The sequence below is a fragment of the Falco rusticolus genome, chromosome Z (genome assembly GCF_015220075.1).
Source record: "Falco rusticolus isolate bFalRus1 chromosome Z, bFalRus1.pri, whole genome shotgun sequence".
Taxonomy (NCBI): Eukaryota; Metazoa; Chordata; class Aves; order Falconiformes; family Falconidae; genus Falco; species Falco rusticolus.
The window spans coordinates 29,391,426-29,594,872 of record NC_051210.1 but is presented as its reverse complement, the minus strand read 5'-3'; the positions used below and the strand labels follow the sequence as shown (position 1 = coordinate 29,594,872).

The 203,447-nt window shown below is 42.0% G+C and overlaps 2 protein-coding genes and 3 long non-coding RNA genes across 13 annotated transcripts; 3 read left to right on the top strand and 2 right to left on the bottom strand.

Annotated features, from left to right (window-relative positions):
* Nucleotides 1-11,648: 11,648 nt before the first annotated feature.
* RNF38 (ring finger protein 38) lies at nt 11,649-123,725 on the bottom strand. Of its 4 annotated transcripts, none has more exons than XM_037372936.1 (12): nt 123,266-123,535; nt 66,305-66,375; nt 41,355-41,548; nt 36,201-36,414; nt 33,637-33,804; nt 29,762-29,932; nt 27,784-27,945; nt 24,632-24,738; nt 22,963-23,047; nt 21,361-21,482; nt 20,372-20,471; nt 11,649-15,149 (listed from the first exon to the last, which is right to left on the bottom strand). In XM_037372936.1, exons 1-12 carry the CDS (start codon nt 123,432-123,434, stop codon nt 15,087-15,089), a joined length of 1,626 nt encoding a protein of 541 aa, XP_037228833.1. In that variant the 5' UTR covers nt 123,435-123,535; the 3' UTR covers nt 11,649-15,086. The 4 variants fall into 4 exon arrangements, with proteins under 4 accessions (XP_037228833.1, XP_037228835.1, XP_037228836.1 ...); XM_037372938.1 differs by lacking the exon at nt 123,266-123,535 and adding an exon at nt 122,428-122,443; XM_037372939.1 differs by lacking the exons at nt 66,305-66,375; nt 123,266-123,535 and adding an exon at nt 60,808-61,185.
* LOC119141116 lies at nt 52,453-56,239 on the bottom strand. Its single transcript, XR_005101845.1, has 2 exons — nt 56,171-56,239; nt 52,453-54,271 (listed from the first exon to the last, which is right to left on the bottom strand). It is a non-coding gene; the product is annotated as an uncharacterized LOC119141116 (long non-coding RNA).
* LOC119141115 lies at nt 119,228-148,832 on the top strand. 3 transcript variants are annotated; one of them, XR_005101843.1, is made up of 2 exons: nt 119,228-119,265; nt 144,621-148,832. It is a non-coding gene; the product is annotated as an uncharacterized LOC119141115 (long non-coding RNA). The 3 variants fall into 3 exon arrangements; XR_005101842.1 differs by having other exon boundaries at nt 119,230-119,265; nt 141,569-148,832; XR_005101844.1 differs by lacking the exon at nt 119,228-119,265 and adding an exon at nt 137,758-137,779.
* On the top strand, nt 123,800-137,751 carry LOC119141113 (translation initiation factor IF-2-like). Of its 4 annotated transcripts, none has more exons than XM_037372944.1 (3): nt 123,800-124,716; nt 132,094-132,234; nt 137,711-137,751. In XM_037372944.1, the coding sequence occupies exons 1-3, from the start codon at nt 123,895-123,897 to the stop codon at nt 137,711-137,713; spliced, it is 966 nt and encodes a 321-aa protein (XP_037228841.1). In that variant the 5' UTR covers nt 123,800-123,894; the 3' UTR covers nt 137,714-137,751. The 4 variants fall into 4 exon arrangements, 3 of the variants coding, with proteins under 3 accessions (XP_037228841.1, XP_037228840.1, XP_037228839.1); XM_037372943.1 differs by lacking the exon at nt 137,711-137,751 and adding an exon at nt 133,459-134,884; XM_037372942.1 differs by lacking the exon at nt 137,711-137,751 and having other exon boundaries at nt 132,094-134,884.
* A 24,831-nt stretch (nt 148,833-173,663) lies between the features above and the next one.
* LOC119141880 lies at nt 173,664-187,492 on the top strand. The gene is made up of 3 exons (XR_005102070.1): nt 173,664-174,050; nt 174,512-174,713; nt 186,950-187,492. It is a non-coding gene; the product is annotated as an uncharacterized LOC119141880 (long non-coding RNA).
* The last annotated feature ends 15,955 nt before the right edge of the window (nt 187,493-203,447 follow it).

Sequence of the window (203,447 nt, the reverse complement as noted above, 5' to 3'; positions counted from 1 at the left end):
GGATCAAAGGGCTGCAGTGAATGAGGCTGCATCCAGCACATGGCCAGTCACCAGCACTGTTCCTCACGGCTCAGTTCTAGGGCCAGTTCTGTTCAATGTTTTTAACTACAATCCGGATGCAGGTGTTGAATGGAATGCACCATTAGCAAGTTTGCTGATGATACTGAACTGGAAGGTGCTGTTGACTCTGTTGAGGGGCAAGAGGCCTTGCAGAGGGATCTAGACAGATTGGAGCATCGGACAACCATCAATGTCATGAAATTTAACAAGAACAAATGCTGGGTTCTGCACAGGTGACAGAGTCATGTTGGATACAAGTATAAACTGGGAGAGGAGTGGCTGGAGAGCAGCCCTGCAGAAAGGGATCTGGGCGCTGGCCGACAGCAGGCTCAATACAAGTCAGCAGTGTGCCCTGGCAGCCAAGAGGGCAAACAGCATATCCTGAGCTGCATCGGACACAGCACAACCAGCTGGTCAAAAGAAGTGCTTATCCCACAAATTCAGTGTTGGTGCAGCTTCACCTTGACTACTGTGTGCAGTTCTGGGCCCTAAAATTTAAGGCGGCTGCTAAGGCACTTGAATGCACCCAGAGGAGGGCAACAAAGCTGGAAGGGCTGGAAGGCATGTCCTGTGAGGAGCCGCTATCGGCTCTGGGTTGGTCTCGTTTGGAGAGAAGGAGGCTGAGGGTAACCCCATTGCTCCCTACAGCTGCCTGAGGGGGGGAAGTGGAGAGGGAGGTGCTGATCCCGTCACCCTGGGGTCCAGTGACAGGATGCATGGGAATGGCTCAAAGGTGCAGCCGGGGAAGTTTAGACTGAACATTAGGAAGCATTTCTTTACCAAGAGGGTGGTCAAACTCTGCAACAGGCTTCCTAGAGGGGTGTTTGATGCCCTGTGCCTGTCAGTGTTTAGAGACACTTTGATAATGCCCTTAGTAACAGGCTTTAACTTTTGGTCAGTCAGGAGGTGGTCAGGCAGTTGGACTAGATGATTGTTGTAGGTCCCTTCCAACTGGAATCACTCTGTTCTCTTCTGAAGTAAGACATACACTTTTGCCTGAGTATTTTACTGTAGATGGAACTGCAATTGACTGTTGTGCTTGTATTGGCTCCGTTGGACATGGGGGAAGTTTCTAGCAGCTTCTCACAGAAGCCACCCCTGTAGCCCCCTCCACTACAAAACCTTGCCAGGCAGACCCACTACAGCAACAACTAAAAATATCAGTGTGTTACGAACATTATCCTCACACTAAATCCAAAACACTACATTGTACCGGTTACTGACAAGAAAAGTTAACCTTATCCCAGCCAAATACAGGACAACAGAGCAGGTCTAGCTCACCAAAGCAATCTCTTGTGGACTCTTTCCCCTCCGATGTCAGCAACATAAGAAGCAACAGCTACATTTTTTTGACAGGGAGGACACAGGCTGGACTTCGAGGCAAATGTGAAGAGACAAATTAGGTACTACTCACAGTGTTCAAGACGAAAACACGTTCTCCCATGGCTGCTATCTTATGCACTGAGTTGTGCCACAGTCCACACAGCCTTGCAATGGCTTAGGGGATACTTCTTTCACAGGGAGGAGAGGGATTCTCTAGTGCGTGGTGTTCTAAGTCCCACACAGGATCTAGGCTGCATATCCAGCATGGAGATGCGCAGAACGTGCAAGACTTGTCTTGGCGTTTGATTGGGGGAAGACAACTAGGAGGGAGGCAGCAAGTTTCAATGTAAGCACATAGTCTGGATATGCAGCTGGGAGGGGGATTGCCGCTTAGTGCTAGGAAATGTAGAATTTCTGTTTGGCTTTATTATCTGTGCATTTCACATGCCCACTCTCCCTGTCTTGTACTGCTTTAGTTTTGTTCTTGTCTTTCTTTTCTTGTACTACTGGGCTTCAGCCATAGGTTTTTTTCTGTGACTTACTCTGTTTGCTACAGACAATGCTGTAACTATCAATAAGGGGAAGATCATTACTTTTTTCTGCATTTTCTTTTCCCATCTACCTCCATTTATGACAACATTCTGAACATTTCTGAAGCTCAGGGACACTGTGATCTAAGACACTGGATGCTGAGATTCCCCTTGGCATTAGTTCCTGCAAAATCCATCAGAAGAAAAATTACGGACTCACCTTGGGGACACTAGCTGCAAAATCCCACTTCTGCAAAATCCCAGGCAATCCTCTGGAAGGCAGTGCCCCAGGGGTGTTTGGTATATGTGGATTTGCAAGGAATACACTTCTTAACCAGCATCAACAAATATCACCTGTGCTTCAGATTTCTGATACCCTAAGAAAGTAGATCATCAGTTATTTTCTTAATGGCTTAGGACATATTATACCTTTCACTTCAGGCATGGAGTTCTTTGGTTAAGCTGAAGGCCTGTGCTTCTGGCTCTTTCCCCTGCCCCCATCCCTTGTGGTAAATTCAAGTCACAGAACAATTCTCTACTTGTTTTGCTCTTCTTCTATTAATAAATTGATGAAACTTAACTTGTTGAGGACAATGACAAACAAAAATGAGGGTATGCAGAATTGGATGACCTACAAATACATTACTGTAATATATTCTCTGATTTTCTCAGCATATGGTATTGATACTGGTCAGTAACTGTCAAACCATACAGACGTTGTATGAATTCCTGTCCTTTTGTGTACAGTTAATGACCGTGCATTGCAGAAACTCACTAAATATTATGTCAACACCATTCATTCGTTGAACCAGACACCCCATTAGTAACACAGACAGATGGTCTGGTGAAGAATTATTTTAGTGTGTGAGTGAGCAATCATCTAAGACTGAAGCTGACATCTTTATTTCTTGATGCTGTATCCTTTGTAGTTCTCAACTGCATTTACTCCTTTTGTTGCTAACTGATCATTCTCCATGTTGAAGTCTTAAAACCAAAGAGCAATAATTTCCTTTCATTCTCTGCAATCTCCTTTCCCTGCTATGTTTCCTTAAAACTGCTGATGCTGCATCAAGCTGCAATGGTGTACAGAGTAAGATGAAGGGCAGTTTGCAGTAAATACATATTTTTAATTTGGCCTTGCTCTTTGAAAGGAAAAGGACATAGCGAAATGTCATAAGGCCAGGCAAATTGGTTCACATCATGAAATCATACAGGCCCGGAGTGCTCCTGGCTCTCCATGTTGGACTAGACTTAGGTAGAAAGGAAGTGTATGTTGCAAAGGAGTAGTAATTACCCTCTGTACACGCCTTATGGTCAACAGCAGGTCAGTAAATGGCAGAGTAAGAGCAAGTTGTAAAAGAACTAATACTTCAGATATTGCAAACCCACATGTTCTAGCAGCAACACTATGCATAATTTCCTCTTTCAATTAACATGATTATTATATGAATTTTTAAAGAAATACTTTCTAATTACTATACAAAACTATCACAGCCAACTGTTAAGGGTCTTTTTTTTTTTTCAGATGGCAGGTCATACAAACATTATTCTATGTATCTCATTTTGTTACTAATCTGTTGCATGAAAAATTATTTCCATTCTTTGAGTATAGTTCCTTCTTGTTTCACTCACTGGCCTCAGCTCTTGAATTGAGCAGTTTGTCTTCAGTTATTGAACAAGACTATGTGATGGCCCAGGCTCCTAGCACTCAAATAAGCTCTGCACTGCTTCTTAACTTCTCTCCCCATAGTCTCCCTTTAACACCCTCTCCAAAAAACAGACAAACATCCTCCAAACCCTAGCAAACATGGTGTGGTGAACATTTTTCTCCTGGCCACACAAATTCAGTCCTGTCAAACAGATTTAATTAGTTCCTGTACCTGAAAGGAGCTCAACTTTTTACTTAATGCTGCATATTCTTATTCTGACATGCTTAGAAAAGTGTGTCAGAGCACCCCAGTTCAAGTATTTTTATTTTTACCTTGCTTCCTACCCATAATACCACATGATTCAAAAGCACTTGGATAACTGTTTTCTTGACTGGATGCCTTTCACACAGCAGTGACCGCTGCCTAACCTGCAGCAAGCTCGCTCCCACTAGAAATGCTGGGTTGCACAGAGGCTGCTCCATGTGCCTCGTGGAGCTGAAGCTCTAGGGAGTGCTGCAGTTCTGTGGGGAGTCACTGTTTTCCATGCTGCAGTGTCAAACTGACTATTTCTGATAAAATCCAATAGATATTAGCACATGGTACTGTCTGTTTCAGACCAGTAAGAGCCTAATCCATCCATCTCACAACTTTTTGACTTGTTCTTGTTAGCTGACTTTCTCTGGGATATAGGGCTTTTGCAGTGGGATCCTCCTGTAGGCTATCTTGGCTATCTTACTGCCACCTTAAGTATAGGGCACTCATGTATTGCTTCCCTCACTCTTCCCAGAACTTTTCATTCACATGAAAGGTGCTCCTACTAGAATATACTTTTCACCTTTCTGCACATCTCTGGATGCCCGACTCTCTGCATGCCTCAGCCACCTCACTTCTCAGTGTACATTCCCCTGGAGACACAAAGGAGCTCTAATGTTCTTGCACAGTGACTGCAGCATTTCTTCTGACACTTAACATGTGGCCTATCAGCACCAACTGAGCTCATGACAACAACCAGGACCCCAATTTGACTGGGTTGAGGCATCCCTCAGCACAGTTCTACATGACAAATGTCCTGGGAGATAACCCATGAAGATCTTTCTATCCCAGTGTTTCTCTCCATAGATTTGACACAGGTGCTTTAAGCCAAAGAAAGGAGGATACACTGAAAACTGTGCTTCCCCAAACCCCACCAGCTTCTTGCACACAACAGCAGCGGGCAGCAAATGAAAAGCAACACTAATACAGAAAATCAGCCTGTTTTCAGTTTGGAGCTATTCTAGCAAAACTATTAAAACAGTAACATTATCATATATAAAATAATTTACCAAATCATACAGACAAACCAGTTTGACATCTCAGGTAATACTGCTGACCCAATTCTGCTTGCCCAAGGCTACACCAGCAGACATTACTATGACTCAAGGATGGATTGACATCAATGAGTGGTGCTATCTGAGGTTTATTACTCCTTTTCTGCTACAGCATCACTACTTGTGAATGGTCATTTGTAGTAAGTATAAAGGCAAGATAACTATGCAAAACAGGCAAACAGTGGTTTGAGACATCTAGTTGGTAGTTACACCTCCTGGCTGAAGCACGGTTATAGTTACCTATGTTACTGTTGTATGTGTAAAATAAAAAAGTACAAATGCAGCTGAATATACTGGTGGGGAAATTATTAGGATGTGTGTGAGCAAACTATTAACATGTTACATATGAAGCATGAGAAGTAATAAGGAAATAAGGGTGAGGTGAGGGATAAATGGCTGCAAGAAATGCAGGAGGTGTTGGAAACATTATTGAAAAAATCCTCTACTTGTTCCTGCCATCTCTTACCAGACCTCCCAGGAGCAGCCTTACTGGGCTTTGTGAATGGAGTAACCACAAATCTTTCCTGTAATCCTTGCTGCTGTTAGAAGGTTTACCATGTCTAGCAAACATGGTACCTTATACCACCACAGTAGCTGACAGTCACATTGCTACAGCAAAATGAGCTACGATGAGGCTATCTTTAGCTGGTAGTAAACCTGAAATAAAGCGTGCTAACTAGAAGCTTGGAGAAAGTTTTATATGTTAGTAAGTCAACACAACATGCAACCAGGTAGCTTAACACTGCTTATCTGACACACAACACACCAGCAGCCTCTGCTGTCCCAATCAGGCATCCACACAGCTGTTAACTTAGGCTCTTCTAGTGGTGCTAGGATGGTGCTTTATGTCTCCAAGTTGTCCATCAGCTGTTGGTTTCAAAATGCAAATCTGCTACATTTGGTTCTAGGTACCAGAAGCCTGGTGCTACATGGGCTCTTTCAGAAAGGGAAGCTGCACTGTGAGGCGTAATAGACTATGAGTGGCACAGTGCAATCCCCTGCAAAAGCTAGCACAAAATACTGTGTTAGGCAGAACATATATTTTGGAATTGATGACCCACATTCTGTTTGCATGTTTGAAAAAGCACAGAGCTTTGTGGATGCAGTAGTTGACAAGGCAAGATCCTTATGCTGTCAATAAAGCAATCTAAAATTACCAAGGTTAGCAAAGACTAGAAGTGGGCAAAAGCTATAGAAATGCCATGGCCCCTGAAAAGCCAAGGCTACCTTTAGCATATGTAAGAATAAATAAGGAATAAGGAACTCCATCTGTTCTTAAGCATACCTTCATTCCTAAATCAGTTGACAAGCACTGTGGTCATGAAAAAACATGGATCTGATGCAAGGAGATACCACAGCTGAAGGTCACATGGTTGTGTGCACCATGGTGTGAACTGTGGGGGAAGGAGGGTTACAGCCCGAGATGGAGAAGCTAGAGTTGTGGCCAGTAGTTGAGAGTAAGACAGGAGAAAAGGACCACAAAAAAACCACATGGGTTGCAAAATCTGGAAGCAGTGATATGATTTGCTAAAAACTAGTAATGGAAATTGTTGACTAACTACTGATAATGCCATTGGACTCACAAACAGTGGTAAAGCAGAATCAGCAGACAGCTACTTTATAGGCTGAGGAAGATGCTGTGACACAAAGTGAGTGGGAGGACAGAGCAGATCAAGAAAGGAAGATGTGAGGGCAATTCTGCTCTTCAGGCTAGGACTGGTCATGGCCAAACCACAGATGCTGTTGGAACCTGCTTTGCAAAATATTTGGGTGGAGCAAATGTGTCTTTAAAGTATCCAAGCTCAGAGATAGATACCCTTCTCTTTTCTAGTGCAGATGTTGCTTTGGCAATGATGATCTCTTTCAACTCATATGATTACTCTATGGAGCTGAAATAACTCTCCTTGCTGGCCTTGCAAATGGTTTTCTGGGAGCCTCAGCCAGTCCACAGATTTCAGGTTACCAGGAATGGGAGTATCTTCAATATTGGCTGATTCTCCTATCCAAGAACTATACTTCCGTGACACAGTATGTGCTAAGTGTAAATAATGCCCTACAGAGAAGATGCACAAAAAGGCATTGCTGGGCTTTTTATTCAAGCAGTTTACTGCTGTAATTCATGGATCCATTTAATAGTTTGGGTTGTGGAAAGGGCCCTTTAAAAGATCATCTAGTTCAATCCCACTGCTGTGGACAGGGCCACTGGATCAGATTGCACAAAGATTCCAACATGACCTTGAACACTTCCAGTGATGGGACATCCACAACTTCTCTGGACAACTTGTTTCAGTGTCTCACCACCCTCACCATGAAAAAAAAAAATATCCCATATATCTCATCTAAATCACTTTCAGTTGAAAATCACTGCCCCTTCTCTTGTCACAACAGGCCTTGGTAAAACGTCCCTGTCTGTCTGTTTCTTAAGCCCCTTTTAAGTATTGAAAGGCCACAAAAAGGTCTCCCCAGAGCCTTCTCTTCTCTAGGCTTAACCACCCCAACACTCTCAGTCTTTATTCATAGAAGAGGTCTTCCAGCTCTCTGATCATCTTTGCGGCCCTCCTCTGGACCTACCCCAACTGGTCCATGTCCTTCTTGTACTGGGGAACACAGAGCCGGGCACAACACTCCAGGTGGGGTCTCATGAGACCAAAACAGAGGGGGAGAATTACCCCCCTCAACCTGCTGGCCATGCTGCTTTTTTTGGCTGACTTTCTGGGCTGCAAGCGCACATTGCCAGCTCACATCTAATTTTTCATCCACCAGTATCCTTCTCTGCAGGGCTGCTTTCAAACCATCCATCCCCCCAGCCCACACCAGTGTTTGGGATTAGCCTCACCCTGATGCAGGACCTTGCCCTTGGCCTTGCTGAACTTCATGAGGTTCACATGGGCCCACTCAGGCCTGTCAGGTTCCCTCTGGGTGGCATCCCTTCCTGCAAGCCTATCAATCCACTGCACCGCTCAGCCCGGTGTCATCCACAAACTTGCTCAGGGCGCACTCAATCCCGTTGCCTATGTCAGTGATGAAGATACCAAATAGTACTTGTTCCAGCATGGATCCTTGAGGGACACCACTCATTACTGGTTTCCACTTGGATACTGAGCCATCGACTGTAACTCTTTGGACATGACCATTCAGCTAGTTCCTTATCCATCAAATAGTACATCCGTCACATCCTTATCTCCCCAGTTTAGCAGCAAGAATGTTGGTCCAGCGTGGGACAGCGTCAAAGACTTTACAGAAGTTCAGAGAGATGGTATCTGTAGGTCTTCCCTTGTCCACTGATGCAGTCACCCCATTGTAGGCGGCCACTAGGTGAGTCACACATAGACTTGCCCTTGGTGAAGCCATGTTGGCTCTCTAATCACCTCCCTCTTATCCATGTCTGACAGAAATTCCAGGAGGATCTGTTCTACCACCTTACTGGGTACTGAGGTGAGGCTGACGGAACTGTGTGCAGGAAGAACAGAGAATATATTCCACTCCGTGGGACCAGAAGGGCAATCTTTTCTCCACTCCTCTCTACACCTTCCTTCTACAATCCAATCATCAGTTGTCTCTGCCCTGTGATGGCTCCTCGGCATAAGTCAATGCTGGCAGATACTAGAAAGCTGCTCTTAACTACAGAAGCAAGGCGTAAGCTTGTTTGCTTAGGAAAGTTTATAGCATTCTTGAAACTTCCTTCCTAATCTCAAAGTTAAAACAAAAACGTAAAAAGCCAGCAAGTGGGCCGATGCTAGAAGCCTCAAGCCTCCAGTGAAATCAACAGTTGAGATCTACTGAGGTTACTCAACAATCACTGCCCACAGTTTGATACAGAAAGTTCTTGATAAAACTTTGCAGGGTACCGAAGTGTCCAGCTTTGATAACAAGTGAGAAGGCTGCTAGATGGCCCCTATTTTTGCTGGCCTTGCTACAAGAGGATTGAACAAATAGATCTTACAACCCAAGTTAAAAATCCTGCTTTGACAATGGTGTAAGAGCAACAAGACTGCAAAAGAATACATAGATGACACAGAATATGTCGTATTTTTCAGTCAGACATGTACTTGCTCATCTATTACCCTCAGAGCTCATTAACTGCATGAATGAGGTAAGATACAGTAACCTCCTATCAATGCTTTCCTGCTTATTCTATCTGCAAAGACAATAAGACTGAACTCATGCTGTTACTTCGCTGCTGGCCAGAATTAACGACAACTGCTGGCTTACAAGTTACATGCTACTCATGGATTTATAGAATAACTGGAGTTTAGCTTGCTGTTTGTTTCAAGATTAAGGGATTTAAATGTTGAAAGTGGCTGTGTTGGGGACAGCAAAAAAGCAGTATACTTAACGGGAAACAAAGGGCGAAATCTACAGATTTGGCAGTGAGAAGACTGTCTGGCAAAGTAAACTTGCAGTTTCTTGGCTGTTCACCTACCAGGTTGACAAGAATGTTTTCTGACGCTTACCCCCCCACAAAGAAGCTTCCAGTCAAACATCATCCTTTCTCTTGCATGGAAAGGTACAGCAGGAATCTACCTAGGGATCAGCTGTCTTTCTGCCAAACACTCTCTGTTGCATAAACACTGTGATGTACAACAAAAGATGTCCCTGTTATGGTATACGCTGTACGGCCTGTACACATAATGCAGAGTTTAGATGAACTCTGTTGCAAGAGGTTAGTTTTCTGTTGGCAGTGCTGCCTAATTCAGCAGGGCTCACATGAATTACGGTTTTATTTGGCTGCTGGCTGGGTATGACCTTGTACTCGGAATCTTACACAGGTTGGTGCTGCACCTCAGAAGTTGCAGTACGTACACATTTGCTGGTGCTGGCAAGGAATAGCAGCCCCAGGGAAACGGACAACACCCTGGTGCTGAAACAGCAGCTAAACTTACACCAGCTTTGTTTAGGTTCCTTTTGTCACCAGTGGCTCAATTTTAGGTCCAGTGCTCTTTTAATGTTTTCATACATGAGCTGGAGGCAGGAGTTGCATTTACATTAAGTAAATTCACTGATGATACTGAAGTAGGAGGAGCTGCAGACTCCCTTGAGCGGAGAGAGGCTTTACAGAGACATCTGGATAAACTAGAAAGCTGGCCAATCACCAACCATATGGAATTTAGCAAAAGCCAGATCCTCCACCTGGGAAGGGGTAATCCTGGCTATATGAACAAGCTGGGGGCTAGGAAGCTGGAGAGCAACCCCATGGAAAGACATTGCGGGTGTTGTTTGTGTTGATGGCAAGTTGGATATGAGCCAACCATGTGCCCTGGCAGCCAAAAGGCCCAACTGTGTCCTGGGGTGCATCAAGCACAGCACAGCTGGCCGGCTGACAGAGGTGACTGTACCACTCTGCATTGAACTGCTGTGGCCTCATCTTAAGTACTGTGTGCAGTTTTGGGCACCTCAAGGTAAGAAGGACATCAAACAACTAGTGTTCAGAGGAGTGCAAACAAGATGTCAAAAGTTCTCGAAGGCAAGACTTGGGAGGAAGCGGCTGAGGTCACTTGGTTTGTTCAGCTTGGAGAAGAGAAGGCTGAGTGGTGACCCCATTGCAGTCTACAACTTCCTAAAGTTGGGTAGTGGAGGGGGAGGTGCTGATCTTCTCTCTCTGGTGACCATTGACAGGACACGAGGAAATGGAACGAAGCTGGGAAGTTCAGACTGGACATTAGGAAAAGGTTCTTCACTGAGAGGGTGGTTGATCACTCAAACAGGCTCCCCAGGAAGGTGGTCTTAGTACCAAGCTTGTCAGAGTTCAATAAGAATTGCCCAGATGCTCTTAGTCATATGGTTTACTTTCAGGTAGTCCTGTGAGGAGTTGGACTAGATGATCCTTACGGGTTCCCTTCCAAATCGAGATATTTTATGATCTTTACCAAAAAGCCCTGCTCTGCTCTCAGGCCTGGCTGGTACAGGATCTAAGCCAGCCCCCCGGCACCTTAGCTCTGCAAGTACTACTGACAGCACTGTCCGTTTTCAACAGTGTAATAAATAATTAGCATCTGCTGTATAAAAGAGAGCAAACCAGTTGTTATCCAAGATTATAAATCCACAAGACATGTATATGAATCTTTGCATAAGGATTCTCAAAGCACCAGTGATCTTCAAATACGTTTGTGTACCAAGAACACCTGCTATTGATGAAGTTATTAAGTACTCTGCATAAACAAAAATCTTTTAAATAATTACATCTGTCAATTTAGTTTACATCATCCTACTAAAAACAAAAACAAGTATTTTTTTGTTTTGTTTTTGTTTCACCACCAGCTTCTTGTGTGACCCTGGCTAACCAAACTGCTTATAATTCAGTTTCATCCTTAACTCAGGATGCGTTTTAAACCACTGTTAGGGCACTGCAAAGCATTAACGCATCTTCAGCTGACATACAGTGCAAATAATATGTCTAAGAAACACCTCCATCCCTGCAAATCTTCTTTTGACTAAGTGACATCTTTAGAAAACTGATCTTTCAGGCAAGGCTTTAAGAATTACAGTTATTTTACACTTTCAAAAATATGACACATTTAATATAATTTTCTTATGATCTCTCAAAGTAGTTTAAAAGAAGTCTGTCACGCACTACAGTTAAGGTGGCAAAACCTCCCCCTACAACACAAGCATGTGTTGCCGATATCTGGAGTTTCATGATCACCCACAGAAATATGCAGAGTAAAGAAAAAAAAAACCAATGCACCTCTTTCTAAGAGAAAGAACAGGACAAAATTGTGTACGTGTACATCATACATTTATTACTGAACAACTCTCTCAACTCCAAAATTGGGCACAGGGATTAAAAATAAAAATTCATTGCACTACCTAGTAAAGCATTACTAGTAACTCTCATAAAAAATGTACAAATTTTGTTAAAAATTTATCAAGCCTTCAAATGATTTGGTTACAGGTATTTATAATACATTTAAAACTACATGTTAAATGATAAAATAGCGTGTGATTTAAAGAAAACACTTGACAAAATATGATTCCAACAAAACCCCTAAGCTGTCATAATCATTAGCAAATCTGAAACACAAGTAGCAAAATGAGGTAACAATGTACCAAAGAAAAAAAACACAGCTTTTACAAAGGCCCAAAGATAACTCAGTCTAAAATGTGTTTTCTACTATTAAAATAAAAGAGGTTGGTAAATCTCATCCCAGGTATTACATGATATATTAACAGCTGTGAAATCACATTCAAGAGCTTGTACAAAATGGCATACAACAAAAGGCTTTAATGTTTTTTTTTTTTTAAAGAAAGCCACAAAATGAGACATTGGAATTACCTGTAGGCCTTGATATCCACTAAAATGTCAAATTAAATTGACAGTTTATGTAAAAAAAACAGCAGTGCCAATATGATAAAGCAAACATATTACAGGTTTGGATTTTTTGGGGGTGGGGAAGACAGAGCCAGATAATGGCAGAAAGGCAATGAACATAAAAAAGTCTTGCTGAATTCAGGTGCTGCCAGGCACCATGGCAGGCTGTGGAATTACACACAAATGTGCATAACACATGGCAGTTCACAGCTGAACATGAATCCCCCTCCCTTGACAGCCACAACAAAAAGGACTCGGTTGTAGCTTGTCTGAGCTGATTCAGAACATGTGCATGTGTGCTGTTTATACACACTAACCACAGGAAGCAAGTCCACATACATCTGCAAGAGTCCCATGCAAACAAAAGAACCATTCCAGAAGAGATGAGCCATAAGAGTGCAACAATTAATTTCAGGATTTTACCAACTTAGATCCTCCATCTCCAGCTGCATTGCAGAGTTTTCGTGGGGGGGAAAAAGGGACATTACACGTCAAGACTTCTCCAATTTCAGAAAGAGGACTACTTTCCCTTGGTTCAGAAGAATGTGCCTTGTTCATTTGTATTTAGGTTAGATAGAGTACCCTCTTTCATGCCTCAAACTGAATACTGAGCACAGAAATGTTAGTTATGTTTAAATCTGTACATAAGGAACTTTTTCTTTTGCAGTATATAAAAGAGTCTAGGTTTTCTAAGACAAATGTAAGCATATGCTTTTTAAACAACATGGTTTTATTTGTTAAAAAAATAAATCTTATTACATGTAATTTAACCTGCTAGGTGTTATTGTGAAAAGCCTATTCTTTAACTCCACTGAAAAGAGAGGAGAAATTCTAATATTTTGAAGTTGATATAAGAGCGTTTTTATTTATTTAGTGTTCTTAAGTATGGATACGTATGGAAAGACTCACTGGCTTTGAGAACTACTTGCATAACTAAGCAGAGGGAAGAGCAGGTGAAACAGGGCAAAATTGTGCTTTTATTTTATCTGCACCAAGAGCTGCGACTGGTCTGTAGATCTTCAAAGGGAAATGCGCATGGAGAACATCTAACACTGTTTGAAATTGTAACTGATACTAAAGCATAGCAGCATACAAAAGCATCAGAAATGATAGAGAACAAACTTAAAGCTGAGGCTGGCAGCAAGTTGCAGCAATATTGCTAACTGCGCCAATTGTGCTGCTGCAACTGAAGTAATGACACTGAATTTAGGAAAATAATTTTGTTGCAAAAAGTGCATCCTTTTAATAACTACAGTATATGAGGACCTAAATATTTTACGAGAACATACTGAAGATGTTAACAGTCTGAATATTATAAATAAAGCTGATTTTTTTTTCAATAGCACAAATAAAAGATTATTCAGAACACTTGAATAGAGGTTATCCCCTTCTATTTCAAAGCACTGTTCTGGGAGGTGTTCCAATTTTCTCCTATAATAGAGTGCTCTGGAAATTTGATTGCAAAAACCAAGGGAGTTCCTTCTTCGTACTACACTCATCATGAAATAATGAAGTAGGCAAGAAGCAGCATCAGGGCAAAAGAATTCTGCAGTTAATGACCAAAACCCACCTTCTCTTGTGATACAACTAAAAAAAAGCAGTTGTTGTTCTCTGAGAAAGTGCTAAAAAATTTATTTTATTCATGAAGTTGCAGGAATAAAATTATAACCTTTTTCAAGTGATTTTAGTTGTATACAAACTCCCTTGTAAATTACAAAGAATGTATGTGATTAAAGCCAATGTTTGTAAGCTAAAAGATTATGTCCTTAGCAAGCAGAATGGCCAAAAATGAAGAGCTGTTGCACAAGACTCTCAGTGTTCTCTCTGCTTCCTTTCATGGAAAAAGCACATAACTGGCAAACCCAGCCAGAAAAATTTAAAAGGAAAACAGAAAAACTTCTGTATTCATATTAGCAATTTAAAATGTTAATATTGCTAAATGTTTTGTGCGATATTGCAACTTTACATTGATAAAATAAAAATCAGCCACTTAAAAACCCAAACTTTGTAACATATGCTAAAACCCCCACCATTACTCATGTATGAACAATCAACGTACTCCTTAGTGGTACACATTTAAAGCCTCCAATGAAGGAGAAGCATAACAGCTGTTTGAATAGTAGGCGGAAAGGTCTTTATACCTCTAAGTATATTGGGGAGGAAATACTAAATGTCTGTAATTGCTGCACCCACCGCATTCAGTGTGCAACTGCAAACACAAGGAAAGGAACCAGTGTACAGTACTAGTACTGTTTAAATAACACACAAGATTATACATTGCAGCATAATTATTACTACACACATACGTTCTCAGTACATGCTGGTATATAGGTTCTCAAACACACATGCACACTCAGTCACAAGCACACTTCACGCATCCTCTCACAAGCAAACACACATTCATACCATTCGTTCCCACTCACAGTATCTGAAGGCTCTATATAAGGTAGATTGCTATATTGTTTGGAGCTACCACTGGTTTCTTTTTTTTTCCTTTTTCTTTTATATAAAAGCACATGCTAAAAGATCACGTCCACAGTAATCTCGCAGCAACACTCGGAATGATCACACAAAAACCAGGGAATGTTAGTGCACACACAAAATTAAGCTAAAAAAAAAATAAAATAATCATTCTTTGGAGTTCCAATCACGCTGTTAGTATAACAATCCCATAACTGTGAAGACTAGTTATAAGCTTTATAATTGATTAAGTCACACAGTGCAAAGTAAGGTCCATTGACCCTTTTGTGTAAAGGGTAGGCTGGAAGTCACATGGGTAAGTTCGATAGATAGTTCATAGATACATGTGACCAGAAACACCCAAACCAGGTTTGTGCTCTTAGATTGGTCATTCTGAATCACGATGCACTTCCGAAGCATCAGCTCTACAAATTGGGCAGGTACGATTTGCCTGTAAAACCAGAAACAAAAGCAGGTTTACTGTACTGACAAATACATCGTTAAGGTAATGTTACGATGACACTGACATCTGTGAGTACTGAAAAGCAATTCAAGAATACTCAAAACAAGAGCAGACTGTGTGCTTACACCTTTTTTTTTTTTGTTTGTTTTGTTACGTAGCATGGTGTAGTAAGTTTGTCCATTCAAAGTTATGTTTACAAAAAATAATAATTGAGCCTTTTATCTTTAAAGCAAAATGGCAAACTAGGCTTTATCTAGGTGATGGTGATTTTATTAATGCAGATTCATAATTATATTGCAATCAGATGGATGCAATTAAGAAGCTGCACTGTGTGCTACAGAGAACTCCCCCAAAACCAGACTAGCAACCTTGGGCTGTAAATAAATGTCCTATATGAGGATGTTGTATTGTCACAAGCTCTAGTGAACATGGATCACGTCCCTTCATACTCTGTTTATTCTGTTATTCTCACAGAAACCCATCACAAAGACTTAGTGAAAGCTAAGCAGAAAGCTGAAAGCAGAACAGTGAAAAAGGGAAGTGGTTTTAGTAAAGAGAAACAGAAGGGGAAAAAAAAGACAACCTGACGAACAGGTATTCAAGCAACAGACACAAGCAGACCTAAATTTAGCCCTGCAGTAAAGCACTCACTCAAAGTATGTCCTATGACCCTTACTTTTATAGCTTCCTTAAAAAGGTAAGATAGGTGAGGAGTAACATTCCTTAAGCTACTGGGAAAGCATTTCTGCCTTCTTATTCCCCTTTTCAAATAAAGGCTAATTTCATTTTGGCAATTGATGAGAAAAAGCCCCGAACAAACATGTAACATCTATGATAAAACATTCCTTTGCAAATGTTTTGCATTTGTGAGTGAAGAGAACTTGTCCCTGCCCAAATTCTGTATTTCATGTTTCAAAATTGCAGGACCAACCACTTCCAACTCCAAATTTTCCTAAGGTACCCAAATTTTTCAACGAAAATACAAGTCAGAGCATCAAGAAATGTGGCTCTGCAGGCCAGAGTTCAGAAATCATTGCCACAGATTTCAAATCCAAACGATGCCAATGAATGTAACATGTTACTACTGAAAAACACTATTTAGTAATGCAAGTTAAAATGACGGTATATTTTTTCTGTTCACTACTACTATCATACTGTTTTATAGTTTATACTGTAGTTATTATTGCTTTATAGTTTTTGTAAAGCATGGACTGGAGTATCAACAAGAAAAATTATTTCTTGCTCTCTCACTAGCAGTTTTGAAATTACTTGAGGACAGTGTCATTACTTGGTCACTACACTGCATTTGCATTATTCTAGATATAGTTCAGCTAATATGAATTTTAAAATAAAAAGGCATGTTCTTTAAAGTTCAATGGATTAATGAATCAAAAGATATTCACTCAGATAAATAACGAGGCATCTACCATTTGTAGCATGAAACAGATGATTCAGTGGGAGTAATTTCCTGATAGGAATTGCAGAAATAAATCCACTATGCCAGGATAAACTCAGTATTCATGCACACTGCCGCAGTGCTTTTTAGGTAACTTTTCAAGATCCTACATGTACATCTGTTTCAAATTTAGTTGTATTCTTGTGCCTTTCATAAAATTAATTCCCCCTTCTTGGCATTTAATGTGATTCTTCAGTGTGAAAAAAGGACTAAGGTGGACATAATACTGACCTTCTAACCAGCCAATCTTTCAGGCAAACTTAACGTCTGTACTGTAAGGACAGCAATCTACCCAATTAACTGATTATTCTTTTTTTAATATTGGATAGACATTTATATCTGAACTGAACTGCATTTAGAACAACGGTCCTGAAGGGCTTCTAGAATCCTCTAAAAAACATTGCGCTACTACGGTGTTAGTCCATCAGAACCAAGTTAAACTATAGTTAGTCTTTTCTCATGCATAATACAGCATTTCCTGTCAGAACGTTAAATATAAAGGCAAGTTGTCCTTGTTACTGGTTCTAAACCCTAAGGGTGAAGACCGCTGGGTCTTCAAGCTGTCTTTTGGAATGACAGGTAACTCTTACTTTACAAAAGAGCAGGATTCTCATGGATTCATATTTGACTAAGGGATTGAGGATATTAAGAAGTAATCAAATACTGTGAAATGAGTTAACAATACTACAAAAAGCAGAAAGATAACCTCTCTTTTTTTAAATTTTGCTTTGTCCACTGTATTATATCTCTCAACAAGTCTTTAACCATGCTTAACCATGGAATTATACATTAAAGTGAGGAACCTAATGCACTGTAAAATAACATTTCCTCTCAGTTGCTCACACTACCTGAAAAGGTGGTACTATCCATAGCGTTATACCAGCTGGGCAGCTCAAACCTCTCATGCATAGAAAAGCCACAAAACTTTCTTATATACCTTTCTTTTGCTCCATCGTCACCAACAAGCAGTGAAATAAGGATTTTTATTTCTTTTTGAATAATCAGATTAGATCACTAACCTTCCACTAACACATGGTGAAACTTAAAAGAACCAACCTGACTCCCTAATTCTGTAACTAGTTCTAGAAATTCTAGAGAGCAAATACTTTCCTCAAAGAGGCAACATTAAATCAGTAAAACATGGGGAAAACCTGGTATTTTTTTTGGGTTTTTTTTTTTTACCTTGTGGAAAAAAGTTACAAGTACTGAAAGCTACAATTTTTACCTCCCCTTGCAGAATTTATCAACATGTTGTTGGCTGGATGGTGTAAATTACGTGGATGTGGACATGTCTACACTATCAACATATAAAACAAGTTGTCAAATACATAAAGAAGCAAAAAAATTATAGCTTAAAAATATATTCCGGTTATCCTCACATCTAGATGTTTGCTGCTTAACTCTGAGTTTAGACAGAGGCTGTAACTAAAATAGGCTGGTCTTACAGGTAATTTGCTATAGTTTGCAAAGAAAAATAATCTTTATTTCCATACACCCATTTTCATACCAGTGTAACTAAACCCACATGGTGTAAATATATTGCCTTAGCAATCCTATACCATGATGCTTTAACCTTGTCTAACATTTTGCATCCAGCTCTGGAATACATGATGTCAATACAAGCAGTTCTAGGTGGCTATAACTGCACCCCCCTTAGGTTTACACTGTGTACCTTTCACCTCATTCCCCCACCCAGCTGACACTCTTGTGCTCACAGAGTTTATCTGTGGTAAGACAACCTTTAGGAAATAACACACTTGGAGAGGTTAGAAAATACACAGCTTCTAAGCTGGGACAGAAACACCAGAAAAAAGCAGTTTCAACACTACTACAGTATATGTACAACTATGAAAATAAAGACTCAACTAAACATGTTTTTTTTCCCTTTGCTGTCCTGAATGTGATTGCCATTCATTACCAGTTGACTAAATCTAACTGTTAAACTGCATACCAAGTCCCAAAACAGCTTAACTCAACATACTTGTCTGACTCTTGAAACAAATATTAGGTAAGAAAGAATGTGAGAACAGGACAAGCATGCATGATACTTCCCCTGGTATATTCCTCTAACTTCAGGCAATCCGTAGATCAGGGACTTTATTAATCAGAATGGGTTTTTTTGCATTAATGGCCTGGAAGGAGCTGTCGTTTGTAAAATCTATATAATCAGTTTAACCTACATAGACCTATAGCATCCACCATCTCACAGGCCAATGTCACATGTGTCTTAGATCTTTTTTGATAAAATGGAGTGAATACCATCCCTGGGTACCCTGTCCACACCACAAATGACTTACCAAGTTTCATGCAACAAAAAGATTTGACAAATCCAGAGTGTACATTCCTCGAGAGGAGTAGGGGGACACACTGGAGAATACCACTTGAATATATATAATCTACAGCATACATCTAGCATAAATATATTGATAATACTATGGGGTGTGTGGCGGTGTGTGTGGGGTGGGGTGTGGGTGTGGGGTGTGTGTGTAAGTGGCTTTTTAATGTGATAACAACAAAACTAGATGTTTACATTCCCCTTGCTGTTTCTCAGTGTGTATATGGATTTAGGTACTGAAGGACACCAGTTCTACTGAAAGTTATGAGCACTGTTGTGGAAACGTTTACACTGGCCTTAGATTCTGTGGAAGCCTTAGACTACCGTGGGTACTGTAGCCCAAGAGCAATTTCATATCTCAGTTTTTATTCTCATTATTCTTGATACCTTGTTATCAAAAATAATGATACCAATTTAAACTTGATTTTTTGATTCTCTGCCCTGAATATTTCAGTGTATGCCCAAGATCTTAATTTTCTTGCTTTTATGAAGCCATAAAGGCAAGGGGTTTCGATTTATTTCTTGGAAACAACAGACACCATCTGTAATTCTCTAGGGACTATACCCTGTATTAACACAGGATAACTGCAGCTTCCAGTGTTCCACACAACAGTCTACATAGAGATTAAATGAAAGCTGAACAAAGCTGAGACAGGATGGGGATCAATACCTTGTTGGCAGTAGACCTGGCTAATGCAGCTTGTAGAGATACCTATGTATCATCATCTACTTATTTCTATTTCCTGCTCTTCATACCTTCTCTACTGCTATTTTCTCTGTCCTCTTACTGGGCTGCCCTGATTCTAGATCCTTTCTTTTCTGCTCAAATTCTCTTGGAAGGGTATATCATAATTTTGTGAAACTAATATTTTCTGTTTCTATATACTAAAATATCTCTCTCTCTCTGCATAGGCATGTATGTATACACATAACGTATTTTATTTGCCATGGAACCTAACGTTAATAGCAAGGTAGGGAGGAAGGTATTAGTACTCATTCTTGCTATGCAGAATATGTAAAACAGTTAAAACCACCATCACCACAGAAACTCTTAATTCATACTTCCTATATTATTATGTTACTTTTCTGTTTCCAAGTCTCCTTCAATTTCACATATTAATTGAATGCACAGTCATTGTTTTGTGCAAATGGAAAACACAGTAATATCTGTCAATGAAAAGAGTTCTCTCTGTATTAATTTTTCCTTCTGCCAAAGACTACAAAGAAACATCTTTCATCAGCTATTAGAAAAATACTGTAAGTAGGCAGTACTTCCACTCCATTGGCATTTCTAGCCTAAATATTAGAAACATGAAACAAGATAAAATGAAGTGGAACAGCAAAATACCCCCACCCCCTCCCACCAAACTACATAAAGAATTCCCTATGAGACAGGATTATTTTTAATTTAATTTTTACCTTCAGCCATTTATCAACACACTTGGCATGGAACTCATGGTTACAAGGTAAGACTCTAAGTAGCTGCCTGGTCTCAAAATCACACATGCACACCACACACCTAAAAAAAGACAACAAAATTCAAATGTATCTGCTATGTAAGAACAACAAATACACATTCCATACAAAACCTTACAGATACAACTGTAACATGGTAGCTCTTTTACTCCTTGGGTAGCTACAGTTATTTTTATCTGTGGTTGAAGGTGTGTACTGTGACAAACTGAGAAGACCTTTTGTGTCAGGTTTTTTTTTTTTTGGTGTACTTTCAAATCGCAAATCAGCAAGGGCTTCTGTTCACAGGAGTTCACAGACCCAACCAACAGAAGACATTTAATCAAAATCAAAAATGGTGGAGGTAAGAAACTATGAATTTCACTCCCTACTAGTAAGTCACTCACTGAAGGTCACTGAAACTGGAATATCAGAGAAAAATCCTTACACTGAAGTTCAAACATTAGACAGCATTTGGTACTTAAGTCACTTTAAGCACCTTCCTATCTATACCGCCCCTTCCACTTGGTTGTGCAGAACTTTCAAACACAGGAAGTTAAGGGGTTTTTAAAATAATGTGCACTCTTAAACCACTGACCAAGCTCTACTAGGAGCACCTGAAACTTCAACACTTGCTAAATTTTAACACAAGCTAAATTACAAGTTCACAATGCCACTTCAACGCCTAGTATGCTGAACAAATCCTAGAACACCCTTCTTCCATTTTGGCTTTTTAAACGCTGAGAAACTAAACTGAAAGAAAGCTAAATGACGTGACACTAAACAGGTTTTAAAGTAAGGATAAATAGTATTTGATCTGGAAAGAAACCCAAGGAAAAAAAAAAGAAAATTAAATTGTTTAAAGCCCTTCTGGCCTAGCTAAGGCTGCAAGTTAAAAGAAATGAAAATACAGTCACCTAAATTATGGGCCTTTGAAAAGAGACCAATGTACTTACAATGTCTGTTCTGACTGGTGGTTGTTTGGATTGAACCTGTAGGATGGAAGCTGTTCAATGTCCGCCTTTGTCAGTCCTCGTGGTTTGGCTTCTCCCAGACGTTCTGCCAAATTCAGCAGTGCCTGCAAAACATGGAAACTGGACATTTAGAAATTCACTGCTCAAAGAGGCCCTGGTTCCGTTAGAGGTGGGGCTTCCATTACACCTCACCACCCCAGCTGGAAGCACAAAACACCCTTCAATTAAGAAATGTTTAGAACCTTAGTTAAACCCCTTTCAACACAAGCCCCATGGAAAGTCTTTCAGAGTTCAGCCATCCTTCTAATTATGCAAAATGTTCTCTTTGTGATTTCAAAACCTCCAGGACCCAACTTCCAATCAGTCCTGTGGCTGCATGCACAGCTTGGTAAGTATTTTGTTTCTGAAGAATCCTTTCACCCTGCTATGAAATTAATAGTGCTGGTAACCACAAAAAATCGTCAACAGATTTGCTTTCTAACAATATGTGAGTCTGGTCTTGTGAGAGAAACCAAGAATTTAATGGGACAGGTTCCGATTCCCACTCCACGTCTTGGGCTAGCTGACTTGAAATACGGAGATTTTATCCTCAGTCTGGAAAACAAATACATACCATCAAACTGTAAGCACTTTTTTTTTTGCTAATTTTTATGTTAATTTTCTGTAAGCCAAGCATTGCAACTAAAAGCCTCTCATGTAAATAACTTACACTGTCACATATGTAACTAATTTACACTGTCACATATGTAACTTACACTCCTTCACAAGGGAGTATCACTATAAATGTCATAGAGAATCAAGGCATAGCTGCAAATGGTACCGATTACAAGAGATTTCTAGTATTGTCAAAGCTAGGGTTCAAATTCTCAGAAATAAGACGATGCTTCTTCTGAACTAGCACAGAAATCATTACAGAAGTTCTCACTGTTAAACTGAAAATGTGCAACTATACAGAGCTCTTAAGCAGAGCACAGGCAGAAGTGCAAAAGTAAACGTTGATGATGACTGTCTGAAGAGAAATCAAATGGAATCCATTAGTCTCAGAACCAGTAAAGACACAACAGCTAGAACTGCCCCGTAATTATCAAGGATATTTAAGAGGGTTCTACATCTATAGATGTGAATTACTGTACCCTCCAGAGGGCCAAGAAGAAAAGGCAGTAAGGCAGTTTTATAAACAATACATTTAGACTAATTATTCCTACGAAATTAACACTATCCTGCAAAGTTATGCACATATAACCAGTAACTTACTCTGTTCTTTTGAAAGCGCTTAATTTGTTTGATATTTAAAATCAATTAAATTCAAAAGGAGAAGAGTTAACATGTAGAATATAAAAGCAGAACAATCTAGTGATTACTAGCCTAGGATTCTAGGAAAAAGCAACAGACAATAAAGCTAAGCACTTCTAATATCCAGCGTTGCAAAAAAAATCTACAAGAATTGTTTCTGGATTCTGTCTTCACAGTCATTACATTTATTTGAGAGCCAAAAGCAGGATTAAAAGCAAAATATAATAAAATTTTATCTTTTGCTTGAGCTAACATCTGTTCTTTAAAGGTAGTTGTAGTTCACACACCAACCTCATAGTTTTCTACCTCTCCATCTTCCACATCCAACTCAAAGCTGAAAGCTGGTCCAACTGCAGGTGGCACTGGGAGCATTGATCTACCACGAGAGCAAACAATGATAAGGTTCAGCATCTTGCTGAAGGAAAGCACAGAAACATCTGGCAGAGGTAAAGTTACCTTACTGACCCCTCTCAAATCAACAAGTTGTCAGAACTGGTAAAAATGTTAAGTCTGGAGTCAAGAATAGACATTTGAAGTGAAAGAGTCAAAGGAAAAAGCTACTTTTGCCACTTTTTTATATTGGCAGTGCTGCCTTTTGCACGCATGTCTCAAATGATACTTCCAACCAGGCTCAGCACTATTACAAAAACGAATCTCTTGATTACCATAGATTATGGAGAGCTAAAATTGACAATGAATTGACATTCTGGTTTTAAATATGTTTTACTTCTTTAAGGGGATAAAATATCAACAAAGAAAAGGAACCCTAAGTTCTTTTAGCTCTCAAATACAAAAGTCTTGAAACTTTTGCTAAGCCTAAAACACATAATGAAGATAAAACAGGATATGCCACTGGACCAACTTCCATACTGAAGGCAAGCACAAACTCACTTTCTCACATACTGTGATGCTGGTTAAAGCAGAATCTCCTCAGACAGAGAGAGAAGAGAGATGTTTTTCTGTTTCTATATTCAACAAGTGTTTTTAACCCCCCCCACAAGATAGTACTATGAGTCCAAACTTTATGCACATTGAAATCACAAATTGAGAGTACTAATATGTACTAAAATTCTACTGAGGTCATCAGGAATTACTGTGCCACATTGTGTCCTCAATGGACAGGCAAGAAGCTATGACATTATTCTGACTGTAAGATGCAAAGTTGAACAACTTCAATGGATCAGATATCTGGTGCCACTTCCATGCCACGTCTGAAATTGCACAGAGAGAAACTACAGAACTGGTGTCAGTGTCTCCTTGTCAATGTCACATTCGCCCCCAGAAAATAATTTCTGTTTTCCAATCATTTTGTATGTATTTCCAAAACAGATCATAGAAGAGTAATAAATCTCATGTCATATACCCAAACACCCCTACAGAGAGTCTACCATAGCACACTACAGATAATTCCTGAACATTACTTGTCCCACACCTTTTCCAGAAACAGCTAATCAGAGGCAGAACAGAAATTCAACAGCTGTAACAGATTAGCAGTTCAGCCAATAAAGAGTAACACATCATGAGTAACACATCACAGAGAGCTCCCACCTTTGTGCTTCATAATTAAGAACAAAACCAAATGAATTTATTCCGTAAGTGAAGACTCCTAGGACTTTATCCTACAGTGTAACCATGCCTCTGTAAGAGTATCAAAGAACCAAGTTTTAAAATTTGTTGAAGATTTTACAAAGAGTTCAGAAACAAGAGGCTACTGTGCCTCAAAACACCTACAAAACTACATTGGACAAAATTGTTCACTTACATTTTTCCTTGCTCAGGGGTGTCTGTTATTCAAAATAGGCTGAAAAATTTACACAGAAATGGAAGTTTTCCTCCTCTCTGGGAGAGCTGAACTATGTCTGTTCTGTGGTAGAGTCCAACCATTAAAAGTGCCAAGACTCTTGTTGAAAGTCATGTGACTTCAATAGCCTAGATGGAAGCAAATGTACTTTGAACTTACAGCACATAAGGTAATAGGCTGGGATGGTAAGGGTGTGGTGGTATTGGCTGCTGTGATCGGTATCTGCTGCGCCCTGTGAGTCTTCGAGGCATAAAAGGTGGGTAAGGCTGCAAGAAAGAAGAAAATAAGCTTCAACTGGAACTTGTGGAACTGGAACTTGTGTCCAGTTCTGGGGTCCTCAGCACCAAGACAGACATGGACATACTGGAGAGAGTCCAACGAAGGGCCACTAAGATGGGACTGGAAGCATCTCACGTATGAGGAAAGGCTGAGCAAGCTGGGACTGTTCAGTCTGGAGAAGAGAAGGCTCAGGGGGGATGTTATCAGTGTATATAAATACCCGAAGGGAGGGTGCAAAGAAGACGGAGCCAGGCTCTTTTCAGTGGTGCCCAGTGACAAGACCAGAGGCAATGGGCACAAACTGAAACACAGGAGGCTCCGTCTGAACATCAGGAAACACTTCTTTACTCTGTAAGGGTGACTGAGCACTGACACAGGTTGCCCAGAGAAGTGGCAGAGTCTCCATCCTTGGAGATCTCAAAAGCTGACTGGACATGGTCCTGGGCAACCGGCTTTAGGTGGCCCTGCTTGAGCAGGGGGGTTGGACCAGATGACCTCCCTTCCAACCTCATCCAGTCTGTGATTCAACATTTTTTTTCTTAAGAATAAAATAAAATTAAATCTGAATATTGAAATCCACTTTCAATAAAACATTAAAAAAAAAATCCAGCCTCTGCTCAAATCCAAAAGGACTTCAGCCTCAATTTGAAACAACTCCCACCAATAACACACAATCATACCATTCCACGTGAAAATGTGGTAACACACAACAGAAATCCTCGCAAGCTCTTGTGTGCTTAGTCTACATGCAGGCTGGTTTGGGAAACAGGACTTGAACTGTTGACTCTCTTGTGAATACAAAAGCCCAGGCTTTAAGCCAGGAGCTATTATGCAGGTTTGTGCACAAGTGGCTGAGTAAAGAAGCCTTTAAAAAAAAAAAAAAAAAAAGTCTTGTAGACTTTTTTAAAAAAAATTTAGAAAAAAACCAAACCCTGTAAGCAGTGATGTATATTTACATTTATGTTAAAGAAGGATTGAAGCCTTTCAAGTGTACACAAAGAGTTTAATCAATACAATTTCACAGCTGGACAGTGCCTAGAGAGACAGTCAAGCCTAAAGCTTCAATGTATTCTTTCCATGGGTAAATCAGGGCTTTTTTGTCACACTTTTTTAATTTGTATGCTAAGCTCTTCACTGGTATATTTAAGTTTTCATTATAATTGCTCAAAATTTCCTTGCATTACCTACTAAAATGGGGATATATATGTAAAAAAATTATCACCTAAATGCAAACTATGTTTTTCCAGAAATATTCAAATATTATTTTTAATTAAGTTTTAAAACTGAAATTCACATATTACTATTGAATTCATATTTGAAGGCCTTGAGAATTGTTTTTGAAACAAAGAACACTCCATGTCTTTACTAACATGTTTTTCTTCTTCTATGTTTGGACTTAAAAAAAAAACCCGCAAAAGCCCAACACCACCAATGACTAACCTAAAACTCCCTAACTTTGTAATGGAAACATTATTAATAGATAGCCATGGCCTTACATAAAATCTACATATGAATATAAAAACAAATATAAAAAGATCCAGGATCTTTTTCTTGAAAGTAAGATCTCAAACTAGACGTAGCAAATATTAATTTTACTGCCTTGTGAATTCTGCAGACCAAAAATATAATTAGAAACTGTTGCGTTCACTGAATAAAAGAGAATCAGCCATTCCATCATAATTCTAATATAAATAAAATTTTATAAGGATTTAGGATTGCTTTATAGAAGACCATATGATTAATTGTAATACATCTCTATTCTACTTCTCAGCAATACACAACCCAGAACTGAAGCATCAGATAAAAAATGCTGTATCATCTGCAAAAAATGGCATTTTATTCTTTAAAGACCGAACTTGGAAATCAAGAAAGCCTCACTCCAACCAAAATTTCTGTGATTAGACTGTAATTAATCTAACAAGCATACTGAACAAAATACGAGCGGTTTATGGAAATTTAAGTGTCTTTGTCTCCAGAGTGACTTAGACTGACTGAAAACTTCACTAAAAATCTGTACACCTTTAGCTTAACAAAGCGCTGATTATTTTTTGTTTTAATCGTAGAGACTTATTTAAACCTTTATAAAAACCGCAGCAAGCATTTAACTAGGCTGTGTGATTTCAAGGAGATTAATTAAAAAGTTATCCATACACTCTGTAGCCACAGGGCCTAAAATTATATTCTCATGTAAAATCTGAAGTAACAATATGCCTCTAAAACCTTCTGTCAACTTGATGCACAGGTCAAACATTAAAAAAATGCAGAGCCTATACTTGACTTCTAGTTATTTCTTTAAGCATTACATAGGCAGGAGAGGTGGTTTTTATTAAAAAAAGAAAACAACAAACAACCCACACAAAACAACAACAAAACCATCTCAGGAGTAATATAATTGCAGACTGAAGTGCACCATGGAGATCCTAGAAGTAGCACAGACACTGGACACACCACCGAAGCACAAAATTCAGCACAGACTTTATCCTGCACCAGGTTCTTTCATGCTGCTACAGTTGAACTGCCTGTAGATCCCCAGAAAGCTGGCTTAAAGCAATCTTGGCTGTCTTTGTAACATGGTGCAGTCTAAATTACGGAAGCTTTCTATACAACTGCTTGCCTGCAAATGGCAAACACTCTGAAGAAGAACTATTTCTGAAACATTCTAGCTTTCCTGACTCATGGAAACTCAACATACAATGAAAATCAGCTAAAAGTGAGAGCAGCTTTTAAAAACTGTACTAATTAGTTTCTGCAGTAGAAGCCCTGGGCTGTGTGGCAACGTGGAATGCTTTCTAAGTACCTGTTATGACACTGCAGGTAATGTTACCTGAATTCATTTGCTGGTATCATTAAGCTACCCTTAACTTGATGAAAACAAGCTTAAAGAAAATACCACAGTATGAAGCTATAGCAAATAACGGAAAACAACTGTAAAAAGTGCCACTTTTAAATAAAATGTACTACAGAATAAAGATCAAGAATGTTAATGCATGTTAAAGCATGAATGAGAATATAGCACAGAAAACAATACTTACTACACCAAATGACACCTCCTGGTGTAAAGTATCGTGGGTTAAGAATTGGAGAGGAGCTGAGGGAGGCAATGTTGGTGGATGGGCTGAGGGAGGGTATGTAAAACTTCCTACAGGAAGATGTTCTCCAAGCAGTTCTACTTCATTTTCTATCCTTTGAAGTGGCTACGATTAAAAAAAAGAAAAAAAAAAAAAAAGGAAAAAAGAAAGAAAGGGGAAAAAAAAGAGAGAAAGAGAGGCTTTGCTGCAATAATAGAGATGTAATTTCTTCCCAATAAATAACTGCAATCCCAGTTGTATATTCTGAGCTGCTGTGGTCAATTTTATAGGGTAAAAAAGAAATTTAAAATATTACAGGTATAATTGTATTCAGTTTCACATAGTAACTCTGTGAACAATTCCTGTGTCATTAACACTACCAAAAAGCAAAGACAACACTACACATGATATAAATTCACCTTTTCCAGCTAGCCATGCTTATAGACCAGGAATTTATGCGATCTAGCAAATATAGGAGTGGCTGTAATTTCCTGTGTCTTGCATTTTTCAGGACAAATATTTGCTTCCTTCTTGCCAGGCTGCTCTCACTGTATAACTATGCGAGAGAAAAAAATAAACAACCATAGACAAGAACTGAAATTGTGCCACAAAATCTGAAAAGTGGAGAGGAAACATGGCAACTCCAGTGGATTACACTGCAAATGATACTCAGTAATCAAGCAGATGCTTCCTAGGAGGGTCACGCAAGCAGTCCTACCAAGAATACACAGTCCAGAGGCTTCAGAAGCATGAGATTCCAGTTGTGTATTGTAATCTAGTCAACTGCAGCACCTCAGTCAGGCCCAAAAGTGCTCAAAAAATAACCAGTAATTGTCACTGTTTCATTAATACACCCTTCTGCTCCTGACACTGAATTCTACCATTTCACGTAAATTCAGCTAAGGAAGGCACCTTGTGGAATGAAAGGAGTATTGTTTCCCTGTTATGCAGAGCAAACTTTAAACACAAGGTATTCTTAAACCACCAAGATACAAGATTTTTGCCAGAGCTGAAAGCTGACAGGCAAGCCTAGTCAACAACCTAGGTAAGCAACCCAAGCACGTATGTTTTCTAAAAGGGAAGTCTTATAAAGATTATGCCTGAAAACTGTATTTTCCCAGCTGTTCTTCCATCACCGTAACAAACTGACTACAACCCTATCGACAGCTGAGACACTGCATGGGGAAGTCTCAGTATTTGTTAGGCAAAAATGAAGCCGTTCCCTGTTTCTGCATTAGTGAAATTGCAAACAAATGGACATGAGTGTGCAGATAACCCTACAGTAAGAGCTGTAGACCAGAACTGAAATACTGATTTCCCCTCGAATCCAAAACAGGGTCACGTTTTCCCATGCTTGCATAGTCCCTATCACTAAGCCAAGTCTGCTTAAGCAGAAGGCATCAGTAACTTTCGCTGGGGGGGTGGGCTGAAGAAAGGGAGACTGTAGGCTCCTGAATATATCTGGATGACCTAAGGTCATTATGTACTGGGAAATGCATGGGTCATTTAAAAATTAACTGAGAAATAACAGAAAGGAACATGTAAGGGAAGTAACGCTCTGTGCTTCCTTCTCTCTCTGCTAAGCCTTCCTCTGAGATCACTACTGCACTGCACAACCCCCTCTGGATTCTCTTCCGCTTCCTGTGAAAGAAATACCTTAAGGAATAGTTGGTGAAGCAAATATACATCTTTCTGACAGAAGTAAAGGCCTATGGAGAAACCGCACAGACAACAGCTGATGAAATCTGAAGAGAAACATGGTGAACTTAAAAATTACTTTTTCATCTTCATGCTAAGTGGTTACAGACTTCCTAAAGAAATTTAAGTGCAAAAACCTATTACTTTAAACAACATCCTTCTGTTTCCTCAATCAGGCATCAGCGCTATTTGCCCATCCAGCCCCACCAATTCTATGGAGAGGGGGGTAAGAAGCATTACTTACCGACCGCGACTGCTGTGCTTGGAAAGGAACAAACTGTCCTGGAGGAGGCAAGTGAGGAGGGTGGTGTGGAGAGATATGAGGCGGATGCAAAAGGAATGGGTCACTAGAAATGAGAGGTGGAAATGCTGCATATGGTACAGGTAGATGTTGGACTGAGCACGCCTGAAGCATCTGAAATAAAATGAAAACAAGATTATTTTTGTCTCTAGCACGAACATTCCCTATAAAACATTCTACACTTATTGTGGAAAGATACCATTAAAACAAAGCAGTTCTCTTGCCTCCTTGGAAAACCCTCCAAAACACACATAAATAGTAACTCACTCAAAGACAAGAAACAAGTGATTACTATAACAGGCTCTAAAAATACCAGTGTGACATCTGCTAGGTTCAAAGTAGCTCTCAGTTCTCATGAGGTCAGTGGGACTTTGGGTTTTCAGTATTCCAGATTAGACAGATTCTGAAGTGATGAGCAGATACATTTATCCTAGTTAATTTTGGTTTTCCCACATATTACATTCAAAACAAGATGTCAAAGCAATGGTCTTACAACCATTTTAAGCTGTAGATGGAGCTGAGGGACTCCAAGCTGTCAGACTGTGCCTTCAGACCTCTGCTGCCTCATATGCTAAGAATCATTCACAAGCTCTGCTCAGTTCTGCACTTTGAGGGGAGCCCCATGTTCTGATGAAAGCTCCCTAAGTGACAGCTGCTGTGGGAAGTAGCTCCTTTTCTCTCCTCTTTGAAATGCCTCACACAAAAGCAACATGGGGCACTGAAGTTTAAACACTGAAGTGATGAAGGCACTGCAGGGGAGGCAGGAATGTGCTCTGTGGAAGTGTTCAGTCTTACTTCCAACTCTAGATGTGAAACAGGAAGAAAACCTGCATTCTCTTTTTCTTGATCTTTAATCCAGCATCAGAATTTCAAGCATTTCTGTTACAATTCTGAAATTAAAAGACCAATTAATAAGATACTTGTTATCAAATCACATTTTACAAAGAAAGAGGACCCAGTTCTGATCTTTCACTTTTTCTTCTTTTTAGTCGTGTCACACAACATACATTGTGCATACGGACTATAATGGCATAAAATGGTAGAGACATCTAGTTTAAGAGCAGATTACAGTAGTGGAGGTAGAACTATCACCTCAATTTGGGATAGCTGACTGTGAGCATGACCGAAACTGTGAGCATGACCAAACATAAATCTTTACATACACTGAAACAGTAGCAGATTAATTTGATGTGACTATTTTTTCTTAAACGCTATTCACACTCAGCTACATTATTTTTCTAAAAAAGAAATACAACAAACAAGTATTTCTATTATTAAAATACATTTTTAATTTTATTTTGCTAAATTGAAAACTGTTCTCTGAAATAGCTGAAGATAAATTTGCAGGTAGAACTTCACATAGCGTTCTTTAAAAGAGGAGGCATTTTGGGGAACGTATTAAAATAGGTTTTGATCCCAAGATTCTGTATGATACCATAAGATTCTGTAAGATTACCATAGCTCCAGTGTACGTTTGGAATGATCTGCGCTATGCCCATGGCAGTTTTAAAGTTAGAGCAAATGAGGCTACATTATCTTTAAAGTGGAAAGAAATTAAAACTGCCTGTTTATTCTTTCAGGCTTTTTGGAAACTTTTGTTGTCTGAACATGTTCTTCCAAGAAATTCTGAAACTGATGAAGGTACTTAATAAGTGACATTTGCTTATTTTATAGTTACAGACGTAGCAGGAGAGACAAATATTACCAAAGTAACAGAAGAATACTGGGAAGCTCACAGATGAAGCTGGTGAGCAAAGCAAACACGCTGGAGGGTAGGGCTACCTTTCAGATGTACTTTGATAGGGTGCAGAAACTGGCTGACAGGAACCATGTGAAGTTCAGCAAAGGCAGATGTGAAGTCTGGCACTAGGAGAGAGTAACACCATGGAGCAGGACATTTTGAAACTGACAGATTGCTGAGCAGATTTGCAGAAAAAAACAGTTGGGTTCTGGTGGACATGTCAAACAGGAGTACAAAAGCCACAGTGTACTGCTGCAGTCAAAAAGCCATACTGCATGCTGGGCTGCATTACTGAGAATGTAGCTAGTGGTCCGTTGATGCGATTCTGTCCCTCTGCTTGGAACTTGGGAGCCTGTATCAAGTCCTGTGTCCAGTTTTGTCTTCCCCAATGCCAAAGAAAGACACTGACATACTCGAAATGAGTCCAGTGGAAGACAACAAGATGACCAGGAGCTAGAAGCACACTACATAAAAGAGGATGCAGAACTGGATTTGCTCTGCCTTAAAAAGAAAAAACTAAGCGAAGACTTCACCACTATCTTCAGCTGCATTATTAGAGTAGATAGGCAGAACCTGACTCTTCCTCAAGGGGCAAAGTGAACGGACAAGGACCAACAGGACCAAGTTGCAGCAAAGAAAATTCAACCAGATAGAAGAAATTTTTCACAATGGCAGTTAAACACCAGAGTTAAAATCCTTATATCTGTCTGGATTTCCCTAAGTCCCAATATAGTTTTAGCTTTTTTTCTGTTGCTGTTTTTTACAACATGTTCCTTTCTTGCATTGCTGAATTTACTATGCAAGTGTTCTTCCAGTCTCTGTGCTTTGCTCCACTAACACTACCACTAAATAGAAGAAAAAAGTTGTGTCTCATCCTGCCTCAGGCATACACACTGACTCATCTAGCAGTTTTCACCAGTCTGAAAGGTAAAGGGAAATACTGCCCACAAATACTCCAGACTGGCCAGCAGTATGCTGCAGACCTTGTTGTCTCTCATGGGCATAAATGGTACCTGGACAAGACGAATGCAAATTACCCTCACTCTTCAATGAGCAGCTTAAAGAAACACGTGGCCACATCTAGGATTTTATTTCAGTGTCACAGGTTTGCTCATACATACCCTCAGGTCACAGAATGTGCAACAGAAAAAGTTACACACTGCAGACAAATGCAGTGCTGGGAAAGACCAGTGTTTATACCAACATTATAAACAGTTACTGGACATCACATATAATATTTATGTATGATATTACAGATCTATACTAGAAAAAGGTGGGGGGAAAAAAGCTGTGACTCTTCCAGCATGTCCTGCAACCTTGATCTGTACAGCTGAAACTTCTTGGGGTACAATTCTTCAGCTCTGGTGCCTGTTAACACGTAATGATGAAATTTCCACAGAATGGTAGCATCTGAATGTTATGACCTGGAAAGTGGTATCTCCAAGCTGATACACAAAGATTTCTGAGAAAACAGTTTATTTTTTTTTTCAAATTTAAAGCTGGCAAATTAGCCAGTCAAGGCACTTCATTTTACTCTCAGAAAGGCACAGACAGACATCATTATTAAAGAATATTTTGATACATTTTATGACATTTTGAGACAGAAGTACCCTTCTCAGCTTTCGGTGATCTTTCTTCTGAGAATTAGTAAGAACCTGAAAATTAACTTTGGAATATCAGACCTTTTTGTATATAACCAATCCCTGAACAAGGTCTCTGCTAAGTAAGTGTTTTTTTCTGGGTGAGCTGCCTAATAAAAAGCCTTAGAAACCTTCCTCTTACACTATTTGAAAGTATGCAGAACAGCTGCTGGTAAGAAGTCAGTTCATGAACTCGCGTTTAGCTTGAATCGAAAACCATCAGGACTCTATACCATGAACAGTCACACTCTATAAAGACAGTAAGTAAAGTACCATATGCTTACCAGCTCTAAAGCCTACACTGCTATGCCACTGCAATTTACCATGGGGCGGGGGGAAAAAAGGCTATTTCCACATGAAGTCACACAGACACTGAAGCTCCAAGGTGCCACTCCTATGTCTAATATTGAAGCTGCTGTAACTAGAGACACACTTACTGGGGGAGGCACACTGCAAACTGGAAGGTGCTGCCCACTGAAAACCACTGAGCACCCTGGGACCTGCTGCGTGCTGCAGGCTGGGATGTGCTGGCCTGTGCAAAGTGGTATCCCATGTGGAGCCACCGTTGTCACTGTGTATGAGACAGGAACTGTGCCCTGATGGATCTGCAGTGAAAGAAAAGTAACGTTTAATGACCTACTGTAAACTCTCAGTGTTGTACAGCACAATGAGTAAGACAGAGAGCTTATACCTACATAATAGAAAAAAATACATTCAACATGAAGGTGTAGGAGGCACATGCCTGTAACTCCTGTTAATTAAAATATTTTTTTCAATGGAGTATTACTTATTGATCAGCACCTTCTGTGTACAGCCAAGAGGGATCTCTCAGCTTTAAATGTTAGAACTTCCAAAGGCACCTTAGAGTTACCCAGAAACATCTCAGACTATTAAGCCTGCCCGCCACCCGCGCCCCCCGCCCCCCAGCCCAGGCTAGTTCTTAAAAAATAAGAAGGCAGTAACTCCCACAAAAAAAGCTAATCTACAAGTAGTTAAAGAATCTCCCCTGAAGAGACTGGTTCAATAACAACTCAAAAACTTGCATCTCTAACAAACATGAGAATTGTGTAGATCTTTCTTCCAAAGAGACCAATCTCTTGATTCGCTCTCAGACCACCACTCAAACTAAGTCTCCCAACCTAGATACAACAGAACAGCTAACCGCAAATGGCCAAAAGAAAAGTAAACATGAATATGAAGCAGCATATCTTCCTAAATACACACACTGATACCTAGGTATCAACGTACGTGTTAGGAAACACATTGACATAACTCAATATTCTAGCTAATGATATTCCCTAGAATTTAATCATCAAACTAAGATCCAAAGGTATTCTGGACCTAAAAACCACTTGAGTTTTGTTGTGGTTTTTTTGGTTTTGTTTTTTAAATAATAACCGAGAAATCTTTGACGCTCTGATAAAACCGAAAAGGCTTAAGTGTGAGGGAGCACAGATTAATAAAAAGTAATTACTCTGAAGAAGCTTCCTCTTCCTTCATGATCTGCTAAAATGAAACCTGCTTGCTTCAAATGGAACAAGTAAGGGCAGCTCATTAGGAAAGGCGAGGATGAGTAAAGACAGCTAACCTGCTGAACTGGTAGCATACAGTCAGACACAGAGGCCAAAACAGAACACAGATCAGTGAACAGAACTTAAGAAATCTCACCTGTGTATCACTAATGACTGAAACCAGGAAAGACAATGAATTTGACCAGTTCTGGCTCAGCTACAAAAGTTGGGCATACAGTGCAATGCTGGGTGTGATTCTGAAATGTTTGCTGCTCAGAGTAATAATAAAAAATGACCTTTCAAAATGGTTATGTCCCTGAAGTATAAAACATGATCATGACCTCAGTTAATGTGGACACACGAACATCTGATCACAGATGGTGCTTGGAAATCAGAGGCAGTGGGATGAACAACTGTTTATCCAGGCTCACCACAACGTAATCTTTCAACAAAAAGCAAAAGCACAATTTGAATTTTTGAGATACTGCAGCAGTAAAATTGTTCATCAAAATGCAAGGCTGTGAGATGGCTGGAATGGCATTAGCTTCTGTCCTTGCTTGCACTTGCTCCCAAATGCAAATACTTCCCTACCGAGAACTGCTCTGCATGCATAATACAACACACCAGTGGTATCAGCTGCATTGAACACAAACCAGTTTTTAAGCAGGGATGTTAAGAGATGCATTCTATGCATATGCAGTCTGGTAAGTGGACATCCAGATAACCTGTTCTATTTCCCAGTTAATCACTACATAGCAACTAATATACTTCTGCTGCAGCCTGTTTGTTTAACAAACAGTAACAACAACAAAAGTTACCTCAATAGGACAACTTCTTTCACAGGTCCTCAGCTGCAGAATTCTATACCAACTCCTGACACAGAAAAGAATTACCTACTTTCTGGACCACCCACATACCACATTTTTTCCATGTCATTTAAGGAGGAGTTGATTATGCTTGGGTGGCTGTACTATCCAGACAGTACTATCATGAGTTCTGCTATCATGCAGGCAACCTATTACAGGCATTGTCAATTATGCTTCTAAAAAATGTATTTTAACCGTTTAACTCCTAAGCTAAGGAGAAGTATTTCACATGAAATCAAATACAGTCTTAATTATCATATCACATCTTTATCATATTACATTAACTTCAGAAGCAAAAAAACTGCATTTCAGAGGTTTGAACTAAAGGCCTACAGAACTATGTCAACACAGACATCAACAAATTGTTAAATGTCTACCTTCTTTATTAAAAGTATGGACTTCCTTTTTGTTTTTTTTCACTGCCTAATGCAGTGCTCCATACACCAATAATATAAAACAGAAAAAACGCTTTGTAAGAAGGCAAACAGAATTTAGTGTTAAGTGATTTTCATTGCCAACTAATCTGGGGAGGAGAGGGATCTTTAACATTTGGGGAAAAAAACCCAAAACCCAAACCAGACATCTTCAACACCCTTCTGTTTCTACTTTAGAATTTACTCTTACCTGATCATGAATGTCAACCATCACTGCATTCTGCTGTGGTGGGTGAGCAGCTGGGTGCAACATACGAGGAGATACATTTGGTGGGCGGAAGGCTCGGGGCTCTTCTATTGCTTGCTGCTGTCCATAGGAGAGATGGTGATAGTTTTCATCCTGGTTAATGGAATTATGTCTAGACAAACGATCTCTCCTTGTTCTCTGACGTCGAACAGGAGGACTGGAAACGCATTAAAAAATTAGAGATTATACAAATGACACAAATCCTTCTTAATAACTAAAACCACAAGAGAATCAAGTATCAAGAAATATTTTACACTGGCAAATTTTACAAGAACAGGTTTATTAGATTGGAAAACTTGTTACTGACAGAACGGCTAAAAGCCTTCAAATGACACCTTTTTCAGCACAGAAGAACTTAACAGAGCATAGCTTAATGCTGTAAAAAAACTGGGCAAAGAACTCTTATGTAAATACTAATCTGTTAAAAAAATAGCACTTGGATTGCTAAAACAAGCGCTCAGAAGTCAAAATAGCAAACTTCAAGAGATTTCTGTGCACTTGTAAGTAAAGAAAAAAGCATTAAGTAAAAATCCTTCATTACACGATCACAGATTTCCCCAGGGTCCTTGCTCCAATCTGGCCACAGAATGGTTGCTGCTCACTAAGTGAAGGCAGACAAAGCAGTAGACTCCTCTGAAGAAACAAATGAATTTTTCAGTGCTCTCAGGTTCACTACACAACTGAGTGTTTCATCAAATTATCTCCAGCAGATCCCAGGAAATTGTGATTGTGGTCATCTTCCTTTTTCAGAATGGAGAACTGTTGTGTAGAGTGATTTAGACCAGAGCATCCACTTCTGAGCAACTGATCTACAGGCGCAGGATCTGATCATGTACTCTTACATGTGTGGATGTTCTGAGCAGATCTGCTACTGTCTCGAGCTGAGACTTCTGTAAATCAGAGACCAGCAGCTCACATTCAGCACTCAGAAAACTATGCCCACACAAATAATAAACTCACAGTTATAAGTTTTGATTAAGCCACCTCTCCTTTATTTAGAAAGGGAAACAATTGAAAGCACAAAAACCATCCCCCAGTACTTTCAATACATGCCTTCCAATCTCCAAAACACGTAAATTACAGATCCCACAGGCAACAGTAAAGCTACATGGCGAAATCCCACTTATGGAACAGGCTGACAGAACCAAACTGCAGAGAAGAGACAAGAAGGGTCTGTGACCGTTAGAACACATCCTCTCCGACAGTGCATGGAAGAGAACATTCTTTGCTCTCACTATTCCCATTGCTATTACCAAGTAAAAATCAAATAAACCTGAAACCTGTTGGCAAATCCCAGATATTCCTCAAGTTACATCCAGCTTTTGTGCTGTGTGAAGCAGACATACTCGGGGCAAGGGAGAACATACTGCCAGCTCTTCAGATACTACTGTGAGTATATGATATAATGTCATAAGCCACCATTTTTCTACCCTAGTTCACAGGGATGTTATGCTATTATTGCCCTTCTTAGGCAATAATGAAAAAAAGAACTGAAACAAATGCTAATTCACAACAGGTGAGACAGAAGGCATAACACCAGACTAACACAGCATTCTTAAACAACCCACAACCAACCAACCAAAAAAAATGCATAGCCTTCTTTATCGTTACAAGCTACCACATTAGAACGTACAAGCTGTATTTTCTTCTAAGCACTGAGAATCTTAAATTACTAATGTATTTGTCTTAATATCGGTCTCCTTTCCCAGAGCTTTTGTTGCACTCCTCATGTCTGTATTACTAGTATGATACACTTGTTAAATTCACATTAGTAATCATAATCTAACCACAGACCTATTAATGCAAAAGATGTTCTGATTTTTGGAGTACTAAGGTTGCTGTAAAGTTGCTGTTTCCTGCTATGAAACAGAAATGCTCTGAAAACTTCAACACAAAATGTTTATGGGAGAATTTCTGTTTGGAAAAGTTGCAGGAATAGAGCAAGATTACATAAGACAGCGCCAATACTTTGGAAAGCGAAGAACAGGTATTCTCTAGCTGCAACCAGCACTTATACAAGGTAGCTTCTCATACAACTACTCTTACCCCTGTCTTTGTTAAAAGGTCTGGATCTACTTTCCTATGAACTCAGAATTATGAGAATGCACAGCCAGAAAAAGCTGGCAAAACTTCTGGAGTGTGTTTTTTTTAATGAATGGAGTTCTTTGGAAAAACCAAAACTGGATCTTTTTCCTAAGTAGAGTTATATAGAAATTACACTTTTCAATTCAGCAACATTCAGAGCATCCACGTACATAGCTCAACAAGCTTCCCAAATTATTGGAAATTACTTCAGAAGAATTGTCAAGACATGGGTCTATCAGTAATGAACTTTTGCTTGAAGTCTTTACACTCCTCTGGTTCTAAATGCACAATATAAGCATGGTAAATGTCCAGTTAAAACAAAGAAACAGGATGAAAGAAAACTGCAGCAATTCCTGCCCTCAGGTAATAATAGCCATCAAAAGGTATCCGTAATTGCAGAAGTAGTATTTGCAGATCTTAGTATTTTCTGACATGGGGGATTTCTTTGCAGTAGTACGTTCTGAAGTCCCATTAGTTCAGATTTACATTCAGGACAACAAGGAAAAAAAGCACAGATGAAAGGTGAGGCACAGCAATGGTACAAGTCTGCCATTTCACAATGACCAGTAAAGATAAATTGGAATGGCCTTCTCTGTTTCATATAGGCATGCAATATGCTTTTACACAGTTTATCCGTACTATAAGTAGCTGGATAAAAATAACATCTTTCTGCAAATTCATAATACCAGAAGGCTACCTTTCTAAACACAGTTATTTATTTGCTTAGAAGAAATACGAAAAAGCCCACAATGAATTAGGGCACTGCTGTGCTAGGCCCAGGACAAAATCGCTGATAGAGAGAGGTAAGGTCTAAATAGTAAATCAGATAACAGAAAAAATCTAGACAATAAAAAACCAGCACAGCCCGTGCTGACCAACAGGAGTGAACTGGTAGGACAAAAGAGTTAATGCCAATGATATTGGGTAAGAGCATGATGTCTGCACTAGACACACTTCAGAGGTTTTGTTTACACATGCCCTAGTCTGTTCCCTTGAGCTGAATGACCATTTGCAACTGGAATGCACCTTTCATCTTATCATCACCTGAAAACCCCATTAACTCTGAGACCAGTCTCTGAAGGGAAGAGAGAAAACGGCGCAGGCAAAACCAGAAACTGGCTTCAAAAGCACATGTGTAACTGCATCTGAAGCATTAAGAACAGATGCAGTCACAATGATCTTAAGGAAACAAACATTGATCCATGACAGTGTTTATTAGTTCTGATACAGCTCCAGAGCATTCAAAAGACACAAAGACTGCTGCAAAGTAAGAGACATGTTGTTTTCCCTAATGATTCTGTTCTAGGAGAGGAAACTGTGTGTGGTACTATTCTGGAATTGCCCTAGAGCCAGCTCAAACACAACAGGGCACCCAAGCTAAAATAATGCCAACTCAAGTTCAGGGAAACAAAGTACTGACACATTCAAATGTCTCTTGATTAGAGCAAAAGCATTTGTTACTACCGAAGAGCAGGTGAGGTGGCCCTAGAAAGAGTAATGCTTTGTGTTCACAACTGCTGCATCCCACCCAACAACTCCTGTCAGACTGAAGATGGCTCTGCACTTGTGTGTCTCTCCATTTGCAGCACAGTTTACTTGCAAGCCACAGGCCACTACCTCAGTAATACCCAACTGCATCTGAATGTCAGACACCTGACCCAGGCACATTCACCTCCCACACATCCCATTCTTCTCCTTCATCCCACAGCATATCCAAACTGTCTAGATTCAGCTATCTGGCACTTAGCTTGTCAAGCACTCTACTTACACTGCAGGAGATGTTAATGAAAATTGGAAAGAAATCTGTGTAGCTTGGCTGGACAACAAAAAATAATGGCCAAATGCAGCATATTCTAGGCATCCCCGTTCAGATCATTTTAAGGCAAAAAACCACTCTGTAGACCAAATGCCTCTGTTGAGCACCCCTGTATGAAATTGTACAGAAAGCTTAACCTTCTGTCTTCACAATAATAACACTGCAAGTCCACAATTCAACATCTTTCCTAAGTTTGACAAGCTGTTTTGAGAGCTGTGCATTTTGAATGCCACTGACTGAAAGCTTTCAGATTCATGGACTTGAAGAAAAGATACAAACCCAGCATGTTTTAAAAACTCTTGCCTCAAAACTACCCCTGACTGATCATGGTTGACAAATTTGATTTGTGAAATCAGAGGAAAAACAGTTGTGTATTTCTTAAGTCTAATTTTCTATATTCATGAAAAATCACAGACATTTCAATTTAGTACAACAAATGAAGCCACAATATTTCTCAATGCAGTAGACGATCCAGCATTTTTGAGGCAGAATGCGAGGCAATGAAAGCTTGTCTTTTGGATAATTAGTTTAACTACAACAGTAAAGAACTCTGTGGTTTTGTGCTTTTCTATACTATCATCCATCCAGGCACAAATTCAACCTGGCCATCCCAATCTCTATTCTTCCACGACCATTGGAACTTCTTCCAAAATCTCTGCTTTTAAAAGTTAATGAGCCACAAGCTAAAATTAACATGAAAATGTAACTCCTGTTACATGTGATTTGCTACCTCAGCAACCATTTGACACTATGCCAGCCTCTTCACTCTCCCCAGCCAGTATCCCTCATCTTTATTTAGATGTTTTTATGTAAGAAAATAATAGTGACTGCAGTGAAAATTATGGTATTGCATCAGTAACTCTCAGTATCTTTAAAAGTACACTGATGAGAAAGATTTTTTCCTTGCATTTTTCTAAATGCTTATTGCTCCAGCGCAGACTGAAAGAGAATGAGGTTCATAATAAAAAATGTTAATGAACACTTCTTTCCCCACATGATTCACACAAATTATGGAATGATGCACCAACCTGAATTACTTCAAGTAACTTTTCAGTAACAACTGTAACAACTTACAGCTCAAAGGAAATGTCAACATGTTCATCATGCATGATCTAGTCAGCTCTGCCTGAAATACATCTCCCTCGAGCTGAAATTAGGAAGAAGAAATTGTTTCCCAATCTACACAGCTTGCTTACCTCCTCCTGTTTCGTGCAGGTGTGTTGCATCTTTCCCCTGAGAAGTGGTGTTGGTTGGGCCGAGCCAGAGGAGGCTGCCTATTTGATGTCATCTCCCATGGTCGCATTGGTGGCGATGGGGCTGGTGATGCTGCTGTATAGTCAAAGACTGAATGGGAAAGGCGCTGTCGCTTGGGACTAGGACTGTCTTCACTCTACGCCAGTGCAAAACAAAACAAAACAAAACAAAACAAAAAACAACCGACAAACAAAACAGAACAAAAACAAAACCCACCTCCAAATGAGTGAATTACAATCCATACTTCAGCATTGCTTTGCAGCTAGCATTAGGAGTGACTTATTGAAGACCGCACTAAAACATCATGAAATTGAACAATCTGCAAGTAGTTGTCTACTTACTATCTTTACAACACAGATTTGTAATGTCTTCCTAAACCCTAAAATAATTACTGCTAAATTATATTTTAACAGCATTAGAAGATAAAGAGTCAAACATCCATGCAACACCAAGAAACAAAAGTAACATGGAGAAAGTAAGGCGTAGCCTATTTTATACCCCTACCACCCTAGCATTTACAGGCTACAGAGGCAGGAAAAGATGTCTAAGCAGTCTTGCTTAGACAACAATGAACACTGTACTTGTCAGTAAGATGTCATACAGAGGCTGCGCTCTGCACTGCGCCCGTGTCCTATCAGGTCTGTACTTACATAGCTAATCAGATATTTGCTCTGTACTGTAGCCTGTTTTAATTCTGCCAGCTCAGAACAAAGGTGCTTCGTTTTTCTACTTAATTTGTACAGTGACAGCCATTGAAAAGCCACATAACCTGAAAAAAAACCTAATCACCAATCTTTGGTTAAGTCTGTGCATTTCACTAAAATTCTTCAGGGCCTACACTAGTGCCTGAAGTTTTCCGTGCTAGTGATATGAAGGCAATTCACCTCCGAGTAATGTTTTCCTGGTTGGTTCTGAACACAAGTACCTCTCCTCTTCATTGGTGTCCATGCTATTGAACCACTACACAGAGCTGTCATTCTTCTCAAAAGTTCCCACAGATGTCTCTGAACCCAGCAGCAGCAAATGCAATAAACATCCCTCCTCTTCACCCCACTGTTCTGTCAAATTTGTAACATGTCAGGCTGTTAACCAGCGTCACAACGGAAAATACAGAAAAATACAACTTCTACTCCAGAGCTCACCAACTGAACATAGAAAACCCTAAAAGTAACACATGAACTACCACACTGCATCCATCCTTAAGTCCAACAACCACATAGATTTCTCTGGCTGAACACTCCTGGTGCAAGCCAAATTGTAATGTTTTGCTGCTTGTCCACTCGCCCCACCACTTCCATTTCAGTCCACCACGGCATGATTTCAATTAACCAAAATGACCCCAAATTTGCGATTAATTGCAAATGGCTCATGCAAAGAAAACTGAACTTGTCTGCAATGGCTTTGTATGCCTGAACTACCCCTCTCAGAGCATGGTAATCCACAGACGCATTAGAGGTCTTACTTCAGATTTACCTGTAGACTAGACTATGGACCATTTCTCGTTCTTTGCTTTATAGGGGCCTACCATTCTCTGAACACTATCAGTTGCTTCTCGGAAGGTTACCATTGACACATAGCTTGCCCTCCTATGTTCTTTCCAGTGTAAGCATGCCCTTTTTTAACACCTAAAAGTTTTTTCCAGGGATTAAAGAGAAAAAAGGTTTTTTTTCCTCTGACTTTTGGCCATTTTTACTAAATTTCAGTACTTCTCAGCCCCATCTTTCAAATACTTTCAACACAACCTGCGGTTTTCCCCTACTACAGCTTATCTCAAGCAGTCACTAGTAATGATTACAGTCATGAACAAAAAAGGCACTGGGTGGAGTCATTGAGGCCCCGATGGTCTCGTAAGCGTTACTGTCTTCTTCCATCTCACCCCCAAAAAGAGGCAGAGGCAGAAATTTAACTTATGTGTGGTATTACGAGGTAGAGTTTACTGGCCAGTTCAGTTCAGAGCTGTATTTAACTAACCTGTTGCTCTTGGAAATGCACTGTGCAGTGTGGTTGCGATTTTTTGTCATCAGGTGTCTTTGCACCACAGCATGTCCTGGGTAATGTGTTTTTTTCCCCATTCACCTAATCTGTCGTTACTCTCAACAATGAAGAAATATGAAAGATGTCATCTCTCCACCAGTCTGCCCCTCGCAAAACTTTATGAACCCATCAACTAGCTCCAATGGAACTCACCAATGTCTAAAAAAAAATATTTCTATTCTGACAAAAGGTTAGTATCTGGTGAAGGGGGAAGAGAAGTGGTTATTCCCACTAAGGAAAAGTTACACAACACTCAACTGTTACACACTGTAATAAATGCTTGCTCACTGATTAATGAAAAAAATGTACATGCAACTATAAACTAATCCAGGATGGGTATTAAGAGACAGAGCATTGGACTTTGCTGTAGTTTGTGTATCAGAGAAGCAGCAGTAGAAATTAAACTGCAAAGAACACTGGAGTCATGTTTCCAAACATGTTTTATTTCTGCTGCAAGAAAGACAGCAGTGTATTTCCACAGAATTATTGTACATTAATCCTCCTGTTAAAGTCCTCTGCATAAAAGTTAGCTCACAGACTAAGAGGATTTTCTGTGTTTGTCTAGGATTTCCAAGTAACTTTTAAGCTACCAAAAACCAAAACACGCTGATTGCTTTTTACCTCTTCTTAGAAATCAATGGTAAAATCAACAGATAAAGTAAATGCACAAACATCCCACAACTGCACTTCAGTAAACATGTAATATTCTGTTCTTCCCAAAATCTTACATAAAGTATCACTCAGAAGCAGTGCACACAGAACATTTTCGTGGACTATTACCTCAGTAATATGCTGTAAACAATGCAATAAACTGTAACAATTACCACCTACCCAGGTATTTTCATAGCCACATCCACTACTAGTAACCAATTACCTCAAACTTCCGCTTTCATTAACTCAGGCCTTGAAGCATGTCACAGGCTGCACAGGTACATGTCGAGTGATGTAATGGACTTTTTTTATCAATTACCTATATTAGCCCTGAGAAAAGTAAGTGTACAATGCTTCCCACAGATTTTTCTACATTAAAAAGTTGTGAATAACAACTGTGGAAATTTTTTGAGGAAGCAACCTTTGTAACAAAGCCATTTATTTGGAAGACACAAAGGAAAAGAAGTATAAAACCAACCTGAGACAGACATGCACCACCTTATACAAAAAGATCTTTGAAAAAAAAATCAGTGCTAGCCTACTGGTATTATGCCTTGGCAGTATGCCATGGTTTAACCCAGGGGCCCTCTAACTAGGGCCCGCGGGCTGGATACAGCCCCCCAGGGTCCTCAATCCGGCCCCCGGTATTTACAGACCCCCCTGCCCGCCCCCCCCGCCGGGGGTTGGGGGGAAACCAAGCAGCCGCAGATGGCTGCCTGCCACTGCATCCGCCCCAGCCCCTGGTTAAAGTGTGAGGACCCCTGGTTTAACCCCAGCGGCATGTACGGACCACACAGCCTCTCGCTCACTGCACCCCCCTCCAAGGACTGCGGAGGAGAGTGGGCAAAAAGGTAAAACTTGAGGGTTGAGATAAAATAAAATCATAATGTAACAATTGTAATGAGAAGGAGGGAGAAGGGGGAGAGGAACAGAATCCAAAGGGAAAGGAATAAAACCCAAGTGATGCACAATACCACTGCTCACCACCTGCTGACTGATGCTCAGCCAGTCCCTGAGCAGCCATCAGTCACCCCCAACTAACTCCTCCCGTTTATATACTCATCATGACGTCCCATGGTATGGAGTATCTCTTTGGCTAGTTCAGGTCAGCTGTCCTGTGTCCCCTCCAATTTCCCGTGCCCCCCCAGCCCTTGCACTGGCAGGGCCTGAGAAATTGAAAAGTCCTTGACTGAGTATAAACACCACCCAGCAATAACTAAAACCATCAGTGCTGTCAGCATTGCTCTCACACCAAATCCACACAGCACTGCACCAGCTGCTAAGAAGCAAATTAACTCTGTCCCAGCTGAAACCAGGAGACAGTACTGAACAAGAACTGTAACCTTCCAAACAAGTGGAGTAGAAAGAGAAAGCAGAAAACTACATCAAAACATTCTCTACTTTTCCATTTTTATGTTAATGATAAAATGTAACTAATAATTATTATTATGAACAAGGAAATAAGTGTTTAACCTCTCTACTTCTGTGTGTGACTGGGGTACTTACTAGAAGAGTGTTCTTACCTACCTACAATTGCATTTCATCCACCTTTAATGTGTGAAAAAGTTAGGACTAATCTGATAGCAAATCAGATAGCAATGAAGAAAGGACAACACAGGCCACAAACGATGAAACATCAATTACACCATCTTTCTCTATGTGCTGCCAGGCACCAAAGACAAAGTAGATTACTTTAGCAAGATATATTGATCTTAGTTCTGTTTTCCCCAGTGCTTGCTGGTAGCCTACCAACCATTTACAAAAGCCAGCTACCTAGAACTGCAAGCAAATTTTGGTTAAAACATTTTCACAGAAACACTGCCTAGAATGCAATTTCCAGAGCTAAACCATCAGCCTGATTAATACCAAAATTATCAGTCCCCTCAAATGCATTGTTTCCCCTGTCCACTCCAAAAATAGTGTTTTCTTCCACGTATGTATTAACTGTGTGAGAAATATGGTTTGACCTTTATCTATCTTTAGCTTAACTAAGGAAGTACTCTGAAGAAAGGTACTTGTAGTTAAAAATGAGTAACAAGGCTAGTTAATTACACTACTTGCTGTTCCAGTGCATTGACAAGTCATCACTATGCTAACACATCTCATGATTTTTCACCATGGTGACAGAGCTCTTGATCCCCTGTGTACTGAAGACTGTGAATATAAACATCAGACGCCAAAGCAATGAAAAGAAGGAGACCTCCTTTTTGAACAGCAAGGAAAATAAACTTAAGGGATGTTACGTGAGGAGCAGGCACTTCCTCTGGAACCAGGAATTCCTCCTGCCCAGTCCAGTGTGCTCAGGGACTGGGGTGGTGGTGTCTCTACCCCAGGCTGAGGATCACAGCTGCTCCTTTCCTGTTTGCAGGTTCAACCAGTAGTAAAACTGAGCATATATCCCAGAGACATAGCACACAGAGGCACTGACATGGCTGGTCACATGCGCTGCCACAGAGAAGGTGCTGCCTTCAACAGCATCCACATACAGGACCACATATAAACACAAGCACCAGCAGCCAAGTCCCCTCTTCGTGGGCTGGCAAAGACAGAAGGTCACTAGTGCCGCACATACACGGCACTCTCCAGGTTCACAAGCATATGCACATTTGTAGATATCCCAAGTATCATCATGGCCCCTTCGCCCACCTGGCAACCCTGCCCTGGTCCCAGGCTCCCTTACCTGCCCCATGAGTCCCTGACTCACCAAGCTGGTCCATCTTGATGCTCACTGTAGACACACAGCACTCACACACTTGTCCCACAGGCATCCCATACTCACAGATCCCCCCAAAACACCAGCACAGGCCTTCATCTGCCTGACATCCTAGTCTGGTCCCAAGGTCCCCTGCTTGCAAACTGGTCCAGCTTGAAGATGGCCAGCTAATACAAAACCACACATACCTGTGCACAGATTTGGAAGATACAGACACTCCCCACCAGCAGTCAGCACCAGGCACACAGGCTGTGACCCACAGTCCTGCTGCTCCTGCCACCGAGACCCTCAGTCACACTGGTCCCCCCAGTAGCTGGCATTGGGGACACACACCGTTCCTGCCCCAGGGGCCAGCATCCTAGATACTCACCTAACCCAGCAGCTGGTACTTAGACCCCACCTGCTCCAGTAACTGATATAGACCAGGGATGCCCATATCTGAATCCAGTAGTTGGCACCCAGTCCGCTCACACCAGTTCCACCAGTAGCTGGCACTATGGATATAAAGTCTGTAGGAAATCTACAAGATAACCTAGAGAGCTTCAGCCCCGCCAGCTCCTGACACTGAGACCCTCTGCTCACTTCCCCTGCTGGAACTTCAGCAAGACTCCAGTTACTGGCCTAGTTCCCTCTCAAGTTGGTCTCACTTAGTCCCTGTAGTACTCACACAGATGGAACAGAAAGAGAGATGACACAGAGATATAGTTAAGAAAAGATCTAACAATATAGGACAGACTGCAGTGATCAGTCACAGGGCTCAGACAAGTGTAAAGACTGGCTAGAGTTTACATGACTCGCCCCTTTTCTGTCTGGCCCCATTTTGTTTCTCCCCAACTCCCTTCCCCTTCACATTGCCTCCTCAGCTGGCATAGTCCCACTGACTCCCTCCAGCTTCCTGGATCCTCAGGTTTGCATCCTGATCAATCACAAAGTCCTTGTCTGCGCATAGTTTTCCGGTGATTGGCCAGGTTTGTTTCTTGTCTTTGTCTCTATTAATAACCTGGCAGGTTTGTGTCTCTCTGTATTTTGTTTATGCCTTCCCCCTTTCCTTTATAATCCCATTTGACAAGGTCTTTGATCAAAGAATCTCACTGAAATAAACATTCCCACATTTGACATAACACCATCAATCAGTGACTGAACTGGTTTGGTCCTCGTTACTGCCTCCCTTAGTTTTCGTTGGTCAGGTTTGTGTCTCAGAATGCTCCTATTTATTCATCCTTTTCTTATTATCCCCTTTTGGCACTGAAAACATCCTTGACCAGACACACTTAGGCTTACAAGACATGATGTTCTCCCATGGACCCTCACAAAAATCACACAACTCTTCCACTAATGATACACAGAAAATGTTAAGGATTACTGTCAGATTCTACAGTCAAGGAAGAGTGAGATGAAGACTACCTCTGAAAACTGTAAAAACTAAGGAAAATATGGAAAAAAAACTCCGAAGCCACTCACCCTTTGCCCTAAGCTGTAAAATTTAAGCAAAATTAAAAGGATGGGTGTAGGGTGCAAGACTCACAGTAAACCAGGATAGTTCATTCTCCCCCATCTGTATATACTTTTGCAGAGGCCCCAGTGATAGTGGCCCACTGTGGATCTCAGAATTTGGACCACAGCACCTGCACAGCATCAGTGAACCCACTGAGCAAAACAGGGCACAGCACATGTTAATCGGCACCAGTTTTAGTATCCACCCCTGCGATGCTTTCCTTGAGCTTAACTCCTGGAGCAGGGCTCCACTGCGTTGGGTCCCCATCTGATCAGCAGTGGTGTCCCAGGGTTCCCACTGTGGTATTGCTAGGCTTTTCCTTAAAGCCAAAGCTTTCACCTGCCAACCGTTGTTCCTCACCCCTCAGGGACCCACACCTACTTTTTGCATAACAGTAGGGAAAGAAGGAACAGGAGGAAAAAAAGCGTGATCTTATGAACTTGTAAGCCAACACATAACAAGTTCTTGGGGTTTATACATAAAGCGTGATGTTTCCTTTGAACATACTCTTAAAATTGTAGCTCTAAATAAATCTAGAAAGGAGCTACTAAAAAGAAGCAAGTATGTGCAATAAATTAAGAGCCTTGTGCCACAAGTGGCAAGAAAGTTTCAGATTTTATGGAAAGATGGACCATTTCCAAGCCTAATTGCTGTGCTTTTTACAAGACATAATGAACAAAGATTAGCCAGTTGGGCACAGGGCAGACACGACAAAGGATTTGTCTGTGTACAAAGATCTGCCAGCAGAATCATACTGTGATGACACAGATTTTACTGGCAAAAGGTCTTTAAAATACCTTCAGCTGACAGAATAAACACCAGCAATAAGAACCTTTTGCCAGTGTAACTGGGTTTGGCCAAAGAATTTTGCTGGCTTAGTCGCATTGGTTAATGTAGTGGTCTTTCTCATCCTGCCATGTGCCAGTTCAGATCGAGCAGAGAACAATGCCTGCTCAAACTCCACAGTGTTAAGTGGGATTCAGAACCTCTGCTTCTACACACCACTATTCAAATCACCATTTTACCTGTTCTCATGAGTAAGAGAACATCTGGAACAGACATGAAGACTTCTCTGGTAAGAACTGGAAAATTTTATGGCTGTTGATAATGAGCACAATCTGGTACAACACTGTGGTAAAGTGCAGGTAAACTGGATAAAGAGAAAATAAAAATTCTAATATTGCTGTCCACACCCTGCATCCTCCAGGCACCAAACACAAACTCTTGCATGTAAACATTCAAGACCACTGCTTTGAACAATGCATCAGATATTTTCTTCAAGTCCTGTTCAGATTTTACTGAAAAACATCACTACCATTAATATTCAGAGCCATTTCTTTCTAGTCAAGCTTTTGTTTCAGAGCTGTGACCAAGAGACAACTTGGAAGCGTGGCTGGCTGGACATACACAGGACAACTTCCCGATGGAGAAACACTAAGGTAACCTGTATTCGGTCTAATGAAAGATTTGTGAAGAAATACAGTCCTTCCCAAATCCAAAAGCTGGCTCAAACAAATCAGGTGGATGAAAGGAAGGCCATAATAAGCCAATTCTTGGAGTAGGTCTACAAGTCCCAAGACACAGCACCTGGAGTACTATGTCCAGTTCTGGGCTCCCCAGCACATGGGCATACTGGAGAGAGTCCAACAAAGGGCCACAAAGATGATTAAGCAACTTAAAGCATCTCTGCTGTGAGGAAAGGCCAAGAGACTTTCAGCTTGGGGAATCTCATCAATGCATACAAATATCTGAAGGGAGGGTGCAAAGAGGACAGAGCCAGGCTCTTTTCAGTGGTGACCAGTGAAAGGACAAGAGGCAGTGGGCACAAAATAAAACACAGGAGGCTCCATGTGAACATGAAGAAACACTTCTTTACTCTGTAGGGGTGACTAAGCACTGGCACAGGTTGCCCAGAGAAGTGGCAGAGTCTCCATCCTTGGAGATCTCAAAAGCTGCCTGGACATGGTCCTGGCACCTGCCTCCCAGTGGCCCTGCTTGAGCAGGGGGGTTGGACCAGATACTTCCAGAGGTCCCTTCCAAACTCAGTCATTCTGTGAGTCTGCAAAAGCGTAAAGGAAATGAGTAACTGATTTTCACTCTGTGCTGAACATTAGGCTTTCAGAAGCATCCTCCTCTGAAAGCAGTTAAGTGCAACTCAAAATAGTACTTTGGGGTACAACACCAAGAGCTACTACCCCTTGAGACACGAAGTATCACTGTCGCTTCCCCTCTGAACACCAGATACACCTCAGTATTTAAAAATGGGATACCAATTCCCTCGGGACTTAGAAGACATGGTCAAGAATTAATAAAATCAGTATGTAACTAGTACTTGGGATGAAAATTCCACAAATAAGAGATGAAGAAACACTAACCATGACACTAACTGTTGCTATGGCTATAGCAAAATGCACAAAAGAAAAGCAGTTCAGAAGAAAAGCCTTCTGTGGGAGTAAGGAGAAAATACTCTGTATTTCAATTCCCAGCGACAGAAGAGCCCTTAGAGCAAGGCACATCATTCTGAAAGGAAGCCTACAATGCTTCCTCCCACTTGTTTTTGAAATATCACCACACTAAGAAAAACCCCTAGTAACTCCATCTTGAAACGGAAACCAACCATTAACAACAATGTCTGGTTGCCAGTAAAAATTTGATGTAGCAGGTTTACATATATTGGGATTCTTAATAATTTATGTGAATTAAAGAGCCCTTCTGATAGTAAACAGCAAAAATTTGCATAGTATTTAGTAAAAGGAACACAATAGAGAGGATACAAGTCTAATTTTTTTTGTGTTTCAAAGCTTGATGGCATGTATCAATTAAACTGTTTCTGTATCTAACAAGCTATCAAGAAAACTCATTAATAAACTTTCTGGGCTATTCATAATTCAGTCATGGTTAATAGGATAAATTGATTATTTACTGATGGTGAGCACAGCAGTCAATGTTGCTCTTCAGCAACCAGAACTGATGATGACTCCTTCACGTGAAGTATTTCTGCAAAAGACCCAAGGCCCGCAACAGCAGACTGCATACCAACAACATAGAACATATTCTACCAAATATATCTTCTCATTTTACTTATGATCAAAACATATCTGAATATTTAATTTGTTGTTTATTCAGCATCAGGCTGACAGACATTTCCACAGTTTCTCTGTATCAGTTCCTTTCTTTGAAAGGACATCTTCATTTAACCAGGTGATTAGGGTATACAAAAAACATTAAAAGACAGCTAAGCCTAAACTGCTGAAGTTATACACAGTAAATATTTTACACAGTCTTAAGAATTTGATTCTTAAATATCAGTTTCTCATACTAAATGCTGGAATATTTCTTTGCTGCATGTGAACGCAAAATGCTCAAGAACATTAAAAAAATGCAAAAATCTTGGCATCCTATCTGACACACTGCAGCACTCAATAGCAAGAAAAGAAGCAAACTGTGTTTAGTTGGATACACATTTCTGTTTTCAAGTTCTACCGCTCATACAAAAAGGACAGTGCAACCCATATATCACATCTGAAGTACCTCCTTCTCCAATACTAAAGCAGGTTTAAGAATCAAAGAAACACACAGCCATCTTAAAAGTTCTTCAAATTGGATTTTATTAGTATTTGCTATTGCTTGCAGTACTTGCTGCATGCAAACAAGAATCCTTTGAAATATGATAAGATTTTGCAATCATTTTTCAGAGAAATGAATCAAAGCAATGTCAGTGCTGCTGAACTCACCACAAAGATATTGACTACTTTCTATATCATAACAAGGTATTTTTTTCCAAACAGGGATTATTACCTCTGATAACCCAAAACACCAGATAAACCTCAGTAAGGGAAAAAACTCAGCTACACCTCCCTATTAAAAAACAAAGTTGTTGGAAGAAGATTAGTTTTAGTTTAAAATCACAACTTATGGTCTCAGTTTGGAACTCAACTTTATCAGTCGTGTGGGTGGTAATAAATAGGAAATAATTTATGCTTTTTCTGCAGATGTTTCCTGCAGTTAACGTGAACTATGGCAGTAAGCAAAACCTGTTACATATAGTATCTCACTAAGTATTTGTAACCTTTCTTTCTTAAAATGGAAAAGCTCAAAAATTATGCAAGAAATAGTACTAGTACCCAATTTGATTTTTTAATTTTTGTTCAGTTTATCATTTCATATGAGTTCATCTCCAAATTGCCTACCAAGATCTGAGTAAAGTATCCATGTTTTGACATCAACACCACCTAACACAACACAGAAAATGCTGTTTCAGGAGATGGTGCTCACAGCAACTTCTTAGCACACAGAGTCCTAAACTCCTGTATTTGTATGTAAATAAAACAGGAGATTTTTTTAAAAATTAAAATCACGAATTTGTGGCTACAGAAAGAGGGCTAATTTCCTTATGTACAAAACCTGAAACACATTTAACTTTGCATGTGTACCATTAAAATATGTTCATTACTGCAAAGAAATCACTTTAAATGCCACAAAACATACCAAAATTGATACTTACAACAATGCCAGGGAAAAAGGGAAGTAGTGAAATCAAGAAAAGGTGTTCAGATATAGCCACATTTTAAAAAGATCAAGCTTTCAATTTTAAAAATAATTCTGCTCTTTAGCTGATGTGACAGGAGTCTGAAGAGAATTCTGGCTCAAGGTTGTCTTAATACCAAAGTCTTCTCTACAAATAGTTTGAATGTATAGTACATATTCACTGTTGACTTTTCATTTAGGCATGCGAAACTAACATAAAGGTACATCAACAGAAAAAGGGTAATTAAGAGAATTATAAGACAAATCACATTCCTCTTACAGAATTTTTTCCTCACATTAAACTATATATATGTGTGTGTGTGCGTACAAGCATGCACACATATGAAACACAATATATGTAAATGGACAAGATCACATTTGAGCACTGAAGACTGAAACTTCTTATTCAGGTAAATAAATGTTACACTGACCAGATTTCTTGACAAAGTGTTAAAGGATATCCAAATGCTGAACTGAGGCGTACTACCACCTAAGCACCTGAACTAGTATTTACAGAGGCATGAATCAACTTTTGAAAGAACAATACATTTTAACCAGCAATTAACATATTCAGCCCCCAAAGAGATTACCTTTACAGTGCTATAAATGTTACTTACACTGTTGTAACCGATGTCCTTACCTCAACAGGGACAAACACAAGTCAGCACTACAAACGTGTTCCTAGGAAAAGGACTGCTGGCATAATACCTCAACAGCTATTGTGGTAGGGCATAGTCACATTTGGCTGCTGTCACTGTCTTTACTTGTCACCACAAGACTGGAGCCGTATTGCAAAAGATGTCTCTGCTCAGCACACTGTACTGTTAAAAATCTCTGTGTATGATGCAGTACTATGTGTTCTCAGAAACTGGGGAAAGTCAGGATCTAATTTATTCAGCAACACCACAGTTTACAATCTTCCAGTCTCTCCATATTGGTAGAAATCTGAAGCCTCAACAAATATTCTTAATCTAGAAACTATGCCATGAATCCACAAAACAACCTACCTACCTACCTGATATGACCAAACTATCATGTCAATACAGATTTTCTTCAAAATACTGCAATATACACGCACTGGTATTAGGGGTGTGGCGGGAGCTGTCATAAAAATTAAGAGAGAGTTGTATTTAAACACAGGCCTGCAAATTCAAAGAGGGCCAAGATATTTAATTCTAAGAATAAGGCACTCCCAAGTTCTACCTTTTTCAGTCTCCTCCTTCTCTGGGGAGATCCCACAGAACAAGTGAGACAACGCGTCCCAAATGGCACACAGTACAACTGCAACCATTGTAGTATGTAACCCCGACAGCAATCTCCAACACCACAGTGTCAGGGCTCCTCTCTGTATTTCAGTTCTCTGCTTCTCAAATTTCTGACACTTAATTTGTTCTTTCTTTCTTCCAGGTCATTTCCAACATAAAAGGAAACTTTCACAGCTGAAACAAATACAAAGGCTTTACTTTGTCATTCATATAGTTTAGGACAAGTAAATGCTCTGTATCACCTACAAAGAGCTGAACACATGGTATGCTCAATGAGCATAAAGTTAAGGTTGGCATCTTACTAACCAATTTCTTGTTAAAATGGATTTATTTACACTGAAGAACACTATGTGCTTATACACTGAAGAACCATCCTTAACAACAGTGCATATCTAGGATCCTGTTTTAAGTGGTTGTTTACTTGGACTCCAGTACAGCCTTTGACACCATTTCCCACAGCACTGTCCTGGAGAAACTGGCTGTTCATGGCTTGGATGGGCATATTCTTTGCTGGGTAAAAAAGTGGCCGGATGGCTAGTCCCAAAGAGTTTTGGGGAGTGGAGTTAAATCCAGTTGGTGGCCAGTCACCAGCCAGTTGGTGCTGCTCCCCAAGGCTCAGTGTTGGGGCCAGTTCTGTTTAATATCTTCATCAATGATCTGGACAAGGGGACCGAGTTGCACCCTCAGTTGGTTTGCAGACGCTGTGTGGATAACTGGCTAGCTGAAAAAGTTCACATAGACATAGTCCAGCTGGCTGGACAACAATGCACATTGCTCTCAGCTTATGTGAAGTAAAGCAAAAATGCACTGTCTTTGGCTGTTCTTGTTACACAGTAACAGGAAGATCCCGGTGGGAAAAGAATGTTACAGGTGGGAACAGATAACTACAGAAGAGAAACTAGGGGCGGGCTTGATATTTAGGCAACTAACCAATAATGACCTTAACTTTCGTAATATGTATGAACTAATTATAACAAGGCATAAAAGGTGACTGTAAGGTACAATAAACGAAGTCTGCTGATCACTCAATATGAGTGACTGTGTCTTCCCTCCGTCGCGACAGGGCTGGGTAAGTGTTGATCTGCTGGAGGGTAGAAAGGCTCTGCAGAAGGATCTGGGCAGGCTGGGCTGATGGGCCGAGGTTCAGCAATGAGAGCCAGGTCCTGCACTTCAGTCAAAACAACCCCACACAGTGCTACAGGCTCAGAGAAGAGCGGCTGGAAAGCTGCCCGGCAGAAAAAGACCTGGGTGTGCTGATTCTTGCTGAACCTGAGCCAGCAGTGTGCCCAGGTGGCCAAGAAGGCCAACAGCATCCTGGCTTGGATCTGAACAACTGTAGCCAGCAGGACAAGGGAAGTGATCGTCCCCCTGTACTGGGCGCTGGTGAGGCTGCACCTCGAATCCTGTGTTCAGTTTTGGGCCTCTCACTGTAAGAAAGATATTGAGATGCTGGAGAGTGTCCAGAGAAGAGCAATGAAGCTCATGAAAGGTCTAGAAAACAAGTCTAACCAGGAACAGAGGGTAATTGGGGTTGTTCAGTCTGGAGAAAAGGAGATTTAGGGGACGGACACCTTATCGCTCTCTACAGCTACCTGACAGAGGTTGTAGTGAGGTGGGTGTCAGTCTCTTTTCCCAAGTAGCAAGTGATAGCACAAGAAGAAATGGCCTCAAGTTGTGCCAGGGGAGGCTTAGATTGGGTATCAGAAAAATTTTCTTCATTGAAAGGGTGTTGAAGCATTGGAACAGCTACCCAGGGAAATGGTTGAATTACCGTCCCTGGAGATATTTAAAATACGTGTAGACATGGTCATCAGGGACATTTAGTGGTGGACTTCGCAGTATTAGGTTCATGGTTGGACTCCATGATCTTAGGGGTCTTTTCCAACCCAAATGATTCTATGATTCCTTTTAAAGTTCACTGTATTTAGACTATGCACTACACACTATAGAGTACTTGTTTTAAACCTACATGGGCCATTTCATTTTTACTAACAGCTTGTATAATTTAATAATTGTTTTTAAAAACTTAAGGAAAAAAATTGTTCTTCTCCATTAGTTGGGATTTGAACACACCTTTTGCCCCCAGCAGGTTGTAGAACTTCATTTTTGCATGCATCAGACTCACCACAGGCCCTGTGAACATATAAACTGCTGCAACAGCGGCTGGTTCCTCTGCCCCTACAAAATACACATATTGGGAGGCTGTCATCTAACAGAGGTCATCTAGACATATGTATAATCCTTATAATGGGATGTAATGGATAAAGAACTCAGTCCCCTTAATGTAAGTGACGAATTATGGGAGACAGCAAAATCAAAGAATTTATATTTTCTGCTAAGTTAACCTAAAAGAAGAAAATGAGAAAACATTTCAGGTCTTCAGCTTCAAGAAACAGCTTAGACTTGTGTAGATCTTTTCATTTACTTTAGAAAGCAGGATTTATTTTTTTCAGGCAATCAGAGTAAATTTTGTCAAAACAAAACAAAACAAGCCACATGATACATATCAGATGATACATGAAGGGAAAAAAGCCTCATTCCCCTGAATGCACTCAAGTAAGCATGGTTTGCTGACTGACTTCTCAAACCTCATCCCACATTTTTACAAAGGACAAAAAACCCCATGAGAATTTAAAGCATGCATGAAATTCAGTGATATGTGTACTTTTTTAATACAGTCTTAAGCTCTGCCCTACCCTGAACAAAGTCACCATCACCCCTACGAAACTCCTAAGGCACATTTCAACTACTGATATAGGTAAACATTCACATATTCAAAGCAGAGCCAGAGAATATAAACACTATACTAGGTCTCTGTATTAGAATTTGAGAAAAAGTGCTCTGACACAAGCAAACTGAGAATTAAAAGGATGAAAGCTTCACATGTGATCTCTAACCTATGCTCAGTAGATATTCAAATACAAAATGCCTATGGGTCTTGCCAGGCTTTCTGTGTTCACATCTGTACATTTTTCGCAAATCTACACTCATCCCCTTGGAACTCCGCTATTCATCTTCACAAGTTCCTTCCACAATGTCATTTAAAATGAATCCTCTCTTTTATCGTTCCTACTCTTATGTTTCCAATCTCTTCATTTCCCCTCTTGTTTCACATTCAGTTCCAATGTCTTCCCAACAGATTTACACACAGAGGACACCAAACAAAAATGCCCTCTCTCAGTACTTAACAACAAAAAGTTTTAAATTTCTTTGCAAAAAACTTACTTTGATTTCTAAGAATCAGATTTCAAAAACGCAGCTCACCAAAAATATTCAGCACATTAGTTTCTTTAAAGAACAATCCCATCACAGATAACCTGATGAAAAAAAATCTAAATAAGGGAGCAAAGTTCTTAATTTTTGTCTAGAGAGAAGGCAATTTCCAAAAGCTTTCATGAAGACTGCCAGACAGAGCATCTGCTCAGCAGCACCATAAGCTTTGCCATGAACGCTCTCATCCCTGCTCACAGAATGATTTACTCTAACTGCAATGTGAAAGAAAAAGAGCTGGCAAAGACAAACCATAATGGTAAGATAAGAAGTTCTGAAAAGAGTGCAGGGTTGAATTCACACAATTGCTGCATTTGCCTAGGACAGACGTGTACACAGATTTCAGAGACACGAACAAAACTGCAAGACTTAGAAGATAAAAGGGCTACTTAAAACAGAAAGCAAGCAAAATACAGCATATGAAGTGGTGCTCACATGAAGCACCACACTTTTTTATATTATCTGAGATCATAAGTGGGCAATACAGAAAGCAATGTTACTGCTAGTGAACCAGGAAGTAAAAAGTTCTAGGACAACAAATCTGAGATGTGCTGAGAACCAGGAACTGTGGACATTAAAAAAGTCTCTCTTCTTCTGAGAGGGCAAGAGCAAAGGCACCAATCTTTTTACAGTTGGAATGCCTACAGAAGACAGTAGCTGAGGAAGATTTATACTGCTTAACTTTTTTTCTACCAGGTGAGGAACAGTTCCACTGCAATCAACAAAGTGGCTGGACAGCAAAATCCTTAAGGTGCAAAAGGGCTTCCTTTCTTTCTTTTCCCTTCCCACTGTTTTTAAAGTGCTGCTGCTGTTAGCATTTTACTGTCGTTAAAGACAAAGCCCAAGCTTTCTATGTTCTGACAAACAGAAATCAGTAGGTGGCACCAAAAAGCAAAGGAAGTTTCCTTCATCTTTCAAGAGTTCAGAAAAAGAGGAACCTACCTAATCCCTAGTGAAGCTGATGTGTAAAAAACACTAAAAACATCCTGATAAATCAGAAACCTATAAAGCTTTGCCCACAACAGTCTTTAAATATGCTGTATTAGATTACTGAACCTGACAGAGATGCTTACATAAAGAAGGAAAGCACAAGCTGCATTACTGCATGAACTGGTGAAGTCAAACACGTATCTTTCCAGAAGTTTCAAGGATCAGTCTCCACAGTCAAAACAACTCTCTGTCTAAAAATAAGAAAAGTGAAATTTCACATCCTACCTGTACCCCTATTCCTACCTTTTGAATCCCTCTAGAGTTAGGGGGTGGCCATGGTGGAGCTACATGCAAAGATTAAGTGAGAAAATCTTCAGAAGCCAAAGACTTCTAATTCTCATTAGATTCATTTGCAATTTAGCCCACATAGTTTCCGTGGACAAACACATATGAAAGCTTTGAAATGCAACAATACTACAATTCAAGCTTCAGTTCAATAGTAGCTCTGAAGATGTAACTTGACTTCCTAACTGCACCATTTTTATACTCTAATAAGAGCTTGCGTAGAAACCATTTGATTATTAAAAGACTTTATTAGTAAAGTTGAAAAAGTAACCTGACTTCATCAACAGTATCAATTTAAATCATATAAGTTATCTCCTGTTATGTCAACAACACACATTGGAAAAATGCATTTAGATAAGCTGATGCATGACCTTCACAAATCACAACAGCAACACCACTGATGTCTACTTCTGAGCCAAAGCTGTATGTTTCAGAAAAACAAAAGACAATTAAATACTGAGATTCCTGTATCACTGCAGGTGCACAGCAAAGGCTGATCAATTTTCAACTTCAATTTAGTATTTACTATACTTCTATTTAAAAAAAAAAAATAATCAAAGAGAACCATATGCATATCAAATAAAATATAACCCACTCTATACATCAGCAAGATGGCAAAATCAGTTTTGCATCAAAGAATCTTGAGACCCCTAATTTATAAGCCCCTTTTATTTATACACCACTTTTCTTCTTGCAATTACCACTCTTAACATGTACCACCTCCTGGTAACAATTTCCTGGAAAATTTCACGTTGTTATTCTATGTATGTATAAAGATATTTTGTAGAGATTTGGTGATTAAGCAAGATCAACAACATTATCAGCTTTCACTATCCACTAATCTGCTGTGGCACCTATTTGCTCTCCAGTGTCATATTCAATCTTCTAAGACTGCACCCTCCTTTCCCTTTCCACACACGTCAAATATCCAAATGGAGGTGGGTTTTTTTCCCCCTCTTTCTCAGAACAGTGAGTTTCTAGTACCACAGCTGCAGTATCCCCTTGAAGGCAAAAAAGGTTTGTATTTCATTCTTGCAGCACTGCAAAGCAGCTAAAGCATCTGTTGGGCCAGCAAATAGCCAGATCCTTGGGGATGTAGATAAAGACCATAAATTTGGCAACTGGAATCAAAGTAGTTGCTTCAGTGAATGGCATTTAAGAACAAGCATGTTAGCAGCAACACCTGCTCAAGCGGTAAGCAACACTTGAATAAAGCACACTAATAGTAGTCTTGTTCATCTTACCATTCCAGTTGCCTCACTATACATCTGAAAACTTATCAAAACATACGCATTTGCTCCAAATACTACCCTCAAAAATTGGTTTCAAAATGCAAATGCTATACACTCACGAACATCCTCACGACTTACAGTTCAACAACTGCGCAAGTAATAACTATTTGCTATAAACAATTACAACTTAAGACGGACAGCTCTAAAAAACATCTCAATGTACAAACGGTTTTAAAATAGACTTCTTGAGGAAACATGAAGCACCCTTCTAGTTTATGTTTGAAAAAAAAATCCCCTTCATGTTACAGTTATAAAAATTAACTCATATATACTGTAAAGCACTAACAGTATGCCCTACAACGTCTGCTCGCCAACATCAGTGCTTCCCCGAACGCTTCTTTCTCAACTAATGGAGAGGATTAAAGATGCCCTGAAACTTCACTTTACTGGAAGGCCGGGCGGACGAACAGCTGTTCGGTGTTCCAGAAACACTTGCTCTCTCCTTGCACGCAGCACATCGAACCCGCTTGTCTCCTGGAGGGCAGCACACAGCAACTCGGCCCTGGAAAGCCAGCTCATCTGGGGGTTCCAGTCCTAACTTCTGCCAAAGCGGACAAAGCACCTCTAACAGGACCAGACGCCGCGCCCCCCCGCTGACCCGGCCGAGCTCTCGCCCACCGCGCGGGCCGCCCCACGTGCGAGCACGACCGGCCTCCACGGGCCGCCCGGGGCCGCTCTGGCTCCGCAGCAGCGGGCTCACGGCCGGGCCGCGCGGCCCGCTCCGCCCTCCACCTCTACGAACGGCGACCCCGCGGAGCCGGGTCCGGCGAGAAGTCGCCCCGCCGCCGAGAAACGGCACGCCGCCCCCCGCCACCGGGCTGCACGCCGGCAACTCGGGGCCACCGGGCGCCGAGGCCCCACCCCCGCCCCTACCTGCCGTCCGCACGTCGGTCCCTGCGGCCGCGAGGCACGGCGGGGCCGCGCCCCCGCCTCCTCCGCGCCCCTCGCAGTCACCGTCGGGGCTCCCGCGCCGCCTCCAGTTGCGTCGGTCGGGGACCCCGCTGCCGCCCCTCGGGCCAGGCCTACAGCGCCTGCCCGCGCGGTCGCTCCGGGAGCGGCGGCCCGGCGGCCTCCGCCCGATCACAGGGCGCGCGCCCCTCGCCCCTCCTGAGTCCGCGCCACCGTCGCTCGCTCCCGCGGCCCGCGCCCGCCGCCGCCCGCCATGTTCCGCTCCTCCGGGGCCTCGCGGCCCCGCGCGCTCCCCGCCGTCTCCGGGGGCCGGTGACGTCACTCTCCAGCCGGGCCGGGCCGGCCCCGCCCTCGGAAGCTCGCCCCGCCCCACGAGCGACGACGCGGGGCGTCCTTTGTTTGCACGGGGGGGGGGAGGGGGCGGCGGAGGCTGGCCTCGTACGTCACCGCCGCGGCCGGACGAGCAGGCGGGGCCGGCAGCCCTCCCTCGCGCGGCACGCCCCGAGGCCTCCCGCGCATGCGCACCGGAACGAAGGCCCGCCCCGCCCTCTTTTAGTTTCGGTTTGCGGGCCGCCCCTCCCCCCCTCCCGCGCGGCGGCAGCAGCACAGCGCAGCCCCCGCTTGGGGCCGGCAGCCGCCCCGCTGCTCCGTTCCCCGCAGCTCGCACCGGAATGGGCCGCCGCCGGCAGGCCTGCGGGCACCTGCGCGGCGAGCTGCAAGCGCCGGGCGGGAAGCGGCGCCAGCAGGAGGGGGCAGGAGCCAGCGCCGCGGGACGGCCGCGCCCCGGGGGCGCCGCGCTGCTGCCGCCCGTGGGGTCTCCCTGGGACGGGGGCGCCGCGCAGTCTGTGCTCGGCCGCGTCACAAAAGCCATGAGCCTCTCGCCGACGGGCGCCTGCTGCCTGCTCCAGCTCATACTTTGCGTCTCGGGGCTTCCCTATGCCTTGCTGACAGGCAGGAGGGTTGAGGCGGGCTGGGAAAACCGGGAAAAGGCCCAGGAGCCACGTCCCGTGCTGATGAGTCAGAGAAACACGATCGGGCGCTTGCTACCGCGGAGGCTCGCTCCCGGGGCCGAGCCGCTCAGCAAGCGAACGAACCGGGCGCGGAGAGAACCGACTCACCCGGGCTTGTTCCCGTAACCGAGACCCTCACCCTGGCTGTGCCCACCTCTCAAACCTTCCTCCCCCGAATCTGATCCTGGAAAACAGAATAAGCCATCTGCTGTAGATACAAACAATTATATGTTCCAAAGGACGCAATTTCACTGGGCATAAAAGCAGTTTAAAATCAGTAAATTGCATCGTTACAGCTGCCAGGGGTGCAGTGAGAAGGGCTGAAGAATTAACTGAGGCTGTGCGGGGGGGCAGAGGCCAGCCGCCCCAAGAGGCAGGATTGGTGCTGTCCGAACCGGGCAGGAAGAACTTTTTCCAGTTTTGAAACTGAAATTCCTTCTATTATTCCCATTTTTCTATGTATTGCCTGCCACACATCCCCCACAAGGGATGCATATAGACTATATGTGATGGACCTTAAAATAACGGAATTCGTGAATCATTATGAGTTCAGATACAGATGAGTGTTGTCAGGCTTATCCTACCCGACTGCACCATCCAAAGCAGGGAGGAAGTAATTTCTTTTTTTCCCCTAGTGTTAGAACTTGTAAACCCCTCTTGTGAAAAAACATCTTTACAAAGAGTAACTGGATTACAGACTGAGAACTGGGCACCCATCAAGACAGGCAAATGACAGTTAAGTTCAGGAACAAGAAATTACCAAAGTAAAGGAAGGTGTGTTAACTATAATTGGGAAATGTAAAGGTTAGAAATAGCGAATCAAATACTGTAGTTATGTATTCAGGTAGTAAGAACCAAGGAAAAAGAAATTCTTTACATACATAAGAACACAAATCTAATAGGAGTAATATAATACTATGAAAATAAATGACAGTAAGTTTAAAAGGATTAAAGCCAGGTAAATTGTAATAGGAAATGATAATAATTTCCTGCCCCTTGGGGGTAGTGAAAAAATTCCACTGGACTGCTCCCATGGTGGTGTCCCCCCTCATTACTACTGGGTGGTCAATTTGGTTTTTAACTACATGAGAACTAAGGAATACATAACTTCATTAAGATCTGTGAAAAGCAATGTCCCAAGAGTAGTTAAGAGTTGCATCACTGAAGTTTCATTTCCATTTCAGCAAACCACCCATAGAACAAAAAATATTTTTAAATAAACTGAGTATGATTAAAAGGCTCTGAAGGATAGTATACTTCCATCTATCCCTCTGTTTAACGCTAGTAGGAAACCACTGCTTGGGCATTAAGAAAAAGTAGTATTTCCAAGGAGTAATAGTTCCTTGTTATAAATAACTTTCCTTAAATGCTGTGCTCCATAAAGAAATTTATTCAGTTCTGTTTTTTATTATTTTAAGAACAAGAATTTCAGCTTTTAAGTATTTCACTGATTTAAAAATCATAGGTATTAAACATATACAGCATGTTATACTTCAAAGCAAAATAAAAGAAACTACAAACATCAAGAAAGGGTCCCCTGACTCGTGCACTGAGGCTTAAAAGCTCCCATGTCCAAAGGAACAATTACTTTAAAATATATCTCAATTATCATCACTTTGCAGAAACAAGTAAGATGGGAAACGCACTCTTACCTTACGCTAAACTACATCTTTTTATAAGACAACACGCAAAGTACTAGTTTTGGTGCTATGAAATTAAACAGGTTCTTAGTACTATAGAAAATGCTCTCAACAATGTCATATCCTTCTTAATGCAATGAGTCCACACACGAAAAATTTTAAGACTTTGGTTTCCTGCTGCTGTCACTGCACACAAATTCACGATTCTCATGTGCAAAGTCAACAAAATCAAGTAATTGGAGTGGAAGCCTGGGAATAGTTTTCATTAAGATTGCAACACTCCTTTAGCATGTGTGGTGTGGAACTTTTCTCATGCTGCTGTCTAGGAAATGAAGGCTTGTGGAGAGAGCCTACTGTAAAATACATGCAGTTTGCCCATCAAGTACCATCCTCTACCATTTCTTCTGTAACGCAAAACTTGGTTACACACGGTCAGGCAGAGACCAGTAAATTATTTCACTGAAACAATGTATATTAACTAATCAAAGAGAAGTCAAACTATTCTGAAGGCATGCTTCTCAAAGTTTCTAGAATCAATACAAAAATGTCCAACAATAAATCAAAATTTTTAGATTTTAGATCAATTAAATCCTGCATTTCATCTTTAAATTATATTCCTACCAAAATGAACAGGTCCTGTCACTCTGTAATGGCTCAGAACTGGAAATTAATAACCAGTTCAAAAACTAACCAAAAATATAGGCGTATGTAAAATAAAAGCAAGAGTGGTATAGAATTGCAATTGTACCCTCATATAGTAACCAGCTGCTCTTAGGAAGCACTACTGCCAATTTAAAAAAAAAAGAACAAAAGAAAGTATATTTATATACACAAGCTCATAAAAATTAGAAAAAACAGACATCCAGTTGGCTTATACTTCCCAATGACACTAACTGAGCCTTAGTGCTCTATCTTCTATTTCAAAATGAGCACAGAGTTCAGTGGTATGTCTGAGAAAAGTACAGACGTCTGTTCTGAAGATTGTTTACTGTTTTTCCCATTTTAATCAAAGGATCAGCTAGCATTTGCTATAAAATGCAAGGCAAACAGCTTCATGTATTCTCACAAAGAAAGCAAAGCTCCTACCAAATAAAACTGATATTTGAGGGAATATGTATCTTTGAAATATACCCAAACCACATTCTTTCTCCTTTTTACACTAGTTCCACTTTTGTCAGTGTTTACAGTGGGGAACTCTCATTTGGTGCAGAATCAATACCAATGAGAAAGATTGTTTTCTCCCACCATCCCTCAATATTCAAAAAAGTAAAGTTGTGGCCCAGTTCCTCTGTTAATATGGAAGCAGGTGTTGCTGGTGGGCCAAACAACTTAAAAGGCTATGCAGTGTTCTGAAATTTAAATCAGGTAATCTGTGACACCCCTTCCCACTCCCTCCTCCCAAACCTGTGAAGCACCTAACAGAATTTCCAACAAGACTTAAACCAGTTTTAATTACTCTGACATGAAATAAAACTAAGGGAAGACAATCAATCTAACACAGAGGTGATCTTGCCTGTAATGAGAAAAGTATGAACAATAAAAGGGAACGTCAGTGTTGAGTTGGTGCACTTAGGATGGCTCTGAAAGTAGACTTCCCGCACCTGCTCCTCACCCAAGAATCTTCTAGTAACACAGTGCACAGGGACCAAAAACCAAAGCAGTGAATACTATTGGAAATGGTTAGCCAGTTAATCAACTGGAAACTTAAAAATAATTTTGCCATGTTCTGGATAGCATGTTTGACCATTATCTGTAGGTTTAACCAGGCCCCAAATCTAGGATGATACTTAAAAATAAAATTAAATTTTAAAAAAGAACAGGGGAAAAGAAGAGCAATAGGGGAAAAAAGAAAAAAAGGCAGTAGAGCCGTACAAGAATCTTGCACTGATGACAAATCTTGCTCTAGGATAAGCTGGAACAACTAGGAAATTAATTTATTCTGGAATTACAGCATACAAGGATTTGTGCACTTATCAAGGCACTGCCATACAGGTCACACTCCATTTCCCAAGAAAGGTAATTTACAATTTGACTAATACATGCCCTTTTCCAGGCACCTCAAGCCAAAAAGTTGGTTTACTAGTAAGTGTCATACTTGCAAACAATGTAACACATGATAACTAATGTTAACCCATTTGTATTATTTATGGACAGTAAAGCTTAAGGTAAAACCATCAACAGTACCAGTGGTTCAATGTCAAAACTTCTCCCTTCTGTATGCCACCTACACTACTGATCCAAGTCTCACTGAACATTTAACATCCGGCACTCCACTGACTCAAAGCAAGCTAATCTGAGAATATGTCAAAAAAATGTTATGAAAATGCCTGCACACTACTAGACGGACTGGTATTTTAAGGCTGCAGCACTGAACAAAAGCTTCCGATCTGTGAAACATGAAGTTCCCAACTCCAAAACAGGAAAATACAGCTACTGCAAAGAAGCTTTGAATACTTAGCTAGGCTCTAACCTCTGAAGTCAGAAGCAACAAGACATTACCTAAATATTAGCAGTAACATTGCTGTTCTTTATTAACCAAGGGTGTCAATATGGCAAATTACAAATGTTTACAATAGCAAATGAATATAAGCAAAAAGGAAAACACAGTACTTAAGACAAATTTCTCCTAACTGACTAAAAGATTGTCTTGAATAAAATAAATTTCTTAGTATGCTAGAGACAGCTCAAAGAGTAACGCTGAAAATTGACAGCTATACCTGCAAAACAATCTATCTTTGTATAGTAAAGGCAATACATAAAAATACCTAATGTATATGCATCTTGTGAAGGAAACATTTATGTAAGCCTCACCTTGTCACTGTCATCATTACAAATGTGATCTTGATGGATTGAGTGGCATTGAAAGGGTGTACCAATGCTACCTACAAAAGAAGGGGGGGGGGGGGGGGAAGAGAAAAAAAAAAATCATTAAAATGATAACCCAAATAGTGTGAACGCTAAAAAGAAAAACAAATGTACCAAATGTTCTTTTCTCCCCACATAGAAGAGACATTTATTTGCCAAACTGCTACGTCTCACAAGTAATGCTTTTAATTTTGGTAACAGAATACACATCCGAGAGACATTTTGCACAGTGTACCAACAATGTTTTCACATATGTTTTTTTCTCAATGTTTAACCAGAATAAAATAAGAACTAATTCATCAATCCAAAACAAACATACGCAGTGCAGTACATACACAACACGTGTAAATAAGGAGAAGCTACACACTTCATATTTAGCCAATATAGTCCTATCCCATATACCTTACTACAGAAAATTTTCAGGGCCCTGGGAAACCACAAAGCAGCTGTCTCTTTCCAGTGATATGTTAAGAACAAAAGTCAGTGGAAAAATCCAAGGTCAAAGCAGAGAAGTTTTAATTTTATCAATTTTGTTTGTAGCGGAATTTCTGCCTGCTTAAGGCCTTGCCACAGGTTTCTTTACGCCTAGAAAAAAAGGGACAGCACACCTCTGCAAAGGCTTACCCCACTCCTGAGACTTCTGTCCAAGGATGGAGACAAACTGAAGTTTGATTGCATTCACAGAGATTCTCAAACAGATTAACAGAACTCTTACTCACACTGTGAAGTTCTATTTCATGTGCTGCTTCCTTGCTTAGAAAGTACAGGAGTGGCATAACCACTGTTGTTGAATTTATGCTTCCCTAAGGTGACTTCTTCCTTGTCCAGTTGCAAATACTGAGCAAAACAATTTTTAAACAGCAAGAAGAAAAAGGTCTGATTTCTAAAGCTACACCATTTTATGATTTTCCTTACAGAATATCCATCTAGAACTTTTCTTCACAAGTTTCTTATGGTCATTCTGTTAAGACTTCTGAAATACTAGTAGTCCTTTTCTGTAACATTTACACCAAATTCCACACAAAACGTTTGTTATAAAGTTTTGCAGTCCATGTGTTGTTTTCAACCTGGACACAACTAGTCAAAGATGGTAATTATTTAATTAACAGGCAGGCAGCCATAGCCTGTTTAAGTTATAGCCTGTTTAAAATTTTGCTGGAGATCATGATGCAGCAAAACTCTGGCTTCTGAGAATTCACCTGCACGTCTGTACTACTCTGCACTCCAGAGAAGCCAGTTACCTTAAAATCACCAAAAAAGTTCAAGAAATAATGCACTGCATAAACTGAATCCTGGAAAAGACAAATTAACAACAGTCAGTCCAAGGGCCTTTTGTGACTGTAACACAACCAGCAAGGCACATAAAAACATGAAACTAATCTGGTTATTTTCATAGTTCTTAGGCAAACATGAAGATTCATTTAGTTCTTTTCACTGAGGGAAAGAAAAAAAAAAATTAAAAATCACTTAACCTCAAGCTGATGATTTTGGACAAAACACTACTTCCATCTGCAGATTTATCAGTATATCAATCAAGACTTTTATCATCAAATCACATATGGAATGCCAATTAGGTTCTTGGTGAAACTTTTATCAATGCAGATGTAAAGACTGATTAAGAGAGCTTAAAGACAGGAGTTCCTGAGTCCCTAGTGAGTTAGCTGCCTAGCTGGCCTCTTCAGACAGAACTGACAACTGACAATTTGGGAAGAGAAAAAAAAAAAAGCAAGCTGATTTTTCAGACAGTTATTCTTCTGAAAAAAACGTATTTTCCGCCAAACAGAGCTTCGTAAAACTAGCTTCTTTCTGACTTATCACTCACAGAAGAGAAGTTATTTTGTCATAGGAGTAATTAACTCTGCCTGAACTGGCTTGAACAGCAGTAGAGCCTACTCATGCTGTGTATTTTTGTAGGAAGGGAGAGCAGAGAAGAAATCACTATACATTTTAAGTTGCAAGGTGCAAAGGGAAAAAAGAACCAGTTTTAAACTGTTCAAAATATGCAAAGCTCCCTTCCCATGTGATTTAGACAAATCACAGAACACAAGTGTTTTCACCAGGAACAGTCCATATGCTTTCCTGAAATTTGGAATCTATTCAAGCTCAAAGGCAAAGGTTTGACAGATTTCTGTTCGTTACCCCAGAGGCAGAACTAACCTAAAATACAACCTCTTAGACTAATCCAAGATAAAAAAGATAGCAAATAATGAAAACAGTTTAGTTATGCCACATTACACAAGTACATACAAATTTGTTTTGCTCATCTATGAATGCACAGTGGATAATGAAAGAAATTTCTAGAAGTGGTTCAGAGGCTACATCTAACCTCAACATCACCTAAAACTTGCTCTCCACCAAATTCAACTCATCAATGTGGACCCTGCCTTACAGACTACATGACAGGCTTTACAGATAGGCTTTTCAGGGACAGCAATCACATACACAATTACAATGATAAACTGGCTTTGTTCTAGCCACGATGGATACCAGCAGCAGCAACACAGCTGCAATAGTACAGCTTTCAGTTAGTAAATACAATGTAGGACACCTGGCAGCCCATTAGGTGTCAGGTTGCCATAGCTTCAATTGTAACAATATCCGCATTACCAAGAAAAAAAAAGCCAGCTTGGGGTTTATCTACATGTTGCAATCATACTCAACTCTTCCATAAACACAGCCACAAACAGCCAAATGCACTTAGCAGAGAATATGGCAATGCTTTCTTTTTAATATATAGGGTTTTTTTTCAACAGGGTCTTTCATGGTCTTCTTATGTGTTTCATTTCTGGTCAGCTACTTAATAGTACCCGACAGTACAATAGGAAGATACAAGACATGATCGCTGAAGAGTCAAAAGTGAAGATTTTAAAGATTTTGCTGCTTTGCACCAGTTAGCTGTCTGATCTCACCAACAGCCTCACCAAAAGCAGCCTTGGAAAAGGGCTTCTTTCAAAACCAGCATTGATAATGCAATCCCTTGAATGTGGGCAGCACAGGTAACAGATCTAGGGGCACTGACAGAGGGGATTATGAGCTAAAGACTCTGCTCCACAATAATGCAATCTATGATGAGTTATGCAAACGGTTTTTGACTGTGGTTTAACAGGGAAACCATGCTGGAGGACTGGAAGGAACTATAAGCCAATTTACATTGCCCTGACTGCAGGGAGTAAATAGAAACTGTTAAGCTACCTTCATATCCCCAAATCTACACGGAATTTCAGACCAACTCAAGAATAATTGTACCTGGGGGCTAGCAGATCCTAAAGCTATTACAAACAAGGCTTTAATTCTGACTGAAGCATCTTCTCTGCTACAAAGCTCACAGAGTGGTGAAAAATGCCAGTAAGGCTCCTGTGTAAGCGACAGAATGTGGCACATGGGCCACTGCCCACAGCACCTTCCCAAACACATTTCCTTGCTGTAGTGTTCAGGAGATGCAACTGTGAGGTCTAATACCAATCATCTTCTCAAGCAAAATCCCAGCCAGAACTCTCTCTCTCCCACAATCCATAGGAGTCTCCCTGCTATGTAACACAAGAGTCAGGTTGTTTATTTATACTCTCATCTTCTAATACCCAGGCGACAAAACTGTAGCCTCAGTTTAGGCTGAAACACCTTCAAGAGACAACAGGCATCCATGAAACATCAGATCAGCCACCCCTTCAGCATTACCAGTATCAGGACAGAGTATAGAGTAATTCCCTTCAAGTGATGTACACAAAACATGCATCTGTATATATGTGTGTGTACATGTATCTATATCTCAAAGACTATATCTGAAAGACTTCAGGAGAAATCTGAGTCTGCCTTTTACCTTTTTAAATGCAGTTACACTCTTTTTCACTCCCTTCAAATCAAACTGAGATACTCTGCTTAATATTATGTCTTGAACTCAGGGAAAAACATCAGTTCTTTTGTACTAAGAAAGAATGCTATGCTCCCCAGATACCACAGGAAAAAGGGATTGTTTCCTTTCTAAAACCACACATTAAACTGAACAGCAGAAAGAATCTTCAGAATTTCATGATCTCTGCCTAACTTGTGCATCGTAATAAAATAATAATCAACATCAAGTTTGAATGGCTTGCTTCATGCCTGCCAATATTAAACAGTCCAAACTCACACAACGCTAGTCCAAGAGGAAAAAATCTGGGAGTTCAGTCCTTTTAGTTCAGTCGTCTCAGAGCTACTGCAAGTATCTCACTGCTTAAATGAGCAATACTGATTAGTACACTCATTGCCTCCCCTCCCTAGCACCAGTCTGATAAGGAAAACATTTGTGTATGACACCTGTACCATCAAACGTACTTTATCCAGAGCGATGCTGTTGAGCCCTCACTAATTTGCATGAACTAGAAGAGTTCTGGGGTAAGCATTAGGTCAAAACTAGAGTTTGCTGAGTAGCAAATGCATGGAAACAAAGCCTGAATTGGAGCGAGTTTCGACTCCTAATTAACCGCTCCCTTTAAAATGCCTGTGAGTTGAGTGGAGTATAAAATTCTAGTGAGATACAGCCATGGATGGCCAACCTACTTGAAAACATGCAAGATAATCAAGAGGTTAAATTATCTCTGACCTAAGAGCCTCAACTTTCAGAAAAAGTAATGCAAACTACTCCTGCAGATGCCTATCATCGGCTGGTCAACAATACTCCTCTGTTTGCTATTTATTTTTTAATTATGCTATTTAGATTTTGGATGTTCCTTCTAATTCAAGAGCCTCCAAATGGCAGTGAAGAAGTTACTTAAAAGTAAACAATAGTTTACTATTACAATGAAAAAGTCGGAGGGGAGTTCAAGAAATGATACAGCTGCTTAGGCTGGTCAGGGAAGAGATGGCTCTAGGTTAACTGTCTTATAGAACATACTTTTTTTTCCTACGCATGCAAATCAGACCATGAAGAAGCAACACATTGCATCGTGCCTGGGGGTTGCAGCTCTGCTAGCTGCATAGAATGCATATTAGGATTGCCATTCTTCCCTCATCTCCTCCACTGTCCTTTTTATGGACTCCAACAAACTGAAATTCCATAGGTTTCCCAGAGGTTTGCATTCACATTAACTTCTGTTATGGAAAGAATTTATTACACACTGGGAAAAGCTAATATTTTTCAGTTGTGTGGTACAGCACACTGTTGCTAACTTTTAAGCAAGTCCTGAGCATAGAATATATATATCTATGAGGCTGTGATAAAACTCTGGATGACATCCTAGCCAGAAAGCAGCCCAAAGTCACTAGAGAAGAAAAAAATTAAAATACTTCCTGAACTACTTCCTCCACTTCCCAAGAAAGCCATGCTCTTGTTCAACTGCAGACAGTGTAGGTCTGGTGGTGTTTTCTGACTTCTGGTCTTCCCTTCCAACTCCCTGACACCAGTCAGCCTCACTGGTACACCTGCCATCCCCTCTCCCCTGCTACAATGCCCAGCTGAGGGATTCTGTCCTAATTTCCACATACCTAGTGAAAACTTGTATTTTCCAAACATCAGAAAGCATGATAAAGAGTCTGCAAGAAAAGCTCCCTCAGCTTCTCCTTTTCCTGCAGCTTTCAGGGAAACACACTACGTGCTTAATAATCATCAGGAAAAGGGATGAAAACAGCACAACTGTAATGAAACCTGGGCCCATGCTTATTTCAGGAAAGTTAAGTGTACCTTGTAGTAACATTTCTGACTGAACGACATCTTGCAGGTTATTTTAGGAGAAAGGGAGAGGAACCCCAGAGCTTAAAAAAGAAGCAAAACGAACACTGCAAAAGTCCTGAATACTGGGGCAGGCCACTAGGCTTCATAAACAGCTCATCGATAAACCAGCAGTGAAGAAAGAGCTTTTTACCTGGTTTCTGCTGTGCCTCTAGAAATCTGCATAAATGTTCAAACAAAAAACATCCAATTTAAATGTATTAATTTGGATTTGTAATTTATAATTACAATTTAAATGCGTTTATACATACAAACTGGACTTGTTACGCCAGCAGCAGTCTGAATATAACCCCACATACACACTCTTTTCCTGTGCTTGCAAACAAGATTATAATAATGCCCTCATGTCACAGAGGAAACCACTGTGGCCTAGCTGTTGCCTTCCTCCTTCTGCACTGACTTTAGTGGCTTCATCTTTTCTAGGGAAGAGTGGAAACAACTGCAGTTCAGACGGACTGGTAACGCACAGGCTCAACCACACGGTTTTATCCCCTTTGTAGCAGTCTCATGCAAAGAGAGGCCACTGCTGTGGTAGCCATCCAGTGTCACCCTGCAAGGTCCAATTTCTTACAAGATTTGTGTATTTTTAAGTTGAGCACGTATCTGTGTGGAAATTTGAGTGTCTCAGACACTACGGTGTCTGAGGGATCCAACCCATCAGCACCTTGCTTCTCCACATACTCTGGATTTGCAGCTAAAGTCAGCTATTAAGTAAATGAGAAGTTCTTTCCTCAGCTAACAACGCAGTATTAATGGATAAGCATAGGCTTTCAGTGAGCATATATAGTTTCATTGCCAAATTATTAAAATGATTTCCATACAAGATTTATAGCCATAAACTATACTGACCAGGCATGCCGAGAGCAAATGATCAGATTCAGCCAAGCTTCAAATAAAAAGAACATACCTCCCAACATTTAAAGAATTCTTGAAATCAAAGGTGTTACAGAATTCATGTTTACTTCTACAAATTCTGTCTGTATGCACTGTAAAAATCCCTAGAAAAATGGAACTACTATACATAAACAGCCTTTTGGAACATTCTTCAAATATTCAACTTTGTAATTTAAAAAAATACTGAAACACATCAGAAGTTAAGTCCTTACTGTTAGCTTTTTGCAACTCAAACATTACTCAGATTCTATTTTGGATTTCATGCAAGTGTAAAACTAGTATTTTAAAAGTTTGTCTTTCATAGCTTTACAGTACACATACAAAAGCAAGGAACATTTTCCGTAAGCTTATTGACAGCTGTGTGCTTTGCTCTGGGGATCAGGTTTTCCCTGCTTATTCAAGGAACAGCTCAGCAAGAAGTCATCCAGGGAAAAATTTTACAGCAGCAATAAACCTTCAGGAAATTAGGTTACTGCAGAAATACTATTACACCCATAAACACAGTACCAATATTTTACTGGTACTCTTAGTACTCAAAATGTCAGGAGATGAAGTGTAACTGATGAGGTTACACAGAATAGCAAAGCATCTACAAAACCTGTTAGCAGGTTATTGAGTTTGGTTTGTAATAGTAAGACACAATCAGACAAAATCAAACTACATAAAGCAGTAAGGTAAAAATATTACTTGTGTCAAATAAGCTGTTTCATCACAGAGACTAAAGTAGGACTGAGGACAATCTCTATGATCTAAGACTAAGAAGTGATCTTCCTGAAGTGGTACCATATAAGGAAGTCCTAATCTGTTATGATAAGGCTATTCTAAAAAAATGCTGCCACAATTATGCATGTGGTAACAAGTATATACTATTCCCCACCCCCCAAGGCTTTTTAAGATTTCAATTGAGGCCTACTGTAAAATAGAAATTTAAAAGCCATTTCTCTAATTTGGATACAATATGACATTGTTTATAACAACATTCCCACTTCCTTTGCTACTCCAGAGTAAAACTTCTATCACAAGTATTTAATATACATTGTTTACAAACAGAAGCTGTTCAAAAATAGATTTGATTACAGGATGAAGTTAGACCATTCCTTCTCTGTTATTTTTGTATCCTCCTCTCTCTGAGGAATGAACTCCATAAAAATCACACCTTTCTGGCTATCTCACGCAAGTGCTAAACATGGAAGATTACCAGTAAATCGAGACTAGACCATTTAAGAATTTGCAGCTGCAAGCCCTGCATCAGATGACTGCACAAGTGCCCACGAGGGAAATCCACTGTGGTGCACGTTCCATAGGGCACAAGCAAATTTTGAAGAATTATAAAATGGTTTGGGGTTGAAGAGACCTTTAAAAGATCACCTCGTCTACCCTCCCATGGGCAGGGACACCTTTCATTAGATCAGGTTGCTCAAAGCACAGCCCAGCTTGACCTTGAACATTTCCACTGATGGGACATCTACAACTTCTCCACAACATCCACAGCAGGGCAACCTGTTCAAGTGTTTTTCCACCCCCACAGTAAAGAGCTTTCTTCCAGTTATCTTCCTTATATTCCTAAATCTACCTTCTTTCAGGTTAAAACCGTTGCCCCTTCTCCTGTCACTACAAGCCTTGGTACAAAATGCGTCCCCATCTTTCTTACAAGCCCCCTTTAAGTACTGAAATGCTGCAGTAAGGTCTCCCCAGAGCCTTCTCTTCTCTAGGCTTAACCACCCCAACACTCTCAGTCTTTATTCATAGAAGAGGTCTTCCAGCTCTCTGATCATCTTTGCGGCCCTCCTCTGGACCTACCCCAACTGGTCCATGTCCTTCTTGTACTGGGGAACACAGAGCTGGGCACAACACTCCAGGTGGGGTCTCATGAGACCAAAACAGAGGGGGAGAATTACCCCCCTCAACCTGCTGGCCATGCTGCTTTTTTTGGCTGACTTTCTGGGCTGCAAGCGCACATTGCCAGCTCACATCTAATTTTTCATCCACCAGTATCCTTCTCTGCAGGGCTGCTTTCAAACCATCCATCCCCCCAGCCCACACCAGTGTTTGGGATTAGCCTCACCCTGATGCAGGACCTTGCCCTTGGCCTTGCTGAACTTCATGAGGTTCACATGGGCCCACTCAGGCCTGTCAGGTTCCCTCTGGGTGGCATCCCTTCCTGCAAGCCTATCAATCCACTGCACCGCTCAGCCCGGTGTCATCCACAAACTTGCTCAGGGCGCACTCAATCCCGTTGCCTATGTCAGTGATGAAGATACCAAATAGTACTTGTTCCAGCATGGATCCTTGAGGGACACCACTCATTACTGGTTTCCACTTGGATACTGAGCCATCGACTGTAACTCTTTGGACATGACCATTCAGCTAGTTCCTTATCCATCAAATAGTACATCCGTCACATCCTTATCTCCCCAGTTTAGCAGCAAGAATGTTGGTCCAGCGTGGGACAGCGTCAAAGACTTTACAGAAGTTCAGAGAGATGGTATCTGTAGGTCTTCCCTTGTCCACTGGTGCAGTCACCCCATTGTAGGCGGCCACTAGGTGAGTCACACATAGACTTGCCCTTGGTGAAGCCATGTTGGCTCTCTAATCACCTCCCTCTTATCCATATAATTTGACACAGCTTACCATGGAGGTGAAGCTGACTGGTCAGTAATTCCTAGGGTCCTCCTTTTTACCGTTTTTGAAAGGATATTTTCAAAAGAAAGTCAGGAGATAAAAGTGCCTGTGGGATTACTGATAAAAGATACATAAATCTGAACCATCTCAACTGCTCCCTGGACATGCAGAAATACCACCTAACACATATGCCAACCTTTGTGTGGGGAAGTGAACAATTGTCCAAAAACCTGTTTATTCCCACAACCAGCTCATGTTTCTTCAGGGGTGATCTACCTACCATTGTGCAGATAATTCCCATGCTGCTGGAGACAAGGTCTACAGATTCACAAGAGGTTATTCCCATTGGACTGGGCAGACAGGTACTTGAACCAAATGAATGATACAGGAATCAGTTCCTCCTGTCTGAGTAGTCATTGTCCTTAGATCTTCTCTCACAACAAAATAATTCTGAGGTTATTTTCTGAAGAACTGACATCAACTTAAATTGCAGCTTGAAACACACTACCTCTGTAGCTAGAGCACAAAAACATACTTCCTTTTAGCTGCTGTGTTACAGGACTCTGTACAAGAAACTGACTTTTGCTGAAAGTAAATCAATCCTAGAGAGAACAAACAAACAAACAAACCCCAAAAGCCTGGCAAGCCACCAAGGATTTTAAAAACCCCAATCTTTTAATCCTGTCATGGAATTCAGTTTTTATCATCAGGTGTTGGAAGCTGACACAAGAGATGCAGACAAATATGCACGACAACTACATTAAAAACCAGGTCTGAGCAGATCAGAACACAGGGATACCCTTACCACTGCTCTATTCCCATCCTTATAGGACTTTATATTAATGGTTTTGAAGAATCAGATGTCTGAAGTTCTTGAGCTTCCTGAACTTAAGTTACTTTTCAAACGCTACCTGAAATTTCAAGCCATTTTTCTTTATTTGTAAGTAGGCTAGTAAACCAATTTTCTCGAAATTCATCTTCTCTTGAGAATCTCATTAAGACTCTTGAAAACCCAGACTGCTTATGCAAACTGTCTAGCAGCTGCTTTTTGGATGCACTGAATAAAGTGCCTTCTTTGGCTTACATTTATTGTTACCATTACAACATAAACTTGTCATTATTACAATAAAAAAGCAAGCACAGAAGCAAAACATTAAATATTAAACTCTAAACCCTAGCTTGTCATGTCCCTCTATGTCTTTACAGTGTCACCCACCAAACTCAGTGTTAATTTGCACGAAGATTTATTATTTTTTCCCCCCCTTCAAATAAAAGCTTTAATGCTCCCACACAGCCTAGCCTGGAGAGAAGAAAGCTTCAGTGGCAAAAACGTTGCTTAGTGCTGTCTGATTCATGCAGCCTTTAACACAGATAGGAAACAGCAATCCAGAGCATGCATTTATGATCAACTTCTTTCAGTTCCTTACTTTTATCAAGAAAAAATGTCATGAAGTACTGCAACCAAAATTTTAAATACATCTCAATTTTATTATTTTTTTTTATTTTCACTGCATGTTCGTTTTAGCCATAAGGCAAAAGGTAGCCATGAGGCACTGCCTACTTAGGAACTGACCTTGCAAGTATCTGTTTGAAACAGGTTCTATTCTGAAAGCATAGTTAAAGGTGTATGATCAAGTCATCTCCAGGAAATTACTTCAAGGGAAAGGCCAAGCTGTCTCTAAAGACGGCTCATCTGCTAAAATGGGAAAATCTGAACACAATTAAAACTGGTCTCAGAGAGAAGCTAGAGTTAAAAGTAGTATTTTTTTACTGTGTATGGGCTTTCCACAACCCTCATTTCCATGCAGGTGATTGAGTGCTTACTGTTGCAACTTAAATTAATAATCAGTAGGAGTGACTTGTCCAGACAAAATGAAAAAGTTAATTTATATTTGACAGGCCATGAAATAACTTTCTCTTCGTGTCTGTCTTGGTCTTGCTCCATTTAGTAAGCATTTGTCCCAGTCTTGTTGCAAAGCACGAACCATGTTAATCTTTAGCATTTTATTTATGTCTTTCTCTTATACGTGCACAGTAAGGCCATTAGCAGCCAGAGACACCCCATCAACTTTTCCAAATATTTTTGTTCCTTGAACAAATCAGGTTGTGATAATACCCTGGATATTTGGAAGGAAAAGAAGATGAGGTTGACAGCACACCTCTTTTATCCCAGTGCTGCACGTACATGGACATAAGAGACAGCAGTATTAGTTTTCCTCCCTTTCTGGATATATTATGTCTCAATCCGTTCTGATTTTCATAGAGAGAAACTTTCTAAGGAACTTGCTTGATCACAAGCAACAGTATCCTTGTAATCACTGAAGCAAAGATTCTGAGAAAGGGGGAAAATTTGATATCCACACAGCTGTATGTTTCTCCGGAAAACCAAGTTCTGCTTTTTTTGGAGTACCATTCAGTAAGCAAATTACATTCAGCTTTACAGCACAATTCTGTGCTAATTTGTTGTGTCTCTCATGGGGAAATGCAGCAATTCCTTCTGACTTTTTTTCTTCTCTGGCTTTTAAAACCAAGATGCACTACCACATACTTTGTCTCACCCTGTTTTGGTATTCCTTCCCTAGCAGCTCCCTCTAACTAGATTTGCCTAGGCACCTCCACAGCTCCTAGCCCCTGTCACCACCCAGACCCCACTTGCTCTTGTCCACACTATGCTCATTTGGAAAACCTTTTTCTTCTACACTGTCTATTCTTAGGAGGAAAGACATCAATGGGTACATGAAGTCCCTAATTTTAGCTCTGGCGCAAATACAGGACACAGCTATCAGAGTTGTAACCAACAGTTAAAAATACAAGTAAATCAGCCAGCAACCACATATACAGAAAGCACCATGTTGCTTACAATTTCCAGCATTTCTGAATTCTGATTTCTTTTTTTAAGATTTTGATCTTTAAAAGCTCTTCTTTATCCATAGGGATGGTTAATTCAGAACACCAACACAAGAGTCTAGGCCTCTACCAGGTTTCAAATTCCAAGAGTACATTACCTAACAAGAAAATTTCTCATGAAAAAATATTCTGAGAAACTTACCTAATCAGCCAAAATGTACTTCTGTCTGTCCTACACCTTGGAGAGAGCAGAACATTTCTTACAAAGTCTTCCCAAGTGTTGCACTGGAAAAATTTCATCTGATGTGTCAGGATTTGGGGAAAAAAAGCTATGAAAAACTGAATGATACCTTCAGTTTTTCAGGGAACTACTGTACTCTTACCAGCTCTGCTATCAGGGAACTAGACACATACATCATATACACAAAGAACTCCCATTTCAAGTAACACCACTCTTATTTCTAAGGCCTTCAACTTCTAATTAAATTTCAAATAAAAAAAAAAATCAAATTACATTGTTTTCCCATCATACCTCAGTGCATCTGCTTGAAAAGGCAGCTAGTCAACACTTCATGCACATACCACCATACGTGGTGTCCTGCTGCTCCAGAGTGTCCATCTTATCATACCATTTCTTCGTTTTTTAGAACAGAGAATTCACCTTCCATTCTCCAACAACACTAACAGACAGAAAAAACCCTCTGAGAACATGCTATAAACCCAACCATATGCCTTACGTTGGAGATGAAAAGCTTCCAGGATTAAACAGGCTTCTTTTTCAGTGTCAGCAAGAATCACCACACTGCCCTATTGAATAGCATAGGGCAACTTTTCAGCATGGTTATGTCAGTCACTATTTTTGCACGCTGTTGCCATTCCTCTTTAAAAAATGAAGGTTTTTTTTTGGCCTATCTTTCATGCTTCCATAGGCAAGTTTATCAGACTGTTAACAGAGGCACTCTTTTGATACATATCCAACACTCAGATTAGAAACCTGTCAGCCATGGAATGGGTTGATTTTGAGAACCGGAACAAAATGGAGAAACTAAACAAAAGTTTGATTTTTACATATATTTTGCCTTTGTTAGACATTAGTAACTCTAGCAAGGGCACTCTGGAAGCTTGCTACCTAAGAACAAATACTCAAGCTTAGATGGATGGCTGGTCTAAACCCCAACCTTGTCCCAGTGCTGGTCAACAACCTGAGCAAGCACAGAAGAAAGCACTTAATTTCTCCTCCTTTCAGCACAGCCTATCAGCTCACAACCACCAGCAGTTCTGGGATCCCTGATCTGCAGGTTGCATGTGGATGGCATTGATTACTGAACAGTGATGATCCGTCCCTCATGAATTTGTCCAACCATTCTGGGTCCCCCACTTTTCATAACAAATCTGAACTTCATTCAAATCCTTCTGATAATCCTTGCATCCCCAAAACTCACCTAAGGTTCTTAACAAAGGTTCTTAAGGTTCTCAGCAGAAAAACATACTTTTTTGGAAAAAGTATGTTAAAAAAAAATAGCTCTAACGTACTTTTCCCATTCTCAAACACACTATCGATTTAAGCAGCTAAAGACATGCAGAACTCAAAATCCTGACTTGTGATAAAGGAATGCTGTTACAAAGAAGTCAGAGTTTTCCTTTACTTTGTAGTTATTTGGAATTAACTAGCTTAGGTGATTCTGACATCACGGCAGTTAATACCCATCAGAAAGCTAATTTACCTTTCTGCCAAGTATCTACTCAAGCAACACAAGCTGGATTGCACCTGTCCATGTATGTTAAAAATTGGGAATCAAATGGGCTAAGATTACCAAGATCAAAATCAGTAGGGTGGATAATACCAAGGCTAAAGGTAAGGTCTCTTTTGCTTCCGTAAAACATGCAGCATACAGGCAGGTTCTCATTAACTCACAGCATGCAGAAAGATTCTTCCATCTGGAGGTCTCCCGAGACTCAAATAACCACACGAACCCACTTTTTGGACTGGACATTCAAGCTGCCGGTTATTTGGAAGATTACTCAGGAGTTATCAAGAGAGTCTCTCCATTACAAACCCTTTCACAAAAAAGGAAGAAAAATACAGAACAATGAAGTTCCATTGTAATACATTACATCCCCAAAAATCAACATGGACCAAAATATAAAGATAGTATGCACAACCGTGATTCCAAACCTTGCTCCAAGGAAGAATCTTTGAACATCACCAACTGGCAGATTAAAACACACGTTTAAATTAAGACACTGAATTTAAACGTAATCAAAGCTATTTTAGGATGTACTTAAAATTGAAGCCTAAGTTGTCTAGAATGAAAAAAAGAAAAGAAACAGTAATTGAATATTTCAAAGGGGTATACATTGGTCCTGAAGTTTTAGGATCAGTCAAGCCTCTGGAAGAAGTTCTTGGCTAGCAGAGGAAGTCAGAGTTGTTTAGTGTTCTTTCAAAAGCTGAAGTCTACTTTTTCTCTTCCAGTTGAAAAGTTGAAAATGTATCTCAGTTTAATAGCTTACTCACTCAAAATTAGTAAGTTTATTACAAATTGTAGGAGAAAACAGTCTAGTTTTTATAGAATGGATAAACTAGTTAAAGCACAATTGAACACTAAATGACTAGTTCTCAAATACTACATACCAAGAAAAAACTGTTAAGTTTGCAACTCCTCCAAATATCTTTGTTTTCATTTTCCTGATTTTCCTAAGCTTTTTTATTCTCAGCACATTGTAATGTAAACATGTCTGCCTTTTAAGACTGTTTAAACAAGCCTGTTGTCTAAATTTAATTTCATTATGTTCCCATTCAACACGAGCCCAGCATAAATTAAGAAATAAAAATTAATTTTATAAAGGAATAAGAAACAACTACCCATGCAATTTTCCAAAAGACTATAACATGCAACACAGGAAGCCAATTAAATACTAGCTACATGAGTTGCTTAAATGTGCCTGTAAGCTACCCACTTTCCTCACAAAAATTAGCAGATAAGTGCAAAAGCTATGTTCAATTGGAAATATCATTGTTATTAACTTGGAAGATTTAAGTTTTCTTCAGATGAATGCTCCAAAGTTAAACTGAAAAACATAATTCCAACAGGTATCCTACCTGCCAGTCTGAATTAACTGAAACCAATCCAACCTAGTCTATACATGAAGACATTTTTTGTGCGGTTTTAATTTTATAACAAATGGGTTTGTTTGAGGCTTCCCTACTCATCTGCTGTAAAGGTCGGCAGGAACCACACACAAGTTCATATTTGTTGTAAGATGTACACACGGAACCTTCTAATTTTGTTCCCCTATTTTTTACATTTCTATCTCTTACCCGTGCTAACGTGTTTTCTTCATTATTTTTATTATATTTATATATATTATATATATGTGTAATAATTATATATTTTGATATGCTGTTCTCTGTTCTGTAAGATGCACTGGTAACTTAGCAATGGTATCGGGCGTCTTCACTTCACACAGCCCAGTAACTCCCCCCAGTCACACCGCGGAGGAGGCCGTTTGTGGCGGCGCCAGCGCTGCTCCCGCTGCCTTTGCGGTGCGGCCCGGAGGCACGCCCGCCCGCACGGCGGCTGCCGGCTGCCCTCAGCCCACCAGGGGGCGCCCCGCCGCGGGGGCACGGCGGCCCCCGCGCCCCTTCCACACGGCCGGTGCACGCCCCGCAGCCACGCCGCGCCCCCCGCCTCGGCCCCACCGAGCCCACCCTAAGCTCGCTCGCGGTCCTTCGGAATTCGAAAGCTGCATGATACAGGGCACGCTGGCATAAACATTTGCTAAGTAAAAACCACCACAAAGTAAGGGACTTCTATATATACATCTAAAATACACTTTTTAATCTACATATGTATTTATATACTTTTATATTTTGCTTTACAAAGCACTTATTTATAAGGTATGAAGCTGCAAAATGTAACTGGATTGTTTCTCTGAAATGTAAAGCAAATTGCTGATTTGCTCCCGGGATGGGGTGGGTGCTAGAAGCACAACCAGGTAACAAAAGACATTTGAATGGGCCAATTACGAGACCATCATGTAACTACTCTTATGTGGCTAGAGGCTGATGATTTAAAATGTTAAAATTTTAAATGATTAAATAGGTCAAATGTTTAATCTGTAGATGCCTGGTACTTGAATAGTCTTCCAGTTATCAGGCTCCTCTCAGATCACTCATGCCTACCCACCAGCGCATATATCCCAGTCCAGGCACCAGACACTTCCTGAGCCCTACTCTGCTGCCTCACACCTCCCTCCTACAGCCATCAGCACGAGCACCTCGGATGCATACAAAACCACCAATGATCTGTGATCAAGAATTTGCACGGGAAGTCCTGGTCCTTGCTGCTATCTTCCTGCATCAGCCTCCAACAGACCTGCTTGATGACTCCTCATGCTACAGCACAAATAGCCTTCTCCAGGCACCCATGGTCCTCCCAGACATGGTTTAATTCCATGCTCAGCAGCTGCAAACTGAACAAAAGGGACATCTCCTAAAAGGCTGGCTTAATATTACCAAACTCAGTTGTAAAAGAGATCCGTCAAAGTTGCTCCAGACAAGACAAAGTTGCCGCAGCCCAGCTCCCTGCTTTGGGCAAAAGAGCATTCCCCACCCCCCCCCCCCCCACCCCCTGCCTTTACCAGCCCACTCTACAGATATACAGAGAGGTATTATGAGAAGAGTAACAAACTATTAATTTATTTTTAAGCATCAAAAGTATGGTCAATATAAGGAACATTTTTGTCTCTGTCCTAAAGATTACATCCACTTTGATTAAGTCTGTAATCTAAAGGAACTAACTAACCTAGTTTTTCCAGCGCAGAACTGTCCCCTGATGTAATTAAAACAGTTTTGTCACTTCATTTTTCCTAGAAAAAAATAAAGGGACAGAAAACCAAGCAGCTGCAAATCCTTCATTCACAAAACATGTGTAGCACAGAATGTGCCGATGAACATTTACCACTGTTGCTCCACTACAAGGAAGCTAAAATGCACGGTAAAACTAGGAGTATTATGGTTTATATTAGACCAGTTTATCAGGTGTTAGGCAGAAGGCAAAGTGCCTTCTCAGCTACCAAACATGTAAACTAAAATCCTAAATGGACTAGCGAGCTCATGTTCTTTTCTTTCTTAAATGTGTGTGTGTAACTATACCTCCCTGTTTGATAGTTTGTAAAACTTGGGGAGCCCTTTGAACACAACCCACAGTTTGACACAATTTATAACTTTATTACTTATCAGCTTTAAAAGGACAAGGCAACATGTATAAGCATGAACATATTTTAAAAAATTAAATATATACAATACTTTGTTTCAAAAGCAAACCCAGGTTAAAGATAAATTTTACTTATAAGACTGATGCAATTTTTACTAGCAGAATATGCTTTTGCCAGTATAAACCGCCTTAGTGCTTGGGACTTGGCTTCCTAATCATACCAGTGAACTCATGCTAGCTCAACTCTGTCATGAACACCCCTATAAAACAAAGTCTTGTTGGATAGTCCTACTCTAGTTATTTCTCCACAACCTTCAGTCTAAATCCCACTTAGATTACATAAGGTTCAACTGCACTTTTCCAAAACTATACGAGCTAGCAAGCAAACCCAGAAGTAGATGCAGAGCTATGTACAAATGTATAGTAAATATCTGCTGAATAGACTTCTCTGAAAAACAGCCTCTTGCAAAATTCACAGATTGAGACTTCCTTTTGATAACCTGCCTGAATCACTGGGATCATTGTATGATGTCTGCAGCAAGAGCTGAACAGAATGAAGAATAATCAGAAGCGTGCACATGCTCACGTGGCAGGGGACCCAGCCCAGGAAGGCTAAGCTACGCCTTTAGTCTCACTGAATCAGCTGAGAGTATGCACGGCAGAAGTGAAGTTGCTGAAGTCACAGCTCTTTTTTTCCTAGCTATGACAAACTGTGTGCACATGCACACTGTGTTTCTGTGTTTGTGTGTTTGCAGGGAAACATTAAAATGTGTTCAAACAGGTATAAAATAAAACCCAAAAATATTCTCTTGACATAACTTTTACTACTAATTAACAGTAAATACTCAAGCAAAATTTTACCACTGTGTACATATAATGGAAACAAATTAGATCACGTTACTGAATTAATAACCCAGCAATTATTACACAAACAAAACATCGCTGTAGGAACCACAAATGCCAGCCAAATCCACAAAACATCTAATACTCAGGCTCTTTCAAATCAAAATTAAATAATGTTTTTAAATTAAAAAAAAAGAAACAAAGAAACCAAACAGTAGCATTTTCTTGGGCTCTGGCCAGGAATGCCAAGTTCTATTGCCTGCAGTATGTTTTCACCACAAAGTAATAAATTCTGCCATGGATGAGGTTATAGTGGCAGTAGCAGCTTTTAACTACAGTACTAGTAATAGGAACAGCTTTTAACAGGTTTCATGAAACTATTAATTCTATTTTAAGATTTCAGTTTAGTAACCAAACACTTTTCCTCTCCTCTCCTTTTCTTGAACAGTCTTTAAAAACTCCAAACATTAAACCAAACAAAAAATCCTTAAACCCCCAAACCAATACAGCAAGATTTTGGCAAGGAAGGTATCAGTGGATGCAAAGGGCAGAAGGCAGTCAGCAGGAACAGATGCAGGATGTTATGCTTTCCACTTACATCTTTGTACAGTAACATCAGTGAAGACAATATATCCATTTTTCCAGTTAAATTACTTTTTAATTCATATCAATTGGAAAGGGAGATTTCGTCCTACAGTTAAGTGGAGAACTGGGAGACAGCAGCAGAAAGTAAAGGACTCACAGTGACAGGAACAAGAGGCACTTTGGAGGCAACATTACAGGCTGAAGGGGCACCTGTCTGAAGTGTATATGCACAAACATATGCAGCCTGAGAACAGACAGGAGGAACAAGAGCTCTGCCTCCAGTCACAACACAGCGTGACTGGAGTAAGTGAGACATGGCAGGAATGACTGAGTTGTGATGGACTGGCAGATGCTCTTCACAAAATGCAGGCAAGGAAGATGAAGGTGCAGGGGTGTCTTTATGCAAATGAAGTTCGGCTACATGGAGCTCTTTCCGGGGACAACAGTTGGATGACAGCTTGCGTGTCCACATCAGGGAAGAGGCCAGTAAGTGTGACATCATGGCAGAAATGGCTTTATTACAGATCTCACAAGTAGGTAAAGCATCCTAAACAGCTTGAGGATTGCTCTTGATCACAGCCCTGGTTCTTATGAATTATTTTAATCTCCTTGGTATCTACTGGAAAGGCAGAGCAGGTGGGGACACACCCTGGCAAGGAGATTTCTAGAAAAAGTATCTCCTTGATATAGGTACTGGATAGGCTAACCTGGGATGGTGCACAGCTAAGCACATCTGCTGTTCACTAGCATGGAAGTATTGAGTACCGATACAAAAATCACGGGCAGCCTCAGTGGTAGTGACCACAACATAGGGGAGTTCAAGATCCTGGGGGCAGAGAGGCAGGTGAGTAGTGGAGTACAGACGATGGACTTTAGGAAAGCAGATTAGTTGAGTGGTAGGTGCGATGCCATTGAAAGGGTAGGGCAATGCAATGTTACCTGCAGTGAAGGGTAAAGGATCACAAGAAAGCTGGCAGGTCTTTAAGGACATTCACCAAGCAGAGGAACAGTCTGTCCCAATACTCAGGAAATCAAGCAGATATATCAGGTGACAAGCTCAGCGCCAAGGAAGGAAGGAACTCATGATGGAACTCCACTGCAAAAAGGCAGCATACAGGAGGTGAAAGCAATGTTAGGCTGCAATGGAGGAATTTAAAAACATCTCCTGGCCATGCAGGAATAGTTTCAGGAAAGGCAAAGCTCAGCTGCCAGTAGGACCTGCAAGCAGCATAAGGACCAGAGGAGCTTCTACTGCTACATTAACAGTAAAAGACTAAACAAGGAGAAAGTGGGACAGTTACTGAATGGAGAGGTGATTCGGTGACAACAGAAACAGGTAGGGCAGAGGTACTCAGCATCATCTTTGCCTTTGTTTTTCACCAGCAAGGTCTTCCAGTATTTGTTCTTACAGGCAAGGTTCAAGGAGGGAAAGGATGGCCATCAGTTGATGATGACTTAGTCAGAAATTGCTTAACAGAACTCGATCCCTACAAGTCCACGGGATCAGACCTACTGCATCCAAGGGTATTGACAGAGATGGGCAATGCCATGGCAAGGCTGCACTCACATCTGAGGTATCATGGAGATAGGGAAGGTCCCTGATGACAAGGAAAAAGCAAATATTGCACCAATCTTTAAAAAAAGAAAGAAAAAAAAAAGGCCAAAAGGACAATCTGGGGAACAGCGGGATGGTGAGCCTCACTTTGATCCTCAGTGAAATCACAGAGCAATTGAGTTCTCTGAGCATGTTTCTGAACATACACATGGAAGTGTGACTGAACAGTCAATATTTGCTCCTGCAGTCCTCACGCTATTGCTAATCACCAAGCAGAAATTTTATATGGGACCTTATGCATATATGTACCTGTTGCTGAATGAAATTAAGGAACTAACACTTGGAGGGATGACAGGAAGATGAATGGGAGTCAAAAGCACACACCTCTAATTGGAAACCTCCATTTAAGAGCTGGCTATGGAAGTACAAATCCAGATCCTAAAGCTTACATCCACTTTCAACACTTTTTTTAGGCAAACCTATGAAACACTACAAAATAAATGAGACAAATAATCCAGGAACGACTGGTTTTGGAGATACAATTTTCATCACAAGCTTTAAAGTAAGAACAACAGAAAAACCTCCACTGGAAGCTCAGACAAATCTCAAGTGTTTAGAAAACAAAATGCTCTTTTAATTGTCAAAAATATTATCTGACAGCTCACTGTAATTTGTACAAGAAATGTTATGCAGCTCTTGGCTGCCCTCTCACTGTTGTTGCAAACCAACCCATTTGCCACTGAAATCTACCAAATACAAATATCCAAACTGCAACACATCTTCTGAACAGAAAGAAAACAGTAGAGTATCTGCCAATATTCCTGAAAATTACTGTTGATACTCCCTCTGGCCGCTATAGGTAACTCTGAAGAACTCAGCTGGAACTGAGAGACATCCAGCACCAGCATTCTCCCTAGTCTCAAAGCATAACATGACAGTACTCCTTGTGTTCTGACACAGAACACCATTCTGAGAGAAGGGGCTTGCATTCTCCAGATGTCACCTTCTCCCTCATTACAATATTACTGTCCATAAATATTCACTAAAAGCTTCTGAGGAATCCACACTTTCATACAGGTCCTATCTCGTTCCATCTCTACATTGCCCTACTTTTGTGTATCATACTGGCTTAAAATCACTCACTGAAAACTTAAGCTTGATCAGTGAGAATCTGTGGTGCAACATCCCTTCTAAAGTCTCCATCCTCCATGCACTCCTAGGTCTGTTACATCCAAGTGCATCCCTAGAAGCAAAGCAAAGTTTGCTGTTACTACGTATGGTATGAGCAGACTTTGTTATAGTAACCCAGGACAGTTTGTCTCTCCTATTAAAGCATGTGGAGTCCAGTAACATGGGACAGTTTGCTTCATCCCATCCCATTTGAGTATGCAGAGTTTCAAGCAGATTTTATCTGATTGTCACGGTAATCCAGGATAGTTCACTCTCCCATCTGCACCTACTTCTGCACTGGTGCAAATGACGGAGGCCAGCTACACATTTCAGAATTCAGCAACAGCACCTGCACTACATCAGTGAGTTCACTAATGAGCAAAACAGGACACAGCACATGTATGATATGTTAATTGACACAAGTTATCCACCCCTGCAGTGCTTTCCTTGAGCTTAACTTCTGAGCAGGGTTCCACTGCCTTGTGTCCCCATCGATTAACACTGGTGTAATGCTAGGCTTTCATTAAAGCCAAAGCTTTCACTTGCCAAGTGTTGTGCCTGAACCCTCAGGGTTCTGCACCTGCTTTTCATGCATCAGACCCTATGATAAACAAAATTATACAAAATTCCTATCTTAATAAGGCTGATTAATTTTCTTAGGTTTTGTACTTTATCCTCTTCGACCAAGTGCAAATCATTATAAAGGGAAGAAGGGAGGTCAGATGGGAGAGTTTTCCCCCATATTATCATATGAAAAACCTAGAAGCATAGTAGATCCAAGCATGCATGTATTAAAGCACAGAAACTGGATGTCAAAACACAGAACTAAACCTCTGGGGTACTCCAGCAGGAGCAGGCTAGCTACTAGGAACCATTCTTACTATCCTGCCTTACTCAGAAAAGCTGAATGAAAACCAGGTAACATTCAAACTTAAAAATTACACCACTCCCATACACCGCAAATGCTAAACCAAATAGAAAAGGAGTGAAAGAATTACATAGTGGTAGAAATACAAAGGTCTTCCCCAGCAATGTACAGAATTTCTCTTAAGCCATAACTACTACAATGTACAGATCATGTCTTCAGTAAGTAACTGTATGTTCAGTAAATCACATTTAAAAAAAATAATAAAGAAACTGCTAATTTGCTACATGCAGGACATGCTGTCCCTCAAGCAATATGATTTCTGATTCCAATGTTTGGTAGACAACCATAAAAACACAAACTGAGAGCTGCAGGACATTTTACTGGGCTTCATAAAGAAGAGGAAGCTAGAAATTATTCCAACTTTTAGCTAATAAAAGCTAGCTTAAAAGGAAGCTAAAGTCCATTTCTAAAGGAAATTAATTATTTGGGAAGGCAGAGAATCACTTACAAAAAATAGCTAACATGGTGACTGAAACCACTGTTTCCCATTCAGTGTATAGAAAAATTCAAGAATAAAACTTCAGACAGTCCTTGGCTGTTCAGTTTTTAGATAAGGTAATGGGTTTAGCCAGGAACTTCACAATCTGAATGCCACCAGCAGACTTGTTTTTCAGGTTTTTCACTTTTCCAAAGTTTTGTTGAGCCAAAGACAATCCATACATCTTCACTGTACAGCTTATCAGTATTTTTTCCAGCAGGGAACAGCAAGACTGAAAGCTACATAGATGCATAAGACGCAGCCCAGCTTCCAAGTGAACAGGGAAGCATGAGGACGTAGCTATAAAACAAGGACAGAAACAGAACTGAATACAGTCCACACACAAAGCAAGGGCAGCCAAAAAGCTCGTATAAACCCACTGAAAAAGCTACACCTGCACCTTGAAGCAGGTTTCTCTCTCCCACAACTAGTCTAAAAAAGCATCTAGAATGTGATAAGAGCCTGAAGGAACACCTGGTTTTATGCAACAATAAGTCCATTACCAGGTCTTACTTCCAAGTTCTCTATAGAGGGTGTAGATCTGGAAATTTCTTCCTGTATTAATACATGGAACAGGTAACGCAAAGTAAGTGAATACAGCATCTCTAGTACATCACACCCCAATTCCTTCTGAAACAAGAACAAAACAGTTACATATCAGTCTCTCATGCTACCTTGGAGCTAACCTAAATCAAACTGGTTCCTCTCTTTTGCCATCCCAAGTGTGTTACATAAGCATATCCATAGCCTTCATTTAGAATTCTATGCCACATCTTTTATTTAGTCTTCTTGAGGGGAAAAAATATCCTCTTGCAATTGCTGCTGAAGGGGCTAAGAGTTAACAGCGCTCACAATGCTCCATGTGACGTGCACAAGCAGCAGCCTCTATGTTGGTAGGCACATTAGACTATCCTCTTGATACATCAATCAAATGATGCTGCAGCAAGCACCCAGGCAGCAAGCGCACTGTAGTTTCTTCTAATCCCTGTTTAAAACCCAGAAAATGCCAGTAGATCAGATCTATACCCTAAAATCAGGGTCCCTTTTATTCAAGCTAAGCACAAAGGTAGCCACTTCATTAACTCAGAAGATATAGAACAGCAAGAACGTTTGACTTGTGTCTTTTCAACAGCTAAATGCATTTCAGCTATTAAGACTCCCTGATCATATCTTAAGACAAAACACTCATATCCATTTTAAGAAATGACACCCACTTTTCTACCAAACTAGAGAAGAACGAGTGAAAAACATTACTAGGTTTTACAAAGGCACCTACACCAGCTGCTAAGGAGGGTTTGTGACTGTACAATTAAGCAGGAAAACACCATTCTTCTTACTCTATTGACACATGAAAGAAACACACAGAGAATTCATCATAAAAGAACTGCCAAAGTAGATGGAGGCAGCGAAAAGCAAGACCATTGTCACATACTGAAAGTAAACAAATTAGGAAAAATACTCCAGACTCTCCTGGGTGTTTTCTAAACTTGTTAATTTTATATGTTACGCGTAACAGTTCATAGCTACAGATCATAGCAATAGTGCAAAGAAATACAACTTACATAGAAGTCACATCTGCATTCTGCCTACATACAACAACAAAGCATATGCACACTTAAACAGGAAAGAGTCAAATATCAGATTTAACAGTACTGCAATGCAAAAGGATTTTGGGGGGAAAAGCTATCCTTTCTCAGGCTCTTTTCATGAAGAAGTCCCGTAGGTGTGCACGGGTTTTCTCTTTGGTTGGAATTTTTTGTTCGTGCCCTCATGGTTTGTTTTTTTTTTTGGCTTGGTCCCCCTCTCCCTATCTCACAGACACACAGACACACCTCCCGTAACAATGAACCCCAAGTGACAACTTTTGGACTACTAGACTCTTGAGCAGTTCTACTGCTACAACCTATCAAAATTGGCATCCTACTTATTAATTCTACCTTACAGGCAAGGGTTATAATCACCTTAAAATAGTTTATGATTATGAATGTAACTATTTCAAAATATTTAATTTAGAACGTACAGGATAGTCCACTTTTTTTTTTTCCTGTGCAAAACTGACAGCATTAATGTTGATGATCACATGCTTCTCCTGTTGGGAAGGAAAGGGAAGCTAAGAAAAATCTCCCTTATCAATAGTCCAGTAACATAAAGACTTCCTGATCTTGCAAATTCATTTGTCCACATCACTCCACAAGGATCAATAAAGAACACTCTGCAGGAAATAGTCTGTTCACATACTAAGGGAGAATGAGTAACTAATTCCCCTTTCTGCCTTCACATAATTTCATGGTAGTCAAATACACACAACATGTTAGAATTACAGGCTGTGGAAAAACATGGGGTTAATCACTGAGAACCCAACACGAAGAATCAAAACGGGTCCAATCTGGTTTGTGAAAGTTATGTTCTATTTGAAAATACGTAATTCAGCATTGTTCCACAAGAGTTGTCCTGTCACGGAGGGGCTCTGTCTCTGTAACAAAATTCATAGCAGTAGCTATCCTGGAACCAGTTTCAGGACCTGGTGATATTCAAAATCCAGCTGGACACTGTCCTGGGCAACCGCTCTAGATGACCCAGCTTGAGCAGGGAGGCTGCACTAGATCTCAAAACGTACCTTCCAATTTCAACCAGTTTGTAATCTGTACATGCTGACAGCGATTACTCTGTCTACAGGCTAATTAAAAAAGTCTTACAGGCTAATTAAAGAAGCCACCTACTCCAGAACAAGCTACATTATCCCAAGCAAACATCATGTGGCATTTTAAAGCTTGCCATATCCTTTTACGGGCAACCCCACATGAGAAGTCATTATTAAAAAACTGTATTTTTAACATAGCGTGGAAAGCTATTATTATAAATAGTTTAAACTATTCATTTTATCACCTGATTCAACTCATGATTGCTTGCTCTCCTTCTCCTGCTGTCTTCTAGATAACTCCTTTACAGATACAGGCAGACTGCTACTACACACCCCTGCTCTGTAGTTACCTTTTCTCCACGCCAAGTAAGCCTCACCCCCTCAGCCTCTCCTCAGAAGGCAAGCAAGCACTCCAGCTTCTGTTGTGCTTCTTGGCCCTCTGCTGAGCTCAGTCTTGTTTTTCAGCGTTTTTTACCGGGGGGTCAAAAGCAGATGCGGTATTGCAGATGCAATCTTATAAGTGCCAAGAAAAGAGGAATCACTTTGCTTGATCTGCTTGTTATGTTCCTGTTACCATGACCAGGATGCTGTTAGCCTTCATCACTTCCAGAGTACACTTCTTGTTCTTGTGTAGCCTACTGTCATGATCTCCAAGAACTTTTAAGCAAGACAACTCCCCAGCCAGTCAGCCTCAGCCTCTACTGTTTCAGTGAAATAGTATGTCCTGCTGCATTTCTCTTTATTGAATCTTACAACACACCTGTTGGTCAACTCCTCTAGCCTGCCTGGACTGCTCTCAGTGGCAGCCTTCACCTCAAGTGTATAAGCTTACAAACCCAGACTGGAGTCATTCAGAGACATGATGAGGTCCACTATGAACAGCCTGGACAAGGGAATGTAAAGACATTAATCAGATCCCAGGATAGACCCCTCCCAGGATTATCTGGAGGCCAGTAGTGAGTATTACCCACTAACCAACACTTTCTGAGCTCAAACACCTAGCCAGTTTTTCACTCATCTTGTAGTTTTTCACCCATCCAGACTGTACCATCCCAACTGGGATGCAAGGATGCCATGGAAGACCACAGCAACAGCCTTACTAAGAATCAAGGCAGATGACAGCCTCTACTCTCCCATCATCCGTAGATCTAGCCATTTCATCACAGAACACAATCAAGTTGGTGAAGCTTGATTTATCCCTTTCCTCCTTGATGTACCCAGAAATGGTTTCCAAAAGGACTTATTTCACTCAGACTGATGTGGTCTACTTCTTTCAAAAATGAGGAATGCAGTGCTGTTCTGTTTCTTTTCACAGCTCATTAAAGGAGAGCTTCTCTCACAGGGAGAGAAGATATTAGTTGTCCATCCAAGGTGAGAAGGACACTGTAGATGTTTACGAGACTTGCATGGACACAGAAACAAACTAGTCATGCATAAACATCTTTTTTAAAAAAAGAAAAAAAAATTGCTAAGGACACTCCCCAACACTACATTATAAATCAGTGTCTCACACAATTTCACAAAATCTGTATTTGCTGGTATTGCAAGGTTTGTATCTTTTCTTGTTGTACCAACCAGAGCTGTAACATGATCTCGCTGTGCTTTAGTTTCCCACCTGCACTTGGAGGACTGAATGCCAGCTCCTGGGCAGCTGACATTGTGAGAGCAGGAATTTACTTTCAGCTTTAACTCTGGGCAGCAGGGGTCAGTGTTTTAGTCTTCTCCTGCACGGTACAAGTCGAGAGTATACACCTTAAGTTACAGAAGTTGCTTTACTAGCACTCTGACAGTATTTAAAACCTTCTAATAAAAAAGTACCAGAGCTTATCACCAAGTCTACAAGCTGCCCAGCAGCCCCTTGGGGAGGTTTCTCAGTTAACTGCTTTGTCAGGAGTGAGAAAAACTTCAGGGAACACCTATGAGAGAGCTCAAACAAGCCTCCCAGCACTGCTCCCATGGTCAGCTGGAGCTCCCGTTTAGCCAAAAGGCAATATTGCTGAACTGTTGGTACAGAATTTTGGTACTGTGTTGTTAGAGTGACAGCTCAAAGAAAACACCAGTACCACAGAATTATGAACCATTTTAGTATGCTTGACTTCAAAATCATAGCACAGATTCTATTGTAAGATGTGAGCAGTTTGATATAAACCATCAAAGCTGTTGCAAAACATGAACATTTGGTTTCTAAAAAGATTAAAATTCTGTAATTACTTCTAAAAAAAATTCCACCCTCAACAACTTTCCCAACATTTGATTACATAAACCAAACAATACCAAGAAGTTAGAAGTATATTACAAAGAAGCTAAAGTGCAACAACCACAACTCTCCCTCACCAGCCTTCAGGGATGAGGCGTGAAGATTACAAGAGTTGCATTTGTCAAGGAGGCAGGCACAAGAGTCAAAGGCATAAATCAGGTAATGACCCAAACCTGACAGACAGCACAGAGACTTGCAGCAAGAATGATCAGGACATGAAGAGTCATTAAAACTTGAAACAAAAAAACAAAAAAAAAATCAGTATGTTCCAGCTTAGAGAAGAGGTAACTAAAGGACACTACACCTAAGCCTAGAAACATTTGTGTGATGAGAATAAGTAGAAAACAATTACTCACTACTTCTCTCAGGACAATTTTCAGCATTGTGAAGTTGTACAATTAAGTCATCATTTTCCTGTACAATCACTTGCTCAGCAGTGGAACTTTTTGCCATAGGATGCCACAGGCAGCTGTGGATCAAAAGTGATTAGAGACCATCATCTGTTACGAGTTCCCACAGGCTGGAAGCGTAGACCAAGAAAAGGTCCTTCACTGCTCCTTTTGCCCCTAAGCTTCTCCTGAAGCATCCACTACTTGTTACTCATCTAAATTAAAATATAAGGAAGAGGGATCTGGCCAAAGGATTCATGATCTTTTGCTCCGACACAGAGTTAACAGATAAAATCTCACTCTTTTACTACCACAGCCGGCACATGCCAGAAGAAAATCAACACCTTCCCCAATTCTGCTTTAAACTCTACTCAAAGTCAATCCCAAAGTCAAACTATTTATCTTCCTACGATGGTCTGGCAACTTCAGCACTGTTGGGAAAAGATATGGCACTACTGCATCGAGGCTGATCTGCTTCTGCTTGCAATACCCACCAGAGTCAACAGTGTACTTGTTACCTGAACATTCATGAAAGCAGGACTGTTATTGAGGAAGAAGGAACAAGAACTCAACGGATGTCCTAGGCCAGCTGGACCATCGTCTGCAATCCACTGAACGTAGTGTTACTATTAAAAATTACTATTATAGCAGAGGAGATGGAGTTACGTACAGATGTGACATAAATAAGACAGCCTTCAGCCCATTCACCAAAATGCAGAATCTGCTGGTCTTGCTTCCTAACAGGTGAAACAAGGACATAAACCAAAGCAAGAAGTGAGGCTATATACACTGTGTTTTACTAAGTAAAGCCTGCAGAAAGTCCCCTGCCAAACTTACCAGATGCTATAAGGGGATTTCTTTTTTCATTATCTTCCACAGCTACCAGAAGAGACCATAAAATACCTTTAAAAAGGCATGGGGGGGAACTAGACCAGAGGTTATAAATATGCATTCCTGGCCTAGAGACAGCTTTGCAACGGAACAGCATATTAAGTCTCCTTGTGCACAAACCTTCAACTTTCCTAGAGTGGGAACTGCAGTCTGGCCACTTCTCCAATGATTGGCTCACCTGGTTTACTCAAAGTACTAACTCTACAGAGTGCCAACCCCACAACTGAATGTTCTATTTTTATTTCTGTTTGCCAGCATGAGGACTGAGAAATGAGATCAGTTGCATCAGGTTTTCTCTGTTCCTGCTTGTTCGTTACAGCAGAAGTACCCAGATGCTTAGCCATTACACCAGCTTTAAGCAGAAGGCTGAAGTATTTAGACTGTCTCATTTTGGAAGCACAAACACAGAATTATGGATTTTATTTCTTTTTGTTTGTTGTTTAAAGACAATTCTAAAGATGTTTCTGTGCATAGCAAAGCTCGGTGGTCTGTCTGGATTGCAGTGAACAAAGCCAAATGTGAGGTATGTTTCGTCCACCGTAGTTCTGCTTTGTAGCTGTGAGGAACTATTTGCAACTGGACAGCCTACATTCCTCTACACTCCTCCACATAGGCACTCATAGGCATGTGGGAAATTCTTTATTTTCTGAAGATTTTTCCACACCCGCTCATTTAAAAGCTGAACAGCTGCCAAGCAACAAACCTGTCTCCCACTTACTCCTCCATGGGATGGGATGGGGGGAAGGAAGCACATGCATGTAAGTGCAAGTGTAAGTGTGTGTACAGGAGACTAACCCATCAACCTCTGTATCTTCCAGCAAGGTTCTTGCAGACTTTCTGGTTTGCCTGTTCCCAAGGGTATGCAATGTTACGTGCATGACTTTTTGAAAAATAACTGAAAGCTTCTAATGTTTGGAGGTTTTTTCATCTTCACACATACAGTCCCAGTTCAAAAGGTCTCCCAGGGAGGGAGGGACAGAAATTTTATAAAACTGAAAGGAAATTAAAGGATCCTTTCCAACCTGATACTAACTTTCTCAATAAAGACAATGAATCTTTCAGAACAGAACCTCCTTATTTGACAAAAACAAAGCGGGGGGAAGGCATGATGTTCATCTGGACACTAAGAAAAATCAAATATGAGCACTCACGTCCAACAGAATTCAGCAATACACTTTAAACAATTGCCTAAAGTATTAGCTCACTGGTTTCACCTTTAACAGAAAGAAAAAGAAGCGTCTCAGCTGAGACTAAGCAGAAATTTTTGAAAATACTGTAAATGTTTTGAAATTACAGCTGAAACATTTAAAAAGGCTCTGAAGCGGAATCACATTACCAATGAGAAATGAACTTCAGGAAATGGTTGAATTACTATAGCTTGCACAACATTAATTTCAACCCCTCTGTGTATTATGACACTGTGAAAACAGCCAGTTTCCCCCGCACTCCTAACTCAGTTGCAAAGGACAACATAAAGAAGGAGCATTCCCTATTTTATTTTTGCTACACGTTTCAAAGCACAAGTTGATGTTGAACTCAGTGCAAGCTCCTTGCTTCCCAACTTTCAGAGTACCGTTTCCATTGATCTCAGTTGCAGTTAGCAATTGAACATCCAGAAGCAGCTGGGATCTGCAATGATCAGCTAACAGAAGAGCAAAAGAGTAAAACCTTCACAAGTATCTGCTAGGCAACTAATTGTGTTCCTAAATCCAACTTTGGAAAGAGAATCTTACCTAATGGCTACAGGAAGATCTTGTCCTGCCAAAATCTGTGCTTCTTTCTGAACATAACCCTCTGCAAGACCCAGATGGTTTGAATAAAAGAGCTCCTTCAACCCAGACAATAATAAAAAAAAAAAAATAATGCTGCTTCAGTAGCTCTTACACAGTCAAACTTACAAAGCTATATGGCTTGCACGCCCTGTGGCCAGCAGTCAAGCAAGCAGCAGAGTCTGAATGGGCACATGTAAGCATAGTCACAACCTCATAAAACTTTCACTTGGAAGGTAAAAATTCTCATACTAACCCTCCCACCCACTACCAGTCTCAACAGGTGAGATGCTACAGATTCTTAATGAAACAGTTGTTACAACATATGTAACAAGGAAGGAAAGGCAGTACAGGATGTTTTTCTTAAGATGTCCACACAATGTGCCTGTGGAGTCTGAAAGTTCTCAAAACAGCCAGGAGGAGACCCTCTACCTTCAGTCTCCGTAAGTGTCAAATATTAGCATAGAGACCAGGGGAAAAAGATTATCTACCACAGAAGAATTAAAATACAAGCAGTCACCTGCTTTGCATGAAAGACCAGAAATTAAGCTTTCAGCTCCATTTTTTCATTGGTATCAGAACATTCAAGTCATGCTACAAAAGTAAGCTAAAAATTGTTCTGGTAAGTTACATAAACCCCTCTGGACTAAAACTGTACATGCAATAAAATGGGCAAGGCACAGGAAAAAACCTGAAATATTAGAGTAAAATTTGACATAAATCTAAGAAATAAAGAGTAACTTCTGTGAATCATAAAAGATTTGTCTTGGTGCAGCAGCTACAAACTATATGCAGAGGATCCAGTATATAACATTGTAGCCATGAGCTCTGCCCGTCAAGAACCCAGATATTCTGCATCTTGGTATCTTAAAGCACTTCAAAGGTTATGTACCATTATGTGTTACAGTCTCTGCTAGTGACAACTGTTTTATGACTTCAATGGAAAAGTCACAAGAACAACTCCCTGAGGCATTCTGTTCAAGAAACACCGACTACCCAGTTATAGCTGATGTAGTTTTCTTTCAATGGTGAATAAATTAAAAAATAAATAATTAAAAGTTAAATAAATTCTTAAGCGACATTCACAGAGGACAGAAAAAGTGGCATGTAAGACAGACCTACTAGTATGCACAATTCAGAGAAACACACACGCCCCCCCCCCCCCCCCCCAATAGTTTAAGGAAAAGCATAATTAACAAAGCATTTGGCTCTTTAAGTGGTAATTATGAAATCTAAAATAAAACTACACTAGGTACTTCCAGTTCATTTTCTGCAAATATGTAACAGGAGTTTAACTACACCCCTGAAATTCATTAATGATGTTTAATTGAGAAAGAAGAAACATATTTTGAAAATAAAAATTTCAAATGGACCCTTTTACCCCTCCCTTTTACCATTTTTTTCAACTTGTCTTTGAACTTCCTTGTTTCTGTTCTTGCAGTCTCCTTCTGAATTCTCCACCAAAAAGCTGTTCCTAAATTCCTTCAAGAGTTTTTACAGCACTGGTAGCCACTACAAAGAAGAAATGCTTGTGTCACGACAGCACCTTCTGCAAAGCTGCGTCTTATTACGTGGCGACTTCTGGCCCCACTGTCCAGACTCAAGGAACACATTTCAACACACGATACTTAAAACCAATTTGGTTTAGACTTTATTCCCTGAAGAACTTTGCAGTCTCGCTAAAATCAGAGTCTGTGTTCTCACAGAAGGGAAAGAATGCAAAACAACCTGCTGTTCCTTGAGGGCTCACAAAGTGTTTCATACTTAGGTTCTTGAGTTTATGACTCAAGACAAGCACACCTAGTTCACAGAAAGCAAAGAGCACAATCCACCAAAACCATCACACAGCCCAACTATTGTAGCATTGCCTTCCTGGAGTTTTATGTTTTCAGTGAAGTAGTCCAAGAGTTGTCATTAAAGTTGGACATTTTAAAGGCAGCAAAATCCATAAAACAGTGCACCAATCAACTAAGCCAGAAAAGAAGGGTCAAGGCACTTTCCGATACTGAGCCCTAGTTCCACTCTTGCAATACAGACTGCCAGCTGTATTGGTGGTACCATGTCACTTTCCACCCCTAAGCGGTCAGCCTAATCATCATTGTCAAGCAGGTTATGAAACCCTAACAGTGATACTCAGAAGGCAGGCTGTGGCTGACTAACGGACAAGCAAACAATCTTTTCTGCCTCATCCCTCTCCTGTGCAAGGACAGATTAATCATCCAGCACTTCCCCAAAGTCCCTGGGAAAGCACGGGGAAGCACTGCCACTCTAAGCAGACTACCTCTGCACTTACTGCCCCCAGGTTTCCCTGCGCTGTCACATTTCTGCTTGCACTCCTCACAAGATAACCTTGCAGGCAAGTTTTTAATAGTGAGCACCTTGTAACAGTGTTACACTCTTAACAAGAACAGATATTAACAAATTATAAAAATTTCTGGGCTAATCATACATCACAGTATTTAATCTGCAGTTTCCTAACTTACACAGTATGTTTGAACAGTTAAGACTTTACAGGTACAAGAAGCTGCTGATGTTGCTCGCAGGAGAAAAACAGCAGTGGGAAAAAAAAAAGTCAGGTAACTGCCTTAACGCTGAGGAACTGAACTGTGTTCCTTAAGCAGTCTTTTCTTACCCAGAACCAAGAAACGGAAAAGCTAGCCTATGTTTGTATGGCTACAGCAAAAACTAAACCACAGCACATAAGTTACTTGAGCACTCTTGGAAGCTAAGCCTTTAAGCAAGCAGTGGTTCAGCACCACAGATACTGCTTTAACTGTTCAATTTTCTTTCTCTTTTAACTCCAAATGTACCAGAATTCTTTGACTGGATCTGCTATACCACCATATACAAGTAGCAAAATGTCCATTTCTCCCAGCACATTTTTTAATTACTATTATTTTCTTTCACTCATTGTCCTTTCTGCCTGGGCATTAGCAAGGCATATTGCCAGATAATACAAGATCGATAGCATGAAGTTAAACATCCAGTCAGTAACCTAGGCCAACAGGCATGCTAATGATAGCCTACATCTCACTGAAGACTTCTTTTTAATAGGAAGTGTTAACGCTATCCAGACACAGTATTTCCCCATCAGAAGACTCAAATACTCATTCACTGCTTAAATTGGACAACAAGCATGTGTCAGATACCAGAAAGCTCAGAAGTCCAGTGAAAGCTTATTTGGGAAACGGGAAGGATGTGGCTGCCACGTTGATTAAGTACAGCAGCCCCCCGGGGTGAATCCTTTTGCCTTTTCTCTTCCCACCAGCTCAACTGCAGATGCAAGACATGAATTCTGTCTCCAGCATTTCCACTACTGCAAAAGCCTATAAAGGTTCAGCTCATTCTTCTTTCATGACACTGGCTCAATAAGAAGTCAATATATTCACAAGAACAGTGTCAGAACTTAGTTTACTTTGCCTCTGAAATACAAAGTTCTCAGAGCAAGGAGACTGCCCGCAGTGTGACATTCAGTTACATTTAGGAGACTTTTCCTCAATAGCATTGTTTAAACCTTATTCAAGAAATTTACACAGCTCTCAGGATAATTACCACATGCAAAGGATTCTTTAGTTCTCTGTTTTAAAGACAAACAAAGTAGACGTGAGACATAAGTTGTGGTATTGCTAATTTCAAGGAAGCAGCAAGTTGATTTAGCTAGTGGACAGAACCCAAACTTCCCAAGCAGGTGCAAAACACAAGTGGAAATTGGAATATAGCTGACAGCTGGAAGCACTCCTCGCAGCAAACAACTAGATTTGTGCAGGCATTTTACAATCTTCCAACCTCCATTCACCTTCAGTGAAATTACAGCTTTGTACACTCTGGCTGAACAGCAATATTATCTACTAGGATCTCTCTAAGATATGGAAAAGAGGCAATCCCGGCAGTGGAATGTGGAGTGCATACATTCCCAGAAAGCAGGGGAAGGAGGGATCAGTAGGTTCGTAAGTCATCTTGAAGAAGCAGTGAGGGGTTACTATAAAAGCTTCCTAATTATTCATTGCAATTAAAATCAGGCTGTTGTCCAGAAATCCAGTTACTTACCATTTTAAAGAGGAAAAAAGGTTTAAGTCATTTCATAAGCAAAAGCTGGGAGAGGGCCAAAAAATACCTTCAGTGAGATAAAGTGGAGCAAGAATACAGAATCATGACCAAAGTCAGAGGGAGCTACCCCTGCTGCAGACCTCTATCCTCCTTGCCAGGCCATTGCCGCACGTTTCCAGAACATCAAGACACGCTCTGTTCAGAAGCGGTCAGAGTAGCACACTGCCAGTAAAGCACATGCAAGAGATGTGACCCAGACATTTCCACATGGACATGCAAATATGCTGAATGAAATGTGGGCAGAACCGTGCAACTATGGAGGGCTTATTCTTCATCTGTCTAGCATGGCTCTGCAACACTGGACAAGGCCTTGTTAGTTTCAAAGCAATCCTCATTTTCTACTCTATTATATTATTATATATGCTACTCTACTCTATTAAGATGAGTAGCAACACCTAGGGTCAAACTGAATATAAATAAAACAGAATTATGACAGGATTTAACAACAGCAAGTGAGGGGCAAATGAAGCAACAGATGTAATTCAGCGCCAGTAATTACAAAAGAACCCACACAAGGAGAACAATAATCTCAGCTACACGTGTGGATCAAAAGCTTCCCTTTGCTTCCTCCCCTTAAATGGAAATGGTCTCTTTGCAAAGCTTCTGATAGAACTAACAGATGAATACTCACAACTAGCATAAAAGGACTACAGAAGAAGACTGAAAATGCTGTACACTCAGGGTTTCCTATTACCTCGAAAACTGCATCCTTAAGAGCCCGTAACTAGAGTCACAGAACAGTGATAAAGTGGGGGGTGGGGGGCAGGGGAGGTGTGAGGAAGACAACATATAGACTGGACTCTTCAGCTTAGAAATTAGATGACTGAGTGAACACCACCAGTGCCATACAGCAGGTAGACAGGGAACAGTTACTCACTGTGCCTCAGAAAAGAAGTCCAGTCTGCTGAACACCATGTGCCTGATACAACTTCCAGCTCAGGGAGTCCCTCGGGTAAAACCATGAGAAGAATAACTTAGTTTGTGCCTCACTCAAAATTCATTCTGAAGCATCTACTGAGGGTCACAAGTAGCAACCAGGTACAACCCAGACTGACCTAGGACTAACCTATATCTTACAATACAGGAACAATTAGTTCCAAAAATCACTGCTCACCTTCCCCAAACACCTCTAGAATTTTAACTCCAGCTGTAGATAGGTTCCAAGTTTTGGAAAGCACTTTGGTACTTTTGTGTGGCCTCAGTAAAGCAGCAAGACAAAGCAGGACATCACCAGTGGGACCAAGAGCACTCCCTCTCAGCGTAGGAAATCCATTAAAAGACACTGTGTGGTTTACTGGGCACAAGCAGTTTTCCACAGCCCTAGCAGTCTTATCACAGACTGGTAAGCGCCCGAACAGGGCAAAAGCAACCTCCTAGCACCAGGTTAGATAGAACCTGTATGACACTTTCTCCCTGCTCGGAAAGCAGTCTGCTTGATTATCAGATTTTCTTTTTGCACTATCCGTTCACTGCACTTCGCAAGATGCAGCTTCTCCAAGCACAACAGTGTAAGGAAAAAGATTTTGCCCCATCAAGCAATGTTATTTCCTGGTTCAGAAGCCAGATACTAAGCCTATGATTTTCCTGGAACATGACTAAGGGTGAGATTGTTGATTTCTAGCAGGATACAAGGGGACTGAGGAAAGTCTGAACTTTCTTTAGATTGCTTAACACTTAGCACATGACAGACCCTTCTGTACTCAGGTACCTAAAAACTGAAACTAGAGGAAAGGCAGCAGGTAAGGTTAGCACTAAGAGAACTTAAGAGAAAAGAAAGCAGTAAACAAAATGTTATGTAAATCCTCTGGAAGTGATGTCTTTGTTTCTCTTCCTCCTCAGAACACCCAGAAGTGATGGATGTAAGACAAGTTGGAACGTAGGGAAATGTTAGGGATTAGGATCTGAGTACCAAGGAACTAAACAAGGGTATGTGCAGCCAAGACTAAAGATTAGGAAAAAAGGAAATGGAGAGAACACCTCCCAGACACAAGCTCAACCTGGGGACGGTCTTATATTAAAAGATTCCTACTTCTACCAGTGGTGGGATGTTATGAGGTCAAAGTATCCTTTTATCAAGAGCCCAACACAGAGAATCGAAAATTGCTCTCAGTACAGGCAGCCTCTCAGAAGCCATCAGAAAAACTGGAAGACCCTGCTTAATGCTCCTAATATGCCCTGATCTCCTTTCAAGAGCTACTTTGAGAGAGAAAAGCACAATCCAGATTTTATAACTCAAGTAATATCAGCAGTTTGCTTCAATCTAATGTTAGTTCTCCGAGAGTCAAATGACTAAGCTATCCTCTGGATTTCTAGACACACATCCTCACTTGGCCAACTGCCAATGTTTTCTACATTATTTTCATAACAGAAGTGGTATCTTATGATGGAAACACTCCCAGTTTTTACAGGAAATTGTTTCTCTCCAATACTGGCAATGATACTACAAAGCTTATGAAAATGAACTTTAAGTTAAAAATAACCGTGATGCTAAAATGTTGTTAACATTTTTAACATGATGAGTTCAGCTGGAAACAAAACGTGTAGTCATGTTTAGTTCTGCACAACAGGGTTAATACACTTGTGCGAAACAATAACATGCTTTTGGGTGGTAAGAGCAATTCAGGTCTTCTGCTTTGTACTTGATAAGAAAGAAAAGCTATCTAATATTCATCATATGACTTGAACACAGTTTACATCGTATTTGCTGGTGCATATCAAACACAAGACAAAAAGCACCAAACATGAACTAGTACTGTAAGCACAGGAAGAAAGCACCAGGGCTATGTGTGCAAACCATACAGCAGAGCCTGGCAAAAATTAGATTCAGCAGCTGAAGGTGGCATCTACCAGCCCGCAAGCTTATGCTTTGCAGTATTATTGAGAGTTAGGCAAGAAGAATTGCCACCCTCAACATGAGAGGCCTCTAGCTTCAGTCTCCAAAATAGGATCACTCAGAACTGCAGGTAGGGTGGAAACCAAGCTATTCTTTTTGATTCATGAACAAACTGTATCACATAAATGAAGGCAAAGTTGAAAGAAATATGTGCACATTGAGGTGACTGCATCTGTGAAATTTTTCACTCACTTTGCATTACTGTAGAGCTGCATGCAATACAAAATGAAACTTTCTTTCCAAAATGCCAAGTTATTATCTTTTCCACCCCCTCAAGTTACCAAGTATATGTTTCTTCATCATTGATGCTATCACTATCTTTATCTTCACATGGGGAATTTAACAGCCAAAACCATAAATAAGTCAATGTAATCTCTATTTATTTACTTTTACAAGACACTTGTTTACTCTGTGGGTCTGTCTGAAATTTTATCTGTATATCCTAATAACTCCCTAAAGGCTACCAGAATAGATTACTGGTTACACAAATAATCCTTCAGATTACTGAAAAATTAAAATATCTCTATATTCAAGACTGTAGTAGCTACTGACCCTCCATGTTACTCAGTGCTCCTAGAAATCTACCCAACAGTTACAACGGATGAAGAGAGGTGGAAACAAACATCACTTAAAGTTACTACACACAGATTGAAAAGAAATGATTGCAACCTCTTGGCTTTCATTTCTTGATCCCATGTTAAGGAAGCACTGCAACTGGGGGAAACACTTCCAGCCCTCTCACATAGTGCAGTTACCATCTGTAGGAACACTCAGTGAACAAGGGATTTACCTCATTTAACACCTAATGCTAGCGTTAAATTGCAGCAGTTTGTTCATCCAGCTTAGAAGCTTGTGGTTAAAACCCAGGTGATAATGGGCAGTTTTTTCTGCTATTCCAGCTGCAGTTTAAGTGTGCATGAAGTTAGGACCTTAGAAACAGTTAGATTTTAGGACATTCCTTATACTACTTCTAGACAGGTTAATAAAGGGGTGGATGCCTGATTCAGAGCTTTATGACACACACAAACCAAATGTTTTCTGAACTCTGAAAAGACCAAAGCTGTCCTTATCTGCCTTTATGCACCCAATGCCAAACGCTCAAAACAAACCCAACCACAAATCAAACCAGCTCTTGCAGCATGTCCCATTTTCAACTTTTCCCCCCGTTTTGCCACAAAGGTCCCACAGCCTCACAATACAAAGAAAGAGACTGCCCAATACTGAAACACTCTTTAGCTATGGATGCAGATGGTGTTCTTTACTCTGAAGACACTGTGTCATCACAGTAAAAGTTCCCAGGAGAGACCACCTACCTAAGAGTTCATTAAAGGGTCCCACACCCACTCACTCCAGTGAAAAACTGATCCCTTCAAAAATATGTAATCAGATTTTCTTCAAAGAATACTGATGTCTTGGTTAAGCCACAACGCTTCAGAAAAGCTCAAAATGGGCCAGTTTTCACCACAGTACAAAATACTGCGCAGCAACCATACCTACAGCAACACCAACTGTTCCTTTTGAATACAAGAATTCTTAATCATTTTTTCTTGGTATGTGAACCAAATGCTACTCAGAAAGGAGCACTTCCTTATAAACAGAAGGACAGAAGCCACTTCCCTTTCCTCCTTACTCATAAACCCCACGCACTCTTCCAGACACAGGGTTTCACTGGGGAGCAAACTTTATTACTCTCTATTCCTGCCAACAAACTTGCTGACCTCTGTCCCTACATGAAAGCACATAACAAAGCTCCTGCTGTCCTTGTGATGGATGTGACTGCTTTCTGCAGTTTACTCTGAACATCACAGCCATTGACATTTGACCACAAGACGGTCTAATCTAAGGTATTAGACAGATGTAATGCACTTACAAGATTCTTGCAAAAATACACACAAACGTCTAGGTACTGCATTTACAAAAAAAAAAAAACCAAAAAAACCCACAGACAAGGTGCAGCACTTTTATCAAATGACAGAGCTGCAGGTAACTCATAAGCAGATTTTACTGTAGATCAGTCTGAACACTACTGTATATGTTCCATTTATATGCCTGGGTTACTTCTGTATCTTTCTTAGTCTTGCAGTTGCTTTCTCTCTGCTGCTGAAAGAAAAAACTACCACCACAAAAACCCCACCACTTTTGAGTCCCTTGTGAATGAAGTTAAAAATCATCCAAAACCTAAAAGACACAATACTTCAATCTCTCTCTACATTAAAAGGTTTTGGTTTAGCATTTCATTTTTAATTTGTAATTTTATTTTCTTTAGAATTCCAGACTTTTCTCCCACGGTAAACTTACGAGTATATACAGTATCCTAAGATCTCTGACTCTAGAAAACATCAGTAGGATTCATAGCCACTATCTAGATCCTTCTGTATATACATATTTCTTTATTCAAAATAATGGCTGCTGTGCAGCTAGTTTTCAATTTTAGATGCAAGCTATAGGTGGGATAACCCAAAAAACCTGCCTTTGGAGTCAACTGCATTACCCTTTTCAGTCGTAGAATTCTTCTAGGCAGCAAACTGCATAAATCATAAGTAATCACACACAAGACAATACAAGGTGCTGAGTTCATTCTGATCCTCTACATTAGCTTTTTCACCCAGCTCTTCACACACTTCATCTTGCCTCAGAACACCCTATGGCAAGTAGTTATGTTTCCTTCTTCAAGCACCTGTCTTGGAGCTGTGACAAAATTGCAAGCTCAATTCCTCATGCAGTCAAAGGAGAGATAAGCACGTATCAACAGGCAATGTTTGTCTGCATTGATTATCTATGTGAATAATTCCAGATCTTTTTATTCCATGCCATCTTGTATCAGATTTACATGGCAAGGTTTTGGTGGCTGAGGGCTACAGGGGTGGCTTCTGTGACAAGATGCCAGAAGCTTCCTCTATGTCCGACAGAGCCAGTGCCAGCCGGCTCCAAGATGGACCCACTGTTGGCCAAGGCCAAGCCCATCAGCAATGGTGACAGCGCCTCTGTGATAATATGTTTAAGAAGGGGTAAAATCTGCAGTAACAGCAGGAGAGAGGCATGAGAGAAGCAACTTTGCAGACGTCAAGGTCAGCGAGGGAGGAGAGGAGATGCTCCAGGTGCCAAAGCAGAGATTCCCCTGCAGACTATAGGAAACCACGGCAAGGCAGGCTGTGCCCCTGCAGCCCATGGAGGTTAATGGCGGAGCAGATACCCACCTGCAGCCTGTGGAGGACCCCACAGCAGGGCAGATGGATGTGCCCAGAGGAGGCTGCGATTGAATGGAAAGCCTGGGCTGGAGCAGGCTCCTGGCGGGGCCTGTGGACAGTGCCCACACTGATGCAGGTCTTCTGGCAGGACCTGCGGCCCCACAGGAGACCCATCCTGGAGCAGTCCATTCTGTAAGGACTGCACCCCATGGAAGAGTCCCATGCTGGAACAGTTCATGCAGAACGGCAGCATATGGGAGGGACTCGTATTGGAGAAGTTCATGGAGGACTGTTTCCCATGTGTGGGGCCTCACCCTGGACCAGGGGAAGAGTGCAAGGAAGAAGGAGCAGCAGAGACAATATGTAATGCGCTGACCACAACCCCCACACCCCACCCAGCTGCACCACTCAGGCTGAGGAGGTAGAGAAGTCCAGAGTGAAGATGAGCCCAAGAAGAAAGGAGGTGTGAGGGGACAGTGGTTTAACATCTGGTTTTACTTTTCATTATCGTACTCTGACTTCTGACTGGCAATGAATTAATTTCCACAAGCCAAGCCTGCTTTGCCTGTGGCCATACCGACGGAGTGATCCCTGTACTTATCTCAACCCATGAGCCTTTTCTCTCCCCTGTCCAGTTGAGGAGGGTGAGTGATAGAGTGGCTTGGTGGGCACCTGGCATCCAACCCAAGTTAACTCACCACAACATAACCTTCTTTCTCCACAGGATTTTGTTTCATTTTCAGCAGTTTCTAATTTTTTATGTTCTGCAAAAACAAACTGCACTCTGGAATTTTCTTCATGTCTCCTAATTCACTAACAGGCTACAGAAGTAATCAACTCTCCTCTCTTTCTCATGGCTTCCTTGTATTCCCTTCCCTGTAGCCAGTTCTCAGCTCCTGGTATTTTCTTTCCTTTGAACTTAGTAAGGTATCTCATTTCTTGGTGTCTTGCCTGCCTAGTTATCACCCACTGTCACTCTGTTCCGTCAGCGCTTTCCACAATACCATCACACTCTCACCTTTCTCAAGTAAGCAAGACCCAGCTCTCCCAAACACTCCTATTACCATGGCTCCTTGTGCTCCAACTGGCACTCATGGGAACAACTGAAAGCAAAAGCAGTAACACAGATGCATGGCAGCCAGTACCTGTGACATACCCATATAGCTCAGCAGTCTTCAGTTGTTCATCTAGCAGCTTAACACCAAAAATACCCATTTGAGTTCAAACTCTATTAGATACATGAAAACTTTGAGCAAGAGGGCAAGCTACTTCAATTATGCCCAGTCTAGATGGTCATAACTCCTTTTGATGGGGCTGCTATTACCAGTTTCTTTATACAGTTGAACACATTTCTACTTTTGCTTTTAATTAAGGCAAACACCTACACAATTCAGAATAAAGGGTTCTCAGATTTATGCACAACGTATACACAGATTTAAAAGCATACATATAGTCTAGTTGACTTCAACTGAAATAAGCCTAAAAGTCAAGATGTACTTCAATTGGATATACAAATGATATACAAAAAATACACAGTACTCATGAAGTACTGTGTGCAGAACTGGAAGAGAAATACCAAAGTAGCCAGGTCAGCCAGCCCCAATAGCACGTCATTAGTTAGCAGAGTTATATGTTGCAGACAAGTTTCACAAAAGAACTCCATGAAGTTTACAATGCATTCAACACACATAAATCTAGGATGCTGTACTGCCAGTTTCCTCCTCAGCAGTACTTATTTTTATACCTTACATAATGCTCTGAGGCAATTAGAAGCCAAGGAATGTGACCAACTGTATATTTTAAGAGATACAGAGGTGACTGTTCTAGATATTGAGGCATGTAAGTTTTGTGTGTCTGCCTGTGAGCATTCCAACAGCAAACAAACAACTCAAAATACGCAAGGCAAAAGAGAGTCAGAACCCAAGACACTAGGTTTATCTCCAGTTTTGCATGTTTTAAACTCTCAGCAATTTTTGAGACCATCAGTATGCTAGTAACAGTAATAATAACAAGTGGGAAAACAGAGAATATTAAACAGAAATGTAAATATATACTTAAGGGAGACTCTGAATGAACAATGACCTCATGAATTGTTAGATATCCATCTTTGTTTCAGCACACTACCCTTTTCTTAATTAAGGCTGCCCCAACTCCAACAGGCTCTGGCTCATCTCCGAAAGTGAAAGAAAGCCTTCTAGTAACCTCTCTATAGTAATGATGATCAGCCACAGAACTTCTGAAAATCTATAGGAATAATGTCTCTTGCCTTCTCCTTTCCAAATACAGACCTCACAGTATAAGAGCACATATGCCTCCCTGAACATAAGCAGAAACAGTTAAATCAACAAACATAGACCAACAGATCACAGATTAACTCTGTTCTCGTAATACTTGATTTGCAAAGCTGAAGCATGAGTGTTCATGGCTGAAGATGAGAATTATGCCTTAATTTCTGCATACAGCAGAGCAAATCTCCCTTGAAAACCTGACTGCATCTGCTCTGTTTCACAGTGTTTTCTGGAAAGTAACATCTGTGTTGCCTGGGTAAGTAAACTTAGAATTCAAGTTCTCACTACCCAAGTTTTTGCAACACAAATATGCCATATCCAGAGCAAAACACTAGGATGCCACATTTCTTTTTTAGCTATACACCAACCAAGATCCACTTCCCCTTCTTTTTGTGAGTCATAAATTCATAACAATAGCAGTTTGCTTCACATGCAAAAGCCTTCCTTGCTAACACCATAAACACAAAGTTTTGCCAGCATTCATACAAAATCCGTACAGGGAATCCAAGCAGCTGCAGCAGGATGGCACTTTGTTTACCAAAGCTCAGAATCACTTTCACATCCCACAAGCATGTCACCCTCAACCTGCTAACTGTATTTTTCATTGAGACCTCTGGACAGCCCCTGGCAACAAATATCCACATGTCCCAGTTACCCCTCTCCTAAGGTAACGTGATAGCTCTCCCATCTTAATGCCACTGCCTCGATGATAACATCAACAGCTCCAGTGGCCACAAGAATGCTGAACACAGTAATGTGCAAGAGGTGCAATTCAGCCCACTGAAGTATTTTTATTACACTCTGTTCCTTCAGCGACAGCTTTGAAAAGGACAAGCTTGATTGGGTTGGGAGGTAGCAAAAGCAAGGAAAAAGCCTGGAAAGCCATGAGATCAATCCAGGAAGCTCCAGCATGACTTGTCAAATGAACTGAGGAACACACAAAATTTTTGAACACAAGGAGCAACAAAACCAACACAGCAAAAGTTAGGCAAAGCAAGATAAAGACACAAACCACAAGTGTTTTGTCAGAAATCACCTCTTAATTTCATCACATGGGCTGCTGGGATAAGGAGGCTGAAGCACTTCAAAAAGGCACCACATAGGCTCCCAATATGGCTGGAAATTTCTTTTCAATACTAGACATAACTGTTAGGAACTTTGACTTTCAAGCATCTGTGACCTGGTGGTCTACATAACAGAACAGGCAAGTGTATTGGTAAGCAGCAGTCTTCCAGGTACACTAGGTCTATAACCCAAGAACAATGGGAGTTATGAGGCCAAAATGTTCTTTTTGATGACCTACCCTGTTTCTCAGAACAGGATAAACTCTCCAGAAATAAGCAATTCAAAGTCACTTTCATGCCTGAGAAGCCCTTCTTTACCACTTTAGCTATACTGATCAATACAGCACAGCACAACTTTCTAGCACAGACAAACCCTAAGCAATACCTGCAAAGATGCTGGATAGTAAATATCAAAGCATGTCAGCACACAGACTTCAATAACAGTCATCCCGACTGTACTAGACAGTATTTTAAGTATTTTCACCTATTGCTGTCATAGATCATAAAATCTGATTATTCTAGGCCCTCCCTCTACAGAGATGTAATAAATCTTAGCTAGCATTTCTTCTCCAAACTTTGTAAATTCAAGATCTTTAGAAGATCAACATTAAGAATAGTTCAGCATGCAATCATTTTGGTATCTCTTGACTAGACAATCTGCCTTAAATTGAAAATCTCTAGAGACATAAAAGGCCTCCAAAACTAAACTTGGTACTTTGAAAACAAAGTGCTCCTATGGGCTTCTACAATGACAGAATGATTTCCTACATCTTGGCTTCTTATGCGGACTTCTTTGATACTCCTCTTTTTGTCACTATTAAACTTGAAGAAAAAAAAACCCAAAAGAGTAGAACAGCACAATAGGGAGAAACACAAAGGTAAGGAAGACCTAAGCTACTAGAAATGTTCGTCTTTTTGGGACATCAGTCCTAACCAGAAGATGCATCATCTAAAAAACAAATGATAGGAGGAAAAAAAACCAACCCCAAACAACTGACTTGACACAGAAACATAATGTTGAAGAATAATAAATTAAATAAAAGTCACAAGTCTTTTCTTTAAAATTCTTTAAAGCCACTTTTGCCCCAACCTGACTGGAGACTCAGGAAATCCAGAAAATTCTGGTATCCTCTTTTGGCCTCACTACCCAACTTGCCACACAGCCTCCATGCAGCCAGTTAACAAGAGATACAGATGACACTTCAGTTAATGCACATTAAACAAGTCCATAACAATTATGTGCAACTCATTAATTTTAAAATTCTCTTTTATGACACAGATGTTTTAAGAGTGATCCTCAAAAGAAAAATTAGTAGTTATACGAGCAGCAGAATTAATGAAAACTGGTTTTCATGGATTTTTGTTCTGTATTTTTGTTTTCCCCTCCCTGCAATAACTCCGTTCCCCTTCAGATCCTCACAGTTCACGCTCCCTGCAATTCCTTTGATTTCCCTGGTCCTTGATATCCTACATTCTTTCCTGTGTCTCTGTAACAGACACCATACACTGCAGCTGCCTCAAAGCCCAGCAGCTACCTATATCCATGGGTCAGTAAGCCAAAGAGAACAGCATCAGCTCTCTGTGTTTCCTTTAGGATGCAGACTAATTTATCTGCTACTTAATCACTGATTTCTTACAATTCTTTTTAAGAAAGGCAAAAGCCTCCCTCAGGTCAGAAGCTATTTACACAGAAACAGGACTAAAATAACAAGCATGACAGCTTTACATAGAATGCCACCTCCACATTTACATGGCAAGGCAACCTGAGGAGGTCATATACCACAGTTTTTCACTCTGCCTACTTTCTGTTGTGCTCATATTTTATGTTGCTGACTGAATTCTTGTTCGTATCATTTTTTCTTAAAAGATCTTAAAAGATTTATGCTTTAGTAGATTCATCACATCATAAATACTGGTTAGGTAATGTCCTGGTTTCAGCTAGGGTAGAGTTTACTTTCTTCTCAGTAGCTGGTGTACTGCTGTGTCTGTACAAAAATTACAAATTTGTAAATCTCACAGCGTCCCCAGTCCTCTGCTCCAGTGCTTGACCACCTCAGGGTGAAAAAAAAAATAATCTTCCTAATATCTGACCAGAAATTCATGCGTTCCAGCCTGAGTCCTGTTCCCTGCCTCTTGCCCTACCAGCACACAAAAGTCTGTATCTCTTTTCTCCATCCTCCCATGAGAGAAGGGGTAAAGAGCATTGAGATCTCCTGTGAGCCACCTTTTCACTAGGCTGTGCAATGGTAATTTCATCCAGCTCTTCTCACAGGTCATATGCTCCAGCCCCCACATCACTCTGGTGTCCTCAAGCAAGCTCACTCCAAGTCAGTACCTGCCTCCTCAGCAGAGCTGCTACCCACCCATTCAGCCCCCAGCCTGACCTTTTGCACAGTTATTCTGCCTCAGTGCAAGACTTCGCATTTGCCTTTGTTGAATACCATGAGATCCTCAATTCTCCAGCTTGTCAAGATCCCTCTGAACAGCATGTCTCCCTGCCAGCATACTGACTGGTCCCCACAGTACAGTGTGATCTCCAAACTAGCTGGAGGACCACTACTCCATCAGAGAGATATGTTGCTCAGTAATAGCAGTCCCCCAGCTAGTTCACAGATTACGCTGTACTGTGGGGACCAGTATTTTTTTCAAGTTTGTAAGATGACACCATCCCTGTCACTGTTGTCTTACAATTTTTACCATATTTACCACTTCATAGCTCTTCCCTAATCCCCCAAGTTCACTATGACCTTTTAAAAAAAAAGCAGCCAAAATGCAACAAGTCCTTTATTTTTCCTAAGTGCTCAGTACGACTACATTTTCCCACCCTTAGACTACTTTAAAATTAGGAAGAAAAATATAAATCCTTTTAAATTTTATTAATCCAAAAATACTGCAGATTAGTGGTTTAAACGAAGATTCATATACACATTTCTATAGCTTAGCATCACAGACGACCAAACAAAATATTACATAGTCAAAACGAAGATTCATATACACATTTCTATAGCTTAGCATCACAGACGACCAAACAAAATATTACATAGTCAGCAAGCAAGAGACCCTATGGGCACAAGAGGCTGCCAATGTTTTAAAAATGAAATTAAGTTTTAACAAAGAAAAGAATTGTTTTTCTGGGTGTGTCTCACTCACTTTTTCAGTCCAACTCAACAGACACCTATGAAGAACAATATCAAATATACCTGGACTCCCACTTTCTTGAAATAATGCCACTGCAGCATGTACAATGGTTTGCTGCTTTACTTCCTTACAAGCTCGGTCACAGATTTCTGAAGTTTGAATGCACTTCTCACACCAGTGGCTTTCACTCCCAAGCCTCCAAAAATAGTAAGGAATTTCTGAACTTGCTCAGAAACCTCACCTGTATCCAATCTCCAGAGCCATCTGCAAAAGCAATTTTCAGATCATATCATAAACACTTTATGTAATCTTGCTCAAAAACACATACAAACCACAGATTCCTGGAGTTTCTGAGCAAAAAGGCTCAATAACCTACTACCAAATCTGCACAAAAATTCTTTCCAAAAGCTACTGTTCACTCCTGTTTGACTTGGTGCCACACCAGCCTACAAACAGGAAAGAAAGCAATGCCATGCAGAAGATCTATACAGAAAGCCTGCACACACTAAAAATAGGCAAATAAACACATTTGTAAGGGGAATTAAGAAAAAAAGTAAATCACTTTAAAATGTTGACTGGGGGGCACACGGCAGGAACGGACACTACAGTTTAGGTCCTGCAAACATTTGCACATGCTCTTAATGAAAGCAGAAGTATCCACGTGCCTAAAAACGAAATCAAATCTTCACAGAGCAAGAACCCAAGCAGATAGTAAATACCTCAAGTTTTCACTTCAGAACATGAACATACACCAGGTGCAAAGCAGGAAAAGGTAAAGAGGGTATAACTTCCAGCTGTGCTGAAAAAACACATAGCAAATGTTTTCAAAGTGTATGTCGCAGTTCCTTGGTGCAGGTTCAATCACACGGCACTCATGCTGTTCCAAGTATTCTCAAACAGACCCATTTGTTCTATATATACAGTTAATGTTACTAGCCACACTAATGTTAATAGCCACCCCCCAGACTCTCGTACAAACAGAAGTCATGTGAACAAATACTGTGTATAGCTTTTAGCAATTTTTAAACTATTTAAGGGTAGTTTTCCTAACAAGACAATTTTCCAGGTACACAGTTTATGATGTATTTTAGTAAAATTCACAGAATTCATACCTTACTCCTCAACAGCAGAAAATATGTAACATAACTAACAACCTTCCTCCTGCCCTCCTTCTAAAACAGCGTGCCCTGGAGCACAAATCAGTAGCATTACAGGAAAAAGTGCAATTCTCTTATTCATAAGGGATATCAAAACCAATCATAAACAGCCTTTAACTGTGTAAGTAATGTTCTTTTCCATACTGGCTGCATACCCTTGTGCTACAGTTGTGTACATTATACAAAAGAACAAAAAAAAAATCAATGAAAGAGTTAAGTAAGCTTTTCTGATTATTTTTTTCCCCCCAATTACAGTGACGGCGTCTGACCTCTTTTAAGATTACGTTTCCCATCTGGGATCATCACAGAAGCTGGTGACCAGAACCAAATGCTTAGAGTTGTGAGCTCTGAAATACTTAAAAGTTTCATTGAAGGCTGGATACTATGACAGCCCATGTCGAAGAAAACTACATTAGCTGCTAGACAATGCAACAAGCAACACAGATTATCTGTGTGGATGCAGAATCCCAGTCATTACGAGAGAAATGGCTTGACACACTTTACCTCCAGACTGATCACAGACGTTACTTTTTCATTCATCATGGTTGCAAAGGACTTGCATGAGAGGGAGGATGCAGAGGCTCAACCTAGGCACAATGCCAGGGATAATGGGAACAGAAACCCCAGGAGTTTAGAGCTGGGGTGCCTGGCTCTCACTGAGAAAGACCTGCATAGGAGTGTCTTAAGAATGAACATTTGGAGCCTATGTGTGTATTTGAGAAGCTCAGAAAACAAAACCATTGTGCTTGCTTAAAATACTTCTGAAAATATCTATGACTTATTAATTAAAAAACCCTCCTGCATTTTTCACTAAATAAAGCAAAGTGTACATTCTTTGTTGTGTATGTGTAATGTGACATTACACATCAAGTAACTTCCAGAAGAAAGCTTTATTTTAAGTCAGAGCACAATAATAATAATATATTTCCCCTCAAGAATGGAGAATCTTTTCCTTATTCAGGGAATGCTAACAACCAAGCACTTACTGTATTTCACATATACGAAGAATAAAAAAAAATGTTTAGAACAAGCATAGAAGAATGCAACCAGAACACGTTAAAAAAAAAAGCCAAAAAAAAAAAAAAAAGCCAGCACCAAAAAAGAAACACACAACAAAGCAAACAAGACCCAGAAAAACAAAGGTGGGAGAAAGCAGCACCATCATATTAGAATATTCTTGCAAAGGGAGCTCCCACTGCAAACTTAGTAAGATGCTCTCTGATATTTTGGTACTCTACCTTCTTGTTATACATCCCACCCACATCCTGCATCACATTAACACAGACAACTCGTATGTTTAGATGACACATGTCCATCTGGACTTCTGATATGAAGCAGATGCCATACAACAGAGCACTTAAAATACCTGAGATGCAAGAACTAATATAAAAGGCTGCAATGCTATTGGTTGAAAAAGATTTAAAGCCTATTTTTCTCAGGAAAACAACATGGGTCAAAAAGATTCTGTGCACACGTGGATTTCACTTTGCCAATATAATCTGTGGGTGAAAAAAGGGCTGTATAAGCAGCAAAACTAAATATAAAGAGTCAAGAAAAAACCCAACATTTTTATTGAGCACAGCTTTTCCAATATTTTACAGTGTTCACAATCATGTTTTTTAATATCTTTTTTCAAAATTTCTCATTTTAACTTTTTTGTGACAAGTCAAACATACTTCTCAGACTATGTTGTGAAGAGTGTTGACTGTTCAGTCTCTACAAATGGATGAAAAGCATGGATGAAGTAGTGAGGGTATGAAGCAGTAGGAGTACAAAATCTGCTCTGCTGCCTATTCTTCTATAGTAATTTCATATTGTAAAGAATTAGCTCAAGGTTCAAATAGCACATGTAATGTGCCTGGGATGCCAACTTCAGATAGATACAAAAATGCAAATGTTGTAGCATTATCATTAAACACAGACAAATCATGCAGACGTAAGAGCGAACTGTGAGAACATGAACAAAGCTAGTACACACACATAAAAATATATATATATATTCACAGAATCATTTTGGTTGGAAAACACCTTTAAGGTCATTGAGTCCAACTGTTAAACATTGAGTCAAACTGTTAAAATACACACTGCCAAGTTCACCATTAAACTGTGTCCCTAAGTGCCACATCTACGTGTCCTTTAAACATCTCCAGGGATGGTGACCTAACCACTTCTTTAGGCAGCCTGTTCCAATGCCTGACAACCCTTTCAGTGAATAATTTTTTTCTAATATTCAATCCAAACCTCCCCTGGCGCAACCTGAGGCCGTTTCCTCTTGTCCTGTCGTTTGTTACATGGGAAAAGAGACACACACCTTGCTACATAGTCCTTTCCAGGTAGTTATCATTATCCTTCACTGGAAGATCTGATCTGCAGTAGTCTGATATATAGACACAAAATTCAGTTAGTATTTCAGCCTACTCTGAAAAGGCATCAGCAGCTTGCTTCAGTGAATGTCACATAGTTCCAGTGTTCACCTACACTGCTGGTGATAAAGAAGTGTTAATACTTGAAAGACTGAAACCCAAAACGCAAAGGCAAGGGATCAGGAATGTTTGACAGCTGTATACCTGTACTTTTTTGTGACATTCTTTTTCTTTGAACTGAGACTGTACTGCACATTGAATCATCAATTATCTTTCAGTTACTTTAACTGAGAGGAGACCATCAGTTTCAAAACCAGGCAAACTCTAACCAAAAACTGTACAAGACATCAGACCTAAATTGCTTCTCAGCTGCAAATTCATGCCATCTTCACTAATGCCTGTGGAGTGACACCAGCAGAAAAATCAACACAGGTTTACGCCTAACACTTCCTCTGAAATGAAAATTAATCTCTCCATTTTACAGGCAATTAACAACTTCTATAGCTAACAAAAGACAATTAAGTTTACAAATCAAATTCATTGCCTGCTACATTGCAGCTCTATATTATGTTTTTCTGTGTAACCTCCCAAATTCACAGTCCTTCTGACAGCTGAAGTATCAGTTCCAGCAAGTCATCCAGTTCAAATCAACAGATACTGAAAATAATCAATATCTTGATGGATTAGACCAAAAGCATAATTTAGGTTATTTCATAAGCAGATGTTGCAAAGAAAAGCATGCATTTCAAAATTAAATGCTTATCTCTGGTCTTTTTGCTGGAATTTGTACTGTAGAGACAACTTGGAACTTTTAATTCCTGTGTTCCTGCATATTTTACATCTGAAATATCCCAGTATAGGCAAAGATAAAATGGTTCATACTGCAAGAACTATAATTAAAAGATCTGCATATTGATTTAATTTTGTTAATTTTCCTTAAAATACATTTATCTCAGCCTCACACTAAATACTTGTATCGGGGGGTGGGGGTGGGGGGGGTGGAAATTAACATTTGCTAGCATTCACTTGAGCTGGTTGATGCTGGCACCTGAACAGCACACATCCAAAACAACTTCATACAGTACATTTACGGCATAGAACAATTTCAGGCTATAAAATTATCATTTCCAGTTTACACAAGCACTACATATAAATTTACCAAAGAAAGTCAAAGTGAAATAAAAAATAAAGTGGTAGTCGCAGAGAATGCCTTAAAACAAACGTACATTATCTGAAAATAATTGCATTTATTTCCCAAATTAATCCCATAAATATGCAACTCATGTTTATTACAACTAGCTTTGTGAAATATTCTATGTATGTCTGCTAACATTAATTCCATGATTACTAGAATCTGTTCAGAGTACAACTACTTTCTCTAAAAAACACAAAGCTTCTATCTTCCTTTATAATTAAAAACTAGCAAACAGCACACCAACATTTTAATAATAATTCTGAGATACTGAAGATAATGACAATCTAGTGTCCAAGACAGATTTGTTCTACCCTGATGGTTTTGGCTGGGACAGAGTTAAATTTTTTCATAGTATCTTGTATGGGGCTATGTTTTGGATTTGTGCTGAAAACACTGTTGATAACACAGGGAGGGATTTTTCGGTTACTGCTGAGCAGCATTTACACAGTGTCAAAGCCTTTTCTGCTTCTCACACTTCCCCACCAGCGAGCAGCCTGGGGGTGCACAAGAAGCTGGGAGGGGACACAGCCAGGACAGGTGACCCCACCTGACCAAAGGGATATTCTACACCATATGACATATCGCTCAACAGTAAAAATCTGGGGGAAGAAGAAGGAGGGGGGGATGTTTGGAGTTACGGTGTTTGTCTTCCCAAGTAACCATGACGCATCGTGGAGCCCTGCTTTGCTGGGGATGGCTGAACACCTGCCTGCCCATGGGGAGTGGTGAGTGAATTCCTTGTTTTGCTTTGCTTGCATGTGTGGATTTTGCTTTACCTATTAAACTGTCTTTATCTCAGCCCATGAGTTTTCTCACTTTTACTTCTCCAGTTCTCTCTCCCATCCCACTGCACGGTGGGGGAGTGAGCAAGCAGCGGTGTGGTACTTAGTTGCTGGCTGGGGTTAAACCATAACATCTACCCAACCAACATGCACAGCAACAGACTTACAATACTGTGGTAATTTAACCAAAAAGTACCACCAAGGCACTTCTTTACTTATGAGTATCACAGTTTAACTAAGTTCATACAAAGGTGCAGCAATACTAGTTTCCACTTGGGGTTTTTTGTTTGGTTTTTTTTTTTGTTGGTTAGTTTTAAGCTATCAAAATCAATCGCAACTCTTGAAAATCATCCACCTACTGAATGTGTTTCACTTGTTCTTACTAAAAAGCTATCTCTCCATCTTGCTTTATTTTACACAGTTATAAAGCTGTGAAAGCATCTATGTGACATAACTCGCATCTATCTCCAAGCATGCCAGAATCAAGTAAGACACTCACCATAAAGCCACAGTAACTGATTTCCAGTTTGAGAGCAAAACCACACATACCATGCATAGAGGGTATAACTATGCACAATTGCTAAAGGCACAAAAGTTTACATGTGCGGATATGAACATACTGGGAGTTTTAGTACTTGTATTACAACTGCTTAACGTATACAAGCATTAGGCAGAACCATTGTGAATTCAAACACCTTTCTACTGCACTTAATCAACCCATTAATACAATATTTACAAGCAGTTCCATCCCCTCACATTCTGCCGTTACGCACATTTGAAAACTCTGATCCCTTCATCAGCAGTTTCAGTTTCTCCGGACTGAAAGACTTAGCAGATGCCCAGTTATCTGCCAAAATAAGAACATCCCATTACTCCTCTTAACAATATATTTTGACAGGACTTAGCCTCACACAGATCTTAAACAACAATTTTAAAGTTACTCTAACGAAAGACTTTGCAACATCAGGCAGGCAAGCAACATTAATTAAATTTAGAAAAGTTTACCTGACAACATGCAAAAAGCCGACATGCGTAACACAGATGTTTAACAGAAAAGCTACTTTCACCAGCTACAGACATCACATCAGTATCCTAAGTACACGGCCACTTTCAAAAGCCATCTTTCCTTTCCTAATGCTGCAAAACCTGAGAACGTTAACACAGACTTTACAAAAAAAAAAGTGATGCTGAAAAGGTCTAAGAACGTCCACTACGGACACACTCTTCTCTCCCCAGCTGACGATCTTGCCTCTAGGTGGGTTTCTCTCTTTTACTGAGGAGATGCATGTACCCCAGCAAAGGCAAAGTATTTTATGGAAGGCGAAGTGCCTCTTAGGAGCAGAATCAATTTCCTGAATGAAACAATCAGCTCTTCAGTGCAACATTTTCTAGTCCAATATTCTTTCACTAATTTGACAGCCATAAATACTTTCCCTTCTACTGACACATGCTGTTGGGGAGAAAAATACAAAAGAAACAAGAACAAAACCAAACAAAAAACCCAAAACAAAGCAAAACAAACAAAAAAACCAAAAAAGAACCAGCCATCACTAGATGTTCTTCTGCTGTTGATAAAGAAATAGTAAACATTATCTCAACCTTGTTTGTAAACTACCATAATTTTACTAACCCCTAATATCTGAAGACCAAATCACAATACAGGTTTTTATCAAAAGTTAATATACTAGGGCCACTAATAGGGGACTACTGCTTTCAAGAACACAACTAGGAGAATGCTCAGCAGAACAATCCAAGTTCAGCCCTGATGCCAGAGATTGGTGCATCTTTTTTTCTACTGGTGGCAAGTATTTGAATGAATCAGGCAGACCTTCACAAAGTCAAATTAACAGTTTTCCTGTTTGGAGAAAAGAAAAAAACATTTCTCATCCCCAATCTAGAAGTCTCCTGGATTTGTCTGTAAATTATGATGCTATTTCAAAAGGAGAAGATGAATCAGAGATCATACTGCATGAAAACATTATTTGAGTTTTCCAGATCACGACTAAAACAAGGATTCACCTGCTATGCTGATTTAAGAATACTGTAAAACTTAATCATTTAACTTGGGTGTCTGCAAAAGCTCTTTTGAGAAAACTGGTTCTGACTATTCTATTTACCATTAAGCACAGGATCTGTGCTAGTGAATACCAGAATTTGAGGACAAACCCCAAAAGCCCCTTCCCTTTTTAGGGGGGGGGGGGGGGGGGGAGCAAAACCAAAAAAAGCCCAGCATTCCCTAACCCAACAGTAAGGTCATTGTACACTAGGCCTGTGATGAATTCATTATATGATAATATAATCTTTTCTCCACCAAGACATTCCAAATCATGAGCAATACAAAAGCTTTTATCTCCCAACAGTAGCATACTAGGTCAATTTGTCTCGGATTAAGAGTGAGGGAAGGTTAGGAGAGGTTTTGCTATCATGCTTTAAAATAAGGTTATAATCTACAAGAACGTCCAAGCAATTTAAAAGCAAAAAGTTGAAATACAGTTTCATCAGGTAAAACTTCCATTTCTAGATCACCTATACTGGAAAAATATTTTTCTCCTCTATTATTTGGAAGGCTCAAATAGCTAGACAGGATAGACTGATCTTCCCCATGCGCCATGTGGTCTCAGCATGTAGGAAAAGCTATTTTTGAGCTCTGTGGTACAAATCAAAAGGTAAAAGTTCGAGTTCTTCCTCAACTTTCTGCATGGCAATCCTTTTAATACGCTGTCAACCACAAATTTCAAGAGGAACTTGTTTATAAAACCTACTTCATTCCAGAGCAAGATTTCCATCAGTATAACCACCCGTACTGCAGACTCCTGTAAATCATCCAAGCCTCCAAGACAAGAGCACCACTACAAATACGTTCTAAGAAAAGACTAATTAGTTATCTCATTTCTTCACCCTCCAGGCCCAGCGAACCACATCTCGTTTGCCTCCGTTCTCCCATACCGCTTCCTAATCGCTAACTTCATATACACATACACGGTTTCATCCTGGCTGCCATTCACAAAAAGCTCCCTGGGAAACGATCTAAGGCCCCACTCCCCAAACCACACAGATACAAAATTAAATTTAAGCAGGTGGGAAACTCCCGCGCAGTGCTGGTACCGGGTCCGGTGTCTGACAGCAAGCACGTCATCCCCGGTGCCGGGAGCTTGGTCCCGGCATCACCACCGCTCCGGGACCAGCTGCTCAAAGCCAGTTCCTCGGGGGGCAACCACCTCAGGCCTCAGGCAGCGCGGCCGACTTCACAGCATCCCGGAGCCACACGCGGGGCTGGAGGTGACCTGCCGCCGCGAACCGCGCACCGGCACCACGGCCCGCCGCAAGGCGCGGCGCCCGCCCCAGCGGCACGGACACGCCGCAGGGCCGCCCGCCCGCCCCGCGGGGCCCAAGGGCAGCTGCGGGCGGCGGCCGCGGCAGGAAGGGGAGCGGCCGGGCCGGGCCCGGCGCTGCCCGGGGCGCGCCACGGCCTCGCCGCGAGGGCCAGCAAGCGCCGCAAGCCCTCCGGCTGCACAGGAGGCCCGCGGGCGGGGACGCAGGGCGGGGAGCCGCTGGCAGCGGTACGACGGCCGAGGACAACACCCTCGGCCCCGGCACGGCGGGCCGCCCGCGCTCCGCAACGCCGCATCCCCGCCGGCAGGGAGAAAGCCGCCGCCGCGCCGGGGCCCCAGGCGCCCCGCGGCAGCCCCCGGGCTGAGCGGGCGACACCCGGCCTGCTGGCAGCCGCCGCCGCCGCTCGCCTCGCTCGTGGCCGGCGGGAGTTTCTCCTCCGTACCGTCCCGCTGCCCGGCCCCCACGCGGGAACGGACCCCCGGGGCCGCCCCGACAGCGGGCGCTGCGGCGGCAACTTCGAGGCCCTCCGGGCCGGCTGCGCTGTCGGGCGGGGGCGGGACGCCCGGAGCTGCTCCCCCTCCCCCTCCCCCGGGGCCCCGTCCCCGCTCACCTGGCGGCGGGCCTCTGGCGCCCGGGGCGGCGCGGGGTGCGCCGTGGCCGGCGGGGCTGCCCCGGCCCTGGCTGCGCGCTCCCGGCTCCGGCAGGCTCGGCCCGTGGACGGGCGGCGGCGGCGGACAGAGGGCGGGGGGCGGCGGTAAGCGGCCGGGACCGCCGCTCATGGCGAGTCCGGGGAAGCCGGAGCAGGAGCGAGCGCGGGTCCGTAGGGGTGCCGGCAGGAGGCAGGCGGCCGAGGGGGAGGCGGAGGCGGCGGCGGCAGGCTCGGCGGCGGGGGAGGAGGCAGCGGAGGAGGCGGGGGGCGGCGGAGGGGAGGAGGAGAAGGCAGGCAGGAAGGGGGCGGCGGAAGAAGCCACCCATCTGCCGTTCCGGCCCGCCTCGCCGGCCTGGCGAAGGGGCTGGGGCCGCTCGCCGCCGCCGTCCTCGCCGCGCGGAGCGGCGCCGCGGTCCTGCCAGCAGCCGGGGGCGAGGAAGCAGGCGTCGGACTGCGCCCCGCGGTGCGCCGAGCGGGCGGCCACCGGCATCGCTACCCGCTGCGGCCGGCCGGCGACGCCCGCCTTGCCGAGGGCAGCCTCGCCGCGCGCCCGGAGGGGCGCTTAGCGCCAGCGGGGCCACGTGGGCGGCATGGGCGACGGGGGTCGCCTCCAACGGGGGCTCGGCCCTCGGCCGGGCAGCGAGGCCGGTGCCGAGCCGTGCCGGCCGATGCGGGGAAGAGACCGCCGCCGCCGCCGCCGCCCAGCTCGTTGCCGAGAAGGAAGGATTCTCCCCGCCTGCTTCCTTCCCTCCTCCCTCCGCCCCGGCCCGGCCCTGGCTGCCCGGCGGGCGGGAGCGCTCGGCCCGCCGCCTCCCCGCGCCCGCTCACGACGGCGCTGCCGCAAGGCACGACGGCCGGCGGAGAGCACGCGGGCCCGGCCCCAGCCACCCCGCTCCGCAGCGGTGCCCCCGCCGCCCCCCGCGGGCGGGCGGGAGAGGGGCGGTTGGTCCGCGCCGCCGTCGGCCGGGCCCCCCGGGGCCCAGCGGGGCTCGGCCCGCCCCGAGCAGACCCTGCGCGCAGAGCCCGGAATCATCCTCGGCCCGCCTCGCGCTCCGCCGCTGCCGGCCGCCGGGCACGGGGCCGCCGCGGTGGGCCCGCCCGCCAGCCCTCCGCACCGCGCTGCACCGCTCTGCAACCCCCTCCCCGCACCCGGCGAAGCTGCACGGGGCGACGGCCCGGGGGAGGGGGCAAAGGCCGCGATCGATTCGATCGATCGGGCGGCCGGGCGACTGCAGGGGCTGCGCTGGACCCCCCGCGGCGCCCGGACGCTGCGTGGCGGCGGCCCAGGAGGGGGCGGGGCGGGCCTTTACCGGCTGCTGCGGGCAGCGGGGACAGCCCCACCCCGCCGTCCGCTGCGGGGGGCGCGGCCGGGGCGGTCGCCTCCCGGTTTCTTCGACCAGTCAGAGATGTCGGTAAAGTCCTTGATGTGTCGGGAGCGCGGCGGGCGGTGGCCTCGTCGCCGGGGGGCGTGGCTCGGGACAGCCCGTGCGCGGGTGCGGGCGGCGGCGCAGCGAGAGGGTCCGGGGCGGTCGCGGTCGGGTGCGGGCGGCTCCGCGCTGAGGGGAGCGGCCGCGGCTGCCGAGCCCCGCCAGCGGGGTTTGCCTTTCAGAAAGGGTGAAATAGCGGGAGAAGCGATACGCGACCGAAAGCGCCACTTGGCAAGTTGTGCTGCCCGGGGGCGCGCTGGCTGCTGTCCCGGTGAGATCTGCGTGCGCCGGCGGGGGGGCGGTTGGTGTTGCGTGTCGGGGCAGTGCCAGCTCCTGCGGCGCCGTGAGCGGGAGAGGTGTCGGAAAGCCGTGCCCTGGCCGGCGTTACCCCGCTGCGCCAGCCTCTTCCCTCACGCCGTCAGTTGAGCTTTTCACCCGTGTGGGAAGAGGTGACCGTGACTCCCCCAAGGGGACAGCACCTCTGGGACCTGTATCCTACAGCTGACATGGTTTGTGTCCCAGCAGTTGCCTAAGGCCATGCAACGCCTTCCCCTATTTGTTCAGGAATCGGCCTCAGCAGCTCCTGTTCTTCTGATCCTGTGGAGCACACAAGGGTCTGAAGTACTTTTCCATCACATGTGCTGCGCCCTTTTTCCGAGGTGCCTGCACCTCTTTCACAGTGCTGCTATGGGGCAAGTACATGCAGCCTGCATGAAGCTCCTGGCAGCACACAGATGACAGGAGATGAACAGAACCACTGTTGCTTTATGATGATTCATTTTTCACTCACTCTTTTGGGGGGATGGTGCTTTAAAACTGCTCCCATGCTGAAGATAATACATATAACTGCACTGTGGCACAGACTTCGTTTTTTGTGAGCCCTACAAAACTTTGTGGGTTTCAATACTGGAGGATTTTATACTACAGGAAAAGGCGGGTAAAATTGTGTTAGTCCTTCAGCTAAAACAATCTTTCTAACTCTTTTTGCACGCAGACGGTCTTCCAGAAATAAGAAGAGATATTTCTGCAGCATGAAACTACTTCAACTATTAACCTAATGTCACTTCAGATTACAGGATATCTGGAATTTCAGAAAAGTTGTTTTGTGCAGTATGGGTCAGTAGTCTTGCAGGCACATAACCTGACAGTTCTGGTGCATTGCACTTCATTTACTTCTGGAGCTGAGGAGTTCCATTTTCCTGTTGGTTCTAAACTTAAATTAAGCCTTTTCAAGATCATTACAAGATGCAGGTGTTTTTTCCAAGTGTCTTTTAACTCAAGTGGGACAAGAAGAGGTAATACCTTTAGCCTAGTACCTTATTAGAGCAATTACCACATTTGGAAAACAGACAAGCCTTCTTCAGCTCTGCTTAAGGTCTTCAGGTACTTAAACCCAAGGTTTTCCCTTGGGTTTAAAACAACTGGTACCTTAACTCACTTTTCTAAACAGAAATACACTGATGGATGTCCAGAGTTAAGCTCCTTGGTAGTTCACATCAAACAGATTCAGGGGAAAGTTACAAGTGTGTTTGTGGTTGTGTTTTTTTCCTGGCTTGTGTCTTTTATTTTGTTTTAAAGTTTACGAACTTGAAATACTGCAATGGTCAGAAAGCCACTGCACTCAGTATTATAGACTTCTTTTCACTTCAGGTGAATTCATACCTCACTGGTTTGGGTCAGAGCAATCACTTCAGGAACATCTGACACCGATGCAAACTCTTTTGCAGACTGGAAGTGGTTGTTTCTTCCAACCTCTTAACTAATTTTCCTAAAAAGTAACACAAAATTTGAGTCTGCATTTCCATATCTCAAAATGGTCTGCCGGAATCAGCCATATGGTCTAGTGTGGAACACTGTAATAATAGGTATACTGTTTCATCAAAAATTGAGTAAGTTAAACCTCTGCTCTGCCTAGGGCACCTCTTAAAAGCTAGTAAGAGCTGAAGTGGTGTTAAAGGCTTGGTGTGAGCCAGACTTTGCAATGGGAAGATTTTTACCCAAAATCCTTTATGTCTGTTTTGTCCCTTTCAGTGCTGCTGAATGCCTGATTATGAGACGAACATATAGAAAAGAGATCTACTGCAAGTAAGAGTGACAAGATGGTAATTAGTTGAAAAAACTTAATTCAGCAGGGAGTTGTGTCAGATTTTGTAAAAGGACATCTCTCTCAACAGAAAGCTGGTATACATATTTTAAAAGCGCTTTCTTCACTCCACAGGTAAATAAGTGTCCTCAACTGCAAATTTCTTGTAGAGGAAATGCATATCCAGCTACCTGCAGATGTCAATTTGTCTTTAAAGTAGTTGAGAAAGACACGTGGAATTGACAGGACTTAAAACTCTCATTGTTGAGTGCAACAGTACAGGAGGCGTACAAGATATTTCCATTGGCGCCACCTTGATGACTGCTGCATTTTCTACATCTGCTGTTGTCTGCTGCTTACTGCAGGGGTAGGCTAAGTTGCCGTTTGTGGGCTGGAGGCCAGTCCTGCCATATTCCAAGTTTCTCCTATAGGAGTTACTGCCTTAACATCTGTCTAAGGACTAGATCCACAGGGCCTAGAGTGGGTCTGTTGTTGAAGCCGCCACTGCGACATTGCTCACCTCAATGAAGAATGAGAAATACAAAAGACGAAAGATAGGACACATCTCTCTGGAAACAAACATTAGCATTTCTAATATGTGAAAATACATTGAGGTTCTCTATTCCTGCAGTAAAATAACATTTTCCTGAGGCTGCACACAGAAATCTCAGAGCTTTGAGATGGGCCCTCTGATTTCCTTCTTCATACTCCATCTCAGCATTTACTTGCTTTGAAGTTGCACTGTTGGTAGGCTCCCAGCTCTCAAATAGTCACTTCTGTACTCTGCTGTAGCTTCCATTTGAGTTGCAAACATCTCACACTGGGCAAAGCTCAGCGAGCAGAGGGAAATCATGAAGCTGAGCACACTTCATAGCTGAAGAGTATGCACAATCACTTGCTTATTTTACACAAACAGGAGCACAGAATGTATGTGAAATGAGAAGGGCTTTGCCTGTGTGTGACAAGAACTGGCTGTATTGTTGACAGTTCTTACATACTTCTTACCTCCTATCTTATCAGTACCGATCTGTCACCCTTCATGTACTATACCAGTATCTGAACATGGAGAGAGCAGAAACACTTCAGTATTCACAGTGACTTTGATGGTGCTAGTGAAATGGGAGTAGGGAAATACCCTAAGTGGTAGACCTCAGAGATAAAGGAATGTCAAATGCTATGGGTTCTCTTGGTTTGCTTTGCATTGTGACAGCCTAGAGAAAACTCAAGTCAACTGCAAGAGCTCATTGTCTTAGGTGCTGTACAAACATGTCGATAGCCCTGAAAAATCTTGCAATCTAAATATGCAGAAGAAGGAGGAAGGGAAGCAAAGGCATGGAAAAATGCAGTGTTTTGCCTGCACAGATGTGACAGCTTGGTAACAGAACTCATATCCCATGTCTCAAGTTTGATGCCACCTGAACACACACCATATGCTTCTAGTTAAATTTCACCTGAGGATGGAGAATGAGCTTGGAACACTGCCATCCCTGACAGTGCCTAGGATCAACAGAAGCATATAACTAATGAGCTAGTAACGGTTCATCAGTAACCATGAAGTGATAGAGCGGATTTCCACTCATAAGGGCAAAATGGCTAAGGGGGCTGGAACTATTCTCTGGTGTGCATTCAAAGTCAAGAGCCTTATGAGAAAATTTTGCAGCACTTCCCATTCATCACTGTCTCTGCTTCAGATAAAAGGGTCTTAGATGGGTGAACCATCCTTCCTGTCAGACTTCACCTTTCTGAAGGAACTATACTGATAAGAAGAAGAAACACAGTGACCAGTGTGACCTAAGCTAAGGGCTGGAGTGCGTTCACTGCCTTGGCATGATACTGACACACACACCTTGGTGCAGCAGAATGCACACCCTGCTGCCACTCTCTGTTGACCTGCAGGGGCCAAAACAGGAGTCAGTGGCCTGCTGGGCAGCTTAAATCGGTGCAAAGACCATGCTGAAGTCAAGGTTCAAAGTTCTTTGGATTAGGGGCCTCAAAGCACAATAAGAGTGGTTTCTACCTGAACAGGCAAGTGGAGAGGCTGCCTCACACAAGCCGTCTTGACCAGCAGGCTCATGCACAAGTACTGTGGGAGCACAGGGTTTGGCAACAGTGCCAAGAGAGTTGGGAGGCTGAGAAAGCAACCAAACTAGAGCTGTCCATACTTTCATGAGAATCTTTCCCCAACCATGGCTTGCCCCTCAAATAAATACAGCAAAGCAACACACAGTCTGAATCCCACATGCTATCTCAGTGGCACGTGCCTCTTGCTTTTCTCCCCACTGTCTCAAAGTTGGCAGCTCTACATGGACCATGCCCTGCCTTTCTAGCCACCAGAGTTGTCTTGGAAGTGAATGTTCCAGACTTCCTCTAAAAGGATGAAGCACAATGAGATACAGTTGCTATATGTTTGATACATTCTCTTCTACTTCTTATATCCTAAATATTGAGCAGGCCTAGAGCAACCTTAGCTTGAGTTTGAAGATTAAAATATATTCCATCTCGTGCTAGCGTATAAGGGATGTCATCCTTTGTAACAGGCTTATGAGTGTGTGTTAAAGTGGGCTGAGGAGTTCTTGGGAAATATTGCTACTTAGTTGTATTTGCAGACAAATGTTCTGAAGTTGACATGAATGCAATACACGGATGTTTAATAGGTTTGTGGGGTTTTCCTCTTTCTTCATATTGACCTTAAACAGTTTGGTTTTTTGAAATAAGAAAGGTGTAGATACAGCCCACAAAATGAGCCAGACTGCCACTGTGGTATCCAGGCCACACATCTGCTAAACAGACTTGACAAATTTGTCAAGAGCAGACAAGAAAAACTACATACAACCTCAGCTACTAATAGGAAAAACAAGGGAAATCTTTTTTTGAACATTTCTTCCAGAAAGAAAGCTCGTAAGTCTTTCCGAATCACAACGTGGTTAGAAGACAAACATAACTCATTTGTAGGCATGACTTTTTTTGCTGCAGATCGCAGGACAGTATGTTGTTATGGCCCACTCTCATTCTTCTTTCATCTAATCCCATTTTGTTTGGACTAATTCTGTCTGCTGCTCTTCAGAAAAAAGACTTTTGGATCACACTGCTTTGCTGCTTGGATTGAAAGATAGGTGGGGCAAATATGGAAAATGAAATATATAGAAAGAACACTGAGAGCTGTGGAAGGAGAGTGTCCATTCCTTTAAGGGTATCTTGTCAAGAAGCCGTAAATCAGAAGGTACAGAGATGTAAACCTGAGTGACAAATGATAAGAGAAGTGGTGATGAGAATGAACATGGTCAGTCACACTAACTGGGAACAAGTGTGAAGTGTGGGAATGTCCATATTTTCAGTTAGATTATCTGATTAAGGACTTTGAAAAATTGTCATGGTAAGGAAATAGAGGAGGAAAAACACAGAGTCTAATAAAATCTGAGCAGTTAGCATTACTGAAGCCAACAAGCAGAAACAAACCGGGTCAGTCACATCAGCTGACGGGCCATCAAGAAACCTCAGGCAAACCTGGGACTTTGCAATGGATAAGGATGCACACCTGAAGGTCCAGGGTGCTGGAGCGGGTCAGTGGGACTACGCCAGCCAAGGAGGCAATGTGTGGGGGAAGAGGGAGCAGGGAGGAACAAAGAGGTGGGGTAGACAGGCAAGGGTACAAGACGGGCCAGTTGCCTGTAAACTGGCTGGTCAGTGCACTTGCCTGGCTGAACCCTGTGCCTGATGGCCACGGTCTCTCCTGTCTGTCCTTAACTACCTCTGCGTAACCTCGTGCCCTGTCCCGTGCATGTGAGTGCTGCAAGGACTCCGTGCGAGCTGCGGGGAGCTGCGGGGGGACCGGCGTGAGGGGAGTGGGTGCCAGCTGCTGGGATCAGACCAGGCTGTGGGCAACCCTGGCCTGTGGTGTTGGCTACTGGAGTGACTGGGGGGTCTCAGTGCCAGCGACTGGAGCAAGGGGAGTCTTTTAACCTCCAGCCACTGGGATGGGTACAGTTTGTATCCTGAAAACCAGCTGCTGGGGGGACTGGTGTGAGTGAGGGGCTCAGCACTGGCAGCTGGAGTGGGACCACAGGTCACAGGCTGTGTGCCTGGTGCCAGCTGCTGGAGGGATGAGTGTATCTTCCCAAAGGTACATGTCTGCTGTGCATGGGAGGAGTGCGGCAATCTTGATGCTGCACCAGCTGGCAAGCAGAGGGACCTTAGGTCTGGGCTGGGCTATCAGTCGGGCAGAGTCCATTTATTTTGGGGGTCATGCATGTGTGTGAGGTACCTGTTGGACAAGTGTGTGAGTGCTGTGTGCCTGCAGTGTGCATCAAGCTGGACCAGCTGGGACCTGTGGGGCTGGTAAGAAAATGTCACTGAGAGGCTGCTGAGCCTGGTGAACTCAACAGGTTATCATCTCCGTTATCAGCTCCTACTATTCCATATAGGGTCTAATGATACTGTGGCGAAGCAACTCAGAATGATCAAAGGAGTGGGGGGACTATATATCCTCACAGGAATGTTAGTGGACCTGGAGCACAGGTGGTGGTCTACTCTATCCTCCCAGTTAGAGGAAGGGAGGGGTTCAGGAAGGAGGAGGAGACAGGCTGAAAGGTGAATACATGGCTGCTGCCATTCTCAAGGTTTTAGCTTCTATGATCATGGATCTACCTTTGGGGAAGCCAGGTCTGTTACAAGCTGATGGGATTCACCCAACCAAGTGGGGCAAGAGGGTCTTCGCCAACAAGCTGACCAGACTTACGAACTTTTAAACTAGGTTTAGCAGGGAAGGGGATGGAGTTTTGAGCAACAGAAAAGAGCCAGGGGCTGCTGATATATCAGGAACCAACAGGGAAACACCTGTGAAATGCCTCAAAAGAATTAAGTTGTGTTCATCTGAAAAGTTGAAACAGTTGACAGCCCAGGTGAAGTGCCTCTGTACCAATGCACGCAGCACGGGTAACAAACAGGAAGAGCTGGAAGCCACTGTGCAGCTAGAATGCTGTGGTCTGATCTCTATCACTGAAACGTGGAGGGATGAGCCACATGACTGGAGCACTGCAATCAGTGGCTGTTCTTTCTCTTCTGTACAGAAAGATCAGGCAAGGAAGGAGAAGCAGGGGTTTGCCATGGGTGTAAAAAATGGATTGATTGCACAGAACTGTCATTGTAAAAGAGCGATCAACAGGTTGAGAGTTTATTGCTAAAAAGTGGGAGCCAAACCAACAAAAGGAAGCCTCATGGTTGGTGTTTACAACAGGCTACCAGATCAAGGGGAGGATGTTAACTAAGTGTTCCTACTTCAGCTACAGGAAGGATCACACTTGCAGGCTCTGATTCCGCTGGAGGACTGCAACCACCCTGACATCTGCTGGAAAAGCAGCACAGCAAGCTGTAAACTGTCCAGGAGACTCTTGGATTGCATTGAGGATACTATCTTTATCCAGGTAATAGAGGTGAACAGAATTCCAGGTGATAGAGGTGAACAGAATTCGTAAGAATTACAGAATTAATGTTGGAATTAAGCTGCAGAGCATGCGATTTCCCTTCCCTCTCTTCATTACCACACTGGAGAATGTACCTGTATTTGCTACATTTTCATCTTTACCTGAGAAAGCAAAAATGCTATTCATTGTTAAAGAGGGATATAGATTACACCTATTAAAGTCTGAACTGACAGCATCAGGTTCCTGTAGTTTGCAGCACATGCATGATTATTATGGTTTTAGCACCAGCTGCAAATCCAGAGGAAGACTTCAGCTGTATTTTTGTAGCTATCATGTTTCCTGCTTTGGGACTGAGGCTATTGTCTTATGGTTAAAGTTGTCCTGGGGACAGATGAGTCCACATGTGCTGTGTCTTCCCCTTCCCCCTGGTAGGTCTTTTGGTTCCCACTGTCTATAGACAGCACACAGGACAGTGCAAACAGTGGTTAGACCTAGCTAAATGCTAAAAGCCTAGCTTTGTCTTTGCTACATTAGTTGCAGACACAACTATGCAGTGGCTGGTAGAAAGGGAAGGAAGGAAGGGGGAGGTTGAAGGGAAATTGGTAGTTTACTCGAGGTCTGCACCTCTCTTATGTGGCAAGACACAAGACCCCAGCCTTGTTCACTTTGCCTTGTGTTCCACATGAGCAGCAGCAGGTAAGTGGGGCTGTGCTGTCCTGCCTGCTTGCTCCCTCCCACCGTTGAAACAGGCAACCCCTTCCATCACCACAATTTGGGGTGGCAGGGGTATGTTCCTATTCTTTCTTCAGGTCCAGTTGGAGAAATGGGGAGTCATTATCAAGTCTCATTCCCCCAATAATTCTCCTGTGTTGCCAGTAAAGAAACCTAAGGACAAGTGGCAACTAACAGTATATTAGGGGGACTTGAACAGTGCCACTGAACTGCTCGCTGAAGCTGTTCCCAGTAGAAGTGATAATAGTTAATATTCTTAATGAGCAGTCCTCCATGCTGAACCAACACCAGCAGGATGTTTTGAACACCTTGGTGTGGTATCTAGGAGATCAAGTGAGAATTCCAACACCTGCCACTCAGAAAACACTGGGTCACTTTGCAACATTGTCGAGTGAAAGGAATAAGGGAAACTGGATAATGTAGGAGTGAAATTTGATCATTACTGAGGTTTGGATATGATCCAGGACCTAAGTCTTCTTTCTCGCTCCCTAGGAACTGTTAAATGAGTAAGTGAAAGCTGTCATTCAACCTGTGTACTATGGAAAGTATCCATCTAGAAAGTATATTAAGTATTCCCTGGGAACTTTTGTTAAATATCCTCTGTGGTGAGGTGTTGCTACTGGAGACAATGCTGACAACGTCTGAAAAGATAGGCAGCTTCATGTTTCAGACCATGCTAACCTTGCATTGGGAAATCTGGCATTCTATCACATAAGCAAGCAAACCCACAGAAGCTGGTAACTTTTGCCACGACATGGACAGTGAGGTCCAACATATCCAAAATCTCATATCAATGCTGATAAAATTCTGGCCTGCAACTTGGTCTGTACTGTTAGGACCAATATGGGACACAGTATGCTCTCAAGTTGAAGAACTGGAAACCTTAATAACCAGATATGAAAAAGCTATTACATACACAAAACAAGTGGTTATTGCTATCAAGCATATACTGGCAGAATCACAACAGAAATGGAACGAACTGCTGGATGTCATTGGTGTGACATTTTTATGGGATATGCACCATCTGCAACTGGGATATCACATCTTATGTTACATCTTATGATTGTTGTATTATTGTGTTCTGTTTATTATTAGATTTTTTTTATTGAGCTTGTTTATCTGTTCATCTCTTATCTCACCATGTTGAAAACATGTACTGTCAACTGTTATCTAACTACAAACTGTGAAGACTGACTGCAGTGAAAGTGCTGGAAACTTTCTCCCTGTCCCCATGCCAGTGAGGCAAGAGGCGTAACAGTACCTCCACTCACTGAGGTGAAGGTGTGGAGTAAGACTGTTCACTCAGCTCTGCTCAGATTTTGACTAACACACAGCTCATGCTAAGGCCCGATGTGTACTGGGAGCAGCACCATTAGGTGAAAGTGAGGGCAATACATAGGCAGGGCATGATGGCCAGAAAGGGCTGAGGGTCATTGTGCAGCCCCTCTCACCTGCAGCTTGCTGTCTTCTGCAGCCATAATCCTTGCATATTGGTTGTCTGGCAGTTTCTTCAGAATCTGCTAAATGATGGAAGTGGCACAGACCAAACTTCCAAGCTGAAAAGTACAAATATGTCAGTTTACCCAAAAAGATTTTGAAGCAGATCCAACAGCATCTGGACTGCTGAAGTTTTTGTGCTTCCTGGTGAGATACTGGGGACATCCGCACTATGATGGGGGAGGAAGGATGAACACTCTCACCATTAGCTAGGTAACTGTTTTGCTCATAGGTGCACGAATTACAAATTACAAGTTGCGTTTATGAATTAGATAACTTGTGTGTTAGAAACCTCATTACTTAAGTGATGAATTAATGAATTTATGTTAGACTAGTCTGTCACAGGGGATTGAGCCCTTGTTTGTCATGTTTGCTTGTTTTCTTTCGTAACGAGCTCATAAAATAAAGTTTTATTTGCAGAGTACATTGTCATGTAAATTTGAGAGATCCAAACGGATTGTGACACTGGACACCTTGGTCTTCAGGCATTAGTGAGACATTTACTTAAAACAATGACTAACCTGGTACTGGCCACAAATCTCTAATAAGACCATGTTAGGGTCATTCCTGAGAAGGTGGCAGTCTGCTCCCCAGTGCCCACCAACATCCTCTGATTTTGCTGATCTAGGGCTTGTATGAGCACCAGATGTGTTCAGATATAGCCACTACCTAATCTGTAGTTCTCTGTCTTGTTCTACAAGCTACACTACTCCAGCTGTCCTACCTGTCTTTCTCATTCTGGCACTGATCTGTTCAGAGGTGGTTTTCCCTTTGTGGAAGAATTTATCACCAGAACAGTGTTCAGCATAATTCATTGTAAGCAGCCATCTGGAATAAGCAAGATAGAGGTAAATACGATTTATGTCATGTTTATATCAGGCATTCCTCAGCATGCCAGAAGTCCCCAGTGTCTGCCAGGGGAATATGTGTCTGTTGCCACCATGCTAACCTTGGAAAGACTGTATGTTCTGTTTGGAAAGTGCTCTGGGCAGCACTTGCCAGGCTGAAATGGACAACAGGCATCTACATAAAGTGGCTTTGTGACTGGGATAAGGGTTCCTGCAAGCACAGAACTTCCCACAAAACCTCCAACAAAAGAGACTTCTAGCAAGCTCTACTTAGATCTGCCTAAGTGGAAGAAATGGACAGGACTGCTTTACCCTTTCAGCCAGAGCAGCAGGACTGCAGATGGGCAGAGTAACTTCCTGCTGGTGTGACCTAATTGTAAGTCTCTCTTCCCTCCATGCCCCAGAAAGCTGTAAGCCATAGAAGCATCATGTAGTCGCAGTGCCTGCGAAGTAGAGTCCTGTGCAGTTTCTTGTCCTCAGTGTGAGTATGTATGCATCACTGAGATCACTGAACACACCGCGGTTGTGTCCAACAGTGCTAAGTATTGGGTAGATACATAGAAGGATGAGATTCCTGGTCAGTGGATCTAATAATAAAAACGGTGCTTTAGCATCTTTTTAGAGAAGGCCTTGTCCAAAAAAAAATTGGAAATTTGCATGTGAGAGCGACAGGAACTAAGTTTTCACTGGCCTTGGCCCTGTGATTTCAGGCCACCACTCATGAAGTCTGGTCCACCAAGTTTTCCCCCCGCTAGGGGACTCCACTCTGCAGGAGGATGTAGAGTGCAATCAGGAGTAGCCCACGTTCTTTGTGAAGCCTGCAGGAGTACATCAGCTGGAGACCCATTAGTCTAGAGTCCTTTTTTGGACACTGCTCAGCACCAACTGTAGCAAGGGTGAGAATCATCCCACCAGGTCTGATGCTTATCTCTAAAAGACAGAGACTGTCCCAGAGCACAAAGTTCAGTATCTCTTCCCTAACTTTTAGTAGCATTGTTCATTATATTAACTAACACAGCAGCCAGATACAAAGAACCTGGTTTTATAGGAGAAGGGAATGAGGGGAAGTAGGAAGACACTCTTTTAAAAAATTGTGGTAGTTTGTTATTTTTTAATAACATCCATACCTCATTACAGTAACATTTATGTGAGTATAAAGGTCACCTCTTCAATTAGGTAGAATATATTCAGAACATGAGGACTCATCTCCAGTTTGCCATAGTTATCAATATTAGTGGAAATATTAATCTAATTTTATGGAGATCTCATACTGTTATAGTGTTTAATAAGTAAGATGAAAATAACTCAGATTTGTGAAGATCCATTCCCCTGAAAGGCAATGACATTTAGGAGTACAGTACCACTCCGTAGGAGTACTGAGCTAATGTTACTATAGCGTATGTTTGATTTGAATCATTTGGCCTTTACTCTGTTAAGTAGTTTAATGAGGATGAGAAGTAGCTCTTAAGTTAAACAGGATTATCTTCACTTTATTAGTATGTTTCATAAGGACTTATGAAGGTTTTTGTATGCAAGGTTTCCAGATACTGAAAGATGCCTGGTGAGGACTGATGTCACCCTGCATTGGTGGTGGGGAGCTGTCATGCTTGATTATCAGCAGCGCACAGACTACGCATGTTTGTGCCTGCTGTGGATAGCTCTCTACCAGGAGCTGGACCTCTGTGCCTTCTCACAGTGGAGCTACATTGATTCTAGTGGTATGCAATCAGAGCCTAAGACCACATGTTAATTTCATTCAGGCAGATGGTAGATGAACCTGGAGCTGAAAGGCTCTGTACCTCCTATGAGCCCCATGAGCTGTCCAGACTCCAGTTTGAGCTGAAGGCTACTATTTTATGCATATAAGGCCCGTGTATTTCCCCTGCATACAGTGTCCTCTCCATCCCAACCGTGCTGTGAACCAGCAGGGAGGCTCCAAGCCAAAGCAATAATGTGAATTATACCTCTGACCTCAGGGGATGCCAATGTCTGTACTGTGAAACAGCTGACTTTCCTTACAAGCATTATTGCTCGATGGTGACTGTCAGACCCAGGGACCTTGTGCTGGTTTTGGCTGGGATAGAGTTAATTTTCGTCATGGTAGCTCATATGAGGCTATGTTTTGGATTTGTGCTGAAAACAGTGTAGGTAATGCAGGAATATTTTAGTTATTGCTGAGCAGTGCTTATAGAGTTAAAACCTTTTTTGCTTCTCTTGTGGCCCTGCCAGCAAGCAGGCTGGGAGTGCACAAGGAGCTGGGAGGGGACACAGCCAGGACAGGTGACCCCACCTGACCAAAGGGATATTCTACACCATATGACATATCGCTCAACAGTAAAAATCTGGGGAAAGAAGGAGGAGGGGGGGATGTTTGGAGTTACGGTGTTTGTCTTCCCAAGTAACCATTACGCATTGTGGAGCCCTGCTTTGCTGGGGATGGCTGAATACCTGCCTGCCCATGGGGAGTGGTGAGTGAATTCCTTGTTTTTGCTTTAGCTTGCAAAACTTGCTGGATTTTGCTTTACCTATTAAACTGTCTTTATCTCAACCCACGAGTTTTCTCACTTTTACTCTTCTGATCCTCTCCCCCATCCGACTGCAGTGAGAGTGAGCAAGCAGCTGTGCTGCTTAGTTGCCTACTGAGCTTACACCATGACAGACTCCAGTTGGAAAACGTAGTCAGCTCATGGACATGCTTTCTTTTTGTATCATTGGTGAGGCAGAGTTGAGGGAACATTCCTCCACTGACACTGACAGAACAAGCTGTGCTCCAACGACCCTGCTGCCTTCCTGGGAGCTGGAATGTAGAGCTGGGAAAAGTGCTATCTCAGCAATAGCAATTGTAGCACCATTTGAGCCCTATGTGGCTCTATGCACTCTCTTTGCAGTTTTGATAGGGAAGAAAAGCTTGCAGCACCTGATGCGCTGAAACCTGTAGCACTTTGACACTTCTCTGCTTTAGAACCTGAACTTCAGAAGAGTAACATAAACTTCAGGATTATTGCTTTAATAGTGTGAATCCAAGCAGCTGAGTAGGAAGTAGGACTGATTTTCTGATTTTCTGTTATGTTAGCAAATTAGATTAAAGTTACAGAGAACCCATGCTCTTTCCCTCATTTTTTGCAGTTAGAAGATGGTAATTTGACAGGATAGGCCTGGGTCTGACTCAGCTGGGTAGCTCCCATATATTTTTCTTCCCCTCAAACCTCCCACAGCTAAAGCAGATGACCTCAACAGACCACTGTCAAGTGTATTCTTCCATGTCAAGGCCAATTGATAAATCTCTAAAAAAATGATACAAACGCCATGGAAGCATGGGCCATTAATCAGCAGTGCAATCAGTGATGCTGTAATGGCACTCTTGCAGTTCTGAGACCTGTTCACACATTTTCAGCAAATTCCAAGTGCTTAGTTAGCAGCCTCTGTCTGGGCTGTACCATCCACCGTATGGACAGCATTATCAACTGCTGGGTTTCTGCACTGTACCAGACCAGGTTGTGGTCAAAGTCCTTCATGGCTGTTCTGCAGGTTTGAGCATAGAGCAACCATGCGTTTGGAAGGTTCCCCAGATTAGACAGGAACACATCAGTAGCTGCAGGCTTTAAAATGTCTATTGAATGATTTTGAGTTGTAATGCACAGACATGATCATCCTGGATGGCTTTGGTTTTTAATGAACAACCATGGAGAAAATGTACACTCAGCTTATTTTGTCCTCAGAGGTACTGCTCTTGTGTTCTTCTAGGACTTCTGTGGGTGCATTACACAGTACCATATGCTTCTGAAGAATTTTTCCTACTGAATTGTGGATTTGTTCTGCTGATCGTTTGCAGAGAGATCTGGACCTCAATAGTGAAGTGGCTTAGTTGAGGTGTATGTCCTCAGTGCAAAATATGAGAGGGTCAGCAGCTTGCACTGAAGCCTCATTCCAGCTGAAAACCTAAACACCAGGTTCAACTGCTCATCTTGTTTAGGATCACCCTTTGTCTTCAAAGGCAGCAGCTGTGTACATGAAAAGGAGTGGAACAGAGATCCAGCTGCGACTATGAACCTGAATTTAGTAAACAGCAAAGATTCAACTGAAAGGGACAAAGCAGTCAAGCAGCAGGGAACAAACCAGGAATGGAGCATTTTTATTTTAATTTGCCTCCCTGTGCTTCAGGTTTGCAGTAGCTACATTTAGAGTCTGGGAACAGAAGCCCAGCATCCCAGGCAAACACATGAGGAGTGATGACAACAGCAGGAAAGAAAGGCAGCCTGCTTGGGTAGCATGGCCAGGACAGACTTTCCCAACACAGCACCACACACCCTCAGAGCTCAGCCCCTTCCAGGGAGCTTGTGCAAATGCAAAGGTTGGCCCCAGCACTGAATTCCAGGGTCTCTCTGCTCCTCGACGCTTTAGCAAAGGTATTGGAATAAGGCTTTGCTGAAACAAAACTAGTTTTCTGAAAAGCCTCCTTTTTTTGTCTGAAACACTGACTTAAGTGTGTAAATTTATTTGTGTTTATTTCCCAGGTGCCTTGTTTGGAGCTTGGAAACATGGGGAAAAGCTTTTTTGTTTTGTTCGGTTTTGTTTTGATGGAACACAGGAGCCAGCTGTGCAAAATGGAGTAGGGTTGAAGTATTTACAGCAACGCAACTGGACAGATCTTTTTAAATTTTTTATTTATTTCTTTTTGTAATGTCTTATGCCCGCTTATAGCAAGTCACAAATACCCTGGCTTGGCAGGTAGCAGAATACTCAGTCAACTCCTGGGCTGAATGTGTTGCTGTGTATGCTTCACCCAGGGTGCCTGCCACACTACCTTCTACTGTAAATGGACTTCAGACCAATGTTTTAAAGGGTAATAGTTTGCCTTGTAATGCAGTAATAATACAGAAATGGTCCTTGAGTGCATTTACCTTTAAGTGAAGCACAAAATGCACAGTAATTCATGGAGTTTCATTTGACAGACAATGAATAACTCTTTTGCACACCAAGTTTAATAGATATTTTTCTCACCATGCGTACTCTGAAAGCATGATAGGATTAGAATCTTCATCTGATTCTCAGCTTTCCATCCTTCTCTCTCCTGTCCTCACCATTCATTCATCTTCTTTACTTGGAGCTGTCTCAGTCTGTATTATGATGAGTGCAATGTAAAGTTTTTGACTTTCAGGCCAGCACTTCATCTGGGGTAAATTACTAGAGCTCCATGGAATTATGGAATTCAGCAGCGCTATGTGCATTTATGGTGCCGACATCATCAGTAATTTTCTTTTCCTCCTTGTGTTCCAGCGTTTATTGATACCTCCCTTTGTCTCCTCCTAGTCTCAGATGTTCTCTTCAACTTGCTATGGTCTTACTCCACAGGACCACAGACATCTGTGCTCTTGCTATTTCTGTCTCTGGAGATGACCCTGTGTATTATCACATTCTCCATGGCTCTGCTTTGTGTCCTGGCTTTGTTTTTTCATAGTCTGGCTTTATTTTTGGTCATTCTACCATGACAGCCCTCACTGGTATTACTAAGGACTTGCATATAGCTAAACCTAAAGATCTCACTTCTGTCCTCTTTTCTGTTCTCTTCAATTCTACCTGTCCAGTCTTTTATCCCCACTTGGATGACTAATTTAAATGAAATGTCATCAAGAGAGGGAAGGTCACAATCAGAGATCTTCTCCATTTAAATGACAGCAAAGCTCCCTTAACTGTGCCATGGAGCCAGAGATCCGGCCATGTCTCTCTTCCTTCCCTTGGTGTGGTATTCTCAACATCCCAGGCACACAAGGAGCTTTGAATTATTTTTAAGGAGGAAATGTTGTTAATTCTTCTGTTCTGATATTAGATTGTCCCATGTCATCTGAACGGCTCTGAATCCCTGACCTTGTATCTCCCACCTAGACAGTGCTGCTCTTCAAAAACTCCCTTCATGTGCTTTGAGCTTACAGCAAAGCAGAGTCTTGTTTCTCCACAGCTATGAGACCCTCACTTTCTCATTTCTTCAGATCATTGTGAAGGTTATTACATTGCAATTGTAATACACAGCAGTAGCCAGAGACCTCTGTCAGGATGAACATTTTGCTGTGCTGGTGATGTACAATTGACAAGTTCCCCTAGCCCATAAGTTTATTTGGCTGCCAACATAAAATCTAATTATGTTGTTTTTCATGTCCTTTTTTCCCTCTTTTGGGACCTCCTCTACTTCCCATATCTCAGTTTTCTATTAAGATGAGATCTTCTTGCGTTTTCTGAATACTGCATATCTAATCCTCAAGGTCTCTGGATTTCTCCTGTCACACCAGCAAGTATTTCTGCAGTCTTCAGTCCTTGGAAGTGCCCTCTCAGAAGCTGTGTTTTTTTTCCTTTCTAGTCTATTACAGTATTTGTGCCAGTGATCTGGGGTTGCTTCATACTTTGGAGTCAACAATTACTTGGATTGTTTCAATACACTTGTTTTTATTGCCCCCTTCACAACTCCATAGTTTTGGATGGAGTTACATCTGCGCTTTTGCAAAGGCTGACTATCATCATATTACATGGAATGAAGGACTTATCTGCAAAGGGGCAGCAAAAACTGGTCTCAGGTGAACTTAATAGAGCATTGCATTCAGTATTTTCCTCCTAGGAAAGAAATCTCTGCCAGGACCAAATGCCAGGACCAGCAAAATCCTTCCCAGATGGTGTCAAGTAGATGTTGCTCTATTTCATTTCTATTTGGAAATGGGTGATGCTGAAGTAAACCCTGGCTCTGAAGGGCACTGTGCTTATGAAGACCTCTGAACTGTCCCGGTCAGCAGCCACATGGGGAAAGCATTGGGAATGTATTCAGTGTAGCCCCTTACAGCTGATTTGCAACATCTTACTGAGAGCTGGGTGCAGCTGCCAACCACGGTGGTATGGCTATGGCTATGCTTGCCTACCTTTTTTCCCCCATTTCCATTTGCTCCTGTTCTCTAAGTTTCCTTCATGTTTGTATTCTCAGTGTAATGGAAGCAGCATTACAGACTACAGATTCTAGATAAAGACAAAGAAGGTGAGACTTTTCAAGGATAGGAGAGGAACAGGGTGGAAAATAACACAGTAAGGAAAAGCTGATTAATGGTAGTTATGATATCATTAGACTTGGATTCTTTGCTCCTTAGCTGCAGAAAGCATGGTGTGAAATGAAGAAGGAAGTTCAAGCTTTTACATCAAAAGTGATTTACAGTATGAATGTGCAGCCAGTATGCAAGGCATGGAGAGAAGGGTGTTGGAGGAAACGAACACTGCCTGATATGCTTCCAAAAACAGCAGTTTGGGGGCAACTCTGTAATGCCTAACCTGAGACAATTTCCAATATCAGATTTTCAAGGAGTGCAGCTCAGGATTTTTTTAAAGTTGGACACTGTTAGGGTCTTTATGGGCTGATAGGTACCCCATCTTTCTTTCAAAAAACAACTTGGGATCACCAGCAATAGGAAAAGCAGCAGGGGCCATTCCTGAATCAAATGATGAGACAAAGGTTGCTGGGACAGCACACATCAATCAAGATATACTGTATGAAACTTCTGAAAGATGCAATTCCCTCCACAAAGCTGTGTTTTGTTGTAGTGAAAGTAAAGTAAGGACTTGTAAAATACTAGTCTTAATTACTGGCAATGGTCCTTATAGCCAATGAAGTTAACTCTGACTGTAAAGAGTTTGTAAATTAAGGAGCCAAATAATGCAGCACTGATCCCTGGTCTTCGTGATCTGAACAGCACAAATAAAAAATTGTCTTTTCTAAGGTCTGTGCACCCAGACTGATCCATATGAAAAACAACATCTTTATTCATGCAAAACAGCCAGTGGCTCTGTTCCTGTCAATGGCTCTATCACCATCAACTTTACAGCAAAGACAATTTTGCCTGCTGGGTGGGGTCATGATAGGTATTATGGTATATATGGGAAGCATCCAGGACACTCTGATGTGTGTTTCAGCAGCCAGTGAAAAGCAGCACCTCAGACTAGCTAGCTGCCCGCATGCATACAGTGTGCTGAAGAAATCATGTCGTGGTTTAACCCTGGCAGCAACCAAGCACCGCACAGCTGCTCACTCACTCTCCCCTTACCCAGAGGGTTGATAAAGCCTTGGGCTCTGTATTGCTGCTCTTACCCTTCGTATATGGGAAGTGTAAGGGGAGGCCTTCCTTTCTCAGAGGTCTTCTGCATGTCTCAGGCTAGATGATGGAGAAGATGCAGCACAGCCCAAGCATGCGGTTAAAACAGGCACAGAACAAAACCTTGTCTCCCAGCTGTGTGCTAGTAACAGTCTGTCCCAGCCGGGGGACCTGCAGTGTTCAGACAGCTGCAGTACAGCCCCACATCTGCTCAGGCTAGGAAGGACACTGTGGGGTGTCCATGCTGTGAAGCTGTTGCATAGGCAGTAACAGCACAGCAGTGACACAGTGGCTTAGCAGCTCCAGTAGGTCAGGAGCCTTCTGTCATCAGGGTGGGGGCTATTTGACCCTTCAAAGGAACTACGCCACTGGCACATAAAGCTATCACAGACTGCATTGTCTGCACAGGTGGCAACAAGTGGCTTTCATGTCTCTCAGGGTCATTGGTGAGACCCCTGAATATGGTTACAGCATACTCAGTTTGCAGAGCGTTTCCATGCAGCAACAGAACCCTCTTTTGCTCACATGTACCCAGGTGACTCGTATGCCTCTACATGGGATGATACCCCATGTGATTGAGTCTAAACTACAAGACTGAGGTTATGAGACACAACTTTACTCATATGCAGGAGTATGTGTGAGATGATCAAAAGAAGATTCAGATGGGCAAGGAGACAAATTATTTCTAGACTCATTAACTACTTTTCCAGTGTTCTGCCCCATCTTAATTTCTGCTAGCACAGAAAAAAAGGGCAACCTCTGCTCATCCTGCCAACAGGGAGATAAATATTTCTTATGGAGAGCTCTTTTGTTCTTTCTGACTGTGAAGAGGAGAGACTGGCAGACTCATAAGAGACAGCAATGATTGCGATCCCACTGCACAGCTTAGGTTAGGTCTTCTAAGGAAAACACAGACTGAAAATTTAAGCTCTCCTCCTACTAGATGCCAGATTGAGTATAGGAGAGGATTTGTAGTCTGCTGTAAAGCCTGCATTTGTGTCCAAATTTACCTCCTTTCCTGAAGCTAGGCTTCCCACTCACCAGCATACCACCTGCACTTTCCCTGGAACTCAGTTTGCCCTCATGTTCTGTGCAGCACGGTCTTTTGTGTTCTTGCCCTTCTCTTATATCCTGCTACGTTACAGCAGATGTTACCAGCCAGCTGAATGCAGGCAACCACTTTTTGCAGGTTTAACCTCTGGGTATGATCAGCTGTCCTGTGCATCCAAGATGCTCAGAAGCTTCAGGGATGCCTTGCTGGATGTCTTGGCACTCACAGAGCACCTGACATAGCTGTAAGTTCCCAAAGCTCATCTGAAAGGTCTCCTTGCTGGAAACACTGCAGAGACATTCCATGTGGATCTACACTCCCTGTGGGCAAGGTAGTACTATCCACATTGGGGTACTCAGCTCACAGACATACATCTGAAATGTGCGTATATGTCACACATGGCAAAGTAAATAGCTATTGTTACTAGCCCGTGTTGAAGCATGGCTACCAGTGTACTTTGGGCAAACTTCTTGCCGTATCTCTTTCCCAGATATTGCATCATAGTGTATCAGAAATGTATGTAGAACCAACTCAAGACCTATAAGGACTCCTCTTAAAGCTAGGTTTATATTTACTTACTCACTGACAGGGGTTCACAGTGCAGTTAAAAGAAGTATTCAGCATGGAGTCTTTCACTGTGGTCATTTTTCAATTTTATATCACAAGGTGCCTTTAAATACTCTGTGTTCCCCAAAGGACAGAAAGGTACAGGAAAGGAGGGAGAAAAAACAGCCATTTGACTAGGAATAGAGGGATTGTCAATCATAGTAACTAAAGCTGAGTTCCACGGGAAGAAAAGGGCTGGCTAGACTAATCCACTTGGTGCTATAGCATCAGCAGAACATTAGCACTTTTTTGTCTAGGTAACAGAATTTATTGTTTGCTTTATTTTATCTTTCACAGGCTTTGTATGCACATTCCCAACAGCTGCACACTGAAGTAATTTCTCCTATCCTAGGCTGAAGTTTCCTGGAGAAAATAAATCAGAAATTAAAAAAGTGTTTTTAAATGACAGAAACTATCATTGGTGACTGTGTGGTTCTAAGGCATAGAGAGAATTTACAAGATGTCTATAAAATAAGGACATTCAGAATTGACAAGCTTTGATTCTCAGTACCTCTGGAGGCTGCATTTCACTTAGGCATATTAGCAAGTAGTAAAGAAATTAACCATTCATCCACTAAAATCAGAAAGCACACCTACAGAGGCACTGATTACACTGTGACATTTATCTCCTTGCTTGACAGATCTACAGTATCTCACTCATACACATGCATTTTTTTGCTTTCACTTGCTGCATCAGTTTGGTGAAGATAAGTCATTGAGAAAGGGTTCTGCCAAATGGAGTGAGAACATCCTGCTGCGGTAATGGAGAACCTGCACTGAGCTTCCTTCTTTTCTACAGTTAGACCCTGATACCCGTATCTGCATTCACATGCAAATGTCCGTTTGTACAGAGAAGGAAGCCTAGGATGAGTGGCAAAGACTGCCATTGCTCATTTTACCTACTAGTCTTCCAAGGCTTTTTTATTTATAAATGAAAAAATGCCCATTAGCAAGAGCAGGTCAAATTCAGGTATTATGACTAATATATACGCATCTGCTGTGGAGTTGAGTGAGGACCGAGGCAGAGTCAGAGGCATTTGTACTTGGAAAGCATTTCAAAATGAAATTTGAAATCTTGGTGTGATAAAGGAGTTCAGATGACCTCACCACCTTCTGGAACTGATAGGGACATTCTCTAAGAAAATTAATTCCAGTGGGTTGATTTATGTTCCTGCTGGTGCTTGGTGGATGGGTATAATGGTGTGTAAACAAGAATGTGCACAAAGTTTAGGTCAAGCTGACCCACCCTCTCAAGTCCTTAAATGACCCACTCTCCCAAGTACCCACCCTCTCAAGCCATCAAAACTGATGAATGAAAGGACTTCTGACCAGGGGAGTCAACCTTGGGAAAGAGAGAACTGGTCATGATAGCACTGCTATCTAAATTATGCAGAAAGAAGCCCCCAAGTGAGAAGGTTCTGGCCACAAGAGGAGACAATCTGATAAGGTGTTGCAGTCTACAGAAAATTAGTTGAAAGCAGAACAAAGATAATAGTGGTAGTGGGAGATTGCAACCTGCTCCCTCCGCCCTGCTGAGAGAGGGCAAACCTCTGCTTGGGCAGCCTGAATAGCTGGGAAAAACCTCCAGAAAACCTCCAGCCATGCTACCTGAGGCTGTGCGCTAGTTTGCACTAGAAGAGAGAAACTTGTACCCAACTCTGTGTGTAAATGAAAATTAGTATTTCCTGTACTAATAATGTGCAAGTACTCTGCTGTATATAATGTGTGGCCTCAAGTAACTTGGTGAGCATGTTAGGAGTAAAGATCCCCCATGCACGCAGCTCTGCAACAAACCAGTGTCGGCTTTCTAGGACTGTCATTTGGTTTGGAGAGTTTTCCTGGTTACGATTTTTGGTAACACATCTAGTGCGAGACTAAGAAAAAACCTCTTTGTGAATGCAAAAGGAAAGAGGGTGCAGAGAAACCCTAGACAATTCCAGAGTATGCTTGACAAGGAATACAAAGGAATAAGCTAAAAGAGGACTGGGGTAAAGTATTGACCAACATCTGAGCAATCAAGCTGATTCTTGATTCTTGTTGTATTCAGGCAAGCAGAATTTTATAGTACTTATAAATAAACAGGTATGCTGTTTTCGTTGTACTTCTTGGGGCGAATTAAACATGTTTTGCTTAATTACAAAGAGATTTAATAAAAAAACAGAGTCCTGTTGTCATGAGTGGTTCTGCAAGGGGTCTGCAAAGATGCAGCATGAGCTGAATCCTAATATACCCTTGCACCTTCACCCATCGTGTGAATGTTGGCATGGGGTGCCTCAGCCCCGCATTGGGTTAATCCCGCAGCCCCATCTCTGTTTACCAAAAGTGCCCCTGATCACTCCAATGACACAATCCTACAAGCAGGATGCTTCTTATAGCTTGATTAAAGGAAGCGGGGCAGGAGTCTGAGGAGAATCCCTCACTGGCTGTCATGCTTCAGATATAATTTGTATTGTAATTTCTCTTTAACTGAGGTTGCGTTTCCCTCCTGGCCAGTACAGCCCTGCCATATCTCTCTCAGAATAGTAGATTTTCTGGATGGATTTGGTCAAACCAATGCCTCTTTGCCTGAGGCAGTTGCAATTACTATCTACATGTTGACTAAGTTATTGGTCTGCTTTTCCACTGAGCACTTTGAAAGCCACTCGGCTGGGCAGATGAATGAGACATATTGGAAGACTCAAACTCATCATTCAGTAACTAAAACAAAATGTAATTTGTGACTTTATTATCACTTCTTATAAGCAGCATAGTTTGATAGTGGCTGGTGTGAAAAGAGAAAAAACAATTCCCACCCCTCAGAATTTTGTTAGAAGTCCTGATTTGCACCAGGCTAGAGGGAGCGACAGTGCAGGGCAAGGTATTGTTGTAACTTTATGACTAGAGGTCTGCATGAGGCAGAACTGGGGAGGGTATATGCTTGTGTAAGGGGTTTTGTGACTGAAAAAGTAATATATCCAGACAGTGAGGAGCAAATATTCACAAGCATCGGTTCTCATTTGTGGATCAATAAGCATATACATCTTCAGGGACTCTGAAGGCAGATTGCATAAGATAACAAAAGAGATTGTGGAGTGTCTGCAATGGGCAGAAGACTTTCCGTAAAGATGAAATCAAAGAGGAGTTGACAATTGGATGTGGAGATTGGAGAGAGGAGAACTCAGTTGGTGTTTTACATTTGTCATGCCAGGAGAGACATCAGACTCACTCACTGAAAGGACTAAGGCCCTGAAAACAAGGAAGATGTTGTGAGTACCTTGGATACTTAGTTCAACAAAAGAGGTTCTGGATGGTTGTAAGATAAGTAATGGGTGTAAAATAAGGGAGGACTGAGATAATTTCATGGCAGAGAACTCAATCTTCAGAATGGATAGACCGGACCACAGAGATAAGAAAGTTACAAGAGAATGGCAACAGTAGCCTCGAAGGATCCCAGAACTGAGTTTGCAGAAGTAAAGGTCAATTGGTGGGCGCCGTGAAGAAGACTACAGGCCTTCACCTGAAGACCCTGACAACCACCCAAAGACCACCAGGGAAGATGACTGTGCATGCAGACCATACATATACATATATTGATGAGTTCCAGGAAATCTCATGCATATGTAAATGAGTTGTTGGAAATCTTATGAATATGTGTAACTTCATGGTATATAGTCTCTAAAAGTTTGCCAGATTGTTGGAGCACCTATGGTAGAGCTATTCTCAGTGCTGCCACAGCGCTGCAATAAAGAATGTCTTGCTTAGTAACAGTCTGCTGTTATTGAGTCTTATTATACTGGACTCCTTACCCAGCTGCACCTAGCCCCCCACTTCAGCAAGATTAGAAAGCAAGGAGGTTTGGATGCTGCCGATCTTTGTATCACCACAACGCCTGCTTCAGGAGCAGTGTCTCCCAGCATGCTGCCCAGGAGACAGAAAAGAAAAAGCAAGTGATGTAGTCCTGAATAAGCTGTGTTGGGAAAGGGTTGGTGCTTGCATCAGTTAAAATTCCTGCAGAAAAAAGCTCATCTCATGAAACAGCTGAGTGGCCCAGTCATTACAATGCATGACTGCAAATCACCCTGCTTCAAGCCTTAAGGAGGCCTGACAGCAGCTGTCTGCGGCAAGAAGGGCCATGGGCTTATGTAGGGCAACAGACAGGGCAGAGAGACTGATCATCCCAGTGTGCAGTGGGGAGGGGTGAGAGAAAGGATGAGTGTTGTCTCGTAGGTGGGTTTGTCAACCGGTGTGCAGCATCAATTCACGCACCAAGTCGAGGTATTCCTTATTTTATTCTAGTTTGCACCATGTAGGGAGCTAAGTGGTCACTCACAAATGCCTAGCTCTTCAATAGTCATAACTTTACACTATTTATACAGTTCACCATAAAAAGACATCAGCCTTCATTGCTTACAAGTTACTCAACTCCTTCATTACTTAGTACTCCGTTTGACATTTGTCAAATATTTCTCTCACGTCTCATATTAGTTTGCATGTTCATTCTCAAATTCTTTTGGGTCTGGGAGGTTTCTCGAGTTGGTGGTCAATGAGTCAATGGTCAAGATCTTCCCCTGCTGGAATTACCTTTCCTCTAGTTTGCTGAGCTCACTGCTTGTGATGAGCTTCCTATCAGCCGATCCATCCTGTAGGGGTGTTTCTTTTGTGAAGCATTTCCTGAACAAAAAGATTTGCTGGTGCTCAACAAAGGGCTTGTGACCTGAACAGCTCATTTGTTCCAACTGTCTCAAAGCCAAACTGCCAACTATACATTGAGTTCCTATCATGAGGTCACTCACATGTCTAATTCTGGCTGTTTTATTTATTTATGCAGTATAACCAAAAGATTCCTGAAGATAGGCCTGCCTTTGAAATCAGACGTTAATGAGTTGGGACCAAAGAACCTCCTTCACTTGTATTAGGTATTTTGTGGAGAACGCCGTGGGACCACTAGGTGCATGAACTCACACGGTGTTTTGCACTGAACTGAGTCATGGGCAAGCAGGAGAGAAGGGCAAGGACTGATGAATGCCTGAGCCATGACCTAGCCTGGGACAGGATCACAACTATGGTTGCCTGTCTGGGAACCTGGGTGAAAACCTAGCATCAGCCTAAACATGACCAGCAATACCTGCCTTTCATTTCTTGTGTCTGCCATACAACAGAAAGATCTTGCCTGAAACCAAGGAAAAGGAACACTCCAAAACTCCCTCTGACCATAGACATATGCAAGGATCCTTGCTGGAAGGTCAGGGTAATGTGCTCAAGAAGACGTAAGAAGTGTATAGCCAAGCTGGGAGATAGAATCAAGTCTCTTAAGTCCGATCTATTGTATACTTGATAATATCTTCCATTTTGCAAGCCTCTCTTTAACTCACTGCCTGTAGGGAAGGTGTAAATATCATGAGCTTGATACTGGGACAAGATCCAGAATTAATCTGGACGGTCAGTGCTGCAAAATTGAAAATTTTAGGAAATCCTCTACAGTTGGATTGAATAAGCCACAGTTTAGAGCTGTTGCTCTGTTGGCCATGTCTCCTGAAGGCCAAGTGAATATGAAACTTTGTGTTGGGTTCCCAGAAGTTTCCAGTCACAACCTGCATACCCACCCTCCAGCCCAGTTCCTTCCTCCTACCATTCAGAATTATTTATGACATGGAAGAGTATGGAGCCTGTGGTATCGTGACACTTGACAAACATTCTTGCATAGACTAAATCTCTCTCCTATATGACCCCAGCAAGCCAGTCACACTTCACCGGCCTGTATTTTTCGTCTCTGCTCTCACCTTATTTCTGGTGCTATGTGAAGACCTTGTTCTCAGTAAGAAACTTCAGGACCTGTGCAGCTTTACTAAAAAGGAGCTCTTTGAAATCACTTGTAAATGTGCAAGGACTTCCTCTGGATTGGAGAAAGTACTGGGGAATTCTTTGCTTTGCAGCAGAAAAACTGATAAAGACCCAGGAGATGTCAAGGCTAGATGACACAGAGAATGAGCTGCCACATTTTTAACAGGTGATGTTCTGTTTTTGAACTAACTTCCAAAAGTTCTTGTGGTTTCTTTTGAAGCATCCCAAATCAGATCAGATGGTTTTCCTGAGAAACTCTAAGTCAAGTGCCAATCTAAATGCCCAATATTGACATATCTGGAAGCGAAACCGGAGGCCAGAACTGAGGTCTAAGGTGACCCCATCTGGTTTGTGAACCTGCAATATGCCTTCACTGAATACTGGAGATTAACTATTGTGTTGACAAGCAGCTGCTGAGGGCAGTCAGAACCACTTGCTCCTTTATATCTGCTTCTCTGATCAAACCTGCAGAGCTTTCTGGAGTTATGTATGTGACTGTATGTAGTCATGGTCCTTTTCTTGGAATAACTGCACAGCAAACCTAGCAATAATAGGATATACTCTTGCTGTGTGTATACATGTACATATGCATATGCACATACATGTACATGTACACACACAAATACACATGGAGGCATATTGGATAAAAATTCTGGATATGCAGAAACTTGATAAACTCAGAAAAGTCCCCTGTAAATAAGGTGACAGTCCTTTTTTCTTAAACACAGCTTTTGCCTATAATCAGTCATGTTCACTGCTAACTGGGACACAAATCACACCTTGCTCATTGCTGCTTCCTAGCTCCTCATTAGACATGGCCTGAGCAGCCTAGTGCTGCTCCCTGGAAAATGCAGATTCCAAATCTGTACTGCTGGCTATCTTAATCCTAAGAACTCTTCTGTTGTTTATCCGTTCAGGACATAGAAGAACATAAATGATGTTCAATAACAGCAGTCACAGGTTTCATTTTGAAGATGTGGGCAGATTAATGCAGTGATGCTTCCTTCTCCTTCTTCTCCTTTCCTCCATTCAGGCCAAGCAACATCAGAGTCTGATTTACTAATGAGAAACTGGAAGTCATTGAACAACAGTCCTCACATGACATCTTTATAAGTCTTCTAAGTGTCAGAAGCAGGACTGCATTTTGGCTGTTGGAACATGTCCTGGTTTCAGCTGGAATAGAGTTAATTATCTTCTTAGTAGTTGGTACAGTGTTGTTTTAGCTCTGATGTGAGAACAATGTTGGTAGGACACGGATGGTTTTAGTTGTTGCTGGATGATGTTTATACTAAATCAAGAACTTTTCAGTTTCTTGGGCCCTGCCAGCCAGGGGGCTGTAGGGGCACGGGACATTGGGAGAGGACACAGCGGGAACAGGTGACCCAAACTGGCCAAAAGGATATTCCATACCACAGAACGTCATGCTGAGTATATAAGCCGGGGGAAGAAGAAGGAAGGGAGGGACATTTGGAGTGATGGCTTTTGTCTTCCCGAGTAACCATTACACATAACGGAGCCCTGCTTTGCTGGGGATGGCTGAGCGCCTGCCTGCTGATGGGAAGCAGTGAATGAATTCCTTGTTTTGCTTTGCTTGTGTGCGTGGCTTTTGCTTTATCTAATTAAACTGTCTTTATCTCAGCCCACGAGTTTTCTCACTTTCGCTCTTCTGATCCTCTCCCCCACCCCACTGCAAGGGAGTGAGCAGGCAGCTGCATGGGGCTTGGCTGCTGGCCAGGGTTGAACCATGACAGAGCATTAGAGGAGTAAAGAAGTCTAGATAACAGGAAAAGCCTTATAAAGTTTTAATTTATGTTTTGTACATTTGTGATTATTATAGATGAAAAATGACAAAAATATATTGCTTAATGCTTTATGTTTGAATTAGGTTAATTTTTTTTAAAGACAAATCATCATCACCTAAAGCCCAGCAAAAAGTTTACAATAAATCTTGCTTACATTAACACTTGTTCCATAAAATATACAGATAGCACGATTAAAACTCCAGCCTGCTCAAAATATTAAAATCCCAGCTTCTCCTGGTCTTACTGAGAGCTGAAGGAACTCAGATGTGTGACCGTAGGAAAGTATGAGTGCACTTAGAATTAAAATTGAGAAACTAGAACAGAAGAAAATAATGGTTTCAGAGGAATGTATTTAGAACATGATTTAGTGCAAGTAAATTACTAATGCTTTAAACTGCCTCCTTTTAATCTCTGCAACATTTCTGTGAGCCTTTGTGCAATGGATGGTGGGCTTCATATGCTTGCTGTTGGAACTAAGCTTAAAGAGATTCTCACAGCAGCAAACTGTAGAAATGACACCAGCAGCATAACAGTGATTTACATGGATCGGTAATGTAAAGGCCTAGTTCAGATTTTTTTTGTCAATGACATTGTCTTGCATGGAGGGAAAGAAATTGCACAGGCAAAATATCACTTATTAAGATAGAAACTTGGTTCAATTGTTAAGTGCCCACCTTCTAGAAGTAAAATTAAAGCCAAATACTGCTTAATGGACTATAGATATATATATCTCTATAAAAATTCAGAATTTTCTTTCCTCCTTAAAAGGAGGAAAGAAATAGCAGATGTATCTTTAAAACAATATAAAATGACCTCATGTGGTTTATTCTGTTTTGACATGTTCCTTGCCAGAAAGGTCCACAGAGGCCAGAACCCTGCTTAGCAAACTTCATAGCTACAGCTAAAGTATTGCACCACAGGACAAGCAGTAACTAAAACTTGTGTTTATTCCAGGAAAATGCAAGAATATTTAATATGGATGCACAGATACGGTATAGAACTGAAGCAGCAAGAGTTATAACTGATACACAGAGAGCGCTAAGTATTCTCTTTACTTGTTGGGGCATAAACAGTCCTTAAAGTACATCTGAAAGCACAAATCAGATCTTGCTAATTTGTTGAGTCACCAGGCTGGCTAAAATTTGCCCTGCAATGGAATGATCATCTAGACACAGCTTACCTTTAAATTTGACATCAAACAACACTGAACAAAATAATAAAATTAAAAGCATATGCAAGTAGAAGTCTCAACTGAAAATGAAATGCATGAATAAAATTAAGCAGGCCAAAGTGTTCCTGCATGCTAATTCTTCCCTGCATCATCAAAATTAATTAAGAGGAAAATAAATCATGCTATAGAGAAACAGAGGTAAATTCAGATGCTCTCAGGAAGATAGCTGAGCTTTATGCATGGACATTGCTGTTTCCTGTAAATATTGAGCCCAAATCTGAAGTGCTCGCTCACAGCACTTACCCTGGGGTGGTCTCAGTGGAAAGGCAGAGGAAGACAGTCTCCAGCATGGACATAAGCACCAGAATATATCTCGTTCTCATGTTTTGAATATGGGCACACCAGTTAAATTGATTTTTGGCCCTTCCTGTGCTTTGCAGTTGATAGTAAGGTTATGAAAATCCCCGATCACCAGCACCGCTTCCCTTGTCTGGAGGGTGCTGTGTGGATACACTATATATGGTGATACTCTTCTGGCCCTGCTGCTGGAACACCTCGGGTACACACTGGGGACTCAGGGCACATAACCAGTCCAGACTGCAGCCCAATTTTCCCAAACATTTTAAAAACAAGTAAATAACTGCAAAAATATTCTACAATGCAAAAAAGATAAGAAAAATAGGAAAGAAAGCCAGTGCTTTGTCTGTACCTTCAGATTTGAAGCATTTTGAGCAAGACTGGGCATTGTGAGAAGAGCATGAGATTGCAGTGTTAGTTTTCTAATGAGACCAAATTAATGGTGTGTAATTTCTGTGAAGTGTTAAATTGACAAAATGATCTGCCAAGCCAGACCATTTGCTTAGTGGCTTGAAATGTTTGCCCTCTATAATGGTAAGATACCTGACAACTAAACTTGTGCACAGCTGCTATAGATTGATCAGTTTAAGTTACTTTGCTTGAACTCCACTGTTCTCTCAAGACCAGGGTGGCTGCAAGAAAAGAGCATGGGAAGGAAACAAGGTGAGAAATCTGCTTTCCTATTTTTCCCAGCTTAATTAAGAAACAAGAGGAGAAAGAATAATTATAATCATGCTGCCAGCCCTAAGGTCAGAAACACATATGTGAGGACGCTACTGCAAGTGGAGGAAAAAGTATGGGGTTAAATAATACAGCTGCCCTGTAATACAGCAGTCCTCCCAGGTCTCAAGCCTATTCCCACCACTATTCCTAGGCAGGGTGCAATGCTATGAAAATTACGGCAGACTGATCCCACAGTATGTTCCTGTCATTTGTCTCTGGGGTCTTGCTGTCTGGGATCAGGCCAGGTCCCCAGAAATCTTACCCATCAAGCAGCTCAACAGCCAGAGAAATGCTTCTCTAATTGTCCTGCAGGTCTGTACTGTTTTGCTTCCTCTGAAGATCCGTTCTAGGAGTTTTTTCTCCTCTGATTTTTGGGATATTGCCATTCAACTGGGAAACCACTCTGCTCTGTGCTTGTTGAAAGGTGAACAAAATGGGCAAACTTACGCTAATGCCCAGCAACTGTATTCTTAGTCATAAATCTTCTTAGTCATAAATCCTGGATTCCATAGCTAACCTATGCTTTGAGTTAACAGCATGATATAATCTGTCTTCAGAAGTGATCAGATCTTCAAAAGTCACTTTCTGGTGATGGCAGGGGGACATTGGTACTATAATGACTCCTGAGACAGAAATCATCAGCTGATTGCTGTCTTCCTGCAACACAACAGCTGTGGACCAAATCCTATAGAAAAAGGATGTGAAACTGAGGAAATACAACTGATTTCTTTAGGGTTATGTGTCTCTGTTCTGCTGCATATTTTGTAGTGCCACGGACATTGTCTCCCACATTTCCTGGGCACTGACTGCCATCTGCCAAAAACAGAGACCAAAAAGCAGCCATGTGCATGTCATGTCACACCCCTGCATCCTAGGCTGTAGGAATGGCCAGACAGTAGTGGCACAGGCAGAGCCAAGGCTGTCATCACTAGATTTGCAAAACAGGGACATGGTCCCTGATCTAACAGATGCGTATTGAGTGCTCCCCTGGTGGGAAGTTATTGGCTATCCTTAGATCAGTTGGAATTGAGGGAAATAGTTCACTTCTTCTTGCTCTGCTGTATTGGTTTGAGCAGGAAATGTATCCTGCCAGGAAAGCACATGGCACAGACTCCCACCCTCTAGGTCCTAAGGCAATTCAGGTTAGGCAAATGGTGGTGAGATTTCCGCTTGCTGGAAATAGGCAAAGCAAGCAGTAGTCTTTCTGTGTGATACAGTGGTACCCTGTTACCTTCTATTACCCCTGGCCGTGGTTTCTCTGCCTTAACCCCATCTTAGGGAATTTTCCCAGGTCTCAACTTCATGCAGAAGACTCTATGATCTTCCTGAGCTTCATTGTTTCTTTTCCTCCTTCACACTATAATTAAGTATTTCAAGCTGTTTTAAAGAACAGTGTATCATCCTGAGGTCAGTCTGAATGAGATTTCTTCTGGAAGTATGAGGCTTTGACAAGGGCTATAAAGCCCCTCTAGTCCCTTTTCATTCTGACCCACAATGATATACTGTAGAATTCAGTTCATGATGTATATATTTATATTAAATGACTGCAAATACTGGTCTGCACAACTGAGTCTGTTACTTTGTCAGATCATGGAGTCAAACACCTCTAGTTAGATAAGGCTAAGAACTAACTCTATTAAATAGAAATGACAGCAGACCCAAATTCTCCCATTCAGACCCTAAAGGGGTGATTTTAGGAATCGATATCTGGGCCTGACTCAGAATTTTACAGCTGATAAATATTTCTGTAGTCAACTAGATTGAAGTCTCAAATTTGGGCATACTTGGCTTGGGAAACAAAGATTCAGCTACAGGGCCATCCATCATGGTCTCAGGCCACATGCTCACTGATGTAGGCTGCACTACCTTCCTGGTGAGCTGGATTTCTTTTCCAAGTTCTTGATCCCACAGGCAGCTGAACGCTTCCTTGTCTCAGAGTCAAGGGTGCTCAGTACTTTGGAGCGCTGAGCCATGGACCGACAAACAGGAATGAATGAACCCTGCAGCAGGTTGTGTTTTGCTCTTCCACTGGCAGGGAGGGGAGTCTGACAGGTGAAATTGTCCCTGACAGCCCATGACAGACACAGGTCTCTGTGTGACTGACTGTTCCGTGGTCGCCTTCTCTTTCATTTCAGAGCATGTGATGATGAATAAAGAGCTGCACAAGGGGATATCCCTATTACACCCTCCTTAGATCTCACTCCATCTTGAAAATTCTCTTTTTTGTGTACTGGCTTTGGCTGCGATGGAGTTCATTTTCCTCACAGTAGCTCGTATGGGGCTATGTTTTGGATTTGTGCTGGAAACAGTGTTGATAACACAGGGATGTTTTCATTACTACTGAGCAGTGCTGATACAGAGCCCAGGCCTTTTCTGCCTCTCACGCTACCCCACCAGCGAGCATGCTGGGGGTGCACAAGGAGCTGGGAGGGGGCCAGCTGACCCCAAAGGGGAATTCCATGACATATGACGTCATCCTGAGTATATACATCTGTGGGAAAAAGAAGAAAGGGGGGGCATTTGGCATTATGGCTTTTGTCTTCCCAAATAGCCATTATGCGTGATGGAGCCCTGCTGTCCTGTGGATGGCTGAGCACCTGCCTGCCCATGGGGAGTGGTGAGCGAATTCCTTGTTTTGCTTTGCTTGTCTTTGTGGCTTTTGCTTTACCCTTTAAACTGTCTTTATCTCAACCCACAAGTTTTCTCACTTTTACTCCTGATCCTCTCCCCCATCCCACCGCAGGGGTGGGGGAGGTGAGTGAGTAGATGTGTGCTGTTCAGTTGCCGGCTGGTGTTAAACCAAGACACTCCACCACAAAGATTCCTGTGCCCCTCCAGCCCTCTCGCTGGCAGGGCCCAAGAAACTGAAAAGTCCTTGACTTAGTATAAGCATTACTTAGCAACACCTAAAGCATCAGTGTGATATATTGTTCTCACATCAGAGCCAAAACACAGCACTGCACCAGCTACTAAGAAGAAAATTAACTCTGTCCCAGCCAAAACCAGGATACAGAGAAATACAGTGACATTCTTATGTAGCTATGCAGCTAGTTCAGGAAGCTGTACAAAACATTCTGCATTCCCTCTCCATCACCTGCACCCTCCTGAATAAGGTTCAGCTTTGATGACACTGATAGAATTTCCCTTAGCATTACGTACATACCATTCCCTATTTATTTCTATTTCTGGCTTCTGCTGTGTTTTAAATACCTGGTGGTGATTAAGGAAGGACTTTATGTGGGTCTCCCCTTTCCCTCAACATACGAAATCTCTTGTGGATGCCTTTGGTGGAGCTGTGCATCTCCTTACATGGGAGTCTAGAGTTCAGTTAATGAAAAGTTACTAAATGGGATGCTGAATCAGAAATATTAGCAAGCATGAACACACCTATAAATAGGAGTATGTAAAGCTATCGTATAGGTTTCTCTACTGTCATCCCATTAACCCTTTATGGCTACATTTTCTTCATCAATATAACAGAAATACCTTAGGCGGTGGATTATACCTTACGGGAGGCTTTTGAAGCCACACTGTTACTTGTCTGTATGCTGTAGTAATAGAAACAAATATCCTCAGTGCATGGCAGTTCACAGCCACTTGTGGCTTATGATAAATGCAACCAATCAGCAAATCAAAGGCTGACATAAACCACAGACTTTTCTACAGGGTGTACTTGGTAAGCTGTAGGTTTGCCTTGAGCTACAAATAGTTGGAAATTGCCATCATTATACAAGAGATCAGCTCTTAGAAGATGAGTTGCCAGACCTGGCCCATATATTGGATGTAAAACACAGAACGCAAAAAGAGGAAAGGAGCTTACTGGTTGGACCAGTATTTTACCTGAGCCTAACATCAATCACAAGATAGCATCCTGGAATGCCTCAGCACTTCATTAATAGTTACATTTATTCTATTAACAACATTCAGTAAAAAAATGGAATATTTTGGCTCAGATTTGAAACTTGATCAATTTCATTAGTATTTTAAAGTATTTCTCTGTGAATAGCTATATGGCAGTATTTTCAGAGAAAATGTCTCAGCATAAGAGAACAACTGTGGCAAATGCATGCACAAATTAGGGATGAAGCAACACTTTTAGCTCATTTAAAATGCACATCCAGCACAGTATGATTCTCTGTCTCCTGAGATTCTTGGTGCAAAATGAAAAGTACACTGGTAGTTATTTTTACAAATTTATGAATTCCCACTGTTCTTATGTTCGCACTGCCATTACGTTGTTTAACACTAAATGTGCACACAGCAGTCAGCCAGACATGGCTGAAGATCTGGTCCCTTTTTAAAGAGATATGACTGTTACAGTATCCACACTGACATTATAGACCTGGGTAAGGCATCTGCCATCTGTAGTAACCTGGAAGTTAACAGTTTTAACAGTCTCCCATGACTGGTGTTTTCTTGGACAGAAATAATGTTTTGACATTTTTTGCTCCCAAATCAGGGGCTAAGCACCTTGCTAGACCACATTCCTGTCTTGCTTTACAAGGGAGGAGACACAAAACACCTTCTGGCTGTAATTGTACTGTGTTCCACAAATGGGAGGCAATAAAGGAATGGAAACCATGGGTTTAAAACCAAGCACAAGCCTAACATGCATCAGGAACACGTCTGAGCAGACACAATGCCACAGGCAGCACTGGCATGTGCTCACTGCACTGGTGCAGATGCTGTCACTCAAGGGGATGGAGACTTTATGACTTTGCAGGAAAGCTTTTGGACTGCTCTGAACATGGGACTGATACTGCCTCTGCATGGGGCAGATGTTCCCAGCCTCTGTGTCAGCCCGTGGACACCATGGGAGCTGGATGTCCTGTTTCTCAAAGACGCACTGGCCAGTATCTGCTCTGTCTTCAGCAGGCCCTGAAATCTCAGTATTTTCTGATGCTAGGAGTTTCTGGAATCACATTACTGTCTAAATTTTTCTGCTTTCACAAGACTAAATTGTAAAACAGCGTGTTAGTATCTTCTCTTGTGTGCTAACACCTGCACCATATCTGCAAGTTGCCTCTACTACTACATTGCTTTGTTTGAAGTAAGGAATTAGGAGGCTACTGGTCCTTTAACCAGCATCAGAAAGATTCTCTGTCTCTGAACTAGTGCTGGCTTGTAATATACTCTCCTCCACTGAGACATGTTTCAGTTTCAAGGCTAAGTCATTCCAAAGGCAGAGCTATCAATGGAGTTATTAGCAGAGCAATTCCCATTGACTACATTTTCAGTATGAACTAGAGTGCTTGGGGATCAATGTATCTAGAGCTGCCTTTTGTATCAGCCCTACTGGACTTCTTGCAATGCCCATACCTTGGAAGTTTATGTTGATTTCTGTTGCAAAGGTGAAACTGATTTGAGAACTGAGACGTGAAAATATGGAAAGGCTGGAACAGATGCTGTTGAAAAATCATTTTTTCACATTAGTAAGCTGTGGGACCTACAAATCGGGAAGGTATCAATCATAATAAGGCAGAAACAAAAGATATGCATTCCAAAACTAGTCCTGAATCTGTTCATATCTTATAATGGAAAGAATCAAGTCTTGCAGGGAGTTTTAATGGTTACAATAACATAATACTAATAGTGTCACTTTCTGTGTCAAGAACCTTACTCTAAAGTAAAAAGACTGAATTTGGTTTGGTGTCTTAAAAAAAGACATTAAGGAACTTGCAGAAATAGTTTGATACTGTTAATAATTAGCAAGGAAACGGCTGATTTTGCTCAACAATGATTATATCGTATAAAGATGCTCCTCTTTTCTCCCTCTTCCACTGCAATCCTCAGAAATAAGATATGGATGGCTTACACAGAAATGCCTTGAAAATTCCCCATAGTTTTAACCAGAAATTGGAAGCAAAAACCAAGGGGTGTGTGTGCTGCATATCACATTACTGAACTTCTATAATTCAAAAGTAGTGGAATGATTTCATGGGAAACATCAAAAGTGGAATGGTTTTCTTATTGAAAACTGCCACAATTTTATGAGAGTATCACAGTGTTTGGTATAATTAACTCTCACTGGTGGGGAGCTGCCTGGCCCAGCACATAGCACAGCCTCACAGAGGGTTAGCATGCTGAGTTGTAGGGGTCTGTGGAAGAATCCCTGTTCCAAATACTGAAACATCATCTATGGTGAGGATGTAGGTTTCCTCCTTTTTCCCATAGAGAGGCCATTGATTTTAGGGGTGTTTCTCTGACTTTAGCTGAAAACTGAGTTTGGAAGTCCATTAACTCCAAGGAGGCAAAACCTCTTGCAGTTGTCCAAGGAAGCGCATCTGGTGTTTGCTCAATTTTTGTCACAGGAACAACCACTTTCACATTATTCCCTTCTCCCAGATCATCTGAATCATCACTGTAAGGAGGATCAAGAGAATCAGGATCAAGCCAGGTATCTCCTGACCATTCATTTTTCTAGGTATACATAACTGCCATGACTTAAGCAGTGTCTATTTGCAGCATTACTAAGCGATCCCTACAAAAGTGGGCATTGGCTGTGATATGGAGTTGCAATTTTGTTTCTAAGAACCTAAGGACTGTCCTTCTTCCTGTCTGCTGCTACAGCTGGGTCTGAAAGTGTCGAAGCAGCTGCCTGCAGAGATGGGCAGGCTGTGGTGGTATGGGGAGTTGCTTGAGTGTGTTGCTTGTTGGGTGTGGACTTGCTGGGTGCAGCTATCTGCATATCCTCCTGTGGAGCTGCTGCAAATGTGTCATCCTCCTCCCCAGCAGCAGTTGTCCACCCAGATTGCACATATGGGCTTCTTCTGGGGCAGTTTTCTGTCAAATCTGGGTCCTGTGAAAACACAGCTGTTACCCTCCTCTTGCAGCAAACTCTTTGCTTACACCTTTTGAGCAGGTGGGGAAAATCTCAAAGCTGAGGTTAAAGAAGAGTTACTAAAAAATCCAAAAGAAAAATTTAGTTACCAGCATTTTGAGACAGGAGAATACCAAGGTAGGAAAACTGAGCTTTACAATGGTGAAAGATCAGTGTGGGTCTTGAAAAGGTCTGTTGGGCATTGAAACTTAAAGCTAAGGCTGACCAAAACATTACTGTATTGTTCTGTTAAGTAATGACCAGCCTTGTGTTTTCACCTGAGAAAGAAATTAATCTCAGAACATTTCCTACCATCCTGTTATGGTTTAACCAGAGCAACTAAACACCGTGGAGCTGTTTGCTCACTCTTCCACAGTGGGACAGGGAGAGAATCAGAATAATAAAAGCGAGAAAACTTGTGGGTTGAGATAAAGACAGTTTAATAGGTAAAGGAAAAGCCACACATGCAAACAAAGCAAAACAAGGAATTCATTCACCACTCCCCATGGGCAGGCAGGTGTTCGGCCATCCCCAGCAAAGCAGGGCTCCATCACGCATAATGGTTACTTGGGAAGACAAATGCCGTAATGCCAAATGTCCCTGTCCCCGCTTCCTTCTTCTTCCCCCAGCTTATGTACTCAGCATGACGTCCCATGGTATGGAATATCCCTTTGACCAGTTCAGGTCAGCTATCCTGGCTGTGTCCCCCTCCCAGCTCCTTGTGCACCCCCAGCATGCTCGCTGGTGGGGAAGTGTGAGAGGCAGAAAAGGCCTGGGCTCTCTATCAGCACTGCTCAGTAGTAATGAAAACATCCCTGTGTTATCAACACTGTTTTCACTCTGAATCCAAAACATAGACCGATACGAGCTACTATGAGGAAAATTAACCGTATCTCAGCCAAAACCTCATACATGCTCATCTCCCCATTGCCAGTGCTTGTTTTATCTGAATGTGAAGGTCTCCTTCCAGAATACTGTAACATTCAGTTTAGAGCAGGAGAGCTGATCTACCTTGCTCTGAGAAGAAGCTGCTGCTTCTTCTGTCAGAAATTCATAAGCAAGTAAGACGTTTCAGAGTTGTGTTGCACTTTGCTGAATCCGAACAGATTGAGCTGGTGAATGAAACTTTTCATGCTGTCAGTTGAAAAATCTCCCCAGTGTCCTCTCCTTCCAGTTCTTCCTTCTTCATGAATTGCAATACAAATTCCATCATCAACCCATCAAATGTGTTGGGTGGCTGGTGGCTTTCAACAGTTTTCCTGAGAGTGTTTGGAAACCTGAGGAATGAGAAGTCATGAGCTTCATCAGAGGTCTCCTCAAGTGACTCTTTTGGTCCTGTGGTCATTGCTGCATGCTCAGAAATCCTTTTCTTCCTTTATAGATGCTAGAGCACCATCACAAGCTGCTCTTCTATCCCATCCTTCAGGGACAGGAGAAGTTGAGTCTGCTGACTTAGCCAGCTCACCCAGAGCAGAACAAGATGTTTCTGCTGGAGATGGCTCCCTTTGAAACCTTTGTCTGGATTTGACCAAATGGGTGCCCAGATGTAGCCATTTCCCTGAGCACCTGGCCTTGGTCCTGCCAGACAGCAAACACCAATGCACTGGCACCAGCTGGCTACAGGTTCCTAGGGGAAATTCTCAAATGTCACTATGACGCAATTGCTATGTGGTGGTGACATTGTAGCATGGTGCTGGTGTCCTGTGTCCAACTGTAGTGAAATCTTATAGGCAATGACAGGGCAGTGCTGCATCTAGTTGCCTCTGGGAGAGGGTGCCTGGGGAGGAAGAGGGCAGGCTGCAGCACGGGGCATCAAAGTGCCCAATTCCTCATTTTTCAGTTGGACATCTCTCCCATATACAGAAATGTCCTTGCTCTCTTCACTCTTCTGATGGCTGCTGAGCTTCTGTTTGAAGGCCTTGACAAGGAGTTGTGATGGGCAAGGCTGGGGCAGCAGCCAGTGCTTGGACTGCTGTGTTTGTGAAGTCACTGGGCATTGCTTCACCTTTGCCATGTGATGCCCTGAATAGCTGTCTTCTGGTGTCCTGTATTTCACTTTGTGTTCACCAGCTGTGTGAGGAAATCCATTTCCCAAGCACTGTGAGTCAAAGAACTTAAAAATCTCTCCCCAGTTCCTTCCCATTTCTTCTCTAGACTAACAAGGGCTCTGTGATTTCAGTAGCACTCCTTCTCTACTGGACAGTCCCTGTACCCAAGTGATGCTCTCAGTTTTCAGCAGTCTCACAGTGGCTGCTCTGTAGGACCAAATGGAAGTAAAACACTAAGTACGTTTAGCAAATGATAGAACGGGGAGATACACACTACCACCCCCAACCCTGTACACTCCCCATTTCATTGTATGGGTTCCTGTGTTTTTATTTGATATTTACAATTTTGAAAACAAACAAAATCAATAATTTTGAGCCAATACCCTCTCTACTGGATCAAGTGGTTTTCTGCAAAGGTAAGGTGTGATGTAAAGCTGGTGAGAATCCACGATTCTGTTCCCTTCAGCACATGGATCAAGTCCTAGGAGGTTTACAAAACCCTGACTTAAGTGTTAGAACAATAAAGATGAGGACAATAAACCTTTGGACCCTGTGGACAGGACTAAGTAATGAGAGCTTGGGCAGAGCAAGGAGAGTCTCCTCCAGCTGCTGGAGAATCCTAGAAGGGGGCCCAGGCAGACAGAAAGAACATATCAGGTGGCCTTTGCTGTTACCCTGCGGTGCTCTTCAACAAAATGATCTGGAGAAAAAGGGCTGTGCAAGTAGGCTGAGAAAGTGTGGGTGGCAGAGCCAGGAGGAGACAGCTAGACAGAATTGTACCAGCTACTGCAACAGTAACTAATACAAGAACCATATAAAAATAATAGCTACTATCAAGAACTAGTACAAGTAAATTGCCTGATGTATCTACAAATGCTGGGTGAGAATCACAGCTTTAATGGAGGGAAGGAAGGAAGAGCTGCAAATGTGCTGGTTGTTCATCATAAAACATCTAGATGGTGAGAGATCTACCATGTCCATTGATTTAAAAAATCTTGCAACAACACAAAGGAGCCATGATCTTTAACATCTGGAATTGGCAAAATGATCAATTTCTTCTCTTCATCCCTTCTCTCTTGTCAAGAGGACAACTTATCTTGGACAATATTATCTTTACTCAAACCCTCTATGCCCCTACCTCACACTTCATTTTCCCACAGTGGTTTCCTCTCTAGGCATGTCTTCCCACCATTCTACCCCAAACCATTGTCTCACATGTTGTTCATCACATTCACTGACAGGCTTCCTGGGAGAAAAACATTTTCTTAAAAGTTATGTGTTTGTTATTTACCTTAATGATTTACTTTTTAAATTACAGTAATATCTGTAGACACATAAAGTCCTTTACCTGAGGAGGTAACCAAAGCCAAAAGAGACATCAAAGATGATGGGTTGCTGGTAAGGCTTGATCACACACACAGTAGTGCAGCAGGGTGGTTCCTTGATTTCAAATGCAGTGGCTGAGGTGGTGCTTGCTTGCTAAACCGCATAGATGGGAGAAGACAGGAACACGAACAGAAGCAGCTCTGCGCAGAAACGCTGTGCACTTTCAGGCACAGAACTTGCCGATGGTGCCTGAGCAGACTCAGAAGCTGCGAGAAAAAAAACTCCCCAAGGCAGCATGTTAATCTTGTGACAGACAGCTTTTTTTCTCATTGTCTGTAATAATTAGGACTGCAGTGGATACATCTGGTTCACCTGATAATTTCTGTTCCTAAAGAAAATGAAGCTCTAAGGGAAGAATGGTCAGCCAGCCAGGATGACAGACAATGCAGACAGGCAGTTCTAAGTGCCCAGTAACACAATGATGTGGCTTTCAATGTGGAATTTAAAATGTATCTTGCAGATTACTGTCAATCACTTAATGGTTTTGTGAAAATAAGAAAGTTACTGTTTCCTGACAACTCTTGATTTTTTTCACACAATCAAATAACAAGGAGGAGCATGAAACCTGTTCCTATTGTGATGCAGGAATAATGATCTGAGGCCGAATGCCAAAGTTAGTGGTGGGAGAAAAATTTAGAGGAAAGAGGCTGTTGAAATTATTTTCAATGGTGCAGCACATGCAGGAAAGGAGAGACTGGCCAGGCAGGTATGAATACTAGGAACAGGGGGATTTAAATTACAGCACAAGCCTGGTGAGGTCACCTGGTCCAGCCCCACTGCTCAAGCAGGACTACCTAGAGCTGAGTGCCCTAGACCATATCCAGACAGCTTCTGAAGACTGCCAAGGAGGGAGACTGAGCAATCTATGCCAGTGCTCCATCACCCTCATGCTGAAAGTGCATTTTCTGTGGTTCAGATGGAAGTTCCTGTGTTTCAGTCTGTGCCCACTGCCTCTTGGTCTGTCACTGGGAACCACTGAAATGCAGTTGGCTCCACCTTCTTCACACCCTGCCTTCAGCTCTTTGTACACATTGATAAATAAGATGCCCCCTGAGCCTTCTCTTCTCCAGGCTGAACAGTTGTAGCTATCTCAGCCTTTTCTCATAGGATAGATTCTGCAGTCCCTTAACCATCTTAGATACCTTTTGCTGGACCTGTCTGCTATCTCTTTCTTATACTGGGAAGCCCAGAGTTGGACCCAGTGCTCCAGATGTGGGCTCAGCAGTACTGACTAGAGAGGAAGGATCACCTTCCTTGGCCTGCTGGCAACACTCCTTCTAATGCAGTGCCAGATACACTCTTGGCTGCAAGGAAAAAATGCTGGCTCATTGCTGGCTCAACTTGGTGTCTAGCAGGACTCCAAGTCCTTTTCTGCAAAGCTGATCTTGTGCTCATCGGCTTCAGCACGTATACTGATGCATGGGATTGCTCCTCCCCTGGTCTTTGCGCTTCCATTTGCTGAACTTCACAAGGTTCCTGTCAGCCCATTTCTCCAGCCTGTTGAGGTCACTCTGGATGGTAGCACAACACTTCGGTATATCAGCTACTTCTCCTGGATTTTTATCATCTGCAGATTTGTTGAAGGTACACTCTGCCCCATCATCCAGATCATTAATGAATATGTTGGCCACAACAACAATGATTCTGGACCCACTACTGACCCTAGGACCACGACCCTAGGACCACACCTCTGGTTACTGGTTTCCAACTGTACTTCATGCATAAGAATACTACATAATAAAGTTTAGAATTAGGTTCAGTGATCACCACCCTCTGTGTCTAGCCAGTTAGCAGTCCTTAGTCCCTGCCTGCTCATCTAGCCAATACGCTGAGGACCCACTGGGAGACAGTGGCAAAAGTATTATTGAAGTCAAGGTAAACAGTATCACCTGCATCTACCAAGCCAGCCATTTCATTGTAGCAAGTTGTCAGGTTGGTTTAATACATTCTCTGATATATCACTGGTGTACCTGGTACTAGTGAGACCTGAATCCCAGGGTCCTCAGGCAATGGCAGATGTAGTGGCTGAGCCAATGTCCATCACATTTGAAAAGTCATGGCAGTCAGGTGAGGTCCTCAGTAATTGGAAAAAAGGGAAAAATCACACTGACTTAAAAAGGAGGACCCTGGGGATTACTGACCAGTCAGCCTCACCTCTGTGCTCATTAAGGTCATGGAATAGGTCCTCCTGGAAGCTATGTTCAAACATATAGAAGACAGGGAGGAGATTAGAGACTGTCAGCATGGCTTCACCAAAGGCAAATTGTGCCTGACTAATCTGGTGGCCTTCTATAACAGAGTGACATCATAAGTGGACAAGGGAAGAGCTACAGATGGTCATCTGCCTTGACCTATGTAAGGCGTTTGACATGGTCCCACACAACATCCTTGCCTCTGAATTGGAGAGAGATGGGTTTGGTGGATGGACTTTTCAGTGGGGAAGAACTGGCTGAATGGCCACATGCAAAGAGTTGCAATCAATGGCTCAATGTCCAAATGGAGATCAGGATCAAGTGGTGTCCCTCAGGGGTCTGTACTGGGACTGGTACAGTTCAATATTTTTATTAATGACATGGTTAGTGGGATTAAGTGCAGCCTGAGCAAGTTTGCCGATGACACCAAGCTGAGCGGTGCACTTGATAGGTTTGATGGAGGGGATACCATCCAGATTGACCCTGACAGACTTGGGGAGTGGGCTCATGTGAACCTCATGAAATTCAACAAAGTCAAGGGCAAGGGTCTGCAGCTGTGTCAGAGCAATCAACAGTATCAGTACAGACTCGGGGATGAATGGATTAAGAGCAGTCTTGCAGAGAAAGACTTGGGGATACTGGTGAATGAAAAATTAGATATAAGTCAGAAAGCCAGTCATACCCTGGGCTGCATAAAAATAAGCATGGCAGGCAGGTTGAGGGAGGTGATTCTCCTCCTTTACTTCACTCTCATGACACTCCATCTGGAGTCCAGCATCCAGTTCTTCAGTTCCCAGCATAAGAAAGACATGGACCTCTTAGATTTGGGTGCAGAGGAGGGCCATGAAAGTGATCAAAGGGGCTGGAAGACTTCTCTGAAGAAAAGCCAAGAGTGTTGGGGTTGTTCAGCCTGGAGAAAAGAAAACTCTGGGAAGACCTTATTCTGTCCTTTCAATACATAAAGAGATGTTACGAGCAAAAAACAGGTGCAGATCCCTTAGGGACAAGGCACAACACTCAGCCCGTAAAAGCTCTGGCTTTAATAAAAATGTGGCATTACCATGGCGGGAGTCCTGGGACACCTCTGCTAATCAAATGGGGACCTGATGCAGTGGAGTCCTGCTGAGGAGTGAAGCTCAAAGGAAAGCACTGCAGGGGTGGATAATAAAACTTGTGCTGATTTAACATATCATACGTGTGCTGTGTCCTGTTTTGCTCATTAGCAAAGTTGCTGATGTAGTGCAGATGGCAGTGTCTGAATTCTGAGATCCACAGCTGGCCATCAGGTTGGCACCCATGTAAAAGTGGTTGCAGATGAGAGGGGAAGTAAACTATACTGGGTTTCCATGACAATGAGATAAAATGTGCTTGGGACTCTACGTATTTGGATGGGGGAGGCAAACTATCCCGGGTTACTGGAACAAAGTCTTCTCCCACCCTACAGCAGGCTTACGAGAAAGATATAGAGAGACTTTTTACCACAGTCTGTAGTGATAAGACAAAGGGCAATGGTTTTAAATGAGCGTAGGTTCAGACTGGATATTAGGAAGAAACTCTTTATGATGAGGGTGAAGAGGCAGTGGAACAGGTTGCCCAGAGAAAATGTGGATGCCTCATCACTGAACTGTTCAAGGTCAGGTTGGATGAATCTCTGAGCAACCTTATCTAGTGGATGATGTCCCTGCTTATAGCAGGGGGTTGGAACTAGATGATCTTGAAAGGTCTCTTTCAACACAAACCATTCTATGATTCTATGATTCCACAAGCATGTGGGGTAGCACATGGTATTTGGGAGAGTACAATCACATCTTTCTTTTCCTCTTTCACTGATACCAGACTCTTAAGAGTCTGTCATAAAATCTAGTTTATGCTGCTTCTGTTGGAAGTTGAGTGAAGTCTTCTCCAGGTCTTGTTCCACTGATCTGAATTTCCTTATGGGAAACACCTTTGTGCAGGGACAGAATTTGCAGACTTCTCTAATCCAGTGAAAATCAGCTCTCATCTGTATCATAGAATACCCATTCTCTCTGTCATCTAGAATGTTGCCATCTAGAAAGGTCACAGATGTTCCGTAGGCTACTTATCTCTACCAAGAAACACATTTGGATATTCAGCAGTTCAAGGTGTCTTAATGCCATCAGGAAATCATCACCAGTGTATTGACTGGTGAAAAGCTTATTCATACTGGCAGAGGAAGCCTGGAATTGTAAAGCTAATGTGCATTAGGGAATGAGAATTAAGTTCAGGACTTAGGGTTGTGGGAAACACTGAGGCATGAAGTACTGAGGCAAGTGGATGTGATTTCAGTATCCAGTGTTTCTACTTCATGGAAGCTACACATGCAAAGCACACCTGGAAAAGTGATGAAACAATAAATCCTGTAACTCATTTAAAAGTATATGGAGGACAAGGTGACTGCAAATAGTCAACATGAATTCACCAAGAGGAAGTGTCAGACTGTACCAATGCTGCAGGATTCATGCTGCATAAATTTGTACTCTTGTAGGTGCACTCATCCACACTGTTGCTTATGAGTACACAAACATCACAGCTTTGGATCCCATCCCCCAAATACTCTAGTTTAAAGGGCTATTCACTATGTCAGTCAATCTGTCAGCAAAGATTCTCTTTCCTCTTCTAGGCAGGTAGATCCTATCTCTCCCCAAAAATCTGTACTTGTCACAGAATATCTTGTGATCATAGAAGCCAAAGCTCTGGCAATGATACCAGCCATGAAGCCAAGTGTTGATCTGCATGAGGCACTGACTTCTGCAGGGTGGTGCCTGCTCCCCTCTCTCTGACAGAGAAGGTTACTTGGGCATCTGTCCCTTTCACTTGCAACCCCAGGGCTATGAAGTCCTGCTTGACCTTGCCCAGATTATGTTTTACTCTGTTATTGGTGTCCACATGGAAGAGAAGCAGGGGATGGTAGTCTGCTTTTTGCCAGTTGTGGCAGTGTCTCTGTGACATCCCAGATCTTGGCTCCTGGCAAGCAGTAAACTTCCCCTGACTGTGTATCAGGCTGACAGATGGGTGCCTCAGTGCCTCTTGGCAGGGAGTCACCCACTACCAGCACTTGCCACTTCCTATTCCAGCTTTTAGTGTCTGCAGCTGGTGCAGTTTCCCCCTGTGGGTCTTGCTCATTGGCTTCATCCACTGCTAAGACTTTGTATCTGCTGTTGCTTGGTCCATAGGAGGAAATATAGTACATGTGAGGGAAAGTGATACCCTGTTGCCACAAGTTACCAGAGAGCACCCCATTCTCCAAAGTACTATCTATTCACTGTTGATGCTCTTTGACTGACAGTCCTTGGAGGTCCGTGCCATAGGCCTCTGATATTTCTTTTTAAAATGCCTTGAAAAATACTGTATTTCTTGTTTTCCTTCCCTAACAGAGCATAATCTGCTGGCTTCCTCCTGCAGCTCCCACACTGCCTGCCTGAATGACTCCACCAGAGCAAACCTTGTGCAGGTGGAGCTTCCACCCTCCTCTGCTTAGCACTGTGGGGTGCAGACTTTGCAGCCCTCCACCTGCACAGCAGGTTCCCTGACAGGAAGCCCCCGCTTGCAGGCCCTGATTGTGCCACCCCTGGTTGCAGGCACTGTCTCGTGGCTGCTTATACAAGCTTTATAAAGCAGTTTGGACTTGCCACAGAGACCATTGTCACCACTCCACTTTCGCCCACTGCTCTTGCAAGACTGGTCACTTGCTGGCCAGTCCTTACAGACACACACAGTCCAAGGGTGTCAAAAGCCCAGAAACCCCCTCAGATCCTTGGAGACCTGTCGTGATTTAACCCTGGCCAGCAACCAAGCACCATGCATTGCTCACTACCCCCCACCCAGGGGATGGGCAAGAGAATTGGAAAGGAATATAAAACTCGAGGGTTGAGATAAGAACAATTTCATAATTTAAACAGAGTAAAAGTGAAAGAACAATAATAATAATAACAGTTACAATGGAAATGTGGGGGAAAGGATAAAATCAAAAGGGGAAAGGAGAAAGGAAAATAAGCAACGCACAGTAAAACTGTTCACCACCTGCTGACTGATGCCCAGCCAGTCCCTGAGCAATGATCTGCAGGCCCCAGCTAACCCCCCAATTTTATATACCAAGCATGATGTCCCATGGTATGGAATATCCCTTTGGCCAGTTCGGGTCACCCGTCCTGGCTGTGTCCCCTCCCAGTTTCCTGTGCCCCTCCAGCCCTCTCAGTGGCAGGGCCCAAGGAACTGAAAAGTCCTTGATATAGTGTAAACATCACCCAGCAACAACTAAAACATCAGTGTGCTGTCAAAGTTGTTCTCACATGGGAGCCAAAACACCTCACTGTACTAGTTATTAGTAAGAAAATTAACTCCATCCCAACCGAAACCAGGACAAGACTTCAGAAGCCTTGCGCTCTTCTCAGCCCATGGCAGCACCTATTACTGCTGCTACTGCCACTGCTGCTAGCATCGGTTTTCCATGGTTTGAACTGAGCATGAAAAGTGTCGATCCCTTAAACTCTTTAGAGCAGATTTACTTAAGGCTTGACCTTCAAATGAATCTTAGCTATGAATTAGTTGGATCCCAGTGTTCTGGGAGACAAGACGGAAAAAAGTTCGGTGCAAGCAAAAATAGTGTCAGATGTTCAGGCATAAATGAATGGCACAGGCTTTATAAGGTTCTGATTTATCAAAATGCCAATGGAAGAAAGGGCTGAACATTTCTAATCTAAGACTGGAGAAGCAAAGATAGACAAGTACCTTGAGAAGCAGATGTAGACATACAGGGTGACAGATAGTTCCTACTGTCTGAACAGCTTATATAATTCACATGAAAAGCCTTTTTTTTTTTTTAACCGAATAAACAAAAAAACCCCACTAGTCCTGATTTTCCATTTTAACCTGTTTAAATCAACAGCAAGTTCTTCCCACAGCACAACTTACAAGATTTATTAGTCCCAAACATTAAGATTGGTAAGTACCTGTTCTGTGGAAAAGGGCTGTGCAGCATAACCGGAGTAATACATTGCACAGAACACTTGCTAGGACTTGCTGCTTCTTCAGGTAGCAGTTTCACAACAGATAGTAAACAAAACATCCTGGTTTTGGCTGAGATAGTGTTAATTTTTCTTTTCAGTAGCTGATAGAAGGTGGTGGTTTTGTTTTAATATAAGAATAATGTTGATAACACACTGATGTTTTTAGTTGTTGCTAAGCAGTGTTTATTCTATATCAAGGACTTTTCAGTTTCTGGGGGCCTGCCAGTGCGAGGGCTGGAGTGACACAAGAAATTGGGAGGGGTCACAGCCAGGACAGCTGACCACACCTGACCAAAGGGATATTTCATACCATAGAACATCATGCTGAGTATATAAACTGGGTGCAGTTGTTCAGGACCTGCTGACCGCTGCTCAGGGACTGGCTGGGCATTTGTCTGCGAGTGGTGAGCAATTGTATTGTGCATCACTTGGTTTTTTTACCTTTTGCATTTTATTCCTCCCTTCCTTTCTCTCCTTTTCATTACAATTGTTGTTGCTATTATTATATATTTTATTTCAATTATTAAATTGTTCTTATCTCAGCCCTTGTGTTCTACCTTTTTCCCAGTTCTCCTCCTCATCCCTTGGTTTGAGGGAGGGAAGTGAGCGAGTGGGTGCGTGCTACTTAGTTGTTGGCTGGGATTAAACCACAACAGTCCTTTTTGGTGCCCAGCACGGGGCACAAAGAGTTGAGATAATGACAGATTTGACCAGTGTGTTAAAACAAAGTTGTTATAAAATAGTCACTGGTCACAATGTTGATTTATTTGCTTTCAGAGTTGCTGCCCATGTTGCGTTATGTACTTTATTTGCAGTACGTGCTCCCTGTTGTGATGTTTATTGTCCTTGGGGTCTGGGCTAAGGTCATCGCTGTGTTGTACTGTATAGTGCTGGCTTATGAAATGCTGGACTTGGTGGCTGTGAAGCTGATCTGGTTGGTGTATTCGGAATTGCTGTTAGCCCTGTACTTCGGGTGCTATCTATCGGGGACTACTAATAATTACACGTTTGGCTTTTCGGAGAACCAACCTATGGGTAGGGCCAACCTACCTACACTTCCTCCTCCAGACTAGTTCCAGGATTGTTTAAAACTGTTGAAAATTTTGAATATCCTTGGGATGTTGAGACCTGCATATTGGTGGCCCTGATCTTATTTCTAGGAATGCTGAATGTGGTTCAGACCTTGTTAAGAATTAAGCCACTAACTACAGGTATTCCAACCCCCATGACAGGCACTGTGGCTACTTCAATCACTGCAACAAGCACCATGGCTACTCAAACCCCAGCAACAGGCACTGCAGCTACTTCAATCCCCGCAACAGACACTGCAGCTACTCAAACTCTGGTTATAAGTTCTGCAGTTACTCAGACCCCTGCAATAGGCACTGTGGCTACCCAGATTCCAGCAATGGATGATGCAGAAGACCAACCCGTGCCAGTATAAGTTGCCTTTATACAGAAGACCAGCTGGACACAAAAGAAAGCTTCTTTAGTAAAGGAAGATGAAGCAGGGATATCACAAGAACAGAAGGAAAAGGCAGAAAAGAGCTAACTATTCCATCCTTATTCCTGAATGAGCTGCAGGATATGCAAAAAAAAAGTTAGCCATCATCCAGGTGAGCACCTTACCACCTGGCTGCTTCTGTGCTGAGGTAATGGGGCTAACAATTTGGGTAGGGAAGCCAAGAAGTTGGGATCATTTTCTAGAAAAGGGACCTAAGTCCTCAGCCTCTGGGGGTGACTCCTGTCAAGCATGAAGGAAAGGTATCCCTTCAAGGAGGATATTATATGTTGCCCAGGCAAGTGGACTGCAATAGGGAGAGGCATCCATTACCTCAGGGAATTAGCTATGAAAGAGGTGATTTATTATGATCCAAACAACATGCAGTTACCCACAGATCCAGAAGAAGTCCAATGCACACAACCCATGTGGAGAAAATTTGTATGGAGTGCATCATCATCATATGCCGACTCATTGACAGCAATGAGCTGAACAGACAAAGTGCCACCAATGGTGGATGAAGTGGCTTGCCAACTCTGGCAATACAAAGATAACATCTCTACCTCCCTCTCCTAGGCTGTGGAGAAACTGGTCCAGCAACTCAACAAGGATAGATCCTACTCTCTACCTCTACGAACCCACATCTTGGCTGTATCTCTGCTTGAGAGGGACAATACAGATGGTACACACCACGGGGTGCCCTGTGGTTTTGCCTGCCAGACCATGGAGAGGACAAGAGGAGGTGCGATGGAAAACCGCCTTGACCCTGGAGGCACAGGTATGTGAATTGCAAGGAAAAACAGGCACCTACTGTCCACAGCAAAGAAACTCTCCATTGCATAGCATAGCTGGTATGCTGTGGTAACACTACTGCATCCCTGACTAAAAGAAGTCTTTGTGCAACCAGTGAGGCTTTCTGTTAGAATGATGCCTCCTTCAGCAGGGCAGTGGAGGGAGGCCTCCCCTGGAGGCAGCTTGAACATCAGATTGTGCTGCATTGAGGCTAGTAGTGTGGGTTCTTGGTCCGACATGTCTTGGGTGATTACCCTAATTGCATGTTACTGGGCCAAAGGAAGGACAGGAAGAGTTTTCTCTTTCCTCCACATCTGAAATAAAATCTGCTTATAAAAGAAGTCATGTAGGTCTACCTCCAGAGGAGACCTGGTTCTGATTCCAAGTGCACAATGGAACCTCTCTACATTTCTTCCTCGTGCTTTCAACAAGTTCAACAAGTTGTTCTCACTCCAGAGAAAAGAAAGATCTAAGGGACAGTCATTCTTAACATGTCTTGCTGGCTGGCTCTGGGCAGCAGCTCACTCAGATTACCGGGTTCTGGCCACTCCATGCTGTCAGGCAGCAACAAGAACGAGACTTACCCAAAAGGGAGGAAGGAAGCCTGGATCTGAGGGTGACAGCAAGGCAGATAAGGGGCAGTGTCCTCACTGGCAAGAACACAGGAGGTCAATTCAGCAAGTGAGAATCAGTTCTGAAGACCCTAAGCAGGGTCAGACACACTTCAGTGGTCATTAGAAAGCCAGCATGATGAGGCAGGTCCAAGGTCAACCCAGAAAGCCAAGCCAGCAGTTCAGGTTCCAGATCAGAATGGGGGAGGTATGAAGCCAGGCACAGCCAGCTGCACTCATTCAGATTTGTCTGTATCCCATGGCCACGATTATGACTAAACCAATGAGTGGATAAATCTAGGGGAAGGGTTTGGTTGAGACACAGGTCCTGGAGTTTGTGGAGGGCTCCAAGTGTGGCTTACTTGTACAAGCATTTCAGAGTGCGCCCATACTGGTGTAAAAATGCCTTCATTCTCCCAGGACCTGCTGAACCTGTAAAAACATAGGTCATTCCTGATGGTCAATACTAACATGGGGGGCTTGGATAGCCCACTTTTTCTTCTAATTCTTTCAAGTGCTCTGTCATGCATGCCTGTCACACCTAGCACTAAGACAGATTACAAAAGGCAGAGAGCAGTATATGTTCTCACAAGACTCATTCTCATCCTCCTTTTGTCCCATGATAAGAATTTTGCAATCAGTGATCAGTGGTGTTCTCTGCAGGGGTGGAGCTCTCTCCTGTATGCTTGCACTCCTGCAGTATGTGCTGGTGTGGCAAACAGTTTGAGATCTTGATCAAGCCATTTCTTTCCTTAGAAAGCATTTATGGGCTGTGTTTGTTCCACAAATAAAATAACTCCTCCTGCATGCTCTGACTTCATAAGACTGATGCCTAAGATTGAAAGTGTCTGCAAGTATTTTGGTTTATAGACCACCTTACACTGCAAAGTGGAAACAGTCAGGATTGCACAATGCAGCCAGCGTATGCCATTAGCTTTGTCCATGAACGCTTGGATTGCTGCATCTTCCCTTTTACTGTTAAACTTTACAAGCTTATGCACAGAAGCCAGCATGTGACTGAGGTGTCATATCTGTGGATAGACACACAGCTTCCCTCCTGTACCTGCTGAGCTTGTTTTGCTGTGTTGGTGGTTATCTGTTGGTCAGAGTAGTCAAGACTGTGTCCATTAGTGATCTCCAGCTCTACTGTCACTTGCAAGGCTACACAAAAGACTCTCTGTGTTTAGACAACACCTCTAGGACAGACCTCTCCCTCTAAAGCTCCCCTCTACAAGAAAAGATACCGTGCTTTCTTCTTTGTGTCTGAGGGTTATCCTCCCAGGTTTCATATACAATTTGATAATTGCACATTTTGGCTGTGCAGGCATTTTTGATAGGCGTTCATTTTGCATAAACCGCATAAACTTCAAATGAACTCCTTACAACAGAAACATCTTTCAGGAGACTGAACTGTGTTCAGATGGCTCTTCCTTTTGTTTGGTGGGGTTGGATTCTCCCTTGTCAGTTTTTTCATTGCCATTCCCATTGCTATTGTTAATGCTGTTCCTGTGGGATGTGTCAAGTTCAGCTTTGTCAGTGATTGTCTTTGAAGTCTATTGTTGTGACTGCAATTAACTCACTTTGGCCCCCAGCATAGCCTCCAGGGCAGTCCTAGGGGAGGAATAACCTGTTATATACTATGTGTAAAATTTTATTTACAAAGAAGGAGTGTCTTTTTAGTGGTGAGGGAAGGAGGGTAGGGTGAGGTCTATAGTTGCTCTGTTAATCTGCAAGAAAACAGTATTCAGTGTTGCTGATTGTAAAAAGGGACTGGTATCATGGGGGACACCTGCTCCAAGGAAACCAGAAATGGAGAGTAAGTTATGTCTTTGTGAGTTATGTCTTATTTTCTTATTTTCTTTCTATACCATGTGGCCCATGAAATTCATGCAACCTCATGTAACTACTTCACTAGAGGTCTGTGAACATAACAAAGCTACTGCAGCACATCTAGAAATGTGATGTAACAATAATTCAGAAACTCAGGATTATTTTCCTCCATACCTTTGGAAGGAAAAAGACCAGCTGGACTCAAAAATGTGCTATAAAATGGAACTAGAAGACCATCTGTTGTGAACACACTGGGTATTACAGTCTGGCACTGCAAATCTCCTTTCAACACATTGGACATCAGAGAAAGCGAAACTTTTTCTAAGTAATTTTTTAGTTGAAAAATCGATAAAGGAGAGTTGTCTGGCAGGTTGGCTGCTAGTTAAACTAACCTATTTCTTTCTGCCTAATAGCTCAGAACCATGAATTTGAATCCATAGTCAGATCCCGCAGGAAGTCAGCTGGGACACATTTTTTTTTACTGCAGTCTTAGCACTACCAAGTCATCAGACTTAGTCTCTGATTTGACAATAATTTAGATAATACTGACTCATTTAAACTGGCACTCTTTTCTAGTTCACTCTAGCTGTAGTACTGCTATTTCTTTATGTCCAGAGCACCCATACCTTTCTGATGTTCTGAAAAAGAAGAAATAATTGATGCACAGTTTTATTGAGGCTGACTATAATGCGATAACCTGCCTCAAGCAAGGAGTAACACAGAGCCACTTTGTCTCATAAGAGCAGGCTGGGTATCAGAATCTCAGGTTGGATCTAACCCCCATGGTAACACATCTGACCTGGCCATTTATGAGCCAGGTACCTTGGCAGGCTGGAATAAAGGGATAGTTCTTTGCACCTGCAGCCCTGTAGCTTCCCACATCTTTCATGGAAGGAAGTACATTTGCTACCTGTCCCTGCAGCAATCACAATCTGCTCATAAGCAGGAAGGGAGACAGGGTGCTGGGAAGCATGCTTTCCAAGCATGCTTTGAGTGTTGCTTGCATAATGAACTGTCAAAGACCTGGTTGATTCCACTTCGTACCATCAGCTTCTAGTACACTGCTAAAACACATCCTTCAAGTTTACTTTCTTCAGCGTATATCATAATACTACATTATTATGTGTTATGCATTACATTTAGCATATGGCCAAACAAGAAGTTCTTCTAATGAGCTACTCATCATGAAATACCAACACCCAGGTCTTGCATTCATAAGGAAACAATCACTCCAATATCATGACCTAAAAAGCAGCGGGGAGAAGAATTTCACAGTTTCAATATCATAGAAAAGTGAGAGAAGAAAGAAAAGAGTCTTTTCTTTTACAATTTTTTCTCCTATCATAGCCCACAAGCAGAAATTTCATTTCATCATCACAAGCTAGAAAACTGCATCCTTCATGTTTCCTCATGCAAAGGCAGGAAAGCATGTACATTTAAAAGAAGAAAGTAATTTCAGGAAAGTTTGACCACCAAATTCCAAGTAGGACATCATGGCTCTTTACTTTCCTTTGTGTCACATGTAACAACTGATAATTCCTAGCTGCAGTTCTCTTAATGGCTTAAGCACTCCTCTATACAGTCTGTCCTCTAAGTTCACTACAATTGTAGTACTGTTGTAGAACATCCTTAAACTTGCTGTCAGCATCTACCTAACCTGGTAGATGCTGTTTTCACTGGTAGGTAGCTGCCTAACTGTATACCATTTTACTGCTAATGAGCTGTTCAGACTCCATCCTCAAGCACAGTTTCAGAATCAGATTCCAAGAAGAGGCATTTTCTTCACCTCAGCAGCATGCTCTGATCTCAAGCACAGTCAGAAGGAACAAAAGATTTTGTTATTTCTATGTTCTAGCTTTTCCCAGACTTAGAAGACTGAAAGAACGAGTAGTTTGTCAGATCCCTTCCCAGGAATGCAGGCAAGCTGAAATTCAAGCCTTTGCAGTGATTCATTTGGGACAAAGACTAAAAACTGACTGCATGCCCTATCTGTTAAACTGGTAAGCTAGAAATTCTGGGTCTAATATTCCAACATATAAATCCTTCCAGCTAACAGGCAGCTTTTAGCACCACACCCACATTGTGAGTATTGCAACTGAGAAAACTCAGTGTTTTAAATATCCAAGAGCAACTACTGCAGTGCTCTTTTAAAGGACTGTGTTTGAGCAATGTTTTCAAAAGTCATGCATATGTGACTAAACTGCATCTTGCTATGCTCTAGATCTGTCCAAACTGCAGTGGGTACCTTCCTGTCAAGGATTCATGATTTGCCCCACATTCTCTCATAGACCACATCACTGAGAAGGCTGTCCTTCCAGCAAGAAAAGGAGGTCAGATATATCTCAGACTTTGGAAATAACAAGGGAACATGCAGTTTCGGACCATGGATTTACTTGTTAGGAAACTGAGTTGTTCACAAGCATTTTCACCCACTGCTGGTCTAAAGCATGAGCTTGCTAGTACAATAGAGATGGTACTCTGCAAGTACTTTCATCAACTGCCTGTTAAAAAAATGAATGTCAATATCTATGTAAACATTTGTCTTTCAGAGGAAGAATACCTGAAAAAAGAAACACTCCTGCTTAGGACTGTACTGCTGGCTTGAACTTTTTCTTGTATGTTATGATTTTTTGAGCAGTTTGGTTTAGCTATTCAAGAGATCCAACACGTTGAGCTCAGTATTAAGACACGTGGAGACTTTTAGATGTTGACATTCTCATGTTTTTTTTGATGTGCAGGAACAGATTGTCTTCAGAGGGTCATGACAATTGACAGGCATCTTGGCATTTGTTGTTCAGTTTTGTCTTTCCTGGGTTATGGTACACCACTATCCAAAGTCTTAACTAAAAGACAGAGTCCTTTTGATAGATTCTTCAGGCTGGTGTCATTCCAGGGTATGTCCTTTAAAAACAAAATAAAAGGGAAATTATATATACTGGGTGGATAATAAGAAAGGCAGACATAAAGAGCTCACTGCTGCAAAAGAATTCAGAGTTATTTATAATCCAGTTCCAAACTATTCAAAAATATGTGCTATAACATTAAAAAATGTTAATGACATATCCATATGTAAGCCTAATTTGTAATTATTTTTTCTAAGATATGCACATTTTATCTATGAAAATGTTTCATAGGATTTTAGAAACCGAAGGAAACACTTTGATCATTTATTCTGGTCTCCTTTATCTCTGGCCCAGGCCAGAGAACTCCCCTTGGTAAGCCATGGGCAGAAGGACTTACTCTATCCTCCTGCTCAAGTGATGTTCTTTAACTCTGTTACATGTGGTTGCATTGGGGCCCCTTCTACACAACTGGTTTCTCACTAAAATCCTGTTAAAATTTTCTGCATTTCTGAATGTGAAATTATCACATAGAGAGGTGGCTAAGATTTTACAGAAAAAAAGTAACAGCCATAGACTTTCATTTACCTGAGGCTTCTGACACTTCTCATAACAGGTTGGATATAATTCAACAAATAGCTCCTCTGGAGTCACTAGAACTATTTGAAGTAGAAGTTACTTATCAATATGCATATCCTAATAGCCATAATCTAGCCACTGTTTAAATAGTCTATGGCTCTTTATTGGTTTGAGGATCTCCTACTTGATATTTCAGACCTCAGATCTTTAAGAAGGTCACAGTCTTGCACAAAACCTGTTATTTAGCAAGGGATCCGTAGCGTCATCTAGACAGCTGCAGTCTATTTATCATTGCTCACCATTACCCCTTCTAGAGATTTTTACAACCTGACCTCTTGCTGGGAAACTTATCTGTACTGCAAGAAGTTAAGGAGTAACTATAAGAGCAGTTCAGCTTGCAGTCTAAACCAGCTGGTAGCCTGTACTGAAATGGAGTGGTTAAGTACAGATTGTCTCAACCTGAAAGGCTATTGAGACAAAGAGAGGCAATAAATCTGTAACTATGAGATAATGCACATCTATAATTTTAGGCTGAGGTCTGTAGTACTCTGGATTCCTTGGGACTCCTTGCAGGGATATGTGAACCTCATGAGGTTCAATAAAGACAAGTTCAAGTGGGTCAGGGCAACCCTCAGGGTCAATACAGGCTGGGGGATGACAGGGTTGAGAGCAGCCCTGTGGAGAAGGGCTTGGGGGTACTGGCAGGTGAAAAGCTGGACATGAGCTGGCAACGTGTGCTTGCAGCCCAGAAAGCCAACCATACCCTGGGCTATATAAAAAGAAGCATGGCCAGCAGGTTGAGGGAGGTGATGCTGCCCATCTGCTCTGCTCTCATGAGACCCCACCTGGAGTCCTGCATGCAGTTCTGGAGTCCTCAGCACAGGAAAGACATGGACCTGTTGGAGTGGGTCCAAAGGAGGGTCACAAAAGTGGTCAGAGGGATGGAACACCTCACCTATGAGGAAAGGCTGAGACAGTTGGCGTTGTTCAGCCTGGAGTGTCTCCAGGGGGAGACCTTGTGGTGGCCTTTCAATACTTTACATAAGGGGACTTATAAGTAAGATGGGGACAGACTTCCTAATAAGGCCTGTAGCAACACGACAAGTGTTTTTAAACTAAAGGAGGGTAGATTCAGGCTAGATATAAGGAAGACATTTTTTACGGTGAGGGTGATGAAACACTGGAACAGGTTGCCCAGAGAAGTGGTAGATGCCCCACCCCTGGGAATAATCAAGGTCAGGTTGACAGGGCTCTGAGACACCTGATCTATTTGAAGATGTACCTGCTCACTGCAGGGGCGGCTGACTAGAGGACCTTTAAAGGTCCCTTCCCACCCAAAGCATTCTGTGATTCTATGATAAAGCTCTATTACCCTTACTTTTCCTTCCAGCGTCAATAATGGATCAGTAGCTTGCTGTCTGTACAAAATGTTTTGAAATCACTTCAGCACAACATTTGATACCTCTTTTTCATCACTAAGTCTCATTGAAAAAGTTGAGGTAAAGCAGCTTTTCAATTGGGGCATCATTTTGGTGTGTCAACCAAAAATTTCACTTATCATTTTCTTCTTGTTCTGTCACTCTGTTTTCCTCTACAGACTGTTTTTGCACCTGGGCTTCTGCTTTAGTACAAGTCAGGCAGATACCATCTTCCTATACCATGGTAGCTAATGAAGAAACTGCAATGCATAATAAAACATACAGTACAAATAACAAGCTCTACCTGTTGAGGCTCCAGGAAGCTCAAGCACTAGACCGATGACTTCAAGCAGCAACACAGAGGTGTTCCCCAAAATTCAGACTTTGACCAAAACATCTCCTCATTTTTGCATGAATTGACACAGAAACTATTCAATTTTCTAATTGGATCAGATTATCTAACTGCAGCAAACCCCAGCACTGGTAGCTAACTTGTCTACACTGGAAACTTGTGTTTCATCTTGCTCTGAATAGATCTTGTTGGTCTGCTCACCACTTGCGGAGTAAGTAGCTATATAGCTTGAGTGAGGGCCATCACTACTTTTGTCCAAAACACGAAAGGAGAAGAAGGTACCCTGGCAGTTATTACATCTTGTTTAGCGAGTTAAACTTGCATGGAAATGAGTGTGGTATTACAGACCCTAGACTGCAGGTAGCAGACTAGCCTGAATGAGGCTGATTAGAAACATCTGTTTGAAGATACCACCTTCTGGCAATGAACAGGACAGAAGAAGCAAAGAAGGGACATAGAATTTGAATGGGGTTTGGTAGTTGTTTGCCTGATCGCGGTGCTGGATTTCCTTTTGTGCTCAGATGCTTTTGTTCAGAATTTCTCTTGTTACAAGAAAAAAGCTGGATAGTATGTGGCACAATATCCATGATGGTTCATACTGATACTGAGGACAGACCTGCAAGCTATACAGTCTTTTACTGAAAACAGGGAATACTATGAGTCACTTTGGAATGAGAGATATATGTTGTTTAAACCACCCATATTCTGGGGCAAAACATGCAGTACGAATCCTATTTTAGTGTGAATCTCATTGAAAAGGATAAGCCAATTCAATTTTGCAATATTGCTGTGTTTTGACGTGACTGTGCAAAGTGTAAAACATCCAGCAGTGATAAGACCCTAGAGCACACGACTATGCTTCAGCTTTCCTCAAATAATTACCACTTTACATACTGTCTTTTAACACATTCCTTCTGGAAAAATAGAATATTCTCTTAAGAAAATTAAATTTTTGTTCATCCTTCTAGAGTACTGACTATTAAATACTACATACATTCCAGGTGATTATTTTTTCCCTATCTATAATAATACATTAATTTCTATTACTTTTGCAAAAAACTTTTGTTACAATTATCATGCTCAATCACGTACTGCTGTTGTAGACAACCCGGAGCAGCAAGAAGCTAAAACTTTTGTAATTCAGCTTCTGAATGAAAATACCACTGCTTTTAAGTATCAAAATCCTTATTTTCACATTCAGAAAGTCTGCAGTATGGTAATATCCTAGTCTCAAGTGCTAATATTAAATGATAAAATCTTCCTATTTCAATTTTTTCCCTATCTTTTCCCTAGGAAAGTGAAATTAGCACTTCAATTTTATTTTATTTTTTTGTCATCTAGTGGTTTTAGCTTCAAACAGAATATTCAGTTCTGCAATTCATATTTGATATTCCTAAGGTCATTTCCTGTATGTGAGGGTGAGATTGCTTATACCATCTGAATGAGTCAAGAAGTCTTTTACCAAAAACTACCATGGGAGCCAGGATGGATTTGCAAGGCTCACCTAAAGACTATTTCATTTAGGTTCATTCATAAGGGTTATTTCATTTTTTAACTTTTTTTTTCCAGTTATTCCAGATGGTGGGAGAGACCAGGACTGCTTCAAGACTGCCCAAAAATTAAAGTGGAAAAAATGTGAGAGGTTCCTTAGTGCCAGCCATTGCTTTGCACATTCTAGTTGCATTACTCCTGCCTGGGGTGGGAATGTCTGGTAGTGGTGACTTTGATCTGGCAGACTGGAGATTTTGCATAAAAATCTATGTTCATCTGCTCTGCTAGCCCAGTTCCCACAAAAGTTCATGGAAACCCTTTCCTGAGTGCAAGGAAGGAGGTTTCACATGGCTAATTCTCAGCCAATGAGTTTTTAATCTTCACCCTGTATTTATTGTAAATCAGCTGGATTCAATACCCAGCTACCCCCAGAATATGGACTACTCGAAATCCCACCTCAACTTGAACTCATGTAACACTAAGGCTCCTCCTGCATTTAAGATCTTGTTTCTACAAGAGGCAAAGAAAAGAGCTGGGTTGTGGACCTTTCACATGAGAGCAACAGGCTATGGGTGTCGGCACTGTAATGCAGTTCTGCTGTTAGCACAAGTGAAAGAATCAGATTTGATAGGATACGGCTGCCCAAACCCCCTTGAGGTTCATGGGAGTTCATAGGGTTCATGAGTCTTCTTCAAGGGTAGAGATTTTGTCTGTCTTGGCCAGTCATTGTACGTTGCTTTATGTTCTGAGTATGCTGTGAGGTGGGGTCTGGGCCTGCTGGGTTCTGTGGCTCTTAGCCACAAAGTGATGTTTAAGCTCCTACACTAGCTTACATTATACAAGTCTAGGGATACTGTGAAAACTAATAATGAAAAACCTCCCTAAAGGCCTACTCTCTGTCACATGTTATGTGACATGTCCGTTAGGAAAGAGAGTTGGTCTGTGAGCAGAAAATTAACATTTCCCCTTCTGTCTTTCGGGAGGACCGAAGGTAACTGTGGTGGCTCAGCCAGCACTGGCAGGGGGAGCACCTGTGCCTGAGGAAGGAAAAGTGTTTAGGCCACAAGCAGACAGAGGGAAAGTTGGGACTTCTCCAAGCACCTTGTAAGCTGCTGTTTCTCCAAGACCAGACCTTTGGCTAATATAGATGGCCTCACCGACACAGCCTAGGGTCCAAGGAGCTGGTGCCCCCCTGAAGCTCAGCATAATGTATTTCCTGGCTGGGGCCATCTCATACTACTATTATAATGATACTGTTTTCCTCTCAGACTCATATTACCATCACATCCTTACCTGCAGTCCTCATGCATCACCTGTGAGAAGAAGTTTTTAAAGGCAAAGATTCCATGCAGAACTTTCTTTTAGATCTTGATGAGAAACTTGCACCGTGAAAAGGCATGTGAGATGGGTTATACCCTGCTGTGTTCATGTGACTGCAGAGAAGAGATGTAGATTTTTGCCACTGTCGTGATTTAAACTCAGACAGCAACTAAGTACCACACAGCTGCTCAATCACTCCTGTGCTGGTTTCAGCTGGGATGGAGTTAATTTTCTTCTTAGTAGCTACTACAGTGCTGTGTTTTGGCTCTGATGTGAGAACAATGTTGATAACCACACTGATGGTTTTAGTAGTTGCTGGGTGACATTTATACTAAATCAAGGACTTTTTGGTTTCTTGGGCCCTGCCAGCCAGAGGGCTGTAGGGGCACAAGAGACTGGGAAGGGACACAGCCAGGACAGCTGACCCGAACCTGAACCAGTCAAAGAGGTATTCCATACCATGGGGCGTCATGTGTGGTATATAAACTTGGAGGGTTACTGGGTGGGGATCATTGCTTGGGGACTGGCTGGGCATCGGTCAGCGGGTGGTGAGCGGTTGTGCTGTGCATCGCTTGGGGTTTTTTTTTTGCTTTTCCCTTTTCCTTTGGATTTTACCCTTTTCCCCCACTTTTCCATCCTAATTGTTATTATTATTATTATTGTAATTACTGTTGTTCTTATCTCTTTATTCCGTTTAAATTATTAAATTTTTCTTATTTCAACCCTCAAGTTTTACATTCCTTTCTGATTCTCCTCTCCTCCCCTCTGGGTGGGGGATGCAAGCGTAGCATTTGGTTGCTGGCTGGGGTTAAACCACAACTCCTCAGCCCCACTAGTGGGATGGGGAGGAGAACTGGGAAAAAAGGTAAAACCTGAGGGTTGAGATAAGAACAATTTACTATTTGAATAAACCAACACTACTACTACTACCACCACCACCACTACTACAAAGTAGGGAGAAGGGGAGAGGAATAAAATCCAAAGGGAAGGGCAAAAACAGGTGATGCACAATATAATTGTTCACCATCCACTGACAGATGCCCAGTATGGGAAAATTACTTGGGGGGTGGGGAATTAGAGAAAACTGGGACTTCACAGAAGCATAGTATTACAGGAAGCTTTTAAGAGTAAAATATAGCTTTCACCTTTAAGATGGCTGGTATGCATGGAATCTACTTTACTGTGGCTCCCTAAACAACACACCCTGCCACCTATAGCAGTAATGGAGGCTGGAGCGGGGTGGATACCCCACAGCCAGGCTCTGTTGTGCTCCCTGCAGGAATGGGAACTTGTTGGCACTACACAGCTGACAAGCTGCGTAGCAGCTGTCAAATGGAGAATACAAGGGAACATGTCCACTGCTGAGCCAGCTTTTGCAGCAAAATTACTTCCCTCACATGAAATAATCTCATTGTAATACCAATGCACACCTCCATCTTGAAGTTACCAGCCTCCAAGGTACTCACTGTGCATGTGATAACAACCAGTAACAAAAATATGTATGACTAGAGTCACTCAAGCTCCATCTAAATGTAAAGAAAATGAACTTGTCTTGGATTTCAATAAGTCCAAAAGGAGGGAATTGTTGTCTAACCTCCTGAATTACCGAACTCTGATTTAGTGTTTAACTATATGTTAAACAAATCTATGCACAAAGTTTAGGTCAAGCTGACTCTCTAAGGTTGTTATGAATGAAGGGACTTATCAAGGGAGTCAGCATTGGGAAGGATGGGAAATAAAGAATGAGTGTTTAAAAGAACACCGTTGTCTAAGTTACACAGAAAGAATCCTTCAAGTGAGGAAAGCCCTGGCTGCAAGAGGAGACAGGCTGATAAGCTGCTGCAATCCAGTGACATCAACAGAAAATTAACTGAAAGTAGGACAAGGGTAATTGTGGTAGTGGGAGATTGTGACTCCGACTCAAACAGCTCCCCCAGAAGAGGGCAAAACCCCACTTGAAGAGCATGTGTAGTTAGTAAAAAGCTTCAGTAGTGCTATCTGAGGATGTGTACTAATTTACGTTAGAAGTGAGAAACTTGTAACCAGTCCTATGTATGATAATGAATAAGCAATGTAGTATGAGGTATAAAAAGTAAACAAGGGAGGGGAGAAGTTAAAGAAGACTCCATCATAACTTCTGGGATCAGTTTATGCACTGAACCTGTCTTGTCCCCCATAGGGATGCCTACTGGTAAGAACTTTATTCTATGACTAACTCATACTAGCTATTTTTAGGTGTATTGCTTTAAGCTTGTTTTGCAGTCAGTGTATTATCACCCACAATCTTTGAACCTTACTCTGTTACAAACCTGTATTTTGTATAATAAAAATCTTCAGCTAAAGTTCATTTTGTGCAAGCCTCTTGAGATCTGAGTAGTTGTTATAGGGAATTTGACTCAGTGATGCTGTCAGGAGGGTCCCTGCACAGGTTGGTTGAATCACCCTCCGATACGGTGGGCTGTCAGAACGCAGGGAGCGGGCAGGGTGGTCGGGCACAAGGGTCTCGTCTTTCTTGGGAAACTGACAGGCGGATCAAACATAGAGGGTCTGCGGAAACTTCCCGTTTTTAATGTGACACCAAGTTGGTCCCCAGGTGGCAATCAGTCAGCCCCAGCCAACTCCCCCAGCTTATATACTGAGCATGCCATATGGTATGGAATATCCCTTTGGCTTGTTCATGCCAGCTGTCCTGGCTGTGTCCCCTCCCAATCTCCCATGCCCCTTCAGCCTTCTGGCTGCCAGGGCTTAAGAAACTGGAAAGTCCTGGATTTAGAGTAAATATTACTTAGCAACAACTATAAGCATCAGTGTATTATCAACATTATTCTTATATTAAATCCAAAGCACAGCATTATACCAACTACTGAGAAGAAAAAATAACTCTATCCCAGCTGAAACCAGGACAGCCAGAAACAGATGAACACTGCATGTATTTTTTAATATTGAAAAATCTGATGTGTGTCTCATGAGGGCATAACAAACACTGTTATACTCACAGTGTTGAAAGAAGTGGTAGTCCTAACAAGGGAGCTGAAAGTAATCTGACTTCAAGACATATCAGACCGAGAAACCCTGTCATGTTTCTTCCCATTGTTGTCCTTTAAAAATTGATGGTGTGAATCCTGTAGCTACTCTGACAGGAGATTCACAGAAGAGCAATGAAGGCACCAGATGTGCGTGTCTCTGTGACAGAAAATATATTCACTGCTTGACATTTAATGATGGCAGCTGCCAACATTGCCTCATGGCCAGTTCAGTGGCTGGACAGCCTCCTTAGCAGCAAAAGAGGTCTGAGGTCTGCATTTCAGGCTGCTATCAACAATAAGACCTAGGACAAACAATGTGTGAAAATCTTTTGTTATGTGTCATTTCCAGTTTGTGACTCCTGGAAAAGAAGATGTTATTTCAAATGTTCAAATTATAGCAGGGACATTGTGTCTCACCTCCACTACCACTAATCTATTCTGAATATAGGAATCTATAATTACCTTATATTGGAGTGGCAAGGACACATTTGTGAGTCGAGAAATGTGTTTGATGATAAGCTTTGAAGCAAGGAACTCAGACCTGGCAGGAGCTCCTGGTTTAGGAGGTCTCATTCTGCTTCAGGCACCACATCAAACTTCCCTCTGCAAAATCCCGCTATGCTTCTCTCCAAAGCCAGACTAGCAGTCTGTGGCTCCTGTGAGCAGGCACTGCTAGAACCTTACTGCTGCAGTGATTAGAAATCTTCCTTAATTTCTAGCCTAAACTTACTCATAGCAAGGCTGTACTCACTTGTTCTTATGCCAACGTAGTGGTTTAGCTCAAAAAGTTCCTCACTCACCATGGCATTTTCTACTCTGATGTTTTTACAGAAAGGAATCAAATAACTTCAAGTCTTCTCTTCACTGGGAGAAACAACCAGGCTCTTTTTGCCTCCTTTCTGAAGAACTGTGATTCTGCCCAGAACCCTGACTCCAGCACTGGGAATACAGGCTGTATTAGGAAATGTCTAAGATCAGGTCTGCTTCCAGCAACGTGTGAGTTAGGGTTTCTAAGCCTCATGCTGTGTCTTTCAATATTCTAACTGCTTTCTCCTTCATTGAACGTGTCTGTCTAATCTCATATTTTAGTGGGGTCTGTGAATTTTAGCATGTGTTATACGTGGGGGTCTGTGAGTGGGATGAAGAAACAGCTGTCTCCATTCTGAACTTGCAATAAGCTGGTTCCTTTCAGCGGCGATAGTTTTTGTGTTCAAAGATACACTGAAGTGTCATATCCTTTTCCCTTTCCCCATAACCATGATGATCCCACCTGTGCAGCATTCTGCTGCATTCCCAGGAGACTCTCAGTTATACTGCTTCTAGGCTGAAGGCCCCCAGTTCCTGCAGGGTAGTTTTGTGTATGGGCTCCATGTAGTCTTTGTCCCTGAAGTCTTTCCCTGTTCATGGTTGAAAGGCAGTCTTTCTGAGACTGAGGGACTGGAATACACAGTATTCTGAAAGAACATTTATACAGAAGTATGATGACACTCTCTCCAGTAGTCTCTTGGAGTCTGTTCGTTCCTGACCTTTATTCACAAGGCAGGCTCCTCATTCCCCAGTTACCATCACAGCCTTTACCTGCATCAGGTCCAGTATGGATTCACCCTCCATTATTGTGAGAAAAATAGATCTGGAAGCAGTTCTGGAAGCAGATTGCCATTGGATATCTGGAGGCTGATTACCATTGACCCCTTTCTCAAATACTTTATCATATACTTTCTACTTCTCCTTTTGTCTTCTCCATAACTGCATATCCTTGGTCGATCATAACCACCCTGGAATGGTAAGTATACTCAATTACTTTTCTTTCTTGAATTATTTGAGCCCTGGTGTGGTATGATCCACCTTTAGTTAGTCCATTTTGCATCGCTTCCTTACTACTGCATTCTGTTATGCATTCAACTGCTCTTTCTTGAAAAAAACCTCTCAAAATCTAGCATACTGTTAAAAGACATTTCTCTTCTTTCCTCTGAACATGGATTAGCATCCCTGTCTTGTTTTTCCTATTATTTGGCACGGGGAGGGGAGGAGGGAGTATTAGCTGAATTCAGCATGAATTCACAGTTACTGTCATCTTGGAACTAGATTTTACCAAATAAAACTTCCATCCAAAATAAGTAATTGCCCAGTTCTTTTAGTAATGACTGTAAAAATTGCAGTTTGCTTTTGACATACAGAAAGAAAAAAATGGTTGGTAGGGTATAGGCTTAGAAATACCCCCTGCATCCTAACTACAATTTTCTTCTTATGACATTCCCAAATTTTCACTGTAAATGTAGGGCTATTTACACTATTTTTGCTATCCTCAGCAATACTTTATGTAAATCTGCTTTTGTGAAGTAGGTATATCTGGAAGTGAGGATCAATACTCAGTTAATGGCATTGTCTTCTGGCCTGGAACCTAACCTGAAGCCAGCCAGTGTGAAGATATGAATCAACGATCTATGCACTTCAAAAGAGACACTTCCTAATTTGAAATCTCCCAGAATGTTGTGTTCAAAAATGACTTTTATAGAAAGTGAAGTGCCCAAGAAATATATATGATTTTGAAATGTGATGCAACTGTCTCTTTCCACATCTAATCCACTTTGTTTTATAGTCCATCCCTGCCTGACAAAGCACTTTGCTCTTCCTTATCTCACCCTCACTTTGGTTGACTTCACCTTCCACCCTGCAGCAAAACTTTCTGGCTTTCAGCTCTGCCTTTGCTAACTGACTGTTAGCCTTATGGTCTCTCTCCTCTTCAAAATGTCATTTTCTCTCAGGACTCCATGGGTGTTTACCAAACATCTGCTGTCATCGGTTTCATGGAATATTGCTTCTTTTAGATTACAGCTGAGGTTGGAAAGGACTTCAGGTCATTGGTCAGCCTCCTGCTCAAAGCAGAGTCAGCTGTGAAGTCACATCAGGTTGCTCAGAGCTTTATCTGGGTGCATCTTCCGATTCTGCAAGAATAAAGACAATATAACCTTGCTTGGCAACCCATTTCAATACTTAATTGTTCTCACAGGAAAAGGGGTTTCATTACATGCAGAACCTTTCCAGCTTTGTACTGTCTGCTCAGACTTCCTTACGTCTACTTACCTCTTCCTTCCCACTCCTTTCCCTGGATAATGGTAAGTGGGAAAGGGAAAGAAAGAATAGACCAAAAAACCACCCACCCAACCAAATCCAACATTTTTGAAACTATTCTGAAACTCAGAATAAATGTTTCATTAAATGATTATTTTTTTTTCTCATGTATAGTGGAAAAAAGTAAATTACTTTTTCAACAAGCAAAGCAAAGCCAAGCAATCAAAAACACAAGGAGGGCAGCTGAATCAAACATGCACTTTCTGACTTTTTCCAACCATTTATTGTGCCTATCATCTTCTGCCTCTTCAGGGGCTCCCTGATTTCACAGGGTTATTTTATGCTGATTCTGACTGGTTTGAGACTCAAGACTTCCTGAAAAGGTCTTAGATATCTATGAACACACTGGGTACCTCTCTACAAGTAAGCTGCCCTCCAGGGGATACAGAATGGCAAATGAGCTTAAGTGAGTCTAATTGTCTGTCTGTAGGCAAGAGTACAGGCATAATTTCACAGCACTGTATAGATGTTACATGAAGACATCAACCAATTCATTTTCATTTTGCTGTCATGTGCACAACAATCACGAAGTAGCCAAAAGGGAATGTCCAAGCACAGGCTTGGTCATTTCAGGTAACACCTTTACACAGTAATGGTTCGGAGCTCTGTTATTTTTTCTTACCACAGCTCTTCCAAAGAAGAAAGAAGAATATTCACATGTAAATAAACTGCTTTCATGGTATCACCTTACAGGAATCACACTACTGCACCTCTGGTTTCACTTAAGATCTGTCATCATCTTAGTGTTAGTGGAGGTAATGCGAAGGAAATCTATCCACCTTTTGCATCTCCCAATCTCACTTGGAAGACCAGATCAAGCTTTGCTACACTGTTCTCACATATCTCCACCCTGGCTGATATTTTTCTTTCTCCTTTTCACATAACCTCTCCACTTCTGTTAATTTCTTCCTAATTCCCTTTATAGTTACTCAGCTTATGTTCAGTATTTAGAGGTTTTCTTTCCTTGCCTTACTCCATTTTCCATTCAGTTTTCTGTTTTTCTCTGAAAAAACTTTTGTTATGTTTTTTCTTCCACTGAAGTAGCCGCTGTGTTCCTTTTTTCATTCTCACTCTTTGGTTCCTTGTCCCCCTTTTTCTGATGTTGCTGTGTTACTTACTTCCACTGTCATAGGAGGGCAAGAGTCTCTACCTCATGTGGGTCTGTAGCACCAAGCATTGCACAGCTCTTTTGCTAGAGATCTGCTGATTTTGCTCCTGCTGCGGGGCTGAGAAAATCTCAACTTCCTGCACACTGTCTTTTTTTTTTTCTGAGAGAGTGAATACAAATGTTTTGATCTCCTGTTGTTCCTGTTCTGCTGCCCACCCCCCATCTGTCCCCAAAGATCCTATTAATGGTGACACTGACAGGCTGGAGAGGACAATGTTGATGAGTGCTGAATGCTGATATCCCCAGGTTACATCCTGTGTCATGTTGGGGTTACTGGCAGGGCTACTTGTGAGGTATCACAGACTCTTTCAAGAGACTGTTGTTCTGATGTATTTGTACTACATTATTATAAGCCAGAATTTTCTGCCTTATATCTGACCCACAGAACACACTCTTGCTTTTTCTAACCACAACGAAACAAACTGGACCTGTGTAGTCCTTTGCACGCTGGCAGTAAAGTCTTGGGGGGCTGGGTGCAGGTGAACATATCAAAATATCTTGATTTTCAGATTCATCACACACTGTTCTAAGACAAACAACTTTTTTGTTACCTAAAAATCCCTATTAATTTAGCCATCCTAAATTGAAGCACAAATAAAAGAATTTTTTTATCATGTCTAAGACAGGCAGGAGGAATGAAAGACAACATGCTTCATGTTGTCAAAACTTAGATCAACCAGCTTGCCAGCACGCAGGGCCATTGCCTGGAGTTCAGCTGAGCCATTCACTGGCTCCCTGACTCACTCTCTGCTGGGGTTTGTCTCCCCTGATATTTTCCATCTCACACTGCAGTTCTCACTCAAAGTGTCTTCCTTACAGAGTGGGGCAGCTGTCACAGACAGGCTGTCTTCTGTAATGACTGCGGGCTTGCCCACACCTCCCAACACCCAAAAATAATCATCCCAGTGTGATGGTGTGCTCTGGAAAATGCCACAGCTAAGACCTTTTTCATGTCTTTGGAAATGCCTGTGTTGTTTGGGCAGAGCAGGAATGACCTCTAGTGCTTAACGGTGCAAGCAACACCTTGACTTGAGTAGCAGTGAACTGCCTGCCCTAGTTGCTTGGGCTTATGCAGACTGAAGCATTTCCTTGCTGGCTGCCAGCTCCTATCCCTGTGCTGCACCAGACTGCTTCCTAGCCTGGGCTTGTATAGCTGTTTGTGTCTTTGCCCTGCTGCATCAATCTGGTATTTTTCAAAAGCTATTCTTTGCATCATTCCTTTCTTTCAGCTACATAAGTTCCCAAATTCAGTTCTTCATGCAGCTGCCCAAACAACTGTACATCCATGTGAAACAAGGGAGAGAAAACAAGGGCAGGAATAAGACTGAGAAGATTACAAGACTGGAAGTCCTTAAGCTGAAGCCGCCTTATGATCTGTCTGATACTTGCTCCTTATACAGTATACAGTCTGTGTCAGTGAACAGAACTCCCCAGGGGATACACATCCATAGTTGTAGACTGACAGCTGTAGAAGTACAGATCAGGGAAGACTAGCAGGAACTTCGCTGACCAGCCTGACATACCACACCTTATGCCTCCATGGACAAAGCTGGATCCAGCTCCAGGGCTGAGAATAATTACACAGAGCAGATTGTAGCCCTGGAAGGTCTCAACAGCATTTGAAACTTGAGAAGGAGCCACAGATCTCAGCAAACAGGGCATGTTCCAGTTTTCCTCCCTGGACAGAGCCTTCAAAAGCCAAATTCTGCTATAGTTATTCAGTTTACTGTCTAGATAGTATGCTTCTGTAACTTCTCACAGAAAAAAAAGACAGTGTGCAGGAAGTTGAGTATGCATCATCACTGTGTCTTCAGACACAACTGCTCAGAGGAGGATGGGGGAAGATCCATGGAAGAGGCAGACAGTCTGTGTGCACTGCTTCTGTACAAAGCAAACACAGGATGGTCTCTGCATCTCAATTCTCTAATCACTGATAATACTCAGCTTAATTCTGCCTCCAGGCCATACACTAAATCACAGCAGAGTAGAGTATTCATGAGCAGAGTGCCATCATGCATGAGCTCTGTGGAGTTAATATTAAATGATTATCTGGGGCCTCTGTCCCAGCACAGACAGACTGAGTGGAGACTGAAAGTGGGAATCACCAACCATCTCTGGCTCAATGACTATGAAAGGCTGTGAAGCCATATAAAGCCTGCTAGAAGTTGGACAAGCCATGAGAAGACATCAGTGTGAAGCACTGGCAGTCTAAATGGCTTATGCACCATTTAAAGCACATGCAGTGCAAAATCTACCAGACAGACAGCAAAAAAATGTGCCCTTATGGGCATCTATGCTGTTTCCTCTGATACTTGGTTATTTGCCTTTTTGTACTGTGCTGTGCAAGCGATGCACAACTGCAAAACCGCAGTGAAGCAGAAAAGGCTGGAGCAGGGGAGTGTACCACAGACTTCCTAAAAGAATGCTATTTTAAATGAGTTCTTTTTAAATGGGCTACAGACTAGCTGATCTGAAAGTAGCCTGAAAAACTGAAAGTAGCCTGCTTCCCACCTGGAGTGAGAAGTGTTGTATGGATTATCTGGTATACTGGTTAATATCCTTATGTATAAAGGAATGAAGGCAGTGGGTTGATTAGCATTGATAATATGCAGCTGTGGCCTTGCCTCAGAGGCACTGGGTTGATTGATACAGACGATGTGTATCTGTAGCTCGTTCCTGCTAAGTGCTTAAATAGCCCTGAGGAGTGTGGGTTGGATGCAGGAGGAGCAGTGTGGTCTGACCTCTGGGGGAAGGTGAAACAGCACAGACAGTAGAATCTGACTGATGGTAAAAGCCTTGTTGCAGCCTACTAGTTTGTTTGTGCTGCAACACTTATGCATATGAATAAGCTCTGGTTTTATCCTTCTTGTAACACAGATGTGGAATAAACAGAGTGAAAGTAGGGGAAAATGAATAAAATAATTTATCACTGTAATATAGATTCCCTGGTATTTCAGATCTTGTGTAAATCAGTATCTTCTCTCACTTATGCAATTGCAATAAAAATAAAACCATAATCCAAAGATACACTGATATCCAGATCTTAAAATTCCTTACAATTATACCATATCCCATTTTTTTTTTTTCTTCTTAGGACTGGGGAGTCTCCATTGTTCTCAGTGGGAGGTCCTAGGTTGTGAGTTAAACCCTGCAGTGTGACTTGAGTTCTGTAAAAAACCAATACTTCCGTGAGAATGTCTGGGAGCTTATTTCCTGGCCCTGCAAATATATTTACTAAATAATCCAGAAGCTTCTATGATCCTGGATAGTCTGTACTGTGTGTCTCTGCAGAAGAATTTGCTTGCTCAGCTGACTATTTAGTGTGCTATATGCTAAGGGGCCAAGCAGCGGTAAGAAAATTTCAGCACAAACAAGGTGTACTGGGCAAGAAACTACTCTTCTGATACTATCCTGGAGTGGACTTACACCTGTGCTTTTCTGTAATATAGCTCCTATTCAGGCTTCTGATTGCCTTACCTGAAGTCAGACTTTTGTCTGTAGTAAAGTCAGAAGCTGATACCAGGGAAGATGACAAGCACTACGGCTGCCTCTCCAGCTGGCTCTCATGCTTCTCCATAGCACGAAGATGGTGAGTGACTCACTCATCTGTTGAATGTAATAGAAACTTGAGAGCAGTAATGCAGGAGCTGAACTAAGAATTTTCCAATGTTTCTTGTTGCCAGGGAAATTCACTCTTTGACGTGTTTCCTGGCTTTTGTATTATTTCAGGAAGAACAACAGTTACTTGGGCTTTGTCACGTAATCACAAGGTTTTGTTGTTATACTAAATTTCACCTTCTGCATTTTGTTTGTTGTTCCATACACAGGTTTTCCACTATGTTATCTGGACCTAGAATATTAAGTTATTAAGGCGAGAATTAGTTTTTGGTTTTGTTTATTTTCTAAAACACAACACCATTCTGGAGTCTGACCAGGCATCCAAGAAACAAGTCATAACAGCAGACAGAAATGTAGATTAAACACTGAAGTGTAAAATGCCAATGATATCTCATTCATTATGTTCACATTCCTTATTCTATTCTACAGCTGTGCACTTAGATGCATTCAAGATATATAAGATGGCATGGGCCACTCCAGTGATCCTGACCAGAAGATTATTGTTCAGGGCTAATGATTCACAAAACAGCTATCCTGAGTAGAACAGAGCCCGTGCTATGCTACGCTGTGCAGAGTGTATGTCTCAGATTTCAGACCTGTCTTATTATGCTATGCATACCTCATGGCTACAGGGTAAAACTTATCTGACTGATTGTAACACAGGAGCCTGCAGACACTTTTATTTGATACAAGCTTTACACCACCTGCATGTCCTTTCTTTTATCTAAAAGTGCAGCAAGTTCTTTTGTGAACAGCACCTTTGTTGACAGTAGAAATAATGAACAGAGTTATTTTTCTTTGACATCCCTGGCCAGATTCAATTCCAGGCGGGCTTTGGCTGTTCTAACTGCATGTCTGTATGATCAGACAGCATCTCTGTATCCCTCCCAGTTTGCTTATCCTTGCTTCCACCCTCTATATGCTTCCTTTTGGTTTTGAGTTTTCCTGTGAGCCCTTTTTCATCCACACAGGCATCCTGGCAACTTTGTCTGACTTCCCACTCATTGGGTTGGATGGCTTTTGAGCTTGGAGTAGGTGCTGTAGCAAAACTAGTTCAGAGTAGGTGTAAGGTGCACATTCTTAAATACTCGTCATATGGACAATTTAGTTAGTAACGCAGTGGCCATTCTGACCCTTGCAGTTTTAGGCATGACTGATTTTTGTCCTACAGCTCCAGAAAATAAGAATAAGAGAAAACAGCAAATCCTTTACTCTTACCTAGTGTATTTACTCCACAAGTCTCAGGGCCTTCACATGGGAAGGTCTGCTTATGGAGAGTTACACTGAGATCTTACCATTGGAGGGACAGTTTTCTCCAACTCTGTTCATTTTGAGACATATATATTGTAGTAAGAATAGTCAGTCTGTGTCCTTGACTGTTTGGTGGGTTTTTGGTGTTTGTTTTGGATTTTTTTTTAGGAAAAAGAATGCAATTCCCTTTTGTTAAAACTGGTTTTCCTTAAATAAATAACTCCTCCAATCAAGTGCATGTTGCTAACATGTTAGATTTGGAAGTGCTGGCTTCCTCACCTCACTTTGCCTTGCCTCCCCTCTCCTATGGTTTAAAGACTTGCACAGATTAGCATTTAGTATCTGGTTTTCAAATCTAAAAAGAAATAACTAAACCCACAAGTTCTTGTGGTGGTGTCCCAGTAAAAAAGGTTAGCTTAGCCAGCTCTGTTTTTCATATGATTACTCTGGCCAGAATTTCCTCTTTGCTTTTTCTGTCCCATGAGGTATTTTTATGGTGACACAGGAAAACAGATGGCAGGAGAAATAGAAATTAAGAGCATAAGATACACAGGCTCTCTCTGAGGAGTCCTTATCCTGTCACAGTTTGCAGAACAGACCATGTTGGGTTTGATCCTTATCCCATACAATCCAGGTAACTTCAACAGGATGAGACTGGCTTATGACAGCTGAAATGGATTTCTGTCTTCATTGATAGCTGAGCACATGGAAGCTATTGCCTGAAATGTTTCAAGCACTGAATTTGACCACAGACTTAGAGTAGCACCCTGATTCCCATATACAGACTGTTCAGCTCTGGCCCATTTCTTATTTATAGTTTTTCACATGGACCAAAGATTAAGAAATGCAAGAGAAAAAAAAATCCTACTACCATGCAAAATAACTGACATGCACACAGGCAAGTGGGTTATATCCTGTGAGTGTCCCTACTCAGAAGAAAGACACAAACAAACGGAGGAGAGGGAAGACTGAGACCAAAGAGGGAAACTGTGAGTACTTGACTGTGAGGGTCTTTCTTGTAGAGGGACCCGCAGGCCACTCCTGCAGTGTGGAACAGCTTTGGGAGGATGGGAAGGACTCACATGTACAGTACAAGGAGTGACCCCAAGTCATAGAGAAGTTTCAGTCCATCCCGGCTTTTTGCTTGAAAATCATGTTTTCCACAGACACCTTTAACATTTGTGTCAGGATAATCCTTTACTCTGAATTTGTACTAGTGTAGTTCACTTCTGTATAGATGTAAAACAGGGGAGGGGGGAATCATCTGTGAGGGCAGGGGAGAGAGGGACGACAAAAGACACAAATAGTCAGCACCTGGGGCCTCAAGGGACTCTCTCTGCCTGTCTGTGCATCTTCTTTCCCAGCATTTAATTGCCTGAGATGTTACAGTCTGACGTACCCACTTGCACCTACACTATGAAGGACAGAGCAATAGATTGGTGTGATTATGTAGGCACTGCCAATGGTGCAGCAGTCCATATAATTTAAAGTTATGACAGGCAGAATGCTGGCAATGAATTAAAGTTAGCAAGCCCTCAGAAAATAAACCAACAAAACCAGTAGTCAAGGGTGATAGGGCAGCACCCTTTCAATAAATGACACTCACATACCATCTCAGTAGTGCCAATTTACAGAATCAGAAACGGATTTATGCTGTGCTGTTCCTGTAGGTGTAGGACACTGGTTGTGATCCCCCTTAGGCAGATTGCACAAGCATTGGGGATGCAGTTCTTGTCACCCAGCTTTAAACACTGCAAGAGATAAGCACTTCTCAGTCAACGGTGTCCCTGTCAGGGACCTTAGGATACAATGATTTCCTTCCGGATGTGCCTGTTTCTTTCCACTAACTACCGGAAGAGCCTAGAAATCTGAGATACTAAATGTCTCTGGCCCAATCCTCTCCTTCCCAAAACAACTGTTTATTTTACTCTATTTCAGCACTGCTGGAGCTGAGTAGACAGACTTTAGCACTGAGCAGGAACAGCCACTTTCCAGAAAAAACATTGCCTACCTAGCTTAAAATCTTGGGGTCTCATATTAAGTCCCTTTAGATAGAACAGCTCAGACTATAAATATGGGATGAAAGGCTGGAGATAAGAGCAATAAAACAAACTGTGTTGCTGTCATCTAATGGCATAGTTATTCTGGATCACACAAGAGACAGCAGAATCCGGAGCACTAAGATCTTCTGGATAGTAGAATTTTTCCTCTGCTAATGAGAAAATATTAATTCCATTTGGCAGATGAGAAATAAGAAATTTATGGATGGTTACTGTTGCACTGGAGAAAGCTATGGAATATAGATTCTCCAGATGAGCTTGTCTATAAACATCAGATTGTTTTCTGGCCTTCTGTTACTGAGCGAATATTGATGTGTACATGTGTGCAGGCATTTTGAGGAATGCATCTTACTATTAATCCCTGAACTTAAAAAGTACAGACTACTGCCTGGTTTTCCTTCAATTTACTTAAACAGTAGTTTATTTTATAGCTTACAACAATTAAAACTAAGAAAAAAAGCTGTGTCTGGATATAGACTTGAAAAATAACATAGATTCAGGCCTACAATAAAGATACTTCCCGGAACAGAATCAGGTTTTAGGGATGCAATCTAATCCAAGTATGTTGCATCAGTTACACTGGTAGACATTCTCACATTACACTAATGTCTTTTCAGATACATTTTAATTTGGGGTGGGGGCAGATTTGTTAATGGTAACTTGAAAGCACTTTATGAAAATATGAAATAATAGGAGAGAAGATACAACAACACGTATAATTTTAAAAAAGTAGTGCAGCCTTGATCCTCATTAATTAAATATGTGATAAGTTGGATTTTCCTTATTTATCCTTTGCTTAGCCTGATTTATTTCCTCTGGTCAGTTTGTGCCCCCTAGTTCCTGCTTATCTTCCTGCATTTACAGCTTTGCTTTCTTATATTCTAGGGTAAATTTTTATTTGTGGTGTAGTGTTTGATTACAGACTCTAAAAAAGGAGCTACTACAAAGCCACAGGGACAGTACCTGGTGACATTAGCTTGGTACAATGATAGGTCCTGAACCCAAGTAGGCCCAGAACCCAAATTAGGTTCAAAATTCTGTCTTTCCTTGTGTTAGTTACTTTAAGAGATGGCGATTCAGTGTTTTTATAGGGTTTTTTTCAATCCAGTTCTCCCTGTAATGCCAAGTCTCTGACTGTTCTTTGCCAGGCCTCTAGACATGGCCCCGAAAAGCACTTAGAGATTCTGAAGTGAAACCAATTTCCTATAGTCTTCAGAATCACAACTGCATCAAAACATGAGTACACAGTTAGACAGGATACATTCATATTTCATTCACAACAGAATCACATGACATGCAAGATGGGACTTTTAAATGCCATTTTAGCCAGGTAAATTTTTTTGAAAATAATCTTGAAAATGTTAAAGACAAACAAAATTGCATCAAAATTTGGTTATCAAAAGACTATTGCTGGTCCATTCAGTGTAACATGTTTATAATAATTTGGGTTTTTTGCAGTAACAGCTTCTAACCAGTCAGATAATTGCTGGGATACAATTTGGCCCACTCTATGTAAAAGTTAATTGAAAATTTGATTGAAGTGTTGCTCATATTAGTAATTTGGCCTTTTCGTTAAGTTGCTCTGCATTATCCTTTGCAGAACTGCTCCACATGCAATTAACAGATGAATGTGCAGGTGTACATGCTGTGAAAGTGCTGGAAATTTGACAAATTGTCAAGAAAAGTCTAATATGAAATCTGTGCTCAGAACACAGAGGTATGAGAAAGCCAGGACAGATTGATGTGGCCAATGTAATGGCAGAGAATTGTTTCTGAAGCTGTTCTCTCAAGCTGTTGAGTTTATGCCCTGGCTTCCAAGATTACATTCACTACAGATCTGATTAAACAAGAACCTTTAAGCAAGAAACCCAGAACATAAATAACCAAACTTTTCAGTTGTTAGAGCATGACAAATCCCATGAGGTTCTGATATGTAAAGATGTCTTGGAAAGAACATCTGAAAAATGTTACTTTTTTTTTTTATTACAGTTTTTAAAAGCTGCATTATTTTGCCAGGGTGACAGAGAACACTTGTTATAGTTTTGCTACCCCACATGCTTCCTCAGATTGGTATCTTCTATTACATCATCTGACTTGGAAAGTCTTTTTTTTTCACATCCATCAGAAAACAACAAACAGCACATTGTTTGTGCATAAATGTGTTTCAATGGCAAAACAGGCAAAATAAGACATGTTTGTTGTCTTTCTGTAATCAAATTTGAATACTGTCTGGTTTTAGTTTGTAACTACATGTGAGCCTGTGCACAGTGCCACCTGCTCTTCTGGGGCTGTTATCATGTTAGGACCACATGCATTACTTTGGGAGAAAGGCAAGCAGTGAAGAGGATCATTCTTGCTGCATGCTTGTCCAAGTTGGGTAAGTCATCAGCACAGGGGCATCAGGACCTTGCAGTCGTCTTGCAGACTTGCACAGGACCCTTTCCCACTCTGGATTATATTTCCCTAATTTTCCAAAGAATCTACAAGTGAACAGTTATAGTAGAGAAGTGGTGGTATGCTGGGAATTCTTGGAACTATGTATAAACACCACCATTCCCTGATGATGGTTTAAGAAAGACATGCCGCAGTCCGAGATTATACAAGTCTGACACAGGCACAAGAGAAAAAAAAAAAAACCACCCCACCCCCCAAAGACCAAATGCATGGGGAAGTCTCCAGAAGAGCTGCTACTGTCTGGGATGCTATTTGGCTATAATACTGCTTTGGGCAGGACTAAGGCATGCCTTTGGAGAAAAGAAGTTCAAGGCAGAAACCAAGAGTGGATGCTGAGCCCTGTCTTTGTGACCTAGAAAAAACATTTTGAAAGGCATATGGTGATGAGAGCAAGGAGAATGCAACTTCTATTTCACCTTTCTGGCGTTCACTGCTATGTGTACACACACATATACAGAATCTTTAGAAACAGTGGAATGCTTCAAAGAATGATAGAACCCCACCATCAATGTCTCTGTTCCTTCCATACTAAGTCCCCAATTTTTTAGCTGGCAGTTCTTACCTGTTCTCTGTAGGCTTAGCTGAGTTTTCATTTACTGGTCTATTTGCTACCTTCTTTTCCACAGAGGTTTAATGAGCACTAAAGAAAAAAAAAAACACTCAAGTTTTCTTGGGCAAATCAGTAACTTCCTTCCCTTAATTGCTTGGAGCGTGCAAGACACAAGGCTGTGATTGTCTCAGCCTGCATATTTTCTCCTGATGTCTCTTTCACATTGAACAAAAGGTGAGCATTTATATGTGCAAAAAGTACTAATTTATGCTGTTGCTCCCACCCCCAGTCTGGTCAGCTGTGGAAACACAGCTAGAATGCACAAATGCCAAAGCAGTGAAGCCTCAGTTTAAAAGGTTTTAGCATCAATTTGAGGAGACTGGAACTCCATGTTTCCCAGGAGCAGCAAACCTCTGGGACATACAGAGTCTTGCCTCCTCTTTGACACTATTTTTCTTCTGTTATTTTTCTGCAGCTATTATTCCTTTCAGGAAAAGTGCACTGTGCTCTACGATCAATATATTACTGTTAATACAAACAGAAGTACTGGAATAGGCTTCTCTTGTCTGGCCATACTGAAAATCAAAATTAACCGCAAGCAATGACAGAACTGTGTGGAGTGTTTAGGAATCACTCTAAGGCTGCTTAAACATCTTCTTAGTTCAGCTTCTTACTGCCAACAAATCTAATCCATGAGGCTCTTAAGCATATTATTTTCTCTCCCAAATACCTAGGATTGATGGAAAACATGTATAGGATGTTAATCCTCCCAAAGCAATTAAAACGTCTGAAATCCTAAAAGGCCACAGCTTGTATTTAAGCCACGTAAATTCTTGCCTTCAAAAGGAAAAGACCATGGTATTCTTACTTCTTGTTTCCTTATTCAGGGTGTTCCTGAAGCAGTTTGACTTTTCCTGCCCAGGTTCTGCATCTGTTACATCTTCACTGATTTTGGCAAACTGTAGTGAAGATACAGGCCAAGTAATAAAATTCTCATGCTAATTTGGATAAAAAAATCAT

What these genes read in the sequence shown, in the direction of transcription:
- RNF38 (XM_037372936.1), bottom strand. Translation starts at nt 123,434, where the DNA reads ATGAGCGGCGGTCCCGGCCGCTTACCGCCGCCCCCCGCCCTCTGTCCG. An exon ending in AGGAGGTGTCATTTGGTGTA is followed by an intron (nt 24,739 to 27,783) that starts GTAAGTATTGTT and finishes TCTTTCTTGCAG; the next exon opens with CCTTACCCACCTTTTATGCC. An exon ending in GAGAGGTAGAAAACTATGAG is followed by an intron (nt 21,483 to 22,962) that starts GTTGGTGTGTGA and finishes CATGTTTTGCAG; the next exon opens with GCACTGCTGAATTTGGCAGA.
- LOC119141113 (XM_037372942.1), top strand. Translation starts at nt 123,895, where the DNA reads ATGGGCGACGGGGGTCGCCTCCAACGGGGGCTCGGCCCTCGGCCGGGC. An exon ending in TCGACCAGTCAGAGATGTCG is followed by an intron (nt 124,717 to 132,093) that starts GTAAAGTCCTTG and finishes TTCCTACTTCAG; the next exon opens with CTACAGGAAGGATCACACTT.